At 40.6% G+C, this 270,063-nt stretch overlaps 2 protein-coding genes across 14 annotated transcripts; both read left to right on the top strand.

Annotated features, from left to right (window-relative positions):
* Positions 1-3,987: 3,987 nt before the first annotated feature.
* Positions 3,988-49,829, top strand: uacab (uveal autoantigen with coiled-coil domains and ankyrin repeats b). Its single transcript, XM_038701046.1, is given in 20 exon segments — positions 3,988-4,196; positions 28,379-28,509; positions 32,467-32,555; positions 34,279-34,343; positions 35,798-35,855; positions 36,301-36,371; positions 36,707-36,813; positions 37,579-37,760; positions 38,549-38,586; positions 39,113-39,169; positions 39,412-39,519; positions 39,956-39,988; positions 41,149-41,241; positions 41,937-41,967; positions 42,080-42,129; positions 42,298-44,557; positions 44,560-45,011; positions 45,238-45,390; positions 45,865-45,930; positions 47,002-49,829. Coding segments are annotated over 20 exon segments (4,164 nt in total). The 5' UTR covers positions 3,988-4,148; the 3' UTR covers positions 47,074-49,829.
* Positions 49,830-63,253: 13,424 nt separating this feature from the next.
* Positions 63,254-221,911, top strand: LOC119889829 (transducin-like enhancer protein 3-B). Of its 13 annotated transcripts, none has more exons than XM_038700696.1 (23): positions 63,254-63,533; positions 84,334-84,413; positions 189,098-189,317; positions 189,919-190,019; positions 190,256-190,319; positions 192,795-192,839; positions 198,951-199,013; positions 199,767-199,841; positions 203,474-203,512; positions 205,483-205,684; positions 206,168-206,226; positions 210,152-210,274; positions 210,968-211,018; positions 211,417-211,572; positions 212,363-212,498; positions 213,037-213,209; positions 213,962-214,038; positions 214,141-214,390; positions 216,399-216,646; positions 216,875-217,022; positions 217,194-217,344; positions 219,503-219,579; positions 220,605-221,911. In XM_038700696.1, exons 2-23 carry the CDS (start codon positions 84,400-84,402, stop codon positions 220,710-220,712), a joined length of 2,580 nt encoding a protein of 859 aa, XP_038556624.1. In that variant the 5' UTR covers positions 63,254-63,533; positions 84,334-84,399; the 3' UTR covers positions 220,713-221,911. The 13 variants fall into 13 exon arrangements, with proteins under 13 accessions (XP_038556624.1, XP_038556622.1, XP_038556621.1 ...); XM_038700694.1 differs by having other exon boundaries at positions 205,480-205,684; XM_038700693.1 differs by having other exon boundaries at positions 199,767-199,871.
* Positions 221,912-270,063: the final 48,152 nt, after the last annotated feature.

The raw sequence follows: 270,063 nt of genomic DNA, 5'->3' as shown, positions 1-270,063 counted from the left end.
AGATAAAAGAAGCATCTCTGTGTCTTTGGGCTCTAATTAATTGTGAGGGGCATTCAGATTAAATTAATCCATATGAACATTAATCCATAATAAAATTAATCATTAGTTGCACACCTCAACTAACTACAACGGTAAAGTTTTGCTTTTACATAAATACATGAGTATTACTAATCTAATGATATAATACATAATAGTATAACAGTCAGAGGCCATTTTTCTGTATTGATTACTTTTACTTTTAACATGCTTACTTTAAGTAAATTTTCAAGTGGTTTTCAAGTTTAATTTTCAGGATATTTACTTGTAACAGAGTGTTTTACAGTGTGATATAGCAGTGGTGGAAGACATACTGGGAGCTTGTACTTACTTTTTACTTAAGTAGCCTAAAAGTACAAAAGTCGCCTATTATGGGGCTAATTGCGAATGTACTTAGAGCTGTCCACCACTGGGTATTAGTACTTAGATTTAAATAAAGGATCTGAATATTTCCTACGCCACCAGCCCTCCATAGTCTCCTCTGGGCTGTATCATCACTTTTTTACAGTCCCAAAATTATCGGTAATGTGTTTTCGCGCCTTCGGCCGAGACAAACATCACAGCAACGGCAGCGATGCCTCCATGGTGACGCTGCTACACAGTTTGCTCAGACAGAGACACATTTCACACTATGTAGCATTTAGCTAAGTAAATATTTCCTCAAAGTAAATTATGCCATGCAATAAACGACGGTAGAGGACGGAGGGCAGCTGGAAACCAAAAAAACAGCCCCTCCACTGCATGTTGCAGTAACCCTCCTATTATCTATTGGTTGATTGATTGACTGGCTGTTTAAGTAAACCTGTGAGTGAGGAGAGAGCCCTAGCAAACGCGAGATGATTAAAGACCACAAGGAGGCAGCATTTCCCCCTCCTTTGGATCGATTCTCCCAAAAACTCAATATCCACCTGTTTTACCCATATCTGTTGATTTGTATTTCAAATGATGGCAATGTAGGCCCTAGTTGACAACTAATTTATTTATATGAACATAGCCAGTGATGGAGGAAGATCAATTACTTAAGCAGCATAAAAGTACTAAAAGCCTACCACACTGTAATAATATGTAATTATTATTACTCATGTATTAATGTAAAAGGATATTACTTGTTGGTTGAGGTGGCGCTATTTTTTAAAACTATTTGTATAGGACTGCAACTAATAATTATTTTAGTTAAGGATTAATATCCTGATTATTTTCTCAATTAATTGATTGGTTGGTTTGTAAAGAAGAGGAAAATAGTGAGAAATGCCCATTACAAGTTATCATAATGTCTATGAAGATTCTCATTACAAGTTATCATAATGTCTATGAAGATTCTCAGTCATCCAGGTCATAGGTCATAGACTTGGTTGAAGCTACTGGAAGACGAAACGTCTTCCAGTAGCTTCAACCAAGTCCAGTTGCCCTTCATTTTAACCTTCGTTGGATAAGTTATCATAATCCAAAGTGACATGTACTCACAATGCTTGTTTTGTCCAACCAACAGTAATCAATATTGTACTACCAATGATTGTACTTTCTTAACTCTACCTTGTTAGGAACTGATTTGCTCATTTGAATGTCTCTGCTAATTATTCCGGCTTGTGTACCAAAGGAAATAAATAAGCCTTAACCAAGCTTAGATATTTTTATTTATATAAAACCTGAAGTCTAAATTGTCTTTGGTATAAATAGTATTTTAAAGAGCAACTTACATCAATGGATGATGTAACATCTTATTTACTGGTTCTAGTTCAGACGTAAACAGTAAATACTTTTGTAACCTATATAATCATGTGTAATATCTGTTTATCTTCCAGTCCTATTGTATATTATTTTATATTTGTGTAAAATGGCAGGATAATACGTTTCTAGGACCAATCACAGACAAAACTGTGTAAAAGTGTCCTGTACTGGTGTAAGTCAGCTGGATGGTTTTATATAACGACATATCGGAATCAGAATCAGAATCAGTTTTATTGCCAGGTATGTGTACACATACGAGGAATTTGACTCAGGATTGTACATTGCTCACGATGTGCTTACTTATACAATAATAAAATAATAATATAATATACACACAGTATGAAAAAAACAATATAGACATATTGACAAATATTGCAGTAATCAGAGTGCAAAGGATGCAAGAGTAAACTATTCTCATTATGTACATGTTAAAGTATGACCTTATGACCTGACGTAGGTGTATTGGTATACAGTATATACAATATGACATAGTATAAACATAGTATGAGCAGCACTGAAATCAAGTGTGAATGGTGAATGGTGAATAAAAAAATAATAAGTGGAAACCAGTAAACAGGTGCTGATTAGAGACAGAGTTACTGGGTTATTGTACAGGAATTATTCCTGACACTGTGAGTCAGAAATCAACTGTTCATCAGAGTGATGGCTTGTGGGAAGAAACTGTTCCTGAGTCTGTTGGTTTTGGCGAACAGTGCTCTGTAGCGCCTACCGGAGGGGAGGAGCTGGAACAGTTTGTGTCCGGGGTGAGATGGATCTGCAGTGATGTTTGCTGCCCGTTTCCTGTCTCTGGAAATGTATAAGTCCTGAATGGAGGGCAGGTTGGCACACTGTAAAGTGAGAGTGAACAGCACAGTATAAGTCTCATAATTTCTTATCTACATTTCAAGCATTTTTCTCACAGATGGTTATTTTTTATCCACCATAATAATTGGAGATAGTAGGTAGTCTGTGTTTGTTCTAGAAAGTATATAGCTAAATTTGAGATATTTCAGGTGACACATATTTTTATTCCAAGTATAACTTACAACACTGTTTGTATAGTTAAGTAAATAGGTTTAATCACTTGTATTTATATTTAGATGTAGATAGACATGATTGTTTATATTAGATAATAAATGCAGATAGTAATGACAGTTCATTTATTCTCAGGGTTTATTGGAGGTTGTAGATTCCATTCTACTTGTCTAATCCAGGCAGAAATGGTGAATCAATACTTCAACTGCTTCACTGAGGTAAAAGCAGCAATAGGTCAGTGTGAAAACACATTCTTAAATGTCTATTTTCTGTTATAGTAAATAATAATATAAAGTATGTTGTTCCTAATCAAATTGTTGAAATATTTATATATAGCTACTATAAATATCCTGTATATTATGACAGCAGTGCTGTCATAGCCTATATACTGACAAATATAAATATTTAGACTTTATATTGTATGAGGATCTCACTCTTAGGGAATGTGTTGGCAGGTATAGCACTGAGATCAGTATTGAAACTGCAGTCTTTGTTTGCGATGAAATGTTAGTATAAAGACTTACATTATTTTCCAACAAACAATGTAGTTTTGTCCCTGCAACTCTGTTTTTGGTGACTTATTAGTCTGTGTGGTCTGGGCACTTATATGTGCAAACACATAAAAACTACTACTAGCCTAGTACTACTTGCAGAATGTGGTCAAAGTAGTGATAGGTCTAACTCTTTTATATGGTCTTGCCCGGTTTGCAGTAAATCACACCATGTTTTATGAGTTTATACGTTTTGTGTGTAAAGTAATAACAACAGCCATCAGATAGATCTAAATGGTGGCGTTAAAGGTAGGAATATTCCGCCTGAAATTTGGGCTGGCCTAGAAAGTGTTATTAAGTGTAAGGTTAAGATAGGTGTTCCCTGACACCTAACAGACAGCTAACTAGGCAACAGACAGTTTGTGTAGTTATTAAAATAAGTTACTGTAAATAACAGATAAGGAGAGTTTTTATTCCAGCTTGCTTATACATTCATAAGCACTCTCTACAGGTGTTTCGGCTTCAGGTAAGTCTGACGTCATGCCAGGTTTCACCAGCGCCATCCAAGGATGTCTAAAACTGCACTTTGCAAGGAAGTCCCGCCTTCAGACGTCGCCGATTGGATCAAAAGTAAACAGGACCACGCATGGTTCAATTTGATTGGTTCCACCCCTTGTCAATCAAAGTGCGAGCATAGTTTGCGGTTAGGCGTCAGGTGAAACTCGCTGTCTAAGGAGAAGGAGACAGATAAAACTGACTTCGTCTGAACTTTCTGGAAAGTTTATTGTACTATCTATGAACTTACTCACCAACGGAAGCTTTTAACACCAGAATCCAGAATCCAACACATGATACAAGATGAAGAGCCTCAAGTATCGGTTGAAAAAGCACGAAGTTACAATCACAGTAAGTTGTTTTTTCCTCTATTGACTAAGTTTTGCTAAGATTCTTTGTCTCTTACCATTGAATTAGCTTTGTGTTAATCGACCTCCACCACCTTATGGTAGACGTTGTGTTTTAAGAGCGGGGGGTTATTGTTTGTATCCCTGACCTGTCCTCAACAACCACGTTAACCTCGGTCATGTTCCCACGGCGGCTGTTGTGTGGTTGGAAAATACACCGCCAGCAAGTTTAAGCACCTGCACCTTTGCTCGAGGGGTGGATGTGGCCGATTGTTATACTGCGTGCAGTCAGGTTCACTTTTTTATTGTTCTGGCCTAAATCTATGGCAGCTGACTGTGTTGTTGTTGTTCACAAAGGTCAGAAAGAAATCTCCGTGAATCTGTGCACCAAAATGCGTCCTGGTTGTTATTACCGGGGACTGCCATGGTCTCTTGTGTGACTGGAAATACAACCTCACGACCCCAAGAATCTGGGTTTTCAAACTGTGACTTTTTTTGAAGCATCATCTCACCAACAGATATAAGATGTTTGGTAGGATGAAGGCTTAGCCCAACTTACTCGTTTATTAGGTACAACTAATACAGTCTAATAAGACAGTAAGTGGTTATGTAATGTAAACATCTTTAGAAAAGGTGTTTAATCAACTTTATTATCATTTTATGGATGTAGTTTGTGGTGCTGTTGAATAATATGTTGTACTGAGGGGTGTTTCAAATATTTTGTCCACCCCATTTATATCAATAAGGGCAGATTAAATGAAGCTTTTCTCCGTATAACACCACATCACCACAAACTAGGGCTGCAATAAAGGATTATTTTCATGGAGTATTCATCAAACTATTTTCTGGAATTATTTGTTTTGCTTGTAAAATGTAAACTGCAGCCTCAAAAATGACCGTAAAGTTGAATCAACAGGTCTCCTTTCAGCAAAAACATTATAACCTACATAGAGGTCATATTTTGCAGGATTGTTGTTAAGCTTCACTGGTTTTAGCTCGGTGTTCTTGATAAACTGGCAACTAAGTGTATATCCTTACATAATAGAAATGGAATAATCCTGCAATAAGATATAGGATGCTTGTATTAAAATATTATATTAAAATCTTTTTTGCACTTTGTCGCAGAGGCTCCGTGGCACCATGGACCTCCAGGAATGTTACAGTGACTTTGTTCACAGGTTGTGTTGCAGCCAAGAGTATTGAATGAATAACACAGTATAATTAGACATACAGTATATGAATTCATCAGGTCTATGCTTTTCTGCTATGTTAAGTCCATCATAGGCCTTAATGTTGAATTAATTCTTCACAATCTAGCAATGGCCCTCTGAGCTTAATGGACAGTCATTACAATTCTGCCCAGTTCAACGTGCAGTGGGTGTTTGGCACCGCACTCTGTTTTCAGCTCCCAGCAATTACCATGAGAAAGGCACAAAGCCAGAGGAGCTGTGTGTGGTAAACTATCTGCCCCATTTTAACGGGAGGGAGGGGGGGGGGGGCCTTTCAGGAATGAAATGGTATTGTATCCTCATTGATAGTTGTCTCACTCCTTCAGCCGGAAGCAGAGACACCCATTTTCAAATTCAAGCAGGCATTTTTTTGCACCTAGGAAACCCACAAGACATAGAGGTCTCAATGATGATTTTATAACATTCCAATTGCATTCCTCTTTGCAGACAAATACCAAAGGAAAAACAGATAGATAGCGGTGCCCTTACAGCCATCACTATAGGTCTGTGTCGATTTAAATGTTTTTAAAGACAGTTCTGATGCGTGTCTTGCTAAAGACAAAGGCATAGTATCATAGGATCATCACTACCTGTTCCAGCTACGTCCTGAAATCTTTTGATGTTCATGGAACATAAATTAAGAAAATCAGTCAACATGGCATTACATTGACAGCAGTGAGTCTTACTGCAAATGTTTCGGAAGCGTTCTTCCCTCATTGGTTCACAATGCCTGGGAGCTGAACTGACTCACTCTTTCCTGGAGGGGTGACTAATAATTAAGAAAAATACTTTTTTCCCAGTAGGTGAGGCAAGGGGGAATTCAAAGGACACTTGCTTTTAATATGCAAACAACAGTAACTGGCCAGAGAAAACAGATCATTTGAGGACAATGTATCTTCTTCCAGTCCCTGCACAGTCTAAATTTATTATTTAACTTATCTAAAGTAAGAATTTATGGATTTACTCTTTTGCTAAACTGAATTTCCAGACACAAGCCATACGCTTCCTTTTCACACTCCACTTGACATTGTCTTGCAGTGATACTTGTTGAATTGCATTGTTTTCTGCCATTGTTCTACAATCAGGTTTGCCTATCAGGTATTGGCAAGAACTTATTTCAGCCTGGGAATGCTACCTGTTAGCATTCCAAACTATTTAAGGTAGCTGGAAAAGAAAACCGAAAACTTTGTGACCAGGATATAAAATGCCAAGGCACTCCCTCAAAACCAGCTGTAGATTAAAGGCAGGGTAAGGTCTTTAGTTTGGGTTGAGTTTATGGTAATCTCTCACAATTTTTCTGTTAAGAGTGATTAATTGCAAAGCTTCTCGTGACTAGCATTGTCATGTATAATTGTCATACACTCCCAATAACTAATGATTTTTTTAAATTATTGATTAATCTGTTGATTATTTTCTTGTGAAGTCAATTAATTGTTTGATGTAAAAATAGTTAAAATGGCCGAACAGACCAAAGTGACATCTTCAAGTGTTTTGTTTTGTCCAACAAACAAAGAGATATTTTGGAACCTGGAGAAATTAAAAAAATGTCTTCCCTTAAATCACTTTATAAAATAGTTGCTGATTAATTGTTGCTTGATTAATGGAGTTATTGATTAATCGCCGAGCATTAGGCCTAGAATATTCCTTAAGCTTTCATGTTTAACCATTATTAGTTTTTGACACATTTTGTCAAAGGTTTTAGCAAGAAATTCAAAAAAATATAATTATTCTGTCGTTGGCCTATGATAAGCATAAAAAAAGCAAAGGAAAATATCTAGATAAGAATTTTCCTCAGCAAGATAAAGAGAAAATGGCTGAACTGGTCAGACTTACATTCTCCAAACACCTTAGTAGACCACAAACCCAGATTTGTGGAAAATGTTTCAGCCTCAGCAAAACCTGATGGTTTGTCTGAGCTGTATCTGCAGAGACAGGAGGAGACTGAACAGCTTAGGGATGAAAATAAAATAAACTGGGTTTCCTGGTTAGATTTGAGATTAGTCTGAGCTGACTCGCGCAGTCACAACTTGTTGTCACAGTGATCATCTGTCGTGTCAGTTGGGGAGCTCCGCTGTGTTTTGTGTGGATGGCCAAAATGCACTAATACCACTTTGTCGGACAGGTGAGCTGATTCACACTATTATCTCAGACATTGTACTTGGGACTCATCTATTCTGCAGCCTACATGAAATGAGGTCTTTCTGAGGCAGATTGGAAAGACTGGTTGTGATTGGCTCTGGCATCCGTGACCCAGCAGTGCCCAGTGGATGTTCAGGATAACACACTTTGAACTATTGTCGGTTTAGCAGTGATGGATTATCTTCTCATAAGCTGCAAAGCATTGTTAACAACACACTCTGCTGGAGAAACTACAGTATATTGAATATGAAACAACATTTTTACGAGTTTTCTTTGGGTTTTGCACATGCATTCACACTCTCCTCTTCAAGCGGGCATGGTTAGGCTGGACTCCGGCACGGTACGCATCTAGTGCACAGCCTGAATTCTACCAGAAGTAGAACAAGGACAAAGTAGTGACGAAACACGCTCTGTAGTGCTGTTTGTCCGTTTTCAGCTACTGTAGAAACATGATGATGCAACATGGCGACGTCCATGGAAGCGGGGCCCCGCGGTGTATGTAGATATAAATGGCTCATTCTAACTTAATAAATGCATAATGGTTTGTAAGGTCTTTATACACCACTGAAAACATAGTTATGGATCCTATATTGCATTTCTGTCGATAGATATTCAGAAATATTGCACACTGAACTGGATGTGGGTAATGTTGCAAATCAATGAGCAAGATGGTCAGACATATTTGTGTGATGAAGTCGCTAGATTTCTTTTGTCTTATTAGTTGTTGGATTATCCCCCAGAAAAAATCATATTGCGATTATTTTGACAAAAATTGTGATATTAATCATGATTTTACTGGGAATGGTCATATTTGCATTTCATTTTCACTGAAAAAAAATGTTTTTGATTAATTGATCAGCTCCATATTGTTATGTTTCAAATCTATATTGCCTTTCCCCTATCAGCCAACGTACAACACAATTTGTTATAGCTGTGATCATCCAACAATACATTTGAGTAATGTTGGTGCTTGTGTAGTCTTGGTATAAATGTTGGGAATGTGATGGAAACGGTTATGGTTGGGGCTCTGAGGGAGGGCAGTGGGTTACTCACTACAATTGTGAGTAACATGTGTGTGCATGTCTGTCTGTGTGTGGGTGTGATTACAAGTAAAGTGTGCTCAAATGAAAGTCATTCAGTGCCACACCCAATATGGTTCGCCGCCTTTTGGGTTAACCATCCCATCAAAGACATGTTGGAATGTGTGCAGCACTCCCTGTGATACAAAAAGACAAATTTATTCCAGCTATTGACAAAGATGTCTGATCACTGACTACATTTTCAAACGCATTCACAGTCAGAGAAAGGCATTGTTCTGATAAAAATAATTTCTTTTTGTGCTTCTTGATGGGTGAAGAGGCCTCTCCACATCACCTAACAGTGTTAGTTATCCCTGATCTTTCTATCATGATGCTATGTTGTGGTGACGTGGCTGTCTTTGTGCAAATATTGGAGAAAAACTTTGCTCTAAGCTGATGTTTGTATGGTAGCTTTAATGTTGTAGAGAGTGTTTCACACCAAATGCAAGAAACCCTTCAAAGTGCTGCTTGAAGCACAGAAAGAGTGTTTGGCAGAACAATGGAAGATTAAGTGAGGTCTGAGTCTCACCACCAGGATATCTTTGGCTTGTGCAGCAGTGTGATTTCAGTTTGCTGCAAATCCTACGAACTGAAATCACACTCAATAAAAACACCCAATCTGGCTTATTTGTCCTCATATTTAGGCTGCTATGAACAGTAATTTGTCATAAATTAAATGGTACTTTGTGGTTCTTGTTGGTAAAATAAAGCAAAATATTATACTCTATGGTGCCATGTACAAGCTGCATTTTGACTGTTTACAAGATTCTGATTTTGGGGAATTATATCTACAGTTAGGTTCATTAATATATTATGCTCCAGTAAATGCTTTATGTTAGAGATAGAGTGCTGCCTTGCTTAAATTTCACTAAAATGGAAGCACTAAAACAGAGTGAAAGAATTGGATTTAGGTGATTACATCAAAAATTCCACTGAGTAATGCAACTAATAATCCACCTATTTTACAGCGATTATGGCTTGCTTTGTATCTGAGCATAGTCACAGTAACTTTATAATGAAAGGATGCTGTTTCCATGGTTCCAGCTTACTCATATTTCAACCTTTACATTATGAGTGTGCATTAAAGGGAAAACCAACAAGAAATGGCTTAGTATGGAGTCAGTTGTCATACTTTTGTAAATCATTTGGTCTTAAGTATATGGTGGTGGAGAGCATTATCTTATATGTTGGTCCAAAATCTTTCATAGGTGTGAAACAACATTTTATACACATCATTATCAAAGTGACCAAAGCCCAGCTGCACGGAAGCATCTGCATTTGATATGTTTCTCACTCTTTGCTTCAGGTTTTTCCTTTCATTTGTTCACCGTCAGTAGCTGTTGTGGGAAAATAATCACGAGTCATTATTTCCGTAACATGAGATTTTATTGTTCATTTCTTTTGTTGCATACCTCCAGGAAGGATTAGCATTATTGTAAACACTGCCTCTGAAATTCTTCAACAGGGAGGGATTGAATTTCCCTTGGGATAAATAAAGTATATATATATCTCTCATCTATCGATATCTGAAACGAGATCATCCTGGTGAAGGACAGTTAGTTTGGTGTGTTTAGTTTGCTGTTAAGATAAGTTAAAGGAGGTAAATTGCCTTTGTGTTTTATACTGTGTCAGTGTATTTTACCAAAATGCTTTTTATCTCACATAGTCAATTGTTTTGTATTCTGCGTTCACCTGGCATAAGTCGTTTGGTTTTGAAGGGCTTCATTGGGTGACAGGTTGAACACTTACCTATTGAGAGGCTTCCCTCAGGCAAAGACACAGCAAAATGTAATGAAAGGGGTAAGCATCCATTCAGGTATTTGCAGCCTCTCCAATATAGACAGCCATGTGCTCGACCGTTAATTATATTACAGCTTTAAGCAGTATATGTGACTCACAGCTTTAATGGCAGCAGAGCTGTTTATTAAACCTGGATCAAAAATTAATTTTGCTGCCCAGGGGATATGAGGCACTCACACTAATATCAAAAGATTTACGTCAGACTTGTCATTCTCTCTGCCTTGATAAGTTGCATCATGACCTCTCAAGGCTTTTAACATCCACTTGTATAGTTTCAGGACTCATGATTCAGAACTCTCTTTCATTTGTACTGCTGTATGTCTGCATATTTTCCTGCTTCTTTGTGCTCCTGATCACACCTTGGATACAAGTCTCACAATTGCATCCATGTTTCCCTCACTTGCTTTTGCTTGCATCTTAGTCCATCCATAGGAAACCATGCAAAGGGAGAAGAAACGAGGAAATATGTTTTTGTAGAAATGAGAAATCCTTTCCTCAAAAGAATCATGTGAAGTGTTCACAGCTGGCTCAGCTGTTAGTCGGCTTTAACAGCTGTAGACTTTTGATGGAGTTTGTGTGTGCACATGTGCACTTTGATAATACTAAAAAAGGCGCACAGTTATTGGTGCCCGAACAGCATGTTTTCTCTCTGTAGCTGTCACCTGTTAAACAAACACCTGCACATGAATAGCAACCTGCATTCTGTATTAATACTGCCTACTGTGTCCTGCTCAGTGTTTATATTATTTATTAATTGTTTGCATCGGTTTTGGATATGGTTTTGGAAATGATTTAGGCAAAATATAAAGGGTAACTCATATCAAACCCAAATCTCAATTATCAGCCTCACGTGACTGAATGGAAATGACATTAAATGATGTAAAAAGGGTTTCTTGCTAACGGACAGATTTTCCGGCTCTCTCTGATTTTAACTTGATCCATAATAACAGCAGTAGGGAATAAAAATCTTGATATGCCACACCTGTGAGGTGGATGGATTATCTCGGCAAAGGAGAATTGCTCACTAACACAGATTTGTGAACAATATTTGAGATTGGGCTGGGCGGTATATAAGGTATACCGATATAATTTCAAAAGAGATATGAAATTAGACAAAACCGTTTATACCGATGTAGTTTGATGCTGAGTTAATGTTTCCGTAAAGTCCTGCCTGCGTTTGCTCCTCTCTCTCCCTCACCGTGCAGCCCCGCCCCTCCCTCTGCATCTGCACGCAGCCGTCTAATCACAAAGTCTCTAACAAGATGGAGGGAGACACAGTGCTGGTCGACACTGTTAAAGACCTGGCTTGTAAAAAGAAAAATACGGTTCATTCACTGTTTCCCACACATACACTTTACTTCGGCGGGCCGCCCAGATTAGTGGACACACTGTAGCATTTATCAGAGAAACACAGTGATTACGTTACAAGTCGCAACACTGTGGATATTTTACGAGAGCGGACCAGGTAAAGCAACAGTGAACACACCAGTCAGATGTTACTCGTTAGCTACCACGTTGGTTTTCTTTTGATACATCATCAACTCGCCTCCTCAACACGCAGCTCAGAATCACCATAAAAAAGCCCCTTTTCCACTGCACAGTACCAGCTCGACTCGACTCCCCTTTTTTTGGTTTTCCATTGTGTAAAAGTTGTACTTGTACCTGCTACCAGGTACTTGTTTTAGTTATCACCTCGTCTTATCTGTCTTCACATTCTTATGTGAAGTATGTTGAAACGTTTTAACTTCAATCAAGAGACAGGTAGGTGTGTGTGTGTGTGTGTGTGTGTGTGTGTCGCATTGAACATTACATTGCGGCAGTTGTGTGTGGTGTCACTATGACGACCGGCTACACTGAAGGGTACTATCTCCGGGTACTATCTGCAGTGGAAAACAGAGGACAGCCAAACCGAGTAGAGTAGAGGCGAGTTGAGCTTGTTCTGGTAATGGAAAAACAGCAGAAGAAGAAGGGCACACTGGCGTGTTTGCAGCAGAGGTACCTTAGGTCTGTGAGTGGGAAGAGAACTGAAGGAGGTGAATTCAATAAGTGAGTGATACTTAAGATGGAGAATGCAGTAAAGAATATACAGTTCTGTTTTTTCTGTGGCTTTATATAACGTTGCCCACCACTGATGGAGAAAATAAACGGAGCAGACATACATGGAGAGAGAGACAGAAAGAGGTGGGGCACGCTGATGTGTTTGCAACCGAGGTACGTTAGGTCTTTGAGAGTGTGGAAAAGGGATCTGGAAGAAAAGGAGGCAGATTCAATTAGTGAGTACACACCTAAATGCTAGCTAGAGCCACCCTCTAAAATTCCAAACCCAAGGCTTCAAAAAGGTAGTCCGCAAACTAATGCGTGACGTCACGGTGACTATGTCAACTTCTTATATACAATCTTTCAGGTTCAAGCAAGGACTGAGACTTGCGCACCCCTTGTCTTTTCACTGAGCGGGCATGAGCCTTAAGGGTGAAATGTAAGAGCCTCCTACCTCACCCTTGAAGTGGTGTTATTTTACAAAATAGATGGGAGGAGGTGATGATGGCACAGTAAGGTAGAGGAGCTAGATGGAAGACTGTATTGTTGGGAAGTCGAAACAGCTGTCTTTCCAGTGTTGTTTTTAACAAAAGGAGGCTCGGGCATGATGGCTCCAAACCTCTGGAAGTGATCACTATCTGTTGTTTTAGGTGTGTCTTTATATTAGTGTCAAGATAATGGAATTGCTTAAATATTTATCAGATGAGCTCAACAAATTTGGAATTCATTTGCTTTTTCTTTGCCTTTTTCTTTCTGAAGTTTAGATCTCCTGTGCTTCTGTGTACAACACTGAGTTTTACAAAGTGATTTTACAATTTTAAATGCTACTAGTATGTACATAGTTTGAGCCATTACTGTGTCACATTTTTGTAAAATGGTGTAATCAGACCACAGCAAGAACTTAATTTCATCCACACAGGTGTGTGTCTCAACAAATCTGATACCTAACTCACATTACCACAGTTTTTATGGGTCATCAGAACTGAAACGGTCATGAAACTTTTTAAATGTGTGGGCCACTGCCACAGCTTGGAGAGGTCTGTAATAGTCTACTCCTCTGCAGCAGTAAGTGTATGTGGCTTTTTCCTGTAAATAGCAGTTTATAGCAATATAGCAGTGCAGTAAAGAATATACAGTATATTCTATCAGCAAGTACAGTAGATGTGAGACAGAGATTCAGGTACAGAAAACTCATCTTTGTAAGATGTTTTTAAATTGAACATTTACTTGATTTTAAACCTGGATGATGTAACATGTCTGTCACTTATCTAATGGTAACCATATCTGTGCTACATTTAAGACTGTTTTCATATAAACGGAGAACTAGCATCTGAACAAAATGTCTGCTGAAGCAGAATCACTATTTTCAAAACTGCAGTGTTACAGAAAGAAAGATGAGAAGTTTGTTGATTTTATAATAATAAACATCACCCTGGTGTGGGAACTTGTATGTTTTGCTGCCTCCTAAGCCCCTGAGGAATCTATCTCAAGCCGATGAGCAGCCGTTATGGCCTTGAGCACCTACTGAATTTTATCAAGCAGAAACCTCTCCTTCAGCAGGATTACGCTCCAACTTGGAAACGCCCAGCAGGCGTCCTTGCCCCTTTGCTGGTGGGGGGAGAAGGTTTGGGATTTTAAAAATCCGATTTTCCTCCCTCCCTACGTCATTGTCAAAGTATGCGGGGTTTTTTGCCTCTTGGGTTTGAGTTGGTATAGACTGAATGTTTAATTTTAGTTAATCATAGGTCAGACTACAATGCCGTTGAAATCTTCTTCTGAAAACAAACGCCTGTCAGACTAAATTACTCATCTGCTTTCTGCCCTGTCAGGAAGATGTTCATGCTATACAATGGAGCAAAAACTGCTGTCAATACAAGGGATCTCACAGTACCCAATTTTGTCATTGAAAAGCACTTTCTTTTTCATCCACATCAATGAACTGTGCAATTCATGACACATAGCTAAAGATTTCATTTCTGAAATGGCATTACCCAGGATCATTTATCCAGTGATGTTGTCCTTTTATACCAGTTATATGAGATGTATACCAATTTATTTAACTTTCATATAGAGCGTTTTAATCTGCTTTCAGATAAGTTCATGAAATGTGCTGACTGAAACAGCAGCAGTCACTTCATCACAATCAGTAAACCAAACACTTGACATAAAGAGAAGCTACTGGCTTGCAAATGTCACCCCCTGTAATGCAGAAGTACAAATAGAGGTTTAATATCATGGCAATCAGCTTGTTATAGTATGTTTGTATTGTTTCATGATAAAAGTGGAAATTGTTGCCAGATGGTGGCTCTTTGGAAAACTCTGGGCTCAGCAAAGTCATTATGGGACCATGAAGTATATCTAATTTCATGACCCCTCAGTGGCCTAGTAGTTCATATCATCTTTGGTCAAAGGACCAGCTGAGATCCCCATAATGTCTCTATTTGATTTTTATTTATTTTCTGAAAAATAAAAAAATATTCCCTTATTTCTAGAGCAGATCTTACTGCATTTGTCACATAGACATATTATAGATATATTCACTGTAGGAGGCAAACTCTCAGACAGGATCAGCAGAAGTTTGTTTTAGGCTGGACGTTGTGTTGGCTGTAGGGTGTGTAGCGTGACCGTCTGTGTTTTTAGGATTAATGTCTGGCTCCATAGAGGCAGCCATGAGGTCATTTCAGCAGTGTTACCCGTCTTTGTTCCCATGGTGCAGAAGTGATCGCCTGCATGGGGCAGAGAGCTCACTCTGTTTGTGTGTGTCTTTGTTGGTATCTTGTTTTTGTCGTGTGAAGTGTGGAGCTGCCTCTAGGGGGTGCGCGGCAGTAAAAATGTAATGGTGACGTAGTAGTGAAACAACTACAACAATTATTGTTTTTGTGGAATTTTTCATGAAATATAACCCTGAATTGAAAAATTTACCTTTGTAAATTAAATTTCAAATTAAAATCGTTATTAATAGTTGGCTCAAAGGGAATGGCTACTCACTTCTTTCTTTCCCAAAATACCTCCCTCCGCACAGTTCGGCACGCAGGTGAACTGTGGATTGATTGCAAAGTTTAACCATCACAGTATGACAAAGGTTTTACTGCCACTGTTACTTTTAAAGTAATAAATATCTAATGTTACAACGAGATGTAGAGTTGTAGTGAAAAGAAGACAGATGCATGCTGTGTTTAAGCGCAGAGAGTGGGTAAGGGGAGAGCGACTGATTTAAAAGCCGTTATTTTCAAGAGTCTCACGGAGTGAAACCCCGTAGCTGTGACTTTGGGCATGTTCACTGGTGTAACAGGGACACTGCACTGCTTGTCATCCCAGAAACAGATCATCATCACCTTCAGTAATATCGACTGCTTTCTCTGCATTGTGTTGATAGGCTATTATTCACAACAAATATGCATTGCGCAAATAAATAAATGGATAAATAAGTAAAAACCTAGAGAGAGGGTTTGGGGGTGCCGCAACCCGGTCAAGATGTAGAAGGGGGTGCGTTGCCTAAAAAGTTTGGGAACCGCTGAGTTAGGGGAACCATGCAGTTTGCAGACTGTGTGTAATATGAATGGTGTGTGTGTGTGTGTTGGATTAGTGATGGAGTGATTATCAGTGTTGGGGGAGGTTAGCATGTGAGAGAGGACTGAGCTTATTGACTGACTTTGGGTGGGCTGCATCTGACATCAGACCCCCACCACCCCACACACGCGCATGCACACATACGTACAGTCATGCATGCTGAGCAACAGGAGCGCAAAGATTCTGCTGATAGAGGACATACTGCTGTGAAATGGCTCAGACTAAGCCTTGTCAAGCTGTTCTGTATGTGTTTTTTATGTTTGTCTTTCTGCAGATTAGAGAATGTCTGCCTTGTCAGAAACTTTAAGTCAGTAACACTTTTGGTAAACTTGATACGTTTTTGCAAAAATCACAATTGGGGCTGAAACGATTCATCGATTTTAATTTGATTAGTAAAATGCATTGACGCAAATTCTTTGCATCGAGGCTTCATTTAATCCATCTAACTCTAGCACACTGTTTCGCACAGACAGTACTGTCGCACATCGCACTTACCTGTGTGAACACGACGTAATTAAGATGGCGCTGTTTTGGAAAGTGGAGGAAGAGAGAGAAAATAGCGGGGCTGACGACGAAAGTGTACAAATGGGATTTAGCTTTCTTTTAGCTTGAAATAATGGGATTGTCAAGCTAAAAGAAAACAACCACTCTGTAATGTTACAGTCCGTCCACCGTAAAATGAAACTTATGTCGCCTCGGCAACAGCATGATGGCACCTGATCAGAAGGCACCCGGTGTTCTGCCAGCGACCAAAGACAAAGTAACAGTAACTTTAGCATTTAACTGAAGTCATGATTGATTGTTGAGTTGAAGGCTAGCCAAAGTAAGCCACAATCCTCAGCTGAAAACACACGTGTGTTTGTTGTTCTCCCGGTTGGGCCGTGAAATTGGGTCGTGACGTCACAGTCATGGGTTAACTGGGAGCTGCACCTTAGTATAACTTGTATAGCACTCAGGTGATGTTTGTGTTGGTTAAGCAGTTGTCTGGTTGTTGGTCTGTTGATGATGTTGGTCAGATGTTTGCTGTATGACACACTATGAATTTCCAAAAGGACTAATAAATATCTATCATCTATCAACATACACAGCTGATCTCATTACCGGAGTGGGGAGCCACACCGCCACCGCCAATCAAAAGTACTTCTTAAATTGTGAATCGATGAAATAATCTATAGAAGCTTTGAGTACTAAAATCATCATTAGCTGCAGCCCTAGTCACAATACCAAAGGCAGCGTGAAAAAGAAAGTCGGGGAGCCAATTAGTGCCTTTGTTTTCAACACCACCGCTGGCTTCAGTGGAGTCTACAGGCTAAAGGTTATTACTGGGCTACTAGACAAATCACTCATTGTTAACAATCACTTGAAAAAATGTCCTATTAGGTTAAGGTGTCTCATTTAAGTTTGCAAGTAGTGTAATAATTTATGAATTATTAATGTTCAATGTTTAAAGGAAGTCTGCTTAACAACGACGCTTTACCGTTATCTGCCGTCGAGTCAGTCAAAGTAAGGAAGAACAAATATAAGACCCGCTCTTGTTATCATATACACACTATGTCTTCTAACTTTATAGGCCTAAGTTGTCTGGTAAGAGTTGTGTTTGAATGAATGTTTTCTTTTGACCTGACTGCTACTGCAGGATGTGAAAAGGAAAGCAAAAAAGAAGCAAAACGATGTTATTTACTGCGTGTCGACTTCATTTTCATGTATGTATGTTGTGTTGCATTTTTAAAAATGTGGAAAGTCGATCTCTTTATCATGGCTGCCTTGGCTCTGTTTAGTGAGTTTTGTTGAAAGTTGACTGTGATGTTCTTGTTGCTGATTAGAAAGAGGGCGATGTGCCGTCAGTCTGCTGCTTCTTCTCAAGGTCCACATATATTAAAGGCATTTTCAGATGTGGAAGGAGACTTTTCCAGGAAGACCTGCTTACTCAGAACTTGGTCATAGTAAAGAATAGGTGGAGGATTTGGCAAGTTACTACCTGCTCTGTATCTACCTGATCTTTATCTTACTCCCTGGGAGTCACATGTTCAGGAATTTGATTGCTTTCCTAGATTCTCTACAGCAGTTCAAATGTCATTTTCTACACTTTAATTATTTTTTATTCGTAATACATAAATGTGTTTCATTTTAGTTTGCTTATCAGAGGTATTTACTTTTATATAAACACAGATAATAACTTATAACAGTTGGCAGATGTGATTTGTATGAATCTATTTACTGAGGTTTCTTAAAGTGCAGTGTATTGCATAACTGGTTGCATACCTTATTGTGTTGTAACCTCTAATGAAAGTGATTTGTTACCAGATAGCAAATGAGAATTATATTATGGACATGTTTTTTTGCTTAGCCTAGTCAATTTGACCATTCCTTCAGTCACATTCTTGCCTGTGTGTGTGTGATGACTTGTTTTGCTGGACATGCAAGCATCATCACTAGTATTTGTGTTCAAGTACCAGCATGCCCGAAGACTTCCTGACTTAACCTAATACGGGCATGTAAGACAAAAGACTCCTGTGGTGTTTTCCCTATTATTGCCTCATCATTGCCTTGAGGTGAGAGTAAAACAACAGATTTCAATAAAATATTCCCTTCAGATACATGACATTAAAGTACCACTGTCATGCGTACAAACATGGGTGGTAGACACTCCAATTATTCTGTCTATTTTCCTGTTTGTCTTCCACCCTGGTGTGTATTCCCTTATTGTTTCTCATGGCACTGAAAATGCAAATTTTAATGGTGTTTTGTTCTTAAAGAAAATTACTACCTTGTTGATTTACTGTAGTGTTTCTGCATTAGTGACCTAAATCGTTCCTTACTGGCTGATTAGAAATCATTTTATAGCCCCACGGCTGTCTGTCTGCCCTGTTTCTGCTCTCTTTTATTTCCACTTCATCACACCAGCTGGAATAATATCAGCCATATATCAGCAGGCATCTACAGCCAAAGTCCATATCCCCGCTTGTTTTTAATTCCTCTGCTTTGGGACATTGTTATTTCAATGATGGCTATTAAAGTGTGTCAGCTAAGCTGCTGACATTTTACAGGAAAGGATAGGCTACTTTAACTTCACACAAAAGCTGCAGAACCGGTGCCTTCATAGTAGGCCTACACGATATGAGGAAATTCTGCAATGTAACATTGTTCAATAGACAATGAGTTGCAATAAATAAACAAATATTAAATTGTGCATATTAGCTATACAGTTCTTGGGTCAACCTGGTTGTCTTTAACTACAGAACAGGATTAGGAGGAGGAGGGGCTGGTTTGTCTCAGTTAGCAGCTAAGTTGAGCTGAGGGCGGCTGTTGCTCAGGAGGTAGAGCGGGTTGCCCGTTAATCGGAAGGTCAGCAGTTCAATCCCCGGCTCCTCCAGGCTGCATGTCGAAGTGTACTTGGTAAAACTGAGAGACTGCGGACAGTGCAGATTAAAATGCTGTTAAACAGGTGTATTGATAAAGTTGGCTTTTTAAATGTGTTTTATTGCATCTTACAGTAACAAGGAGGACAAGAAGTTTTGTTCTGAATTGTTTCAGTATACAGCCATGATAGCTCAGTCTCAGCATGCTACCCTTTGATAATTAGCACTAAACAATGTACACCTGACGGTTTTAGTTTTGCAGGTACTTCATCATAAGTATTGCCCTTAAAATTTTGACCTGATGATGATGCTAGAATAACCAAAGTTGTTGCTCTTCATCCTCTGGGCGCCATGAATGTCTGTATAAAATGTTGTCTCAATCCATCAATTTGAAATTGAGATATTTCAGTCTGGACCAAACTGGTGGATCAATTACAGTTTAGATGGAAATTTTCTCTGCTATTTCTTTATTTCACACTCTTCATAGAGTAATAGATTACTGACTTGCTTTATTAAAATGGATTTTTATGTAATAAATTCATCCTGTCATAAAATATGCAAGTTTATTTTGTGCATTGTAATTTCATACAGTTAATTCCATCTTATAACTTTTATCTTAATGATTCTGACTTCAGAAGCATGCAGTTCACTTACTAACCATGTTTTTAGAATATTTGACAAGTGTTCCCCTTAGAGCCCTCTTTGAAGGCATGTAGGTGTTCTCTCTTCTGAGATGAAACAAGTATTTTTAGCAACAATTCTTCAATAAGCTAAATGTCTAAAAAGCCCATTAAGGGTGCAGTAAAATCTACCAAATCCATTAGGGATACAAAGCCAGCAGAGATGAAAGAAAAAAAAAAAATCATTACCGTGAGAGCGATTCAATAATAGACATCAGTATTTTCAGATATCCAAACTAGTGCAGCTAGTTTGGCATAACTCATGAACAACACTTTTGTCTTTCTAGAACTGTCTTTTAGAAAGTATATTATGGCCTCCCTGTTTTTCGTGATCCTGTGGAGTCTTTACTTTGGAGTTTGCAAGGGCAAAGTTCACAGGGTTTGGGCAACTGGAAAGCTAATCTCCTGCCCTGGCAGCGGGTGTCGGAAGTAAAAGGAAATGGCAAGGAACAGCTTTGCCCTCTGGGTCATAAGTCATCTAAAATGGTGTGACCCAGCAGCTGTACTGACTAGTCTCCATGTTGGATCTATGGGCAGCACAAGTGAGGATATCTAAAGATACTCGCCAGTATACGTTTAGTAATCCAGTTTACCACATGGGTTTTATTGTGGTTTTTAACAGGCTCAGGCTTAACTCAAATACTGTAAAACAGACCAAAGTTATCAGTTTTGGAGGGCAGCCTGCTCTAGGCAGATTTACATAGTGTGCATACTTTTTGTGTGCAACTGACTTTTCACAAACTTGTATGAATTATTAGATTACAAAAAATATTGGCTGCATTGGTGACGATCTAGGTGTGCCATAGCACATTTGGTGTATTCTGGTGCAATCAGTGCATTGGTTATATATTTTTAGAGATTTGTTTACTTTTGAATAATTTTTTTTATTAGTTTCCTGTCGGTTATTGTTATTATTGTAAAACAAGAGAACATGAAAAAGTCCCTTTTCATTTTTTAGTAGGCAGTTTTATAGACGCTTGTCACTAATCACATGATGCATACTAGTTTGTAATTTAGGTTCTTGTAATTTTGTAATATAGAAAAAGTTGTATGCCACCCATAGTCACTCAGCATGTCACATTCAAAAATATTATGATAATCTGTTCCTCTCAGTATCATTCCTATCTAAGGGCGGCTGCGTGGTCCTCACGCCAGGCTCTGTAAACCTCTGGGACTGTCATGGCGCACAAAACTGCAGAGAGGTTTGCGCTGAGTTTGGCCTGGGTTTCATTAAAACTTTCCAAAATTATTTATAAGATAAATTGGCTTCAAAATAAGCGATTCTCCTGCATAGAGAGAATCAACTCTGGAGACAACTATTGGTCACCATTTCCTCTGTGTCCCAGAATATAAACTTTGGTGATTTGGACCTGTCATTTTTCTGTTCACCACCAGAGGGCGGTTCTGTCTGTCCTCCTGTATCCAGTCCACAAATTGACCACAAGAGTGGTCCTGTGTTAACAGCTACCCAGATATGCAGCTAGTGCTTCATGTACATACCAAAAACAGAGTGCCTCTCTCCTCTGGACGCCTGGCCTAAACCATCAGTGGGGATTTGGCCCGATCCAAGAGGGACTTTCACTCTGAAGCGTCAATTTACCTGTTGCATAACAACAGTTTAACTGCAAGCATGCTGTATTTCTCACCTCTCCACTTGTTCTTTTACGCATTTGTTCACCTTATACCTTGCTCTCCCCCTCCACCGTTTCTGTCTCTGCCCCTGAGGGGTTTCATTTACACTCTACATGCCCAGACAGTTGCGCATTTCACCACATCATGCAAAGGTCTATGGTCAGAGATTTGAGGGGTGTGTGTATTTGTTTGGCTGGAGGTGTAAAACTGCTTCTGCTAACAGCAGTCCCAGAAAAACCCAACTGATTGTGAGAAGATGGCAGCAGGACGGATTGAGTTGCATTTATTTATCAATAACAATTTTAGGAATGACTGACTTAGAAAATGTTATTACACGCAATTACTAACCAGATACCCCCTATTTTTTCTGTGTTCCCTTCTTTCTTAATAGATAACCACCCTGGCCATTCTTTGTTCCAGTAGTGTTTGTAATTTAATTCCCCTTCTTGGATAACAGCTGTAACTCACAATTTCTAGAGATTTCTGTGACACAGTTCCTGGTATTTGAGCTTGCTCTTAAGGTGAACACTGATGCAGTTAGAGTTTTGGCTTTTCCCTGCCAGGGTATATTGCACCAATAAATCAACATGTCGCTGAGATATTCACACAGCATGCAGCTATTTTAAGGTCACAAACAGGTATCTCTGAGGATAAATGTTAAAAATATGAACAGATGATTGGTGTCGTGTTTGGGCCTGTTCGTAAACTAGAAGCTAAAACTAAAAATTGAATGCTTACTGTTGGAAAGTGATATCTTCAGAATGTCTCATCTCTGAGTCAGTTTTCTCACTTGAAGTTTGTTTGAACTAGTTTCATTTCATTGGTATTGGTATGTTTACCTCATGACAGTTATGACACAAATCAGACAGTACGTCATAGGTAAATGCAGTTATTCAGATAAACATTTAGACAGTTAAATGATGCCCTTGCATGGCCATCATCCTATTATGTGTTTATAACTGAAGTAAATTGGTCTTTATTCCAATACTACTTGGCCCATAATAACATTGGACCAGTATTTGTTGAGAACGCAACCATGATATTTATTTAGGGATATAATGTCAGTCTGAAGTTTGGTCGACCACGAATGTGCAGACTGAAATATCTTGACAATTACTGGATGGATTACCATAAACTTTATAATTTCCCCAGAGGATTAAAATCCTCTGACTTTAATGATCCCCTGACTTTACCTCTAGCGTCATCATGAGCTTGACATTTTGGATTTTTAGTGAAATGTCTCGACAATTATTGGATTTATCGCCATTAAATTTGGTACAGACATTCATGCCCCACTCAGGACAAAGTAGCGCTACAATCAAGTTAAATTTTGTCCAATGCTGTGTTTTATGACCAAATACCTGCAAAACTAATGATATTTCAATCAGCCTTGGCTATACTTAAGTAGTTATAGCAACTGTTAGAAAGCTTACACACTAAACAAAGTTGGTGGACATGTTTATTGTTTGGTCATGTTCTCTCATAAAAATGGCAAGCTATAGCATGCTTTGTCATTTGTACTTCTAAGAAACCAAATAGAGCAGTTTGATGTGCATCACAAACAACAAAATTCAGTAACCTGTAACTCTCTGTATTACGTATCATAAGATAGAACCTGTCCTTCAGACAACTTTGATGAGAAAGTGTCTTTTTCTCTTTGCTTACCATGCAAAATGTTTGCACTTTCAAATGCATATCCACTTCACCCATAAAATATCAAAGGTTTACATTTCATGACATAATGTCTCTTCACAGATGTCTCCTATGGTCACCTCCCGTGAGTCACGAAACCACAGTCAGTGACTGCAGTTTGGCATTAGGCATAACTATCACTTAACACATTGGCATATAGCTTCATGTTTTGGTCTAGGCGTCAGTCTGTTATCAAATGACCAGTAAGATATTTCTTGCTGGTGATTTCACTTGTGAGGACATTAGAGACCCATTAGTCTGGCCAAGGGCTGAGCGAGACGGGAAACTGAGGTGTTGGGAAGAGTTACAGCCTGTAGACAGTGACGGAAAACCTGAACTGAAGATGACAAAAGTCTCGAACTGAAGTATTAGCAGACACCCAGAATAATCTGTGAGGACAGGTAGAGGCCTAACCTGGCTCATCCAGTGTCGGGCGATGTTTTGCCACCATGGTCACTGTGTTTAAATGGAAACTTGTGTGTGTAGAAATGTGTGTTTGAGTTGCATGCAACGAGGTGTTGAATATTGTTCCAGCATCAACATTGCAGAGGATGTAGTGTAATCATGAAAAGTTGCTAGTCGAACCAGTTTGTTTCTTAGCCTCTTAGTTACCTGCATTTGTGCACAAGTTGAACATATTACAATATTTTTTTAACTTTACTCTGCACTGAATGACACCTCTTTTCTCTAGGGATGGCAAGATGGGTCGGTTAGCATGCTAACACACTAAACTATTATGTTGATGTAAACATTATACTGTTCCTGTTAAACAGGACGTGAGCATTGTCATTGTGACTAGGGGTGGGAGAAACAAATGACTCGATTAACAAATGTCAAAAATCGATTATTTAAATGTGAATTAATAATGTTGATGGAACACTGAAGCGCGGAAGTGCAGCGCCCAGACAGTCTGTTTTGTGCACCTAACAACAGAAACCAGTGTTCCCCTGTGTCAGGCACACCATTTTACTACCACCCTACTAAAATTGAACACATTAATGTCAGTGCACAACTTCTGATTTTCACTGTCACACTGTTTGAGCACGGTAACGGTCATCGCTTGGCTGTCTTCCTGGGAGTCTTGTGGGTGCGAATGAGTGGGTGAGCGAATTAGAGAGAGAGAGCGGCAGAAAGTGACAGTGAAAGATAGCGGAGTTATTAGAGATATTAGCAGTAAGTTGTCAGTCTGGCAGTTAACGTCCAGTGTAGGTCACAGTTTGACCGTTAATAAGTCTGTCGTTTCCCCAACAGCAGGAAAGTGAAGGCGGTTAGCGCTAACAAACAACTCCCTTGTACAGCACATGTTTTGGCTGCTTTGTAACTAGTAGTAGTAACTAAGTAAACGGTAATGTTAGCTGTGTGTCATTACTACTTAACGTTACTTGTCCAGGGTTGAGAACAACAGGTACAAGTTAAACTGGTGTACAGCTGTCCTGTACACATGCTGTACATCCAGATACTATTTAAATTATATTTAAGTTTTCAGAGGAAAACTGGTTGTTAAAGAAAAGATGGTGGTGACCAGGAGGAGATGTGGTTAGTAATGTAAATTAGGGAAGCAAGCTAAGTTAGTCCTTTTAAGCTATGGAGGAGACGTTTCTTTTAGATTTTTATGTGCAAATTAAATTCTTAGTAATCATCCAGGTATCACATAGAAAAAAGATGTATGATAATCGCTTTATAATCGCATCGCAGCCCTCTGAATCCTAATTGAATCATGAGGTGCCTAGAGATTCCCACCCCTAATTTTGACCATGCATGCCGGTGGTAGCATTTAGCTCAGCATCACTTTGCCACAGTACAGCTTCACAGAGCCGTTAGCATGGTTGTAGACTGCTGGCCTGTAAGGGAATCCTGCAATCATTATTTCTGCAGCATGATTGGCTCGGCCTGCAATGAAATCTATGTTGATTTTGCATCTAATTTTGGTATGGAGTAGAAACAGGTAAATTGTTTTCTATGCAAGGAAAGCTATAAAAATAAAAACCTGTAAATACTTTTTTTTTTTTGTATTATCAAAATGTACATATTCTGCAAAGGAAGCTAAAATATCAAAATGTTTGTTTTTCCAGTATTCTTTAGTCCCACACACAGCAGATTGAATGTTGTTGAGCTCAGTAATTTAAAATAGACTTAACACATATTCATGTGTGTGAATTTGTTGTCATTATTTCAGCAGGATCCCATTCCAGCGCGTGAAAGTAAAGAAGGGACACATTATATTGATGTCATGATATGAAACTAGATATCGTCATGTGTTATCGTCGTCATATTCACTGGTCTTAAAGACTGCAGTACAGTTGCATGATTCAAGTTTAGATCATTTGACTAAAAGAAAAGTGGAAATCCTATCCACAAAACATTTCTCATAGACCTTATCACCCACACAGTTTAGACCAAATATCTTCGAAAGGCACCAGATCAGTATAAGAAACATCAAGTTATACTTGAGATTCTTCATTGCGTCATATAGACCAGCTCTCCTTGAAAGTGAGGGGCTACTGCAGTGGCAACCCTTGCTTGCTAACAGCCCTATCATTTACTAGTACATTAACAGATTCCCAAGCAAATACACACACACACACACACACACACACACACACACACACACACACACACACACACACACACACACACACACCAGAACACCCATGTGAGATATTTACGTGACTGATGTGCAGTATGCTGCGTGGCTAGGTGCCATTTTGGCGCCTTTGTCTCTATGCTAGGGTGAGCAGGTTTCGTAAGTTGACACCTACTTCTTCATATGACATGTCATGTGGAGGAGGTCTTTTTGCATGTTTGTGGATATCAGTACCGCTCTGTTAACGCCAGTCTGGCAGCAGACAGTAACACGAGGCCACAAGGAGCTGATGCAGTGTGTAAATTAAACTGGTCCTTGGAATGCTGTCTCTGCACTTTTTTTTTTTGATATTGATATTTTACCTAATAAAAGTGAAAATTGGGATTTTGCAATGTGTTTACCAAGTGAGTACTATTAGGGTAAGTGAAGAGGCAGTGTAGTTTTTGGTGGGGCTGCAGTCTCAGACAGCTGGTTGTAAAAAGGCTGACATCTAACCTTGCTACCGTGCTGCTAGGATCAGGGGGCTTTGGAGCCACACCACCCTCTTTAGATGGATGGGTTAACAGCAGCTTTTGGCCCAGTAGTATCCTGTGAGGGTCAGTGCCAAGACCACTTCAAATGTGCAAGCCATAATCCCGTCTGACATTAATATTTTCAGATGGAGGCAAGCAGGGAGCATAGTCGGGGGGTGGCAATGTAAGCAAGGTCTTTTTGGCTGGCCTTGTTTCATGCTGGCAGTGGTGATAGACACTAAAGCCATTACTCATGATGTAGGTATGTCCAGAATGTATTCTTAGCCCCTGTCTTCCTATCAGTCACTACAGAAAGGTTGGAGGGTCAAAAAATAAAGAGGTAACCAGTCTGCAGGGCTGTCTGCACCACTGCTGTTTACCAGGGAGGGGGTGATATTTTAAACCTGAGAGAGCTCACATATTTACCCCGCTGAGCCTGACTGACTTGCCATTTGGTGGGGTGAAGACGCTGGAGACCACTGATAGAGGAGAGAAGAGGCAAAGAGAGAAGCCGTTCAGTTACTACTTCATAAATAGCTTGCAGCATTTACAGATAGAACGCAGACCAGAGAAGAAGAGTATCAGAACAAAAGAAGACAGTTAAACAGATTTGAGGATAAAGGCGTGAATAGAGGGGAATACACTTGTGGGAGGCGAGAGGTAGCCAGGCTGAGCTGACTTTTCCCCCAGAGGAGGAGTTGCAGTTGCCGGCCAGGGCAGGTCCCAGGGCTGGTAGGGCTGGCCCTAATGCTTCTCCACCTCCATTCCTTCCTCCTTTTACTCCTCCTTCTCCTCCCTTTACCATCACTCAAACTGCTGTGCAGTGATGAACTTACAGGCAGAACCAATGAGCAACATAGGAATGCTTAGAAAATCCTGTCAAATGAACATATCTGCCTCGAGTGAGGGGAAACTCCAGAGGTTGAGTTTTCCATAGGAGGACCTCCACTGCAGAATAGACAGTCACCCTTTTGTCTTCTCATCCACTTTTGTTGCACTCACTGGTTGAGTGTACTGAGAAACTGGGATTTTTTTTACACACTTTTCTTTCTCCGTTTTTGCTTTTGTAAACCGGAACACTGGCAACCTTTTCAGTAGCACGGTGCAAGGACCAGCTCCACTCACCCAAGATGAGCCGCTGGCTGAAATGCACCTCTATGCACTTTGTAGGTATTCATTGTCAGTTTGTCACCAGAAGCTGTATTTGTGGTTACAGGTTCTTCTGTTCTTACACTGTGATCTACAAATCGAAAAGCTGTGCTTTAACAAAGTGGTAATGGAGTCAAGGAATTCTTCTTGAGGCAAATGGGGAAGCTGGGACAATTATCATGGGTGGATCAATTCAGTGACTCATGAAATACTTCATAACTACAGTATATTGTACTTGTTGTTGTCAGAAGTGATGATTTCAATTCACTGTGGCTGTGTGCATACAAACTGCTTGTGTTTGAATCTGAGTTATGATTTGTGTTTGTGTTCTCTGTTCATTTTTGACCTCCAGTTTAAAGTACCCCAGTGCTTCCCAGAAGCCTTAAGACTGCTCTGTTCTCATGCTTTGTGACCATCACTCATGGAGGGATTTAGTTAAACTGCACTACAGCACATTCTTGGCACATTCTGCGTTAACTGAAGTCTATGATTGTACCACAAAAGGAAAATTTACATTGGCATTGTTCTTGTGTCAGAATAGGCTTGGCTTGGCATGTCATTATGTGTCACTATTGCATTTAACATCAGCTGAAAAAAAGAGAACCAAAAATGTACTTATATACATATAATAATACTTATGTAATAAAATATTTGTTCAACTATTTGGTTTGGGAAATACTGTCAAACATACCGTATGTCTGATGGTCACTATCATCATTGTCAGAACACAGACTGGAACAAGTACGATGATCGGCTGATGAAGGCGGTGGAACGTGGGGAGGTGGACAAGGTTGCTGCTGTTCTCAGCAAGAAAGGCATCATTCCCACCAAGCTTGACGTGGAAGGACGCTCTGCGTGAGTAAACATGGACACACACCTATATATAGAGAGACACACACACACACACACACACACACACACACACACACACACACACACACACACACACACACACACACACACACACACCCATGTCTAGTATGTTGATATTCATGCATGAATTTCTACAACACACTTTCAACAGATAGAAATCTATATTGAATTGAATAATCTACTTCTAATCTACTCTAACCATGTGCGTGCTGCTTACATTCACTACTGTATATTGGTTTTCTCTTGATTGTTACCATCTACTATGCCTGTTTGGAATATTTGCAAATCTAAAAATGCTGATCATCACAAATTCCAAACATTGTAGTGGTCTCCCCACCACGCATTCCTGACCCAGATTCCCAGATAAATCATCTATAGATGGGAATTCCTTTACAATTGGTTCACTCTTACTCAAAAATAGTTTTACCTCTTAGCTCCTTTTATGACATCAATGCCAATTCTCCCTGCATGACCCTTTAAAAAAAAAAAAAACAATCCCACCCCCTCCACAATTTCCCATGGTTATAGTGATCCTGTTGTACATTTAAACCTTCATCTAGTTGCCCTGCATATGAAAGGAATTGCACGTTGTGTTGGTTTTTCGATCCAAAAATTTCCCTTTTAGTGTCCATCTGACCGGCAGTCAGTGTGGGAGTTGGTATAAAGAATGTTTGTGGCCACTGAAGGCTTGACCACATTGGCCAGAGGCTGTTTACGTAGTCCCCACAGGAAATGACTCCCTGCAGATTCAGATCAGATCCACTGTGGTGCTTGCAACACCAACTAATATATTTAGGCCCAGCTGCAGGCTATTATCAGAATCAGTTGACATCTTGAAGGACCATGTTTTAGGTTTTGGGGGTTTTTTGCTTTGTAAAAAGTTGGATTTATACTTTTCACAAGGTTTCAGGAGAAGAATTGGGTCAACAGAAAGATATGAGAGGAGGAAATGGAAGTTATTGGGGAAGAAATAATAATAATGTTGCATTTTAGCCATCCAAGACCGCAGATATTTCAGGTATCTCATACAGATGTTTTTGGTCCCATTAATGGTCATAACAGCCTGGCCTTGGAAAACAATGCATTGGGATGTTCATAAAAAATGGGAATTTGTTTATTCCTAAATTAAACCAGATTCCAACACCAGCATTTTGGGAGGCCAGGCGCCCTCAGTTTAATCCTAGATATATGAAGAAGTCACTGGTCTCTGGCCTGTGCTTCAGGTTTATTTTGACACAGGCTTTGTTTAAAGCATATAACTATGGAGCACCAGATCCCAGAAGCAAAGGTACAGAGTATTTTCAGCAGTGTGTGAAATCCTCTTGTGGCACCACTGCAAAGACCAATGATTGTATATATGCATGCGTGTAAATAAACAGAATTATACACACAACCTGATAAATACCTGGTCTCATAATAAGGTGCCAGAAACCAGGACCGTGGCTGCAAATTTTGCAATGACAGACAGTCAAGGTAGTTGTACACAAACGCAGTCATGGTTATTATTTAGCGTTCACCTGCAGGGCGGACAGACCACAACTACAGTAGTTAACTATAAAATCAACACGTTGCCTTAACTGAAAATTTATGGAAAGTTAAGGTCATGCTTTTGCCAAGTCTACCCAAAACAAAGTGAACCACAATCACAACTCAGCAAGTCTGCTTTTAGTTCAGTAGGCCACACACAGACCGTGTGTCTATGGCTTCCAGGCCTCTGCATAAGCCAACAGAGGAATGTCGAATAGCGATCCCTTGTAATCATGGACCTCTGTGGGGAAACTAATTACAAACTGTTACCCCTGATATATATAATTTGGAGTGCCCTGTATTAGCCTCACTATGTTCAGCTAATAAATTCGGCTCTAACTGTTCTATCGCAGCTTCCAGCTGAGTAAACAGTTTACAACTCTGCCATGGCATTAGCTGGAACCCAGGGAGGTAAGCCCACCCATCACACCTGCTCATTCTGTGCAGTTGTGATTGCTAGTTGACTGGGGCTTAGCAGCAAAAGAAGTCCACATGACAGCATGCCACTCGCTTGGTCCTGCAGCATAAAACTGGCCCATTGTTTGTCAGGATTAGTAGTAATGAATTTTATGCTCAAGTGTCTTTTAAGTATAACAATAGCAAGCTGTGAGTTTCACAGTTGGATATGCATGGTGTTGAGTCTGATTTTATTACAGATTGAGAACAGACCGAGTAAATGCATTTGATGCAGGAGAACATGCAAACTCCACTCCTACCAGGAATCTAACCAAGGACCTTCTATCTGTGATGTGACAGTGCTGACCAGTGCTGCCCCTTGAAATCTTTATTGATTTGCATTGTTTTTCCTAACCACTAGACAGTCCTTGCCATTAATTTTATTATCATACAAAATCAATTGGCATATCAAATGACATGAATCTCACTTAAGAGTGGTAATCTATAGAACAAGGTATTTTTTAATCTGCCACAGGCACGGTATTTTGCTTGTTTGACTGCCTTTACACACATTATCATATGTGGCTCAGCTACCAACATGTACTCTCTGGTTTACTCTTCCCTGTCCATTCTCTAAAAATAGCAACCATATCCTGTAGGCTGTCAACCTGAAAGCAGCCAAGGAGCAGGTGTGAAGGTGAAATCACATAGCTGAATGTGCTCTCTTAAAGTCAGACCCATTTGTCTTCTAAAATTTATCTCTAACCATTTTACTGAGGTGAAAATAATATATATATATATATATATATATATATATATATAAAATATATATATATATATATATATATATATATATATATATATATATATATACATATACACAATTCTTTTCAAATCAAACCTTTTGCTTGTATTCCTAATGTAGTACATTCAGCCTGCAATGTATTGGGAGCTGTTAGTGCCACTTACTGTCACACAACTCATCATTCGTTATTCATCAACATGTCATGAGGAAGTCCACTACCCCAGTTCAAGTTTGCAATTATATATTTTTGACTCCATTCAGAACCATACTTCAGTTCCCCTCTAGAAAATGTTGTAGATCATGAACTTGGCAAGTCATATCACTTATATCCCCCTAATTTGGATAGCTCTAGTCTGCTGCCTGTCTGCTGTTTGCCCCGAGAGGTCAGGACCCTCCGCTGCTCCCCAGAGAACCAGCATCTCTAGGCCATCAACACGGCTTTTAATACCCACGCCAGTGTTGAGGTGACAGCCTAGCTGTCTCCTTGGCAGATACCTCGGGTTAGTGTATAAACAGGTTCATGTGGCTTGATGGGTGACATACTGAGATTGGTTTACATACAAGTGCTTTGCAGACCTTAATGGCTAGTGGCGGCAGTGCTGCTGTGGGTTAAATCAGAAGGGGAACAGGAATGTTTCCAGTCAAACGTGATTAAAGACATGTTGGCAAACACATGGAGTGGAGAACTGCTAAATTGATAAGGCAAGTAACAAGGGAAGATTATTACCATTTATTAAAGTCCTATCAATATCAACACAATGTCCCCTCCAATTACATTGTTCCAATGGTGGAGCCTTCACAGACCAAAGAACAATGGAGGACACAGAGAAGCCGCAGTATATGTGCAATCTTTTTGTTTGTTGCTGCAACTCTACAACTGTTTTTTATCATTTGACAGTGCTCATGAAAATAAGCAGTGAAGCTGATACAGTAGGAACATGCTATTTGGGTATCTCTTGGTTACCATGGTCTACAGACCCTGAGGTTTCTTGTTATTTCCTTTGAGAATGCAGATCTTGCTGATAGTCAGGGGCCTGGTGTCCATTTGCAGTACCCTTCTTGTTTCACCATCATCTCTTCTGTTCCTATCCTATCACTTTTTCACTTGCCCTCTTCTGCTGCACTTTGTCTATTCTTTTGACATCTGCCTCAGTCTCATCCCCTGTCTGTTTTCCTCTCTTAATTTTTCTCCACCTCTTCTTGTTTCTCAGGTTTCATTTGGCTGCAACTCGAGGACACCTAGACTGTCTGAATCTCATTCTGGGACACAGCGTTGACATCACTGCAACCGATGCAACTGGTGAGTTCAGATTGGATTAAAGCAGTACCATGGAGCTCTGTTCATATACTTGATGTGTATCTAATATTTTGTCCACCACCGTTATTTCTGAGTGTACAATAAAACTAAAAGCCTTGCAGTATAACATAATACACAAACATTTGACAGTTTTACTTAGTAAACAACCAGAGAATAACTTTTTATTTGTAAAGGCTACATCCACACCAATGATTTTCTTTTCACATGCATAACTTTTGCTGTGTTTACGCCTAGCATCTTCACTACTCATGCGTTTTTGAACCCCTAAAACGGGGACTTTTGAGAATGCTGCTTACCCAAGCGGGAAGCTTCCGGTCTGAGACGTGAATCTGTTGCGGAAGTCCTTTAAACCTGCATTCTATTGAACGGCAAGCAGGGGGCCGGAAGTCCAGTTCCATTAGAAATAATGGTAAAATGACCCTACTTCTCAGCTGAATAATTACCTCAGTGAACACTTTCATAATGATTTTATGGTCTCAATCGCTAGTGTCAGGTCTTCTTCAATACAGCACGATGTTTATTTAGTAAATTATGGTCCCATTTAGAGGAAAATGGACCATAAAGCAGAGTATGCTTCAGGGCGGGATTATCTGTGATTGACAAGTCGTTACCATGGTGACATGTCAATCAGGCTAGAGTGACTCGTACCCACAGCACTGTGTAAATTTAACCAGCGCCGTTGAAAAAGCGTATTAGGAGTTGGCTGTTCATTTTCTCTGGTGAGTAAATTTAGTTTTAAAAAATCAACATGGTGGAGCCCTATCGGCCAAACTCGAGGCTTGAAAACGGCAGTCCACAAACCAACAGGTGACGTCACGATAACTACTTCCACTTCTTTTATACAGTCTATGTGCTTACCCCATTTTAGTTTAAAAATTTCAGGATTGCGCTTTAGTATGGCCGGGCAGAAACAGAGACCATCATTTCCATGATTAAAAATAAACCCAGGGGTGATTAATTTCCACATTAACACATTATCAAATTAAGGCAGACTGAGGTACTTAGTGCCAGAATATGATGAGTATGTGTTAGGCAGAAAATTGGTTTCATTAGTTGTCTGTTCTTGTTTTCTACTATACCGAGTTCTGCTCAGCATCAAATGTGTTAATTTGGGATGTGACATTAGGCCTGATAATGAGCAAGAGACATGAACTGATCCATCCCAACATTCAGAGACAATGAAGACGTACGGGTTCAGGCAGCGAAGCAAAGATGGGTGCAAAAAATTACAAATACGTCCTGCTTCCTGCTCTAATTTTTTTTTACCAAATAAAGCTTTTGTACTATTAACCTAATATGTTTTCAGTAAAGTTTTGCACTTTGACATATTTTAAATCTCATAACTTTAACAGAACACACATTGTAGGTTCTCCAGGAGGATTGCATGGTCCAACTACTTAAAATAGCCAGCCAAAAAAACATTACTGTATTATTTAATCATTTTTCCTTGGTGATCCATTGTTACTGATGAAATCCCTTACTGTACAGGTTCTCTGTTTAGATAACGCAACATAATTTACGTCAAGCTGTGATTCACAAATTGTCTCCTGATTGACGCAATAGGATTGAAACTCACAGTGTCTGATTGGGTAAACCTCAAGGCACGCTCTAAGTGATGCACAGTCGTACGGTGAAAATTTGGTGCTAAAAATATAAACCCTTGATTGTGAATGTACTTTCTGATTGATGCATTTATCACTTTCAGGTAAAAATGCTCTTCATCTGTCTTCAAGAAATGGACATTCTCTGTGTGTACAGAAACTCTTGCAGGTAAAGCACATTTGTCCTCCCTTTGTTTCTCTTTGCACCTGATTGATAGTCACTGCTGTGAGAAAATGAGAGTGCCAAATGAGAAGATAATATCTGATAATGTTCTTTTTCCTCTTAGGGTATTGTTTTCTTTTGTTCTGTTTTTTAGTTGTTGCTCATGTGTGGGTGTGTTGTGCATCTACACACTTTACTGTCTGTATGTACCACAGAGCAGCTTCCCAGTCACTGGCCAGTCAGAGCAGTTTCCCTTTCAGCTTCTTTAAATAATTATTGCCAAACAGCTCTGACAGCTGAGCCCACTGCGTACTGGTCAACAGTAGGCCCTGATGAGTCACCAAGACTCACTGGAGGATTTATGTGTTTACAATGAGGGGGCTATCTTCAATATTGTGCTCTCATAGCATTGTAGCCCTTCCCCTTGCCCCCACTGCCGCATGGCAGTGATCTCACTGAGGTTGCGGCTGTTGGCAGGAGGTTGTCAGTGGTGTTGACAAACCTGCCGTCCATTCTCGGTGCCGTCATCACACCAGACATAGCAGCTGGACGCCAACACCCACCGACTCCACTATCTCCCTCCGTCAGCCCAAACCCTCAAGCTATAGGATATCCCCGACTCCGTCAACTCCCATTGCCGCTCTGCCCCCCCACCCCCTTCGCTTTGTCATTTGAGTGTGCTGCTAATTTTTGGCCCTTGTTGCTAGAGAGAGTTGGGTTTTTATAGTGGGGGGTGGGGGGGGGGGGGGCATAGCTTGCTGGCAAGCTTTACCCAGCAACATCAGGCTCCTGTTGGCTTTGAGTCCTCAAGGCTTTCATAACAGCCCCTCATCACCGCAGTGGTACAGTCACTGGTGTTCAGCCACCACCTGCTGTTACCTGCTGCAGGTTCCGTTGCCAGCCAGTGGAAATAAATGATTTTGAGACAGCTTTGAGTAACTGAAAATCCAGGTTTAGGTCAAATACTCAGCAATTACATCAAGCTAACGTCATTATTCTAACAGAAAAATGGGTCATATTTGACCGATTGAGTTGGCTACACAGGCTTTAATGCAGATAACCAACCACTGGTGGGGGTACTCACTCAACGGCATCATATCCAGTAGTTTCATATAGCTTGCTAAAAGACTATATGAAAATCATTCCATGTTAGCTGTAGACCTGTAACATACATTATATGGTCAAAAATTTGATTTTCCTTTCTCCAGTCGACCATCATCCCATTTGTTTAAATTTCTCTAATCAACCACTACTAAATACTTCACAACAAGTGTAGTGTGTCAGTGCCACTGAGGAGGGAACTTTCTTATGTAGGGTTCTTATATAAATAATAAATGGTTATTATATTTAGTCATACTTATATTTTGACACCGCAGGGATCCAGGGAAAGTTCAGCACCAGCGAAATTATTTGCTTCACTTGATCCTGTTGTGCCAACCTGTGTTTTTGTTATTTTACAGCACAACTGTCCAGTTGGAAATGTGGACCTACAAGGAAGGACAGCTCTACATGATGCTGGTAAGACTACACTCCGCTCTAGTACTGACTCTACTCTAATCTAGAACTGACTCAACTCTAGTACTCACTTTACTCTACTGTAGTATAGTTCTGACTCCTCTCTGGTACTGACTGTACTGTACTTACAGTCAGGAAGCTCTACTCTAGTACTGACCACTCTTCCCTAGTACGGTATCTACTCTAGTACTGACTCTATTGTGGTGTACTTTACTATAGTTAATGTCTTCTACATTACATGTTAAACAAAAAAACATTGTTATAATGAAAAAGTGATGTCTTGATTTTAAAGAGAGTATTTGTTTAGCTTTTCACCATGACTTTTTTAACATATAAGCTCGGGTCCACACTACTGCTTGAGCCGATTGATTTGAGTTGATGTACGTGTGTTTTTCAGTAGTTAATGGAATGAAGTAATTGCAGTTGTTTCTACTCTTTTTCTCCACAGTCATGGCAGGCTGCTCCTCCAGCGTGAAACTTCTCTGTGACAGCGGGGCTTCTGTGAATGCCAGTGATTTTGTGAGAATTGATATTTCACTTAATCTCACACAGTTTGTTGTCATGATCTCTTCTACCACTGAAGAAAGGCATATTGATCTGCTTATTCCTTAAAGGCTGTTATTTGTCAGTTGTCAACTTGTCATTTACTGCATGCATGGTCAGTTAGAACAGCACAAAAAGGTATTCACGAAATGTTAGTCCCTCGACTGAGCGCCCTCTTTATTCTCGATTTCTCTTTTTTGCTTTGAGGTGAGAGAGAAAATTGATTCATTCGGTTGGACTGTATTGTGTTGTAACTGTGATTCTGTGGATGGATGTATTTGTGTGTAATTATGTGTCTGGTTTTTCTCCAGGATGGCAGGACACCTCTGGTGCTGGCAACCCAGATGTGTCATCCACGCATCTGTCAGCTGCTGCTGGAGCGAGGTGCTGATATCACCATCCGAGACAAACAAAACAAGTAAGAAACATCACCCCTCATGGTGGTTTGTCTTTGGTAGCGTTGGCAAATATCCATTTAAATAATTGGATATTTGTGTTGCTTACAAAACAGATGCCGTAGGTTGATAACTTATGCATTTCTGTTGATTTCCTTGTAGAGATAGTCTTTCTGAATTTAATGTCAAGTCACAGAAAACACTATAAATTCTGTACTAGCTTTGAACATTTATCATGTATTTATCATATGTTTACCATTTCCTATCAGTTGCAAAGGGGACTATACAAATATTTCAACAAACCCTGGGTTAGGCAGGTGATAGTAAGTACTAAAAGTAGAAATTTAAATAAAACATCATTTTGGAAAAAGGAGACATTAAAAATTACAACAGTAATAAGATGCCATTTTGTGCAGTGCATTTGTGTATTTTCTTTCAAATTAAAATATTGACTCTGCATGCGAGGCATATTGAAGTCCTGGTTTGTTAAGAGTTTAACAATTCACAAAATTCATGGCTTAATTCTGTACTTTGTCATGTCGTAAATTTTAAACGCATCACATCATAACAGTACAATACTTATTTTTAAATTGTAATGGAAAAACAACTAGATGTGGTGACAAAAACAGGATCAACTCAGATACCACAGTGACGGCACTGAATTATTCAGCAGTAGTTGAACATAATGCATGGTGAATTGTTGTTTGTGCCTCATTCAATGTCACAACTGTTTCATAGCTAATTTGTGCATGGTCTTACTCATAAGCTGTCTTTGTGGACCCCCTCAGGACAGCGCTGATTCTGGGCTGTGAGTATGGCTGTAAAGATGCAGTGGAGGTGTTGCTGAAGAGTGGCGTTGACGTGAAGGCTGTTGACGGCTTGGGTCACGATGCATTTCACTATGCTCGCCTCAGCAAGAACCCGGAACTTGTTGCGATGGTGAAAAGTTATCTCGACAAAGCCACCAGAGGTCAGATGGCAAAACACCACCAATAAACATTAAAAGAAAAGCACAATTAGCAAGATTATTGATAGCAACCATGACTAATCAGACCAATAAAGAAGGAAAGATGGCTTCTGAAATGTAAACTTCGGTCTGACTCATGTGACGTAGTAGGTAGTGCTGTTGTTAACCAAGTACTTGGAAAAAACATCTCTCTTACAGAATATCACCTCACCATTTGTTTCAGAAAATATATGGTACATACAGATTTTCAAGGTGGAAGGTGATTTAGATGAAGAGCAACAAGTGTGTAGACTTCAGGTAGATTATAGGTATATAGGTAGGTATTATAGGTAGATAGACCAAATTAGTATTTTAAGTATTCATTCAGTGAGTAACTGACTTTCCTAGGCAACACAAAGTGTAGCACATTTTGACTACACTTTGGAAAATGCCAAACCATAATTAATGCAGGCTAATACCCGGATGCAGTTTTGCTTTGAATTTTTATTGGTTAACTATTTTACACTCTTACATTTGCTCAAAAACCTACAATAACTATCATTGCAGATAATAAATATTGTGGCTCCATTCTGTCTGGATTTATGTTTTCTTATCTTTGTCAGTTTTCAAAACTTCTCAGTTTCAATATTTTTAGCCCTAGTCTTGATTTGCTTTTGGCTTTCTTTTGTGCATTCCTTTCCTTGAACATGTTTTTAAGCAACACTGTTCTGTAAAGGTACCTGTTTTTGTCAAGTCTTGGTAACGTATGGAAAAATGAAATCTCAACTTACTGTTTTCTCACATTGTTACAGATAAAGAGGCTGCAAAGATAGAACAGTGGAAGCGACAGGTAATCCTGCAGCATTCAGTTTATTGGCTCAGATCATCCATTATACGCCACCTGTAGTGAGGGGCAAATGTTTTTCTCCCCACGTCTGTCATATTTTAGAGGATCTTCATGTGTTCATGTAGCATGATGGGATTAGCAATGAACAGACATTTGTGTAGCCATTTTGTTTCCACATTCCCTTTGTTAAAATTTGTCAAAGGCCAAGGTTCCTTGCAGCCCAAAGCTGCTGTTGTCAGAATCCTTTCTGTCCAGTATTCATATGCTAAGACACTTTGAGGCTTGTGTGGGAAAAACACACTCAAGATTCTGCATTTTCTGCCCATTGTTCTACATTTCAAGTAATTTCCTTTTTAGCTTGGTGTTGTTTAGTACAGCCTTTCTTTTTTCATTTTCATTTCTGAACCTGTAAGGTACTCACTGCTGCTCAGATATACATGACTGCCATCTAGTGATTATTAGTGAGAGTTGTTCCACACGCTTATATCCTCAAAACATGGTTGTAAAAAGGATCCTGTCTTATCTGCAGCATTCAGTGGAGAGATCAGAGGCAGCTGAGGTTAACAGAAGGGATCAGATCATACATGTAAGTGCTGTATAAGTTCAGCCTCCCTATTCCACACAAACACACATTCACTTTGCTTCATAAACTATCGTTAGCAACTTTCACGGCATTCGAATTCGAGTATTTGCTTGAATTAATTCAAAATCAATCATCAAGACATCCATAAAGTACTGCTGGATTATTTGTTTTTTAAACATGCAATAATAGATTTTGCTTTGTTTATTTTTGTAAGCTTCATGGTTTTATGTGTGGATGTGTGTTAGGAATTGGAGAGGCAGAATGAGACCCTGCAGGAAAGTCTCAGAAAGTATCACCAGGAGCAGAAAGCCATGTTCGATAAGGTAGCCATGCTACAGCAACAGCTCACACAGGTAAACAATACTGCTGAGCTAGACCACTAGACAGTGCAGTATTCCATCCAACATGCTTGTTTTGTTCAGTGATTTGAGGGTGCTACTAGAGATTTGGCCGATGAATAGAAGCAAAAATAATAATACAAGCTGAGCTGAGTAAAGCAGTCTGGCCTGATATCATAGTCCCATGTTCTGCCAAGATATTAAAGGTAATACATGAAAAGGAAATGTGTAATAATTTAATTTCTGACCACTGGTTTCTTTCAAAGGAGGAAAAACAGACTTTTAATGCTGATTGCTTATGTAGAAGAATGTAGTGAGCATATATAATTCCCCAGTATAAGCCGGCAATATCCATTCACAGGAAAACGAGGACCTTTTTAATGAATGTTTTGTGGCATTTTGTCAATTATTAATCCCTCAATTGATTCAATGATCTTATTTTCATCTGCAGGAAAAGATAACTGTGGAAGACACTCAGAAAGAGGTATGAAAGAAAAATGATTGCCTGGACATTGTGGGCCTCATTCACAATTTTTTTTTGTTTGCAAGAACTTTACACTGAATGCACATTATAATCAACTAGTAACAACTAGTAACTCTCATGAGTGCAGTCAGTAAGAGCAAATGGGAAAGGAGGATGTTGCTGGTGCTGTATCAACACACAGCTGTACATGTGGAAGTGAAGGGAAGGGAAAAGGAAGGTAGCACAGTCTGAAATGCCACATGATTGTGACTTTATAGCACTGGATAACATCCTTCCAGGTCCACACATTTAGAATTCAAGATGGAGAGCTGTATTTTGTTTCCAGAAACAAATCTTTAAAAAGAAAAATGTCTGTCTTTGTCTTGTTGTGAAAGTAGATAAAGAAAGACAAACAAAAATGAAAAATGAATCCCACATTTCATGTACATAAGACGTGTGCTCTTGTATGTTTCACAAATGAGGCCCATTCTTCTCGAAGTTGCTGCTTGATAAGTGATAATGTGTTAGATTTTGGTACTAAGAACTCTTCTCTTCATAGTTTAAAACCAATAATTTAAGGTAAGATAATTTAAGGGTATGGTCTTTGTCGTGGTGTTGGATTTCTCCAGAATCGCTTACTCCACTTTTAACCGTTACTAGCAGCACTAAATAGAATGAAGCCGTGGATCAATAGTTGTCCATATTATTTAGTATCTTGGACACAGAGGCTCTTATATCTCATAAAGATATACTGTCCTACAGACCAGATGTGTTCTCATGCGTTTGGATGTAAACATTTCCCCGCATCCTCTATTCTGCTGCCTTAAAAGGTTTGACATTAGCTACAGTTTGCTGCCAGGTATATTAAGTATCTTTTGTTAGTTTATAAACATTTTAAACAGTTAACACATAGTCCTTAACAAATGGTGTGGGCAGGCATTTTTGAGCATTTCTAGAAGATTGAAACATTTTTTAAATCTGTATAAGATCTACATGCCTTTTGTAGAATAGCAAGTATCAGTTCAGTTAAAGTGTTTGTATTCCTTTTGATATGAATAAAATGTTCTTGAAAAAGAACTATTGTATTTGCCATCATTCAATCAGTGATTTATTCATCTGAAACCGTATGGTTACTCTCACTTGACTCACATATGCCTTTGCTTTTCTCGTGGTTGAATCAGAAAGAGCAGTTGAAGGTGCTACTTAGTGCCAAAGAAAGAGAGGAAGGGGCTCGAGGCCTGGAGACTGTCAAGGTCCAGCTCCGGAGTACTTTGGTCAGTGACTTTATACGTATCTGATTTCTAATTTGAGGCTTTAATTCTCAGGGAAATCAATGCATTCAAGAATATTATTAGATTCATACTTAATACAGTGCATTCAGTTCATTTGGTATTACTGTAAGTGTGCAAGTTGTGCAAGCAAGTTGTGATTTATATTTTTTTGTCCTGAGAATTCAGGATTCATATCTGAAGTCTAAAAGTGAAGTCTAAATGTTCTGTTTTTGTTGAAACTGATTCGTCTTTAGAATTATTTTGGAGGATTTAGTTTGTGGTGCTGTTGAACTGTATAGCATCATGGCAGGTGTTTCTATTATTTTGTCCACCACATTTATATCAGTTAGGCTAGGCTAAAGAAGAGAAGCACCTCACTGTATAATGCAATAAAGCACCACAAATTACATCTTCCAAAACGACCAGAGGGCTGAATCAACACTTCTGTAAAACAGTTTCAACAAAAACTGAACATTAATAACCCTAATGAAGATTTATTGGAGGACTGTTATTGTATTAGACTTCATTAGTTTTCAGTTCTCATTGTACCTAATAAACTGGCAACTGTGTATCTGCTTTGAGAAAATACTTAATAAATGTAGTGAACATTAGTGTTAAAAATACAATTTATTTGAAGTCTAAAAAGTCTCTCAGTTCTACCATTTGTAATGAGTATGCGTATATTTATGTATTCACAGGGGGACTACTCCGGGCAATCTGTTATCAAAGGTGAGCTTCCTTCCATTTCTTGAATCGTTAAAAAAAAAAAAAAATTATTGCATTTTTTTCATACTTCAACAGTAGAGTATGAGAAGAGTTGAATGTTTTATTTGTCTTGCAGGCAAAGAAAACACTTTGGTCAAACAAGCTCACAGCCTGGATTCTGAACAGGTACGTTTCTTGCAAATGTCGAAATATACAGGGTTGGTAGTGTACATGTAAGCAGTCTGTGTCAACAATGGTACAGTGGTTACAGTAGCCATAAAAATGACTAATGGTAATTATTTAATCACATTTAGTGTGTATTTGTATCAATGTGCTTTTTCTCTTTCTCTGCAGATGCTCCAGAATCCTGTCATGTTGCGTTCACTGTCCAGACCTCCAGAGAAGAGTCAGCCTTCTGTAGGCTGGGAGCTCTCCAGTGAACTGGATGCACTCCGACATGAACTTGAGGTGGTCAAGACAAGACAGCAGGCAGCAGAGGAAGAGACGGCGAGACTTCAGGCTGCCCTGAACCGTAAAAATCGAGAGTGCCAAGAGCTTGTTCAGAGCCGAGACACCATCCAGAAACAGGCTGACCAGCAGGTTCAAGAACTCGAGGACGCTTTGGGGGACGTCCAGAAGAGGATGCTAGATTCTGAGTGTAAGGTCAAACAGCTGCAAGCCCATGTAGTCGCTGTTAAGGAACATTTAGGAGGCCAGTCAACAGAAGAACTGCGTGCCCAGCTCCAGGATATCAAGGTCAAGTATGAAGGGGCTTCAGCCGAAGTGGGTCGCGTTCGTAATCGCCTCAAACAGAGCGAGAAGGCCCTGGAGGAGTACAAGAGCAGCGAGAGCCAGCTAGCAGCTGAGGCAGAAAGGCTGAACCGAGACCTGGGAGCTCTCTATGCAGAAAAAGATGGACTGACAGAAGCCCTTTTAGAAATGGAAACCAAATTGAAGGAGGCCCAGTCTAAACATGGCAACACAGTACCAGCTGAGAAGTTTGACAACATGAAAAATCTGCTGACCAATGCGGTTGACGAGAAGGAACGGCAGCTCGCTGAGCTGAGGGAAGACTATGATCGTGTGCTGGAGGAGGTGGCAGAGCTCCATCGAAAGATGGACAGTCCGTCAGCCCAGGGAAGCTCAGGGGCGATGTCTGCTGAGGAGCAACAGAGGATACAGGCAGCCCTCGAAGAGCAGAATGCTTCGTTGAAAAGGAAACTGGTCGACGTGACTGCCAAAAGCCAGGCTCTAATTCATGAAGTCGAGGAGAGTGAAGAGGAAAGAGACATGCTACGAGAACAACTGGATGCGCTCAACAGCAGGATTGAGATTGACTTTATACCCATGAAGAACCATGAGGAAGCTCGGAGGGACATGGTAACAGCTTTGGAGGAGCTGGAGGACAAACTGGTGGAAGCCAGTGAACGTTATTGTAAAGCAGAGGCACAAGTCCAGCAGCTTCAAACTGAGGGGGCCACGCTGCAGGAGAATATCAGCCGTCTCCAAAGTGCCAATGAGAGACACCAGAGTGAAATGGACGCTCTAAGATCTCAGAATGCCGACCTGATGAAGAAACTTGAACTTTTGCAGAGGAGATGTGAAGACAGGGAGAGAGAGTATGCGCAGCTGAGCACACAGAGCCAGACTCTGAAACAGAGCTTGGATGGAGAGTATGTTCCTAGACAGCAGCACGAGCAAGTGAAGATGGAGTTAAGTTCCGCCTTAGAGAGTGTTAAAGCAGAGATGTTAAAGTTGGAGGACAAGGAAAAAGAAAGTGGGGTAAAACTGAAGAATGTGAAAGAAGGAAATGATAAGTTGAAAGAAGAGCTGGAAAAAGTCCTGTTGGAGATGAAAAATAACTATATATGTATAAAAGACCATAAATCTACCACAGATAAGTTGAATGCTGCTGTGGTTGAGGCAGAGAATAGAGCAAACGAAGTGTCAGCGATGTATGTGTTGGCTCAGGAGGAAGCGGTAAAACTTACCCAAGAACTGGAGGCCCAGAAGAAAGAACTTGATACCATACAGGAGGCTATTAAGTCTAAGTTTATCCCACTGACAGCGGCCGAGGAAAAAGAACACTCTTACAGTGCCCAGGTGAAGGAGTTGACAGATAAACTGCTGGAAATGGAAGATAAGTATAACAAAGAAAGGTCTGCCAGAGAGAGCAACAAACAGGAGAAAGACAAACTTAAAGATGAGATTGAATCTGTTCAGCAGAGACTAGTCACTACTCTAGTTACCAGTGAAAAGCACAAGGATGTAGAGGCAGAGTTTAAGAGTAAATTAGAGGCACTGACTCAGAAGTTAGTCAACTTAGAGCAGCAGCACAAGGAGGTAACATTACAGAAAGCTGATCTTGAAGACCAGAATGTCTTCTGCAACACTCAGATCCAGAATCTCCAGGATCGTCTGAAATCAGAGTTGACTCGGATAGCAACATATGACACTGAGCTTAAAGCCCTCCATGATGCCATGCAGCAAGCCCAGGCCGACTGCAAAAAAGCAAGAGAGGCACAGCAGGAAGAAGCCCAGAGGGTTTGTGCCTTACAGAAAGAACTGCAGGAACACCACGGGGATCAGGCGTCTCTGCTGCAACAACAGACCATGACAGGGAAGCCCTGGAGGCTGAAGTCGCTAAGCTTCAAATGGCTCTCCGTGAAGAGGAGGAGAACAATGCCCAGAGAGCTGAAGACGTATCTGCCCTGCAATCTGAGCTCCTTCAGGCCACACAGGCTCTCGACGAAATTCGTTACAAGGAAGACCAAATGAACCAGCTGAAAAAGGAGAAGCAGCAGCTGGAGGAAGAGGCTGCCAACCTGAGCAACAAGCTACTGAGCTTGGCAGAAGAGTGTGAAGAGGCCCATCAGGAGTCAAAGCAAGCGAGGGAGGGTGAGAGCAGGGCTAGGACAGAAATGGAGGCTGTCCAGGAGAAGGGACGCGCCATTGAAAGAGAAGTAAGGGAGCTGAAAGAGAGATATGATGAGTCGCTCAGCACCATTTGTGATCTTCAGAGGAGGATTCAGACATCATCTCAGCAGACTGAAGCCAAAGACAAGAAGGTAGTAAGAATTTGACATTTGAGTTGAATAATTTATGGATTTTGCTCTTCTCAGCCATAGTTTTATTATTGAAACTACTGTGTTTGACTGTAACTAAATGTGACTACTATAGATTAAAATGTATTGTGTGTCTTCTACTGATTTAAATATTCTTTCACTTTTGTTATGTGGTTGATAAAAGTAATGAAAAATGTCACGTGTGTGTGTGTGTGTGTGTGTGTGTCAGATCGCAGAGTTGCTGACAGACGTTGAGCGATTGAAGCAGGCACTTAACGGTCTTTCCCAGCTGGCATACACAAGCAATGCGCCCAATAAGAGACAGACGATGCACATTGACACACTCCAAGCCCAGATCAAGAGCCTACAGCAACAGCTGGCTGTGAGTTGACGATTATGTAAACATATGCATGTTCTGCTTTATATTTAATTTGATTCAGTGACTGACTGAAAAACAGCTGTAGGAGACATTAAGTTCCTAATTTCTTTTACATTTGATTGAGTTACATTTTTATAAATTCTTTTTTTAAGTTTTCTTGACATTAATGCAGCAACAGTTTGCCCTCATAATCCTGAATCTCCTCACATTGGTCATTTTGGTTTGTTGGCAAATCGCTAGAATAAAAGAAGAATTCAACAATTCACTCTCCATTGCCGTAGTTGAATGTTGCCAGCAAAAATGATTATTCAAAGCTACACCTACTACTTTCATATACCATGTAACCAACTTATAATGTAGAACTAGAATTAAAGCGACTGTACCACATCAGTATTTACAATACTGGCCAGCTGTTGAAGACATCGAAGCATTAACCATCGTGTCGTCTTAATGTCTTTCTCTGTTCTGCTCAATTAGGATGCTGAGAGGCAACACAGGGAGGTGGTTTCAATTTATCGAACTCATCTTCTCAGCGCAGCACAGGTACGTTCTTCTCATTAATCTCTATTGAAGAAGAGAGTTGTCTGGTTTTCTTCCTCTGCAGATTGTATTCCAAGAATGTTTGTCTCATTCCTATGAATGGTCTTAGTTGAAATAATTTAGGTTCTGTTGTTCAGACAGCTTTTTGATTATGTTAAGAATGAAAATAATAAGGAGGTTGAACTCGGAGTCAGTTATTAGATTTGAGAGCAGAGTTCAAGAAATAATAATTAAACAGATAAAAGTGAAACTGTAAATTGCTTTGGAGAAGACATTAATGATTTCATTAAAACACATTTGGTTGCATAAAAGGCAAACCCCATTATCTGATAAAACTAACAGGAGTCAAAAAATACATTTTGGTTACTACAGTTGTTTGGTCTTCATCATTCAGCATTCACTTTGAGCATTTAGCATTTCAGGTTCACTGTGTCAATCATTGGCTGTTCCCAGCAACACCTCTCTGATTTTGATAACTGAACTTATCCTAAAAACCCATTTCACAAATGTTATCCAACAGAAAGTTGTGAGAAATACCATCCAACTAGGTGTAGAGGCTGAAACAGGAGATCAAAACTGCTCCAATGCACAGTGGGTCTGTCACAGCAGCAGCAGCATGGCTCAAATTTGCGTGCAGTAAACAAACTACTACTAAAGGGTTGTATTACACACTGGCAGTGCATATTAAAACAATGAATAATTACATCATTGCAAACATGCAAAGGGAAATGACGTTTATGAAATCACTCCTGTTTTCTCGAATCATTGTGCTGCATTTGTCAAATAAGGATCGGATAATAATAATAATATATAATAATAATAATAATAATAATAATAATAATAATAATAATAATAATAAGGATTCGTTAATCAAAACAGGACACCTTAGAAAGGCAAAAATGGTGCAACAAAATATTCACTCAGCCCACATGATTTAAACATATGTAAGTGCACAGTGGACAGGAGTTGAAGTGCTGAATGATCTGTTGTGTGAGTTACTGAAAACAGAACCTCCAGTGAGAATTATATGGTGAGATTAACTAAAGCCCATTCTTGACTGTGTTTCCCTCACAGGGCCACATGGATGAGGACGTCCAGGCCGCCTTACTACAGATCATCCGCATGAGACAGGAGTTTGTGTGTTAAAGCTTCCTCCGATAAAACAAAATGCTACCTGCTGACTCAAATTCACCAGTTTCACTTCTCCCACTGCAGAGTTCCCCTGCTGTGGCCCCTGTGGGTGCCCAATGTGTGTGTCTGAAATTAATTTTTTGTAGCGTGGCTGCACTTTGGTTCCCCAAATCTCTGTGTTGTGTAAAAAGTGAATAACTACATTTTAGATACAGATGTGTTATTTCAGCTGCAGTAGAAACGCGGCAAATCTTTATACAAAATGTGTTCTTATAGTACAGTATGTGACGAAGCAATTCCATACAGTTATAAATTCATTTTATATAGCTTTAACCCATTACAATATGGGAGTTATTTGAAATGTAGGTCCCTTTCGTAGATTACTCTTGAAATGCTCGGCTGAAATGTAACATGGACACGAACACAAAGACCACTTTTCACATTCCCACCTGACAGTCAGCTCTCATAAAGTATGTTTTTGTGTTAAACAGCAATGTTTGCTCGATTTTTAAGGATAGATTCACATTTTGTTAAGTCTGTTTTATGGTGCCCATATGAACACTGAAAAAGCTTTGCTTGTGTTAATTATTTGTCCTGTTCATACTGACCATTAAGAGATCCCTTCCTGAGGCTCTTCTAATATAAGTGAGGAGGGATAAAATCCAGTCTTCAGTTCCTGCAGCGGTGGATTCAGAAGGTTATCTGAAGTTAATGAGTTGGTAAAATCACATGGCTATCTTCCAAAGTTGGCAGTGCTTCCTTGTTGTGCTGCAGTGACAACACAAGGCGAGAATGTCGTGCTAAACACACGTTAACTTTGAAAGATAACCGCTTGATTTCCTTGATGCAGACTGCTTAAGCCTCATTATCTTCAGATAAATGTGTTTTGTCCCCCATCACTTACACTGATAACACATTAAGAAGGAATCTTTTAATGTCCAGCGTGAACAGGAGGAACATTAACAGCAAGCAAAACCTGTTTCACTGTAGAAATGGGCATGTAAGTATTGTTTTGAGTTGTGAACACATCCTTTAATACAATACTCAGATAGCCATCTTTACATTGAAGGAGTTCTTGGGCTCTGTAATCTTGACTGGCAGTAAAGAGATGCCCTTGTAACATGAGATGGGGATTATGTGCAAAAATAGATTTTAAGTTTAATCATAGCTAATGTGGGGCTTCAGAAGTATGAATTAACCATGTGAAATGGGTTTCTTTCAAGGTTACCTTTCATATTGGTATGAAATTCCCCAGACTGTGCTGATTTTTGAAATTCATATTTGCACAGCAAGAGGACAGAAGGAGGATTTTGTCCTCCATCTGTTACATTGGAAAAGCATTATTAGGGGATCCCTTCACATCCGGTGAGGACCGAAGGAATGATTACAGCATCCAGTAACTATCTATATGTACATATGGGAATCTGAGTATTGTTTTAGGGCAGACTTGAAAGAATGTCATCCTATCCTTTAACCTTGTTCATGTCAGTTGTTACACTTCGGCTGCTTTCTTGAGACTGTACTCATTTTGTGGCACAGTTATCGTCTTCAGAAGGTCCAAACTAGTATGTGTGTTTTCAGAATACATCCAAATGCCAAAGATCTAAAGAGGGTAATATCATCCAAATCTAAAACTACTCGCCATTTTAGTGGAAGATAGTATTGTGACAGATTTGGAAGAGCTATAAGTTATGTCACTCACACAGTCTGGACATGGTTTGTGCTGGATTTGAGTCATGGGGGGTGTGGAGTGGAGATCTCTTGCTGTGTCCTACAGTTTGCAGTGGCACGTCATCGTTTTTGTTGAAACCAGAGTGTCCTCTAGTGGTGAGACTTGGCAGGCCAAGTTGATAGAAATTGTAATCAGTGTGGCTCAGGGGTAGGCAGTAGTTGTTTTTGGGGAGCTGTGAAATCTGCATGTTTGTACTCAACACGGGAAATGTATAATAAATCTTACAGCTAGTTGAGACAACACAAAATGTGAATGTAAAACTACATTGACAGAGCTTTATCTACTCAAATCTGCTGCTTTGCATCACAACATTTTAACCTTTTAAAGACGGCTAATGACCCAGCTGAAGCTTGACATAATATAAAACCTCATTTATGCAGCAGTGAACTTTGCAGCTCTCTTAGAGCAAAGCTTGCGTGCCCCTGAGCCAGCTCTTTGTGACTCTTGATGGTGTAGTGTAGTGGTGTTGTGATTGTTGAGCGAGTCTCTTATGCCTTTACACTGATATATTTTTCATAGCTTTGTACTACTTTAATAACACTACTACAGTGTGACAATTCTGATATTCAGCAGGTCTGGAAGTAGAACGGCACAAAACACGTTCAGGGTAACATTTACCATAGGATGCCATTTGATAACCTTAGAACAGATTCCTTTATTTATGTGGACAGACAACATAGGAACGTTAGTTATTTGAAACACTCCTGTCTTTACCTTTCAGCTAACACACCTTATCAAGTAAACAGTCTCTTTTTATATGTTGGCCGAAAAAAACTCTGTTAACACCAACAGATATTTTAGAAAATTATACATCTTGCATTTTGTTATGCAGATGTTAGGGATTAACACTAATATTTTGGGATACTTCTTTCTGTCTTTCCCCTACTGTTAATATACACTACAAATTGAATCCAGTAAAATCTTTAAATAAATATACTGTATACCAGTCTGTTTTAATTGGTTGTTTTCTTTGGCAGTAATATTTGTGTTTGTGAATCAGTAAAACAACATTAATAAAAGTGCCTAACATAGAAAACTACATCTTTTGTATTGTATTTTGTCATTACTACACAGACTTCCCTTATTCTGTGAAATATGTTAATATCTACACATATTTGGTACAAAGGTTTGTACTGACATTCAATGTCCCCAGATACTGTATTTTAATGACTTTGGTCAGACACTTTTGATGTGCTTTCACCATCTAGTCAAACAATACCTATATTGGTTTATGACCAAATACCCACAAAACTAACGATATTCCCATCAGCTCCAGCTGCATTTGATGTCTTGTGCTAATTAGCAAATTTTAGCATATGCTAACACACTAAGATGGTAAACAGTTTAGCATTTAGGTGAAAGTACAGCCTCACAGATCTGCTAGCATGGTTGTAGACTCTTAGACTTGGTATATTAAAGGCCCTTGAAATCTTTCTATGTGCAATGGGGTTTCACAACAGTTATTTCACTTGAGAGATTTTCAGTATTTTGATTTTTGTCCCTTTTTTATTTTTTATTTTTTAATGGTTTGAAGTGGGCGGTTCTCCATTATCAAATGTGATAACACAAACTTATGTTCACAAATAAGGATTTAACAACATTTTAATCAATTTTGGATGACACTTGGGGTTGCCTCTCCACCTGTCAATCAAATCTGGTCAAACCTAAACAATCTAATTAATCAGAGAGTTTTCCTGAGCTTTAATGTTGATTGTTGCTCATTTAATCAAAATTACCAAGAAATACCAAGTTTTCTGTGCCGCACGTTGTGTAACTATACAGTATATGCTCCACACTGCTGACTTCTTTTAGCTCCACACATTTTTACTTCCCTTGTGGGAACAGCTCGGTTCATGTGGTTTCACTTTAAGTACAATCAACCCAGGAATGAGAGCGAGTAGCTCTTTGGCGCACATTGCTCACTTTTATCTTTGAGCCCGTACCTCTATTGATTTGTCTGTTGGGTCTTTTTTCTCTTCGCAAGATTTATTTTTCATTAAAGCTCTCTTTGCCGGGATGCTGAGAACAGAGGTCATGGTATTTCAGTTATCTCATTTCAGATAAATTCATGGCATGCACAGTTACTGAGCACAGGGGAATTTCCATTTAAAAAGTACAATGTGGTTAAATTGGTCTTCGCTTTTGAAAATAATCAAGATTACTAATATGCAAAAAATTATTAATACCATCTTAAAGCAGAACTCCAAGTTTATGAGCAAGAGCTAATCCATCCCTTATCCCATCCTCTGTTCACACACACAAACGCACAACATGCACACATCCTCTAATTGATACAAGACTTGTCCTGGGTTGGATTTCTTTGAGAAAAGCTTGCTGGTTTCAAGTGGCAGCCATCCCTCCTTTCTACTCCTCCTCCTTCCTTGGTTTTATGATTCTCTTTCTTGCGGTCTGCACTGAATAAGCTGTTCTCAGCAATTATGGCAAATACAATTCAATCTGTTGGTAGATCTCTCTTTAATCTCATTTCCAGGGTCCTAATCAGTCCCATACATCCACTTGCGGCCATTTGGTTTACCACTGTAACCCCTTCCCCGGCCGCAAAGAATCCCATCTTTATAAAATTCGTCATCCCAAAAAGGATCAGAGACTTTATTTATGTTGGAATAAGCCCCGGCCGTCCACCGCATACATCATGAGTGGTAAACTGGCTGAGGAAGCAGGCGGGTGGTTAAATACACATCAGATACACGCCCACATCTTTGCTTCCAGTCCTCTGAGCTGTCACGAACGTTTGTTATCTCACACAGCAGTGTGCCACCTCTGCGGCACGTATTCCCCGGAGGAGTTTCTTTGCATTGTTAGCCGTACAAAAACTCAGAGGCCTCTTCTTGTTTTTTAAAGGAATTTTTGTTACGACTCCCAGACAGTGAAGTGAAATTGCTTTATCAACCTCTTCTCCTTTTCTCCTCATTTTTGTCACCTGTGTGGTTATTTTCATTCTCTCCTATGGCCAGATTAACCTGTTTGGGGGCTCCAGGGCCAAAAGTTCACTGTTATGCCCCCTGATGCCACTGAGTACTCCGGTACTCCACTGATTTAACATTGCACGGCCTGTAACATTGGACTCATGGTGGATAGTTTAAAAAAATTTTAAAAATCAATGCAGCAGAACCACCAATATTGTCCCACACATTCTCCTTCCATATATAAAATCTGGTGCCTACATTACCCACAATGCAAATTTACCACCGACAGTTCTGTCAGAGATACGGGTGTGTTATGCTAGTTGTGGCTAATGTAGCCTAAAGCCACAAGCCTCAAGCAGAAATGAGGAGCGGGCTACGGAGGTCCAGTAAGCTCACTTCTCTTTAGCTCCACACCTCCAGATTTTTAAAATTTTCAGACTTGTAGTCTTCAGACTCAACCAATGCTGCCACAAGTGACATCACTTTAAATAATTTATCAGACTTCACACAGCTCCATCTGCTGCTTTGTGCAACTTTTTTCACATATGCAGTAGTACTCCCCAAGACACTGACGTGTAAAATCGGTGAGGTTCCCCTTTAAGTACAACACACACAGCACATTATAGATGTCAGTTTCATTATATTTTGAACCCAGAAACAAACCAGTGCTCTGACATACTGGAATACGACCTGCCACGGAGATTCTGTATGTCAGTTAGTTTGTGGTAATTTACAAAAATTTTATTGTACTTCATCCGGCCTTGCAGTCTTGTCATCTATTTTCTTTTCCTCCTTCTCCCCACCGCTTCCTTCCTTCCTGCTGTTTTACCTTTTGTCTGTCATCCTTCCTTCCTGGTTAATTTCACAGGTCAGGTCAGTCAAGAGGTCTGTGCCATATTTGTCTCTCTGGTGTAATTGCTCAGTATTTCTCTGTCTGTAATAGGCCATTACTCAAGCAGTGCCGGCCAGCCAGCTTGTGAGGCTACACTAGGGGCAGTGAACACGAGGCCAGGGGCCCCTCTTTTTTCATTAGTCCCCTGAGGAATCGGACTGCTCTTGGCTCCAGGCCGAGACAGGCGGGGCCCCTTTAATGTTTTTGCAGCGCTCCAAAGCACTTTGTTGCCTCAATAAAGTTCATTTATGGGATAATAAGGCTCTGGAGGACACATGGTGCTGATTTGAGTTGAATGGTTTCAGCATGGCTCACATTCCCAAAACCAAGCCCTGTCTCTTCCATCTCTTTCTTTTATTTCATCTTGTTTCTTTTTCTTTCCCCACTTCTCACCTTTCTCTTGCTCCTCACCTCACATCTCCCTGTGCTCTTTATCTGCCGTCATTTATTATTCTTTCTAACACTTTGGCAGTGTAAATGTCTGATCCTGGGTTGACCTGGGATTTGCACACCTGGGAATGAGTAGCAGCGAGGGGGCAGAAGGCCCTCTCATTTCCTAGGATTTATTCCAGAGCTTTGAGGGGGGAAGGTAGTATGGGTATATGAGGGAAGAGAAGCGATCAGAGGAATGAAAACCCTCAAGCCCCAAACATTGGCAGGAGGATCAAGCTTTACATGCCAAGGCTACACCAGAGCCGAGTGCCCCGGACATTTGCTGTATCAAAGGTGTGGTATATGTTTTGGATACATGCGTTAAAACAGATTCCTGTTCTCTGAGGATGAGTTAAAACACACGCACAGATAGATTAGAAACAGGCCCTACCAACCTCCACTTCTTTTTTTATCCCTTTGGTTATTACACATGAGGCTTACGTGAGTGTTGGCCATCTTTCCCTGAAACCCAGTAAGGACATTGTACACCACTGTATGCTAAACGGTTTCATCTGAGTTCAGTGTTTTTCTTTTTCCCTCATTAGTAATTGGTTAACCTCTAATGCTTAGTGTATCTGTTCAGCTTTTCTTCCTCCCTTCATTGACTTAGCAAGAAACAGATGGCCCCAAACCGCCACATCTCCCTCTCCCTTCTGACTGTCATCCTTCCCACCACTTCTTTTACAATAATCTCTCGCTCTCAAACGGAAAATCGCCCCAGTTTTGCATGTCTGCTCGTGGCGCAACACATGAGACTGTGTATGTGGTTTAATTGGATAAGGCTTTTGGGGTTGCTTGGTGCTTGGAAACATGGCTGAGGCCACTTCTGGCTGTTTCAATCATCTTAAAGACATTGGGTTAGGCCGGAGGGTGTTAGCTTGAGCTTGTTAGTGCGGTTGGAAAAGGCTGTGTTTGATTCCGTGATGAGGACTGAATGAAAAGCTGTGAGTCTGGAGGACTGACTTTGATTTGATGTTGGCGTTTGGGAGCTGCTCCATTTTCAATTGTGGTATCTTGGGATGGCATGCTGGTTGGGTAGCCAGTTCAGTCGAAAACAGACCACTGACACGAATGGTGCCTCAGTGCTGCAGTGAAGACTTATTACATGTAAATGGGATAACTGTTACATATTACTCAGGTTTAATTTACAGATAAAGAATTGAGTGGTGTGGATATTTAGGCTCTGACTTTTTGCAGCCGTACTCTATTTGGAAAATGTTCCAGCAGTATTTCAATATATCATTTCAACAGCCTTTTGGCACAGTAACCAGTAGGAAGATCAGGACCCACCATTTGTGGAATATTTGCAAATGAGGGGAAATGTAACTCACTGTAAAACCACATTTCTGTTTGTTCAATTCAATTAAACAAACAAGATATAACAGGTTTGGAAGTGCTAGTGAACTTGAACTTTGAAGTGAGCTAGGCTAGCTGTTTCCCCCTGCTTCCAGTTGCAAGTTAATCTCTTCCTTGCTCCAGCTTTCCACTTAACACACCAACATTAGAGTGGTTTCATTCTTTTCATATAATTCTTGTGTGACATTCTGAGTGACATGTCACATGTCACACAGAGCTGTGATTAAAGGACTACTTCAGCATTTTGGGAAATATGCTAATTTGTTTTTATGCAGACCGTTAGATGAGAAGATTGTTACCACTCTCATTTCTGTAGAATATATATGAAGCTATCGGCAGCAGCGAGTTGCCTTAGCTTAGCATAAAGACTCAAAACAGGGGGAAATAGCTAGCCTGGCTCTGTCCAAAATCCACTTACCAGCACCTCTAAACCTCACTAATTAACACCAAATAGCCTGTTAGTTTAATCCAAAGACAAACAGAAAAGTAAAAGTGTTAAGTTGTAGTTCAGTACAGGGGTTACTACTTGGAGCGGTAATGCTAAACTAATCGCCTCCTGGCTCCAGCTCCGTACGAAACACACAGACAAGAGAGTGGTATCGATTTTCTCATCAAATTACACAGTCCTGTATCACTGGATAATTAGACTGATAATTTGAGTCTGAAGAATACACAAACAATGTAGAAGTCCAGTTTTCTTGAACTGAGCAACAGTCACTGATTGTTCCATTTAGTAGTGACCAGACTAACTTATAGCGTCCAACTTTGCCTAATTTGCTGCCTCTTGCTCAACATGAATTAGCTTTTAGTTTTGCTTTGTAGTGGGCTGATGATGATATAGTGGTTCGGGGGGTTCATTTCCTCAACAGTGCTGGGATTTCAGTAGCGAGGAGGTCAAAAGGTCAAACACTCAAAGTCTCTCGCCCGTCTCAGTTGTGGTTTCAGTTGCTGAGTTATTGTCATGTTGGATCGTAGATATTAACTCAGTCAAACTTCAAATCAACTTTATAGGATGGAGCTGGAGCTGAATGAGTTATACAAGGCTATATTGTAACACCATCTAATTAGACAGATAAAAGGAAACTCTTTTCTTTGGGCAGGAGTTCACAAGATGTAAACAGGCTGTAAAACAGAGACATCTGTATTCATTCTTTCCTTTCGTCCACATTTGGTAAGCTTTAGTCAACGGCACGCGGCTCAGAATCAATAACTATTCAATTAAGTTCTTTGCCAAGCAAATGTTTAGGAAAGTTATTTTAGCCAAGTTTTGATTGGAGTCGTAAGCATGTGTGTCAAAAAGAATAGGTTTGCATTTGTGGTGACTCTATCTACTTTAGTACATGTCTCTGACGTTTTCAGTTTTGGAAAATATACAACTAAATACCTTTACTTCAGTACAATTTTAAGGTACCTAAATATTTCCATGATGGGTTACTTCATACTCTATTACATTTTATGGAGAAACATTGTACTTTTTACTTCACTACATTTATCTGACAGCGATAGTTACTTTGCAGATACAATTTTTACATGCAAACTGTATGATCTTATGAAACATGATACAATGTTTACCGAAGAAACAGCCCATCAGTATATAAAGTAATTCAGCTGCAACATCAAAATGTTGTGTACCACTTTCTAACAAGTACACTTACAAATTACAACAAAGATGTACCTGATGGCTTTGTAAATATTCAATAAATGAAATGGTTCATTGATGATCTATGCCATTATTAGTGACTATATTAGGTTGTCAGGTTGTAAAAATTATTACTTTTACTTTTGATAAGGTACATTTTGCAGATAATACTTTTAAAGTTTTACTTCTGGAAGTGTCTACTCTAAGCTCACCTCCCAGCGTGTCATTACATTCAAATTGTTATTCCTGATTAACTCAAACTCACAGCAGACCAGACATCAGTACAATGTCATTACAGTGATCAAAATGTCTTGACACAGATGAGATTAAGAGTATTATAATGAAATAATTTGAGGTTATGCACCTAGTTGGCAAACTATGATTTAGAGAAAAGAACTTCTCTGGGCTTGTATAAAGACCCCCTGAAAAAAAATACAAAATAAATAAATTATGAAATCCTAATTGGTTGTTGTGATGGTTCCACACAGTGAATGGCATCCTCTTTTAATCACTGGCTCTAACCTTTTGATATTCAGACAGAAAAAGACTTGATTCGTCACTTCACCTTCATAACATCCATTCCTGCTGTGCAGTAACCTAATTTAATTGCTGCCCTTTTTTCCCCCCTCATTAAACATAACTTGAGGGTCTAAATACAGAGAGCTGTCTTATAATTGTCTGTGTGTCAAAGTGTTTGCCTCTCTGTGATCTCAGCCTTGTTGGACGATGACTGCCTCTTTGTGTCTTTGATGCAAATTCACAATGTTTGGAGGTTTCCGGCATTCCAGTTTGTAGTCTCGTGGGAAGTGCTCCTGTTCATCTGATCAGGGTTATTTGGCTTTGACGAGCTGCAGAAAGGTGTGTGTGTGTGTGTGTGACAGAGGGAATAGAGTGTGTGTGTGTGTGTGTGTGTGTGGATGTGAATACATTCACACGAACTTTGTGTGTAAGCATGCAGGCATCTCAAAGACCTGACTTTCATGGCCTCACTTCAGAGAGAGCTTTCCTTTGGCAAGATATGCTGCCCTTGGCGAGACCAAAGGGAATTTTTTTATAAATCATCTGCACAACAAATACTGAATTCAACCTGAGAGGTCAAAGCCATTCGATGGACACCCTCGCCAGAAATGTGCAAATAAACCTCCAAGTCTGTCTGCTGACCCATCACTGCATCCGTGGAACCACATCTCTGACCCACTTAGCTGACGTATATATCACACACACTGTTCTGACCTATTAATACCAACATGCTCGCTCTGGGATTTTTCTGCTTGCTGGAAGATCAAATGTAAACATCTGGTACCTCCAGCATCAAATCTCAGCAGTCTCTCTTCACCAGCTGCAACTGCCTTTTGTTGTTGCTGTAGTCTGACCCATTGATGTTGTCATGAAATAACTTTAACATGGCTTAAAGATTCTGCTCTATATATCTCTAAATCTGTTGTGTTACACCAGTCCAACAATAGTTTTGTATTTTTTTTCTAAATATATGGGAGTTGAGAAGATATTTTTCTCAAGTTGAGCGGGAGAGCTGTAGCAGTTGCTCATTCTGGATTTCTCAGTTGGGATTTAAAGCTATCAAGGGTTAAAGTAGGAACTAGACTTGAAGCCATTTTGTTGAGTCCACTGAAATACATTTGTACAAGATGATGAAGTGGAAATGTAGTTAGGGTGTGTTATGGTCAACCACAGATTGGCTTTGAAATGAATAAGGGTCATCCATACATATAAAGAGATAGATAAGATTTGAGGACTCTGTGATTTGAAATACGAGGTTGAAAGAATCCAGGATTTGTTGCTATTATATATTTCATATTCTCTTTTAAATTTCTGTATCCGCTGGCAGTATTCTTTTTAAAAGATGATGGTTATCTATAGGTCGGTAAAACCATCAATAAACTTTATTATACAAACTGAAAACAACCTTAGACATCTGCTGAAAAAGTTTGATGAGGTGAGATTTTAATAGACCCAATATTATTACTGCAGCAGCACACTGTTTAGTATTTTCTCCATATTTTTTCTCTTTGTGCAAGACATTCATACGTATTTACAGACAGTTTGCACTCTAATGTCTCACAAATTGGTGCATTTCCAGTTTGACATGGCGGTTGGTATGTGGGATGTTATGTGCATGTGGTTGTTTCGCTGTCTATGTGGACTCTGACCTGTTTGTTTGGTAATTTATGGATTCAGTACATCAATATTGATCAAAAATTGAGGAGTACACTCATGAATGCAATATGTGGGTCAACAGAGAGAGTATAGTTCAATCCTATACCCAGCACAAGTTCAGAGAAAAGGATGATCAACCCACATGATGTCTCTGCAGTCTTCTCAACACATTTTTATAACTAGCTTGAGGTCTATTGTCAGTTAAAATCAACTGATGCAACATAAAACTTGTCATAGACTCTTGTAAAGTGATTAAATGCATAACACAGTTAATAACACAGTCTGTTTTAACTTAGTAAGTCAGGTTGAATTAAATTCTTTGTTATAGCAAAGTTTTTCTGACTTTGCAATTGTTTAAAGGAACATTTAAGGGAAAAACAACCTCCAGGAGGTTAACATAACATGATGTTTGATGCTCAATATTTCAAAGCAATAACTCTAAACCGCAATTTATGAGCAGAACATATATGACATATTTAATACCAAGTAATATGTGTGGTTGAGGTTTGTTATAAGTAGAGGATTTATTTGACTGAACTTAGGTTTACATGTTCAAACGGTAAAAACTTGTAATAGAAATGTGTCAGGAAATGTAACTGCATTTTTATACCTTTTTGTTTTGAATCTGTACTCTTGGATTTCAAATGAATGCTGATATTAAGGAGAAAGTGGTGACTTCCGTCTTCAATTTAAGGGGTGTCTGCATCCACCTTAGATGAACCATGTAGAAAAAGAAAACTATTAATTGTAGATTAAACCCCCCAGCAGAGTAAAAGGGCCACAAGTTATAGTCCTTTGTAGTTTTACTCTGCATATGTGGGTTTATTGTTATATTTTGTTGATTTTATGTATATATTTTAATTGAAGATTTCAGTTTATTGCAGCATCATTCTTAACCAGCAGAGGACAGCATATCCCCATCTGTTCAGTGCTTGATGATCCCTTTTAAAAGCTAGAAGACATGTGGACTGACCTCACAAACAGTGACACTCCTCACAGAGAAGATTATGTTTTGATGTGAGTGTGTCCAGATCAGGGAACCACCATCCGTCAGTGCTGCTGTAGGCGCTAAACCCTTTTATTTATTTATTACATTTTTCATAGATTTCATCATTTTTGTGCAACACATCCGGCTTCTTGCATGAATGCTGTTGCAAAATCTGCCACTGTTTGGTTAATTTCAAAATTCTTTGAGATAAGGATTTGTTTTTCTTTATCTGCTTCAACAAAGATCAGACAGCGTCAGGTGATGACATGCATTGAGGGTGTACATAACAAGGCCACCTCTGGGACAAACTCAAATAGGTTGTAGTAGGTAGGAAAAAAATGGTAGTAGCTGAACAGATAAAATGAAGAGTTCTTGTTTCCAGCAACTGTCAGTGGACCTGAGTGAACCCTGACCTCTCTGCCAGGAGCATGAGGAAGTGGTTAGACAGATTCATAACAAGACGTGGTGCAGCTGAGTACTGAGAAACTGAGGCTGAGGGGAGAGAAGTGCATGTTCCCTTTGAGTTTGCCTTTGTTTCTGGCACGGCACCTCAGGCCACCACCGCAGTTTCTGTGCCTCGCAAACTCTCTCAGATTGTCTATCGACGATCAGGCCGCATGCTTGTGTGTCGACATAAACCGCATCTCCTCTGTCTCAAAGAGCAAGTGGCCTCATTCCCTGTCTGAAAACTGTGCTCTCATGAGAAAAACGGCCCCCAATCCCATTAATTCAACCACTCTCCACTGACCATGTGGGTGAAGTGCGGATGGATAAACCAGGCTGTTGCTCCATTGCACTTGGGCAGTTTCACTCTCATAAACGCAGTCAGGGCTCAGTGAAAGCACACTCATTGTTGAACTCCCGCCCTTCCAATCCCTTCAAGTTCTCTCTCTTGCTCTGTGTGCGTTTACACACACACACACACACACACACACACACACACACTCTCTCAGCAGTCTGGAGGGGGTATGCCAGATGTCAGTACTCTGTCTTGGAGCGATTAAACTGGTTGTTATGATGAAAGAATTTATTTGCCATTTGTTTCTCCTGCTCAAGTCTAATTGAGTGATTGAGATCTTAATTAGATTGGCTCTCATTTTTCACCTCCATTGTTTCTGAGACTCTTAATCCACCATTTGCGTTTTAACTCTTAACTGTTAAAGTAATACCTCTGTGTTTACAGATGTCGGCGCAGAGCTGGAAGGCAGCTAATTTCTGCAAAACCACTGCAGTTACTGGACTAGTAGTTTCATGTATATTTAAATGTCTGGATTTTACTTTTTTACTATTTTTTTTTACAACTTTTTCAACCATATGCACTTTGCCCATTTTACTTTTAAATTATTAAAGCAGCTATAATCAGTAGTTTTAGATTAACAATGGATCACATGATTGTATGTGAAAGAGGTCACTCATAGTGACAAAGCCACAGAGAACTGTCACCAGACTCTGAGTTCCCCTTAGCTCAGTGGAGCATCTCAGCATCTTTCACCTCAATGTTTTGGTTTTCCGGCCTGCAACTTTACTGTTCAGTTTTGTGGTTCAGTTTCACTACTCTAAACATTTTCCGAGCTGTGACAAAAACTCAGTACCAAACAGCAGGCAGACAAAGTTGGCCATTAGCTGGTGAACATGGTGGAACCTTTCGATGTTTGGTTCAGGGGCTGGTGGAGGCCAGAACAGGAACATGAAGTCAAATGAAGGCTATTGATGCTCTGTATCTGATGGATGTGAAAACAGGCAACTCTTTGTTTACAAGTTCAACATATCAACTTCAAACGTGAAATATCAGTGTTGTGTTTGCAGCTTGTTTTCCGCTGCCCCAACTGGCAAAGAAGGTTATTGCAGGTTTAATTACAGCAGAGCTAAGTAAGATATTTATGTAGTTTGTTTTATATAAAATACAAATAACAATTATATACATATATATATATCATGCATTAAATTTGCTCTCTAGAAATTGATGTCAGCTACCTTTCCCTTTTAAGTTTATCAGTGAAAGTTATCTCAGGCAAGAGATGAGTGGGAAAGATTATTCTTGACCTTGGAAACAGTAGTTTGACCATGTGTAAGAAGACAGACCCTGGACAAGAATTAACACTGGAAATAGGTGACAGTCTAAAGAGTTTTTGGGGGAGTTTTTTCCTTTCCTTGAATTGGGGGTCTGTGAATAGATTTGACAACTGTTAAACATGTGTACAAAACAGGTCACAGGGCAGGGATGGGGTCAGAGGTCATCGGCCATGAGTCATTTAAAGACCAGAGACACAAAAGACCATCTTTGAACAGAGAACAGAGACCTAGTGTATATGACCACCTGTTATCCCATGAGCTATTTTTAGTTTGTCAAATATCTAACAATAAGTGTTATTTCTAGAAACATTTATCAGAACTGTATCTACAACTGCATGTGGTGAAGTTTATAATTTCTGGGAAATTCCTCTCGCCTGGCTGACTAGCAAGTACACCTTGTCTCTACGTGGTTGTTTAGAATAATATAATATCAAATATTTGCAGAATTTAGTGTCACTCAAAACAACAATTAGTATAATAATTGTTTTGGGTTTGAGGGGACTGATGATTCACAAGCACAGCATTGCATCAGTCTTGGCAAAGAGGGTGGCATGCTTATAAAATCAGTCCACAAAGTCTCAGCTTCTTGTCCCACAACATCTGCTCAAATGATTGTGAAAAATACTCAGCACAGTGCCTTGTGGATTAGAGCATCCGTATGTCGACCACGATGGAAGTAAACACTATTTGTGAGATGATGCCGCCCTTGGAAGTTCCTGAAATGGTCATCAGGAAGTCTTTCCAGCACAAGATTTAAAAACATATGTTAATGATGCACAGTCTTTTCCTCATTGTGGCAGATTATTAGATGCTTAAAATGGTCTCTGTGCTCTTACAAATTCATTTTGTTTTGTAGTCTGTAAACAGCTCTCTGTTCCAGAGCTTTGCAGAGACCAGCCAAGTTGTTTTGCATTCTTGTTCTTGGCTAGGCAGCAGTTGGGTAAAAGCTATAAATTATTTATCCATCGGTTGTTAGCAGAGATACACTGGATGCTAATAAACTCTGGCGATGTTTGATCTCCTCTGTACCTTTGTGCTACAAATAGTTGATTGTGACTGAGCTGTATTTCAAAGGAGCTGCTTCATTTTCTGTCTATTTACTGATGTAAGCAACTGGTGCGTGTTTTATTTGTTGGAAAGTTAATAAAAGCTTCACGTATAAGTGTTGACTGAGTAAAGCTTTGACATTACAGACATATGGGTTATATATAGTTATCAGGTTTGGCAAATAGTACCTGCCTAGTCATTTTTAAACCAATAATAGATAAAAAGACAGAGGGAGGGACACAATATTATCTACTGAAATCTGTTCTGAACTGCATGTTGTCTGTGCCAAGAGACGCTATTTTAGTTTCACATAATGTTGCACATAGGTTTGTGTTTATTGATGTTTTAAAGGTTGGAATGTGGTATAAAACTGTTGTTGACTTTAGTGCTGCAAAGGATGCATTTTCTTAATACTGCATAAATATTTGGTGTGTATTACACATGTACACATATGCATCAGATCTAGCAGGATGAGAGCAGAGGAACCAGAAAGTTTATTGCAATATAAAAAGTAAGATCAAATACAAACTTCATGATTCTTTAATCTCCATCCCCCCTCATTTGTTACATCTCTATTTGCTCAGTCCACCTTCAAGTATGTTGTCCTATGCATGCTGTTTGTTGCTTTGATCTTTTTTGCATGTTAATGTTTTAACTTTTAATTATTAGAAATGATTAAATAAATCATCATTAAACTCCATCTTGATGTATCACATGATGTCAGTTCAGCTGCAGTGAAGTCAGACTTCCCCTATTTTCGTTCAGCTCCTTTTAAATAGGTGCAACAGCGCCCCCCTGGATCGTAACGGGTCGCTCCTTGTCAGTTTGTGTGGTGAAAAGGAGTATTGCACTTCTAAAGGTAGAAGAGAAGTATTTCGGCCAAGTCTACTAAAGGAAGAAATGTTTTCAACCGTCTATTAAAAAACGGCAGTTATCAACCAATCAGACGTGTTAACTTAATGCCACAGCGAAACAGTTAATGTTTCAGGACTCTGTAAGTAAACTGTGAAAAAAAGACAGCCGAGGGTTCACAGAAAACAACCGGCAAAGTGAGCTAGCGTGCTTAACGTTAATTAGCTAGTTTCCCCGCTGTTAGCTAACAGTGCTATAAAGGTGGAGTTTCAGTGAAAGACATGAAGTCCAGAAATTATATGATATGGTTAGTCAACATGTTGCTACCATGAGGGACAACAGTCTTCAATCTTCAAATACTGGTAGGTGTTACAAATACACCCCTATTCTTTCTGTCTGTTTTGTTTTTTCAGATGTGGCATGTGGGAAAAAAACCCTGCATTTGTGGTTGCTAATGTTAGTTAAATCCCAAGTTGGGCTTGTGATTAATTTGTGGGAGTTTTTCATCCTTACCTTGCTTTTAAGATTCACTGTAAAACAAGTAATTAGTTTTAGTTTTTAATTAGTTTGTGTGTGGTGATGTGGAATACAGAGCACAGGCCATTTTTGTATTTCATAGGCTAGGGAGATGTGTAAGCTACTGAAATGTATTTGATATATGGCAGTGGTGGAAAATAAGTACATTTACTCTCACTTTAATTTTTACAATTTTGAAGTACTACTTTAATCTTCTGCTACTGTATACTGTACAATTCAGAAGTCAATATTGTACTTTTTACTCCACTACATTTATTTGCACTTTAGTCTAGGTACTTTGCTGATTGATAAGATAACACTTTATTAATCCCTGGGGTTAAATTCACAAGCTACCTAGCAGTATACTGTAAGTGGGGTAGACAAAATATCAGAAATACCCCTCACTGTAACAAATAGTTGTATTATTTTTCTCTATTCTTTTATTATTCTTATATAACTTGCATTTGTTTATTCCATATTTATATATTTCTGCTTTTTTTATGTCAACTGTATGTTTGTCTAAGTGTAGCACCTTATCACCAAAGCAAATTTCTCCTATGTGTAAAACAGTACTTGGCAATAAAGCTCCTTCTGATTGTGATTCTGAAAACACAAATCGCCAGCACCAAAATCTACAGCTTTCAAAATGACAATAAATTGAATCAACACCTCTCTAAAACAATTTCAACAAAAACTCAACTGCCAAGGCTTCACAGAAAAGAAAAAAAGAGTTAGTTAATTTATTTATTGTTGTTGTATTAGACTGCACTAGTTTTAACTGTGTGTACCAAATAAACTGGTAACTGAGTGCATATCACAAAGGTAGAATATTAGAAACATCTGTTGTTATTTGTTGTGCATTATGATGCTTTCATGCTGATGATTTGTATATTAGTGAAATATGAATTCTCGTGTTTGAGTATTGGGCCTGACTGTTGATGCTGCAATGTTGGGGTTTCCGAAGAATATTTTGGCTTTAGAAATATAAACATGACCGTTATATTTCAGATTCACAAATTTGGTAGGTAGTTTTGTTTTACATGCGTTGCATATGGTTTTCTAATAACCGTGCTCAGTAGCATTTCATATGTGTAAGAAGTGAATGAATATTAAAGCTGCAATGATTAGTCGATGAATCAGTTAAATGCCAAACATTTAATGGTTCCAGGTTCTCAAATATGAGCCATCATCTGATCCCAGCCACATTGCTTGTTTAGACTGCTGTCTGTGTTGTTTGAATAAAACAAACCACTAGGAAACATCATGACTTCTCTTGTCTCTGCTTGGGAGATTTGTGCAAAACATAACTGGCCGCGAAAAACCCACACTGCTCGACATTAGGCAGTCAGCTACAGTAAAAGTTGATACTAGCTAGCGTCGGTGTACTGTTGACCTAACAGTCAATGTGTTTTCTTGCTGAAAACAAATCTCATAGCAGATTATAAAAAACAACTGAGCACTCAATGCAGCTGGCTACATAGCTAACTAGCAAGTACCTCAGCAAACTGTCTCATAACAGGCCTAACATTAGACTGCTATATGAGATGATACTCTTAAAAACAGTCACATTTTGGATTTAAAGACTGTGATGAGCGGATTTACAGTAGTTCTGAACTTTAATTTACCTTTGACATGCCAGATTGGTAATATATTCGGATCCTACGTCCACGCTTTTCTAAATGAACAAGCATCTTTTCATAAGCGGACCAGTCCACCACTGGTCAAACCACACGCTTGAAGCAGGTCTTTATAATACACTGCCTGTTAAGGAACTCTTTGCGCTTACCACAAGATGTTAAATGGAAATACAATTTAGCTCAGTCATTTAAAACTCAATGATGTATTAGGGGGAAAAAACGGCATTATATTGGGATGGGATGTGAAGTATCGTCAGCATCTGGTTGATCATTATTATAATCATGTCAACACATTAACACCCCCCTACACACACATACTATGGCACCACCTGCATTCTCCACCCTCCTCTCATAATCTAACAAACATTCACTTCCAGCCCAGTCAGATTGGCTTAATACATCCACCAACTCCGGGGGGAAATTACTTGCAAGTTCTTTTCTTCAGCTGGGTATTGGCAGACCTCCATGAATAGTGTTTTCCCCTTAAAGACATATTACTTATGAATCAGAGGGAAAAAGAGGGGAATTACTGTTGTTAGAAAGAGCAAAAGTTATTAGAGAAAGTAGAAGTGAAACATTACCGCTGTGAAGGAGTGCTAAGAGACTTATAAAAACTACTCAGCCTTTGCACCAAGGTCAGAGGTTTTAATGGCAGAACTTGGACAGTAGCAGAGGCTGTGCCACCTCCACTATACTACATGTTAACACCTCTGCAAACGCATGAAGGAAAGTTCTGTTTAGGTTCTGTCTTGTGTCAGAGTTTCATTAGGTGTGGCAAGGTTTGTGCTTCCTGTGCTAAATATTACCCAGAGGCACTGAAGGCCTTTGAGGCCCTTGAGAACATTATTGCAAGTAGTGTAAGTAGCGGCTGCTGACTGAGGCGATCTACTGGACCAATTCCAAAACCTTTTTTGTATGTATTAGTCATAAAGAATTACCCTTTATTTTGGGTTGGGATTTTCATTATACACCTGTTGGATTTAGGATTTTTATTGATATCGCTAATGCCTATGGTTATGCCATATCACCTACGTGTGGACTCTTTATGAACCGTAACAGTCTAGCAAGAGACAAAGGAAAAAAAGAGTATAAAGATACTTTAAAACGCTATGCTAAATAACATCCTCTCTTGCTTGCCTGCAAATTCCTATATGACATGTAGTATTTGCTGTAATACTTAATCGCTCCCTATGTGTATCTGTACAGAATTTGCATGCAAGTATAGCCTTGTAGCCTCTGTAGAGATTGACAGTAGGGATGTAAACATGACTATTGTCTTGCACGCTGCCAATTTACATAATTATTTACCTGTAATTTCGACTTTGTGGGGACCTTTGTGTGAAGCAACAATATCCAGATATGACCAAAGATAATAGATTTTTATGCATACTCCCTGCATGACATTTTAAGTCAGAAGTCAGAAATTCCATTTGTGCAAAATGTTTAGTTTCTCAAGAAAAATTAGTAAATACCAGAGTCATAAGAACATCACCAAGAGGCTGGTGTTTGCAGGGTTACCTCTTTCATAATGGCTAATGTTGCAGTAAGAATTACAAAGTTAGCATTAAGTATTGGCAACAGTATGTGCAACTTTACATTTCACCATTTAACCCTTTCTCACGTGTTTTAAACTTTAAGGTCACGTACTGCTGAGAGGTTCAAACTGAACAGTATTTACAAGACTAAAAGCGTATGAACAGCAACACTCACCAGTGTTTACATTTTAAATTATTGCGTCAATGTAGGAAGTTGGCCATCAGAACAGGGTTCACTTTAGCCCGCAACTTAAATACTTAAATTATGCTAAAATTTGGTTTTGTCTCCGCTGTCATTAAGAGATTCACTAGAAGTGGTAATGTGACTAAACGCGGCACGAGATTCAAAAGACAAACACTCCAGCAACCGCGGCTCGACAGCAGTTAACACAATCATGAAATGTCGAAGGCGAAGCAAACGTCACTGGGCCAGTTTTAAAAAAACAAAACAAGTGATGGTACAACAAGTACTGCAGCCAAGGCAAGCAAGGCCACAGAAAAGCATCAGTCTCCTGTTCAACAAGAAATGGGTGTGGGGCGTGGATTCTTGCTACAGAACAGGATAAAAACTGACCTGAGAAGCCGCCTCACTGAGGAAAATGTGACAAGGTTGATGAAAATTGCAGGTTGTGCCAAGGGGTTTGATAACTTCAACTTTGAACAAGCAGCAGAACACTTCTATTTAATGAAGTCGTGCAGCAAATAAAAGAACATCTAACTATAAAGGAAGGAATCTCTGTCAGTATGTATATGTGCATTTACTTTAACACCAGAGCTGAGAGTGCCAAAGTTAGAAACACAGTCGCTCTGCGTCGCACTGTTTCCTTCATACTTGTCTGTTTCACACGTTGTTGTTCACACTGATTTTAATTTTTACACCTAGCTTCTTCATTTAGCATATTTTCAAGTTATTTAGCTTGATGGGCTTAGAATGCAAAGATACATACATTTAATGTAGTCTAATGTCATAGCAAGGCTATTTGTTTTATTTTACTCTTGTAACTTATATGCTCAATTTGCAAAGTTTGTGAAGAGTTAATTCTGCTGACTACTTTTAAGTAAACAAATTTGTTGGATCATAGTATTTTTTGTGTTGTTTTTGCTGTTTAAATGTAAGCTATTTAAAACATATGTCCGGTATTTGTTCTATAGAACCAATCAGTAGTGGTTTACAATAGAGTGTGGGCAGAAAAACCCCTGTATCACGTGCATACAATTTAATGGCAGCAACATGTTGAAGTTTTCTTTTCATGATGTTCTTTCAAAGTGTATACATCTCATTAATCTAAAATGCATGTTTTATGCATTCATATGTTGGAGAAAGAGTTGGATTAATATTTTGCTGCACTGTAACTTTTACTGTCCTGTTTTATCTTGTTTTTATTATTTATTTAACTTATTGTATTTAAATGTCTTTTTATATTGCCTTATTTATGTAAAGCACTTTGAATAGCCTTATTGTTGAATTGTACTATATTCACCTTGCCTTGCATTTCATTAATGTTAAGTTGGAGACCTAATTTACCTGTTAGGCCACAAAAAATGAAGGCTTGAGTTTACTCAAAACTAATCCGACCAGTTCTAAGATTTTGCTGTTGGGTAAATTTGGTTAATCAAAGGCGCTAGCAAAGCAACACAGTATGAAAAATTTGCACAGCAGAAATGTCAGATAAGTTGGGCCAACCTGTTTAACCATATATCTTCTAACTTCTATCTAAATGTTGCAGTTATGGCTGAAAATGACAACAGAAAAAACAATTTTGCAGATTTTACACATCACTGCAATTACCACCATTTGCCAGTCATCTACCCAGCAGTGACTGTTATTAGAGCGACGTCGTGGTCATTCGGTCTATAGGCTATGGCCGGAATATTAAAAAACGTGTAGTGTAAATGCTGCTTCTGAATAAGATGATGATGATGAAATAATACAACCGGGTGCTTTTTACTACATGTCAGTTCTTTGTTTGATTAAACAACTTAAGCTTGATTAAAGTCAGGAAGACTGAGCCATGGGAGTCTGAGCCGTAGGCAGCTGGTTGGTTTATGCTCGTGTTATGGATTTGTATAAACTCTTATATGTAACTCCTCTTTTACCGCAGGGGGCCATTTTGTTTATGACCCAAGTCAAGCAGACCACCACGTCTGTATTCGCAAGCTCGTCTCACCATGAGAGCTGTAACAGGCCAGAGGCAGAGAAGTTTCTGTCGTGTGTTGAGCCCCAGACAGAAAACGGCACTCTGGGGAACCACAGGCATCCATAAATATTCAAGCCCAGAGAAATTTATAGAGTTTGTCGTTAAGGATTTATGGTGGGCTGCATAAGTGGTCATGGGTGGGGGTGGGGGGGCTTTTGAACCTTGTTTCAGGGCCGTGCTCAAGACCCCTCAGAGGGCCAGTGCTGGTGTTGAAGAATGGAAATAAGTGTTGAGATTCACAGATGCAAAAACCCTACCAGTGTGAAAGTAATTAAGTTTGGTGTCGTTTGGAGGGTTTAGCATTCCTGTCGAGTTGTTGCGTCATGGTGTTGGCCAATTTCAATGTGCTGCATTGCTTTCTCTCCTGTGAGGGAAAACAATTTTGTAGATCTGTTTAGTGGTTTAAAGGGTTTGGAGAAAAACACATGACATGACAGTGAGTTGTCATGTCTATCCAGTCAACAATATAGTGATTTGTGTATTTTGGCCTCATGATTTAACATGTCCTCACTTTAAACTAACACCAAAAACATTACGTTGACTCCAAAATTAGGAGTATTATTGGGTTGATCCTTTTTAATTGAGTTCAATTTAAGAGGTTACATATACTTTAAAAGAAGCAAAACAATTAAGGTACAAGGTAGATTTATTTGTCACAATACAACAGGTTTTAGAGTGAATTAAAGTGAATTACATAAAGGCATCGACTGCAGCACGTACGCATTATAAGTTAAAAAGAGGAACATGACATGTTGGTCAACTTAAATTTTAAGCTCATGTTTTTTTTTTGTGTGTGAACAGGAAACCGCTCTTAACTTTTGCGGAACATCATGGGTTTGGGTCAGCAAATTTGTCTTTCACAACTTGCTTTCCATTCGGCTTGACGGATACCCATCTGTGCTCACCACAACCACATGATGCTTAAACCAATACAAAACAAAATGCCTGCTTCATGTTACATTTCACACCTACTTTTTTTCTTATCCTTCTACTTCCTCATTTTCATGGCTCCTTTTGTCTCCTTCAACTTTTACTAATCATCAACCTCATTTAGTTCATCTCTCTCTCACTCTTGCCTTTCTTACGCCATCATTTCTTTCTCTTATGCTGAACTCTGTTATTTCCAGAGGTTCCCTCCTTTTACCTTTTTTTCTTTTTTTTTCTCCCCATTTGCCTGCTGCTGTCTAATGCACGTACAACTCTGTAACCAAGGTTTGTTGCGAAAGCACAATTTCACTTCAAAAACCTTCAATCATTGGTGTCTTCACACCACACCAAGATAATAGCAATTTCTAAGTAAAGGGCACAGTGAAGTTGTACTCTCCAAAACCATTTTCTCTGTTCTCTTAGCCTGTGGCCTCTTTAAATCCCTTGTTTTGTCCGACCAGTTCAAAACCCAGAGATATTCAGTTTTACTAACCCATAAGATAAGGAAAAGGAGCACAACTACACATTTGAGGAGCTAGAACAAGCAAATGTTTTGCGTTTTTGCTTTAAAAGTGACTTAAACGTTAAACTGGTAATCAAAAAAGCAGCTGGTTGCTTAGATTACTGCGGATTGACACGATATATTAAGCGACTAGTCATTTCAGCTCTATACATGTGTATAAATGTATGTGTATACTCAAAACACACGAAAGCTATAGGCCATGTTTATCTTTGTGTGTCCACTAGGGCACCATTACTTAGCAAGTAATGTGTGGAAGCATATTGTACTTGTACGCCATAAATGGAAAATTTGTGGATAAAGGTAAGCCCGTTTGCTGACTGTAAAATGCAACTGCCATACGGTAACAGTTTTTCGTTGAGACATGGATGGCATCGCAAATGAACAAACTGTTTAATGTTAATTGTTAAAAAATGTTAATTCTATAAAATACTTTAGGATATGCTACTCAGGTTGGGTTCCAATTTATTTGAACAACTTTGTAAGTTCAGCCCTAGCTTGCACATACATTAAACATGTATGTGCAAGAGAGAGAGCAGTCTGAAGAAACCACCAGGGTTTCTTTCTTCTTCCCACAAGCCACACATATCTGGCAGTGTCATGTGATCCCACCAGCATCCCAATAAAAAACAGGAAGCTTCATTTCCTTTCCTGCAACAAATTGCTCATCCGTCCTGCCCTGCCTTCACAGGCACTCAGATTTAGATAAAAGAAGACACTGAAACAAGGCCGATGTTACAAGAGAGTAAACAAGGCTGCCATGTGAAGAATCCAGCTGCATTTTTGCAATATATAATAGGGGAATTGCTGATGTCTATCTTTCTGTGACAGATGGGGTTACAATAAAAGCAGGGCTAAAGTAGATGGTGGTTTGATATCAGCAAAGATATAAGTAAGCTATTTGAGAATGCGACAGGCATGATCTGCTCCAGACAAATTTTTGGCATCTCAAGTGTGGATGCCTTGTCATATATTTTGGTAGAGACTTCTCTAGATGAAGATGTTGCCTTCATTGTTGTTAGACCATTAACATAACATCCTCCACCAATTATCAATACATCCTCTCCTGCTGAAGCTATTAAGATGAGTTGTTTCTGTCTCATGCTATGGCTAGTGACGTTGATATGGCACTCATTAGTTCCAGTCTTGATATTATGCAGGAGAAGTATTTTTTTATGTCTGTGTGCACATGTGTGGGAGCACGTTTGTTAGTGTTTGTGCATGCATGCATGAATGTGTTGAATCAATTAATCCACTTGAATGTGTGGTTTGATTTGTTTGCTAACTGCCAATTTGGTAAAAGGGATCATCGGTTTTACATAATCCAGTATTTATTACACAAGAGAGGGAACCAGTAGTGATTAAGGGGAACTCTAGACCTTTAATGGGTTAACATTATGCACAGCAAAATTGCCCTTAGCACCCTAAGCTAAAAGGATTTTAGACTTCTGTGTGAAAGGTCTCAAAATTCATTATTAGTAAAGCTAATGGGACTGACTAGAGGGCTGTTTTCTCATCTGTGTCATTAGTTCCTCTTACACGAGCCCTCGGTGTCTGTACACAGGAGTACTGAAAGTAAGCCCTTTCTGTTTTTTTTATTAGTTTATTTTTTTCCGTCTGGCAGCCCACGAGTGAAAATAAGATATTTGATGTTGTTTTCCTGTCTGTCTTTCCTGCACCCACTCCTCCATCACTTTTTTCACACTCTGCAGTATCTCAATCATGCCGTATACAAATGTGCACCCACACACGCTCTTTCTTTCTCAAACACACACACACAGCCATAGAGGGGAAAATCAGGCAAACTGCCATCATGAATTCTTATTAAAGTGAGATTATTGAAATGGAAGTCCTTGCTTTTCGATGTCAATCATTGCACATTATGCTAGTGGTGATAAAAGCATTTATTTTCCATCTAGTTTGAGGTCCAATTACTCCTGCAGTTTGATGTGCACATGGTGGTGAAATACAGGTTTCTCAAACCAAACTGGTCAACAACATGTTGGGCTGTCTATCAGGATTTAATGTGAGATGTCAATTAGGAGTCGCAGGACAGGTAGGCGTTAATCAGACTGATAAGGCTACTACTTTCAGATAACCTCTGCTCCTGAGCGGATATGCATTTCTCCAAAGATGCACTCACTTATTCCGGTCTATATTTGTATGCATCATCTACAGACCTGTTGGCTCTGTAGGCGAACTGCAGGGGGTCAAGGTGGGGGTCTGTGGTGGACTTTTTTGTGGACTGGGGCTGAAGCTGAGCAGGGGAGTCATTGGGGATGGTGTTCGATTGACTCTCAAAGTGGTAGTAGAAGTGGTTCAGCTCATTTGCCAAGTGAGAGTCGTTGATGGAGTCGGGGGCTTTGGGTTTGAAGTTAGTGATCTGTCTGAACCCCCTCATGACATTAGTGGCGTTGTTTGCAGAGAACTGGTCCTTTAGCCTCTCTGAGTAGGGGAGACCAGATATGGTTGTAACACAGTAACTATAACTCACTGAATTTCTTAGCTAGAGTTCTCAAATTTTTATACAAAGGACCCACATTTGTTCTCTACAAATGGCACCAATTCAGTCCCCTACAATAATATCACCGACCTCGTGAGTTGATGTCAAATGCAATGTGTTCCCTTGTTACAACCTACCCCAGTAGTGGGGTAGGTTGTAACACATGCTGGGATAAGTTGTAATAATCACACAAGAAGCAAAAATAGATGCCACAATATATGATATGCTTCCAAAACAGGTAGTTAAAAGAATAATGTTTCTCTCTTGCTGTAACAGACTTGTCTAATTTATCTATAGAATAAACTTACTTTAAAGTATACTTAATAAATACTACTACAATGTAATTAATTAAAGAACATCTCTGTACATCAATAGGTCTAACTAAAAAGTGTGTGTGTGTGTGTGTGTGTGTGTGTGTGTGTGTATTTTCTTATTCAGAGTCACAGTCAGTGCTTGAAGTGGGCCGGTATTCACCGGTATGTATACTAGCACTTCAATATTTTACTCACTGGCGTCCCGGGACTTTTTCTTACGCATAGGCACTTCTCACAAGCTGCCCATACACTTTTCTACCCTCTCCACCGGTGGAGACAGAGTATGGAAAAGGTCCAATGAAGATACATACGACAACATGTGAATGGGGAGTACTGGTCACAGTGCTGACAAATTAATGCTGGTAACCCTGGAGTGCAGGCTTGGTGGGCCCAGACTGCATAGGGCAATCTGGAAAATATTAAAATCAAGAAAGTACCTAGTTTTATGTATCATGGATGGTTGTAACACTTCTTTAAACCCCTGTCAGCCAATGTTTAGCTAGCTGTATTTCCATAGTGGTTTGAAATTAGAAAGGGAAATCACATGTTCCCTGAGAAACTAGTCAAACAATTCTATCTGCAATAGTATAGATACTAAACAAAAAATAGTCTTGGTCAAAAACTTTACTTTCTTACCTCAAAATCAGTTTTTTCTCTGTATATTCTAAATGCACCTCTTTCTAGACTTGATAACCACCATGCCTGATCGGGGAGGAAGTAGGTAAATACTGAAATGATCACCTAACTCCTATCTTATCTCTATTTGGTGGAATTGGTGTTGTTACAACTCTCCCCATGTTAGAACCATACCCGGTCTCCCCTACAGTCATTTAGCTTCTCGCACCTCCTTGCTAAACCCATACTTTAACGCCCTGTACCCGGCCCTGTCCCCACTCCTAAATGCCTTCTCCTTTTCCAGCCTTAGCTGTCTGAGTTTAGCTGTGAACCAGGGTTTGTCATTGTTATAACTCACCTTGGTGCGTGTTGGTATACAGCTGTCTTCACATAAGCTGATGCAGGACATCTGTAAACTCGTCCAGATTGTTGGTAGCAGTACTGAAAACATCCCAGTCAGTGCAGTCCAAACACCTGAAGATCTTCATCAGAATCAGCTTTTATTGCCAGGTATGTGTACACATACGAGGAATTTGACTCTGGATTGTACATTGCTCACAGTGTGCTTACTCATACAAAATCACAATAATAAAAATAAAATAAAATCATATATATATATATATATATATATATATATATATATATATATATATACACACACACTATGAACAAAAACAATATAGACATATTGACAAATAGTGCAGTGAGCAGAGTGAAAGGGATGCACATGTACATGTCGGAGGTGGATGTGATATACAGGTACATATATACGCATACATGTACACAGTGCAATGAAGCATAGTGCAAAGGATGCTGGAATAAATAAGTATAAGTAGTTTGTGCAGGAGTAATGACTTGAGGTAGGTGGATTTGTTATACAGTATCTACAGTATGACAATATAACCATATGAACAGCACTGAAATAGAGAATGGTGAATAAATAGTGTTGGCCAGTAAACAGGTGGCTGAGTTACTGGGTTATTGCACAAGAATTGTTCCTGACACGTGAGTCAGGGTGTAACAGGACAAGGGGTGTAACGGTACATGTATTCGTACTGGACCGTTTTGGTACAGGGTGTTCGGAACGGTGCACATGTGCACCGAATATAATGTTTAACGTCATATATTAGGCTTGTTTTGTGTGTGGAACATACGTAAATTCCGAGTTTCCACACGAACATATTAAGTGGCGGACCAAATCTCCGCCTTACAGCGCTACACAAGCAGCACGCTTTAGCCCAGCCTCTCGCTAACTACTGCCTTGAGCATCATGGCCAGTGCAGAGAAGCCAAAGCTTGAAAACCCTCCCTTATTGTTATCCTGTTCTGTTTGGGAATACTTCGGTTTTCTTTCTGTAAATAACATCACAGAGCTCGGTGTAGACCTGCTCTTTTATGAAAAGCGATCTGAGATAACTGTTGTTGTGATTTGGCACTATATAAATAAAATTGAATCATTTGAATACAACAACAGACAAGTCGATAAGACGAAAGCAGTGGGCCGACATTTCTTAGTAGTGATCGGGTATGTTTCTGCCAACACATCAAACTTGCTAATCACACGAAGGAGAACGTCATTGCAACACGGGAGACAAACAAAAACGAGCACAGTGCAAATGCCTTTTGGCATTTAAACAGACTTTAGAAGTTTTTTTTTTTTTTTTTTTTTTTTTATCAGAGCAGGCCTTCAAGCTGGGATTGATAATGCTCATAGACGGAATAAAAGAATAAGAAGAATGCTGGACTGTAATCCATATTATACTTATTTTTTATTATATTTTATTAGCTAAACGTGGAATTGATTTGAGAATATTTAGTGGAGGATGTGGTAGTAGTTTGCAGCAGTATTTTATTTCTTTTTTATTTATATAATTTATTTATTATGTGTAATTTGGAAGTTTGTTTAAAAATTGTAAACTAATTTGGATGTTTACAAAACTTCATACACTGTAAGAAAAGATACACCATATCTACCCAGTAAAAATGAGGCAACGGATTACAAGCAATATTATTAATTAAATTTCACAATGTTTGGTGTTGAGTAAATATTAATTAAATGAGACCCTTAATAGTTATCCATTTAATATGAGTAGATTCCAATAGAAAACAGTACAGAATTAATTATAACCTAAACAAAATATTGAGTTGATTTGAAAAAGATAAACTCCCTAATATGTAAATAGTACTAATAGAAATTAATATTTTTTTTTATCAATTAATTAATTATATTTAGTTGACATATAATTGACGATCATCTACACATAAGAAGCGTGGGTGCATGGGGCAGCCGACCCAGGCCCCTGGCCAGGTAGGGCCCCACTGCATGGCCGCAAATGTGTTGTCATTTGCTTGTAGACACGACCACACAAGAGACTTGCTTTCGGTTTGTTGGACAGTGATCAGTGCAGCCGTTCTTATCAAATGAAACAGGCACTTGACCCCTGGTTTCAATAGTAAACCCATAGACTGTAGACTATATAAAAAAACACCGCAAGAAAGACAATTACCAACAAAAAACACTATATTCTAAACAGACAATAATCTATCGAAGCTTCGATTACTAAAATCATCGTTAGCTGCAGCCCTAGTGCCAACCTGCCCTCCATTGAGGACATATACATTTCCAGAGTCAGGAAACGGGCAGGAAACATCACTGCAGATCCATCTCACCTCGGACACAATCTGTTCCAGCTTCTCCCCTCTGGTAGGCGCTACAGAGCACTGTACGCCATAACCAACAGACTTAGGAACAGTTTCTTCCCATAAGCCATCACTCTGAACAGCTGATTTCTGCCTCACAATGTCAGGAACAACTTCTGTGCAATAACCCAGTAACTCTGCCTCTAATCAGCCACCTGTCTACTGGCTAACACTTATTATTTTTTCACCATTCTCTATTTCAGTGCTGTTCATACTGTTATATTGTCGTATTGTAGATCCAAATCCACCTACCTCAAGTCATTACTCCTGCACAAAATACTTATACTTATTTATTCCAGCATCCTTTGCACTATGCTTCATTGCACTGTGTACATGTATGCGTATATATGTACCTGTATATCACATCCACCTCCGACATGTACATGTGCATCCCTTTCACTCTGCTCACTGCACTATTTGTCAATATGTCTATGTTGTTTTTGTTCATAGTGTGTATATTTGTGTTGTCTACACTGAAGTCTGTATCTGATTTTATTTTTATTATTGTGATTTTGTATTTTTGTATGAGTAAGCACATCGTGAGCAATATACAATCCAGAGTCAAATTCCTCATATGTGTACACATACCTGGCAATAAAAGCTGATTCTGATTTTGTTGATTTAGTGATAAGTGCTTGCTTTTTGACCTTCTACTATGATTAAGGAGGCTACGTAGTTAAATTGTTTCTTCTCTGTCTGTTTAAACTGTGTTTATTGTTGATTTTGGCTGTGGATTTTTGGGGCGAGCCCCTGGTGTGAGCACAAGCATTGACTAGAGTGGCTGCAATCCGTTTCTGCAGCAGTGGACTTTCTAAATTGGTATAAATGACTTTGTAGCAGGTGGGCCCGTGATGAAGCTTGCTATACATGTCAGTTCTTCTTACTAGCCCAATGATAACAAAATAAGTTTTCTTATCTTAGTCAACCAGTTAAATTTTGCAAGATTCAAATGTCTTGTGGATGATGGCTTGCTGCATTTTAAAAAAGGCGCACTTTGACAGGAAGTGCTTCTTAAATTAAAATTTGTTACATTAATTTGAATTCACTCAATATTCTCTCTATTTGGGATTAGATAAATATAATGCTTATGTTTTAACTACAATGGGTGGGTTTTATTCCAAAAAATTTTATTTGAAATTTAATTAAATATTTGCCTCAAAAACACAATCATATTGAATGTTTTTTACCTAATAAATTAATTCAAATCTACATGACCGCAGAATAATTTTTTACAGTGTAATTAAAAGCAGCAATTTAATGTTGGCATTTTTTTCCCTTACTGTACCGAAAATAAACCGAACCGTAGACTTCAAAACCGAGGTACATACCGAACTGGGATTTTTGTGTACCGTTACACCCCTATCCTTTACAGCTTCACTGGTCCATTTTTTTTATGTCCTCACTACAGGTTTACAGAGCTTTAATTTCTGCCTGTATGCAGGAATCAGGTGCACGATGTTGTGATCACAGTGTCGCAGTTGAGCGCGGCCATGGCATGATAGGCACTGCTAACTGTGGTGTAGCAGTGATCCAAAGTCTTCCCCTTTCTGGTTGGACACTTTATAAACTGTCAGTATTTGCGGAGTTCTCAGCTGAGGTTTCCTTTGTTAAAGTCACCAAGAACAATAATAAGGGAGTCTGGGTTTGTCTGCTCCACACACAGTATCCGGTTGGCTAGCATGTGCTGTATGTCGTGCACGTCCTGCGGCAGAATGTAAACACCAACCAGAGTGAATGAAGTAAACTCACAGGGGGAGTAAAATTGTTTTACAGTAAATGATTAAATATTCCAGATTAGGAGAACAGTGCTGTTGAATCACTGTCATGTCGGTACACCAGCCATTGTTAATATAAAAACAGACATCTCCACCTTTTACTGCCGTTCTGTATCGCCGTCTGTTCTGTGCATTTGGAATGTGCTCCTTGGGGAAAAAGATAGCGTAGAGCCCTGTGTCTGTGTGGAAATCTGATGTTTTCATGTTACAGATGATGAAGGACGTGACTTCTTTGTTCACCTGCATCCCCACCATAGAGGCAGTAGAAACCGTTAGGAAACGGCTAACACAAGACAACACCCTGGACAACAGAACTAGCCTCAGCCCTGACCAAATCTGCAAATTACTCGACCTGTCTAAACACCACCTACTTCCAGTACAATGGTGGATTCTACAGACAGAAGCATGGCTGTGCCATGGGCTCACCGGTATCCCCGATTGTGGCCAACATCTACATGGAAGAAGTGGAGAGTAAAGCCCTCAACTCCTTCAGAGGAATAGCACCGAGCCACTGGTACAGATATGTGGACGACACCTGGGTCAAAATCAAAAGCCAGGAAGTGCAAGCCTTCACAGAACACATCAACTCTGTGGACAGTAACATCAGGTTCACACAAGAAGATGTTCACAACAACAGTTTGGCCTTCCTGGACTGCGCTGTACACATTGAAGAGGACAGGAGCCTGCAGATTGGTGTTTACAGAAAACCCACACACACAGACCAATACCTACTCTTCGATTCACACCACCCACTGGAGCACAAGCTAGGGGTCATGAGAACACTGCACCACAGAGCAGAAAACATACCAACAAGCGCCCAAGCCAGAGAGAAGGAACAGAAACACCTGAAGGGGGCACTTACAGCCTGTGGATACCCTAAATGGACCTTTGTGAAGACAGCCACAAGATCCAAGAAGAACAAAACTACAGGGGAGGAGGAAAAGAAGGTCAAACGCAACAACATTGTGATTCCATACGTGTCTGGAGTATCAGAGAAACTCAGGAGGATTTTCAACAAACATAACATCCCTGTGTTTTTTAAACCCAAGAACACACTAAGACAGATGCTGGTACACCCCAAAGACCGCACACCCAAACACAAGAAAAGCAATCTAGTGTATGCGGTCCAATGCAGTGAGGAATGCACAGACCTGTATATTGGGGAGACTAAACAACCACTACACAAACACATGGCTCAACACAGAATGGCCAACTCCTCAGGTCAAGACTCTGCAGTCTACTTACATCTGAAGGACAGAGGACACTCGTTTGAGGACCACCAGGTGCACATTTTAGACAGAGAAGATGGATGATTTGAAAGAGGTGTCAAGGAAGCCATCTACACCAGGGTTGAGAAGCCGTCATTGAACAGGGGAGGGGGTCTACGCCATCACTTATCCCCCACTTACAATGTTGTCCTTTCATCACTTCCCAGGAAACTCAACAAACGCAACCTATTGGCCTCAGGTGAAGATACCAACGATGGTCGTTCAGTCTTGGCCACAGGTAGTCTCAACGACTGTAACGACTGTCGTCACAGCAACAAGGAACACTAACGAACCAGCGGTATCGATGACCCGGGATAACGACCCCACTGAGGTTAAATAGCTGAGTTTCCCTGCCAGTCAGTCAGAACTGAAGAAGTCCTTTGGATAAGGGACGAAACGTCTTCCAGTAGCTTCAACCAAGTCCAGTTGCCCTTCATTTTAACCCTCGTTGGATAACTATGACCTGGATGACTGAGAATCTTCATAGACAGCGTGGTGTAGCTTTAAATGCGCACTTAACTGACACAAACTGGGCAGGGAAGTGAATATTTTCATATTTGCAGGTAAGAGTGTTTTTATTAAATTTAATTTAAAAAAATGTATTAATTAAAATGTGTTTCTAGATAAGAAAAAGAATGAATCAATGAACCACACCAGATTCTGATAGACTATATTCTGATCTTGGATACCTATAAGAGTCTTTTCGATTTAGAAAAAGAACAGAAAAAGAAAGGGCCCGTGTACACCTTTTTGTCTGGTTAATTCCTCTTAGTCTGTCGACCTCTATCTGTCTGCACCTCTATCAATAAGTCAACATTACATCTGTTAGTCGGTTTCTCTGCTTATATATATTTATAGGTATTTCCTGAGGCTTTCTTTCTGCATTTAGAATGTTTCCTTGCGATGCAGAGTGCTGTCAGGTGCTGCCTAAGTGTTACTGGGTGACATTTGGCTGAGCCTAATGTTATATCTGAGTTATCTGTTGTGAGTGTGGACTGTCTGATGACATTTGTCAGTATTTACTGTCGTAGGTGAACAAAGACTTCTCCTCCTGACTGTGACTCAGTGTTGACAAGGTTGCAGAAAGTTCATCTTCTGTTTGTTGGGAGCGTGACCAGGGCAGGCCCAGACATATATAGACTGTGGCAGGTTGTCTTTGTTTAGGCTGGACTGATATAGACATTTCCCTGTGGATGTCAAAGGACAACTTCCCAGACATGTTCAGGTGAAGTTGAATTTTTATATTCTATGTCTCTGTCTTTCCAATTTCCTCCTTTATCCTGCCCCTGCTTTTTTTTGCTTTTGTACAGTATCGTAACATTTAGTAACAAAACAGCTTAGTGGTTTTGACTTGAGGAAGTTCCTTACAGAGATATAAAAAGGGGAACTCTGTCGCCAAAACCGCCTGATTTAGCAAGTTATGACATGTTAAAGAATTAAAGAAGTAAAATTCAATTAAAGAAGACGTTTCTGTTGGCTCGGGAGATCTTAAGATGTAAAGTTTCTGTAATACGGCTCAGATGAATCACAGGTCATAACACAGCTGGTTGTGTCAACACTCACAAACACAGAGTGTAACTAAGTAGAGACAGACCCCATTCAGGATCTCTCTGTTGTGCCCCTTCTGAGAGTACAGATCACTTAAAATAGGTTTAATGTATTTGAACCTGCATTGATTGAAATATGTAAACAAAAGACAGGTTCTGTCTTTTTAAATTACTATAAAATGTACTGCTGATGGAGAAAGTGGAGTAGACGGGTGGGGGGGGGGCAGAGAGAGGCGGGGCATGCCGTTGTGTTGAACTGAGGTGTAGGCCTCTTGTGTGTCTGTGTGGGGAGAAGGGAATTCCGAGGAAGGTGCGAAGCATTTTTAAAATTTATTATAATAATGTCCGTGTTGATTAAAACCTGCTTTTACATGGCAGTATTATGTGAATATATATTTTTTTTGATTTTACAATCACGATGCCTGCTCAACCATCGACCATCTGTTAGCCATTGCCGATGGACGATGTCTATCGGCCCAACCCTATATAAAGGCAGCTGGATCTGTCACTGCCATGCGTGATATGATGTTATAGATTTTTAATAAAAGTCGTGATAAAAGACTGAGATGTGATAGAAAGTAGAAAATTCTTAACAGTAATTATACCTTCTTGCTGGAAATCAACTCAGTTTCTGGCTGGCCCACTTGTTGGCAGAGGTCAGTTGCCAACCCTCCCTGACTGCACCAGGTTCCCTGCAAAGTCTCATTATCCTTTTTATCTCAACATTTATCTGACAAGAGAGCAGGGAGGGAGCATCCAGGCCATCTTTAAAGATTAATAAAAGGCAGTAAAAAAAAAAAAAAAAAAGAGGGGGAAAAAAGCCCTAAAAGAGAAGGGAGCCTTAAACTTGCAATTCTGTTTAATATCTGCATGTGATAGGGTTGACAGAATTATTAATCAGGAACTAAAGAAAATTCAGACCTTTGCACTCAGCTGCATCACTTATAGTCTTTAGTTACCACCATTACATAGCAACTGAAGGTCGGGAGGTCTGCCACTAATTGGTTCTACAGGGTTTTGAATAACAATGAGCAGAGCCCAATTATAAAATCACTATGAGACACCACAGAGGAGTAAGAGAGAGCGAGCGAGAGAGTGAGTGAGACACAGGAAGGGAGGGAGCAGTAAAGAGTGAGAGAGAGTGACAAGGGACCTGCTGGACCAGCGATGGGAAAGAGGGACCGTGGAGAAGAAAGACAGAAGTGAAGCTGTTTCATCACTTTTGCTTCTCTTTCCTCAGCAGCGAGCTATTAATAAAATGTATAAATCAGCGGTGGCATAAATTTTAATAGAGGGCTGTGGAAAAACAGTCAAGGTCTCTGAAGATGGCTCCACCTCATTTGAAATTCCATTTGCATAAAAGATTCACGTTACACAGGCTGATTTGAAGGGAATCTCTTCTTTTTTATCGTATGTTCATTTATTAGTAATGGAGCTCTTTTTACATGGCGGGATCTGACATGAGCACTTAGGAATATAAATCAGTGTCTTTTTAGAACAAATGTCCCATCTTTTTTTTGCTTTTTTTCATGGTGTGCATGCGTGTGTTTTTTGTCAATGCATGCATGTACAGCGACAAATCTGTGATGCGGAAAGCATTAAGTGCTTTGGTAGGTAGGTGTGTTCGTGCAGATGCTCTCATGGATCCATGCTGTCTTTTGTGTGATGAGACATCAGCAGAAAGGTTCAGCGACTACCTAGTGGCTCTATCCCTCTTAGAAACAAAGGAAGAACCGCTCCTCAAATTAACGTTTTGTCAGGTGGGCGGAGAAGCCGTGTCAGGTGGAACAACATCCCCTCCCTTTGACTGGTTTTCGCACACACCCCTGGGTATGAACTGACATTCTACCTATTTTTTTTTTTCTGGCAGGACACTCTTGCTCAACTACTTTGGTTTATGCAGTGTGAGATTTAAGAAAACGTGTCATCATTTCAATGGCTGCTTTGAACAGAAGGAGACTTTAACAGCTTGTGGCTGATCAACAGTTTGGAAATGAGATTATACGTCCAGTGAAAGACATGGGCGCTTCATGTTTTCTGGGAGCTCTGGGACTGCTCTCTTTGATAGTTATTTGATTGATCACTGTGGAGCAGAGTAGGCACCTGATAAAAGTAGTGTTGATTCTCTAATGTTTGTCCACTGAGACCCTCAGAGTCTGTCTGGGATTATAGTCAGCCTTTAATCAACCTGGAGCAGAGGTCATGTCCTGCTAGCTCACCTCATACCTTTTCCATGATTGTATCGGCGGTATCGACCCAGGTTATCACACAAAAGGTCTGTGCATACACCCAGCCCATTACATTATTTGATCTTTGATGGACCTCTAAGCAGTAGGTCAGACTTGATCAATGAATTGAGTTTACATTTAAAGAACCTAGTCTTGCATGGGATTTTTTATTTTTTTTATATTGACCAGTAAATAGCTAATTAGTCATTTGTCACATTCATGGCCTCCCAATATTTATGTTTGCAAGTTAACGTAAAAAAGATTTTCACCCCCAAATCAAAGATGTACCACAAATGTCACAATATTTTCTCTTCTTGATGATACATGCACAGTTTCCAACGACACACACACTCAAATGGATCTCCAAATAATACCAAAATGCTGCATTTTGTTATCTACAAAAGGTTGATCGACAGAATATTCTTCTATATTCGGAAAAATGTGATGGGCATTTCTTCCCACTATCTTGTAACATTTTATAGACATTATTATCTGATGCATTTAGAAAATAATTGTCAGATTAACTGCTAATGAAAATAATTAGTAGTAGTTGTTCCCCTGTGTCAGATAATCATGAATTCTCTGTACTTGTTTTGATGTTCTGAACCAAATATCATTCAGGAATCGTAAATAGATTTTGTGTCATACACATCCAGATATAGGGGGAAACATGTCATTGTTTGTTAAACCATGAAATGCACCTGTAAGACAACCTCTGTCAGTTTCAAATTATATACAGCTGCCAATACAAAGTGACTGCTTCCTGATTGTCAACTTGCATTAGCTCTCTGTCCTAATTAAGCAATTAATGTTGGCCATTTTGATTGTTTCCCTTTTTCCTTAGTGCTGCCATAATAGCGCTCTATTTGTCTGTTTGCAGGAGGAAAGCATTGTGCTGAATAATGCATGGCGCGTCACTCCAAGAGACAGCATTGCCATTTGAATTATGAACACATCGAGGTGAGACGCTAACTCGCTCTGACTAGCTTGAGGTGAAAAGAGAGAAAAAGGCAGAAAAATAAGTCTCATCCCGAGCTTCTGCTGCTTCACCATTTATTGAATGCGATGGATGAAAGGGAGAATGGACATTTTGGATACTTTCATGTGTCTTGTTAAAGCCCTCTGAAACCTGAAGGGTGGTAGCTCAGCCTTCAAGATCGTGCTCTGTCAGCACGCCTCATTTAGCACATAAATGTGTCTGATTTGCAGGTGAATAGGATTTTTTTCTCTTCTGACATTCTGCTGGAAGTGTGTACTTGTACATGCATGCAAGTGGAGATGATAGCCATCAGGCATCTCATTTACTCTCTCTGTGGGCCTTCCTTTTTCAACGTTACTATTAGATTAGATATAAGATGATTTATTTACATTAGTCCCTGTTAGTGTCAAACGTATTGTATTGCTGTGTTGTCATTAATTATAAACCTCTACTCCAACAAAAACCTTACACTAGCTGCGCTCAAAGTGGATGACATTATTCACCAAACCCTTTTCAGATATCTTGTCTATTTTCTTTTATACAGTCCATTGATCAGTCATGTGCGTGCCTGGAATTTCATCATTTTAGGGACAATGCCACTTGGCCTTTGGTGTTGTCAATTGTCAAAGAGGGCAGTAAGGCCATCAAATTAAACAATAATTTCCATGGAAATTATGAATTTAACTAGTGTGTGTATGTATGTATGTATGTATGTATGTATTATATAATTTTTTTTTTTTGCAATTTGGTTCAGTGTAATCCACTGCTGTCGCAAATAAGGATTGCTGTACATGAGTATGTTTGTTATGATTACATTATGATCAAAAACTATGAAGTCGCTAACTTTGCTAACACAGCCAAACATCAAGCAAGTGCGACAACACAAGACATAGCAATAGGCTGTTACTTAAGGCTCGTGCAAACTACACAACTTTAAGCGTCGGCTGATGGCCGTGCTGTTCATGCTACACGACTTGCCGTCTTGTGACAGGAGTCTGAAGTTGTTGTGGTGTTCACACTACGTGACTGATCGGTGACAGGGGGTCACACACTACGCGAGCTGACAAGGACTCCAAACCATGTTTTGTGAAGAAAACGCACATGAAATGTGAAACGGGAAATGACGCGAACCTACACATGAAACAGCTGTTGTTTGTTATTATAAAGACGGCAATTATAAATACTAAGAATATGGGTGAAAGAATGGAGTAGCACACGCAGGTAACAGGGATTGTCTGCGCTACAGAGAGAGCTGGAGGGGAGTAAAAAGTGTTTTGCAGTGAAAAAGTAGATGCCGGTTCTGCCAGCTGCCTGCTCTCATTGGCTGGATGTGGATATCTGGCAGACATCGGCGATGTGTCAGAAATGTGTCGGGGAGCCGTTTTGATGTGTCCTTGAGTAGTTCACACGTAATGACTGCCGACCGCTGATCGATCACTGATTTACCCCTGATCACAGCCCGACGGTCACCGAGCTTGCTGACCGGATAATCAGGCTTAAAATCGTTTAGTGTGAACTAGGCTTTAGCTTCCTCCGTCAACGTCCTCTTCTGTCTATTTGCCTCGCCTGCCTCGCCTGGTAATGTTGCCCGCTTGCCCAGAACGACAAATAGAAAACTAGTGAATTGTATACTCTTTCAAATTACTTTTTAGCCATGCTAGCAACGTGGCTCTAGGGACAACAGTGTCAGTCAGTCCACCAATTTGTTCCAGATTGATACATCAAGAACTGTTAGATGGATTGCCATGATATTTTATTGCATGCGCGCGTGTGTGTATATATATTCTCCCTAGAGCATGATTCCTATTGACTTTGTATATTCCCTGACTTGTCCTCCAGCGCCAACATGAGATTCAAAATTTTGGTCTTGAGTAAAAGGTCTCAATAACATTGGATGGATTGCCATTAAGGTGAACAGAAGATGTATAATACCTTTGGTGATCCGTTAACTTTTCATCCAGCACAATCAACCCACTAAATTTAGATGATGATCAGCATGTTGGCATTACCATTGTGAGAATGCTGATGTTTGGTTTTAGCTCAAAGTACTTCTGTGCCTAAGTATAACCTCACAGAACTGCTAGTGTGTAATAAACAGTATATTCAAAAACCGTAACACATTCCTGCTTTAACTGAAGCTCACATTTTTCTTAAAAAACCTATTAATCTCTGGCAAATACAAATGGAGTACACAGGTGCATCTGTATTTACATGATAATTTACATAGTGCCCTGTGGCAGCTCATGAAGTTATCTCCTTCGTACTTGTTCCTAGTTATTCTTTGATAAAGTGTATAGGGATAAGATGGTGTTTGATCTGTGGGAAATGTGTGTACTTTGTGCTGAAGAGAGTGTGAAAAAGACTTTGGGGCGAGCTATAGGGGCGAATTGGGCATACAACAGTCTGTCACCTTGAAGAGAGGCAGGATGTGCAGTTCAAATCTGCAGGGAACAGATCTGTCATGAGAGAAGCCTGGGCATCTTTCCCCTGGGAGACGAGGGGGGGCTGTGGGTGAGAGACAGGTGAGAATGGCGCACAGAGAGAGGAGTAAAAAGGGAGTGTTGATAAAGGAATAATGAGAAAGTGTGTGTTTGCAGCTGTGCCAAAATCCAGAGAACTGCCTCTGACAACTTATTAGCACATTAAAGTGAAAAAAGGGGTAACAAAACCAAAACAAAAACACACCGAAGCTGCTGTGGCTTTTAAGGACATTTTGGCCCTTTTTCTGCAGCGATGCACATCCTATGCTATGCAAATTAGGCTCAGTATTTGTCTAGCTTGAAAAAGCAACTCTGTTATTATTAACAGCAAAAGAAAAAAAGTCTGGCTGGGGGTTATTTTACCTCTCCCAGCGGGAAGTCTGCAAATTAACAAAAAGAAAATGGAATGCAACAATTGCAACGTCTATTATTTCTATATTTTTCATCTCTTTCCCCACATGAGTGTGTTACATCCTCTAATTTAATTAATTCTGAATATGTCTTAATGATATTTATAGTTTTTAGTGTAATTGTCTAATTGTGCTTTTCTGAAGAAACATATACAGTATGTTTTAGCAGACAAGGGAGAGAATTTCTCAGCTTATTAAGTTTTTTTTTTTGATGTTCTGCACATCATTAAGTCCGCTCCCATTGTGATTGTGCCTAACCAGCCTCCTCTCTCCCTCTCACTGCTGTCTCTCTCTGGGGATAGATTCTGTACCAGGCTGTTGGTCAATTAGTCAGTATGTGTAATTCAAAGGCTGAGAAACTACCAGAGGGAAATGGAGAGTATGTGTTTTCTGCTCTGTGTATGTGTTTGTGTGAGTGAGGGTGGTTGTGATGGTGAAAGGGCAGCAAATACACAAAAAAAGATTAATTGAGGCTTTGCATTGAGGTGATACATCTGACCTCTTAAATTTAAATGCAAATTCTCTGACTGTCATATATCTGCATGTTTGTCATAAAAGGGGTTTCCAAATGACAGAATGATAAGTAAACCTCTTTGTCTACATTGGTGACATGACCAGATCAGAATATGTAAACACACAACAATATAAGTTAATGACCAGTACCATCCACTACATATCTGTCAAAGAATATTCTGTACATTTATACAATGAATTACTTTACTTTATATTTATTTGAATGCCTAATAGTGCTTACCTCTGGCTCACTACAATTGTCATTTACGTTAAACAGGGACAACATTTTGCAGTTAACCACATATCTGCATATGGAAATACTCCTGGATAGAGAACAGACTTTCCATGTTATATTTTTATATAATTTCCCCCACATGTCCTGTGTCTTCTAATGTATGTGAGAAGGATTCGTGAATATGAGGACCTGTGAATCTGATTATATTACATATGCAGTTATATCACACAGTACAACATGAGCTGATTCATGCTCCTAAATTCAGAGAAGATGCAAACAGATGGATGGGATGGAGTACACATATATACAGTATATACTGTACACACACATGCACACACTCTGACAAAATAAGCTTGACAGCAACTGCTTGCCATTGCTCTGGGCTAATGGCAGCTGCTTGATACAGAAGAGGGGAAATGGACTGAGCTGGACAATCAGATGTGGCTCTGAGCACTTCTGTCACTCTTGTTTATATTAACGCTAGAGATTATTGTAAATATGGATGATTTGTGTTTACATGGTTTGTAAAAAAAACAAACAAAAAAAGTTTTCCCAGTAACTAGACTTTATATGTTTAAGTGGTTTGACATCTAGAGGGATGTGTGGTTTCAGGAAACACCCTATAAGTGCCACAAAATGAGGCTATACACAGCAAAGCCGCCAAGAACCACCGACACCTCACCCACTTGACTGCCTGTGGGTGGATCCATCAAGCTGTCAGTCCAAATGCAGCTGGGAAAAAAAAGTGTTTTTTTTAGTGAATTTCAGCCACAGAAAGATTTTTCATCTGATGACATTTATTGATGCAAAAACAAAAAGTCTGACCAGCAAAGCATCAGTGAGATTTTCCTGACACACATCCCCACCCGTGACTGATTGAGCTGTTTGACTTGATTTTCCCAACTTGTGAAAAGTCACACTATGGCATGCTACTGTCAGTAATTTTCATAAAGCAAATGTGCATTGTGTTCGGTAAATAATTGTTACCTGAGCTGAATTAGAATGTTTGTGACTCATTTTGGCTCGTCAATAATGTAATTACAAGATGACAGCTAAACACCCACTCGTTAGATATGTGGCATACTGCTAATTTCTTCTGAGGCTTTATATTATATTTCATGAAAGAGTAATACGTTCCTGTGATGTTAGCAGAGTTGTCTTTATTTGGTGTTTCTACACTAAGAGAGGGAAAATGGAAAGACTTTGTTGGTTAAATTAGAGATTACAATTTAAGCACATTTGCGATATCAGAAAGTGTTTAATCATGTGGTGGATGAATAACATTTCAACGATTAAATAGGAAAATATTAAACAATAATACAATAATTAATCAATATCAGTGAATTTGATGTGTCATGCAAATATTCATGTGGACAATTCGCAGTAAATGCATTACTGTAGAATACATGTATTGTGAATCGTCTTCTATTAATAGGTTATTAATACTTGACTACTGACAATTTCATCCCACGGATCTTCTGCAGGACAGCTTCCATAAGCTGCTCGAACACACAGTAATACGTGGGTCTGAGAGAGGCTACTCTTACGTGGGTTTGACGAGACACTTAACCCATGAGACGAGATTTGAGATGGAGTTCACAAGATCGATCTCATAAAAAGAGAAACACAAAATTCAGGTGTCAGGTGACTATTCAAAATCTATAACCTAACTAAAACAGAATATAAGTCAGTGCAGCTCTCAGTCGTTCCGTGCTGCCATCAGTTTCTTCTGTAAATCAACTTATTTAATATCATCCCTGCTGAGTCATGATTTAGTCTTCCCTCCTCTTTGTGTCTTTGTTTGGGGAAGTAACCTCTTTAAATGTGACTGCGGCATCTTTTCACCATAATGATAAATTATTACATTTTAATTCAGTTATAAACTCCTGGACATTTAAAGCTCCTGTGTTTTGGCAGATTTTCTGCTCATGGTCAAAACTTTCTGCACATTCAGAATCTCTCCCACATATCTGTGTTCTCTGACATGTCCATAGAAAAGGCAAAATATTACCAGACTAACGTCATCATTTAATGAGAAGTGTACCTGCCCTATACTCTGCTGTGCATTACGTTTTTGATCTGCTGGTAGTAACGTAGTAGCAACCTTTGTTTGACCGACGCAGTTTGGGACTGCATGTGTTTTCTGCATTGCGGAAATCATAGGGTGCTAGTAATGAGAATGTTTTCTCAGTGTGGTTATAATTGAATTGTTAGCATGCCTGTAAACACACTGAATAACTTCAAATGATATCTGCCTCTGGTCTACCTTTGAGGGATTCTGGTGAAGCAGGCAGATGCAAGTCAAGAAAAGTTTGGTCTTGGTTCAAAAATGGCAGCTCTTTCAGTAACATGCCCTGCATTCATGCTCAACTAAAGGAAATCCTGCCTTCCATGCGGTGCTCACCTTTCTTTTATCTCTACCCTATAGTTTAATATTGCAAAGCCCATAGCTGCTATCCCTCTCCTACTCTCTCTTCTTTCTCTTGTTATCTCTGCATCCCATCACTCCCAAACACATTCACTCCTTCACCTCCCCCACAGCCTTCTCTTCCCCTCCTCTCAGGTTGTGGATATTGCTTTTTTCCTTCTCTCCATCACTCTTGTTTTCTCCACTGCTCCATCTCAATCAAGAATGCAGCAAGTTTTATGAATTCATCAAAATGATCATGGACAGTCCAGGGAGGCATGCAGGGAGGCAACAAGGCGAGACGTTGGCTGTTGGAACAGACGGAGGAAAGAAAAAAAGGGAGAGGGAGGGGAAAGAAGAGCAAAGCGAGGGGGGTGTTGATGTACTGCTGAATTTTAATGAGTACCAGGGGGAATTTCTTCTTCACATTTTTTTTCCTTGCTCTCTTTCCTTTTTTTTTTTCCTGGGATGCACCCATCTACTATATGGCTCTAAATCACTGTCACACAAATGAGCTTTAACACAGTCTGGCTTTGGCCTCGACAGCAGCGTGACACAGGATGGAGCCATTGGCTACGCACTAAGGAAACGGCGACCCAGAAGTCCTAATTGAACTGCCAATTTGTCATGTTTATCTTTACTGTCTTCCACCCGCCACCAAACCACACATGCGGCACCCGCCACATCCTCTTCCCAGAAACCAGTGCAGATGTAAGCAGTGTTTCTTTCCATGACAGATCTGCTGCTCATTAGTGAATTATTCATTCTTTTCATTAGAGTCTTCCAGATAGCATCACAAACGTCCACACTCTCTGTTTCTATTCTTTATGTTATCCTCTTGATGTCTTCCTTTCTCATCAACTTTCTCCCCTATCTTCCCCCAGTAAGCCCTTATGGCCTATGGCTTTTCTACACTATCTATTCTCTCTCTCTCTCTCTCTCTCTCTCTCTCTCTCTCTCTCTCTCTCTCTCTCTCTCTCTCTCTCTCTCTCCCCCCCCCCCCCGGGAAGACTTTATTATGCTTTGCTCCGACAGCAAAGTACACAGATAAAAGATAATTGCCTGGCTTGACTCCTCCATTGATATGAAAATAGGATTTAAATTATTCACAGTGGTTTAAAGGTTAGTTGAAGGTTATTACTGGCAGAAGTAGAAAGGCACAGGGTAAGAAGGGGAAAAAAAGACCTTGTGTGTTGCAAGCTGTGGCCGGAAGGTGAGGTGCCTTTCTGAAAGGCTAATTTGCAGTAGAGGCTGCGGAGACATCTTGCGAACAAACCACAAAAGCCTCTTGGGGGGATTTGAACATGGTGGTGGAAGTCAGTTATTAAGCAGCAAATTAAGGCTGGCTTCTCTACAGAAAAACATTGTCAGTTGTAAATAAGGCTGTATCCGTTCCTTGCCCAAGCTCTAATCCCTTTCCTTCGTGTCCTGTCTAACCTTGCATAGCATTTCCTCCTTCATGCAGAGCCATCAGTGCACGTTAGGTAATAAACACTGCCTTTCCTTAGAGGATAGAAAGGTTGAAGTGTTAGGTTTAAAGCGGGGTCAATTCTGTTGGTACACTGGCTTGTTTTTCACTGTGGACATGATGGACTCAGGAGGGGGTGAAGGAGAATTACCTGCTCTGTTGTTGCCGGCGTCCCTGAGGACACATTCACTAATCACAGCAGGGGTTTGTGGGATAAATAGGAGAGGGGAGAGGTTATGAGGAGTCCTCTTTCCGCTCCCGTAGTATTACCTCGGCACTGGCTTGTGTGTCTGAAGGGCTTTGTTATGCCTGCAGACAGGATTCAGGCATTTCTTACATGGGGAGGTTGCAGTAGGTGGTCTGTAAACAAAACAATCCTGCCATCATCCACAGGTTTGGCTGTCGCAACTGTCTACTGCCATGTCATGCTTATTGGATTTTTAGGTTGGTGAGTAGCTGTGGGAAATACAGTATATCACACAAGGGAACAGTTGTTTTGAGGTTAATTTTGAAGCTTATACCCACTATTATTAGCTTGTTTGGTCAGTCAAAAACTCAAAGTTAAAGGCGACCTTACATAACTTTCAGCCTGAATTTTTTAACTCTTAAAAACAGTATTGTTGTTTTTTTGTTTTAAAATTAACATTTTATCTCCTTGAAGTTGAAAAGCCAAACACATCCATATTGACACCTCCAGGAGATACGGTGCAACATCGTTCATTTGTTTCTGGCCACCTGACAAATGCAAGTCTAATATTTACTCTCTATCAACAGCTTAGGAAGGAAATATCTCCAAATCTGCTAAATGCTTACTAACTTTGTCTGTCTGTCGTTTGGTTCTGTAGAGGAAGTGCAAAGATAAGCCCGTAGATTGTTTGTATTAGTTTGTTTACTTATCTTTATTTAGATCTTGTAAGACACTCATTTGAATTTGAGAATGTGGACTAATAAGTAGGGCTGGGGCGATTAAGTAAATACATCGATTCTCATTACGTGTGTTGAAGCGTCCCTGCATCTGGTGATTTCCTCGGATAAGCTGCAGCTACAAGACCGCGCCTTGGACTGTCTAAGTTTGGGAGTATTTCAGACACTCAACAGCATGGTGCTCCGTGAGCTCTGTGAATTGGAAACGGCTTCACTGCAGCGCCACTGCTGTCCACAAATAATAGAAGCAGGATGAACACCTGAAGCAAAAGTATCCCGGAGCACTTTGTCTAGACGGCACGAGCACGGCACATTATCAGCACGAGTACAGGTAGTCGGTTAAAATTTATTTTCTAAGTATTTTTTCATCGCCTTTATGTTAAAAGTAATTTCTTACCCACTGCTGTCATGTTAACGTAATGTTACATGTTGTTAATGTGTCATCTAACGTACTGAATATTGAAATAAACCCATGTCAGAAACATTTAAAGTTTTAAGCAAAGTAGCCTAATTAATGTCTGTTGTTGTTATCGTAACACAGCAGTGATGTGGAAATTGGGTTAATTTTAAGATGCTACTATTATCATTATTCTAACGATGATGCATAAAATATTGATTTAATTAATTAGTTTTTATATTTATTTTGGATAAATTGTTATATTAATCAAGTAATAGGCAGGTAAGGGTAAGGTGATGGGCATTTTATTTCTTTAGAATACACAAATTGTCGTTAGATTAATCGACTAATCTAAAAATAATTGTTAGATTAATCAATTCTAAAAATAATCGTTTTGTGCAGCCCTACTAATAAGCAAGTTTTGATTAAGCGTCTGTGACTGAATGATCTGATCGAATCTTTATTGTTGCCTAAGAGGACAATCTTGTAGAAACAAGTATGAACCTAATTAAAACACCAACACATTTGAAAACATTAAAAGTGTCACAATACAGAATGCAAGATTAATTTGATAAAAGCAACAGCAATAAGAATAGGTATAAAACAAGATAAATAAAAACTTGAACTTCGTGTATTTTGTATTATAGGTTATTAAATTCTTGAAGGGAGAATGGTCTGTATTTGCTGTGATGGATTTAGCTTTCTTTGTGATTTGTCTGGGGGGTTTTTTTTGCGCTTTTGAGATATGGGTGTCAAATTACTTTTACAGTGATCTTATACCCTTTTCACACCAAAATTAGCATGTGTATACAGTTTTTTTTTAATGTGACAAACTTGCTAAACATAGGCAATTGGCTCCTCTCACATCAGCAACGTGGAGGCCAGTGACAATGCTACGGTAGTTGCTGTGTGTGGCCCATAAACTGTTTAAAAATAAAGTGTAGCCCCAGTGTTTCTGGTTAACAGCAGCGGGGTGGGCAGGTGACAGGTGTGTTTACGGTGTTTGTGTTCTATGAAAGACATCACAGTGTGGATATAAAGTCACAGCTGACCAACTGTTAGCCTAGCATGCTATGGATGAGGTGTGTGTGTGTGTGTGTGTATATATATATGTGTGTGTGTGTGTATATATGTGTGTGTGTGTGTGTATATATATATTATATGTATATATATATATATATATAGTGAGGAAAATAAGTATTTGAACACCCTGCTATTTTGCAAGTTCTCCCACTTAGAAATCATGGAGGGGTCTGAAATTGTCATCGTAGGTGCATGTCCACTGTGAGAGACATAATCTAAAAATAATCCAGAAATCACAATGTATGATTTTTTTAAACTATTTATTTGTATGATACAGCTGCACACTGAACTAGAATTCTGACTCTCAAAGACCTGTTAGTCTGCCTTCAAAATGTCCACCTCCACTCCATTTATTATCCTAAATTAGATGCACCTGTTTGAGGTCGTTAGCTGCATAAAGACACCTGTCCACCCCATACAATCAGTAAGAATCCAACTACTAACATGGCCAAGACCAAAGAGCTGTCCAAAGACACTAGAGACAAAATTGTACACCTCCACAAGGCTGGAAAGGGCTACGGGGAAATTGCCAAGCAGCTTGGGGTCTCAATGATCCTAAGAAAGGTGAGAAATCAGCCCAGAACTACACGGGAGGAGCTGGTCAATGACCTGAAAAGAGCTGGGACCACAGTTCCAAGGTTAATGTTGGTAATACACTAAGACGTCATGGTTTGAAATCACGCATGGCACGGAAGGTTTCCCCTGCTTAAACCAGCACATGTCAAGGCCCGTCTTAAGTTTGCCAATGACCATTTGGATGATCCAGAGGAGTCATGGGAGAAAGTCATGTGGTCAGATGAGACCAAAATAGAACTTTTTGGTCATAATTCCACTAACCGTGTTTGGAGGAAGAAGAATGATGAGTACCATCCCTACTGTGAAGCATGGGGGTGGTAGCATCATGCTTTGGGGGTGTTTTTCTGCACATGGGACAGGGCGACTGCACTGTATTAAGGAGAGGATGACCGGGGCCATGTATTGCGAGATTTTGGGGAACAACCTCCTTCCCTCAGTTAGAGCATTGAAGATGGGTCGAGGCTGGATCTTCCAACATGACAATGACCCGAAGCACACAGCCAGGATAACCAAGGAGTGGCTCTGTAAGAAGCATATCAAGGTTCTGGCGTGGCCTATCCAGTCTCCAGACCTAAACCCAATAGAGAATCTTTGGAGGGAGCTCAAACTCTGTGTTTCTCAGCGACAGCCCAGAAACCTGACTGATCTAGAGAAGATCTGTGTGGAGGAGTGGGCCAAAATCCCTCCTGCAGTGTGTGCAAACCTGGTGAAAAACTACAGGAAATGTTTGACCTCTGAAATTGCAAAGAAAGGCTACTGTACCAAATATTAACATTGATTTTCTCAGGTGTTCAAATACTTATTTGCAGCTGTATCATACAAATAAATAGTTAAAAAATCATACATTGTGATTTTCTTCAATTTCCCCGTAGCCCTTTCCAGCCTTGTGGAGGTGTACAATTTTGTCTCTAGTGTCTTTGGACAGCTCTTTGGTCTTGGCCATGTTAGTAGTTGGATTCTTACTGATTGTATGGGGTGGACAGGTGTCTTTATGCAGCTAACGACCTCAAACAGGTGCATCTAATTTAGGATAATAAATGGAGTGGAGGTGGACATTTTGAAGGCAGACTAACAGGTCTTTGAGAGTCAGAATTCTAGCTGATAAACAGGTGTTCAAATACTTATTTGCAGCTGTATCATACAAATAAATAGTTAAAAAATCATACATTGTGATTTCTGGATTTTTTTTTAGAATATGTCTCTCACAGTGGACATGCACCTACGATGACAATTTCAGACCCCTCCATGATTTCTAAGTGGGAGAACTTGCAAAATAGCAGGGTGTTCAAATGCTTATTTTCCTCACTGTATGAGACATCCGCAGACAGAAACAGATGAAAGAGTTTCGCCAGAAAAGGGGCGTATCTACCTGGATGTCATGTTTACATCACTGCTGATTGGAGCTGGAGCCGATAAATACCTGTAACTACTGCAGGGTCATTTGACCAGGGAGTGAGTGCAGATTGTATCCTTTCACACTAAAGACAAAAGCCAGATGTTAGCGGGTGTTAGTGTTTTTTTCTTAAGGGGCTTTATACAGAAGCTGTTCAACAAAATTTTCCACTAATCATTATAGATTTTCAAAAAAAAATCACATCTGTAATTAATTTCCCTCATTGTGTACCAATTTTATTTGTATTTAATATTCAAACGTTGGGGTCCCATTCTGCAGCCTCTCCCACCAAGGGAGCCTATTGATTACCTGAAGCCAATCACTTGACAGCAGCAAATCCTTAGAGAGCAGCCATGCACCATTTTCCCTCTTATTCTTTAATTAGCGATACAACCCGTGGGCATTAATCTATGCCTCCCCTCTCTGATATTCCTCAGATGAGCACCGCTTTGATTTCTCTGACCCAACAAGGAGTATTGGGATTGGTGTGCTCTGCAGGAATGCTAATATGTTCCTGGTAAAGGAGACACTGTCAGCCTGTTGGCAGACAAGAGGAGATCAAGTAAGAGTCTTGTGTCCATAGTCACACATGTACACATCATCCCTTTCAAATACATTCAGATTTATTGCCGTCGCTGAAAAATGCTGAATGTAATACTCAAATTTGGCAGGTAAAGAGGCTGAAAAGAGGCAGCCATGCAGAAGCAGATCCAAATTCATGTCCTTGAAGTCTTCCTGAAATATCTTAACAGGATGAAGGGGGTAAAGTGAGAAATGCCCCACAAGCTGCCTGAAATTGAACAATGGAGTGCATTTATTTCATGCTGCATTATATCCTGTGGTTTGCTGGAATGTATGCAAACAAAGTAAATTTACTAACTGCCTGATCATTTAATTTCTGCTTCATACTGGTGCACATCTCAGTGTAACTTGTTTTCTGTCAGTGCTCACTGCTCACAGAGGTTTTGTGCCTTGCTTAAAGATACTTTGGAAGTTCAGGGAGGGATGGATGTTTTTCATCCCTGTCATCCCTTGCGCAGATTCCTTCAGTTGTGATTTTGAACCAGCAATCCTCGGCTTCAATCTTGCTGCCTCATTGAGAAACCACAGTAATTAACTGTAGAGTAGCTCCTGAATGAATCAGTCACTGATGTACGACTAACACGAAGGTTAGGCTGTCTGGGCATCCCTTTGATGAGGCCAGATTTGTGCATCAGTCATAAGCCAGTGTCACTACCTAGCACACTTCAAACAGGCTTAGTGCTAAGCCAATTAGCATGACTTTGCATGGTGTTGATCTGCCTGTGACATGGAGCAGAGTGAGCTTAATTGCGTATTGCTGCACTGGCTAATGCTAATTTAGTAGCCTCCAGGAAAGCTGAGGCCTGAGGTAAACAAAGCAACAATGCTAATATGCTGCTTGTGACGTCTCCATGCTTTGGCAGAACTACTACTAATCTGCTTATAGTGAGCGGCGCGTAGTCACGCACCTTCAGGCTATGCGCTGATAATTTTTCTCAGAAAATAAATGGACATCTGTCACTGTTTCTATACAGCTGCAGTATCTGGTTAAATATTAATTACCCAGTGATGAATGAAATGGATGCAATGATTAAAAGTGAAAAATGACTCAGGTGACATTCAAAAATGTTGTCTTACACAACAGAGATGAATTTAGTCATTTCAACACATCTCCAGGTTGCCAGCTCCTCATGCAAGGAAATTCTATCTTAACAAGGGAAAAAGGTACAACCATTATTGTCATATAGATAATTTTGTTAGACAAGTTTCTATTGATGGGAATTGGAGATGAAACGGTTGAAAAGAAAGACTAATGTTAATGCTCCCCTAAGTACTTTTTATATAATGATAATAATTCTGTTAAAATATGTTTGAAGATTTTTGTACTAATGTGGTTAACAATAACTTTCATAACTTTTACAACTATAAAGGCTGGATGTAAAATTGATTCTAAATGGGTACAAACCTGAATAAACTGAACATACAGTATAATGATTGTACTGAATAAAGAACAGGTGATAACCACTTTTTTCATGTCTTCCATGTAAATACTGCAGCTCAGTGGTGAAACAATCATCTTTTTACAGTATACAGTATGTGTGATCAGAGCCCTGTGGATGTTTCAGCCACTAACATGCAGCATTAACATGGTGGTTGCTTCATCAGGGTGTTTTTTGGCTCAAAATGCTTTTTGCAAGCAATGTATTTTAAGAGTTCTACTAATTATATGATCAAAGAAAATGATAATTATCACTTAAAGCATGATAGTGCCCTATTTAACATTGAATCAAATACAGCAATAAAAGCTTGTGTTCGTTAACACATTTAACAAACAGCAAGTTGTTTAAAATCAAATCAAATATAACATCAATCAGACAGCTCTTTTCTTCCTCTCTGGAAGTTTGACCCTGAACTATAAATGAAAACAATAGTTTATGTTATTTGATTTGATTTTAAACAACATGCTTGTTAACTGTGTAAATTAACACAAGCTGTCATTTGTAATTGCAGTGCTTGCTAGAAAAGAGTGTTTAAAATGAAGACAGAGTTTTATCGAGATTGCATTTGTCGAGATAAAACAGTATGAAAATTTCATATCACGATTATAGTGACCAAAATTTTCAGTTATCAGTATTATCACGTTATTGTTAAAATGTGCTGAAAATTATAATAAGTTAAACAAGAATAAGTTTTATATTGGAAAAACGGAAGTAAAATTAACTTTTTGTTTGCATAAACATAAATAATAACAACCACTAAACCTATGTAAACATATGAAAACCATATCAAATGTGCATTAGCCTTAAAGATGATTGCCAGGGTACGGTGTTACATCGCAGCAAGTCAGTGAACTTCTAGCATGGAAGAAACAGGCTTATTAGCTTTAAGAGAAACCACCAGAAACATCTGTAAATGCAGAGTACAGCGTTTCCCACAGAATTACTGTGTAACTGTGGCGTCACCTGTGCGCAGTGCGGAGGAGGAGGGTGCAATCGATAGCAGTTATATACAGCGTGCTAACCTCGACAACCCAGCTGTATTCTAACGTTAACATATCCTTATTAGCTAGGCTCCTTACATGCTTGCTTTACTTAGGTTGGACTCTGACATTGACAGCATTGTGTTAAAAAAATACATTGACTAACTTCTCAGAGTTAACTTCAATGCTTCAGTTTTTCTATATACATACGGCTCCGATACGATGTGTTTGTGAGACAGCGCGAGCGAGCAAGCGGAGGTGCTGAGTGAATCTATGCGCTGTGCACAGCTCCACGATGAATTATGATTTTACTCATTATATAGTATGTGGCGGTCAATGTTGATATTGTGGCATGTCGTGTAGGGCTGGGTATCATTCAAAGATTTTTGATATCGATACCATACCTCGACTTCGATACCGGTTCCTGAACGATACTTTTTTCAATACCAATTTTATTCTCAATAAACTGAGAACCACTGTTGTTTGTATAAAGTAACTTAATTATCACATTATTATCATTAATATTATTATTTTTTTAATTAAAATATTTTTATTGTTTATATGTGAATTTGTGCTCTGGCAACATTGCAACCTAAACAACCTAAAAATTCATGGCAATAGGCCTAAGAGAAAGAGATAAATCTCTCCTCATCAAAGTTTCCTCCTCACTAGAGGAAGAGGTGGCCAGGCAACAACTACCACAATAGAAAGTAAACTCAATCGCACGTGTCTTAATTCCCCTGCAGCAAAGTCTCAGACATCAGCCCAAGGATCAGTACGTGATGTCACCGTCACACAGAAGCGCTTCTGCCGCCTGCACATACAGGTCTGTGTGTGGCGGTGGCGTCACTTACTGATCCTTTAGAAATGCTTGGGGAAAATGTAGCATGTGTGGACGCTAGGGCTGGACCCGAATATTTGAATATTCGAACGTTGGGTACACATTCAATTTTCAATTATGAGATTCGATTACAAAGGTTTTTTTTTCGCGTGCCTGACCTCTGCCAACAGTAGTGAACATAACGCTCCAGTTCACATCAAAGGGAAAAGGAAATGAAGCCCTCAGCTGTGTGTGAGCACTTTAAACTGAGTGATGACAGCAGTAGTGTGGCAGTTATGGTGTGTTTATAAATTTTACAATTGCTTAATTTCATTACCAATCAAAACAATCAAATTTCCGACATTTTAAAATTAATCAGTATCAAACTGTAGGCTGGAAACAAACAAACACAATGAACGCATTTAAATAAGCCTAATTATATTAGGCCGATTGTAGAAGAAGAGCATTTAGTCACTATAATTAAAGTTAAAAGTGAATTTTGCATAATAATGTGTAGTTCTGCTACCGAAAATACTCTCCTCGCGTCTGCTCTCCGCCTGGACGCCTGCCCGGCAAAACTATTCCCAGATTGTGCTCTGGACCTGCTCGGATCAGACTCTCTCTCAGCTACGGTTCCTCCTGCTCTGTACAGCAGCCACCAACCCGGTTCGGCACGCATCTATTTTCACACTGCCGCTGCTCAATATCCGATCCTTTTAACCTGCAATAAATATTTCTCCATTTCTTAGTCCTGTACTTGGGTGTGCTAGCCTTGCCATAACAAAGTTAAAAACAAAGATTTGGTAATAATCACTTAGTTAGCCTAGCTATGAGAATAAATAAACGGAGCGCTCTCTCTCTTTCTCACACATGCACACAGACTTGCACACCCATGCCGCCGTTATCTCTCCCTCATCCGACCCCCCCCCGCTACTTATAGCGACGCTACTGCCCAACACTGCTCGTATGGTGGGCATGTTGAAGCTAGCTCGGTGACAGAGCGCTGAGACGATGCCTGCTCTTAAGTTTATTCTATGCAGAGTCAAGGGCTTCTCCAGGTTTGTCGTGTCGCTGCTCTTGGCGGCTGCATGCTTATTGGCTCATTGACGTTAACAAGAACCTGTAGGTATTGAAATATGGTACTGAAAGATAAGACATTTTTTGATACTCGATGGTATTGAGGCAGTTCGGTTGGTGCCTAAAAAGTATTGAACTCGATACCCATCCCTATTTGGAAGAGAAACTGAGGTAGAATTATGTTCCAAACTGTCTCATCATCACAATCTCGTGGTTTAACTTTGACCAGCTGTTCTTGCCATAGTCACAGTTTTGCTGCGCAATGAGAATCATCAGCTACATTATGTGTACACTCACTTTTGGTTTTGCCTCAGAATAAAGTGCATGCTAATCTGGCTAAACTGTTGGCTTTTTGGTAACCTGTCTTACCGAATGACTACTTGTTGTTCTTGCCCCTATTTGCAATTACTTTGGTCAGTACAATGTTATCATAACATTATTTGATATCAAGTAACAATTTAGAGCAAGTTACATCTGATATTTACATGCATTATTGTAGTCTGCTGTCCTCCCACATCAGGATTGCGGGTTGTTTTTAACAGGAAGAGTAGATCCTGCAGGTCTCTGTTTAATCAAAAAGAGCAACATTTAGGTGACATTACGATGTGAGGTTCAAATGCTACAAAGTTCAGAGGTTACTGTACATCATGTACTTTTCCTTTTACTGCTCAAGGGGTCAACTCCAGTCTTTTTCCGGTGGGGGGTGCTTTGATCTGAAATACCACAGTGACATTTCTACCCCAAAGGCAGGCGCCATCTCCAAAATGTAAACGGTATAGTGACTGCAGTTACATATGGCATTATTTGAGTCAGACTGGAGCCCGTCAGGCAGATCTGATGAATTTCTGATTGCAGTGTGAATTGCACCTTTAACTGGTATGCGTAGTTCCTGATCCAGATCACATTAGCAGCAGGCGGTCCAATAGTTCCTTATCATTCTGCTTTTTTCACTAACAACCAATGTTTTTATATTATATGGCCACCTCAAAAATGTTGTTATGGCAGATAACAAAACATTTTTTAGAAATATATATTAAAATGTTTCAGTAATAATTACAAGTGATCACTGAGGTAAATGGAGACAAATGTTGGAGATGGAGGAAAGAAATCTGCATTAGAAATGGAAGAAAGCCAGGGGAAAAAAATAGCAACTCAGGGGGCAAAGAAAGCATAAACACAGGAAATTATTCATAGAGTGAAAGTTGTGTTATTCGCAGGCTTGGCACAAATACAGAAAGAACACGAATGAACACTCTCTCCCTCTCACACACACACACACACACACACATACAGTACACACTTGCTTGGATTTGTGCATCATGTTCGGGAGACACATCTCCAGAGTGTGGTGCAGTCTTCCACTCTGCTCAATATTGCATGAGCCTCCACTAAAGTTGAACCCTGCCTTTTGTTTTAGTTAAGCAGCAAAATAAATAGAGCATAGCCACGGCATCATAGGGACAATTAAATAAACAGCAGCACAGGGTTTTAGGAGACATTGTCGTGCTAATCACTCGCTGCACTGAAAGCAGTGTGCTGTGGTACAATTAAATCACAGCCATTTATTAAACCGTAAACTAAACCCTGGGAAAAAGGAGATGGGGATTAGGGAAATATTTTCTTTCTAAATGTGTAACATGGGCACTGAGCATGTATCACTGTAAAATAGCAAAGAGTGTGTGTGTGTGTGAGTGAGAGATGGAGGCACTTCTCAAGCTCAAGACTTTAAAACAGCACAAGGGATATTTGAAATAATAACTGATGCAAAACAGCGGATTTGAAAAGGGATTTATTCGGTTCTGCATCACAACTGGTGAGTCAGCCTTTATTCCATAAAGCAAAGCTTATCTGTCTGTTAGGATGGGTATGATAATACTGTACCAATGAACAGACAAGATTGGAGAGAGGATGAATTTACACACACTTATGTAGGTGTGTCATGTATGCATTTTTCTCATGCATATTGTTTATTGCGTCTGGCAAACTAGGAGCTAGCATGATGAAATTTAATAGCATCATTTGTAACATGAATAAGGCTAGATGACCTGTTTTGAATGGAGTATAATGTCCATAGTGCTCCCAAATTACATTAGACCGTAGAGAAAATGGATGAGAGAGACCACTAGCCATAAGCTACTAACCTACTCATTTGAATATGTACTGTAATGTGATGGAAAGCCATGGTGTAAAATGTTTAAATGGTTGTCAGTGTTTGGAGCTAAATGCTAACCACATCATGCGCTAATGGGAAGTTGGTATAATATTTACAATGTTACATTGCCTTGGGATCATGAAAGTTTGTCACTAGCATGGCTAAAAAGATCATTTTGGTGGCAGGGGCTTAATACACAGTTCATAAAATCACAATTATTGGCGAGGCCTACTTATTAAGTAAGTATTAAGTTCTGCACTGTTGTATTACAGAAAACAATACTGTGTCAATCTGCATTAATGTTCCAGGACTTCAGAAAGTGTCCTTAATTAAAGTGATGTCAGGGAATGTATCTTTGGTTTATTACTCTGACAAGTGACAACACTCCACCACAATTAGCCATCCATTCACTCAGATATATATCGTTTCCATTATTTGATTGTATTTGCTTCAAAGCAGATGCAACAAGTACATAATTATGGCTGTAATTAAGCTGCAAAAAAACACAAGCCCTGCCACATGAGCACCTTTGAAACAATGAGTGCTCGATTCATTAGCATCTGCTGTAAGCTTATTAATCATCTAACAGGCAATTAGCAAGCTGTTACCATTGGCGGCTGGTATGTAAATATATTCCTGGGTTAATTTCTTCCTCAGATAATAAAGGAAACATTATGAAAATTAGCTGTGCCACTATGTAAATGATCTATGCCGTTAATTGCACTGCACTGTTTCAACTTGGATCAGCAAATGGCAGTGTGATGGGCTGGCACGGAGGTTATATACCCGGCTGCAGAGGGGATGAAACTGGTAGGCATCACACTGCAGCCTGCATGACAATTTATGCGGTGTTCAAATGCCTTCCGCCAGCCCTTCTGTCAAATAGATAATAAACCTTGGCTAGCAGAGGTCGGCCGAGAGGGACTGGCCATGTGTGAAAGAGAGGGGGAGTAAAAGCAATATTTGGAGGGAAAAAAAGACTGTTTCTAGTCCTCGAATGAGTTCCTTCCACAAACTCACAACACCAGCATATATTACACCCAAGATAGTTATTGGGAAAATGACAAAAGCTGCAAAAAAAAACTTATCCATGGTAACTCTCACAAATACACCCTATTTTCCATTAGCAAATTAGTCTCCGTTGCACATGTGCACATGTCCCATGCCATGGCTACACTAACAGGATATCAAGCCATGCTGAGAGGATTTTCTGGCAATCTACTGCTGAATTCACAACACAACAGGACTAATGACACTCGGGCCCGACATCCATCATGGCAATGTTCATAAAGCCTGTGCCAACATGTAGCTTCCCTTCGGCCCTTGGTGCTAATCTATGCAGTGCAGGCGCGGAGAAGCCATTACAGCTCTGAATACATGATGAGGCTCACAGCTAATACTCCTCTCCACACCGGGGGGAGGTTGGAGGACGAGAAGCAATATAATTGAGGCCAGGAGGCAGATTGTGATCTATTGACATTAAGCTAGGGCTCTTAATCTGACAGTTGTCCCCTCAGAGATGTTAACAGACAGCTGGGTGGGCAGCCACATCCTTTCGCATGGATGCACACCACACAGCCATGACTGTAATATTCACAACCCCACCCTTAACCCCCCCTGGTGTCAGTCGTCTTTCTGTTTGGTGAATACATCAGGAGACTGCTGACTGTGCATCTAAGAACAAAAGACAAACTAATGATTAAAAACTTTAACATATGTATTAGCTTCCAGCGAAACACAGATGTGTACAAATGTGCTCTTTAGCTCAAAACTCTTACTGGAAAAGGAACAGAAAATGTCTGTATGGAGTTGTTGTGTTCTTTTTAATATTTGGAAGTGATTGCTGTAGAGGTTAATTGCTTGTCTCTTACATTATACTTCCAAAATCCCAGGATAAGTGTAATGACCTGAATTAATTCAAAATGTACAGTCTATAAGAGCGACAGGATGTTTGACATAGATTGCATTGTGAGTCCATCTTGACACATTGCATGTCCTGTTGACCTATCATTAAAGTAGGGTGATATATAAAAATGGAGAAGTACTCTAGCGTCTAGTGAGCAAAGTCGTGCTGATCGGATAATCACAAACTGCAGCATCTGAGAAGCGCTGTGTTGAAGTAATTTGGGTTTTACATAGGGGACCGCAAACTTACTTTTCTTTTTCAACTTTGAAAAGCAGCTGCCTTAAGACCTTTTCACACGGGAAGTGATTTACATACCTAGTAATTCATTTTTAATTAGAGGTGAGTGTGTAGGAAGGGAGGCGGGGACATTGTGACAGGCGGAGCGACAAGCGGGCGCGTTCCCGTGAAACTGTCGCGGTCGTGCTCGCCTCACGCACACGCCCGCTGCCAAAGTTGAATTGTCTTGAATGCGATGTGCAGCACAAATCAATGGACAAGAGACTGATCCAAGCAGTTTGTGAGTTTCCAGAAACCTATAACGGTTTACCTTGTAGTTAACAGGACATCAACAGGAGGGAATTTGCATGGAAGAGCAACCCCCGAAAATCTGGATGTATCAAGAAATGTTATGAATAATTTTAACTTAAGTTAAATAGGCTACAGCTGTATAGCGCACAGAAGCTGTTGCCATGGTTACTGTCCATAGAGCACCTGCCGTTTACTTGCGGAGCGCTTGTCTGCTTGTCTGTTCACATGAGCGGCGCTAAGCGACCCCGCCGGGCCAAGTGACTAAGCAGGCAGAGTCTCGCTTCCCGTCTGAAAAGACCTTTTTACTCTACAACGACAACAAATCTAAGGACTCACCTTGACCAGCCTGCCACCCAAGTGAGTCAGCACGAGTGGAGCAACGTACAACTGTACGTGAACTGTGTAACTTAACTGTACAACTACGTCTGACTGCCTACTTGTCGCCACACTCATCCTCAGGATCCTCGCCAGAAGTAAAAAGGCCATCACTGATAAAAAAGCAAGATTTATATGCAAGGATATGGGTGCAAGGATTGTTTAGCTGATCAACAAAAAAAATAAACAAACAAACAAAAGGTTAAATAACCAGCATACGTTCCTACTGATTTACTTTTGCCAAATTTCATTGAAAAATGTAGATTCTGCTTCTCAAATATTAACATTTGCAGTTTTTCTTAATTGACTTAATTAATCTATCTTAATTGAAAATAATAATTAGTTGCATCCCTAATCTACTTCGGTTCTTGGTAATTGTGATGGGCATTTATTTCTGTTTTCTGACATTTTATGGACCAAACGATTACCAAATAAAATCGATAATGAAAGTAATTTTTGGTTATAACCATATCATATCAATAAAGGACTTGATGAAATGGCTGTATGTACGCTGCACACATACTGGCTACTGATCACCTTGCATACACAGATACTGTATGTACACAGTGTGACATTTACTTAAATTTCACACACACTGCTCTGTGACAGAAAAAAAACAGATACACTCATACAAACCGCTCTCCTGCCTGTGGTGTGCAGCCAATTAGATTACGCCGGTGAGTCACATGCTAAATGGCTTCACCACTTAAGTGTTCCCAAATGGCAGCCATTTTTTCCACTGTCTTGGGTGAGCTGGGCATTGATGTGTGGCCCAATCAGCAGCAACGCGGAGCCCTTGTATATTTAAATATGCGTGACTACAGGGCATGTTATTCTCACCACATGTTCTCTGGTCTGCCTGCAGAGCGTACTGATTTATTGACGCTCAGTGACATGGGGAGGAGATAGCAGATAGCGTAGCGGGAATCCAATGCACCACAACTGATGTGAAAAGCAGCCCAGCGTCTGAAATCATTTGCAGTTGCACTCCCAAGGCCCCAGTGATTTAAAGAGACATACTTCAGAGGGCCTCGGTGCCTGGCAGGGAAATGTAGTCACATCACATTAGAACCAAAGACATGCAAATAAATGCTGGCCCAGTGGTATCAATCCAGGCACATCACTGTTTCAAGGTTTCATTTCGAGTCCAAGATACTTCATAGTGAGCTACAGAGATTCATTTTTGCACAGTCCTCCTCACGCCTTCATAACAGCGAGTTTGAATATCGTTTAATGGCACAAGTACCTTGAACTGTCAGGCTGAACCAATCCACAGAAAATATCCCCACGTATCTAAAAACAGGGTCATTTGTGACAGCCACATTGACGGAAACTTCAACCGCTCCTTTTAAAATCCTCCACCGTGCAATCAATGTGGAGTTTGAGTAATGCCAGGCCCATTAGCGCCATCGAAATTGCTGAGGGAGGCGGGGAAAGAGTGCCATCTATTGTGGGAAACGATTGCTTAATATAGCAGCAGGGGCTTGAAGGAGTGCTTACCAGAGCACAATCCACTAAAATCAATAGCAACAGTCAGGCTATATTGTTTCAAACGAGGAAAAAGTGCGGCTACGATAAAAAGCACTCAATATTGGTGTCTAGGCTGGTGAGACGCTGAGTCAGGAGTAAGTAATGCAGTGCTTGAGGGGGGGTGAGGAAGAAGGGATAAAGGGGGAGCAACACTGAGCAAGCTCCATCCATACTGAAGGTCAGTAAACTTTCAGAAACCTTCAGGTTACAGAAATTACAGATTTCATCCACCCCACCCATCTATTTTTTATTATAAAATTAATGAGTTGTTTTGAGTTGAGATGTTTTTAAATTATTTTGGATTTTCTTAATATATTTATACTTAATATATTTTCAGTTTAGATGGGCATGTTGACATGAAATACTGTAGCACAAGAGACAGTGTTTGCCGCAGGTTTTAAGAGACTGTGGTGGGTGGGCGTCGGACCCTCTTGGGGGTTTGGGGGCATGCCCACCTGGAAGAAAATTTTGTACATATTAAAGTTAAATGCATTAATTTGGTGCAAAATTAAGAGGCTATCTATGAAGAACTTTGCACTCTTGGAAACAACATTGCGCTATAGTAAACTATTTAATCATAAACACATTGTATAGCTATAAATGGTGATGAAACAGCAACAAAAGTCAAAAAATGTATTTTGTGTTTTTCCAGGACCCTATTTTTTTTTTACTTATAATAGGCACATGTAATGTGTTTTTATACTCCCTGTGAATATAACCCAATTAATCTTATTTCCATACTGTATAGACACTTTATTTTGAAAATTAAGCGTTGTCACGTGTATCATCAAATCCGACCCAATTTAATAAATAATGTTGTATGTGGTTCTCGTGTCGTGTAACATGAAGACTTCATAGCCTCTCTTCAGGTAGGACTCTCATACTGCAACACTTGTTTTTGTAAAGAGATAAACTGAGAGGATAAAGTCGCTAACCTCTCTGTCAGCTCGCACTGGTCCGTTTCAGTGGATTTACCATAAAGGCTTGAATACGTGTGCACTCAAAATTGAGGCGCGGCTATCTCTAATCGCCTTCTCACAAATAATTGACACAAACAGACCGTTAACGTTACCATAGTTACCTCAAAAGAAAAGTGGTTGTCTCGAGCTGGATGCCTAAGTGTGTGAGCGTGCGAGCTTACAGCAGCGCCCACAAAACACAATGTTAGAGGTCTGAAATGTTATTATGAGATGTGTATAAATATTTTCGGTTCATTTTGAAACTATGGCGTGGCAAATTAGAGGAACTGCAAGAGGAACTCCTGATGATAAGAGTAGAGCATTACATGCAATGCTAGCAGGCCATTTTTCTAATGCCTGACACTCCACACAGTTTATTTTGTTTATAGCTGCAATCCAGTCTTTCTTGATGGGAGGATGTGCCTGCAGTCACTGCCGTGTAATGTGTTTTAAATTTTTTTTTGCATTTTAAAGAAGTACTTATCCTGTGCCTTAAGGTTGTCTGGGATTTTGAAGTACAGTGTGAGACAAGAGCAATTAGCCTCTACTCATCTCTAAAGTAATCCCTTTCCACTGTAAGTAAATGGCCTAAGAAAGCCCCGAAAATATGATTAATTTTTATCTGTCTCCATCACTGGTTTAGTCTCTAGTTAAGTCTTTCTGTATGAATATCAGTTTTTGAGTCACAAAGAATCTAAATGGTTTACGTATTTAAATGGCTAAATATGTCGTTTGTCAGTGCATTCCACAACAACACATTCAAAAGACAAAAGGCCGTTCAAAAGACAACACATGAGAATTTTCTAATCTGCCGCCCCTATAGTTGGAGAAAACCTGCATTCATTGATTTTCCTGAGGGAAATATGTCAGTCTTTAGTTGCTAACTGCTCCATTATGTTCAGAGGCCGGGCAGGTAGTGTACAGTTGGTTTACCAGAGGTCAACAAGATGAGTATGTAGTTAAAAAAGCACTACTGATTTTCACTTCATACACTATGTGAGTACGATAACACTCATCGCTTGGCTCGTTTCCTCTCCTCATTCTATGTGACAGGTGCTGTTATAACAGCAGCGTAACTCTGATTCGGGAGGTGCGAAGCGAGTGTTTGATTGTCCGAGCGGCAGAAAGTGACGGTGAAATGTATGTGTCGGTTATCATTATTGTTTTATTGCCCAGCCCTAGTTGTAAACGACACAATTTCACAGGTCAAAGTTAAAGTTAAAGTGGTTGTTAGGAAAACATAGGACGGTGGTGACTGGAGGAGCTTAGTAAAGCAAAGTAGTGATGCGAACTATTCCTTTTAAGTTATAATGAGGAGAAGTTTCTTTTTTGGATTTTTATGTGCAAATAAAATGCACCTCAGAAGAGAGGTGGTTTCTCATTTTGCCTATTTTTTAAATATTAATGTCTACAGATAAATGTGAAAAGCTGTAAAATGAAAAAACAAAAGGCAAACATGAACAATCATGTCTATAATGATTCTGAGGTCATATAGGTTTTAAGATGTGATGCCCAAAACATGCTGTGCCATAAATGTAAAATCACTGTGGAGAGCATCATAACCTGCCACATTACTTTCCCCAAATCTAATGGTTGTAGTTCCCCAGTAGACTGAACTTTGGGTGTTTTTCCAATTATTTGTTCAGAGATATGGTGAAAATAATGGCCCAATGTGGTGTGAAATTACATATTTTTCATTGGAAAACTTAAAATTTTTGGGCGGCGCGGTGGTGCAGTGGTTGCTCCGGCTTCCTCCCACCATCCAAACACATGCAGCCAAGGTTAATTGGTGTCTCTAAAATTGTCCTTAGGAGTAGATGTGAGTGTGACTGGTTGTTTGTTTATGTGTGGCCCTGCGATGGACTGGCGACCTGTCCAGGGTGTACCCTGCCTTTCACCCAATGTCAGCTGGGATTGGCTCCAGCCCCCCGCGACCCTGTACGCAGGATAAGCGGTTGACGATAGATGGATGGATGTAAAATTTTCTTGGGAAGACCCACAACCCCCCCACCCCCCTGACTATCATGACCACCGCCAAAACATTCATCTAAAGTTCACATAACACTACGGGAAAACACTGATATTTTTAGCTATTCTAATGTGCAGTGCATGCTCATGGACACAAGAGCAATGCTTCTGAGATATGTTGTGTTAGGGTTTTCTATTCAGACACACTACACACTATGCACATAATTTTTTTTTCGCTTCAACTCCGCTGCTATAACTCAATCCTAGGGGAAACACTGCAGTGGACATTTAAGTCGTATATACATCATGATTTATTTACTGAATGTTTCCATCACATTTTTGTTTTCCATTTGTCCGAAACGTAAAAATGATCTTTTCTGCATTTCTACTTAGATTTTTGCACATAAAAATAGGCAGGTTACCTGGCTTTCTCCTAAGAAGATGTTTAGCTGTAATACACTCTACTTCCTCATTCGCTACTGAAAGGGGACAATTGTTGCTAGCACGACCACTGGAGGTTGTTTAGCAGAAAAATGCAAAAACATAAACAAACAACTAATACTGACATTTTTTGGTTGAGGATAGTCTTGTTGCTCCAGCAGAATTCCAGCCAGAATTTATCTAATTTATCAATATTTTATCCCAATATTCCTCTGGTATGTTTATATTTAACTTTGCCTCCCTTTTTATTTATTTATTTATTTATTTATTTTTATTTTTTTAGATATAGACATGTTGATTAATTAAAGATTTCAATGGATTAAAAACTAGCGTTCCACCCACAACCTGGTTTCATTGTGATTCCCTCGTCCTGGGCTCTCACAGCCTGCTTCGTGTGTTTTGACTGAACAAGAATGTCTCTTTGAGCTCCAGTCCGAGTCCAGCTCACCTCATCAGTATGTATGTGCCCTCTTCATCTCCCCACAACAGGGGATGAGAGAGCGAATGGGATCCCTCAATAAAACAGAGCTGAATGGGCCCTGTGAAGCCACATTCCCTTCATTCTGGACCTCATATTTGTTGAGCGCAGACAGCAGACTCTTCAAAGGCAGGGAACATTCCTGCAGGCCTCCTCAGATCAGAGACTAGGCTGCCCTCGCTGTACCCGCTACACACACACACACACACACACACACACACACACACACACACACACACACACACACACACCCACCTTCAAACCTTTATTACTTCTGGTGATCTGTCAGAGCAGATCAGGTTTATCCATTTTGTTCATCCCTGTATGATCCAATATTAACATTTAAGAATGTCTGTCAGTAATTCAAATCATTGCCAGTGTGCAAGTGTGTATCATCACTACGGCTGCAGCTATTGATGATTTTAGTATTCAAAGCTTCGATTGATTATTTAAACGATTCATCGATGCGTTGTTTAAGAAGTACTTTTGCTTGGCAGATCCCCGACGCCCAGTTAACTCATGAAGGTGAGGTTACAACTCACGGGCCAAAAAGAAGAACAATATTACTTTGGCTAGCGTTCAATTCAACAATCAATCGAGATTTCAGCTAAACGTTGCTGAACTGTTACCTTGTCTGTGTCCGTTGGCAGAACACCGGTGCTTTCTGTTCAGGTGCCATTGTGTACATAAATTTCGTTTTACGGTGGGCGGACGATACCATTACAGAGTTGTTTTCTTTAGCTTAACATAATCCCATACTTTGGACACTTTCTTCTTTGTCCCTTGCTATTTTTTCTCTCTTCCTCCACTTTGCAGACAGCGCCATTATATGTCGTGTTCACAGCATAAGCGCGATGTGCGACAATAATAAATGTCCCTGCGAAACACTGTGCTGTAAAATTACATGCATTAAACAAAGCATCGATGCAAAGAATTTGTGTAGAGGCATTTTATTAATCGATTCAATCGATGAATTGTTTGAGCCCTAATCATCACACATTTTTCCTACATGGAGAATTACGAGTTGGCTGTCCAAATTTGGTCCAGCCTCCAGCTCTTTATTAGGGATGAAACTGTTACCAGTTTAATGATAGACCACTGTAAAATTCCAGATGGTTAGTATTATCAAACATATCCCATTCATTCATTCCCATTCATTGATTTATTTGTGGCGACACCAAATAAGTTTAATAAGACTAACTTGAAAGGTTATAAATAACCTTTTCGATCCATTGTTTCCCCAATGGACCTATTTTTAGAGAGTTGTTCCAAGATCTCAATCACTTTATAATGTATATACACCCTTATCATAACCTGATAGAACCAACGGGCAAAGATATGAAAATAAAACCCAGATTGTGATAAACCATATAGTTTTCCCTTGATAACAAAATGATGCCTGTCTTATCACAGCATTTCAATTTCGACTCCCTCCTTACAGCTGTAATTGTAGCTGCTCATAGAGCTTCTGGCACAAGTGACAGTTGACCTTGGAAAATGGAGAGTGAGTGAGGAGTTTAAGAGGAGTTTTAGAAAGGCAGAATAGTAGTTACTCAAATCCACATGTTTTAACATATAAAACTCAGATTTTTACCATTCAGTACTTTATACAGTGCTGCAAAGGGCTGGCTGAATTCTACTCTTACCTCAATCATATTAGATTTATGTTATGATTTCATATCAGTGTTTGCTTAATAGTGGTTGCTTATCTTGGTCTGTAAAAAATGGACAAATGAATCTTTGTCAGAGAAAAAGAAACCCCTTAGTTTGGCACACTAAACGTAATCTAACCTAAAATGGTGGGGTTTAATAATCCTTTCACTGGATGACTCATGTTTCATCTGAGGTTGTCAGGAAATTGATAATTGCCTCATGATGTTGGTAATTTTAGAAGCAACTCTGAATGGTTTTATTATTACCAGAGGTCCCGTGAGTTGAGCTTACTACATGTCTGACGACAGCTTTGTGCGCTGAAAGGCACACCTTCACCTTTTGATTCTGACAGATTATTGATCAAAGGAAAAAAAATGGCCATGCAGTTGGTGAATAACACGGAACAATGGGTTTTCTCATTGTGTCTGCAGACAATCTTTAAAGTAAAAAATACAACACCTTAAATTCTAAACTGCTATTGATCACTGTAAAGTGGTGAAAACCACTAGAATGGTACCCTGGTTTAAGGCTAAATTAAATACCATGGCACCTGAATATAATAGTAATAATAGAAGACACGTGCTCAGAGAAAATCCTGGAATCTTCACTTTGGACGAAAAGTCATGTTGATGTTTTAGTGCAGGGGTGGCCAAACTACGCTAGCATGAAATAGACTAGAATATGGCCTCACACTCAGCACACACACAGACACACACACCCACCCACCAGTCAGCTCAGGGAATATCTGTGGTGGCGTTTCAAACCGGACTCACCAGTGGAAGAGGACCAGTCTGTCCTGAGTGACAGCCGGATAGCTTGCCAGCAGCGCACCGGCTCGACTACGGGAGGTGATTCCAGTTTTGGGATCCAGATGAGGCGGTATTATATTTGAACTGAGTGGACTCAATCATTGGTGGTTGAACTGTGGTTTTTGTATTAAGCACTACAGCACTCTGTATAATACGCTGTGGTAAACTTGAAGTTCTTGTGTGCTTTGTGTTTCTTGTCATCTGTCGGTTTCTTTGAAATACCTGGTTCTTAGTTATTGTGGTGTAAGGTGTAGTGATTTTTATGCACTGAAGGACATGGGTCCTTTGAACATGCGAACATGCTTGTAATGTTTTTGTGTAAATATATTGAAAATTTAATGACATTATTTACATTAAATGATGCCTAAATGAGCTGAATATTATTCCTTCATTTAGCATATGTTTCAAAAGTGGCTGATAGTCGCAGATGAAAAAAATACTTGCCTGCCACAGCGGCAGTGACCCTGCCTATAATGATGGATTGCTAGTCGAAGAAAACATTTACCTCAGTTTTAATCAACTGAGAAACATGGCGTAACTGAAAAGACGGAAGATAGCGATTGAGCAGAAAATTTCAGAATTTGGCCCGTGACTTCTTTTTCTGTATATGGTCCACAAGCCAAAAAGTTTTGTCACCGCTGTTTTAAACAGGGACAGAATCTACCTACTAAGAAGCTAATGGGAGAATTGCTTCTTTTGAACCAAGCACTCATGGGATAAGTGAAAGAAACTGCTGAATGAATTAGCAATGTTGCCAAAGCAATATCTATAATTACAACAAGGTGCCAGTGGAGAAAGAACCCTGAGCTTTGCTCCTTCTGGCAAGCAATTAAGATTGAGGCAGACAAATCACTGTGTCAGAGGTTTGACTGAAGATAGAGCCAAGCGCCCAGCCAACGATGTTTTTTTACTGCGCAAGTGGCAAAATATTTTTGTCAGCCACTTTTGTTTGTTTCACAGATTTGGCCATTTAGCAGTCATGAGCCAGGAAATTAGGTGTAGAAAATGGATATTAAGAGCTGTTCTCTCTACAGGTTATAGTTTTCTTTATATGAACTGTCCTTTTGGTCACTTTAGCTGTCTTTTCTTTGCCAAAAAAGTCTTACTTTGTAAGTGCTATTCATGATTAGTTTCTTTCATCTTTTAAGAGTTCTCTTTAAACGTGATTGTTGTGGTATTAAGTAACAGATCTGCATAACCTATTTTAAATTTTTAAGAAATGTCACAAAGGAATTGATGCTTGTTCCTTTTTAATTAAGAAAAAAGAAAAGGAGTTTGCAATGCACAAGGAAAGATTTTGTTGGATTTTTTAATTCCACATTGACATTAAAGGGCAGATGGTGCTATTAGCACCAAACTTTATTTGTATTTACAACAGCAGTTGAAGCTATTTTCAAGGACTAGATGGCAATTAATGGATGATTTAAAGCTGCTACACACTTGAGGTCGACCAACACAGGTGTTTTCTCTTCCCTCTTGTGCAAGCTTTGCTGCACCTTTATAGAATAAGACAGCTTACACCTGCTCATTCTTAAGATCTGGTCACACCATGATTTAAAACCGCAAAATCAATTCATTTAAAGGGATCGCCCGCAATCAAGAGGATCATCTGGGGCAGGCTAAATTAATCTGCGCCAGTGTTCCACATAGAGTTTATCTTTAGTGAGCTTTGACCTGTGAAATTGTGTCGTTTACAACTAGGGCTGGGCAATAAAACAATAATGATAATTAATGCAATACAATTTTCCAATAACAATATAACAAATGTTCAATATATCGTCAATAAATACTTGATTAAATTCATTAGAATCACAAATAAATTAGCACTTAATTTTTCTTTTAAGATATTTTGTTGAGGAAAAGGGACAGAAAAAAGTTACTAATCATATTTTTTGAAAAAAGATTTTATCATAATTGTTTTGAATGTTCTACCTCAGATATCTTAAGAGATCTACTGTTTGGCATCAAGTGTTTTTCACATTCTGACCATAAAGAATAGTTTATCCACACAATTAACCATCTGGCCCTTCAGTTTTCACTCAGGGACAAAAATCAGCCTTTAAACTTGAAAGAAATAATGCTTTGAAATTTATTGTGATAATTACTGATATCGAATGATATGAAATGTTTTTATCATGATAACATTTTTGGCTATATATCGCCCAGCCCTATTTACAACTACACTGAACAAAATTATAAACGCAACAGTTTTGTTTTTGCCCCCATTCATCATGAGCTGAACTCAAAGATCTAAGACTTTCTCTATGTACACAAAAGGCCTATTTCTCTCAAATATTGTTCACAAATCTGTCAAAATATGTGTTAGTGAGCACTTCTCCTTTGCCGAGATAATCCATCCACCTCACAGCTGTGGCATATCAAGATGGTGATCAGACAGCATGGGTATTGCACAGGTGTGCCTTAGGTTGGCCACAATAAAAGGCCACTCGAAAATGTGCAGTTCCATCACACAACACAATGCCACAGAAGTTGCAATTGGCATACTGACTGCAGGAATGTCTACCAGAGCTGGTGCCCATGAATTGAATGTTCATTTCTCTACCATAAGCCATCTCCAAAGGAGAATTTGGCAGTACATCCAATCAGCCTCACAACCGCAGACCACGTGTCTGCCACCAGTCAGACCACCAGTCCAGCACCTCCACATCCAGGATCTTCACCTCCAAGATTGTCTGAGACCAGCCACCCGGACAGCTCCTGCAACAATCTGTTTGCACAACCAAAGAATTTCTGCACAAACTGTCAGGAACCGTCTCAGGTAAGCTCATCTGCATGCTCGTCATCCTCATTGGGGTCTTGACCTGACTGCAACTTTGCGCAGCCACTGAAGAGGAGAGGGCCAACATAACAAAGGCCACAATCAACAACCTGATCAACTATGCGAAGGAGACGTGTTGCACTGCGTGAGGCAAGTGGTGGTCACACCAGATACTGACTGGTTTCCGGACCCCCCCGGACTCCCCCAATAAAGTGAAACTGCACATTTTCGAGTGGCCTTTTATACTTCCAGATATTTGGCATGCTAGATATCTGGCAGATGTCGGCGATGTGTCAGAAATGTGTCGGGGAGCAGTTTTGACGCATCCATGAGTAGTTCACACATAACGACTGGCAATCGATCACTGATTTACCCCTGATCACAGGCCGACAGTCACTGAGCTCGCTGACCAGCAAATTGGGCTTAAAATCGTGTAGTGTGAACTAGGCTTTAGGTCTCCCTCTTCCGGGTCTCTGGGTTTGAGCATGTTGGTTCACTGGAATGCCTTACTGGGGCAAATCAAATGAAGAAAATGTTATTAGTTACACCTGTGATTTACCTGCTATTACAAGTCAAAATTTCTGCTGGAATAAGGTCCATTAGTACATGGAGTTTAGTTCCGGCATAGCTCCACCTAACTTCAACCTAAGCAGAGGTATAATCAGCCAGAATAGCTGAAACTGCTGTGTGGGAGAGTAGGGCCTTTAAGTTCAGGTATGTGCTATTGATTGAGCTCCAACCCAGTGAGCCAAGAGCTAAAATACGTACATATATTATACTTGGATAAAAGCAGCAACATCACTACAAATAACAAAAGAATGACCAGTGTGATCAAAAGTGCTGTACTCTCATCATAGACAATGGCAAACAGGTAGATCCTTTTTCTTTTACAACAATAAACACCAACCGTGTTGGAGGTTTGTTTGGGTAGTCTCTGGAAAAGGGATTTAGCTGCCTGATTGAGGCCATCTCTGGTGGTCTTCCTTCCTGCTGTTTACTTGACCTCGTCAGGTCTGGATATACATGAAGAACAAGAAGCCTAATCAGTGCACAAGTCACCTCCTCTGGCCTGGGTGAAATAAAATGGCCAATAATAAACATAATGGCCAAAACGGTGCAGTGTTTTTTCCGTGTAACGTATATTTACAGAAAAATTGGAAGAATAAATGAAGATATCATTTATTAGGTGATGATGGGATTATTTAAAGAGGTGGTATTATGCTCATTTTTAGGTTCAAAATCTTATTTAGGGGTTGTACCAGAACAGGTTTACATGGTTTAATTTTCAAAAAACACCATATTTTTCTCATACTGCACATTGCTGCACCCTTTTCACCCTATGTGTTGTACGCTCTGCTCTTGATCTACAGAGTGATGCATCTTACTTGTATAAAATCTTTGTTGGGAGTTGCACATGCGCCGTTCCCAGTTAAGGACTACTAGCCAATCAGAAGCAGAGAAGGACGGGTCGTAAGAAACCAGGTAGTGTTATCCAAATCAAAGCCGCTTCAGACTGCGACCGTAACCTAGCAGACGGTATAAGTTACTCACAAGTCCACAACCACACAACATCATTGTTCCACATCTTACCATCAGGACTAAACGTTGTACTGTTGCCAGTGATCTGACGATCTATGCTGCCTTGCCAAAAAATGCTACCGTAGCGCAAATCAATAGACTCGACTCTACTCGGCCCTGCTCTGTTTTCCATTACGAAAACTGTAAAATATAAAACTTTCTGGTTCTGGCCTCTGTCTGGTGCACACAATGATGATGCAGTGAATATTCTCTCTGACCAGTCAGCAGTCTGTCGTGTTTCACGTTACATTTTAGTATCCCTCAGCTGGCTTGGAACCTCGACGGAGGTGAGGTGATACAAAAAAAGTACCTGGAAGCAGGTACAGGTACAACATTTCCAAAAACCAAACAAAGGCAGTCGAGCCAAAGGGCCTCCGCTCAGACTAGCTTGGTTTGAGGGCGTGTCTGACCCCGCTAGCCGCTTGGCAAGCTTTATGATGCGTTTTCATTGTGATGTCACAAGTAAAGGAAGTGAAGGGCTGGACTACAAACGAGCTGTTTTCAAGCAGTTCAGAGCAGAGCTTTCTGTGGGAGATGGGAACTCCCTTTGGACTGGACTTTGGGCTTTTTCACTTTGCTGTTACATGCACAAAAAATATATATAACTCAATAAAGGAGAGGGAAAAAGCCAAAAAGCATAATACCACCTCTTTAAACTAAATAATAGGCTGAACCACAGATTCACCTTGTTTTGAACTCCTCTTTTCACACTCAGCTGCAGTTGAATCTCCTTCCTTGAGAATAAATACCAGATAAGATCAAACACGACCAAATATATCACAAGCATAAGCTATTCATAGTGCTGTACTTACTGTAATCAAGCCTTTCCTTTCAAACATCCTTTAAAGAATAGTATAACAAATATCCTAAATGACATTTAGACATGCTCAGTGAAACAGTATGCATACTTGAGTTTTTTTTAAATAACTGCACACTTCCCTTTAATGGAGAGCGCAGCACAGATCAATAAGTAGTTGCCTGAATAAATAAATGAATAATGCATAGAAAACACACAGAATCAAACACAGTATGTGCTCATACAGCCAAAGATACACATCTTAAGATCAGCTCTGTGGGAGTGTGTATTTGTGCATATGTGCATGTTAATTTATGCGTAGCTTTTGATATTAAATTTAATAAGGAATTTACATTTTAGATTTTAGAGCATGTCTTCAGTAAAATGTGTTGATCCACAAACCACAATTTCCTCTGTAAGAATATGTAAACCTCAGAAGAAACTGTAAAAATCTTTAGGCACTCTGCCTAATTGGTCCCTCTACGATATTTTCTTACAAATCCCTTGAAGATTTGTTGATATTAATATTTTATGAGCAAAATTTTGCACGCTCTGGCCAACTTTTGGCAATAAATAAGCTGAGATGAGGTTCCTCAAGATCCCTTGCCAGCATTCACAGCGAATGTACTTCAGTATCACCAGTTTGACCTGTATATTGTGTTTGTATAATTTGGGTGGATGAGCATTACTTCAGCAAGCGTGTCTATTTCCAAGCAGTCCTTGAATAAACTCCCTCAGATGGACTTTTAACTGCACTTAGGAAGGAGGAAAATATTTAAACTAACATAGTTTTATAAAGATCAATGAAAGGCAAGTTCATGTTCTCCTGGTGATAGAGATAGAGGATTAATATTATGTATGCACAGCCTGTCCCCTGTGGTGAAAAAGACCAGATTCACTGGCTGAACGTGGGAAATAGGTGGATGGAGACAAGAAACTAGAAACCTGTTTAATGTTTATAGAGCAGATCACTCACATCATTGAACATTAAAAACAGAGCAGTGTTGTCACAATACCAAAATTATGACTTTGATACCTGCCTAAATATCTTGATACGATACTAAAACGGTACCACAGCAAAAATCTAAAACTTCAGGAAAAGTAATGGGATAATAAAAGACAGAACATGGAACTAGAAATTCAGTTTTTTTAATTAATTAAAAAAAACATCTACTGTAGATTGTAAACAACTTTACAGCAGAGCCTGTTCTCAATAATTTGACTAAATGACTAAACGAAAACTAAATGTCCTCTGTAGAGCCTAGACCTCTACTTTAGTGTACAACTGTAGTGACCAGGGGCCGTATTACAGAAACTTCCTAACCTACAGATCCTATCCTACCTTCTTGGTAACCGTGGTAATAAGGGTTAGGAACTGATTTAGAAAAAAGGCCATTACAGACTAACAGTTCCTAAATCAATATTCCTTTCCTAACTTTAGATAAGAAAATTGTATTACAGAAGCATCCTAACTTCGTAAAATCTTAAATAAACAATCCTAACTTTAGGATAACTGTTTAGCTGTCCTAACTTTTACTTTTCCAGGTAGTGTTTGCTAAGTCGTTTAATACACATGGTTGCTCTTTAATTGCTTTTACAAAATCAACAAAATGTCTGGCGGAACTTAATTGATTCTACCGTTGTGTTTGATGACAAAACACTCATTAGTAGAAAGGGTAGCCGACGTAACGCTAGCGGAGACTAACACCCTAAAGTTAGTTAGGATTTGCTTCTGTAATACCAAATGAGAAAAATCCTATTTTAGACTCTTCCTATCTTAACTTAAGACTTAAGATAGGAAATGTTTTCATCAACTAGTAGGCAGGGTCTGAAATTAACTTAATTAAGTATTAACTGTCTGACACTCATAAGTTGTTTCTGCTACTTTAGAAACATACACGCTAAATTACATTAACTCATAAATACTATTCAGCTCATTTAGGCGTCATTTAATGTAAATAACATTTTCAATATATTTACACAAAAACATGGCATGCACAAGGAGCCATGTCCTTCAGTACATGATAATCACTCCACTTTACAATCTCTAACAACCAGGTATTTCAAAGGAACCAGCAGAAGACAAGAAACACAAAGTACACAAGAACTTGAAGTTCACCACAGTGTATTATACTGTACGTGGGTAGTCAATACAAAGCCCACAGTTCAACCACCAGTGATTGAGTCCTTATCTATCTTTCAGGTATTAAGCCTATGCTTGTGTTATTGTCACTTCAAAAAAAGAAGAAAGGAAATAAGATATAGAATGACATCTCTGCAAAAACTTGAAAGTCTTAATGTGCTTGATTTGATCAGTTACTTTAAAAATGATGGGTAAAATAACTTTGTAGTGTTAATGTACAATACAATTAACTGCAGCAAAGGAAGATTTTAGTAATGCACTGAAACGTGAAGGCTTTGTGTGCTTTGTATTGGCTCTACTGATGGTAGTATCAGGTAGTCCACCACTTGGGTCAAGACCAAAATATCTTAGTAACTACTGGTTGGATTGTTGTGACGTTTTGACAGATATTGATGGGGCCCAGAAAAGGAAAACTCATGACTGTGATGATCCCTTAACTTGACATCTCTAGCACTCTAGCAGTCATCCAGCCAAAGTTTTAATTTCATTCTAATCTGATTTTTTATTTAGTGTTTATTTTTTGCAGGAACAGCACACAATTAAAGCAATTGCACCAGAATTAGCCAGCAGCTAATTTACATCTGTTGTCATTAGGCAGTAAACAAAAAGAAAGACACGAAACAGCCACAAACAACAAATACACTACATACAATAGCACAATACATTATATCCATCAATGTGAAATTGATTAAAACTGTTAATTACCAAATTATAGCATGCTAACATGCTAAACTAAGATTGTCAACATTACACCTGCTAAATATCAGAACATTGACATTGTTATTGAGAGCATGTGTTGTTATTGTGAACATGTGCTCAAGGTAGTGTGCCAGTAGTTTTTGTTTTGCTGAAGAGCATATCCACCACAAGAATGTTTCTAAATTCAAGTTCAACTCAAAACAACAACATTGAACTGTAGAAATATAAAATAAATAAATAAACAGACATTTGGGGTTTTATTTTGCATTATAACAAAACCAGAAAAAATTGATTTTTATTGGTTGATTGCCAGGATTATGCAATGCTTCATTGTCCTGATGTTTGCCCTTCCATGGTACGATCTTTTGTAGTGTTATTCTTGGGACTGTTGATGTATTAGTGTAGGTTTTATCCAATGGGAGGATCTGACATCACCAATTTTAGACTGACAAGTGGAAAATGAACCCTCTCTCCAGACTCATTTTGACCCTGGCTCTCTGACCCCCACATCTATTACAGCCAAGAAACTCTGTGTGTGGAACCTATTTGTCTAGCAGTTCAAGTGAGCAGCTTGAGTCATACAGAGTTGAACCCATGTTTTTATTAACTTTTCGCCACTGGCAGCCATGATGGAGACTTGATGAGATCCCTCCTGCTGTCAGATTTCACTTGGAACATTTTGGTTTAAACAAACACACGTCATCCTTTTCAGTTCCTCTATGTTCTCCATTTTGAATGTTGTTAAATCTTGGCCAGTCATGTTATTTCACATTCAACATCTCTGTAATTGATTATACCAATTTATAAAATCCACAACTTTCTACTATGGGGATTGCCTTGCTGATCTCTGCCTAACTTGTAACCCTCTTTCAGACATTCAAGCCCTTTTCCTTGCCTTGTTAATACAGACATCTCGAAGAGTTACTGGACGTAGTGCAATCATCTGTAAACTACTGTTCAATTGACTGTAAATTTGGAAACTTCCAACACTCTCGAGGCCTGTGGAGTCGTAAACACTGTCATGTCAGATAGGGAATTGGTGCACTTATGCGGATGTCAGATGTACGCGCTGTCTCCATTAAGCAACAGAGGGGGGACAATTATGTCAGCTATCCAGCAGAGGACACAGGCTGCAGCTGCACACCCATTACTTTGATTTGTCCATGTCTCTGGGGAGAGAACATGATTATGAGAAGAGAGGTAAAGGAGCATAGGGAGGTTACATTAGATGCCTATCAGAGAGTCAAAATGGCAGGTGCCAACTTCTGGCTCTCCTGCAAATGTGAGTGTGTGTGTGTGTGTGTGTGTGTTTGTAGACGTAGTTGGCATTTTTCCAGGCTCTTCTGCCCTTGGCTGATGACAAAACTGGGAGGTGGGTAGGTAATGGCTTTCCAGCACCTGCTTACTCATCTAAAATCTTTCACTTAAAGGACGAAGGAGATTAAGTCCCGCTCAGGTGTCCCACTTCCCCTAAACCTGCTGACCTTTGCTGATTGACTTGTCAATACTGAGCCAACTTGCTGCTTTCGGAGTCAAACTACCCTCTGCAGCGGAACAGAGTGGCTCACCTTTGACAAATGAAGACAAATGTCTTTTGGAAGGCAGCCAATTTTTAGGAAATGTTTTTTTTCCCCTTCCCCCTTCTGTTAATCACTCTGAACAACAAGGATTTCACTGTCTCTATGTGAATCTGGAGTGCTAAGTGGGAGCAAATGTGCTGTGACAACAGCTTTTTGGAAAGGGAAAGGGGATAGAATATCTCTGATGTGGGGGGGTTCTGTTAAATGTGTGAAAGTTGCTTTTAGGCTCATTGGGGTTTCTCGTTGTTGGCGTGCATAACGCTTATTGCCACAGCTCATTGGCAGAGACATTTTGGGATGATAGACTGACTGTGTGTCCAGCAGGATGCCTGTGTTGTGGTGGGGTAAACAGATGCACAACAAAGGACAAAGTACCGTGATGCAAAGTACATTCTGTCACTAAATGAAACATAAATTGCACCACATGACTGTTTTGCTTTTTATTTGTTTTCATTTCTCATATTTTTGCATGTCAAATCTGTGCTGCTTCAATAAAAAAAAATAATTTAAAAAGTGTAATAGGAAACACAAAGTTGCTGTTACACAAACACACATCTGCCTGAGTGTGATAATATCATCTTGTTCTTGGGAGCCCCTGACTACAGCGAACAATGTTAGACCCACACTCTCCAGAATCCTCTGCAGTCCTTTGACAACAGCTGCACCAAACAAGCCGTCTGCAAGGCAGTGAAAGAAAGAAACATCCTCATTGCAAAGTCTGGGCACAAGCAAACAAGGAAATAGCTTGGCTGTGGTCGAACCTGAAAATAATGGGAAAAGCGCACTTTCAATTTAGCCATTCCTGAGTTTTTTTTCCCCTTTTGGGGGGAGTTGGGGAGGGAGAGGTATATGTGGCCTGAGGCAAAGCAAGTTAGATAGCTTGGAAGTCGACTGACAAAATGCCACTGAAAATGGAAGCCAGCTATAAATAAACAAGCAGCAATATCCTGTGTTATGAATATATAATTTCTGTCTTTAATAACTATTGAGGCCTGAGGGATAGTCTACAGACGGCTCAGCGAGCACTGATACTGTGATTGCAAATAGAACTCCTACTGAATTATTAAGGCACCTGCAGACTGGTATCTCTTGATTCAGGTGATCAGCTCTGCTGTCCACTGACACCTGTTTTGGAGCCTGGGGTTAAATTTAAATCCCATAATGTTTTTGTTTAACCCATAGACATGAAAAACAACAAGGTTCAACTACAACTAATGTTATTTACAAAGAAAAAGAATGACACTGACTTGTAAGTTAATTTTGGAGGTGAAAAAACAACGATGTTGATCATCTATTATTTGTAGGTAAGTAGGCAGTGTGGCCCTAGCATAAGACATACCCACGAAAAGTTTTTGAGATTTAGAAACGCAGCACTGGTTTGTTCCATCTAGGGACCTTTTTTGCATGTCATACTCCATGTTTCTGTCCTGTCATTTCCCATCATCTCTCTACTCTTGGCTGTCCAATAAATACATAAAATGTCCCCAAACCTAATACATTTTTTTAATGTTTGGCCATTTCAAGCAACGATGCAAATCAATGAGTGGGACTACTTAAATATTAGCCTAGTGGACACGTGATCCACCACGCTAATGGTCGGTGTAGCTTGAAAAATACTTTACATTCGCAACTAAGAACACATGTGCAATAAGTCAGATTTTAAGGTAAGGGCATCGTTCATGCAATGTTGCATCTCTAGCATAGTCATCATCATGAATGATCATTACCCAGAAATGTGAACACATGTAAATTTTTACCGGCAACATCTTGTTTTTGATAGAACTTAAAATACCCCCCCCCCATGTCTTTTCCTGTGGTACTTCCTGTGCTTCCCACAGGAAAAGACTTGTGCAGTATGTGCGTCTGTTTTGGCTCTCTGTGAGTGATCTTAAAACTTTGTATGAAGAATTTTAGTAGTTTGTGTGTGCAATGTCTAATCAACCTTCTCTCAGTGATCGGCTCAAAATTAACAGCTTTTTATGCAGAACCAGTGTTATTGTAATTTGTCGCACCACTCTGAGCATCAATTCAGAAAGAAACTATATCACCGGAATGAATAGATGTACAGCCTTCTCTATGCATGCAGTATGAAGGTAATTGTTCTCAGCTAGATGCTCGAGTGCCTTCTCATCTTTTCACAGGAAATGCTGCAGTGCTGCTTATCAATGGAAATAATTTCTGGCTGCTCGTTTTATGGTAACCGTGCAGTGACCTCTATTGCTTACCTTGTCTTTTTCACTTCTTGCCATTGCGTAGTGGTAAAGGACTTTTTTCCCTGCCATGATAAGAAAATTAGTAAGATAGATTTTTCAAAGTGGAGCTTATAATAGTAAGCATGTTGTCAGTGACACATCATTACAAGAGTATGCAAATGGTCGCCATTAACAAGTGGTATTAAAGGGATGAAATTATTGCAGCTAAACTTTATAGCATGTTTCATAGTAGACATGATCAAAATGGAAACACTCAAATACTTGTTTCAACATTTCACGAGCCACACACCATGATTTTATGCTGTTATACAAACCATTGGCAGACTAGTGGAAAAACATTAAATCAAACCCAATATTCAGATCATTTCCATTTGTAACGCCATTCCCTCCTTGTCCGGCGAGAGCAGTGACTACCTCTAAGTCTTGCTGATTTACATTTATTCAGCAATAACCTTTTCTTCACTTGACATATAAACCAGTGTAATGAAACAGAACCACGTTCATTTCAAATTCATTAGCAACCAACATTAACATATCACTTTATGTGATAGCGCAGAAGTGCATTTTTTTTTTTAGGATGATAGTTAATGGTAGACTAATAAAGCATGATGGGGGAGGTAGCAGCCACAGAGACCCACTATGGAGCCTCCCATTGATTCTCCCTGTTGCTATTGATCCGTAGTGTTTTCCTTCCACTGCAGCCTGATAATCGCTGGCCTATTAGGGAGATGGGTTCAAGCACTACTGTAAATCTTATTATAGATTTTATTGGTTACTCATAAATCTCTTCTTTCTGTGTTGAGCATTTAACATAAAAAAGCTAGCATGTAACAGGAGCCAATAGAAAACTGAAGAAGTTACAGGAGGGAAATCAGTCTCAGACCAACAGTTGTATTGTTCACTTCTAGGCTGCTGCTGTAACAGTTATTTGTACTATAACATTATTTAGAGAGCCGATGTATGGCTACTAGCGAGTGATTAAGTATTGGACTTTCAATAGCTTCTGTAACTCAATGATGATACCAGTTAATACCATGATGTGTGAACTAGCCTCACTGATGGACTAATTTTTCTGTTGAGTTGAGGACATTTTACCTGCCTTGGTTTAAGACTTTGTTAATGAAAGGGCACTATAAACAGAAATTTTACGTAAGCAGCGATTTTACAACCTTTAACCAAAAAAAATTACCCTCACTGGCTAGCAGGGTACAAAACTTTGTGGTAAACGCTATTTTCTGGCAAGCCTTGCACTTTGGGGATGTTTGGGGATCTGCTATTTGTAACCATCGGCGTCGCCAGATAATTTTTCCGGGGCTTTAGCCCCGAATGTTTTGACTGAAGCCCTGAATGAAACTCAACAACAACATCAGAAATATTTTCCGTATTAATATGCAATAATCCTCATGACGCAGCCATTCTCGTATACTCAGCACGCCTTTGTTTAGAGTGAGGTCGAGAGAGAGAGAGAGAGAGAGAGAGAGCATATTGCTCACAGCTTCAGGGGCTTGTTACTGACTACTGAATTGTCCCCAGCAAAATTTTAATCAAAACAATGAGATATAGCCTATGTTGTCGGTGATTGTCTAGTATTTGCTACACAAATAGTTAACAGTCCGCCGCAAACTATTCACTATTACAATCATTAAAAATAGAACATATTAGATCTGAGAACATGACTGTCACATATACTGATAAAAGCAAATAATTTAAATTAGTAATTAAAATAAACAAAATAAGTTATAAAAGTGATCAGCTGGTTTATACGCTTATGTTTATGCTGGTTATAAGTGTGAGAGGGGATTACTTAAAATATTATTTAGTAATGTTTTTATGCTTCAAAATCAGGAAGAGATCTACATTTATGTAAATCTTTTGCCAGCAGAATAAAATAGTTTTACAGGATATTCAGTAATCAGTAATTGTGGTCATGTTCTCAGTCTCAAACAGGGCTTAACCATGGCATGTGACATGTTTCAGTAATAACAAATATTACTGGGACCGCTACAGAAAATTACAGATGAACATTTAATATCAGGAATTCAGATCAATTACACTGCAAGAGGACCCCTGTGAACTATAAAACAATAGCTTGCTGTTTGTTAACTGAACACAAGCTTTTATGTTGTATTTTAATTAATATTGAATGAGCACATTTATTTATTAAAATAAAATATGCTTTATTCTGATTCTTGCAATTGTCTTCAATCAAATAATTATTAGTACTCTTAAAATATGTTGCTTGTAAAAAATTTTTTAAACCTGTCCTGCCCAGCAGCCTGGTATAGAGTATAATGACCTGGATACCATATTGATTATTGATCGTGCCTGACAGATTTTACTTTAACAAGAGAGTATTAATATTCTCCTTTGTCTGTTTTATTATTTATTTAATTATGTATTGATCTGTCACCGGGCCGGACAGGGGGGCAGACACGGGGATGGGGGGCACAAACAGACAGCACAGAGAAAGGACAAGACCTGTAAGAGAAGGGGGATGGAAGGTGGGGACAACAGGGAAAAGCAGTGGGAAGCACCAATTGCAGAAAGCAACAAAACCTGCAATAGAACAGAGAGAGGGGGGCTTGGGGAGGAGAAAAACACAACAAACAAAAACAAACAATAAAAATAATAATAATAGTAAAAGACAACCAGCCGAACAGCAGCAATGAACAGCTGACATAGTAAAACAACTAAGAGAAAAATTAAAACAAGAAACAGTCATACACACTAAATAAGCAACACAGCACAGCCACGAGAGCTGGAATAATAATTAATTTAAATAAGTAACTGAAAGAAAAGCATCAGGAATAATTCTACCAGGGACAACCTAAATTTGTTTGTGTCTATGTGTGAGACTGATTGTGTCTGTGTGCGTGTGGGTGAATGTGTCTGTATATGTGTGTGTGTGTACATGTGTGTGCGCATAAGCCTGTTAAAGAATGTAGTTGTTGTGAGAGTGGGACGCCACGACTGTGCCACACTTACCCCAGCAACAGGCAGGCAAGAACCCCAGTAGCCAATAGGGGTGGGAGAAAGAAAAAGAATAAATCAATCAAAAAAAAAAAACAGACTCCCAGATGCACCGCGATGCAAACGCGGAAGACCCCGACCCAAATGCCAGTTGACAACGTAATGCCCGACGGAACGCAAAAAGCGTAACCCGCGGAATAGCAGCGCCCGGACCGACCGCGGCGCGCACACAACATAGACCAGTGCTCCCCCCCACCCAGCACCCCACCGCCGCGCAGCGAACAACCAAAATGCCCAAATGCCACGCAATCATCAACACCAATGCACAAGTGATGAGCCCAACGTGCACACTGCGCGAGCACGGCAACACCCAACGCCCAGCAGCCCCCCGCAAATCCCGCGTGCGAGGTCGGGCAAACGAGAGAGAGCAAACGGAACAACACGACAGCGAAAGCCAGCGGAGAGAAACACCAGCAGCAAGTCCCAGCCCGGCAGCACCGTGCACCCGCCAATAAAAGTCCGCCATCCCCCCAACCGCCGGGGGAAAAAAAACTAAGGCCGCCCCCCAGCCGCTGTGCAACACAAGCCAAACCAGCAACGAGGCAAAATCAACTAGCTCAGCTGCATGCCACCAACAACCCACCCACCCGTCAAGGCCCGAGAACTCCAGGCACAAACCCAGAACAAACCGGAGCACAGCCCTGCCCCGCACCCACACTGCACATCCCGAAAACTAACTATATACCTCAGTATCCAGAGGGGTCCAACAACTGACCGACAGAGAAATGGGGAAGCATGGATCAGAGGCCAACAAAGCAAAACAGGGACGCAAACAGGTCCCTCCAAGCCAACGAGGAAATGCCTCCCCCGGACTCCAATGCACAAACTAAACGCCCAGCAGCCATTCAGAGACCCTGCCCAGGGAAAAAGCACAATGCATCAAGATGCATCGACAATCGCCCCACAATCCCACCGCAGCCCATCAACCCGCGCAGAGACCCCCACCCCCAGAAGCCAGGGCACCCTGCGACCCCCCATAGCGCAAAGGACCCCAGACCGCATGTCCCGGGGGAAGCTGTACCCCGCCCCAAGGAAGAACAGCAGAAAGCCGTGCCGGGAAGCTCCCTGCCGCCAGAGAGCAATAACGTGGGAGAACCAGGCCAACGGTCCCCCAGCCCAGCCAGAGGCATTCCTCCCTACAGTGCAGGCAGTGCCAGCAGCCCCCGAGGCCGATCTCATCCCCGGACGGGGGCCCATTCCCCCAGTCAAGCACCCCCATGGAGGAGCACCCAAACCTACCCCGACCATGCCGGCCATGCGCCCCATAGACTCCCGAATGCCCCCACTGTGAGAAAGCTGGCAGGGGGAAGCAGCGGGGGCCTCTCCTTTGCCGAAGAGGGCCCAGGCGAGGAGAGGAGACAACGGGCCCCCAGGCCCAGGGACACACCACCCGCCCAGAAATGAGCAAAGGCCACAAGCCCGAGTCCCCAGAACCCTAGGTCAAGGGCGGACCCCCACGCCAGTGGATATAGTGTCACTGTATTAGATAGTGATATTGTATTTTTTTTTTTTTTACACATCTCATAATAACATTACAGACCTCTAACGTTGTATTTTGTGGGAGCTGCTCCACACTGCTGTAAGCTTGCACCTTCACACACTTTGACATCCGACTGGAGACAACCACTTTTCTTTTGAGGTAACTACAGTAAAGCTAACGGTTTGTTTCTGTCATTTGTGAGAAGGGGATTCAGCTAGCCACACCTAAATTGCACACGAGTTAAAGACTTTATGGTAAATCCACTGAAATGGACCAGTGCGAGCTGACAGGCAGGTTAGCGACTTCATTTTCTCTATTTACAATGACAAGTGATGCAGTATGAGAGTCCTACCTGAAGAGAAGCTATGAAGTCTTCAAGTTATGCGATACTAGAACCACATACAACATTATTTATCAAATTGGGTCGGACTTGATGAATTTAACGCAATGGATACGCATGTGACAACATCTGGTTTTCAAAATAAGGTGTCTATTCAGTATGGAAATAAGATTAATTGGATTATATTCACAGAAAGTATAAAACATATTACATGTGTCCATTTAAACAAATATTATTAAACAACAACAATAAAATGTAATCTTTGATTTAGATAGTTGTTGACTTTATTGCTGTTTCATCACCATTTATAGCTATACAATGGGCTTATGATCAAATAGTTTACTAGAGCACAACATTGTTTACAAGAGTGCAAAGTTCTTCATAGATAGCCTCTTAATTTTGCCCCAAATTATGCATTTAACTTTAAAATGTACAAAATTTTCTTACTGGGGACACCATCTTTTATAATCCTGTGGGAAACACTGATGGAAGTTGCAGTTTTACTTGGACTCTACATGACCATCAGCTGTTCAGAAAATGGTGGATGAGCTACAATATAAAGTCAGTTTTTCAGTTAACTATGAATTGCACAGTTGAAAATATGACTGTGTAAATATGACTTTTAAAAATAATCTCTGAGATGCCATATTTGAGAACATATCACCATCTAAAAATTTTATTTTCTGTGAACAAAATATGGTAATTAGCATAATTTCACAGGGAAATCAACATCCATTTACAAGAGAATACTTCACCAGAGGACCATTAACATATTGCTGCATTCCACGCCTTGCTTCAGTTCACATTGGGTCATTTCTTATAATGAATTGCCAAATTATCAAGAGTGTTTTCTTGTCAAATGGGAAACGGTAATGATGATGACAAAAGAACAACAGCAGCATAAAACAAGTTGTATCTTGCCCTGCAGCCAATAGCAGTGTAGTTTGTCTCTCCCATACACACAGACACACTTCTCAAGCTGATAATCAGGCATTTATTCCATAAACAATGCTGGAGCTGACTTGGGATTTGCCTAACAATGTCTCATTACTAGTGTATGAGCTTCTTTTTTTTTTTTCCTTGAGATAATGCAATTCGTCAAGGAGAGCAGATGAGGGAGGGAGTGAGAGTGCGAGAGAACGAGGGGCGGGGGAGGAGCGAGGGGTGGAGGAAAAAACACTTATTAATTTGCACGAAATGGAATTAGCAGCGGGGAGTTAGAAGCGGCGGAGTTTCTAATTTTACCCTTGCCCCCGTGCGCCGATGGTAAATGGAGATTTGTCACACTCCACTTGGCTGGCTCCCCAGCTTGATGAGCTGTCTCTCTTGCAGGAGCCCTGCTCAAGCTCTAGCATTAGCCACAATGCCAGTGCTCCCATCACTGCCACAGCCCCACAGAATCATCAGAGAGTGGGTGGAAGTGTCATCAGACGCCACATTTCACTGGTGACACTGAATAAAAAGGATGATATAAGAGGCAAGGGACACAACTTGTGAACTCTTTGTCTTCTCATTTTTTATATGACTACAGGATTTATGGATGGCTGGTTGCATAGATACATATCGATAAATGGATCGCTAGACAAAAGGGCTGGGTAATATAAACGATGTGAACACGATAGAAACATTTCCTCCAATATATGGATAGCCCACAACAATGTTGGTTGAGTAGCTGAACACACTACATACTGTTATTTTGCTATCAGAAGTTGAATAGTTAGACAAGAGAGAAGCCCTTTCTTGACGGCACAGAAAGTGACAGTCATAACAAACCTTAAACTTACAGAGCTTAGTGAATAAACAAGATAACATGACATTGGTAGTGTGTGGCAATACTTTCAAATATGAAATGATTTGTCAATTAATCCATTTGACAGAAAAATTATCAGAAAATGAATCATCTAAGTCATTTTTTAAGTAAAAATACTAAACATTTCCTTCTTCCACCCAATCAGTTTCTGAGAATTTGCTGCTTTTCTTTGTCTTATTTGATAGTAAACAGATTATGTTTAGGTTTTAGAGTTCTGGGAATAGAAACAGGCAAAGACACTTTGGGCATAAGGGAATCACGATGGACATTTTATCAACTAAATGATTAATTGAGAAAATATTTGACTTCTAAAAGGCCCATTTGGTCACACAGTGGTTGAGACAGTCTCAAACGGGGCTATGCTACTGAAAGTCGGACACAAAACAGGTCAGTGATGTATGTGCTTACAAAGATGGAAAACTAAGTTACTTACTTTTGCATCACCATTCAGTAAAGCTATTCAGAGTGAAAGCGCTTACAGTTTCAAACATCAGCAATTAGACCCATCCCCTGAATCAAGAGGCAAGGCACACAGAGAAACACCTCAGTAACAAACCATAACATTACTGTCTGTTTTTCCCCACGTAGTTATTAGGCATATAATGGCAAAATGGTATGAATAAAAAATGTCATATTTTTAACATAACTGACCAAAGATGTGAGCTCCCTGGCTGGAAACATTTCCTTTTTCAGCTTGTAGATTTCTTGGTCATTTTTTTTAGGTTCTGAAAAAAACATAAATGATTGTGATACTTTTTTGGCATATTGCCCTGCCCTAACGGATGGATGGACAGACAGACTGATAGACATTCAAACGCACATGGTCAAATTCCAATAATGCAATCAGCTGGCGCCCACTGAGCAGCGAGCATGATAAACAGCATGCTGTTAAATAGGAGCACCGATCAATAACACACATACACACAGTCCCCTGGTGAGAGCATCCGGAAGAAAATAACCTTCTAAGCCCTCACCAAACCTGCACTTATCCTTGTGGGAGTATTTTCAGAGTTCAAAGGGCACAGTCGGTGATGTCGCTGATAAACACAACTGAAGCGTCTGTGGTTGTCCTGGCTGTTCAGCTTATTCTTTACACCAGATAACAAGAGCTGAATGGTCCCAGCTCTGCTTAGATGAAGTGCTAACTCCCCTCCTGCTCCCGGTTCCTTTTGATATATCAATCAATATATCTATGATGATGTGATCAACTGTTGGCAGTCCGAGGTGCAGTTCTGGGGCTGTTATTGCCTTCCAAATCCCTCCTTCCATCTCCAGCAAATCTGTGTGTAAAATGTGTTTATTGATCATGGTGTCCTTGCATTTTGATTTTCATCTCTTTGTTGCTGCACTCCTTCGCATCTGCACCCACCCTCAGTAAGAAAAATAAAGAGAGGGAGAAAGAGGAGAGGAGGAGGAGGAGGGGGATAACATTTTCATACAGCGCTTTAATTGGAAGCATCAAAAAGCCCAAAGAGGGAGGAAGAGTGTTTATCTTCTCGATGTATTCCTCATTTTGCATGGAGATGGTTTGTTTATCCATTTGACAAAGTTCCTCAACGCCCGGGTCAGGTCAGTCTGGCTGTAAGGCCACAGACATCCTTCACTGATTAAAAGGAAGCAACTGACACACACACACACACACACACACACAGCGCCTGCAGCTCTTGCCTGCTGATAAGGATCCCAATGTGTCTGACAGCGAGGATGACTGCAGAGTGTGAGGGAATTAGAGGGATTAGGGGGTTATAGAGTAGCGTGATAGCCTCTGGGATGACGGAGGGATTAGCCCGATTATCTCACTCTCTCTCTCTCTCTCTCTCTCTCTCTCCCAGCCAGGCATGCCTAGTCTGGAGCGGAAAGCTGCCAGATGTGGCACCTTCAGATAGAGAGAGGAGGAAACAACCTGAGGGGAGGAGGAGGGAAATGGGGAGGAGGGAAGAAAATTGGGTGAGCAGGAGAGGTATAGTGAGGGGTAAGGTGGAGGGAGAAAGGGATATAGTTAGTGAGTAGGGAAAGGTTATAAGATAGCCAGGAAAAAGGAGAAAAAAGATAAAGAAATTGGAGAAAATTGCGTGGGGAGTGACAGACAAGGTAATGATAGTGGAGAAAAAAAGGGAAGGGGGGATGAGATAGGAGGCAGAACTCCCTGTTGGCTTGGCTTCACTCTTATTCCCTCCAGTGCACATTGACTCCTCGGCTCAGCTTAATATGGGATTTCATCAAGGTGGTGCTTAGACCAGCTTTACATTTTAATTTGCGGATTTTGCTGGCAGTTTTAGTCCAAACCAGGGGCTGTATATAGTATGGCATTTACTGTTTGTGCATTTCTAATCAGTAGGAATATGATTCTGGGCCACACTTTGTACAACTGTCAACTTATTGTCTACTGTTCTGCAAATAGTAATTGTTTGGCGACATTCATGTGGAAAGCAGCTTAATCTCCCGCGACTGCATGTTGTGCCAAGATATTGTGTACCAAAAGAATCGTGAGACAGAATGTACGTCCACATTCATTAAATCCTCACTTCATGTTAGATATTAGTAATGTCTCAACTTCAGGACAGAAAGTATTTATAGTAAACCTAAATCTACAGCGTGAAACCCTAATGTGAATCCCATCTTTTAATGTCCACCCGCTGGGGAGGATGTTTCTCTGAAACAAACACAGAAGACTGTGAAGAGCTGTTTTCATCTTCTGAGTGAGTTGTCATACGTGCCCTATAGTGGTGTGTGTCTGTCTTGTGCTGTGTTCTGCTGTGTAATTTTCTGAGTTGGCCAATTAGGAGTGGGTTGAGTGTGAAAGAATTGCGTTGTTAAAGACATGTGGTACACCAGTCACAAGAGCTGAGCTGAACTGAGCAGAACTAATGACTGACGGCTCCAGTTTGGTACTAACCACAAGGACAGCAGTTAAGTTCATGGGAAAGTAGAGCTGGGTATCATTGAAAAACTTCTGAGACCGATACCTTGACTTTGATACGAGTTCCTGAACGATACTTTTTTCTATACCAATTTTATAAAATCCATTTTTACAAAAGAAAATTACACATCACGGTACAATTACTCACTTGCACTTGCAGGAAGATGTTGAAAGACCTGGGAGCAGCTGGAAAAACTGTTACTCTGCGCACAACTCATCCTGGATAACTGGACTAAAATGACAAAACTGATTTGAATGTCTGTACAGAATTGGTCTATATAAAAAACAAGTGTCAAATAACAAACAGTATGGTAGAAATATACCATTGTAGTAATCCCGATATCAAAACAAAGTAAAGTCATGTATAATTCTATGATGCCATGCAGAGTACAGACCAATATACATGGTCATCTTAGCCAGTAATGTGTTGTTCAGATGGAATTTTTATTAATCAGGGATGTGATTTTTCCGGATTTTCAGACCTGAAAATCTGACCCACGTGAATCATGCATATCAACACAGCAACGTGAAACTCGGAAAGAAACTCTGGCCGCTACTGACAGTGATGCTTGGACTCATTGGGAGAGTGTGGCGTTATATCACCCAGTAGTAGAGTAGCTAAAATTAGGCTACTTTTTTAAGGAGTATATGCTAAGTAATTAGTAGGTAATAACTATATTATTTCTCATAGAACACTGAGTTGACAATAAGGATCGGATAAATTGGGTAGGCCTATCTTTTGATTATTGCTTGTTATAGGTAGGGATGAAACGATTAACGGTTAACCATGGTAAAATTCCCGGCGGTTATTATTACCGTACACATTTTAATTACCATGATAACTGGGTACAGTTAACTGCGCTATTATAATCTCATGGCAAACACTGTCCAGCATCTCCCAGAAGCAGGCGCGCAGAATACAACGTGGGTTTGTTTGGGTCAATGATGACACAGCGGAAGAACGCTGCGGAGATTTTTCAGTCACTCTGAAGTCCGGTTGTATTTTAGTTTTTATGAGAGTGCTGAGGTAAACTTGATTGAAGAAAATGACCTTATAGTGAATGCAGGGTGAGTTAGCTTTGGTTTGTCTCTCTGACTTGCTAACAGTGTGTAAACTGAAGCTCTGTGTTAGCATGCTCTTGTAAAAACGCTACACGTTGTTCTGCAGCTGTGTGCGTCATGTGTCGGCAGAGTCTATTCATCCACTGCACATGATAACACATTACGCAGTTTAGTCAACTAACCAGCATATCTAGAAACGCTACAGACTGCTCTGTATTTACGTCAGTTTTTGGGCTCATTGCAGTTACTATCACTGTCTTCTAAAGACTTATTTGTTTTCATGTAATTGTCCACAGGATCATTTTATTACCTATATAATATAAAATCTAAAATCTTGATAATGCACACTTAGATGATTTTCATATGTTTACAAAAGGTATTTGCTGCTTTTTATTCTTTATGCAAACAAAATGGCAATTGTATTTGTAGTTTTCAATATAAAACTTGTTGGAATGGTTTCAGTGTGTGTACCAGTACATTTTAAAATGATATATTCCAGTGTACTACGGCCTCTACAGAGATTCACCACAGCATCAACACTCAAAATAGAACTTTTCAATACACAATCCCTCACAAATAAAGCATCCTTTACAACACCACATCATGGACAAGGGATTAGACTTCATGTGCCTGACAGAAACATGGCACCAGCCAGGGGTTTACTCAGCGCTTAATGAAGTCTGTCCCCCCGGTTACAGCTACCTGGAGAGAGCCCGCAGCACTGGTCGTGGTGGCGGCCTAGCTGTCATACACAGACAGAACTTGGAGCTGTCACTCCTTTCCTTGCACACCAAAGACGAGCGTCAATTCTGCTATAGGGACCTCAAAAAGATCAGCCCGGACACCTTGACCATAGACCTCCAACATCTCTCCTCTGCTGATTTCTCCTCAGTCACTGAGTTTGTTGACTTCTACAACCAATCTCTGAGCAGTCGCCCCTGTCAAAACTAGAACTGTCAGCTTCTTATGCTCAGCCCCGGTACACCTAGGAACTCCGGCAAATGAAAACAGCTGGTCGTGTCCTTGAGCGGCGCCTCAAGGCCTCAAACCGCAAACTCACTCTCATTCAGAAGCCACAGAAGAGAGGTGCAACAATTTCATCGCTTTTTTTCAGAAAAAAAGTAGACACCATCCGCTCCCTGCAGTCCAGTTTCTCCACACTGCCTGTCCCAACTGCTGACCCACAGCCTGGGATTTCCCAGCCTCTCTTCTGTTTTTTTGTCATCTCACAGCGAGAGGTTGAGGACATCATCAAAAAGATGAAACCATCCACCTGTGCCCTGGACCCCTTCCCTACAGCCCTGGTGTGAAATCCAACCTCCATGCCATAAGACCCCTCATCACAAAGGTCATTAACCACTCCCTCCAGGCTGGCCATGTTCCATCAACACTGAAAACCGCTGTCATCAGGCCATTTCTCAAAAAACCCATCCTAGACCCAGAAGTCTTTGCCAACTACTATCTCCAACCTTCCATTCCATTCCAAGGTGCTGGCAAAAGTAGTTGCCGCACAGCTTCAGGACCATCTAAAACTAAAAAACCTGTTTGAAAAATTTCAGTCTGGTTTCCGGCCTGGCCACAGCACAGAAACAGCCCTGGTCAGGGTCACAAATGACCTGCTGATGACTGCAGACACTGGCTCCCCATCTCTTCTCATCCTCCTGACTGTGGAGCACAACATCCTCCTCCACCGTCTAAATTCCACTATCGGTGTTTCTGACTCTGTCCATGAGTGGTTCTCATCCTACTGAGCATGTTGCCTTGGGAGAGGCTAAATCCCTGACACACAACGTCACCTGTGGTGTCCCTCAAGGCTCAGTGCTCGGCCCCACCCTGTTTATTCTCTACATGCTCCCCCTTGGCCTTGTCATCAGCTAGCATGGAAATTCATTCCACTGCTATGCTGATGACACTCAACTCTACCTCAGGACAAACCCAATCCCTTATGCTGCACTGCCATCATCCACTCTGACCACCTGCCTGGAGGAGGTAAAGGCATGGATCCTCCAGGCTGGACTACTGCAATGCGCTCCTCACCGGGATCCCTGAGAAAAGCCTTCAGAAGTTGCAGTACATACAGAACAGCGCTGCTAGGATCCTGTTGAGGCTGCGCAAACATGACCACATCACCCCTGTCCTCAAATCAATCCATTGGCTTCCTGTCTCACTCAGGGTTGAGTACAAGGTCTCCCTCCTTACCCACCAGTGCATCCATGGTGAAACACCCCCTACCTCAAGAAACTTCTCACCCCACAGACCTCAACACGTACCCTCCAATCTGCCTCAGCATATCTCCTGAAACCTCCCAGGACAAAGCTCTGTACAATGGGAGAGCGGGCTTTCTGCTCAGCTGCTCCCAGTCTGTGGAATGCTCTCCCTGACCACTGTGAATGCTTTTAAACGTGGCCTTAAAACCCACCTTTTTAGGAGAGCTTTTGATTGAACTCTTTCCCTTTTCCTTATTGTTTTTATTTTATTTTTTATTTTTCATGCTCTCCATGTGTTTTTATTTTTAGCACTTACCTCTTTTATCATGTAGCACTTTGGGATTTGTGTAAATATAAAATGCATTACAAATTAAATGTATTATTATTAATATTATTACTTTGACTTGTTGATTGATCACTCATATAGCCTATATAGGCTACACTTTGCTGTATGAATGGTTGCATCTCGTTACTAATGTTACTGCCAGAGTTGAAATGTCAAACTTTTTCCTACAGTTTATCAACAGACAGACTGATCTGCTGTTTGATCAGAGTTTCTTGAATAATATAACTGTTTCATTAAAAGTTAGGCCACATGGTCTTACACAGGCGACAACCTTTGCTTGCTGTCTCTTATTCATTAAAAGTTTTGAAAGTTAATATTTATATTATTTAGTTATAGACTCAATTATTTCATGTTGCATGTTTAGCTGTTGAGAGGTTGCGATGGTGCAGTGGATTAGACACGTGTCTTTGATTCCCACTGCAACGCATCCACCAAATAAGTTGTCATGGGTCCCGCCGCTGCCAGTTTAATCGGGGTGTCGGGGGGTCTCTGTATATTTTCCTGCTTTTTTTTGCCATTTGCCAATCACATGCCTGATTAATGAATGAAATAAAATAATCCATCGTGTTATGCTGTTGATTTCAGAATGTGGCTGGTGTTTAAGGGAGGAGGGATACAGTTTGTCAGAAGTGAAGTCATCGTTACGTCATCATGTTCCACTGTAGGAACTTAATCAGCTGTAACATGTAGGCATTGCCACAGGTTCTGCTTTTGTTTCCGCTGTTCTTCATCTGTTGTGGGTGCGAGTTCCTGGAACTAAGTTTAATATTTGCTCAGGAGGTGACAGTAAATGCAAGTTCTAGGTACTTTCAAGGGTCACCTGCAGTGTTGCTGATCATGATTAATCAAGCAGATGTCCTCACATCACAGCATGGATGACTACAAACACAACAATAGTCATCACCAATCTATTACGGGATCCATATTGACTTCCATCATTTGCTTAAACGGTGCATGACAGTCAAAAAACACAAAATAACCCAGTTTGTAAAATAAAGTTGATTCATTTTTTTTTTTTTTACATTTTAAAGATTTTAATACAAATGTATTCCCATGCAATGGAAAGTGGAGTGCTATTTACTTCTGCATATTTAAAAACTCAAAGATAGGGTGCGTTACGCCCCCCAACATGGTCATGTAGACTCTGTGCAGACTGAATGTGTGGTTTTCTTTCCGGGTTTGGCTCTTGCACCCCGGGGATAAGTCAGCTAATAGGACAGCTAGCTGCACAGCTAACTGTGCAGATAAAGACATAAAATTAGCAGCAGTTAGCAGTTTGCCAAAAAGTAAAGCAATCTGTCCATCAATCAACTTGCTCAACTTACATTTTTACTGGCCCCTGGCCATCAGGACATTGCTTATGTAAAACCCTTCTGTTGGTAGTTGAGTTCTTGCAGAAGATTAGGGTTATACAGTATTCCTACTGCCTACAATGAGCTCATTGACAAGTCTATTCAAAGAACAGGCTATCTCCTGCTGTCCAGTTGTTTTGTTCAAAAGCTGAAACCAGATCACAGGATTATGTTAGGTCAAATAAATGTATTTGTTCCTTTAAGTGAACTGCTAACCACTTTGCCACTTTATACACTTGCCACTCAACAGTGACGGCACTGTGGTACAATCTCTGCATGTGACTTGGTTTCTGTTGAAAAAAATATTGAGATATTAAAATATTAAAACCTTTCTTTACTCAGCGCTGCTTTGTTTTGTCTACCTCAGTTTACTAGCATGCTTCACTCCTTAATGACAGCTATACTGCTAGCATTTAACCCCACATGTGAAAATGTGTGTGAAAAAATAGAGCATTTGAATGTGAAACAAGACTTGTTTGCACTGGTGCTGACACACATCTTCTCTGTAGTTGATCAGGTCACGTCAATAACAGGAGTCGCATTCCTGGTTAAACCATCGTTCATATCTAATTTAAAGGTTCACTGTGTAAGCTTTAGTGACATCTAGTGGTGAGGGTTGTGAATTGCACCCCCCCTTCCCCTATCCAAGCAAGCAGTATAGCTACGGTGCCTGAGACAGGACAAAGATGTCATCTATGAGAGAAGAGATTGCCAGTCAAGAAATTAGGTTTCTTTAGATAGATATGTTAAGAAATTATGTAAAACCATATGTTTTTCTGAATATTATGAAATGCTTCATGATGTCTCATACTCCTGTAATACATTATTTTACATAGCGGGAATGTTGGCTCATCTGGACTAACATACCAAAGAAAATGAAGAAATTCTCAAACTATCACATCTAGTACATCAAATATGAACACTGACAGATACCAGGACAATGTGTAAGCCTCACTGTTTCTGCACCACAGTCCATTATAAACCACATAATACATGAAGTATACGAATGCATCGTCAGGTGAGGATCAAGGCTCCTCTGGCTTTGCTTAATTAGATAAGCAATCTGCAAAACTTACCAAAATGTTTTTTTATTTTTTGAAATACAACAGAAACACAAAGTAGTACTGACAGCCATTATTTCAGCTTGTTTTAAAACGGTACAACGTTTTTAATGGGCATTTAGCATGTGAAAGTACAAATTACACATTTGTGTGCACAGTGGGGAAGCAATATCCAAAAAACCATGTTTTCCACCAGGGCAGTAAAATGTGAAGCTTAGCTGCTGATCTGAGCTTCTCTGCTGTTACGTTTTATTGCCAATAATATTCATCAGCTGTTTGTCTCAGGAAGGTAACGGCACATTTCTGTCCCTGTAACAAAGCCGTAACAGAGCGCTGGAGAAGAACTACATGAAAGTACAATCCAATTACATATTTTTTCAACCAGCGCAGTAAAAGTTTAACTGGCTGATCTAAGCTTCAATGCTGGAAGCTGCGGTTTTATTGCCAATTAGTAATCAGCTGATTGTCTCAGGAATGTAACAGACAAAGCCAAAACAGAGCGCAGAGAGAGAGAGAGAGAGAGAGAGAGAGAGAGAGAGTAACTACATGAAGTTTACACCACAAGCAAAGGCCAGCGCTGGAGAATAAACCAATACAACTAACGTTACATATTTTTCTACCAGTGCTGTAAAAGTTTAGCTGGCTGATGCTTCTATGTTCTAAGCTAACGTTTTGGTTTTATTGCCAATTAATGTTACTGATCAGCTGATTGTCTCGCTAACGTAACTGTAACCGGCAAAGGTAAACCTTCATGTTATAAAGATCCACAGGCTGTCGGCTCTCGTGCTAAATAACCTATGTGCTCCTTCATTTGTCCAAAAGTCACTTCTCTTCTAATAAACCAGAAGACTATTCAGAGACTGTATATTACTGTTATTATTATTTCCTCTTTGCCTTCTTTGTATTCAATGTAGTGACTGGCGTCTACACTACTGGAATTATACAAGCAGAAGATGAAAGCCATGTTGACGAAACGCGCTCTGTGGCGCTGTTTGTCCGTTGTCGGCTACAGTAGAAACATGACGACAAAATAATAATAATAATCTTTATTTGTAGAGCACTTTTCAAAAACAAGTTACAAACTGCTTCAACAAGTGCAAAGACAATAATACAAGCAAGAAAACATTGAAAAGACCAAAATACACATTTAAGATGCATATAAAATAAGTAAAATAGAATAAAATAAAAGGGATAAAATAAAGTCAAATAAGATCGGGAAAGGCTCTCCTATAAAAGTATGTTTTAAGAAGGGACTTAAAAGGGTTCACTGACTCAGCCGACCTGATTTCCTCGGTTCCAAAGCCTCGGGGCCCTGACAGCAAACGCTCTGTAGAAGGTCTATACAGACCTTCTATGTAGACCTCCATAGAAGGTCTGTATAGACCTTCTACAGAGCGTTTGCTGCGACCTCCGTAGAATGGGGTGCCCGCGGTTATGTAGATATAAATGTCTCATTCTGAGGTAATAAAAACATAACGGTTCATTATGTAAGGTCTTTATACACCACTGAAAACATAGTTATGGATCTTATATTGCATTTCTGTCAATAGATCCTCAGAAATATTACACACTGAACCTTTAAGCTTATCAGCTTCATAGTTCTGAATCAGGATCTTCAGCTTTTGGATCAAAATGCTTATGAAAATAAGGCGTGCCAAAAGTGTTAAGATATGACACTAAAAAGTCACAAATTCATCCATTTAAAACTGCAATACGTCAATGATGTCACCCTTTGACATAATGAGTCATTGGTTTGAAGACAATCAGCAATAATCAATTCTCAACTTCATTGGCAGCCAGAGTAAAGATGTTAAAACGTTGTACTGTGTAATATAAGTTTAGTCTTTTCAACAATCTTGCTGCAGAGTTTGAAACTAATTTGAGTTGGCCTAAGGAAATGCTAGAATAACATGATTTAATTGCATTAAGTTTTCTACACGTCGTACTCTGTGTTTGTTACTCTTTACACTTGGGCCAATAAGTTAAAATCGTATCAAATATTATTCATGCAAATGCAATGAAATAAAGCTAGACAATGCTGTGACTATTTTTAAGGCCTGTTTTATTTTTATTTTTTTTTTTATCAACACGTCTGTTATCTCACGACCCCAGTAGTGGCTTACATTGCCTAAATATGCTGACAGGGAAACTGAACCGTTATATCTTATACAAAAGCCCGCAAAACCAAAAGCCACAAGTAGCAGCCTTTTTAAACCCAGAGCTCTCCTCCTTCCTGCTGCACTAAAACCATCGACGCTTCAAACACAGACCTGCTGGAATCATTTTAAGGATCAGTCTGCACTTTGCACCCTCTTCTCAACAGCTTTTAACAAGCTTTTAAGCAAATGTTAAATGAAGTGTTTTTATCTTTCTTTTAGTTTCTCATTGTGTTAAAGAGCTTGTTTCAAACCGGATATCTGACGTTGAAACTGTAACACCACATGCAGTTGTGGGTTACTGTATTCTCTGGTGGCTCACATCTACACAGGATGTGCCGACAGGGCTGCTTGAAGGTTTTTTTTTTTGTAGTGAAGTGGATAGATTGTTTCCGTGCAGTTTGTTTGTGCATGTGTGTGTACGAGCGAGAGTCTCTGCGCTGTAAACAAGATTTGCGTCTGCCCTCAAACCATGGCCGACAGAGCGCTCCTGTGTGTGTGACGGCTACACACAAAAAATGTTTTCCATGGGTTATTGGGTATGGGGGGTTGTCATGGCAACTGGTGAGACGTTGTTCTCTATGATTCTTTTCCTCTTTCTTCTCAGTAAAGACAGAAGCAGGATGCAAAGCGACTCCCCCCTACCATCCAAACTAAATCGGATGAACGTAACTGGAACTTGCAAATGGAAAGTGGAATCTTGTTTGTGCTTCGAAACAGACATCTCCCACACAAACATAATGAGCACAAACCTGCACAGAAAAATCGCTATTTTTCTGTTAAGTTGTGTGCTGTTATTAAATTTGAATTTCTTGACAAACAAGTAAAAGAAAAAAACATTCTGAACAAGCACAAATATCTCCACAGTAAAGCCAATACATTTCCATTTATGTTTGGATATATCTTTGTATTATGAATGTCTCAAAAGAAACTTCTTCAGATTGTATAAATTCATCAATAATGACCAGACAGCGCAGAAAGAGCCACAAACTTCATCTCCTTATTCCTCATGATTAGTCTTTTCTACATGAACACGCTCCTCAAACATGTGCCATCTGCATGTTTTCCATCCTTTGACCTAAGCTGAACCTATCTTTTATCTGTGCATGCGCAGCACTGTCAGAGTTGTTAAGATAATCTAGCTGATAAGTCAAAATGGAAGCAGATGAGATGTGTCTCATCTTCCCACAAGTGTTGCAGTTGGTCTCCGTGCAAAGTGTCATAACGCTTTCACACAAACACACATGCTAAGAGAAACATACAAATTGGTTCACACACTACTGAGATCTATCGGATATATCTTCATATGTGTGTGTGTATGTGTGTTTGTGGAGCCATGTGTGCATGTGGTCACTGATGTGTGCAGACAGCAGACGTGCTGCTCTTGTCTGGCTGACGTGGTTGGAAGCCACTGTCAACCACACGGCAGAGCTACAAGGAAGAGCTGCAAAACAACATGCAGAATTAGCAAAAATAATCTACAATCATGGATTAATCACAACATAATGATGGAAAACAGTAGGGCTCCAACTAACGATTCTTTTCATTGTTGATTTATCTGTTGATTGTTTTCTTGATTATTATTATTATTTAGTTGTTTGGTCTATAAAATGTCAGAAAATGGTGAAAAATAGCGATCAAGTTTTCCTAAAGCACAAAATTACTTCCTCAAATGTCTTGTTTAATCCAAATGTATTCAGTTTAAAGTCATAGAAGAATAAAGAAACCAGAAAATATTCACATAATAAGCTGGAATTAGATCATTTTAATTACTCAAACCAATTAATTGATTATCAAAATAGTTGGCGATTAATTTGATAGTTGACAACTAATTGATTAATCATTGCTGCTCTATGAAATGATGTGTTGCCAAAACAATGCAAATATTGTAATGGGTGAAGGAATTCAAATCTTTACACGGAATTATAAAACAGTCAGCTAAGGCTGCAACTGCAAATTATTTTCATTATTAATTATTTTCTCAAACGTTGTCAGAAAATTGTTTAAAAATGGATTACTTTGTCTGATGTTTAGACCAAAACCCAAATGCATTTTGTTGAATATCAGAAAACTAGCAAACCAGTTGAAAATAATGCATTTTTAGTCATTTTTGCTTAAAAAATGATAAAACGATGAATGAATTGTTCCTCATACATTTTGTCAGTCGACTAATTGTTGCTGCGCTAAAGTAACTGAGCTTGTTTTTGCAAAAAAATCTAACATTTTAACCGAGAGAGAAAGAGACTAGATGGAGAGGAAGAAAGAAAAAGAAAAGTGAGAGAGAGGTTTGGAGAAAATAGGCTACCCCTACACAATTGCATAACTGTGACCTATAATACACCGCAACTAAGATGAAGAACAAAAGTGGGATGGAAACTGTTTGAGTGTGTGTATTTGTCACAGTGTGTGCACACACGTCTGTGGGTGTGTAAATGTGCGTCGTGCAAGATGACACACTGTATTTTAAATGTGTAAAATAGAGCAGTGGAGGTGTGTGTGAATGTGTGTGCACACATAAAGTACACACCTGCAAGATTTAGATGTATTGGTTTCCGTCTTTTTTTGCAAACAGTGCTTCATAGAATGCATTGATAGCACATTGTTTTTGCTGCGCTGCTCGCCCACAAACCCGCAAAGACAATCTCATGGCTAAGTTGTCAACATCAATACATTAGAGGGATTGTTCATCATATTGTTTTCTGATCGAGATGGATTACTCTTCATCAGGAGCTCACAGAGGTTTAGATTTGGAGATATGAAATCATGTCGACGCATCTGATGGAATAGTGAGGCTGAGAGATTTTAGATTGAGATCTCCGTGTCTTATTGAATTTCTCAGGGGTGGATCAAATTACTTTTTTTGTCAAAGCACTGAAAGAGCTGTGGGCTCTTCTCATTTCTCTTTTTTTGGTATTTGTCTTGTAAAAACAGAGTAGCATTCTCACAGCTTTTAGGCAACATTCATATCTATACAGGGGTCTAAAGCACCAACAGACCAAAAGCCAGTCTCCTCATCTGTTTTTATATTCCCGAAAACAATCTTTACATTTGGACTTGGACTTCTTTTTCACTTATTCTTTACTTCTGGGCACATTTAGTTGCTGCAACATGGAGGAAGGAGAGCTAATTGAGCCTTAAATCTAAACATGTGACATCAGAAGACAAAATGGCAGCGCTGACAGGACCTGGACCACCCACAAGCATTGTGGCTTCCCTCTAACTGAATGTGGACTGAATTAGATGCTGCCTCAAACCGTTACCCCAGAGCTTTTATTAACCACACCAGAACCAAATGCATCTGCGGCCTGTTTTGACTTCTCCTTTTGACTCTATCAAGTGTGTGTTTCCAATATTGAGGAAGTTGTGTGTTCAACTTTTTTAGAGTTTTAGGCTTTTGGAGAGGTCTGAAAAATGGAGTGTGTCTAACGCGTTGTGTGCATCTAGATGCAGATAGTGAGTGTGCATGTGAAACACGAGGTTCACATTTTTATCTGTTTAGGGTGGAGTTGTGACACATACAGTATTACCACATGAAGACAGTTCTGCATTCACACAACTAGGGCAGAGGTAAAGCAATGGGAGCCCATCTGGACTACACACAAACACACACACAAACACACAATCTCATTCAGATCTGCTTTATTTTATTTTTGTGATCACATTTGCATGTACTTGCAGTACAAATGTTTATTTACAAACATGCACAACATATGGGGATACATATTAATAAGATAAATATATACCCATGGGTATGTGCTCTTATAAGCCAAAACACACACACACACACACAAACACATCCCACACACACTTTCTAGCTGTAGTGGAAAATTACCAGGCTGCTATGCACGCCTGTATGGTTATGGGAGCCATGGCGAGAAGGAATGGGCTATTTGTGGTGTCCTGCTGACTGGACCAAAGGAGAGCAGACCAAAGCTGCAGTGAGGCTTGAAAGAGGAAAGGCCTGGGGTGTCATCAGGCTCGAGGGCAGAGACCTCCATTTACTTTCTGTGTCTCTCTGGTTTGGTGTAGAGCCACACAGCAGGTAGTATCTGTGCAGGACACACACTCTGCTCAGGAGCTGCTCTTCACATCAGATCCCAGTGTTGAAAGGTAAAAGTGGTAAAGAAAATGTTATGGAGTAGTGAGAGGCGAGGGAGCTACAGGTTCCAAAATTTGTTCTTAAAAGTTTTATTTTAAAGTTAACATTAATGTCTCGTCGCATACCAGCATGGGGTACTCCTCGTGTTTAAAAAAAAAAAGTATTATAAATAGTTTTTTATTATGAAAAGGAAGAAAAAATGTCTTTGGGGAAATACTAGAAATGCTGCTTTTCATCTTACCGGCTGGAAGAGCGTGTCGATGTCCGCGGTTGATTGACAGCAGCTGGCAGGTTGAGCACCAGCAGGGGAACTAGAGACAACGTAAACAAACTTGTGCTGTAGCTTGCTGTCATGGGCAGACAGTATGTTGTTTGCAGTGGTATTTAGGAGTAAGGACCACACAAGTGACATTTGTTCGTAAGTGTATGTGCTGCAGCTGACCAGCTAATTAGCTATCTAGCCACATAGTGTTCACCGATGAATGTTTGTTTGGTCACTTGTTCAAAAAGCTGAGGTGCAGGACAAGACTTGTGCTCATGTTTGTGAGTTACATAAGAAGGGGACTTTAGCAGGAAAGCTAAAGTTGGTTTTCTTGTGGCTCTTGTGTTGTGCAGCTGGCTGGTGTGACTATGGTAGATCGGTGACGTTACTGATTTATACAATGATCTGATTGGCTTTGAGGAAACAAGTTCTCCATCTATGTCAACGGTGGAACTGACGGTATTCTGACAAATGGATATAAAGGTAGGGCCGACTATCATGAAATAAAAAAATATGAAATTCAGATTTGTTTCAGAGAGCGCCAGATTGGTATAGTAGATGGCTCTAAATGCTACAGTACTCATGAGCCACAGCAACCATTGCTATGGCGTAGAAGCATAAATCAGCTGTAGCCTCAAAAAAGACATTTTTCTCCTGTGATGATCATGACAGGCTACATGACATGTGCTGATAGTGACCTTGCTGTGATCCATTCCGGGATTAGACAATCAGGATCTTGCCTATCCTGATTGGACTAAACAAAATTTGGACGCAGCCTGATTTGGATCATGGGTCTCAGATACTAAGAGCAAGTGGACACAAGTGAGCCTCTAATGTGAGCACATGCCAAGCCACATGGGCATCTCTGTAGAAAAAAGCTTGTATTTGGATTATTCAACAGACCTTCCACATATACATTATTCATAACCAACTTTTACTCTCTCAGTATACAACTGATATCATATTATCTCAATATGATTTGCGGCTCTTCGTCCTAAAGGCTTCCCTCTCCTCCAGCAACAAAAGAGCAGCAATGACAGCGTTTGCGACTGCAGTATTGATTTTAACAGCTGTGGTCGCTGCAACTGTTGTGCTGCTTGGCCTGCTTTTATGAGCAGCCATAAAATAACAGTGAGGAGATGGCCTGGATGCTTTCCATGTATTACAATCAGAATTTATAAATTGCCCCATTACCCACCTTTCCACTGGTTACTCTTGGAACATTAGCAATTATTTCCACATGGGTCACACTCATAAAACCAATAATCTAGTGATTTAAAGCCTTGGTGGAGGAGCTGGGCTGCAGGCTTTCTGGGGCAAAAGGCCTTTGCCTTTAAGACATCGATTTCAAGCTGCTATTTGACAGGCTTTGCAGGGACAAATTGCTTGGGGTTTGTCTAAGGAGAGAGATTGAGGAAGATAGAGAGAATGACGGAAAAAGAGAAGGAGATCATTCCAAGTATGGTTGTCTGGTTAGGTTACTAGGTAGGTAACGCTAAAAAAGCATGTGTTATGTGCTTATGCTATGTATTTGTAGTGTGTACATTTGAGTATATTTGAGTGATCTTACTTGGGCTTAACAATGAATCGAGATTTTATCAAAAAATGTAAAAAAGGCCTTGTGCAATTTTCAATATTTGTTAAAGGTGAAATTTGTGTCTAAATACAATTTTTAACTGAATATTGTTGTGCTATAGAGTCAGAATCATCGCAATTAGATATTTAAAAAAAACTGCACTACATATTACATCATATCAAAGTATGGTGTGCTCCCCTTACCACCTTCTGATTTGATTTGGTGTGCGGTTTCGTATGTGCATTCAGTGTAAGCGTAAGCATGTAGGTCTGAAACGCTAAGGCGGCTTGGGCTTCCCAGTCAATGTGTGCTTATGGAGATGGATGGCTTCAGGAGGTGGTGGGAGGTGAGACAGGCCTCTGCTGCATGGCAAAACTCCTGATGGCTGCCCACCCACCCATCATCCCATTACTACTCCCCTGGGAGAGAAAGAGAGACAGAGTGAGTGAAGGCAGAGGGGTGAGAGAAATAATACATAAAGTGATTCAGATCTGGGGATGAAAGTGATGGAGAGGGCTCAGTGCAGAGATGAGGTGTGGGAAATGGGCAGGGAAAGCAAAGAGAAAGGGGGAGGGAGGGGAGGACAAGAGGAAAGCATGATAGAGAAGGAAGAGAAAAATTATTACTACAGAGAGGGAGATATTAAGGAGGGAATGGAATCTAGAGTGCAGATGGAGTATGAGGAAAAACATAGGGGGAGGCAGTGGTGGAAGTATTCAGATCCTTTACTAAAGCAAAGTAAATGTAAATACCATGCATTCAAATTTTTATTTCAGTAAAAGTATTATCAGCAAAATGACTTCAAGTATAAAAATATAAGTTCGCAGATAGAATGCCCTGTGTCAACATTATAATATGTTGTACTGCTGGACTGTTATCACTAATGCATTAACATGTACACAGCATTTTAATGTTGCAGCTAGTGACGGTAGACCTAAGTCTGCCTATTCTATAAGCTGTCGGGTGGTTTAATTTACGTTATAACAATGCCTCATCAATATAGCTTTGTAAATTCTATTCTAATCTGCAAAGTAACCAGTAATTCTAGATGTAGATGTTTAAAAAGTACATAAAGTCTCTCTAAACCGTAGAGGAGTCATAGTATAAAGTAGCATAAAATTTGAATACAAGTGCCTCAGAATTGTGCACTTGTGCGGTACTTGAGTGGATGTACTTATTTTACTTTCCACCTCTGGAGGGATGGAAAAAAGAGAAAAATATGATCTGTGTGTGAGTGTATGTGGAGGCTTGGACAGGCTTCTGTGACTTCTCTGACCCACCAGAGCCCCTCGGCGAACTCATTTACACTGAGTGACAGCACTGTGTGACATCCAGGTTACTTGGGAGGCTGTACACACACACACACACACACACACACACACACACACACACACACACACTTGGAGGTCATTCTTGACAAGTTACTTGCCACTATTTGCATGCATTTTACATGTATGTATGTACATGTAACTGTTTGCATTTTACATATGAATAATATAACATTTCATTATTATATTCATACAGTCTTTCAGTTACGTCAGGTCTTGACTTGTCATGTAAGTCAGTATTTGGTTCAAGAGGCCTGGTGGTTGAGCTCAGTAGTCTTCTGTATGCGCTCTAGTTTTTATATAGAGAGGGAAGCAGTTTGGTGATGCATCATGAACATTCCTTGAACTACTGCATAACCCAAAACTGCCACTCACTCAGGCCTGAAGAGAGTTGAGTCTTTTTCTGGTCCATGAAAGACATAATCTCCTGCTGGTGGTTATTTAAAGATAATTCTTTTATTTTTGAAACTTTGGGTCTGTCCAAACAAGGTTAAAGTTTCTTAGTTGTGGGGACTCAACAATCTTGGGACTTTTTTTTCTTCCTTAATTTGCCTTTAAGTGTGGGAGGTGTGTACAAACCATATACAGGGACACACATGTTCAAAACACATAATGTGAAGGCACAGATGCATGTGCATGAAAGAGAAATTAAGATGACACACCAGTAAACACATACACACATAAGCAAACAGTTATATGTAAGCAAAAATGGCCACAGATATACAGACACACACAAACACACACATTCACATGCACACAGTGTGGTCCAGCCCTTGGCTTCCAAGTCTGTAATGAAGCCTTAGTGAAGGTCTACCAAGGAGGCTGGAGGATTCAGCCAAGTCGGCCTGCGGTCTCATTCAGACAACCACCTCGGCTTTGCCAGCTACCCAGGCCTCAGTGTTCAGTCACTGGGTGGGATGGCCAGGAGATCTAATCCGGCAAAGCGGAGGGTGGAGGTTTGAGGAGGACTCCTCTAGATGTGGTTAGTGTGGGACACCAAGAAGGACGGTCACTTATTTGGTGCCACAAAAGGGCAAAGGCGGCCTTTCCTGTTCTTTACCCTGGTCTCCTGGCATGCTGATGAGTGGAGCTCACCACAGACAAGACACTGTGAAAGTCCATGAAGGAAACTTTACAAGTCTTGTGTTTTATCCGTCACTTCCAGAACAACAAACACTCAGAGAATGTTTCAAAGTGGAGTTCAGACTATTAACAGATGTGGATTCCTCTCACTTTCCACTGGCATGGCACACATCTTTACAAATATACAAACACACATACAGAGACTCGCTGTACCACTGTGGCTTCCTCCATACACACAATACACCAACCACAATGACCTGACAAGGCCTACACCACGCTGAAGCATATATTTACTCCACAGCAATTTACCCTTGGGCCTTGACAGCTCATCGTTTATGCCACTGTGGCATTGCACGAGCACCACTCCCTGTCTGTCTGTCCATCTTGTCTATCCATCTGTCTCTCTGTCCATCTGTTGTTCCTCCCTGTCACAAAATGGCATGAATGGCAAACGAGTGACAGAGCGATGATCATGGATCACAGCCAGAAACAGAGTCAATATCGCTGTATATATGTGGTAGTCAATATCGTGCAGTCGATATTGATTACCACCTATATACAGCGTGCTAACCTCAAAAACCCAGGTTTTTTCTAACATTAACTTAGCTCTCCTTATTAGCTAGGGTCCTTACATGCTTGCTTGCTAATGACTTTTTTAAGCTGGGTCTCTGAAATCGACAGCATTGTGTTGGACAGATTTGTGCAGCTGTGTTCACGAGGGAGAGGGAGCGAGAGAGGGATGGGTGAGCAAGAAAGAGAGAGGGATGATGAGGATGTGCTGCACAAATGCACTATGGTGCACTGCAATCTAATACGATTTTAAATAGGCCTAATAAAAAACGTGCGGCGGGCCACCACAAATAAATGAATGTATGGGAAACACTGAAGTTAAGTTAATTGAATTCACAACACAAAGAATCAATTAATTTATTATTTTTTTAAAATTTAAATGTTTTATTTTTATTTTTTATTTCAACTCACACAAACACACACTTTCACTGCTTTATTTATTATATTTAAATTATTTAAATAACTGCACAAAATGAATTGTTCTTTTGTATTATCTTTTTAGGCTTTGGCAATATTTGTCTTCAGCCAAAACTTAATTGAATTAAATTGTTAGCATGCTGATGTCAGTATATAGCTCAAAGTATCGCTGTGGTTAAGTTCAGCATCTTACTGCTACTAGCATGGCTTTAGACTCTTAGTCTTCTTTTTCAACTACTTTATATTTTCTATAGGGCTGCCCCCGACTAAGGATTTACATAGTTGAATAAGAATCGTCAAGTCCTGCCTTTAGTGGACTGATAGTTGAATCATGTGTATTTTTGTGCACTGCGATTGTGAGCGGGGGGGGGTCATAATGTTGTTTGTGTGGTTCATCAACGGTGATAAATTCTCCGAAAGTCCCGCGAGGTGCGGACAACTTGGCACAACACCAGTGAGGCTGGGGCTCCATCGCTTCAGTAGGTGTTCCTCCACTGCCCCTACACACATACACACTACGCTTACACATGCGCACTGACGACCCAGGGTTAGGGTGACAATTTTGGATTTATTCACACACTTTAAAAACATTTATTGAAAGTTTTTTTCAACATTAAATGTTGAAATGTTTATTGTAATAGGTTGTATATTAAGTTATTGTCAGAAAACTGGTAGTTCTATGTAAAATAAGACATTGAGCAACCCCGTATCGCAAAAATGGTATGATCCTTGTTTCACTGCGAAAAAAATAAAACAAAAATGTTCTTTTGTTTGATAGATCAAATTTTGGATTTTGTTTACCATTACACCCGTAACTCATCCTTAAGGCTTCGATTGAGTTGTGTGTTCATTATCTGGAGAGATTTTATGTTCCTCAGTGGTATTTAGCTGTCAACAAATTATTTCTGAGAAGCATTTACTTCTTTTCCCCTGATTCTTCTGTAAACCGCAGTTTTAAAGTCATCATCCACACTGCTAGATTGTAGGTTGATGTAACAACAGCATTGCACATGTCTGGGTGTCTTATTGAAGTAATTAGCCTGTCTTAACCTTTAATCTCACTAAATTCCTCTGCCTCACCAGATGAGACTCACCTGGCCCTGCTCAAAATTGTCAATTATGCTTTCACATGGAAAATGGTAACCACGCCAATTTCCTCTCTCACTCGCTTTCTTCTCTTGAATCACTTTGTCTTTCTTCTGCCTTGGGACTGTAATTGCACATTTCATAATGACACTAAGCAGGCATAGGCACAGATAAAGAGGGATAAGAGCGAGAACTGGAGAAGGGGAGAGATCGTGTACCCAGAGTACCCCGTGTTTCCATCTTTATTGATGACAACCACAAGTGAAGTTTGGAACCTCTGAGCTCTATCCTGTCAACATTTCAAGGAAACGAGACAGCATGGGCTCACTTGTATCAGGATGATGTTAAAGTATAAGCTATGTTTTGTCCAAACCCCTGCAGCCGTGGTGCAGGACTGTTTTATGCACATAGCAATCTGCAGGAGGCTAATTTAAAGACGTCTGTTTCCCATAGTAAACAAAGCATTTACAGCTTGTGTGGTAGCATTCAACAAGTTTTCAGTGCAGTTGATCTCAGTGCGAGTGATAACGCATAAGATTTGAAGGGAGTTTATGGAGACTTTATAATCAAGCAACAGGTCTTTGATATGGTTGGGATACGAGGGTAAAGTCAACAGCAACAGCAAGTGCTCACAGCTATGAATTAAAAAGGGAGGGGAAAAAATGTGTCTCCTGACTGCATGTTGCTTAATTCTCTCTCTGGGTTCTGGCAGACCAAGCCCAATGTTAAGTGGCTTCTTGAGTTTATCCAGCGAGGTCAGAGGGAAAATAAAAACATCACGCGAGAGCTACAATTACAGCCCTCGAACATGACAAGCGTCTGTTTTTGTGCTTTTGACTGAGGGCCCATTTTAATGGTCGGTTCTGGCTGCAAGATAAACAAACAGTCATAGGGTTAGCATAACCCCCATCTACAAGCACTAGCCAGCCCGGGCCAACGAGACAGCCAGAGAAACTGAACTTTGCCGCAGTGCTAGGCAGCAACAGCAGAAGCAGCGGTGGTTTTGGCGGCAGGGTAAATTACAGCATGGAGCAAAGCTGTGGTTTGTATACAGCGTACTCACACACTCACTTGCTTTTCACTCTTTCTCTCTCACACATTCTCAGGCCCGCAGTACTCTGTACTCCTCCTTTCTGAGTATTTGACAAAGGTGTTCAGGTTAGACACACAAATGCACAAACATATACACACACACACACACACACACACACACACACACACACACACACACACACACACACACACGTCTCTTGGGTGGGCTCTTCCGTTTCCCATAGGTGTCTCCAAAGCAAGGCCAGTAATCAACATGGCCTCTGGCAAGACTTCTAACCTACAAACCTACTGACCTCATCAAGACACCAGTAATCTCTTAAATTATTGGTTCCAAATCATGTGGGAGAATCTAAGCTAATGGGATCTCATTATATGGAGCATAAAATGAATCCCATCAGGTGACATTTACATGTTGCATCATTCTGTATTCCCAACCGGTCAGGCCCGAGGGGCTAATCATGGATCAGTTCAGCTAGATTTCCTCTTAGACTGACACCCTGTTTGGAACAGGAATGAGATAAATGCAGATGATTGCTGATTTTTGGGTTACAGTAGTTGTGTAGTGATAGCATACGGTCTGTGTGATATTGTGAATAATAGATGGATGCACTCAGTGGTTATGGCCTGCTGTACTTTTGGTTGTGGATGATGTGCACATTATGCTAGGACTAATTGTGATAACATACATTGGCATGCTGTGTGTTTTACAATAATGGTTAGATTTATATTCCTACTGCATATTCCCTCATTATATACTTTGTAGTGTTTGAGCCAGGATTGGGAGGGGGTCAGATGAGCCCATTAGTAGTGTTCTAGGGAATCACTGCTCCATACCAGTGGGATATGAACATTACGGTAAGAATTTGTCGGTCTTCCGTCCATAGCATTTTTGAGTATCAAAACTATACAGGGTGACATTTCTGTGTGATTCTTGTTTTTCAGCTTCTGCCAACAGACTAATTTTCTAGATTGGCTAATGCTAACTCATAACAACATAAATCATTTACTACTTAAAAATTCTGAAATTGAGAAGTCTTCAAACTGCATTGATTCTGCTCTTGATTTTATGGTGGACTATTGGGCTCTGGGAGGTTAAACTGAGTGGGTTGCAATGGTGCACTTTGGTTCAAACCCTGTACTCTATGCTTCATATTCATTTAATATCCATATACATTTTATTTAACTTTTCTAGAGAATTACATTGTTAGGTGACAGTGACACATACATACCATTTACTTAGAATTATGGTCTATGTGTGAAGGTAGTGAAAACAATTAAGCCAGGTTGTAATGAGAAAACACTGCAGTTTGAGCCTTTCCTCCACTGTGCCTCGTTGTCTTTGAATGTGTAAACAAACTCGTCTTTGAACATGTTTTCTCGGCCTTTGTACATTGTTCACACCTGCTGCTGATTTCCTCTAACAGATGCATCCATACTTTAGGGTCACCATGCACCCTCCTTGACGGTGTTGTTAGCATACAGCTACACATTCACAGGCCTTCTGTACAGACACAAAGACACCGCTCACAATTAACAATGTATTCTCACATTATTATGTACACATAGACAAAGGAAAAACACAAATACACACTGGCAGGAACACACCCACACGCCCACACACCTGCTGCTCATCCTCCTCCACAGCCCCTTGTGTTAATGGATGGGAGTCTAATTACTACTCTCACACTGGGACTACTTTCTCCACACTTGCCTCCCAGCACATGTGTGCATGTTGGTGTGTGAGTGTGTCTGGGAGTGGTGGAGTTAGCTGCTGTCAGCACAGAGCTCACACACACTGCTCATTAGCAGACTTTCTCTCTTCCTCTCCTTTCGCTTGTTGCTCGACGCGTTCGCACAGAAACACACTCAGCTACATACAAAACACTGTTAAACACAGCGTAGTGTTCAGCCGAACATCAAGGGTAGTAGCAGCTTAGCTTTGTGTATACATTTTATTTTAAGTATAGTTTATTTCCTCTCTCTCTCTCTCTCTCTCTCTCTCTCTCTGTCTCTCTCTCTCTCTCTCTCTCTCTCTCTCTCTCTCTCTCTGTCTGCCTTTTTCTCTCACAGAGATAGCTGGAGACAGAAAGAGATGATTGGTGCGCCTAAAGCAAGACACAAAACCAGACAGACACACTTCCCCATTCAACCACCACAGTTCTGGTTAAAAATAACGACAAGGAACTGACTCCTTCTCTCACGGTACTAATGCACACATCTGCATGCACTATCACACTGACACACATACAAATTCACAAACACAGTGGTGGTGGCTGAGGTATTCTGAGTCTGTGTTTTGACACGGTCTCGTCTGTGACGCAGTCTGTGTTGTACCATAAACTGCCTCTGCACTAGAATGACCTCCCCCACCACTTCCTCTGTGTCTGTGTGTGTTTCATCTCCCCTGTGGTTGTCAGACTCGAGGTCTAAGTGGAGCACAGAGGAGTAGACAGGTCTTCAGAGGAAAAATCGCTGTTGAGAACGTCTGCAGCTCACAAACAAAGGCCACCTGGCTCCTAGCAGCGGGACAGAAATGTGCTCTCCTCTGAGCTACAGTGACAAGTGTGTGCTAATAACAGGGTCCACACACTCTTGAGGCCTAATTAGCCCTTCAGCTAATGTGGTGCTAATCATTCACAAATGCTGAAAAATCAGCCTGCTCTCATTTGCTTGACCCATGTTTTCAATCCTGCATACAATATGGTAAAGAATGGAGTTAAAACGTGTATAATAATGCACCTGTGTTGTGTGTCATGTTTAATGCTTTGGTATTAAGGATGAAATAATATTGTTGTGGTCATTGCAGGCTTTATTCTAAATGACCCACTTAAATATTTTTGTTTGTGACCTTGATATTTAGGAAAAGTCACAGCACTTGCTGCATATGATTAGAATGAGAAATTCATTTTCAAAATTTCACCTTTTGCAGTTCGCCCACTTCAAAAGTTTCTGGTTTTAGTGATCTGATCGTTTCCAATTTATTTACTGGCTCTAACATTTTTCAAACTTTTACTCCATCCTCCTCTGTCATTAACCACTCACACGGCAACTTTCCTGTTAAAGGCCCAATCAGTAATATTTCTTTTTTTTTTGTGCTAAGTATTTTTTGGGGCACTTTTGCCACAAACCTTTGACTCTATCACAGTGGATAGAGTCAGGAAACAAGGGGGAGAGAGATGAGGGGCGACACGCAGCAAAGGGCCACAGGTCGGATTCAAACCTCGACCGCTGCAGTAAGGACTCACCCTTGTAAATGGGGTGAGGTAAATTTCTGACCCTAAAAATAAGAGTTTATTCATGTACATAATTAAAGGGATGTTTTATAGACAGACAATTTAAGTTTTGTGTGCTTGTCAATGTTTCAAAATAATATTCTGTTTTCCTGCTGCATTTAAAAAAAACATTACCAGCACCAGTATCATGGTTATCTGGTGTAAAGCTATGGATACCTATGGTTAAGGTTTTGAGGTTTTTGTGTTACTTTTGCTGCTGCCGTGCAATCACTCTGTTTAGTCCTTACATTCACTGAGACAGAGAGCGGCGATAACTGTGAGCAGAAGGTTTGCATTGACATTACATTTTGGAGGATTTGCATGTCGACTGTGCTTAGGCTTCTTATCTTTTGTAGAAACCCCTTACTATGCTGAAAAATCCATTTAGCATTAGTCCTAGTTCTAAAAAACCTCTTAATTAATTAATAATTAAAGCAGGTTACACTTCTGAGGACAGAAGTCTGTGCCTTTTTAAATGCTTCACATTCATGATTTTCTATTCCCTGCACTGTGGGTAGAGCTGCAGCTGTACACAACAGTGTCCTCAAAAAGCACCACATCATCCATCACATGAACATCAGTTGCCAAAGTCACAACCCCTTGATAAGATTGTCGTACAAAGCAACAGTGTTTGGTCCACAGATAAAGAATGAAAAACAAGAATTGAGTCTTACAGGCGGCTGTGCCAAAAGAGTATGGCTTCATCGCTGTCTAGCTGACCTCATCGACTACTCGCTGTTGACTGGCGATGCAGAAGGAGGGGAGACGGTGGGCAGAGACCAGCACCCGAGTGGACCCCCGGGCCGCTCGATTGCTCAGCCAAGTCGAAAATGTGTTCTCAGATCTTTGCCTGACATGCTGTCCTCTGGGATTAGGCCTGTGTGTGTGTGTGTGTGTGTGTACATCGGAGAGGAGAGGAAGCACTGTTTGGCAGAAATTCACACTGATCATCCTTGACTTGTGTGTATGTGGTTTAAAGGGCATGGAGGTGTGTTTGTATGAAGGAAGGCAGTCTGATGTGTGACGGTTTTACACAGGTCTGCTACAAATATGAAATGCCAGATCACAGGGATCATCTGTTTGTAGGTATGTGTGTGCACATTAGTGGTTACACAGGAATCATTTGAAGCATTTAGCGTGTGCTTGAGCTCATGTTTGTGTGTGAACATTTGATCACACCAAGTGCACTTCAGACAGCGATTACAGGAATAGAGGTGACTAGAGGTGCGTATCTGAATTTATATGTTTGAATGGTAAAGAGAAACATTTTTTCAGGTATGTGTGTGTTTCATAATGTAGTGGAGGCAGTGAAGCCATGATGCCTCCCTGGGCTAGTTTCCAACTGGAACACTTTGTCAGATTGAGCGACCTTCGGCTGACAGGCCCAGAAGTTCACTGGACCGTGTGTGTGTGTGTGTGTGTGTGTGTGTGTGTGTGTGTGCGCGTGCGCGGGCATGCAGCACAGTCTGAGATTGTATGGTCATGGATGTGCGCGGCTGTGTGTATGAATATGAGTGAATGCACGCATGTGTGACTATGTCTGTACGTTTGTATGTCACACTTCCACTGTGTGTGAATGTGTGTGTTTGCAAATCTCCCAGGGTAGCAATCCATTGACAGTCTGTATAGCTCCATCACATCACTGTCACGCCACTCTCTCTTTCGGACGAGTGAAGGAGTCCAGAGGGAGACAGAGAGAGAGAGAGAGAGAGTGAATGACAGAGAGAATGACAGATCACATTGGACTCATCAGAAAATAGTGCTGTGACACACACTCTTCTGCACGGAGAGAGGAGGGCTGAGCGTGCCACTGAAGGCAAAACAAAACAAACCGAGTCAACTTCACTCTGATCCATGGGTATCCGCTTAATTGGAACTCTCCGCTCATTTGATTTCCTCAGAGGTAAACAGCTTGCAGCTTCTATTTCCATGCTTTTTTCAATCCTGACACAAGATGAACTTGGAAGTGATGAGATCCCCCCCTTTTCTGCAGAGAAAAGTATTTGAGACCACAGTCGTCATCTCTCCCAGGGATACAGAATAATATAGATGATGTCATTTGCCATGGTGAGAAACCATTTATACAACATTGCAGTTAGCTAGTTGTGCTGACTGCAGAGTTAGCGTCAGGTAATATAATTCCTACAGACAGAAATATTATGGATTTGACTGTATTGTTTTCTAACGTACATGTTTTTTATGATGCTGCTGTGTCCATTGTTTTGTTTTGCTTTCAATGTTTAAAAATTACATGTCACTTTTGCTGAAAAATTAGAACTCTTGTACAGTGTCACCTGATAACAGCTGCCCACATCATGGCAGCAACTCAAAATGGGACCTGTGCTTAGTGGAGCTGCCCAATCTGATAAGTGAAATCTCCTCTCTGAAGTTTTTAAAATAATCCCAAACATGCTCAATGGGATTGGTATGAGAAGACTGGTAGCCATGTCAGTAAGTCCATGGGCTCTCAAACTCTTTGAGGCCATGTTTTTTCCACATGCAAAGGAAGTGTTCAGTTTACAGTGTATGCACCCCTTAATGTCCCACTTCTCCAGAGACAGTCACATTTTTCTGGTCACTGAGTGAAATATTGTACAGACCAAACATCTTGACTTTAACACATATTGAAAGTCAAGACACACATACAGGACCAGACAATTAGAGACACTGTAAGGAAGATTTACCACGGTCATATATGGTGTTCACACAGAAAGTGAGGCAATTTTTTCGTTAGCTGAAAATATTCAACTTGAGTGAAGAAGGGAAGTGAGGAAGTTGGACTACCTGATAAGAGCTGAAAATAAGTGTCTGTTACTTGATTCCAGCAATCGGTTGTACATCACTATGAAACATTTATATAGCCCCGATCGATACAGTAAGAAAACAAGCATTTCAAAAGTTGTTTGCTTGTCGTCTTGCGGACAGACCTGACAAAGCATGAATTCAGACGTTTTATAAATCTGCATCTAATTATTTCGGCATCCTTTTGATAAGTTTATTGCAATTAATTCGCAGCAAAATCTGTTTATTAGTTATTTTAGGGTGTAGTAAGCCAGGTTAAGGGTGAATGTTCGCGGGTGGTGTATTACGAGAAAAAAATAAACCAGCAGTCAAACTCACACAAGTAACGAGGCAAAAAATTTGTTTCGCTTTCTGTGTGAACACAAATATATTTACTATTAATGTTATTTGGCCTGTTTGTTGGTACTGAGGAGGACAAATCCCTTGTGGATTCCAGTCTCAACAGTAGTGTTACAGGTTCCTGACATGCTATAGACATATTGGTGCTTATGTTATACCAAATAATATCCAACAATAACAACACTTAACACTTTACATGTCTTTGCATATAAATGTGGTCCAAATGAATTTATATCAGTCATACTTATTTCTATGATATTTTAGTAAAAGGTGAAAGCTTGAGACGATAAAATGACAGACCACAAGAGATCTTATAAAAGTAAATATCAACAACTGACCTTGAGATTCAACAATAGACATTTACCAGGTGAATATAGAATCAGTTGTCTTCATCCATGTGAAACACACAGAGGGCAGACTGGTATTGAGCCGAATACTTAATTTGTGGCAGCGATGAAACCTATGATTCTCCAATTGATGTCTTTTGCTGTCATAACCTGCTACAATTTCATTTGTTAGGCTTTAGCCATTTACAAGGAGTGAATAGCTTGTCCTTTGAAATGGCATGAAATTGGTTTAAGCATTGTTCTTGACTATTCAAAAGTAAAGGATAGTTTCCTTTTTAAGAGAGATGAATAAATATAGAATTCCACTATGTCCCTGTGTAGAATAATTGTTGGCCAAATGGACTGTAGTGATAGTGATTCAAAAGCATCTAATATTTTCTGTAAAGACTGTTGTTTGATATTTTAGTAATTGTTTTGTTTTTACATTTGATACTGATTTCTTTTTTTATTTATTTATTATTATTATTATTATTATTATTATTATTATTATTATTATTTCGGTCGGCACCAAAGTGCTTCTGGAGAACTGTCCGCCATCTCAGGATGGGGAAGCGGGGAACCATCCAAGCTGTGTACAGTAAGGATGGGACCCTGTTGACCTCAACTGGGGAGGTAATTGGGCGGTGGAAGGAACACTTTGAGGAACTCCTAAATCCGACTGACACGCCCTCTCTAGTAGAGGCAGAGCTGGAGGCTGATGGGGGTTTCTCGTCAATTTCCCTGGAGGAAGGCACTGAGGTAGTCAAACAACTCCACAGTGGCAAAGCCCCAGGGATTGAGGAGATCCACCCAGAAATTCTAAAAGCTTTGGATGTGGAGGGGCTGTCTTGAATGACACGTCTCTTTAACCCAAGGAGCGGCAGACTGGGGTGGTAGTTCCTCTGTTCAAAAAGGGTGGACCAGAGAGTGTGTACCAATTACAGGGGTATCACACTTTTCAGCCTCCCCAGTAAAGTCTACTCCAGGGTGCTGGAACGGAGGGTTCGGCCGATAGTCGAACCTCAGATCGAAGAGGAACAATGCGGTTTTCGTCCTGGTCGTGGAACAACTGACCAGCTCTTTACTCTCACAAGGATCCTGGAGTGGGCTTGGGAGTATGCCTATCCAGTCTACATGTGTTTTGTAGATCTGGAGAAGGCGTATGACCGGGTCCCCCGGGAGATACTGTGGGAGGTGCTGCGGGAGTATGGGGTGAGGGGGGGCCCTTCTCAGGGCTATCCAATCCCTGTACATCCAAAGCGAGAGCTGTGTCCGTGTACTCGGCAGGAAGTCGGACTCTTTCCAGGTGAGGGTTGGCCTTCGCCAGGGCTGCGCTTTGTCACCAATCCTGTTTGTGATATTCATGGATATCGAGGCCTAGTCATGGCGAGGAGGGGCTGCGGTTCAGTCGGCTTGGGATCTCGTCACTGCTTTTTGCGGATGATGTGGTCCTGATGGCATCATCGGTCCGTGACCTTGAGCTCTCACTGGACCGGTTCACAGTGGAGTGCGAAGCGGTTGGGATGAGGATTAGCACCTCTAAATCTGTGGCCATGGTTCTCAGCAGGAAACTGGGGAGATTGGAGCAGGAGATTGGCCGGAGAATCGGAGCAGCGGGGGCGTTATTGCACTCGCTTTACCGTACCTTTGTGACGAAAGAGAGCTGAGCCTTAAGGCAAAGTTCTCGATCTACTGGTCAATTTTCGTTCCTACCCTCACCTATGGTCATGAAGGCTGGGTCATGACTGAAAGAACAAGATCACGGGTACAAGCGGCCGAAATGGGTTTCCTCAGGCAGGTGGCTGGTGTCTCCCTTAGAGATAGGGTGAGAAGCTCGGCCATCCGCGAGGAGGTCAGAGTAGAGCCGCTGATCCTTTGCGTTGAAAGGAGCCAGTTGAGGTGGTTTGGGCATCTGGTAAGGATGCCTCCTGGACGCCTCCCTAGGGAGGTGTTCCAGGCACGTCCAGCTGGGAGGAGGCCTCGGGGAAGACCCAGGACTAAGTGGAGAGATTATATCTCCACACTGTCCCGGAACGCCTTGGGATCCCCCAGTCAAAGGTGGTTGATGTGGTTTGGGAAAGAGAAGTTTGGGGTCCCCTGCTGGAGCGACCCGACCCCGGATAAGCGGATGATGGATGGATGGATTATCATTATTTTTTTAATCAATTAATTTATTTTTTTTATTTTTTCTATTGATATACACACACACGTTTACGGTATTATCTATTTATTTTATTTAAATTTTTAATATATTTAAATTTTTCTAACACACAAACACAGATACGCTTTAATTACTTGTTTTATGAAATGTATGGGCTTGATTGTTCATATGTAGTTTGTGTAATGCTTTGGCAATATTGTTATACATTCATGCCAATAAAGCTAAATTGAATTGACTGTCCTTCACCTTTTTGTGGTATTTCTGCTTGATTGGATGGTTTACATTGTAAAGAAAAGATAACTGTGAGCAGGAAGTAGTGTGTATTTGTCATATCTTTCTATCTTTACATATTAAAGGGGCATCATGTAGTTTTCATCTGCCACTAGCAGTGTGGTTTTAAGATTGCTACCAGGCGTGTGCTCGTACGCGTGCTTGCTTGAACTCATGAGTGAGCATAATCCGAAACACTAGCACTTTCATACAGAAATCCTGAAATAAACACAGGAACACTAGCATGCAGGCTTTGGCTTTTCACTCAAACATGTTCAGGCTCTGTTACTTCACCGTTCCCGTTCAGAGGCAGATCAACACCAGCTCTGTAACGTTACTTCGTTCAGCGCAGCCAGCCGCGTATCAGCACAATGTTCCCGGAAAAAGGCAGAGTGACAGCGGCTATAGACAGGCAGGGAGACAGCTTCACACAACATGCTGGAAACTCCAGGTAAACCCCTACTGCAAAGTCCTCTAACTGCTAAACGTCAGCATGTTAGCATAATGACATTAGCATTTAGCTCTATGCCTTGATGCCTTAGCTGTTGCTGGTCTCCCCCTGATTTCAAATCGAAAATATCAAATATTTTTGATATTTGCTTGGGAACATCCTGTTGGGAACAGTGGGGATGGGTGAATTGGATCCAAAATTGGCCCAGTTATCCTGTAGTGTGTGGGCAGCATAAACTTTGTTATTTTGTCTATTGTCTATTGGTGAAATATTTGTGCTGACATTATTTGATCCACTTCTGTGCCTTGTCTCTTTATGTAGGAGCCTCCAGACAGATGTGAAACTATGGTGACACCTGTGCAGATCTCATTAAGATGTCCAGTGGGGAAGCTGCTCACTCAGCCTTGGCAACAGGGCTAAGTACTATAGCTCTCAAAGGAAACCAAATTATAGTATTGGTGAGGACATCTGAGGGAAGTTAGCAACCTGAACTGCTTCAGCTCTCATGAGCTTAAAGCCTGAGCATTTCTGCCATGCTGAGATTGTTTTTTCATCATTGCTTGTGACTTTCTGTCTCATAAATTGTCGCTAAACTGCACAATCATTTTACGAAATTCAGACACTCTTGCTAATATGAATTCCTTGTATTGTAGATTTAAGTTTATATTTCCCAAATGTGATGTTTGGCCTGGCCCACTCAGCACCGTGCCAGCAAATGGGATCTTAGTCCTGTTTCAGAGTAATGATTTACAAAATTGCACAGGGTAAACATTCATGACTTCATTTCCTCTCCTGGTGTGTTGTCACTCAGCTGTAAATGTAATCAGTTGCTTTTCCAATTATGTTCAAACCCAGCCTGTCAATGCTGTTTTGAAAAGCAGGACTGCGGTTAACTGAGACAGTGAGGAGACTCTTGGCTTGTCCGCCTTGTCAGCTGCTGCTTTTAATCAAACTATCTTCTGAATAATATATCCAGATTGTGCCTGCACTTCTTCATCCAATTCTTTTATGTGTTGGCTGCTTCAGGCACACGAAGAAAATCTCCTTGATACTCTGCTTTTTCAACCTTTGCTCAAAATGTGGAGCACAGATGGTCAGTGTTGGCTGGGAACCAGGTTTGAAAGGTTCTTGTAGTTTTTTAATGCTGAGGACGGTCCAGAAGTTTAATTGAAATGCAAGAATTTGGATGAATAAAAGAGAATGTGTGGGAACACAGCATGATGTCTGTTGACTGAATCTTCACATACAGTCAATTAATCCTCATTAGCCAGAGGAATAAATCTACGTTTTGTTTCCAGCTTTCTTTTCATTGTAGGTGCTTTTGTTAGTTTGGTGTGTGGCAGCGTCGTTGTGGGGTTGTTCTACAGAAATCTCGTGGCACAAGCACATAATTAAAGCGTTGTAGGGAAAAGTGTATATGAGATCTTCATCAGTGTAGACAAGCAAGAAAATTGCCATCACACACAGTGATTTATTAGTTTCATTAATTTATGTTGATTTGCTTAATCACTCTCAGAGTGTGTCAAGCCCAGATCACATCAAGATGTTTACAGCCCCAGCACTCAGCAAAGCGAGGTGTTATAATACTGTCAGATAATTAAAGTGGAGTGCTGGATGTGTAATGGAGTTAAATTGGAAACAAGGAGGCACTGCAATCAATCAGGAATTGGTAGAGTATGCATCCTGTATTGATCCATGCAGAGTCATAATGCACGACATACCATCGTCGTATTTTGACTGTGTGTGTGTGTGTGTGTGTGTGTGTGAAAGTGAAGATTTGAGGAAAGTGGCCTCATCCCCGCCAGGTTGAGACACTTATCACTTTTTTGCTTGTTAATGCATTTACTTGTTCTCTCCTCCCATCCCATTTGCTCCTTCCACTCATATTTGTCAATCGTAGCAGCTAGAACAAGATGCCGTTCTTACACTACAGCAAGGGTATTTTTAACTAGGCCTGTGTCAGTTGCCAAGCATTGAAGGGCTTGTGTGAAGTTTTGTGCCTGGTGGGGCTTTTGGTTGTATCTCTGCGTGGCAAAAACAAGCAGAGGAACAGCAGAGAAGCCAAAGGGGAATGAGTTTTTTTCTCCAGCAAGGTTGTGGAACTGACACTTAGAAATGTATCACAGGAGTGCCTCCAGAGACAAATAGCCTTTTGTTTTTTGCACAACAGGCAGATGTGGGATGGATCAGCATAGGCATACTGCTGCTGCTGTAACTTCACTCACAGGGATGCCACTGGGAGTTTTGGGCCCCTTGACAACAGCTCTGACATAATAAATATATGTGGTCCCGGCTATGTTCCAGTTCTCATCTCCCGCTCCAGGTTTCCTTAAACTTTTAAGGTTTCTTCTGGCCAGAAGCATGCCTGAGTTCATACCGTTTGAGACTTATATAGCAGATGACATCTATAGAAAGTCAGACGAAAAAGATTTTATCATATTTTCAATCCAAAGTAGGGCTGCAACCAACTTATTTTCATTATCAATAAATTTATGGAATACTTTGTCAGTCAGTCGATTCATTAATATCAGAAATAGTGTAAAAAGTGCATCACAACTTCCCAGAGCGACAGGGAATGGCTTTAGATTGATTGTTTTGTCTCAACAAACCTACAAAATCAAAATAGATTCAGTTTCCTATATAAGACAAAGAAAAGCAGATTTGTTATTTAATTAAAAATGACTAAGGATTTAATTAATTTCCAAAATTGTTTCAAATGAATTTTCTGTCGATCAACAATGAATTCATCAACTAATCTGTTCAACTGTAATCTAAAGTGAATGGGAGAAACATGTTCTCTTTAATGGTTTTGTCAACAAGACGACAAAGGCCTGTACTCCACCTCCAAAAGTATTTGCTCATCTGCCGATGGTTAAGGTTTGGTAGTTTTAGGCACAAACCTTCTTCAGAGGACCGTCTCATTTTGCTGTCAGTGTCAACAGCCTTGCTGTTGTTTTACCGAGGGACCTTAGCCTTTTATCATCTTGGTGAAAGAACAACACTCATTAAAATAGGTTTCAATGTCAATAAATGTGCTGTAAACAGTATTCAGTTTGAAAAAAATAAAAATCTAAACGGTACTGGATTTCATTTTAAAGACAACCATATTTCATATTTCTACACATAACCCAATATAATAGATCTCCCAAATAAATGCCCTTGACAAATCTTTTATAATGTTGTATGACTAATTGCGACATCTGCGTTTTCACCCTGATTTTCTCATTTGACGATAATAGAGCACTTAAATTCGGAGGGATCACTGATATGAAAGCATCTCCCTACGCAGCTGATTCTCTGAGCCAGTACAGCATGTCTTCAGCTCTAGCCGCCTACTTCAGCTGGCTACTTACAGCTTGATCGCAGTTCTTTAATCTCATTAACTGCTATCTTTGGGAGCACATCGAAATGGCTTTAAGGCAGATGATGTGGTTTAGTGCAGATTTAATTGTTGTTACCTCTCTGACCCAGGCTATTGTAACTCCTATCTTACTGCTTAAAACAGCTTGGCAGTAAAGCTAAATCTCTCTCCAACTGCCACCTCTTTATTCAGTCTTAAACTTTGACCTCTGGCATGTGTCACTATATAAATATAAATGTGTTTTTTATGTGGATCTTTATGAGCCATTTTTAGCCACTCTAGTGGCATGGCTCAAGGGATGGCAATCTCAGTCTGTCTGAAGGTTGGTTGGTCATTCCTCCACTTTAGTCCAGACTAAAATATCTAAACATCCACTGGATGGACTGCCATAAAATTTTGCACAGGCACCCAGGGTTTGAAGAGGATGGAACCTAGTAAGTTTGGTGATCTCCTGACTTTTCCTCCAGCACCACCAGCAGGTTGACATTTTTGGCTGTTTGTGAAATACTGCCATGACATTTGTTACAGAGATTCATGTACACGTCAGGATGAATTGTAATCACTTTTCATTCAGAGCCATCATCAAAGTCAAAAATTGTTTTGTTCAGTATTTGCTTTAATGAGAAATGCAGATGTACTTTGTGTTTAGAGCTACTTGGCAAATGTTAGCATGCTATGCTAAACATGCTAAACTACAACGGTGAACATGGTAACCATTGTACTAACATTGTCATTTCGAGCATGTTGCCATGCTACTGTTAACAATTCATAGTTTTCATGTGACATCACATTCCAAGGAAAACGCTCCCTTGGAGGGCAAAAAAGCCTGCCAACCAATAAGCAAGTGATACACTGTTACTTTGACTTGCTGGATGGTTATTGTGCTTTCGGATGCTCAAATCGAGGAGGACACAAGCCTTGGCTGTGTTAGGTGAGGGATTCCCCACACGGTAAATGTAGACATTACTGCAGTCGAGCGGTGGCAGGGACCTGGCGGTTTTTAACGGTAGAAATGCAGCAGCGGATGTTGTAACGTTATATGGATCGGATATGCCCAACACTTGCAGTTTGTTTTCATATCTTTCTTTTTCTGAAGTTGAAAGGTGATCCAAAATCTAAAATTTAACTGCTTTTGCGGCGTCTCTACGGGAGAGTCGTGGTGTGAGCTGCTATGTTGGTCTGTTGTTTTGCGCTCCAGGTCACCGCACATGTCACGTGACTGAAAACTATGAATTATCTCAAAGCACCACTGTGCCTAAATACAGCCCCACAGAGCTACTAGCATGGTTGTAGACTCTTCTTATTTCTAACGACATTATATACTTCTACAGGATTCATCTGTAAATCTTAGAATAGCTTGTCTTCTGCACATTATAAAGACATCAGCTGCTGAAGCCACTTAAAAATAGCCCAACCCTGGATGAGGTGGCGTTCTATGTGTGTGGCTCTTTAAACGAGAGAACTGTCTCTTTGAGAGGCACTTCAGTCAGTTTCTAAAACATATTTGTGAGTGATGCTACAAAGAGCATGCACTAAAGTACACACTCCCGTAGCTGCTAAAGCACCACATCGTGACCCCTGAGAGGCTGTTGATCACGTTTGGTAACAATCTCATCTTCTCAGGCCTGGAAGATTGAACGGCTCAAGGAGTTGCTCTGTCGTTCACTAACAACCACTTGAACCTCGCTACCGAGGAGACCCAGGTACTCCCCAAATCCCAATTAATGAGAGAAAAGCTTTAAGAGGGTGTTCTTGACTCTGGCTGTGACAGCTTAATTGTAATTTTGGTGAGGCCCCTCTGGCAACAACTTTCTCTACTTGACAGCTTTGTGCTCCTGATTGAACTGAAAGCCCTCTTTTGCATATTCATGCACTTACAAGTGAATAAAGTATAGTGGCGGAGCATATGTCCATTGAGGGGATGTGTGCAGACTACGTAGTTGTGTATTTGTAGGTAAAGAGCCATTACATATCTTCCATGTTGTATAATTAATTGTCATGCAGATGAATCTGTCATTTGATGCTGCATTTTAGTAAAATCTGATTAGTCCTCAGATATATCTTTATAACCTACTTGATTGTTTATATCCCTGTAACATACCAGTGTGCATTTCTTTTATTTGTCACACACTAATAATGGCACATTAAGACACACTCTACTTTAAAAATGTTCTTCCATGTTAATGGAGGATTGGACATTTGGACATCGGTGTCCAAGGATGTAAGAGCTATGAGGAAATGTTTTGTTTACATTTAATTACTGAAGTGTATTGCTATCAATTTACTTTTCTCTTCTTTTAATTCTATTAAACTAATATTTAATCGCTACTACTTAGATTGACAGTTAATTAATTATGAAACTATTTTTAAACATTAGACATTGATTGAACCAGTCAGAACTTATTTATAAATGTATTTCTTTAAGTAAAGCAAATACTTAATAATAATAATCTTAAAAAATATACAAAAACTGTATACATCACTGTGTAGAAGTCACTGATCATGAGGCCAGGGATTGCTTCGTTACTAAAAAGTGTGACTGAATGAATGTCACTAATAGCAGTAACACAATTCTTTAATGGTACTCTCATGTGACGGCCGATACACAATCCATTTATTATGGTCAGTATTGGCCACCTGTTTCGATTTGTCATATTAGATCAATACATCTCTATTGCTTAGTCTATCTTAATGTAAATTCTATTTTGGAAATGTATATTAGAAACAGTCTCACTATGGATATATACATATCAACATCTTCTGGCAGCAAGCTCAAGTGGTAGAGTGGGTTGGCCATTAATCATATGGTTGATTGTTTAATTGTGTCCTTGAGCAAGACACTGAGTCCCAAACTGCTCCTGATGTGTGTAGGAAAAAAGTGGCTTTGGGCAAATTAAAGGAAACAAAGTGGTTGTTTGATTAGACAAATGGGTCTTAAATGTTAAATTAACTACTTCTAAGACCGATCAGCTGGTGTTGTGGACTTGTTCCAAAGGGAGGGAGCCTTTTTGCAGAATGCTGTGCACCCAGCTGTTTTCTTCTGAACATGCAGAAGTGAATGAGTAATACATCAATCAGTGATTGTCATGTAATGGTTTATGAGAATGACTTTGAACTGGAAGCCTCTAGTAATGTGAATATATTTTCTGGTTTACCAGAACTGTGGCATGAACATGGGAAAAATATTGTAATATTTACAATTACAGGTAAGAAAGACCCCCCCGAAGTGTTATTTTTGCCTCTTTGTTTGTGGGGGTCCAAGCCTTAATTAGGAGGGTCATACCGCCCCCAATCCCCCCTGTAATTCGAACCATGGCTGTGACGCAGTTCTGCTGGGTAGTGATGTGCACTAATAGTTGATCAGCTTATTTTACAGAGTGGCAGACTTGCTTTCCTTCGTGTCATATATTTATCTACAGGGAACTGACAGAGCTACAACGTCAAGTAAACATATTTCATTATTGGGTGAAGTCCTCTTTTTTTGTTAGACTACTTGCATTGTTTCCTTCATTATTCCTTAACGAGCTTAAACAAGCTGAAAGCTGTGAACAACTACAACTCTGACCCTCATTTGATATAACTTCATCTAGTATTTTACATGTGCACATCAAAAGCTAATTGGCGTCTCTACAAGCGGGTGGTGCATTTTAAATATATTTAGCTTGTGTCAATTTTTATCATATCATTTTGTTGTGTTATTTATTTGTGGCTGACAGTGCATAACGTCTTTGCTGCTACAGTGGAGTTTCATCCAGTAGACACAATTTTTTTGCAGCTGTGACTATTTATCTGGTAGAAAGTTGTTCCAATTAAAACTGTTGACACTAAAGTCTGTGGCTAAATTGTCTTGAGTAGTTGGGGACACTGTTCCAGAAATGACATGTTTCTGCTGATTTTTTTCAAATGCAATTTTGTAATGTTTCACAGACATAAAGACAAAGCTGTCTTGAAACTAGCTGTAAAAAGTAAGAAGCTGTTTTCCTCTTTACAGTCATATTAGTAACATATCACTATAAAACTATAGATATCTGCAAAATGACTTTATATTGTTGCTCCAGTATTTTTGCATGTACGTCTTTATTGTGGAAAATCTAGTCATTATCTATGAAAGCCTGTTCCTGCATTGGCTTTACTGTTGTTGCTCAGAAAAGCATAGTGTGGGAGCCTCAGTGCAGCAACTCTGACTTCAGATCTACCTAGACGGGCCATTACCATCAAACCGATGCATACAGGAGCGAAAAGGCAGCAAGGTGCATTAACAGTAGTCTTTTAATGTTGGTGGGTGCATATTTTTCCTTTTATGAAGTGCACTATATCTCACACAATTCTTTCTCCTTATTAACATAATATTAGTTTTGAAAGGACTGGAGCTAAATGCATTTTTTGCATGAATAATGTAAGTAAGAGATGTGTCGTCTTTCACGTTTCTTTTCCATGCACCGTGCAGTTCTTCTTCTCTGAAGTAGATGTCCCTAAAAGCCTTTCCTGGGAGAGTGCAGTGAGGTGGACAGCAAAGCAGAACAAAAGGTTATTTTGTAGAAAGAGGCAGAGTGGTGACAAATTATGAACAAGTCATTACACTGAGGTGGCACTTTGTAGAGCAGCGAAAGACAATCACACATGTTGGATGGATCGCTGGGGGAGTGTTAGAAGACGCTAATAGCTCTCTGTCAGTGACTAAATGAATTATATTAAATTTCCCCAAAGAGAAAAAACTCATTAATACTTTCGTGCGTTTCACATTTAAAAAATCTTTTTTCTGCTCTGTTAGATTCAATTCTTAACAGCTTTAGAAAAACTTACTTATACAATGCAGAAAGTGATAGAGGAAACAGAGGGTCTGTGTCTTTTTTTGTACAAACAAGGGAGAAAATTGTGGTTAATTTTGCGATTGCGATCCGATTATTATTTGTATATATATTGCCATTTTGAAATGTCAGTATTTAATGGAACCCTGGCTAAATCTACATCTGTCCACTGCTGACTGTAGAGACTCTATTCACAACCTGAAAAAGGAACTAATATACACAAGTATATTAGTATAATATATTAATATTAATTTATTTTTAAAAAATGTAATACAATAGTATACTATTTTACCACTAGTTTAATATATAGCCTACAGATATAGCAGTTTCATTTCTGTGGATGTTTTTTTAATTTTATCCTTGTGCAGGAAAAAGGCTCTACATTGGTCTCTAATTTGTTTATGCTAAGTACTAACTTGTCAATAATCAAGGCTATGAATGGTCGGTTGACAAAAAGAGAGCCTGACAAGCACATCGGCTCTGTGACAAAAGGCACCGATCCAGCTAACCTTAAATGGCCAGCGAGCCAAACCCAAACCTTCCTTATCTTCTCCCTGTTTTCTTCTGTCTGCCAACGACATGACTCTCTGTGTCTGTCACAGAGCGACAGGAACACCGGCATTTCTCTCGGTGCTGTGGTAGCGAGTCCAACTGTGTTTCAAACTATTAGCTGCTGGCCGGGCGGGGGGTTACGGTAGGTTGTTGTCTTAAATGTTACTCGCACACTGCTCATAAATCATTTTTCTGATTGCACATAATGTTATCTGTTTGAGAGACACATGCAAGAGCCCGGTATGGGCGTGGATGATGAGCAGACTGCAGTGCACAAAGAGAAGAGAGCGTCTCACACACTTTTTCTGTTTTATTAAATCGCACACTTTTTGCGGTTATGTAATCGCACATGACGACATTGCGATTGCAATTAGATGAATTGTGCAGCCCTAGTAAAAACCTTGTCTACTAAACTTAACATTATTATACTACTAAATATTTTTTGCCTAACACTTAATTACTGCATTTTGTTTATTGGCAAAGTTTTTTCCAGTCCAGGAAATATTACGTTCTCTTGCGTAGTATGGGATAAACTGGGGGAAACGGTTAGCCTGGCTCCATCCAAAAGTAACAAAATCACCCCAGCACCTCTGAAGGTCACTAATTAACATGTTATAGCTTGTTTGTTGTGGTGTTATGTGCTGGAACTATTTCTTGAGTTTCTGGAGTCTTGTCTTGTGAATGAGGCTCATGCAAATGCGCCTAGTTCCAAAATGATTGATATTTACAAAGCAGAACCAGGGGTAAATGCAGCTTTATAAATCTTAATTTTAGTCATATATTTACACAGAGTTTCAAGCGTTTGGCCCAAGTGTCTCTGTTGTTGCCCCTATTTCTAGTCTTTATGCCAAGGTAAGCTAACTGCTGGCTGGCAGTAGCTTAGTTTACGGGAGAGTGGCGTATATCTTCTCAACTAACTGCAAAAAAGCAAATAAAAATATTTAGCAAAATACCAAACTATTCTTGCTTCACTGCTGTACCAGAAAAACCACAAAAGAAAACAGTCAGCTGACCGGAGTCTACCGGAGCCTACGTACCACAGCATGGAGAAACTGGTAGAAACACGGAGAGGGCTATGTTAGCGGTGAGTCAGTCCATTGTCATGTTAATTACATGACTTAAATAATTATAATAAAAACGGACCCAATCACTTCTCCTCTCCTGAAAACATTCTTGACTTGCTAACCCACCCGTTTTTCGCTGCCCTCTCCTGTCTTAGGTTACGGTAAGTTAGTTGGGTGTTGGTGGCTATGCCGCTGACAGAAGTGATTTTATAGATTTATTTGTGAAACAATGTGGCAGTTCTAGCAAACAGTCCTCTCATTTGTCCCTAGTTTCACTTCTAAATATTCTCTAAAATCACTTACAGCAGCTAACGCTGCACGTTGCTAAATAAGCCGCAAAGCTAATGCCATGTTTATCAGTGGAAGAGCGCTAACATTAATTAATGAGCCGTTAAACTATAGTTTCTGAATATATCTGCGAGCTGCCTGTCTGCAGTTATAGTCGGCGTGTCTGAAATGATTAAACCAGAATGGACATGTAAATAAACGTGAGCTGAACAAGAATCTTACACGGCTTTCTGTAGCTCCTCTTTTTTGTGACGTTGTAGATGTGAAACGTTGTAGTCAGATCCGTAGCGGCTCTGGTTGTAGTTATCACGCTAGTTAAATGAAATCTCAAAGCTGCAGGTCCTCGTTGTAGACAGTCATATAGTATTAGATGCATTCAATAGCAGGTCAATGTACCGTTATTGTAGACGGCATGATTTAGAGCCAGCTGGTGGTTGAGAAATGGTTTCTTGTAGCTTCGAATATTATTAAAGAGTGCTGGTACAGGGATAAACTAGATATGACTATGCTACATTGAATGCAGTTATTAGGGCATATTATGTGTAAGGTAAAATACACATAGCCAACGCTTATTCTCTTTCAGCCATGTGTTTACGGTTGCACCTTCCTGCAGCAAATATTTATTGATGTGCAATTGTTTACATGTAAGGTTGTTGAGACTGTGATCTATGTTGTTAACATAATCAATTTAGGAAAAGTATTATAGCCCACATACACAACAGCTTTCAATACCGTCCTGTTCTAAGTGTAGTTTGGACAGGAAAGGGGTCTACTATCCAAATAATTTTCAAATATCGGCATAAATCAGCTCTATTTCACTTTAATATCGCATCTGCATCGGCCCACAAAAACCTATATTGGTCGAGCTCTAATTTGAAGATCATTTTTGTTTTGTTATTTGGGTCTAAAAATCCACAGAGTTGGTTGGAGTTAATAAAGGCTTGAACCGTTGTATTATGAAAAGTGACTCATTCTTTCTTATCTCAGCTTCCTTCAGTTCTAATAGGGTCAGTGGAAGTGTGTCAGTTCACTGGGCGATTGGAAGGGCAGTGACAGAGAACATGAAAACAGATTAATACATGTGGTTCAAAGCATTTCCTCACTTTAACACTGAGGAACATGACTGGTAAAATATGATTAATTAAGCAGGAGTTATAGCAGCAACATAACAATTGCAGTTTTAGTTTGGCACTTACTGTATATCCAAAGAATTCAATAGTGCTGAGGAAAGAGGAAAACTGGCCAAGAAAACAATAAAACTGAACAATAAAAAAACTATACTACGGAAGAGTGGTGACAAAAGTCCCCTCTCTACAGTATTGCCATGGAGCTTCATCATTTGGTTCTCAGTTTCCTCTTGCAGGGCAGTGGGGTGAAGCAGTGTAACCCTCCTCTAGTCTCTTGGATAGAGTTATCAGCTGTTTGGATGCTATGGTGTTAAAGAGAGCCACTGTGTGAGCCAGCACATGTTTCCCTTGTGGCATCATCAAATCCCCACGGATGGACTCCCCACTTTGCTTAATATGCCTTGTCAACAACTGCTTTGGGTTCAGTTCTCGCCACTGGTATTCTAATCAGTCGCTATTATGGGCTAAACAGCTACACTGGCCCTGAGGCCAGCTGCTGGGCATGTTTGGATGTGCTTGGATACGGGCCTGCATTGCAATGTCCTGCCAGCATGGGGGAGCACAGTTTGATAGACCTTGGCTGAACAGACACACATGTGTATATACACACACAGACATAAACTCGGACATGACTGTGGGTAAAAATAAATACACACTTCTATGCAACAAGAGGCAGCCTGGAATGTATTAAAAATGTATTAATTTAATTTACAGCTTGCAGTGGCTGGCTTTACTAAGGTCACCTTAACACACACAAACTTATGCATGCACACACCTGAAAATCCACACTACTTTCTTGTGATAATTATGGGTGATTAGTAGGAGTGGGTACTGATACAGATTTTGATATACCTTTTATAAATTACATTGCTTGACAATGTTGTAACAACCAATCACATCACAGGACTTAAGCTATTTCTGACCAATTATATACTGTAGCACTCTTTCAGGAAAGGACAGCCCCCTTCCCAAAATAGGTGTTGGCTAATAACCTGCTATTGTTTTGATGTTGAAAGTCTGATTGAAGGGAGACGAGTGCTCACTCAAGAAATTTTTCCTTATCGACACAGGAAGTTACAGCTCAACAGTCACAAAAACCCTAAAAGTCAAGAGCTGTGACCTAGACGTCGGTGGTGTGGCAATACTTTGGATACTTAGAGTCACCTAGAACAAACTACACAATTACTGTGTGATTTCCCCAGTGTTAATAGATTCATCACACATGCAGTCGCTTTTTTAATGTCAAGCAACATGGTGCCGATAGGTCGAACATGATTTTAAGCTTAAAAGAACTTTAAGCACAACAAAACAATAACTTAATTTATATGGTGATAAATATCAACATAAGCAAAAATGAAAATGTTAAAATTTGGACACATTAGAAAACAACATTTAAAGTTACCAGCACATGAGCGACAGCTGTTTCCTCCATCTGAGGAGCGAGAGTGAAAGACAGAAAGTGATGGGCAGTGGGCAGTGTGTGTGATAAGTGGACCACTGCAGAGCTATATGAGTGTGGAGAAACCTGATAGCAGGATGGCAGCACTCAGCATGTTAGAGGTGAGGGACTGAGGGAGGGAGGGCATAACACTGACAACAGCATTACTTTTAAGTGGACGGCTTGAAGATATTAACACTAGATGCTGTTGGTGTGTGTAGTGTGTGTAGTCTGTTCTGAGTTAATGACACGACAAGCAGAAGTGGTGCTTAGAGGAAATCAAACTAGACCAGTGAGTGAAGGTGAAACTCTATCACAAAGTCCCATACTTCCCTTGACGCTTTGTGAGCTTATTTGTTTCAAATCCGGTGAAGTCTCAGAAAACACAAACCACGTTTGCAACTGACAGCATTTTTGTGAGCGGTGTATTTATCTCACAGGTACTTTCTGTTCTAAGTTTTAACCCACGCAACATCTTAAAAACCACACTTTGCTTTGATTGGTAAGACTTTAGAAACACCCTGTGGTGTTTTTTTTAATAGGTGTGTTTGGCTGCTAGCTCCCATTCTCATGTTAACAAACACACAGCAGTGTCAGAATCTAAGCCCTGTTTCAGACCTCTGAATCACTGCACACATTGTGCATTGTCCATGTCATCATGGCAAATGCGGTCCTGGGGATACCTACTGTGGCGGGAACTGCCACAGTACTGTGGCGGGAACTGCCACAGAAACAGTTTTGTGAACTTTTGTACTTTTTATCAATGTGATAGTGTTAGGTTTTAGTAAGACTGAGGACCGGGGTGCGGATACAGAACGCTCAAGGCCAGTCAAAGTAAAGAGTTTATTCACAGAGGACTGAGGAACTAGTACAAAGTGGTAGCAGGTGAGATGTGAGCAGGGGCAGGCCGTCCTGGGCAGTGGCAATCGGCTCTCCTAGAGATCCTCCAAGCAGGATCACACCGGATTCGGCAACTTGAAAAAGGAGAAAGACAAAAGAATGTTAATCTGGGTTCAGGCAGAGAACACACTGCAAACAAACTAAATGCTCAAGAAGCAAAGCTGGCCTGAAGTACTCAACCAAGTGATGACTAGGAGTAATCTGGCGATGAGTCTCAGGGAGCCCCACATCTTAAGACCAGGTGTAGATGAGGATTGGCAACAGGTGTGTAGCCTTGCCGAGTGATCAGCTCCCTGCCAAGGGAAAGACACCCCACAGAACACCACAGGGAAAAAAAAAGGAAGAAACCTCCAAGTGTCACAGGACCAACTGTGACAGATAGTGTGCAAGATGCAGTAACGAAACTTTACAGGTGTGTAGCTGATCAAAATGAAGGCCGAGTTTGGCCTTGGGTGTGATCCCAGCAAGGGTGTAAGAAGTAGGGAAGGGGCCACTTTACGCCCCAGGCTTTGCTAACCCCCCCGCCATGTGGTCAACTGCACCATACACTGCTGGTGTCATCATCACAAGATGGTTGCTAGTTTTGCTTTGTGCTCATCTTCTAGTCTATTTTTTCCCTTTATCAGGAAACTTTGATTTATTTAACTAGAAAAAACGTCTATCTGGTTAAATAAACAATGTGTACTTTCAGTACAGAACAACAGGCTTGATGGATCAGTCACAAGCGACTGGTTAAGGCAAAATTAAACCTTTTCCATGTATGTCGGCCTGAATGGTCGAGTTAGAGATAGAGAAATTAGCATTCAGTGTAAATATGCAGTTAAACAAATCTTACTTTAATGAAAATTAAGTCAACAGCACTGTAATGTTGGTGTGATTACATCAGCGACACTGTATTTTCCTATTACAGTTCCTTGAAGACTTGATAAGTTCTGAATTTATTGCAGTGGGTGGAGCAGAGTAATTAGAACTATTGATCTGGCTAAATGATAGTCTTCGCCTAGTGCTGAAGGGCATGTGCTCAGCAAGCCTGGGAATAATCTGATGACCCATGAAATCGATGGCCTGGCTGCAGTCTCCCAGGTGATTACCTCATTCCATTTATCTCACATGGGCGAGTGGGTCCACATGCACGAAAACAGCACACAAGGCCATGTACCCTGTTGTATACTCTCAATGGGCATGCATAAATGCTACGCAATTCTCTCTCAAATATACATGAGTGCAAACACCTCATCTTGCCTACAGTCCTGAGGCACTGCGTGTAGGGGCTTGTTCCCTTGGAAACTGTATTTTGCTCCGGTCTAATGAACTCAGTTCTGTGGTAGCCTGCCGAGTGACTGATGAAAAAAAGATCATTACATGGAGAAGACATTTGAAATGTCACCAAGATGTCAGGCTGCTCTTACATACTTGCAGATCTCCCCCCTCCCTTTTCTAATAGAAATTTTACATTGAGACAAAAGGGCCGGCAGTTGAGCGCAAACCTCTTCAAATAGTAAACAATTTATTATTATTTAATAATATTTTACAAAGCTGCAGCCTCTCTATTGTTAATTGTTCTTATTGATTTGAAAATTGAATGTTGAGACATCACCACCACTTTATGAGACATAACACATGAACAGACAACCAGATGGGTGAATTAGAGATACTGACATGCATAAATAATGAGAAAATGCTCAAAATCCTCTAGGGGTGAGCTATATGGACAAAAAACACATTCAACAAACATTATCATGATATTGAAGTCAAGAGTCGGTTAATTGCCATTCATATTGTACAATATGAATCGCAAACAATAGATGCCTGAAACGTCCGCACATGCTTAACAAACAACAGTAATATAACGGCGAGACCAATTAATTGTCTGATATTTGCTTATTGCAGATATCAGTATCATGTATGTCTGGCAATAAATAATAAATGTCAACCAAAAAATCTGACATGTTTGAGGTAGTTTTGAAACACTGCACACCTCCGGCTTGCAAGAAAAAATATTCTCAAACTGTAATAGATTTAGGTAAATCTTTGGTAGAACTTTGGTCACAATGTGATCGTTTGGTGAGACGATCCATGCATGTTTTACCAAGCCATAAAATATAAGCGCTCTTGTCTCTTAGACCCAACCCTGTTTCCTAGAAATTATCTTTAAATATACAACTAATTTGCAACAGTAAATGTGTTTTGAAGGAACTGAATCATGTTTTCTATTAACATGATGACAAGTTTCAAAAATATTGATACTGATTCTATCAGTAAAATCAGTAAAATGTTCATTAACAAAGACTTGTATTGATTTTCTGCCAAAATGTCATCTTTGGAGCATTTTAATAATGCTTTATTAAACTTTCCATAGTTTAATAATAATGTTTTATTTAATAAAGTTTAATAATCTTAAAACTAGAGAAAAATTGTTGTCGGTTTAATACAGAAAATGTCCACAGTGATGTTAATGACGAGACATAATGTGATTAACATTTAACTGAAACCACAATCTTTCCTTAACCAAAGAGCTTTTGTTGCCTAAAGCTAACCACAGACGGGACTCAGGATGCGAACCCTGATCTCTGGAGTCACAGACCCGTGCTTTGTACCACCCACCTCCCAGCAGCTCCATTGCGGTACATAGCACTTCATTCATTCTCAAAACACGTTGCCTGTTAACAGAATCCAGGATTCGTTTAGGTTTGTCAGCAGAACATAATTGGAAAAACTATTAAGTAATATAAAAAACTAATTTATAGAACAGGCACTATCCTGTTTTTCATTGGTGGCCGTATCATTGGTAGAAGGGGTTAGTATTCAGTTGGTAAAGGCAAAGCGGGCCTCATCGTCATCACTAGGTTCCCTTTCACTCCCTCGCTGAAGGACAGGATAAAGTCACTTTGTTGACCTGCTTCTTACAGCAGCCACTTAGACGGTAATCACGAAAAATAACGCCAACCCGCTAAAGAGCCGTACACTGGACCGGCCTGTAGACCTGGTCACAAAGAGTGCTGACTAAATGAGATTATTAATCACAGACAGCATCAGAGGTAGAGCCATTCTGAATCCATTAATGCTCGGCAGAGTGCTCTGAAAAAAAGTCATCAACCGTGAACTTACTTCAAACCGACACTGTGTGTACAACAAACACTCGAATTGCATGAGTGCAATTAATATTACGTTCCAGGGCAATAAAATACAACAACACTACCAATAAACTGCATTTTTAAGTAAGCTGGTTTTACAAAACTACAAAACGGCTGACTTTTTTTGAACAAACCACAAATTAAACTGTTTTTAATGATGCATAATCCTCTTTGTCTTAACAGTACCCGTTGTAGGTGGATTCTGCCATTTAAAATGTGTCTAAGAATAAATCTGAACATATTTTACCCGTAATGTACAAGCTGGAATAAGGCAGTCTTTCAGCTCTGAGTGTTAATGTCTCCAAGCTTCTTAAAACACAGGAACAAAAGGAAAATTTGTCAAGGCACTTTGAGGAGCCTCCTGTCTTTTCTCACTTCTTTACTGTTCTTTACCTTTAGTACCTCAATGAACTGCCCAGATAGACAGCTGTTTTTAAAAAGCTGACTTGTCGCAGGGTTTTCTTTGTAGAGGATGGGGTTCTCTTTCGGGGGGGATTACAGCATATCACCAGATAGGATTTTAAAACAAGAAATTCCTCGAGATCCACTCTGTAATATAAATTCAGTTCTGTGTAACTCAGCTTACTCTTTGAATGAATAAAACTTGTTTGGAGACTAAATTTGGAGACTGTTTTTACCTGTTAGGCAGCCTACTGGCTGTGAGTATGCTGCTTCCTGTAGGCATGATGAAATGCTTGATAACATCAGAGAAAAGACTGCATGTGTTCTCTGTGCTCTACTATTTCCTCTCCAAACACGCATGTGTGTAGGCCTAGACATGCGCACACACATACAGTATATACACACCACCAAAGACGACAAACAAATACGTGGACTTTAGCCAAGCAAAGACCTTCACCGTGTTTGTTGAGACACAGCTTATGTCTGTCTCTTTTGATAAAGCCCTTTCATCTTGTTTGCATTGATTACAGGCTGACGAGTCACAGTGATACACTTAGGAGCCCTATTCATGTCTGCAGCCCCCGCGACACACACTGGGTCCATTGTGGCGAGGAATGTCTCCTTTCATGGCCTGAACTCGCCTGTGAAAGCATGTCAATAATCCTCAGCCTGTGGGTGCTTCACAATACGGCTGCGACCATCCAGACCGACCACACCACTAGGCCCCATTTTGCACTCATCCGAGGAAAAGTGACCGGGATGGTTGAAAGAGCGGACAGTTGAATGGACAAAATAAATCTGATGGATGGTGATAATCAAATAACTTCACAAAGCCGAGACTACTTACACAAGAAGAAACACACTAATCAATGTTTGAAGCATTATACAATCCCTCTTCATTTGTCACCCCCTCACATACCACACCAAATATCTCGAGAAGTGCTTTATGGCTTTGCACAGCCCCTCCTTGTTTTCACACTGCAGGCCACCAGAAGCCAACTCGAACATGATTTCTCTTCTCAGGAAGTATCAAGCTCCTTGTATATAGAAGCAGGAACCAGCATTGGTTCGCTATAGAAACTTTGGTTTTGGTTCTGAGGATTTGTTTGAGCAGAGAATGTGATACCATACGCAGAATAAATGGGATTTGAGTCTTCAGTGGCCACTAAAGCTATTGAAAATATACATCAGCTATATTTATATGGGGTTGGTGTGGAGAGGGGCAAAGGAGGCTGAAGGAATCCATTGGTCAAGCTCTTGCAGCATGGGAGTGAAATCAGCCAATCATTGCTCTGCAAAGAATTAAAGCCACCTCTGCAAATAGCCCTAGTATTTGTGTAGTGCCTCAGAGTGGGAGTTTCACAGCGTCTGGGTTTCCAGTGCAAATAAACAGTGCAGAGGTCTACAAGGGTGGACTGGCCCCCCTTATCCCAGAGGTGAAGCCCTCTCCTTTGTTGTTGCCTAATCTAGGCCACTCTCTATTGAGTGGGATGAAAAGTGGATCTGTGTGTGAGTGTTTGTGTGCGAGTGTGTGCGACATATCCACGGCTTTCAATGTGTGAGATGAAGCTGTATGATAATGTCTGTTTGTATGTGGTTCTTGAATCAGGGTCTTCGGCCTGTGGAGACCGCCGCTGTGTTTGCCAGTTCCCAGATAATCCACATCCTTACAGTGGACCTATACATACCAGTCCCAGGATCCTCAGTGCAGAGCAAACTGACAAATACCAGAACAACTGACCAACAATTCTGCATAAATCAACAGCACCTGCCCGCGTGAGATATGATGAAGAGAGGATGATGTTGATATGGTAGCAGTTGATTTTGAACAGCATAAAAAGTTGTACGTCGTACTTGACAACTTAACAACTCTGCCTGTCACTGCAAAGTAGAGGTCTCCACTGGTCTACTAACCCAGGACCTGAATTGGCAGGGGTCTAAATTTTATTCAGTGTAACTGGGTTGAGGTAGTGTCCCATTGTATTGCAGCAGGTTTGTGTGTAATGTCAAATACCAAATAGTATCAGAGCAAACTATCATGTGGTCTCTCATAATCATCACAGGAGGAAAATGTGTTTTTTGATGCAAGATGAAGAGTGTGAACTGTGAAATTTAGAGAAAACCGCGGCTTCTCATCAGTAGCGTTGGGTATAGTTTTAATTTTATCATTCCCAGTTTCAATGTTTTTTGTTTAGATAACAAAAATATCTTTACTTTGACTTTTAGTGTTTCATTAAAATAAGTAACATTCACAAAGTACATACATACAGTAAAAATGTATGATCCACAGTCAGTACATACATTTTCTTGTGGATGCTGTGGACTTGGACTCAGTTTTCTCCCCTTCATTACTAAAGGGAACGGTTCTTTGGATCCCAGACAGCATACACTGAACATTCTTTCAGATAAACGCCGTAAATGCCTTAAATGTTTTGTTAAATGTGATGTACACCATCACTTACAGCTAATTAGCCTAGCTTCCCACATGCATTGCAGTTTGCCTTGTTATTTGCTTTAATAACAAGAAACCACACTTCTGAGCGTTTACCGCTGTGCATCTTTCACTACTGTTGTGACGACGTTAGCCATGCGTGCTCGTGTCTAAACAAATCGACACGCTGTTGCATTGATGCATGACGTAGACAGGTCCTGGCAGATAGCCACATCCTTGCAGATAAGTAGCTTTGTTTGCAGTAATAAAGGCTTGTCACGGGTTAGGAACTGATAAGCAGAACCAAAATAGTGGGTACCCAGTTCACGGCATTTTGGATTCGGGGTCTAATTTGAAACTGGTTTTTGGTTCCCAACCTTACTCATTAATTGTTCATGCATCATACTGCTGCCTGTGTTGGTATTTTTTCTCTGTCAGGGTCGTTTTTGGGTCGTCATCATTACTCGCAGCTCTGTTCGGACTGGGTCAGACTGTCCTTGAGTCCCTTTCAGATCTGGATTCGTATTTTTTAAATGCACAGCAGGTTCCAAACATTTTGACCCATTAAGACCTCTACTGCAAAGGCTTTATGTGGATGATTGGAAGATTTTACTTGTGTGTCATGGTGGTTCTTCTGATGACATTAGAGAATATCATGATTATTTTTATTCCTTTACATTAAAATAACAAGTTAAATGTATGTTTTTAATGTTTCTATTCAAAATGTAATAAATCAAAATGAAAGTCTGGATAAATGGTGTGAGTCTGAAATACCTGTAGCAACAGTACGTACATAACAGTATATAAGAGCTACTCAGAGAAGTACATAATTTGTAAACATGTAACAAACTTCCCAAAACCATCTCAGTGTTGTTTTTAATTATAGGGACATGACAATAAGTAGGTTCAAATAGTGCCTTGGCAAGTGACTTACAAGTGATCATAAAATACTTGGTAATTTGCTCCCTCTTTATACGTGGCAACATCCCGTATTTGAGGTGGAGGAAGAGGTTTTTAGCATCGCCACTCTTCTTTGGCACGAACTGCTTTATTCTGGGTTTTTTTTAGAAGAGGGAGATGAAGACAATGACAACTTTGCAAAGGAATGATAATTGTTGAATTAATTTGTGCTTGTTAGTTTTGTTTTGTTATTTTCATATTCAGAAACATTATCACTCAATTTACCTAAAATGTCACTTAAAGAACATTGCTGTAATAAACAACAGTTTTTGGTTCTCAAGATGATCTTAGTCTCTTAAGAGTTGGTAGGAGGCATTTGTTAAGAGCGTCTTCAGTTACAACGCTCTTGGGAAACACCTCTTAAGCTTAAGGAGGTTTGTGAAATGGATTTTACAATCATTGTAAGAAGCTTTTAGGCAACGAGGTACACAACGTTAGAAACTAAATTGTTCCTGGAACCCGTATTCATGTAGCCGTTCTTGTCTTGGTCCATTTTTCTTACACATGCAAGTGCGTGTGTTCAAGGTCAAAGGTCAAACCACGGAGAGGCAGAGAGGAAATTATTTCAGAGGATTGTTTTTGTTTGAAAATTTGATATTTTTTTTCTCCCTAACTCAATAATGAACTTTTCATACTTTTTATTAAAATCTATCAAGCATATTAAAGGACTGGAATATATTTCCATATCAAGGTTGGATTACTTAGTAAACTTTTGTGCAACCCTTGTATAAATCCACATTTTTTGACAAGGCTGCGTCGTCCTATGAAGCCTCATTTGTAAAGTCTGCGTATCTGTGCAGTTCTGCACCTGCTCACACTTCACCTGTTGTTATGTCCCACATCAACATTCAGCTGCATCACTGGAAATGAAGGACACATTTCGCAAAATGTCTGTGTTGTCACAAAGCTGCCCATGCACTTTGGATATCTGGCAGTTCACTCAGGGATTTTGAGACTCGCAAAAAGTTTATACATTATGGTGTTTACAGCCTGTTCTGTACCATGATTACAAGTAGGACTGCTAAGATAATTTATCATTAGGGAAGTTTGTGTGAAGAACCTTCTTTAAAGTCTCCTAGTGACTGTGTAGCTCACTGACATGCCCTCAGTGCTCGAGTTATTATCCCAACTCATGTCAGAGCATCAGCAGGAGGGCTATATTTGTTTCTAAGCAACAGCTAAAGCTCACAACATGCTAGCCATAGTAATGTTCAAAATGTGGTATACTTCTTGACTTTTGTGCCCTTTGTTATGCTACACATAATATAACATATCCTTTATATGAGCCTGAGTAGCTTCAGCTACATTTTAGAAATACTTGCATACTACAAGGATCTTTGCATTACATAACATTGCACACTGCAAAGAAATATTCACAAATAATATTTTCCTAATGTCTGATTTTGTCACTTTTAATATTTGTATATTTTAAACAGACTTCAGTTGAAGTTTCCTCTTAATTTCCCTGTTGACGCCTCTAAGTGCACCATACATGGCGTTTCACTTTTAAAATTATCTTGAATGTATTTTAAACATATAAAACACTAGTAAAATGATAATTAAAGTATATTATTTTAACTACTGCCACCACAGCTTTATACAACATCCTAATAAATCAATAAAATGATGCGTGTCATATACCTTAAGCTAGCCAAAACTTGTCTACTTGTTTCATGGAATACAGAACCCCCCCCTCCTTGACTTGAAATGTGAAGGGTCGAAATGGACACCCACATAAACAAATAAATACAATTTTTATTAGAAAATTACATGGAAAATTAGGACAGAAACAAATGAGTGAAACGAGCCAATGTTTGAACGAGGTAAAAGCTTTGTTTTGCAGCAAATGTTTTCATGATGGAGGAGGGGTTGAAGCAGGGGAGGAGGAGGGGGAATCAAACTGATATTTAGCCCCTACTGGCTTTTTTCCCCCTGCTTTTGTTTTATGCAGGGCTCTTTTTACCACATGGTAGTGACAGATTGTTTGAGCTGAAAGGAAAAGCCATTCGAAGCTAATTAAGCAGCCATTCCAGGCACTATTCGCAGGCAGGAGGGAGAGACGCGCAGGCATTTGTCAGCGCCGTACCCAACGTGGGTTTAATTGACAACCCCGGCTCCTGACTGACAGCTTTTCCAGCGCTGAGCCAATTGTAAGCTGCGCATGCAGACAGCTGCGACGCCATTGGATAAAAGGCTGCGAAGGGGGAGGGGGAGGACCCACGTGGGGGCCAGGCATAGTGAGCAACACTTGATAGGCTCATATCCTCACGCGCAGACGTGTTGTAGCCTACCTACTGCTGCTGATAGGAAAGCTTGTAGATGCTTGAGGTCTCGTTAGAAATAGGTCGATCAATTCAAGTCACTCAAAGGACACTCTGCTGTAGATTAAGCGGTATTCACATCTTCTGCGCACTTCGGGGTCTTGAATGAATTTGTATGAGCTCCTATTTTTTTTGGCATAGTAACAGGACTTATTTCTCCTTTCTTGGTATCTCTAACCTCTCCTTGAATTGAGAGTGTTATCTTCCTGGTGCAAAGCTAGTGTTCAGGGCCAGACTTGCTTCTCTCACACTCGTCCACATATCAAGCACGTATCACATTTAGGCTACAGCCTATTGTTTTAATCAAAATGATCACTTATATCTTTGGCTTATTTTCCTGTTTACACCTGCATAGTGCGTGTAAATCGGATTTTTTTTATGGAAAACCTCGCAGGTATATACTCTATATAACCTGAAACGCCAAACCACCGCCCGCAATACGCGGACATATAAATTATTGCCTTTGTTTTGAACAAGCTGTTGAACGCACTGAATGTCACTGCAAATCCAAAATGGCGAACATGTGAGGTCACATTTCGTATGCCCAATCAGAACGCAGGTACACGGAACACCCCCACGTGGGTACATCACGCCGTGATTGGTCACCGTCGCTAAACTCCTTCGGAGAACCCAATTGGTTAGTGCAGTCTCGGCAGTCGGGTCCTCGTGTCAGTGCACAGTCTGTGTGTGGTACAGCGCGCGGCGGAGCAACTGGGTATACCCAACGGCAAGCTAGTGGTATATTTCACAACGGCCGACATTTATTAAAAAACGGTTGTTCGCCAAAAAATAGTCTTTGGACTTACTTGAAGATTCGTGTACTACTACTGGATCTAACATAGGCTTTCTCTGAAGTTGCCTGCCGCCAACAACTCGTCCCATTCGAGGGGTTTCCAACGTCCGACCGACCGGAGAGACGCTCTCCGCCTCGGGATCACCGGGGTTTTAAAGGACTCTCAAGGCGTGTATGAAAAATAAAATTTGGCCACGGACCTTTTCCGCCCGTCTCAGTCCGTGGTGACCGTCACACAGGACAAGGATATTAAGCTTTGTGTCTGGATACTATTTTTATTTTTTTTTACCTGTGCAGCAGAGAGGGGAGGAATCAGTCAAGACAAAGGTAAAAAGGGCGACATGAGGAGAGACGCTAACAAGACGGGTGGTGGTGGTGTGGCTTTATGGCAGCCGAGTTTGAAAGCAGCAGCTCCTTGTTTTCTGATCTTCCCAGACCAAACCAAAACAACCCTGTTGTGTGTTTGTGTTCTTTTTTCCTCGTTGTGGAAGACAACTCGTTAGATTTACGGGGGAAACAAAGCATCACACCGTCGAGGGTGTGATCAAAAGTATCAACTTCGGGATTTATTTGATGCATCGGATCAAACACGTTTTGCTGGCACTCTTGTTCCTCCCTGTGTAATGCAAATCGAGACGACAGATATAGATTTTTTTGACAGAAAATAATCATAATGCCACAATGAGGATTAAAGAGCATTTTATTGTGGTTTTATCGGGGAGGAGGTAGTTGGCTAGACCAGTGCGGTTAAGTTTGTAAGGCTTTAATTCCTGTAGATTTACAAACAAGGTGCTATGATCTCTTGTTGCCAAAGTGATTCAGCTCCTCAGCTGTGCCCCGTTTTCTGTTTGTTTAGGTACAAAGGAAAGACCGACGGGGTGATACATCCAGTGCAAGGGTGCAAAGAGTGTGCGCCTCGCAGCCGAGAACGGGGCTTTGTCCGCCGCCATCCTGCGTGTACAAGGGAGGGGGTGGCGGTGATTTACCGCACCTTCACTGGGATTACGGAAAGAGAGAAAACGCACCGAATTCCCCTGTGTAAAGGACGCGACATGTATCCACAAGGCCGGCATCCGGTAAGTAGCTGTCTTTGTCACTATTTGTAAATTGATGCAAATGCACCACCCTTCAAAGCAGCCTAATTAGCTCGTCAGTGTGGAACTGCTGGTCCACACCTTACTATTTATGGTCTGCATCGGTGCTGCCGAGGAGCTTCACCCTGGCAGGAGAGAAACTGGGAAATCTTGTTTATTGGCAACAAGATCAGAGCTTTTGGTTGAAAGTAGATCACCATCTTCTTTAAACTGACTTAATTTCTCAGTACATTTAGTTATCTTTGCATTTTTACAGTGCTAACAGGTTAATTCTGCCTTTTGAGGAAATCCCACAACTTTGTATGTATGATCCCCCCCCCCCCCCCCCCCCATCTGACTAACATCTAACATTACTTTGAGGATGGATGAAGTGACCCGCCTCTGTCATTGCACATGTTGTTGAGTGAAAGCGGCTATTTCCTCTGCCAGTCAGGGCTCAGGGGAAACGGGAGGACAAACCATCAAGAGAAAAAACGCTGTTTGTGAAGAAAGGGGGTTGGGCAGCAAGAAAGAGATGAGACCATTATCTGGACTGTGATGGCGTTATTTACACCTGCGGTATCTCCAATCTTGCACTTTTCAGGCACCTCACCAACCAGGGCAGCCTGGCTTCAAGTTCACTGTGGCAGAGTCCTGCGACAGGATCAAAGACGAATTTCAGTTCCTGCAGGCCCAGTACCACAGGTAATGACTAGCCTGCTGTAAACAGCATTGGCTTCCTGGAAAGAACTGAAAGAGGAAGCTGTTTTGTTCCATTTTTGTAGCTTCATGCACCAAATCTACACTGATAGTTTGCGTTACTGTCATGAATGTATCTTTTGCTTGATGTAATACACCCAAATCAAAGGTTGTGCTTTAATTTATGTAAATAACATATATCAAACCTACAATCATTGTGTTTCTCTCCTCTTTTCCTAAAGTCTTAAAGTGGAGTACGATAAGCTGGCCAATGAAAAGACCGAAATGCAGCGTCACTACGTCATGGTAAGAGTAGTAATTGTACTGTTGTATCCGTATCCTCCCTTTAGCCTCAGGTGAACAGTCACAGGTGGTGCAGCCCTGATGTTTTGCAAAGGCCAGGCTGCCATTTGTCTCTCGCCTTTGGCCTCTGTTTTCATTGGATAAGAAGGTGCAGGATGTGTGTGTGTGGGGGGGGGGGGGTAGTTGTAACTCTAGCAGGGGTCAAATGTCCAACCATTGATTGTGGGGTGTGACGACCCCCTCTGTGGCCCTGGGGTCCTCTTTATGACCCTCCACTGCCCCTCCCTAACACACCCAACATGATCCACTGGGGGCTAATGATGGGTCTGCTGGCTTTATGCATGAATCAGAGAGTTTCCTCTATTTTATTATTATTTTTATTTACTTCTTAACGTACCCAAGGTGAACCACCCAGGGGTTTCACAGACTTTCACAGATATGGAGAGACTTTGTGTGTTTTTCTCAAATAGACTAGTTCCACTATCTGTATCACAGTGTGGGAAACATGCAAAATTGCACATAAAATAATGGGTGCAATGAACATTGCATTAAAGTACACGTGTAAAGCAAAAACTGGCTTTGAATCACCAATTTGGATGTGATGTCATATCTAGTTGAATTGATTAGTCAACCAATAAAAACTAATAAAAAAGTACTATTTTAATTATTTAGTTGTGATTATCGCATATATTTTGAGTCTGTTTTGACCATTTTTTAAAATCAGAAATGCCAAGTATTTGCTGGTTCCAGCTTCTGTATTGTGGGAATTTGCTGCTTTTCTTTGCCCTTTATGACAGAAAACTGAAAATCTTTGGGTGTTTGGACAGTTACACCAGGAATCCACTGACTCCGGCGCGTTACGACTGCACCATGGTTGCCGGAGCTAATCACGGCCATTATAGTCTATGCTCGTGAGTCCACCAGATGCGGCCGAACCATCAAGCAGCACAGAGCAGATCGAACCAGGAAGGAAGTCAGACATAGAACGGCATAGAGAATCGGGGTGATTTTCAAAATAAAACACCCTGTGGAGACTCTCGATCGTAAAACAACAATAAACACAGTTAAAACGGACACAAAAAGAAATCATTTAACTACGTAGCCTACTTAATTATAGTAGAAGCACAAAATGCAAACACTTGATTACCAAATTCACAAAATCTAAACATGTCAGCAGGCAAAATGCCTGAAACGCTTCCGAGATGCTTCCAGTGTACTTTGATGCCGGGCTATGGATGCACCAAAACTGTGGCGCAGCTGTAACACAGCCGGAGTCAGTGGATTCCTCATGTTAGTCTGACAAAACAAGACAAGATCTCCTTGGGCTCTGGGACATTGTGATGTGTATTTATTTCCTGTTTTGACATATTATAGACCAAACAAGTAATATGTTAAACAAGAAAATGATCTGCATGTGAATAAATGATTAAAGTAGTAGTTTTAATACTAATATCATTGCAATTCCATTAAAAGTCTGCCACCAACAATATTAAACCATTGTTCAGCCCTGATACATATTTAAAATCTTGTGTACTTTGTGTGTCAGGACTTGTACCCATTTCTGGAAAAGTTACTTGAGGATTAAGAAGAAATGTAAAACTGCTCCAATACTATGATTAAAATGTGTTACATTAAGTTCAGAGCTCCCTGATGATCAAATAAAGACCAAAAAAACTTGTGTCGCTGTGAAGGCAACCCAACAAAAAGGTTCTTTCTAATACAGGAAAAGCTGCATTGTGTTTATGGGGAAAGAACAATCTTCATCTGACAAGTGATGCAACTTAGACCTCACTCATAGTTTGTGTATGTGCGTGCTTATCTTGTTTGTACATGAAAGGAATTACTTTAACCAAACGCAGCAGTACGTTTGTTAAATATTATTTTCCCTGTGAGGGACCAGAAGGTGGTGGGAGTAGCTATAATAAGTGGAAGCTGTTTGCTGTGTGTTTTATAAACAATACAAACTACTAGGCTTTAGTTTGTATCTGTTGGTGGGCTCACAAGCTTTTGGCAATCAACAGCAGATAATGTTGTTTTCAATAATAGTATTGGCTTTCTCCGGGTGTTTGAAGCCGTAGACTGCGTTTTTAGCTCAAAAGACTGGCAGCAGACGTAAACGAGAACAGTAGCCAATCGTCTGTCGGCTGTGGTTGCACAAAGAACATGAAGTTGTCAAACTCTTTGGTTAATGTTTGTATTTTTATTTAATGGCTCAACCCTGTGCTCCAACAAGTATTCAGCTTGTCTCTTTTATTGTTTGGGTGCTTTAGAGAACTGATAAAAATGTCGTTTTTTTACAGCCTTGTTGCACAAAGAAATCCTCTGCTTATAATGAGATAAGAAAAAATGTACCTTAGGATTTCTTTGTACACAGTTAAGCAAGGGCATAGAGTAGATGTACAAATGAAAATGCATCATTGAAAAGTCTTTGTTTAAAATTTTTTATGTATTAATGTTTGTCTCTCCTCTATTTTACAGTACTATGAAATGTCCTATGGGCTCAACATTGAGATGCACAAACAGGTATGTAGCCATATCAGGGATGGTCTGTGTACAGCCAAAACACTGTTGTTTTTTTCCCCTCTGGTGATTGAGGAATATAAACACACGCACACACACATACCTGACCTTAGTTCCTACCCTCATCCCTAAATGGCTTTAGGAGGCATAAACATACTGGTTTCCCATAGTGAAAATGCTGACAGGCTAAACAACACGAAGGGCACGCTGCCTGATGGGGATGGTTTGATAAGATTAAAGTGAAGTATTTGGCAGACAGTCTGAGAGGATGTGTTGTTTTTTTTTAGTAGTTTGTCCTTCTAAGTGTGTGAGAGTGTGTGCGTGCACGCACGCACATATGCCTGCACTATTCTGTGTCTGCCTCCCCAGTACCAGCCGGGCTAAAAGCTCATTAGTTCAGCTGCCACCCAGTACTGGGCATTATGCTGCAGAGGAAAGACTTCTACGGATGAATAGGGTAAAAATATTCTTCAAATCACCCAAGGAGCCATCTCAGTAAACTGGAGGGGGGTGGGCGGCAGATATGTTAAAATCATCTCAGCCTCAAAAAACAGTGGCCATATTTCTCACCAGGCTTCTTTGGTTTGATTGTCATAGTTACTTAGCTTAACGCACCCACGCCACCAAGAACGCACCCCGATGTAGTGTCCCCGAGCATAACACCAAAAGCTTGGTAGCTCCAGCAGTGCTTTTCTGTCAGCTGTGCTCTGATATTCCTCTGGATGAAAATAAGGGCTTTCTTCAATGTTTTTGTTGCATGTGTTATATTTTTCTTCTCTCATCTGTCTTTGTGCTTAATGTCTTCCAACACCATCTTGGAAATAAATGTTGTCACTTTAATATGTTAGTCCCTAGATTCAACGTGTTTTTCTGTAGTGCTGGAACAACATTTTGACATTTTATGGTCTAAACATCAAACAGTCAAGTCATTAATCTAATAATGAAAATAGTTCTTAGTTTCAGCCCTTGTTTTATACCTGCAAGATGTCTAGAGGTGGGCGTGTCCACAGGATAAGGAGTGTGCATGACGTCTGTAATTGGCTGGTTAATGTTTGGTATGGTTAGGGTAAGACATCAGCAGTCATGTCTGCTGTAGACACCGTAGTCCTAAATGCAATACATTGCCACTCATAACACTGCAAAAAACACTGTGTTTAGCTAAATATATGACCTGAGGCCATTTTTAGTCAGCCGTATGAAACATTTTCTTTTGTATTAACCAACATCAGCATAATCTTTTATTCAGTTCACTTAAAAACAGGGGGGGGGAGCTTAATGTAATCTCAAGATGCCCCTCTACTATCTTTCTACACTTACATTTCCATTTTCTCTGATTCCATCTTAGTTTCTGTTTCCCCTCATCACCTTTGCCTCCTCGCTTCTCCTCTTCCATGTGCCCTCGTGTCTTTTCATTGCTTCCCCCTCCTCTGCCTGCCCTGCCACCCCAACGATGGGATGTGAATGATGGCCCTTTTGTCATTAGCTGTGTGATATGATGTATGAGAGTGGGATTCTGTCAGAGAGGGAGAAAGAGAGACAGAGAGAGGTGGGGTGGAGGCTTCATGGCCCCTCAGATCCAGAAGGTTAATGGCATCAGTGGGAGGGTAGCCCAGTTGGAACAGCAGCACACTGCACAATTCATCAGCTGTAGACATTTTTGTGGGCACGTGTGTGTGTGTGTGTGTGTGTGTGTGTGTGTGTGTGTGCGCGCGCGCGCTAACTAGGTGTTTTCTGTTTATCAAGGAGCTCGCTGCCTCTCAATCCCCACCCACCCTGTTCCCCGGTTCTTGAGCGTTTTCTGTTAGGCACTTATCACCAACAAGGAGGTTGAAGCGATACAGGGTGGGGGAGGAGCTGGTTGTTGCGGGTGGATGCTGGTGGCAAGTGGACAAAGCAAGGGGGGGTGGTGGAGACAGGAAAGGAGAGAGAGAGAGTCTTCGGGGTAAATGGGTTAATCGACTCGTCCTCTCCCGTGCATCTCCTTTGTTTATCAATAAGCCCGGTGGAGTCGACGGAGCACTCCTGAATAATGCATAATTCCTGCCACCTCCCTCCCCCTCTCTCCCTTCTCCAATCCCTGATGAACGAGTGTTTGTGATGACATCAGCGAGAGGTAAACACACAGCCCTTAGCTGCCCCTGTTATTGGTAGGAAGGGAGGGAGGAAGAGATGGGGGCTGCTGGATTATTGGATGCAGGCAGGCGCATTACTTCGCTTGTGTTGAAGATTTATTGCAGTGTGAAGAGGAGAAAGAAAAAAAAAAAGACACGATAAACTGACTTTGTGTTGTTATCGCTTTTTGCTACAAAGCAGGATTGGAAAGCAGGGGATTGGGCGCGGACACACACACACACACACATGCATAAATACTCATATCCCTTACATGGTAATACCAGTTGTGTCTCAAACACACTGTAATTCAAGTTCCAACAGACTTCCCCTACGCTGCTGCAGAGCTTACTGGCTGCTAGAGAAGGGATCTGTGTCTCTGCCAGGGGGGTAATTTATTTTGACAGTGTCTCTTATGATGGCAAAGAGTGCAGGGTGGAGGTAATCACCCTCGCTTGCTGTCAATAAGTGATTTTAATTAGCGCAGCTCATTAGGCTGCCTCAGCAACATGCCCTGCTGACTTTGTGGTGTGGTGGGGCTTGCTTTGTTTTTTCCACTACCTCTGTTCTCTGCCGTGGACCCTGTTTATCTCTTGTACGCTTGCCTACATTTTGATTTCAGTTCTCTCTGGTAAATTGAAAGCAAAAGGAACATGAATGGAATTAACCATCAACACATCCTATGCTGTGCCATTATATTTGGTTGCTTACTTTTGTTGCACTTAAGGGTAGCCATTTTGTGTGTCTGTTGTGTGTATCCATTTCCTCACTTGTTGAGTGAATGAGGGAAACTGAGAAAGTGCATCATCAAGAAGAATCGTGTCCGTTTCCTGGATGCAGAAGGAAGGTGAAAGGAGGAGCAGAGGGAGGGAGAAAGAGAGCTTGTGCAAATGAATAATTTATACAGGATTCCTGGAATTGTTTGCCAAGGTGATGATGGCCGACCTGTCTCTAAGCCAAAACAAACTGACTACGAGAACACACACGCTCTCTCTCAAGGGAGCTCGGCGAGGTTATTGGAGGCTGTGAGACATGCTTTATTTTGATAGGCAGGCTAGAAGGGCTGGTGGAACAGTGTTACACAATTAGTGCCTGGGTGTGCGTGTGCACTCAACCAGCTGATGATGGGGTTTTGTGTATGTCTGTACATATAAACTGCATAATTCAAAAAGGAAATCTAAAAAAAAATTGTCTACATGCTGATTTGAATTCCTACAAAATCAGGTGTAATCTGTTGGAAAACAGCCCATTTCCATGTGCTCCCCTGCAGAAAAGGATGTCACTTCAGTTTTGTGTGTATGAGCTCAAAATAGAATGACATGCACATGCAAAATATCCTTCATGCATTTGTAATGAACAAGATACCTCTAAGTGCCTCTTTCTTCCTCTGCTCTGGCTGAGAAGATAATTCCCAAACAGCCATCTCTGCCCCCCCCCCCCCCCAATCATATGCCACTTGGTTTCCTCGCCAATTGAATCCTCGTCAGAGACTCTGCTCTCCACTTGGGGGCTAATGCCTGGAGCGACAAACAGCCGAATGGCTTTCAACGCACCATTGACAGAGGGATGCAATGGAGAGAGAGCCTCTCCAAGCTCTGCTGCTACTAGACAACCCTGAGTACCTGTAATTGTGGAGCTGCAGTGAAAAGCTTCTGCCGGCTCAAAGGCTTCTGTTTTCAGTGGCTTTAAGTGACAATAAACTCTTTCCAGTGCCTGTCCCTGCCACTAAAAGCACTGTGGAAAATAGTGCCTCCAAAGTAAAGTGGGAGTAATTTAAGAGTGCTGCGAGTCACTGGATGTGATGTGTTACCAGTATTTTTACTCTTCAAAATGGCTGTGAAAAAGTTGTGTAAATAAGTCATGTGCCCATTTGCCCTCCCTAACAAGCGTGAACTCTGTCTGAACAGAGTGGAGTGACTAAATTTGAAAAGGATGGACAAGATGTGGCTGATAAAGGCAACAATTCAGTTGAAGGCTTTTACAGTGGTGTTTCTCAGGTTAACGTGTGAGTCATGTTTGCCCTCACATTCTCTTAAATTGTAGCTGAGTTATAACGGCGAAATGTACGGCATCAACACAGCAATAAATGGGTAGAAAAATGGTGCAAAGGAAGTCTGTTTCATTGTTTTATTTCCTGGCTCCAAAGTAATATTTTAACTCTGGGGTGAATTTCAGAGTATGCCAAGGGTTCAGGAACATTTAACCTTTAAAAAAACTACTCTGCATGATCTCAGCTCCCAAAGCACCTGGTGCTTCAGTTCGCCTTTCAGAAAGAACTGCTGAGAGAAACGTGTGTTTTTAGCACAGCGTACCAAACAATTCAACACAAAAGGCAGAGTGCACCTGAATACCATGAATGTTTTGGCTTCAAATGGTGGCTCTGGAGTGGTGATTTGCTAAGAACAAATGGATGCCTTTCTTTGTGAATCGGTTTGTGGTGAGGGTTTGTAATGTTGCTGCTCTAATAGCTAAGTGTATCAGCATACCGCTGTTTCCTACAAGCCCCATGTTGTTCCCCTTGCAGCCATTTCCAGAGAAGTGGTGTGATACTGAAACACTCTAATCCTACTGTGTGTCATTGTATCCAGCCCCCGCTAATGATGATGGTTTATGAGTCTCCATAGAGCTTCTCTTTCTTTCTCCTCTCCCCTCCAGTGCAGCCCACTCCCCACCTCCCCACTCCCAGTTATCCCTCATTAATTTCCCGTGCCGATCAGATCGACAGGCCGAAAATTCAATTTAATGACCTGCCTCTTTGCTGCGCCTAATATGATTTTACAGGCTGTTCTGGTCAGGGCCCCAGCCCAATTTACATAACGATCAGCCGTGCCAGATAGCGTTGCCCCAGCAACTGAAGAGGGGGGAAGATGAGAGAGGAAGGAGGGAGGCAAAAGAGGAGAGTAGTGGAGATTAGCAGGGAGGGGTGTGAAGAAGCATTTGGAGGAGGAGGGAGGAGGAAGAGAAGGGGGAGGCTGGGTGGTGAGAGAAAGCACAGTGCGTCTAAGGTCAGACTGGGGGTTGTGAGATAATTCCTGACAGGCCAGCAAAGGTCTGTCTTCCTCCTCTTCTTTCCTTCTCTTCCTGTCTCCCCCTCCTCCAAAATGAAAAGAGTGACACAGGGTGGTGCAAAGGGCTACTGGCACCTCCTGTCCCCCCTTTTCCATTTTCTTTCTCCTTCCTCCCCCTTTCACAGTCAAATAAGGTTAAGGGAGAAAATGAGTGGAATGCAGCAGCGTATAAAATGGCGGGAAGGACCTCTTCACCCCCCCTACACCTGCTGGGCCTCCACCCCTAATCTCTCAGAATCAATTAGTTCACCTCCCCCAGTTCAGTCAAACTACATTACCTTAGTGTCAAATCAGAGCGTTTCACTTCACCATTCATCAACCCCCCCCCTCCACACACACACTCACTCAGTCCCTTCTCTTTTATTCTGCACACTACTTTTGTGTTCCTCCTCTTTCCACGGAAAGGACAGATTTTAAAATAGGAAATGGGTCTGGGCAAAATGTCTTGGGACATTCAAGTGCGGTAGGCGAGCAGCGCAGCATATCCATTTGTCCAAATGCAGCGTTGAAAAGTGCTCTATGTCTGTCGAGCCCTGCGGTATCATCTTACAGTCCCAGCTAATATTGCGCGGTCGATACCAAAGATGCCTCTGATAGATAGGGCCAGAGAGTTAACCTGTCTGCTTCAGCATGCCCCCCTCCTCTCTCTGGGCTGTAATTATGAAGTATGGACCTCATTATGGTCTCCCCAGCCAGATGGTATTAGCATATTTCAGCCTCCTAATGAAATAAGGCCTCAGTCTAATGGAGGCAGGAGAGAGGGGAAAGTAAATTTGTTGTAAGGCGGTCGCAATTTAGTTAAAAAATACACAATCTATCCAGATGGATGCTGCAAACATTTGTGCGTGTTCACAAATGCACACCCTTTTGTTTTACAGGTAGTTTAACTGCTTGATTATAATGTTGCCTTAATGTTTATTCTCTCTCTCTTCAACAGACTGAGATTGCCAAACGTCTCAATGCAATTCTGGCTCAGATCATGCCGTTCTTGTCACAAGAGGTGAGTGTCATCCCAGCTAGCAGCATTTTACGAATGAGATTACTTTCATTCACTCCGTTCAGTTTCTGTACAGGAAAGTGTGAGGCTGGTTGTTGTGTAGAGACCCATTCAATGGGATGCATAGGATCCACAAGGTGTCTCACAGAGTACCAAACAGGCATTCATTGCACAATAGGAACACAGATTTTAAGCAGTTGTCTTAATGATGAAAAGGTTACTGAAGTGACAGTTTTATCAGTACAACTGAATGATGTACTTTAATCACCAAATAAGTAGACAATTTTAATCACTTGCCATCACTAAGTGTTGCTCCTTCTACATGCATGGTTTTTCAACAAATACAAAAACATAAATTACTGTTCTACAGAACCTACAGTTCTTTTTTTGGCCAACAAAGGAGATCACACAAAACATGCAAGGAACTTAAAACATATGTCTTTAGTAGAAAAGTGAGTAGGAAAGTTTACAGGAACATTTACAACATCACTAGTTCTTATATTGTATTTACTACAATATTCCTTATTATGTACAGTTATGCTGATAATGCAGATATAGTCTTTTTATGGCATTGATGTGTTACTGACTTAGAGTAGGATTAAATTATGTTTTTGCGCTATGGAGCATATTTTCCCCCTCAGCTAAAGTTTGTAGAGTTGTGTAGGTGAACCACAAGTACAGGCCAGGATATGTGATTCTTTTGAAATGAATTCTCTTCCATCAGGAATCTCATCTTTGTGTTTGTGTGTCCTGCAGCATCAACAGCAGGTGGCTCAGGCTGTTGAGCGAGCCAAGCAGGTGACGATGACTGAGCTAAATGCTATCATCGGGGTACGTGGACTTCCCAATCTGCCTCTCACTGTGTGTATACCCCCTTTTATTCCTTCATTTGACCTGAGGCCAGGGGCAAAACTGCATGCATAAAGGAGGACTGGCACTCCAATACAAATATATAGGCTATTTAAGCATGCTACGTTATGCTTACAGGTTAATTTCATCTTTAGTGTTGCATGTCAAGGATAACCTGGGAAAGGGCAATAGATTCAGGAGTAAAATAGGGGTGAAATGGGAATAAGATTAGCTTAGTGTGTTAATCTGCAACGGTTTTCTTCTGTCTGTGGCATGTGAATGTTCAGACTGAATACAAACTAGCAATGCTATGTCCTCTTCACTCGTGCAGACTTGCGCCTGTCCTCCATTATGTTTTTATTTGAGTTTGCAATGTGCTGTCAAGATGTTGTTCACTGCTGTAATTTCTCTGATTGTTGGTTAACCATGACCTGTCAGTACGCAGCGTGCAGTTCCTAACAGCAGACAGTCAAAGAGCATCTGATATCTAGTAGCACAGTCCAGACTGAGATCAGATTATGGTGTTTCTCAGATTTCACTTTGGCTGCTCTTTAATTAGATAAAAGGTTCCAGCCAACAGGCTTACCCCTACCTCTGACCCAATAGCACGAGGAATTAGAGCACTCAGGTTGGGGCAAGCAATAGCGATTGCAGCAGAGATTACAGCGGTATGGACGTAGCAGATCCTGAACATTTGTAAGGTGTAGTAGATAAAAGATTTAGGCTGCATTCAAGCAATGTTGGTTGTTGTTGTTTGTCAGAAAATAGCACAAAAGGCCCATCACAAGTCTAGTGTGCCGTTGATGTCACTTCTCTTCCGGAACACGCTGGACTGAGTGGCAAAACATCTGTTACCATGGCTGCGTTTAGAAAACCCGGGAGTAAACAAGTGATTATTTGCTCAAATTAAAGGCCGTCGGACTCGACAGTGATCCTAACTGCTTGCCAAAGAACCATTTTAGATGTGTTTTTTGTGTTTTAGCCGATTCAAACTAACGCTCAGTGAGCGTTCTGTGACATCATGCGCATACCCTCTATTGTGTCCAACAGTCCAATAGTTCAGTTTCCTAGCATAAGACAAATAAATGCTGTAGGTCCTCACATCCGAGAAGCTGGAAATCATCATTTTTTCATTCATCATTTACAATTGATTGATTATCAAAATAGTTAATAACCAGTTAAATTACTGTCCATCTATTAATAAATAATGTTTTTGTTACGTATTTGTACAACTTTGTCAACAAGTGAAACCACATTCAGAAATATAGTAGCTCCTTTTTAATTGGTCAGCAGTGTTAATATTAGATTTTGAGTGTAACTTCCAGTGATGCTGGCTTTGCAACAATATTGTCAAATATAATATACTGTATACAATATCTCCAGCTGTTTGAACAACATGACGGTGTACGCTGCATTATATCCGCTCCGGTGTGAATGTATTTCTCAGTAGGTTTTTAGGGTTTAGGACAACTCTTAGCTTATAACTTGCTGGCTTTTTTAATACCCTGATTGTATTAAATGTACATTTTCTCATGTTTGACTCAATTGAGTGCTGCATCTGCAGCAATCCTAACTTTAATAGAGGAAATGATTGCACTTGAGAAATCAGTAATTGACCTTTTAATTGTAGACACACACACACACAATCCACTCTGGCCAAATATACTTTTTAGTGATTTGGTCTTTCATCTGGTTTTATTTAACTGCTATAAGCCTAGCTCTGTTTTAATAGCCAGCTTGGACCCAGATGGATAACTGACCCTTTTGATTAGCCCTGTGGTGCAGAGGTTAGTCAGCGGTTAGCTAGCCCCAGTGGTAGGGGGTCAAGTCTAATGAAAGGCAGATATCGAAATTCGATTAAGGTAAATGAGCCAGGAGCACAACCCCCAGTTTTAAAGATAATTACTTCCTACCCCCCCCCCCCCCCCCCCACCCCCCCACCCCCCACACACACAGCTCAGTGAGACTGTCCACAACAAGAGTTCAATAAGGGCACACGGCTACACGCACACACATACACAGGAAAATGACTAATTATTGGGACGAAGACATGGCAGGTGATCAATCTTCATGTCCCCTCAGTGTGAGTGAGGCTGTGCTGCTGTGGCGTCTCGTCGTTGAAGTCTGAGATTTTCAGAGAGCATCAGGCTCTGGCAGCATCCTACAGCAGTTAAATCAGAAAACAGATTTGACACTATAACACTCGAAAGATATTTGCCCTGCGGGGACCACCTGGAGTGTCGTTATGTGAAGCAGTATATACAGTATTTTAAAGTCCCCCAAACACCCAACTGCTTCACCCTCCTCGTCGGAAACAAACTATTGCTATTTTTTTTACAAGGGTGGAGTGATTAGTCGATTACTCGATTAGACGATAAACAGAAAATGAGTCTGTTTTCTTCACAACTTGACTTGATAAATAGTTGACTAATTGGAAATTCCGAATGAATTTTTTCTTCTGTCGCAGCCCTTATTTTCTACATTTATTTTAAATAATATATACCTTACAGATGTTTGAAATATATCAGCATTTCTATTAAACTCAATCTGGAGTCCCCACCCAATACAAAAGTAACTGAAACTGGCTCCAGGAAAAAGGGTCGGAGTTGACAAACTCTAGTAGTTAATATCATGATGCTATCACACACACTGTTTTCACAATATTAAACTTAGTAAACACGAGTTAACTATAAGAGTTTGTTGAACTGTGACGAAGGGACTGGAAAGCCAAGACAAAATGCAAATTCGTCTCCCCCGTCATACACTGTGTTTTGCATACGTTTTGGCCTGAGGTGACATGATTGAGTCTGATTTGACAAGTGTCAGAGGTGCTGTCTCATTTCCATGTTCCTGCCCTTATTTCCATGATTTCATCACAGGACAAGATTGTACTTAGATAATGGTTAACGAGTCAGTTACAGGTGGTGCGCTGCTTATCATCAACCCTTATGTAAATTCTAATCTGTGGAACACGCAGCGTGAATTTTTACACTGCCTGGTTTGTTTGTGATGTTACTTGCTAACAGCGAAAAGAAGAATTTGCATGTTTTAGTTAAGTGTCCATATTTACTTTTTGCCAAAGATCATATTTCCATCTGGTTTGAGTGTGTAGGGCTTTTTATGGAGTAACAGTGTCCACAGTGACACATGTTTTGACTTATCAGCATCTATACATTTGCTGCTTGTTAATATCCAAGGTTTTTGTCAATGTTCTCAGGATGATGGTACATGAATGGTTCATGGTTTGATCTTAGACGACCATTTAATTTATAAAAATCTATATTTAGCCTGCGATCACCAGCTTTATTAGGCACTAGATGATGAATCAAGCTTATTGTTAGAGTTGAATTAATGACTGATTAATCAAACGGTACAATTAATTTGCAACAATTTTGGTAACTTAACTTTTAATACATCACCTGTCTGATAAATATAAAAGTTCAAAAATCAATCCCATTTTTCAGTCAATCCAAAAAATAACCTGTAGAGAAATTAATAATGAAAACAATCAGTAGTTGCAGCCGCTAGTTTTCATTGTCCTCTTCAGTTTTCTTGCTTGTTGCTTTGTATCATTTCTGGCTGAATCTCTCCTCTTCCTCTCTCCTTTGACACAGCAGCAGCAGCCGCCTCATAGTGTCTACCCAGCATTCATGGTCAGTGTTCAGGGAAGTTACCAAACAGAGAAACAATCTGTTTTATTTTACGAGTGTTTTGAACTGATCTAACATGTGTCTTTTGTGAAGGGAGATGTTGTGTTTTCGATACAAAGCACAACACGGACGTGTTTGGATTTTTTTGTCTGCCTTCACTCAGGTGTCACAGATTTGACAGCACTTTGTTTCTAACCTCAAAAACGGTTCTGAAATCAATCAGGTCTGTTTGTAGCGCAGGGTGTAGTCTGCTACAACTAAAGATATGATGAGCCACAGATGCTGTTGTAAAGCACAGGATAAGTAGGTAATGTGGCGATCATTGCCAGACTTATTAAGACAGTGTGCCAGCTGGTTTGTGCTGGTGCTGTTGATGCTTGTTCCACCTGACAGTACTGTTCTGCAGGGAGCCAGCTTCGCCTAGTTAACTTTAATTGCCTGTTTCCTGTGGAAGTTGCCTGAGCTGCGGCGGCATTTACACATAATGAAAAAAGATAAGTGTGAAAGGAAGCCAACTCTTTATCCATGAATATTGAATTGGAAGCAATTTATTTTCTGAATTTTCCCCCTCTTTTTCTCTCTCTCTCTCCCTCCCTCTTCTCTCCTAGCTCCTCTCCTCAGCCATAGCTTGTTAATGAGGCTTCTTGATAATGATCCCAGCACGCTTTTCCTCATTAGGCACACTCAATAGGGACGTCCCTGCCTCAATCCCTCTCTCTTTCATTCTCTTGTTATTTTCTGATTCTGCCTCTCCCTCCTTTTCTTGTTCTGGCTGCCCCCTTTCTCTCTCGCTTTATCTCTCTCTCTCCTCTTGCTCGCTTTTCCTTTTTCACAACAAATAGGCTGCTCGGCACACCAGCACAATATCGATTAACAATGCCGCCCCTCAGCTGCTTATATCCATTGTACTATTTCAGGTCCAGCTTGACATAATGAGCTGACTGAATAATGGCCAGCTGCTAAATAAACCTTTAAATGTGGTAAGCCAGTAGATATAACCTCGTCTAGTTCATGTAATGAATGTATGGATGAGGTTATTGAAGTTCTATCTAGCAAGCAGAATAGCAATGATGTTTTTTTTTCTTTTTTGGAGAGGCAGTTGATGGATGTGCTAAGTGTTATTTAACCTTGTTTTAAAGCACTTGCTTCCCTCTTGCCTGAGTGGCTATTTAACTCCTGTCTATCTACTCGCTCCTCTCCGGCTGCCTCTCACACAGACGTCCATGGCCTCTTGGGAGTGTGTGTGTGTGTGTTCTCCACTGTGTCTGTGCTTAACAGCATTATGCTGGAGGAGTGGGCATGCTTGCTTGGTTTTCTAGAGTGTTGAAAGGTTTTGAGGTTTTGAAGTGTAGACCTATTGATTTTTAACTGTCCCAGCTATGATTGAAGCACAGTGGTTCGGGAGGGAGCAAAAACGCTCTGTATCATTTCTGACGATCTGATGTGAGGAGTACCAGATCTGTAGTGGAAACCTGGAGGCAGTCTTTTCAGAGGCACAGCGTTGCGGCTCATTCATGTGCAAACCTTTGCCCAGAGCTGATTCAGCCAAGTTTGTGCTGAAACTATTAGTCATCTGACAGAAAATGAATCGACAGCAACTTTGAAAATCAGTCATTTAAACGTCAAACATTCTCTGGTTCCAGCTTGTCAAATGTAATGATTTTCTGCTTTTCTTTGTTTTATATAATTGTAAATTGAATATATTTGCATTTTAGCCTGTTGGTCGAACAAAACCAGCAAGCTATGAACAGAAACAGTTTTTTCCCCCTCAGATAGTGAATGAGCTGGATCAGCATGTTGGCAGTCACTATTAGGCTGCTATTATGCATAAACGGCTTGGCCATGTCCAACTAAATGTTGTCAAAACCAGCCTCTAATGCATAAGTAGAGTGTGGTCATTCATGGATTCACTTCCCAGCCGACCCACTTGTCCTCTGTCTTGTCTCCTGTCTCCCTACGTTTGTTTATAGCAGCAGCAGCTTCAGGCTCAGCACCTCTCTCATGCGGCCCATGGCCCCCCAGTCCAGCTGCCTCCACACCCCTCAGGCCTGCAGCCGCCTGGCATCCCCCCTGTGACGGGCGCTGGCTCCGGCCTCCTGGCTCTGGGTGCTCTTGGCAGCCAGGCCCACCTGCCTGTAAAGGATGAGAAGAACCACCATGACCTGGAGCATAGAGGTGAGGAGCACAGCCTGCCACATACAGCCTGCAGCGCTGTAGTAGTGAAGGGTGATTGTACCTGCCAACAGCTGGTTTTACCAGTCAGATACATTAGTCATTGAAACATGTCGCCGTATGTGTTTAAATGCAGGTGTTTCTGTACAGAAGGACTGTGTAGGGAAAATGTATACAGATTTTAGTGTTATTACTTTGGCCTCACTCATGATATATTTTGACATGAAAATAGTATCCTAACATTAGGAAATGGGAAAGAACAAATTTGAACACTAACACTTGTAGAGGATAAACATAAAAAGTGTGGAAACTGTTCAGTCTAGATATTTGTGACGAATGAATCCTTTATCAGAAATGCAGGAGGAAATGTTGGTCTAATAATAACAAATTAATAATTGAATTAACTGAATAATATTATTGTTGTGTGACTGGAGTGATGCATCGTGGTGACACCCATACTAATTTGTGTTTTGCTTTTCTCTCCTGGACCCTCATCTTTTCACTCGCCTCTGGCCATTCCTCTGAAAGAACGCGAGTCGAGCACGGTACGTTGCCTCCCGTCTCCTCCATCTCCTGTGTGTGTCTTGACTTTGCCGGTCTCTGGCTCACGGTGTTTGGTGATTAGGTGTACTTTACATAGACTTAAGCCCACTGTTCACTAGAAATTCATGCTCTCTGTGTAAGAACACACACATTTTTGTACTCTGGGGGGGTTGACTGAAATCAAATAATGAAGTCTGGCCAAATAAGCCATTGCCATCCAATCCAGGTGGAAAATGACTCCAATCACTGAGCGAGGATTAGCAGTCAGCTTACCTCCTTTAATTTCAGCCAAATTAAAAGCGACTTTGACTCTCCATCTCTTCTTCCCTCACCTCTTTAGAGGATTCACTGTTGCATGTGTCCAATGCCAGCCTCCTTTTAATCCTCTTTTCTTTTGCATATACCTTTATTTTCTGCTGTCTTTTCTTCTTGTCTAACTTATTTACTCCTGTCAACCACTTCTTCTCTCCCCTTCTGTCTTAAGCTGTCTATGTATTCCTTCTCATGTTAAAGTCCTTGTTTGTTGGACTGACTTAAAGCTCAGTTAGCTGGAGCGTAACGGTCTGTTGGATCTGCTCGGCCAGATTGAGTTCCCATTGACTGACCATCCTGAATGAGCCCACTCATGTCTGAAGGGAACCCAAACTCGTCCCCCATCTCGTTTAGTGACGAGCGGCTGCCAATCCTACCTTACCTGATCCCCCAGCCAGCATCCCCTCCCTCTCCTTTCCAGTGTGCCCGCGCGCGCACACAGACACAGTCTTCCTGTCCTGTTGTCTCAGGTCATCTGATACCAGAGTTGGAGGCAAGTGCAGGGTTATTGAGTCTAAGCAATCCTTCAAGGTCACAGGCTCAGATACACAGACACGCTGTAATGCTCTAGGAGATCAGAGAGTCAGACAACATCTTCACACCATGCCAGATTAAAACTGTTAGTGGCTTTCTTTTTCACAACTGTAGCTAAACAAATGTAATATGAAAATGGCAGAAAGCTGCTGGGTTGGCTGAGGGTGGTTAATGTGTTTGTGTGTGCCATTAACTGCCCAACCTGTGTTTTCTTTTTTAGCTGTCACTCTCCACTTTCCTCATTTTCTGGCTTTTATGTTTCTTTGCTGCTCTTTGTTCTCTTATCATCATTAGCAGCCAAGAAGTCAGACATCTTTCCTTCTCCCTTTTCACCATATCTTTCTGATGAAGACAGGGATTTGTTGAGCTGCCCGACAGTGTGGGCTAGCCTCAGGGTTTGCTCACCTCCCTCCCTCCCTCCCTGCCTGTTGGCCTGTTTGGCAGTGCCACCCCACCACACTAATGCCTAGACTACAAAAGCCACGTTTGCAGCTTCTGAGAGAGTGCCAGCCTGTCCGGGCATTCCCACTAGTGGGGAGAACTCATTGCCACACTGCTACGCTCTCATTGCTTGCCAAGTTCCTTTCCTGTTTTGCTCTCTTGTCTTTCTTCCTCTTTTTTTCCTTATTTTCTCACTCTGCCTTTTTCATGGCTCTTTTCTATGCTGGCAACACCCTCTTTGTCTCTCCACATTGCACTCTTGTCCAGGTTCCCTCAATGGCCTCTTTCTTTCCTTCCTTTTCTTTATTCTGGTTGATTTTCATGATCTTCACTGTCATTTTCTGCTGCTTTGTCACTGACCTGTGACAGCGTACAAACAGTTATACAGTGAGAGATCCTGGTTACTTTTGTTTTTATTTGCATATACTTGCATGTCACAGACAGAAAAAGTGCAGCCAGGAATACGGTCTGTTTGGTTTAAATTGTTAATGTTGGGGTCAAGAGGATTAGAAGTGTATGTATGTTTTTTGTATATACACTACTCAAAAAAATAAAGGGAACACTAAAATAACACATCCTAGATCTGAATGAATGAAATAATTTCATTAAATACTCCTTTCTTTATATAGTTGAATGTGCTGACAACAAAATCACACAAAAATGATGAATGGAACGAGGCTCAGTAGTGTGTGTGGCCTCCATGTGCCTGTATACCTCCCTAAAACGCCTGGGCATGCTCCTGATGAGGTGGCGGATGGTCTCCTGAGGGATCTCCTCCCAGACCTGGACTAAAGCATCCGCCAACTCCTGGACAGTCTGTGGTGCAACGTGCGTTGGTGGATGGAGCGAGACATGATGTCCCAGATGTGCTCAATTGGATTCAGGTCTGGGGAACAGGCGGGCCAGTCCATAGCATCACTGCCTTCCTCTTGCAGGAACTGCTGACACACTCCAGCCACATGAGGTCTAGCATTGTCTTGCATTAGGAGGAACCCAGGGCCAACCGCACCAGCATATGGTCTCACAAGGGGTCTGAGGATCTCATCTCGGTACCTAATGGCAGTCAGGCTAACTCTGGCGAGCATGGGCGGCCTCCCCAAAGAAATGCCACCCCACACCATTACTCACCCACCGCCAAACCGGTCATGCTGGAGGATGTTGCAGGCAGCAGAACGTTCTCCACGGCGTCTCCAGACTCTGTCACGTCTGTCACATGTGCTCAGTGTGAACCTGCTTTCATCTGTGAAGAACACAGGGCGCCAGTGGCGAATTTGCCAATCTTGATGTTCTCTGGCAAATGCCAAACGTCCTGCACGGTGTTGGGCTGTAAGCACAACCCCCACCTGTGGACGTCGGGCGCTCAGACCACCCTCATGGAGTCTGTTTCTGATCGTTTGAGCAGACACATGCACATTTGTGGCCTGCCGGAGGTCATATTGCAGGGCTCTGGCAGTGCTTCTCCTTGCACAAAGGCGGAGGTAGCGGTCCTGCTGCTGGGTTGTTGCCCTCCTACGGCCTCCTCCACGTCTCCTGATGTACTGGCCTGTCTCCTGGCAGCGCCTCCATGCTCTGGACACTACGCTGACAGACACAGCAAACCTTCTTGCCACAGCTCGCATTGATGTGCCATCCTGGATGAGCTGCACCACCTGAGCCACTTGTGTGGGTTGTAGACTCCGTCTCATGCTACCACTAGAGTGAAAGCACCAGCATTCAAAAGTGACTAAAACATCAGCCAGGAAGCATAGCACTGAGAAGTGGTCTGTGGTCACCACCTGCAGAACCACTACTTTATTGGGGGTGTCTTGCTAATTGCCTATAATTTCCACCTGTTGTCTATTCCATTTGCACAACAGCGCATAAAATTGATTGTCAGTCAGTGTTGCTTCCTAAGTGGACAGTTTGATTTCACAGGAGTGTGATTGACTTGGAGTTACATTGTGTTGTTTATATGTTCCCTTTATTTTTTTTAAGAAGTGTATATAAACACTAACACACACACCTCACAAAATCTCTCCAACTCTACTCAATCAGCCCTACACATCACCCAGCTTGCGAGTTAATGCTTTTGTCTTCCAGAGGCGTTTTTGTGGGTTTGCTCAGCTGCCTCGTCTGTTTCCTCCTTGCTCCACTGCCTTGGCAGCAGCAGGCTAAGCTGCCCCAGAAACCACCTCTGCACCTTCTATCCCAAATCAGTCCAGTTCAGTCCAGGAGCATTGTGTACTTAGCTTTACAGTCAATATTGTCACTGCTCTGACACAGGAAAAGGCACCACAGCCATGCCTGGACTTAAACACCCCATTTGGTAGTTTCTGGCTTTTCTGGCGTCTGAGGTTTTGTCACTTGATGCATTAAAGCCCTAAAACATTCACTTTACTCAAGGTCATACGCTGTCACAACAGTGCTTACAGACAGTTTGGTACTCCATATCAAGATGGAGCAAGATTACAATATTGGCTGAGCTCAATACCTCACATAAAACTTTCTGAAGCTGCAATTCAGTATGATGCAACACATGGGAGTTAAAGCATATCCTACATGGTTATTGACAGTTTGTTTAGGATAAGAACTAAAAGTAAAGCACACTCAGAGGGAACTGGAGACTGATGTCATCTGGCTGCATGTTGTTGTTGTTGGCAGAATAACTCAGTGTCGCCATCAGACAGCCTGCGGGCAGCGAGTGAGAAGCACCGCAGCTCCTCAGATTACGGTCTCGACTCCAAGAAACGCAAAGTGGATGACAAAGACAGCATGAGCAGATATGTGAGTGTTTGTGTTTGTTTCTTTGTTTGTGGTGTTTGCGTTATTGAGTTTAGTAGCTTTCCTGCTGTAGCTGTTGGTGGGGTCCTGAGCCTGTTTGCGCTTGTGTTTGAACTTTGATTAACTCAGTGTTAAATATATTAGGCCACTATGAAAAATGTGTTAAACCAAAATATGGTAGGAAGACAAATTAACAACCATTTTATTGCCCATTTTTTCATTATATAACCACCGCAGTTTTAGTAATGCTTTATTTTATAGGTCTGTAAATTCCTAATAATTTTTTAGAAAGTGACCTGGAAAGGAAAATGTAATTTGGCTTTAATTGCAGGTAAAATACTGTGGTCAATTGGTGCACTTCCAATTAATTAATTCCAATTAAATTCTAAGCTGGTGTATCCCTGACTCTTTTAGTCAGTGCACACGCCAGCTGAACATGCAAACATTTGCAGTTTGTCTACAGATTCTTCACAATTCAATATGAAGAATAAAGTTTCTATAATAATAAACATTTACTTGGGTTCAAATGGATCAGTTCTTTCCTCTGAATCAACTGCTGACCAAAACATAAATCTGTCTCTCATTTCGATCTACTCGTAAGATAATGTAATTGGACTGTACTGGCTTATGCTCACTGTACTTTTACCACTGTTAGTGATCTCCCAGTAAGCTGAGCCTGTCACGCCTTTATTTCAGGACAGTGACGGAGACAAAAGCGACGACTTGGTGGTGGATGTTTCCAATGAGGTAAGACTGCGTTTGAACTTAGCTGCTCAGCCACATTCCACAATGTCAACTCCGCGTATAAACTAAACACAGCTCCCTTTTGTCGTCTATCGAAGACTCAACACCTTTCACAGCGTTGCCAAAAAGTCTGTCATAATATTGGTTGTGTGTGCTTACTTGCTGTATTTCTTTTGCCATTCATGCAGAAAGTAAGACAAAGAAAACAAAGAGAAAAGGGAGTGACAGGTGAATGAAAAGTGTGTGTATGTGTGTGAGGGAGAGTACGAGCACGCACAAGTATATTTATCTGTGTTTGCACATGAGGCCCCAGTTTGTTTGACCTACATGTACATGCCAGTGGCTTTCCTCCGGTCTGTTTGCTCAGTCTCGCTCTCTGTCTGTCTCGTTTAACTCTGTAGGATCCGGCTACCCCTCGAGTCAGCCCCGCTCACTCTCCTCCAGAAAACGGCCTGGATAAATCTCGAGTCCTGAAGAAGGATGCTGCCCCGAACAGCCCCGCCTCTGTCGCCTCGTCGGGCAGCACGCCGTCCTCCAAAGCAAAGGACCACGCCCATGTGAGTGTGAGGGACACACTGAAAGATGAAATAAGGAGGTTACAGTTGAGGGGGTGAGCTGACAGACTAAAGGGCATTTGTCAAGTGAAGTGTCTGTCTGTGTGAAGGACTAATATGATGGAGGTTTAGCAGTTGGCTGCTATGAGGAGCTTGAAGGGGCAGAGGGTGGGTGCACTCTCAGGAAATCAAACCCTGTGGCTCACTCCTCTCAATCTCCTTTATAGCTTACCCAGTAAATGGTCATTTCTTCCTCGGCCTGAGGCTGTAAATAACCCAGAGACACAGCAGAGAGAGAACTGCTGTCTCCCTCTCTTCTTGCTTCCTCGCATCTTCTCCCTCTCCGTCCCCCACTCTAATACTGAAGTTCTCGATAACCAGGGTAAGACAATCCTCATGTAAGGAGTATGACCGATTTACAGCCCACATCGCTACCCTCCACCTCCCATGACACCCGGCTTCTCGCGGTCCTTATTAGTGTGTGTCACCAAGCTAAACCCCCCACTCCTCGATCAGCATAGGAAGAAAGATTATGAGAGAAGTGTTTGGGCCACCATCTTGCTTGTCTAGCCACTCTTAACAAGCTTGGCTTCTGAGTGAAGTTTTATGCCTGTACCCTCACCGCACGCCCCACGACTGTAAGGAAGTGTCAGTGTTAGATTGGGGGGGGTTAAACTCTGGTGTGGATGCTGTATCATTTTCGTGTGTGTGACAGAGTGAGAGTAAATGAACTTAAAACTTTCAGTGAGAGGATACAAAAGCACCCAGAGGTTAAAGAGCATCTCTGTTTTAGAATGACAAGTCGTCCACACCGAGCCTGAAGTCCAACACACCTACACCAAGAAATGAGGCCCCAACACCAGGAACCAGCACCACTCCAGGACTGCGGCCTCTTACAATGGGCAAACCACCCGGCATGGAGGCTTTAGGTACGTAAACACCTTCACTGTCGCACTCATTCAGAACTGAAGCCATGCATTGACTGACACAAAAAGAAGATATTTTGCCATTTGGTATTTTTGCTTGAAAAATGACTTAAACTTGAATTATGCTTCTCTGAAGAAACACATATGTCTTTGAAAACCTACACTTTAAATGATTAAAGAATGATCAAAACACTACCTAGTTCAAGCTTCGCTGTTGTGAGAATTTGCTCCTTTTCTTCTGCTGTGGTAATAGACTTGAATATCCTTTGGTTTTGAGTCTTGGTTGGACACTAAGTATTTTAAAGCATCAATTACAAGAATTCACCAAGTAAATAATATTGAGATTTAAAGTTCATTCTTGACCTTGGAAACAAAACAATCTCACAAGTCCATTAGTAGCTATTCTGGAGCTTTAGATCGTATCACAAGGAGTTGTCATGTCTGAAGGAAAATTCTTAGTTACAGCCATCGTTTAATGTTTCCAAATGTTAATAATTGTCTGTTGCACAGTTTCTATAAATCAGTCTTTTCTCATCTCTAGCCGCCCCTGCACTGCGTACACCTCTGACCATTGCGGGTTCCTATGCCAGCCCGTTTCCTATGATGGGTCATCATGAGATGAACGGATCCCTGACCAGCCCAGGCATCTATCCCGGTCTCATTTCACCACAGATGAGTGCTGCAGCTGCTGCCGCCTATGGACGCTCACCAATTGTAATTATTCCAGCTTCTATATAGAATTTATGAATCAAAAGCGTGTTTGTCGCACACAACTGAATGAATGCAGCTCTTCACATATGTTCATTCATATATTCCATCTCCATCAGTTTGTCACAACAAGCCCTCACTGGCCTCTGTATGAATTATCCTCCATGGCTGTAGGTTGTTCAAGTCTGTTTGCGAAATGACTTTGAGAAACTTTAAACATTCATCCTGTATTTCCATAACTCATTGGAATATTTCTGCTTGGCTGGCTGCAGCTTGTTGTGTATACTTAATGAGAAAACACAAAGACAGCGTAGCCCTCATACTTTGATGTTAGTTAGTTAGCATTTTAAAGGCTTTTAAAAAAAAAAAAGGGCTGGCCCCCAAAATGCATCTCCATGTTTGAAAATCTCCCAGGCTTTCATTAGCATTAGCAAGTGGGATGTTGTAGCATTGTGTAAAGCTTCTCTGTATGCAATGAAGCTGAATCTGCGTCTTTCAAGGGATTTGCCTGGAAACTATGGAACGAAGAGTTCCTCAGTGTGTTAGCAGATAAAGTGAAGCATAGTTTTAAATTTGAATATTAGCTTAGTCTAATTTATTTTTGCAGGTTATCGGCTTGTTTGTTAAAGATGGTGTATGCAGTTCTTGGAAAGAATGAACAGCTAGCGGACTGTGAGGAGATTCCCTGACAAAAAGATGTGTATTGGATAAGTACTGCATACCCCACCTTTAACTCTTGGCTCTTCTTGCTCTTACAGGCAGGGTTTGACCCTCATCCTCACATGAGAGCTCCAGGCCTGCCAGCCAGCCTCACATCCATTTCTGGAGGAAAGCCGTGAGTTTTGGATTTAGCTATTTTTATTTACAAAAATAGCTGACATCATATATACTACTTAGCTCAAAACTGTCCATCTTTCTCTTCTTCTGTCCACTGCAGAGCTTATTCTTTTCACGTGAGTGCAGATGGTCAGATGCAGCCCGTGCCCTTCCCTCCAGATGCACTGATTGGACCGGGCATCCCGCGCCATGCGCGCCAGATCAACACACTGAGCCACGGGGAGGTGGTGTGTGCTGTCACCATCAGCAACCCCACACGTCACGTCTACACCGGCGGCAAGGGTTGTGTCAAGATCTGGGACATCAGCCAACCAGGCAGCAAGAGCCCAGTGTCCCAACTCGACTGCCTGGTAACTACTTTTTATTGTTTTTTCAGTCACAGTAGAGGAACATGTGAAATATTTGCTCAAGACATTCAGATTTGTGTTATTATATTATGGTTTCAATCATACCTGACTGATAGGAGCTTCTCTGTTCATTTAGCTGAACACTCTTCGACAGCTGCTTCTCTCACCTGCGGGGCCCCTCAAGGCTCTATTCTGGGCCCCATCCTCTTTTCACTGTATATGTTGCCACAGGGTTCCATTTTCCAGAAACATAACATCTCATCATATCACTGTTTTGCTGATGATGTCCAAATTTACTTGCCTAAATCCATAACCAGAGATTCTGTGCAGCCATTGTTAGACTGCTTAAAGGAGGTAAAAACCTGGATAGAGTTAAACTTACTCACTCTGAATGAAAATAAGAGAGCATCACGTGTGGACATTTGGATGTACTGGGTGACCCTCTTGGCACTTTGGGCCCATTAGCCTCCAAAAATCCTCTATTAAAAACCTTGGTGTTAATTTTGACACCTCATTCACTTTTAATAAGCAAATCAGTGCAGTCGTCAAGACCAGCTTCTTCCAGTTAAGACTTCTAGCTAAAATAAAGGCCTTCCTCCCAAAGACCTTGAAAAAGTCATCCATGCTTTTATTACTGCTCAACTGGATTATTGTAATTCATAATACATGGGTCTAAATCAGAAATCTTTAAATCGCCTCCAGTCCAAAACGCAGCTGCTCACCTTTTAACAAAAACAAAAAAGCGTGAACACATAACACCTGTCTTGGCCTCCCTCCACTGGCTACCTGTCCGTTTATAGGATAGATTTTAAGATTTTATTGCTTGTTTTTAAGGCACTAAGTGATTTGGCGCCACCTTATTTGGCTGATCTTCTGCCACCATTCTCAATTAGAACACTGAGGTCAACAAACCAGCTGCTCTTGGATGTCTCGAGATCAAAGCTAAAAAAGAAGGGCGATAAAGCCTTTGCAGTGGGCGCCCCCATTCTATGGAACAGCCTCCCCATGCATATTAAAGCTGCACAGACCCTGCAGACGTTTAAATCGCTGCTTAAGACGCACCTTTTTGCAGTAGATTTGAACCTTCGTTAACCTGGTTTCTGATGTTTTAAAGTGTTTTGTTTCCCTGTGATTTACTTTGGTTGTACTGATTTTTGTATATGTTATGTATTTGACATTGACCCTGTTTAGCACTTTGGTCAACTGTTGTTTTTAAATGTGCTATAGAAATAACACTGACATTATGGTTGATGTTTCAAAATGTTAACGAGGCGTCCAAACAGAACCAGAGACATAATGTACTCATGTTTCATGAGGTCTTTGTAGTAGGTCTTCTTCATTAAGATGAGCATCAAATGTAGCCTGACTGCATATCCCATCGTAGTTTCCCCCCAACAGACAGAGATGTGAACAATTCAGCAAAGTGTTTGACTGCTGTGCTGAAATAATCCTTGGTGAGAAAAAAAGCCTGCTGAGTAATGATGTTCTGATTGGCCAACCCTGTCTGCCATTACCCAGCTCATTACTTCCTCCCAACTGCCTCTCATTTCTCATTTTGATACTGCGGCTTCATGCCGCTCAACTCATATGGCCTCAAACACCCTTAAGGTGCGTCCAGAGTGCAATTGGGTCTTATAAAGCCATCAGGGTGCTGTTTTAATTCGACCAAGAGCTTCCAAGTCCTATTGATCTGTCTTCCTGCTCTCTTGGAGCCTGGCCAACAGCTGCAGCCCCACGCTCTCCCTGCATCTCTTGTTAAAGCTGACATCCACATCTTCACTAAAACGCGAAAGCAGCAAAAACAGCAGCAGTCTAAAAGCTGCACTTGTCAAAGAAAAGCTCCTTTTTAAGTAGAGATGGGTTTGACGTGGACATATGCTACTAATCTCTTTTTGCTCAACAGAACTGTAAATTATTTTATTCTTTAATAACATCAAATGCCGTATTCAGAGATCTTTCACATGTAAGATCCAGTCATCAAGATCGTGACGATACTTGTTTTCTGTTCCAGAACAGGGACAATTACATCCGCTCCTGCAAGCTGTTGCCTGACGGCCGCACCCTCATAGTGGGTGGCGAGGCCAGCACGCTGACCATCTGGGACCTGGCCTCACAGACTCCCCGCATAAAGGCCGAGCTCACTTCCTCTGCTCCAGCCTGCTACGCACTGGCCATAAGCCCCGATGCCAAGGTCTGCTTCTCCTGCTGCTCAGATGGAAACATCGCTGTGTGGGACCTCCATAACCAGACCCTTGTTAGGTCAGTACGTTGACATATTTGTAAAAATACACCCCCTGAGCCAAACTTCAAGTACATAACTTACGACTTAATTCTGTGTGCGTGCTACAGACATGTTTTTAGTACACAGCTTAGTGTGTTTGAACAATAAAATGGTTGGCTATTAACATAAGACACCCTCTTTGTTAGGGTTGGGATTGCTTCCTTCTCTGTTCCTGACTTCATGTTTGGTGTCTTGTGTTGTTCCAGGCAGTTCCAGGGCCACACAGATGGAGCCAGCTGTATCGACATCTCTCACGACGGAACCAAACTGTGGACCGGTGGGCTCGACAACACTGTCCGCTCATGGGATTTGAGGGAGGGGCGGCAGCTCCAGCAACACGACTTTACCTCACAGGTAGAGAGAAGCCTATAAAAGACAAATGTTCCTTTTATCTGATACAAAGTCAGCCAGCATTGCTGACACATTCCCCCCCAATGAATGCATTCAGTGTGTCTTTGTTTTATGTTGAAATACTGTTGACTCTTGTTGCTGATGAGGTCAGATCTAACTGTGTGGTTGTTGCAGATCTTCTCGCTGGGCTACTGTCCCACCGGAGAATGGCTGGCTGTGGGCATGGAGAGCAGCAACGTGGAGGTGCTTCACCATACCAAGCCTGACAAGTACCAGCTGCACCTGCACGAGAGCTGTGTCCTCTCACTCAAGTTCGCCTACTGTGGTAAGTAACGTGCAAAGAAGCTCCTTAATGGGTGTAAACAGACCCACGGGGAATAAACATTCAATAGTGAGGAGGTGGGGATTTACTGGTTTTAATTTTTAGTGGAAAAGAGTTTTGACAGACTGCCGTTCAATTTGGTGTTGATATTTATGGAGGATCTCAGGCTTATGGTTAGCTGCCACTGAGGACATGGAGATCATGTCCATTAGGGGTGGGAATCTCTGGGCACCTTACAATTGAGAGGGCTGCGATGCAATTATAAGACGAGTATCGATGCATCTTGTTGCATAATTTTTTTTCTATACAGGATCTCTGGATAATTACTAAGCATTTAATTTGTGCATTGAAATCCAAAAGAAACTCCTAATTAGCTTAAAAGGACTAGTTAGCATCCCTAATTTACTTAATTAACCTCAGCTCCATGGTCCCTCATTAACAACCAGCTGTCAGACTCTCTGAAAACTGAAAAATAATTATCAGCATGTGCAGTATGTGTACAGGACAGACCTGTTCACCAGTTTAATCTAAGCTTGTACCTGATGTTTTCAACCCTTGACAAGTAGGTATGTTTAAGGTACTACTAATGACATACAGCTGAGCTAATTATTACTTCATTACTAATTTAACCGTTATAACGCTGTACAGTTATCTAGCGCTAACCGCCTTCACTTTTCCAGCAGTTGCGGAAACTACAGACTTTTATTAACGGACACACAGTGACCTACACTGCACATTTACTGCCAGGCTGAAACTAACTACTAATATTTTTCATCGCTAACTTTCACCGTCATGTTCTGCTGCTCTCTCTCTCTTTCGCTCGGCCTCAGAGAGCTGCCAAGCATTGAGTGACACCATGCTTGCACAGTGTGTGAGTTAAAATCATTACTTGCGCATTGATATTAATGATTGTGACATTTAAGTAGGGTGGTTAATCATTCCGCAGCATTGATGTGCTGAATACAGGAGGAACACTGGTCTCTCTGTGTGCATGCCAGACAGTCCGGCCGCTGCACTTCCGCGAGTTCTGCCTTTTGCATTCCGTCAACATTATGTTATCAATTAACAAATAGTCAATTTTTTGACATCTGTGAATGACTCTGTGAGTCAGAATCTTCCACGTCTGCACTGAGATGCATCTAAGAATTCATTTTTTTCTCCCACCCCTAATGTCCGTGGTAATATTTCTCCATCGGAGAAATTTACAATTCAGTTACACCCATATGATATGGGTGGACTCCTAGCTACTGCCCTGCTGTTAAATGTGGTGAACAAGGATTTATCCAGTCCTCTTACTCTTCTCTCGCTAAAATCAATCTTCATACAATCACATCAGGGTTGTCATGTCAGGCACTCTGTTAGAAACCATGTCTGATGGCCAGGTCTCTGCAGTCTAGCTAGACGCTGGCCACAGGTGGGCCGTGTTGCCTAAAATTTTACTTGTTTAATTTTGATCTGCAACATTTTTTTTTTTATCTGAACTAATGAATGTTTTATTAGTGACAATTAGTTTTGAAAATGTCAGATGTCTCTGTACAGTTTAAATTGCTCGTAGCAAAGGCTTGTAGCTGTATTAACAAGGAAGCTGTTGTTTTACAAATAGGCTCATTAGAGAAATTTGTCGTTGCTTTTTAAGTTTAGATCATTCTGCCTGTTGGGCAGACCTGCTGGTTTCAAGTTTAGGGCTCCAATAAATGAGGTTTTACTGTTGCCTCACTTTTTTGTGCCAGAACTGTCAGTATCCATTTCCCCTCACAAGACCCCCCACAGCACAGCCTCATATCTCTCCTCCACAGAACGGGTTAATTCAAATGATGCTCACTGCTTCAGAGCTCTTGCCGTCACTAATTAAATCATTAGCCGACTAGTCAGTTGGGTAATTAATCAGAGGGTGATTTAAATAATTATCAAAGTGGAAATGGTGTGAGTCTCCTTCATTATGTGCATTTTATGATTGTTAATGTAATGGTGTTTTATGGCCATTGATAAGGTTATCACAGAGTCACATGTTTGCTGTTATGGGTTGGTTTACTATAAATTTCTATCTTTAAGCCCGGAAAAAACAACGATGACCAGGTTTGAGAGGACAAACATGATTGTGTGTGCCTCAGCACACATACCTTCAGATTATATTCTCAAGGCGTCTGTTCTGTGTTTGCAGGGAAATGGTTTGTGAGCACAGGGAAGGACAATCTGCTGAATGCATGGAGGACACCTTATGGTGCCAGCATATTCCAGGTAACTGCGATAAACACAATTCTACACAGTTTGCATTGGCTGTGTGGCTTGTAACTGCACTTTGTTCCTTTTAGGATGTTGTCTGTTTACAATCACTTATTTTTAATTGCTGCCTCTTGGTAAGGATTACCTCAAAAATAGATTTGTCAGTGGGACCCAGTCTGCTTAAAGAAAGGTCTTAAATCAAGACAAGGAGGTGATTTCAAAAATAGAAGCACAGTTTTTCCTAAATGTGTTTTGTGAGATGCAGCATTAAAGCTCTAAATGAATTTTAAAATTTTGTTTTTCCCACAACTCAAAAAGTCTAACTAATCAGATTATATCGGTCCTCCAAATTGCATAATCTCAAATAGGGCAGACACTATTAGTTTATTATTAACACTAACTGATAATCGAATTTGAGCAAAAATAGTGGCGGTGGTGGGGGGGTCAAACTTGGTCTAATTTCAGCCTCTCTAATTAAAGAATTTGCGATTTTTAGGCTGTTGGTCAATATCACCATTGACTCTTAAATGTGGAACAAATGCCTATTGTAATTTTTTAACAGTTTGATGATTGATAATTACCTTTACTCAAGTTATTAGGAGATTCAGATTTTGACATGACTAGATTTTTTTATCGGACAGTAACACAAATAATGCCATCACAGTGCAATATACATTTATCAGAACTGTTAACAATAACAAGAATTACAAACTTATTTCCATTGTGGTCCTCGTTGCATTCGCTGAGATGACCCATACAATTGTCTTAGTGTTGTCATAACTTTCTGGTTTGCATTCACTATATGAGCTAATCTGGCTAGTGTAGTCTAATTAACAGACAACACCTGTAAAAGTCTTAGAATTTATGTTCTGCATGTGCTGCAGCCCAAATTATTCAAGATAATCCAACAGTAATTATACTTAATTAAAAAAATCTGAGTACCAAATCAAACTGTTGTGGACAAACACGCACCCCTGTTGACGAGGTTAACTGTTAAGCATGCTTCATGAAAGAAATAATGGAGATTTTTACTTCCACAGTCGAAGGAGTCGTCCTCCGTCCTGAGCTGTGACATCTCAGCAGATGACAAATACATTGTGACAGGATCTGGTGACAAGAAGGCCACCGTCTACGAGGTCATCTACTAGACAGAAAAGGAGGCTCCTGTTCTGCTTCAGCACTTACAATGAGATGACTTTTTCTTCCCCCGACCATATGTGGACTACAACGTGCTGAGACAAATTTACTGGAGCTGTTGGCTTAAGTATGCTTGTGCTGGAAAGAAGTTACTTTCACTTTTTGGGTTACTTTTTGGTTTTCATTGAGAATATTTGGGTGTAACCCGATGAAGCGGCGCTTCATTCTGAGAAACACGTCCCCAAGACGTCTTGTGAAAAGTGTACATATCGGATTAAATAAAAGACCTTTTATATATATTATAAAAATATATATTTTCATGTCCTGGGTGTACTTGTGATGATTTTTTTGGCACATTATCTTATGCCAAGATATTTGAGTGGGAGAGAAAGAACATAGATTAGACCTTTTTAACAATTTTACTTTCTGATTTTCTTAAAGCACATTCTCCAGGCTGACCTTTTCAGAAATCAAACAGAGGTGCATGAAAATTGTAAGTAGGACATTTTGTGGAGATTTTAAAATGGCCTTTTGTCACAGTGCTCTTACCGGACAATGAAAACGTGAAGTCCTCTGACTCGGGCAAAGCCTCGGCTGGTTTTGGACGCTGTGATTCAGGAAAAGAGATGGATGTAAATTTAATTCAAATATAAAAAGACTTTTTTTAAATTGTACATCTCTGTCTGTGCTATCTTTCTCCATGTTTGTTTTACCTTGTTAGATTATGGGAGAATGTTTAATGTTTAGCCTAACCCTTGGACCTCAGTTGGCAGCAGACACAAACTGGATGACAATGTGCTTTTTGCTAACTTGACGTAATATGGATGTTGAATTTCACCATTGATTTCTTGGCTGCAGACTAAACTCAAACAGTCCAATCTGCGCTATTGGACTCCTTCTGCCCTTTCTATCTTATCAATATTCCTGGAATATGTTTGGTCGGCCGTGATGGAGAGACATGTAAATGCTCGTGAAGAAGGACAGAAGGGCAACTGATGTACACAAATTAGAAAATCAAGCGTCTCCCATGATGATGCCAAGACAACAGTGAATAATTCTGGTTTGTACACTGTGCTCCAGATCCTGTCAGCATTTTCCACAATAAAAAGGGGCAAAATGTGCCAGTCCCTCTGAATCACACCAAAGTATGTAGCAAATGCTGTCAGCACTGAAAAGAAATGTACAGTTGTTAATAAATCAATAAAACAGTTTTTTGTAGAATGGTCTATTTTCCTTCCTTATAACCTTTCATTGGGCGTTGCCTACAAATACGTTTATTTGCAGAGCATTAGATGAGAAGATTGATGCCACTCATGTCTGAATGCTTAATATGAAGCTACAGCGAGAAGATGGTTAGCTTAGCATACAGAATGGAAACAGCTAGCCTGGCTCTGTTGCCTGGCAACAATGATACTGCTCCTGGCCCCCAACCCTGTGAAAAACGTCTCTGGTTACGTATGTAACCCTGGTTCCCCGAAAAGGGGAACGAGACACTGCGTCGGTTCCGACACTATGGGAACGCCTCTAGGCGAAGCAGGTCTGAACGTGAATGAAATCACTCCAATCCTATTGGCTTGTTGCTAGAACTGTAAGGTGTGACGGAATAACCGGAGGAGTATAAAGCACACCTGTACACACTCATCATTAGCTTAAACTATGAAGCAGGCGCTTCAGGCGGGGAGAAAGGTGCGGCGGGCCGGCGCAGTGTCTCGTTCCCCTACTCGGGGAACCAGGGTTACATACGTAACCCGAGACGTTCCCCTTCGAGGGAACTCGAACTGTGTCGGTTACGACACTATGGGAACGAGATACCCACTAAACCGTGCCGAAAACCCCGCCTGCCCCTGTGTGCAATAAAGTGGCACGACTAAGAGGAGAGCGCATGAGTGCCAGGTGCCGAAGGAAGGTCAAGACTGTAAAACCGAATGAATGTGTGCGGAGTGGCCCAGCCAGCCGCTAAACAAACATCCTGCAAAGAGGCCCCGGAAAGGAGGGCTCGAGAGGCCGCCATGCCTCTGGTAGAATGAGCCCTCACAGCCACAGGTGAAGGCAAACTGTGCACCTGATAGGCCAGGGAAATAATCTGAACAATCCAGTTGCGAATAGTTTGTTTGGATGCAGGGAGCCCGGCCCTGGGAGACCCAAAACACACTAGCAGCTGGTCAGCCTTCCTCCAACGGGAGGACCTCAGAGTGTAAATACTCAGTGCTCTGACAGGGCAGAGCAGATGAAGTCTCCCGTCCTCCGCCGTCACATGAGGTGGAGGATGAAATGCCTGCAGCACTGTGAACCCTGCCGCACAAGAAGGCACTTTAGGGATGTATCCTGAACGAGGGTGCAGGATAGCCCTAATATTCCCCGGGGCAAACTCCAGGCTTTGCGGGGAAACCGAAAGCGCTTGGAGATCCCCCACCCTCCTCAGAGAGGTGATAGCAAGGAGAAAGGCCATCTTGAGGGTCAAGTGCTTAGCCTCAGCTGACTCCAGGGGTTTGAAGGGGGCCTCAGCCAACGCCCCAAGAACCACTGCCAGATCCCAAGGGGGAACCTTGGACCGAGTCGCAGGTCTCATCCTCCGTCCACACGGAGGAGACGTACAACCAAGGGAAGTTTCCCCAAGGACCCCTCCCTCAGAGGGGTGTGGAAAGACGAAATAGCTGCCACGTACACCTTGAGGGTGGAAGGGGAAAGACCAGCAGAGAACCGGTCCTGGAGGAACTCAAGTACCTGAACCACCGGGCAGGTAACAGGGTCCACCGACCGCTCCCTACACCAAGTGGAGAAAACACTCCACTTCAGGCTGTACATCCTCCGTGTGGACAGGGCCCTGGAGCTCAGGAGGGTCTCGACTGCTACGGCTGTTAGACCCGCCTCTAGGTACTGTGCCCCCTCAGGGACAGCAGGTCTCTCCTCAGAGGGACCCGCCACGGATCCACGGTGAGTGAGTCGGGACACTGCCCGACTGCAGACCCTCGGGGCAGGCAGTACGGCGTGGACTCGATGGTGGCAGGTGCGTCCTGAACGTGTAAACGGCGGGATAACATCGCCTGTTGCCACGGCGGAGGGGACCTCGGTCGGCCTCCGGGGGGGGGTGGGGGAGGGGAGAAAGACTCCCCTACCCCGGTCTTCCCTGAGCTCCGTCGGGACTGGATGACGGTCCTCAGATCACGTCTCTCAGACGGCTGAGGGTGAGAGCGCCGTCCCGCTGCCCCAGCTCCTCGGGGGGGCCCCCGAGAAGCGACACTCTGCTTCCTCTCCTCTCCGTAGGAGCTCGTAGAGGGAAGGGACCTACGCCTGGCAGCCTCAGCTGCCTTGGGTCCAGACCGGCGAGGGAGGTACTGGCGGAACGCTTCGCCCTGCGTCTAACGCTCCGTGGTTCTGCGAAGCTCCGCCAGATCTTCCCCAGAGGGACCCCCCCTCTGAACCATCTCCTCTAGCAGGTCGGCTTGGTAGGCTTGAAGCACCGCCATGGTGTGCAAGCTCGCACCTGCCTGGCCCGCTGCCATGCACGCCTTCCCCACGAGCGTGGATGTGCTGCGACATGGTTTGGATGGTAACGCCGGCTTCTCCAGGGAGGACGCAAGTCGAGGGGAGAGATAGCATCCTCCACCCGAGGCATCCTCCCATAACCACGGTCCCTAACCCCCATCACATTACTGTAGTTCAGTGATCGGGGTGTGGAAGCCATGTAGAGAAGGGTCTGCCCCATGATTACTCAGTTCATCATGTAAATCAGGAAAGAATGGCAGAGACCGGCGTGGAGGTGGCACGTGGTGCTTAAGAAACCTTTCATCAAGCTTACCACTAGCCTGTGGTGTCTGCTCCTCCTGTGGCCAGTTGATGTTGAGCTTAGCCACGGCTCTAGTCACCACCTCCAGCAGCACGTCATAGTCGGACGCCGCCAGATGACGCCGCCCCGACACCCGGAAGTCATCGTCCACTACGCTGAGCACGTCCGCCTCCTCGGAGTCTGATTGCTGCAGCGTCTCCGGATCCAAACCGCGAGCGGGAGAAGCCGAGAACGGGCTCCCGAACAAGGAAAGGAAGCGTCGGAGCCAGCGGATGAAGGTCGGGAAAAAGCTTCAGCCGTCCCAAAATCCTCCGACAGATCACGCTGTGAACCCCATGAGTGAAGCCGCCGGGCCGCCTCAGCGGCCGCAGGGCACACACCACGGGGAGAACACATCCGGCCATCCTCGGAAAAGAGAGCCATGCTGTACCTCAGTACCCGCACGGAAAGGGCTTCGCAACGGGCGCAGGCAGCCCCCTCGAGAGCTGCCCGGGCGTGCTCCATCCCCAAACATGAGACACACATGTCATGAGAATCTCCATCCGTGATGTACCGAGGGCAAGAAAAAAAACGCACCTTCTGTACATCTGGTTGCCGGACATGCTGGTAGACTTCTTCTTCAGGTAAGACACACTGCTTGTAGGACTGGAGCTTTCTTCAAACAACATACAGAGCGCCTGCTGAATAGAAAAAAGCTAATGATGAGTGTGTACAGGTGTGCTTTATACTCCTCCGGTTATTCCGTCACACCTTACCGTTCTAGCAACAAGCCAATAGGATTGGAGTGATTTCATTCACGTTCAGACCTGCTTCGCCTAGAGGCGTTTCCATAGTGTCGTAACCGACGCAGTTCGAGTTCCCTCGAAGGGTAACCACGTGTCGAGATATTCCTTTAAAAACATCAACTTATAAAACACCCACCGTGTGTTTTAGACTATATTTTAATCTATCAACAAATAATAGATAAATTGAAGCTTTAGCATTTAGACCTTCATGTTCACACAAGAACAGTTGGCTGTAAAAAATAAGACATGAAACATGTTAGAAACCCGGTAATGTTTTTCTGAGGCTAATGGAGGGTGCAAAGAATGACCTCTGTGTTTCAAAAAACCACAGCCATGGCCCTGATCAACAGGGATCTAGTGCCCATGTATGAACGAAACAGGGATCCACACATCCTCTGACATCATCATATCTCTCCGTATCTCAGAGAGGTACAGGAGTTAGAAAGTAAACCAGTATTTGAGGATTGTGAAAGACTTGAGTGATCGGTTTTGGCCCACCTCACCGTGACCATGGACTCGTTCAGGCTCGTCTCCGTGTGAAGTTGACAAGGGACAATGTTGGGTGTGTTCCTGAATTTCATGGTGATCTCTGTTTAAAGAGGAAAACAAACAGCATGAAAGATAGTAGCGTTTTGTGGTTAAGTTCAGATGGCAGATAAGATGAATGGACATTTGAACTTTTGTGAAATTCTGACCTGTTTATGAATCAAAACAAACACACATTGGCTGAGAAAGTCACTTACTATATGTAGTTCATGTAATGGTACCTAACACAACACTAAGGGACTGCTACAACCTGCAAGGCAGGCGTCATGTAACCAATGGAAGCCAAGCTAGGACCACTGCTGCAAGCTAATCTGCTAGCATGTTCACTGCTAACTTACACACTGACTGTGGGTTTGACAATGTTAAAATTTGAAAAGTTGTTTTTACAATGGACATGTAAATTATATGTTATAAGTTTACCAAAGTAACATTGAGCTATTTTCTCTTGATTATCTGTTATTTCTCCACACAGACATTCTGAGCAAAGCTAGTGGAGGTCAGTAAGGATAAAAAGTAACAGATATTGAAGGGATCCTTAAATGTAGTTTTCACACTGATTATCTACAGGTGAAACTCGAAAAATTTCAAAAGAAGTTCATTTATTTTAGTAATTCAACTTAAAAAGTGAAACTAATATATTATATACTCATTACATGCAAAGTGAGATATTTCAAGCCTTTATTTGATATAATTTCGAAGATTATGGCTTACAGCTTATGAAAACCCCAAATTCAAAATCTCAGAAAAGTAGAATATTGTGAAAAGGTTCAGTATTGTAGGCTCAAAGTGTCACACTCTAATCAGCTAATTAATCCAAAACACCTGCAAAGGGTTCCTGAGCCTTTAATTGGTCTCTCAGTCTAGTTCAGTGGAATTCACAATCATGGGGAAGACTGCTGACCTGACAGTTGTGCAGAAAACCATCATTGACACCCTCCACAAGGAGGGAAAGCCTCAAAAGGTAATTGCAAAAGAAGTTGGATGTTTTCAAAGTGCTGTATCAAGGCACATTGATAGAAAGTTAAGTGGAAGGGAAAAGTGTGGAAGAAAAAGGTGCACAAGCAGCAGGGATGAGGATTGTCAGGAAAAGGCCATTCAAAGTGTGGGGGAGCTTCACAAGGAGTGGACTGAGGCTGGAGTTACTGTATCAAGAGCCACCACACACAGACGGGTCCTGGACATGGGCTTCAAATGTCGTATTCCTCTTGTCAAGCCGCTCCTGAACAACAAACAACGTCAGACGCGTCTTACCTGGGCTAAAGGAAAAAAAGAACTGGTCTGTTTCTCAGTGGTTCAAAGTCCTCTTTTCTGATGAGAGCAAATTTTGCATCTCATTTGGAAACCAAGGTCCCAGAGTCTGGAGGAAGAACGGAGAGGCACACAATCCAAGATGCTTGAAGTCCGCTGGTGTTGGTCCACTGTGCTTTATTAAGTCCAGAGTCAGCGCAGCCGTCTACCAGGACATTTTAGAGCACTTTATGCTTCCTTCAGCAGACGAGCGATATTGAGATGCTGACTTCATTTTCCAGCAGGACTTGGCACCTGCCCACACTGCCAAAAGTACCAAAACCTGGTTCAATGACCATGGGATTACTGTGCTTGATTGGCCAGCAAACTCGCCTGACCTGAACCCCATAGAGAATCTATGGGGCATTGCCAAGAGAAAGATGAAAGACATGAGACCGAACAATGCAGAAGAGCTGAAGGCCGCAGGAAGCATCCTGGTCTTCTATAACACCTCAGCAGTGCCACAGGCTGATAGCATCCATGCCACGCTGCATTGAGGCAGTAATTCATGCAAAAGGGGCCCAAACCAAGTACTGAGTTCATATGCATGATTATACTTTCCAGAGGGCTGACATTTCTGTATTTAAAATGATTTTTTTTATTGATTTCATGTAATATTCTAATTTTCTGAGATTTTGAATTTGGGGTTTTCATAAGCTGTACGCAATAATCATCGAAATTATATCAAATAAAGGCTTGAAATATCTCACTTTGCATGTAATGAGTCTATATAATATATTTGTTTCAACTTTTAAGATGAATTACTGAAATAAATAAACTTCCGCATGATATGCTAATTTTTCAAGTTTCACCTGTACAAGTCATTGATTTTACATTTTAAACTTGTTGCACTGATTACATCTGAATCACAGTAAGGTAACTGCTTTTGTCAAATATAAATAAAGAAAAACAAAAAACGCGGCAAGTTCATTGACATGTGAGTTTTAACACGCTCTAGTTGGGTGTTCAGCCTGAAAATTCACAAATACAATCAGTGCTTAAAAAAACAAAAAAAAACAGGAACTAAATGCCACCGTTGACAGAAAAATCAAGTTGTTACTAGGCAAGTGTAATTTTTGCTAATGGGAACAGTTAAATGTCACGGTGTCACAGATTTATAATATATTTGTCAGCACACACACTGGTATGAAACAAGGGAAGTGTGACGGAGAGAGAGGCGATCTAAACTGAAAAAAGGTGTGAGAGAGACAGAGACGGTTGTTGTGAGTTAATGGCTTTGTTTCCAGACGGGATGGTTTGTGGTTTCAGGCCTGCTGACAGGAGTAATGATGAGACACACAGTGCAGGATCTGTGTGGCTTGGCAAACCACACACACACACACACACACACTCTGTTGCTTCACTTGAATCACAGAACCAGCAGAGACACGTTCAGTCACACTCACATTTCACACACTCCCACACACACCTAAGAAAAAGACAAACTACATTGGGAATTTGTGTCTTTGTGCTGATATCCGTGATGATTGTGAAACCGGATTTAAGGGTTAAAATATCTCACAAACTAGTTGTGTTATACTAACTTTTGGCTTTTTCCAATCTGTATTTTGTCAAGCGCAGGCTTCCATACAATTACTCATGATATACACTATAAATGTCAGTGTCTGTGAATCTTGTTTTCCTGACTCACCGCCCTGAATGGCTGCCATGTCTTTTCCTTCTCTTTCTTCCTCTCCCACGTCCTTTCCCACTCTCTTGTTCTGCTCCCACCACAGGTGGTGAGTGCATTCATTTTCACGTTTGTGGGGTGCTGGCTGTAAGGCTGTGATTTCTGACTGTGAATGTGAGAGAGAGGGGGATGGGGGGAGACAGGGTGGTTAGGGATGCATTATGGAGCAATTTCTAACTGTGTGGGCTGAAGGCTCTGTACATATGGCTGAGCAACGCATGCAGACGTACATATTTTGTTTGAATACATCGGTTGTCCTTGTGTAATTCTGTCTGCTAGGAATTGTGTTTATATATTACTTAAATCGTTCATGCCAGATGATTTAAGGGACACTTGCTGTGTGGATTATGTTCATTGGATATAGTGGCACACAAGTCATAACAAGGTGGTCATGGTGGACCATAGACCAGGGTTTGTGTTCTGTGTATCACATGTGGTTTGGTTTAGGAACAACAACATTTAATCATTCTATCTTAAAGAGAGATAGTGATTTGGGTAAATACCATGGATTATATAAAAGAAGCAGACTCGCTTCCGCATCTGAAATGTGAAGCCAATGCGAAGTGCCTTAAACCTACATTCTTTCTAATGGAAGTAGGGGGCGACTCGACTAGTTGCAAAAAGAAGTGTGACAGTACAGAAATATATGAGAAAATTACCTTACTTCTCACTTGATTTATTACCTCACACTATTATTACCTAAACACTTTCATAATGAGTTTGTGGTCTAAATCGCTAGATTTGAGTTTTCTTCAATACAGCATGATGCTCATTTTGTAAATTATGGTCCCATTTAGAGGAAAATAGATGATAAAGCAGATTATGCTTTATGATGTTGCTACTTTGTGAATGACAAGCCGCAGATGAACAAAGATCCTTCATTTAACCAAGTGTTTTGACCTAAACTACCCATGAAAAGAATTTTGGCTGCCACAAACAGATAATGCAAGTGAACATTTTTCAGAAAATATAATCCAGGCAGAATAGTAAGAAGTTTCTTTCAAAATGTATTTGCTGTTGTAAATTTGTAGTATGCAATCTTTCCCTTGACATAGGACACTCTGCCTACCTAATATGCTTGTTGGCATCCAATCACAATGCTGGGAAAAATCAAGATAACAGAACAGTTTTTAATACTAGCTGTAAATGCAAATAACATATCCAGATATAGCATTATGTAGTATGTTTTATCTTAAACAGCTTCAAAATCATTTGGCAGGAACACTGACTTGTAATTGGGAGAATGGTGTCTCTGACATCGCGGATCGGCGTAAAACACGACTCTTCAGCAAACAACAACAAATAAAAATAAATAAATAAATATATAAATAAAATGTACAACGTAAGTTCTTAGGAAGAAGTAACCTCGGTATTCTCAGTAATAAGAGAGAAAAGGACAGCAGGGAATTACACTCTGAAACGGTAGGGGCGCCAAATCGCAAAAAAACCCACAAATCTTACATAATGTTGCTTTAAAATTCGGTTTATCTTAACAACAAACAACAACATTCACCGTGCTTATTCTGCGTGATGCCTAAATCTCAACTGGCTGGTTTGATCTGATATTGTCTAACTAGTCCAGCTGTGGTTTTCCAAGTAGTTTTACCTCGACATGACGATACATCGATTGTCAAGAAATCTCTCTGTTCTATGTTTTGATATTTGCCTAAATTTAGACAAAAATATGTTTGAATAAATATTTAAATGTGTGCTGTCATTTCACCCAATTGATGAAAAAACATTTTCCCTTGATCTCTGCTAAAAGCTGACTGGACTCCGGTAAAGGTTTCTAACCACTCAAGGCTGTGAAATCCTGATGCAAGGTGTTTTTGTTCTCTTGACAGTTGAGAGCTTTTGCTGTGAAGGAGAAGTGATGCAGGGCGCTCCACCTCTCTCCTCTCCATTTCTCTCCTCGGTCCAATTCAGAGAGGAGGCAAAGGTTTTTACTGTCCTTTACCTGACAGCTGTCTGATTTCATCTCTTCTATACCACTGTGAGATGAAATGGAGAGCAAAATGATGAGGCTCTTTTCTCACGGAGACAGCATTTTATGGTTTCATCTTCCTCTTGCACCGTCTCCTTTTTCTACCTCCCATTGTCAGCAGTTATTCCCCTCCACGTCTTTCATTGCTGTGTATCCTCTCTCTGCAGTGGCAGCTCCTGTAAGCACATCGATTGGGCTGAACCAAGTAGCCTGAAGAAAAACGGAGAGGAGGGTATGAGGGTGCAGCAGTTTTTCTTTTTCCAAAAGAGAGGAGCAGATTAAAAAATGAGAAGCTCTCTCCTTTCTCTCTAACCAAGTGCTTGCGAAGAGCAGTGGGAGATTAAAGGGAGCTTGTGTAGAGGCAGAGAGCGCTGGTGCTTCAGCTCCCAGAGGTCATTTGGGTCCCTTTGATAGCGTTTCAGGCCTCGCTCCATCTTCTGACCTGTCCTTAAGATGAGACGCTTTCATCAGTCTATGCCGGACACAAGAGCCCACTCAGGATCAGTGGGCACAAATTAAAGAAGGGCTTTGTGTGCGCGTGTTGAGTTTTCATATGGTTATGTATACTTCAATGCTTTTACTGTTATAAAAGCCTTTCCCTTGATCTTTGATCACACAGACTGGTGAGAACAATGCTTAAACTGGATCTGGAATTATTTGTCTGGGAGAGAGAGCAGGAGATTTTAAAGGATACGGGTGAGAAACAAAACAGTAGAGGAGGCTACTTTTGGTCAGATTTCAGTACCCTGAGACTTGGTACTGAATATCAAGTATGTCTGTATTGACTGTATATACTGGCGAGGGTCAGAGGGACAGAAACCATGCAGTATAATGCAATCCAGTAGATCTAAACTAACTACTACATTTGTGATGCTTCTCATGTTAAATTATTTGTAATGTCAGGGATGTGTTCATGCAACTCCACTGTGATATTTCACACGACTCATACTGGAACCCAGTACATCCCCATTCGAAACTAAGGCACCTTAAAAAACAACTTCCTGCAAATCTAAATCCACTTTGTAAGTAATTTTATCATAATCAATAAATTGATCCCAGACTACAGTGTTCATTGCAACAGTAGTTATTAAAATCAAGTATTTCTACCCTGTAGACAAAAACTGTTTATAAACATGATCATTGCTGTTTAAGTTCCACACAAGTATCATTTAAACATATTTGTAACTGATAAAATTTTGCAGGAGTTCATGTCTGTGTGTCCTCTCCATATGCTTTTGATTTATTAACATGAGTAACATTTGACATGTAATGTTTTGTCCATTATTGCAAAACCATATAAAACAATAGAAAAATGAAGCTCATCAGGTCTGTGATGGAAACGGTCACAAGGTCCCTCACTTTCACCAAAAACACCCCATCCAAAGTCAAGAACAGTACAATTAATTGTTTTCACGTTGTAATTTGGTTTTGCAGTTTGACTAGTTTGTGTCCTGAAGAAACTCAGTGAAATTTAAAGCAGTACTTCAACATTTTGGGAAATATTTGTCAGCCAGATGAGAAGATTAATACCACTCTGTACGGTAAATATGTAGCCGGTTAGCTTAGCTTAGCATAAAGACTAGCCTGGCTAACAAAATGCAGCTTTCAGCACCTCTAAAGCTCACAAATAATGTTCAATCTTTTTCGTTTAATCTCTAAAAGTTAATTTTTACTATTCTTTTAGTATCGAGGAGGAATGGATTTTTGAGTTCAAACGTAGGCTGCATAAAGTACACAAAACAAACCTCAACTTTAGACTAGTGGATCAATCGACTCCTCTGTCACCCACTCCTACTGAGGAGGTGGCAAAAACAAGGAGGAGGAACATGTTTTATTCGTTTTTATCTGTTTGCCTTTTGAAACAGAGAGAAATGCGCACCATGCTGCCGAGACATACACATACAGGATGTGTCATTAGAAAGATTTTGTAACTCCGTATTCAATTCAAGGCAAATGGGTTATTTTTTGATGAGGGAATAATATATTGGAACTTGAGTCAGGATGTTGAGTAATTAGGTTTGGAGTACACAGTTATAGTTAAAGATTTTGTGATTATACAGTTAAGTGATATACGGTGACAGACAGCAGAACAGTAGCAGAAAAATTCGTTTTCATTTTGTGGGACCTGTAAAAGAGAAACTGTTAAACACTTCTCACAGCAATCGCTTTAACTGCCAAGGTGAACACGGGGGTTAACAAGCTCAGCAAAGCAAATAATTGGTACAAATAAGTAATTAGCAGTAGTGGAAGTGCTCAGATAGAATGTGAAGGAGCACTAATTGAACATGATTATAAACTTCCTTCTTTCCTCCTCCATCAATTGGAGCTGTAACGAGGACGTCCTCAAAGATAATTAGGATCACAGGGCACAAGTGTCTCTTCAGAGAAACTCAGAAGGAGACTGTTCACTAAAAATACTGAGGAATAATTATAAATTTCACATAAGCGTTTCAATATCATCCCCATGTTACTTAAACTTAGCAATATTTTATCTATATTTCATATTAACCCTTGATCATAATTACTCAGTATCCCGTGAAAGGGTCATTGATACTAAGAAATACATAATTAGCAACTTTATCTTGCTTTTTAACGTTTCTGTTGGTTTTCCAGCTGCTCGAACTGTGTGGATGAGTCTCACCATCTTCCAACAACCCATTTGTGTTTGTACTCTCTCTATTGCAGCCAGGATTCAGTCAGGTAACATTAAATGACTTGCCCACAGACATACAGCTTACTTTCTCCTTCACCAAGCTGTAGTCGTGATGTTAGCTATAGCAGCAGGAAAGTTGTGAGTATCGCTGTCTGGATCTGGTGTGCTGGTTCAGGGACCGTCTCGTTCTTTCTGCATGTTAGCTTCATAGCAGCAACGGCAGCAGTTAACAGTTTGCTAACCCACAACTTGGCTAACGTTAGTTAAGTTACTTGCTGTGTCGTTTCTCCAGAAATGCTTAACCCAGCTTTAAGACTACAACAAGATTATTTTCATTATCATAAAAATAAATTATGTCTATTAATTGCTTTGCCTATCAAAAGGTCAGAAAAGGTGTCCATCATAGCCCAACAAGATGTGTTTAGTTGTTTGTTTTATCCAAAAAAAACCCCAAATATATTCATTTTACTATAATAGAAGGCTGAACTAGCAAATACTGAGTTGACTTGATATATTAATATTTGACAGAGTGGATGCAGTAAGTTGGCATTTTTGCTTAAAAAATGACTTAGAACAATGAAATGATTATTAAAATATTTACAGATTAATTTTCTCTCAATCGACTAATCATTTCAGTTTATAAACAGATGTGATGTATTTACATATTTAAACCATCACAGTGAAGTTTCACTCTTAAATTCTGCTTCTCACAGGTTTTGGTTTTTGACAGCCACTAAGTATAAGCTCAAATACATTAAATACTGCCAGCAGTTATTATATCATTTGGTTGTGCAATAATTTTAAACAGCACTAAAAAGTAGACTGTGTGTTGGCAGGGAACATGTTTTAGTATGTGTACCAAAGTATGTTTACTAAAGTTGTAGAAACAGGTCTTACCAGCGTGGGTTTAAAGAGCCTGAATATCATAACTGCTGTCAGGACATCCATCGTGTGTGAGAAGAAACTGTTTTTCAGACTTCTGGGGGTTTGTCTTGATGACATTAGAGACTGTAGAAGATTTGACAGATAGGCAGCTGCCTCCATGTGTAAATGCTGACCCGTCATAATCGCTCTAGTTAATCTCCACAGCAGTGTGAGAGAGAGAGGAGGACAGAGCACCGTGGTTGTCTGTGTTTATTTGACCTCTCTGACCGCTGATATATCAGCACAACAAAACCTTTACAAACAGCAGACAAACACTTGGTCTGCCCTGCACCTGCACTGATCATCTCTTGTTGGATGGTGTGTGTGTGAGAGTACGGGATTGTGAGTTTACGTGTGTGCATTATAGAAGGATTCAGATCCTTTACTTATGTAAGAGTATTATCAGCAAAATTTACTTATGTTCCAATAGTACTAATTCTGCAGAAAAATGTTCCCTGTCTACTGTTTATATATGCTGTTTTGTGATTAATATTGAATATATATTGAGCTACTTTATATACATTTGGGTAGTTTCATCTACAGCACTGCATCATATTCTATGATATACTCTATATCGTGTGTTTTAATGCTACATTCACGTGCTCCTCGGACGGTCCCATTTCCCGAGTAGTAGAAGTCGGCGTGTTCATGTGCTTTAAATCGGAAAGTGGAAACAACATGGACGCTACTATAAAGATGTGTTGGATTAGCATCGTCATTGTCATCCTAGTTGAAACAGTTTGATGCTTTCTATTACAAATCTGAAAAGTAACTGTAAGACTGTAAGATAAATGCAACGGAGTAGAAAGTACAATATTTACGTAGAAAACATAAAGTAAAAATGGAAATATTTTTTAAAAAGCACAGCACTAGAGTAAATGGACTTAGTTACATTCCACCACAGAGTGTGTATGTATTTTTTGAACATGTCTGTAACATTTTAATCAGTAACGCATTAAACCCAGTAAGCCCAGTTTCTCGTTCAGTGGAAACTGATTATATGGATCAAAGAGCTTCCCTATACAAATGCTGTTAAAATAATTTGCTTACAGTAATCAAGTAGTCCAGTTATGGTGTTCATTTTGGGTCTTTTCATACATGACAACATTAAAGAAAAAATAAATAAATCAGACTATTGTATAAATAGGTTATTTTTTAAACTCTTCTACCAGTTTGGCATTGATAGCCTACTGTTTGTTTTCAGGCCTGTTAAAAATGTAGAAATGCACTGAAACCTCCGCCAAGATGCGGCTTATAAGCCTAGCTGAACTACTGACTTTATTTGTAAATACAAGCAAAATAAAATTTAATTTCCTGCGAAGGATCAAATAAATTATCTATCTAAAAGCACAATACTGTTTTAGGCTATAATTCAAACTACAGTCACCTATATTTTATATACAGCTGTGTATTGTATTATACATATTGGTAGAGCAGTAATTTAAAGTGTCTGAAACAGCTGCTCTGTATTTTTAAACAGTTAAAATAATTGAGTAAATAGCAAAGCTGTCCGTGTCATTACTTTATATGTAATAAATATACAAATGTCAATTAGACACTAATGTGCACGAGACATTAAGGGGCGGGGTTATAATAATCATTCTCTTATCGTAATTTATTTGACCCGGACAGTTTCCACTGCATTACCTCAAAGTTGGTAAACATGTTGTTATGAATCCTGTAGTTCAACTGTAACCCGACCCAGCTACCGTTTCAAAACAAACATCAACTGAAGTCAAGTTCAAAGACTCATTTCTGCCTGCTGATGATTAGTCTAATATGTCTGTGCTAACTGTATGCATGTTTTAACTTTGCACCTGTACCGTACACACTGTACATTGTAACTGGAGTACTACACATTAGTTTTCAATTCTTGTAAGATTGTGTAAGAAAGTGTTCTTGATATGAAAGACAGATTTGTTTACCGTTTTAAAACCGGAGACACAGTCCTTCGTGGAATTAGACAGAGGAGGCAAGTTCCTCCAACTAAAACTTACTTATCCAACATTAGTATGTTTTAAGTAAAGTAAGTGAAGTCACTAACATTTAAAAGAAAACAAAGACAAAAGAGGGGGAAGGGAAGGTTAGAGGAGGTCATTGTGGAGAGGGAGAAGTGAAATGAAGCCGGAAGGCTGACAGAGAGGCGAGGGGGCTTTGTGCTGTATGAACAGGTCATTTGTTTGGGTGGGACACAGTGGTTAAAGGCCACGGGAAAGTGAGGTGCCAAGTTAATGTGACAGGCAAATGAGTGTGGGCCTGTTCCTGGGATTTCTATGGCCTTTATGCAAAGCGGGAGGCGAAAGGGGAAACTGGCCATTCAGTGTGGCAGTCAGGGTGGCAGCAGAGAGGAGGAGGGCGCCTCCAACCAACAGGATTTCAAAGCAGCGGTCAAAACATCAGACTGAATATAATACTGCTTTGAAAACTGGATTCAGTCAGTAAGGCTAATAACAGCCAACCCTGTCACTGATGATTAACGCTATGTATATTTGTTACATGATGGATGGATTGGCATGTATATTTATATATTTTCTTTTAGTTTTCTTCCAGTCATTACTAAAAACATCTATGCCAAAAGAGCAAACGGCTATATGATCCAACAGTTTTAATGTGGATTGGCATGTTTATTTGCATAATGAGAAGCATTACAATGCACCAATGTGTTAAGTTGTGAGTGAAAACACTCAAAACAACAAGATGAGCTATGGAGAACACAGTTATGTTACATTATAAAGAGGTGCAGCAAATGAAGTTATTTAATCAGATAAGACAAACCAGATCTCATGTCTGTCATGTCAAGTTAGCATTCGCCTGGGTATCTCCCTTGACTGAAAGGTGTGCGAGTGTACATACACCCAAAAACACATGTAAGCTCAGACACAGACATGTTGGACGTGCCCCGAATACCTCCACAGGGAGACAACCAGGAGGCATCCTGATCAGATGCGTGAACAACCTACCCTGGCTCTATTTTGACAGAAAGGAGCAGCAGTTCTCCTGTCTGAGCTCATTCAAAAGACCCTGAGATATTTAAACACCTTCATTTTGGGGTAGCAACTCGCAGATATCCAAATGCAACCAATCAACAGCTTTCCAGCAGAGAACCACACTCTGTCCTTGGAGTTGCTGACCTTCTTCTCACTCGACTGTAAACCGCCAAAGCTCATGCTGCGATTCCAGTCCAATTAGCCGGCAGATACTGGCAAACGGGCGAGATGCAATCCAGAGGTCAACAAACTGGACACTCTCCACAACTCAGCTATGCCTTACGTTAGTGTCTGTGATAGAATCAGTGACAAGGCAACAGAAGCCAACACACAAACCAAGAAAGAGCTTGAGAGATGCTGCGTTCATGTTATATTAAAGTTACTATATTACCATTTTCCAATTGGGAATATCATTCATGTCAACATCCAAGTTGTATTTTGAAAAATTCTAACAAAAATGGATGCTTCCAGTGTTCAAGGTAAATAAACCCAAATTATATATATATATATATATGTGTGTGTATATAAATGTGTATATACACATATACATACACACACACACACACACACACATATATATACACACACACACACACATATATACATATACATATATACACACACACACATTTTATATATATATATATATATATATATATATATATATATATATATATACACACACACACACACACACACACACACATACACTGTATATTTACTACTACTGACTTTTCTTTGAAAGTTAAATTGCCCCTGTGGGACATTAAACCTTTAAGTCGTAAAATATACATTCAATGTGACGTGAACGTGACATTACTCCAGAAAATGCGGAAACAGCTCTCGCTCCAATTATACAAGGATGAACAAAAGGCTCGTAGTAACAACCCCGGCTAGCTATTTAGCCAGCAAACAGTAGTGACGGTTATTTCCCTTTGATTATTTGTTAAAAATCAAATGGATGAAGGGATGTGAGAGGAATTAGCCTAGCATGTGGAAAGATTCACACATACAGACAAACTGCTTCTTAAAGAAATCTGGGCATTATACAAATGTAAACACTCAAACACAATACTCTGCTCTGCTTATGAGAAAAAATTGCCATATAAAACGTGCAGAAGCAAAAGCTCTTCCTCTGTCTATGTGTGCCCTGTTTCTGAGTTTCTCTCTCTGTCACACTCACACAGACACAGCATATTCCCTCTCCCTCTCTCGACCTGTCTCACACACCATTACCCCTGTGAGGCGAGGAGACAACCCTAGCCAGGAGAGAGGAGGAGGAGGGGTGGCATCATGGGTAATGTCAGTAGACACATGTCAAAAGTACAGCCTGTGTCCTGAAAAAGCTGTGTGTGGTGTGACAGCGGTCCGCCTGCCACTAACCTCACATCTGCCCCCTCCCCCGACTACTTCCAGACGACAGAAAAGCTTCCTGTCTTAGCCCTGAGGGAGAAAGAGAGCAAGAGAGAGCCAGCAGGGAGGGTCATCAGCACTACTCCGCTAGGATAAATGCTTTTCCTCTTGCAGTCCCACCTCACTGCATAGCTATTGTCCCCAGGAAGAGTGCAGAAGGGTTTTGTGTCAGAGAAGAGCAAAGTGTTTGTCATTGGACAGCAAAGAAAGGCAGACAGTCATGTATGTGTGCAATGTATGCAAGCCTCTAACCCCCGCTCCCATTCAGCTACAATTGCATCAGTGAGGTCGGATACTGATGTTGGTTCATCCCAAATGTGCGATGGGGTTGAGATCAGGACTCTTATGCAGGCCAGTCAAGTTCTTTGACACCACACAACTCATTTCTCAAAAACTATAACTCATTTCTTTATGTTTGATTAGAGAGGCTCTTTCTCAAGCTTGGAGACACACATATCTGTGATAAATATTCTAAATGCAACTTATCAAATCCCAAGGTTTTCAAGTGTATTTCACAAACTACAAAGTACAGAATATAGATGATAAGATCATATGGATTCACAGTAGTTACTAATTTTAAAAAATGACCAGTAAACTTATTTTGTAATAATTTGTTTCAGCTGAAAAGCAGCTAACATGCTACACTGTGTGTATATAGACACATCACTGAGCTAACTCGGTATAGCACGGACAAATATTATTGATTGGTGTCGTGCAGAAGGCTGAGCTGAGATCAGAGGAGAAAAATGGGAAAATGCTTAATTTTAGAGTGTACTTGGATTTTCAGAGAAGTGCTTGGATGAGGCGGGATGAGAGATTAGATCTGCTCATACAACACTACAGTTTAATTAGTGAGATAAACTACATCCCCAAAACTCAAAAGTAAGAATTAAGACATACTAATGAGGCATAATGTTACAGATCAAATATTAATATAATTAATTGACATTTCATGCACTCATAGTAAATATTTTTTTCTTTTCTTTCTGTTTGCCTGAGCTCTTTGTGAAGCTTTACAACATATTGACATATGAAAGGCTATATGTTAGCATGGTTATAGTATGCAATGTAGAGGTTTATGGGTAACCTATTTGTAAGTTAGAGATTTTATGGTTTTAACATAGATGTCATTTAACTTGGTAAATCGATGCTTACTGAGACTGTTGAAGCTCTCTCTGTAACACACACCGACTCCAGCTCCTGTCAATCATGTAAACATCCAACAGCATTAAGACTGCGTCACACCTGAATGATTATGGGGATCATTTCCATAAATAAGCAACATAAAATCTACGATATCAACATCGCTTTACCTCTGCAAACCCGTCGACTGATTTATGTATAATGACACAGAACAATTTCTTTACCATAGCTTTTATCAGTCGACGACAAACGTAATACATGTGAGTAGGTATAGCACAGTAAATATGATCCTAATATAATACAAAATGAACAAGGAGAGCGGGCTGGACAGAGCACGTGGTTGTGTTTATAGACAATGGGATGTTTGCATAGGCAGACATGTTTACACATGTTCAGTCGATATGTAATCTGTATGGACCATCGTGGTGTGGCCAGATGACAAAATGCACATCAAGAAGCAGAAAGTATTACTTGAGCTTTAAATTGTGGTGGATCACAATTTATAAAACATGTCAATAAAATTAAAATCCTTCCACAGACTCAGACATTAATTCAACAAAGACAGGCAGGTACATTAAAACTGATTTTATTTTACATACAATCAATAAAGTTGTATTTGGTCAACAGAAGGGTCCTCCCAGAGAAATAAATAGCATTAATCACTGAAAGTATTTGATACAACCAGCAGATCCAGTTGTTTCCAAGCGTGGGTACATGTACATGAGCATGTAATATCTGCATGTGTACAGTAAAATCACGATATAACTTGAATTACATTTGACAGTAAATTCCATGTGGTGTTTAAAAGAGAGTCTACTGAATGTCATGTCATGTTAATTCATCTCTGAGCCCTGCTTCTTTCACTCAACATGCAAACTAATTCAAATCTGCCACTCAGCTCTAATTAAGAGGCAGTATCAGAAATAGCAACAAACTGGGATGTTTTAATGGTTTCGTGCTTTTGGTATTACAATGAGGAGTTGCAATGTGAGAGCACCAGTACACATTCACATATACACACACACACACACACACACATTACTGGACACACTAATGAAGAAACAAAAGCATGAGAACTGTTCAGATTTGTAGTGAAAAATATTATTAATTATTAAGAATACTTCACACAAATAAAGCGATACTTTGTCATTTCTACTGGACTTTATTGTGCTGCACAAGATTGGTGGGTAATATATCCTCATAATAATATCATGTTATTGCAAGGTATTTTTGCAATAGTTTTTGGGGAAAGGTTGGTCGGTTTGTTGGCATGAAGGTAAGCTGACTCACAAGATGTTTTGAAGGAGCAGACAGAGACCTGGCTGTGGCTCTGTACGGATATTACAAATGATATAATATGACCTAAATATTGAGTCTGATTACATGTATTTGCGTGATTCTGGCAATTTTTGGGTTGTTTCCACGTGGTTGAATGCCCTTATTGTAAGTTATTATAGATAAAATGGTCAGCTAAATAAATGTATAATGTAATTATAGTCATTGATGCGTACAGACCTGATGAACTGACATTAGTTACCTGATTAATATCAAATTATAATACTCACTTCAATTAGATGCAGCGTTGTTTGCTCTTCTCTGCAGGTGCAGTGACCTTTTCTTCCCCTACCTGACCATGAAAGACTGAACCATTTGCCTCCACCAGCTTCTTTTGTACCTGACGTGCTGCTCTGGTCAGTTACTGCAAAGCAGTCACACCTGGCATATTTTCATTTCACATTCAGTGTGGTCAGTGTGTCATTTATGTGTGAAATAATGTTTCTGCTCCGTTTCTCTCAAGGTTAAAGGTGGGCTATGCCACTCTAATCCAATACACGTCTTTTTGTCTAAAACGCTTCACTACCAGGGCTCAGTAAAAGGGGAGTGTGGCACGTTGGGATGATTGGGATCGATGCTCAGGTGGCAGCCTAATAATGTCAAGGCTGTGTATTGTGTCTGCGGCTGCAGAAGAAATAATGCTTCTGTTTACAATAAAAAAGCAACATTCACTCACTACCATCCTTCATCAGCAGAGGGGTCCAGACTGTTAGTTACCAACTACCTACCTGACTATGCTACGCTAAGTTATTCTCTCCAGCGCTGGCACGGCACTAAAACAAAGGGTGGAGATGGGCCTGGCTATATGGTACCAGCTACAAGCAAGGCTACAAGCTAGTCTAAGAAACCAATAAAACCAATACACTCCCAACTACAGTTAGGGGTCAAAAATCTGGAAAAGGTAACGCAGGTAAAGCTATCACATTACAAGGCATGACAGTCAATTATTTGAGAGTGAAGCACTCTTACTGTCTGTCTCACTGTAATGATGAGTCTTCTTTACTACAGTATGTGGGGATTTTTGTTTTAAAAGGGCTACACAAAGCCTCAGTGAGCTTCATAAGAGGCACAGGTAATTGCCCTAATTTCTGCTGCAGACAAAAGCCAATGTTCTGTCTGCTCTTAAGTGAACTGTTGAGTGTCAGTCAAGGATTCTTCAAGGCTGCAGAAAATTGTAAGGACTTTATTTTCCATGACAACTAATAATCAGAGGATATTATGTTTCCCCATTTAAGAAACCCATCGAGAGATTGCTGCTATTTTCATAAAGTACTATATGAAAGAAATAAAAATAGAAAAAGGTTTGGTGCCATTTTCTCTGTCTTATTCATTAGTATTCCTTGTTTGACAGGGGAGTAGGTTTTATAATACTTTTACTGTAGCTCAAGAGGTTTGCGTTCATGCTGCAGTCAATCTTTGCTGCCCAGGATGATAATAACTTTAGCTTGAGAAGAATTATTTTGCAAGAACATACTCTACAAACTTAAGTGAGACATGAGTAGTCACTAATATGCAGTTTGTGTGTAAGTGGTGGATTCGATTTTCAAGTAGAATAGATTATTATGTAAATGTAGAGGATGTACATTAATGTTTGCCGTCCATGCTTTGAACTCTTCACTCCCCACAAGGAGGTTGTGCTCAGCACAGCATGGAGTGTGGAGAGATCACACTATTTTCCCTACTGGTGGATGACGAAGGAGGGGGCTTTTGAAATGTTAGCAGCGTGGCAGCAATAGGTTAAATGTTCTCCAGAGTGGATGAATAGCCCCTGTTGTGTTGCAGTGTGGATGGGAGTTTTTCCAAAATAATGTATTAACAGATTCAGCGGTGTATGGTGCAGCAGAATTTACAAAATGAGACACTGAGAAACTGCCTAACACTTTAAATTATCTTTGTGATTTCTCATTTTGGGAGCTAAAATAGCAAAACAAACAATTACGCGCATGTTGCCAAACAACGTCAACTCATAAAACAGTGATTTGACTGACACAGGAATAACTTCACATTCCTTGTTTTTATGAAAACAGCCTGATGATATGGCGTGGATGAAAGTAATTTTCACGTTTAAACAGTGTTGTGATTGATCCACCTCAGTGTGAAAATGGCCTCAGAAGACAGTGGAACAGTAGGTGTAATTCTAGTTTTTTAACTATACTTCTGAGAGGTTGTATCTAATCTTGTGTGTGTCAATGTCCACTGGCTTTTACCAACATCAGACCAAAGTCACTACAGATTGTGTACTTGTGACCCAACCCATTCAGAGAATTCAGAGGGTATTAGTTGGTGATTTAGGTCCTAATGAATGGGTTGCCAAGCCCCCCCCCCCACACACACACTAATCCTTCAGTGAATTGTAACTAAACATTACTCTCACCCCAAACCCTTCTTCCTGCCATGCTAAACACCAGTTCATGGACACCATCTGGTCTAAAAAAAAAAAAAGAGATCTTGTCAAATCAGCGTGAATAAGCACACAATGCGAACAACCCAAAGGACAATAAACGATTCCAAAAGCTAACTGAAGATGAGAAGCCCTAATATTGCTCCATTACTCATCCTGTGACCCCACATGTGATGTCCATTATAGCACACCAACCACTGGGGTAAAACCAATCCTTACCCAGTTACTATTTGCATATGAAAGGCGTTAGCCTCAGAATATAGCATCCAGAGAGGTGGCTCTGGCTCTGATTTCAAGGGATATTTAGCCCCCTATTCAGCCATCAACAAAGGACGAGCATTCAGACAGGCAAGGAGGGAGGTAGTGCTTGCTGAGCCGTCACAGAGCTCATTTGTTCTCTTCTGTTTACTTAAGCCTCCCCCTCTTTTTTTTCTCTTCCCTCCAGAGGCTTCAAGCATGGACGGGCGGGTGATTGGGAACCCTCCTTCGCTCCATCCCAGTGGGAGAGATAAACAGCAATTTAAATAGTAGTCAGAAAAAGGTTTAGATTTGCATGCATTTATTGGTCAATCAGCACTGCTGACAATTATCATCAAACTGTCGGTGCGCTGTTGAACAGATTTATTTATTTATTTTAACTCCTCCTTCTTCATCCTTTGTTCATTTGTAAGTATTGTGTGTGTATCTATCCGGGAGAAATAATGTACTTTGGTGTGTGTATGTCTCCAAGTATATGTCGATGCACTGTTTAAGTGTCTTTAGTCTCTGATAGGGAAACACTTGATGAAGCTGAGAGGCCTCCTAATCTGATTTCTGCCACCATCAGATTGCTTAGGCGTCTGAGGGGAGAGCTATTTGTAATTATATACAGTAGGATTAGGGGGTAGACTGGAGGCCACATGGACTGGCTTTGTCGTGTCTCAGAAGAAGGGGAGGTCGAGTTGTACCGCACATCCCTCAGGTATTAAACAAGGTGCTGTTAGATGGAGGACTGAAGAGAATAAAGCACCGCCTCCAGATTAGCTGGGTGTAGTTTGGCGTGGTGGGAGATGAAGAATTGAAGAGAGGGGAGCAGGTGTTGTAATAACGCCAAGACAAGAGTCCTATTTTGATATTTGTACAGGGGATTGTTGTGAGAAGTTCAACTAGACAGAAGTGGAGCTATAAAGAGTAGAGTAACAAAGCTCTTTGTTTAAACAAGCCAGGAAATATATGGAGTAATTAGACAGCCATAAACAATAAAAGCACAGCTCAACCAATTATGCATTTTTAAAAGGACATTATATTCATACTGGTATTTGACATATTTGATCTCAAACTGACGTTTCTTGTTACTTATTGGCCAACATCTGTTTTAATCCTAGTTTAACCATACAAAGCACTTTAAAACTTTGTTTTAAAAAGAGCTGTATAAATAATGTATTTTGTTATTATTTATTATATGGCAACACAGATATAATGACCCCAGACATACCATCACAAAGCCCTAATATACCAGGAGCTGAAACCAGAGAAGAGTCCCCTCAGCCAGCTGGTCCTGAGGCTCTCTGCAGTAACAAGTCCCCAACAGCCTCAGGACAGCAACACCAACTCAAGCAGACCAAACCAAATTATCAACAAGCAGAAAGAAAAATATATTGAATACTGGAAAGAAACGACCAAAACACAAAGTAAATTACAATGTTATCTGACCCTAAAAAGAGAATTCATACTGGCAAATTACCTGAGTACAATAAAATGTCCCAAACTAAGAAAAATGTTGACAACATACAGACTGAGTGAACGTAGCCTGGCCATAGAAAAGGGTCGCCACAGACAGAGCTGGCTACCACAAAAGGAGAGACTCTGCTCCCAGTGTGACAGGGGACAGACAAAAATACTTCCCAACACTGCAAACATTTCCCAAATATACCCCGAATTCAAATTTATATCAGACACACAGAAACTCCCCTATATACTGGGAGAAATGCCCAAATGTCAAATAATTGCTGCAAAATATGTCTCCTCATGCCATTTTTTTTAACACACACACACACACACACACACGTTACTGTTTTATTTATTTTATTTTAATTTTTATATATTTTCACATAAGCTTTAATTACTTTACGCTTTAATTACTTGTTTAATGAAATGTATGGGCTTGATTGTTTTTATGTAGTTTGTATGATGCTTTGGCAATATTGTTGTTACACATTCATGCCAATAAAGCTAATCTGAATTGAACTGATATATCTGCAACTGAGATAATGTCAGCACATATATTGGTACAGCTCTAAATAATACTTTCAGTAAAGCTTTCAGCTTTATAATATTATTAACACTATGGATGGACACTAAGGATCATTCTTCACAACCTGTACTTTTTATTTCTATAGATTAGTAGCTGGATTGTTTTTGCAAGTATGTCTTTTCTTAACTTACAACACGTTACACCTATGGGTTATAATTTCTGAGCTACTCGTCTGTAAGCTGCTGTGATACAACACATGAAAACTCAAACAATAAATCATACTGTGGACATATCTATTGTATTACTGCACATACTGTAACATGTTAATAGAAGACAAAGTCAGCACCAACTTGAAAGCAAAATCCCCTGTAAAATGCCTAAACAGCTGATATACATTTCTTATAATCTTGTATCAACAAATCGTTGGCTAAATGAAATGTCGTCACTTTGAGACAAGTATTTTTTCCAGCTATCTACAGTAAATAGGAGGTTTCAGTGTCAGTTAAGAACAAATGCTTACCACACAAAGAGGCAGAGATATGACTTTCTTAATAACTCAGGGTAACCTGAAGATGTGTTTTGAGAAAGGGGAACAACTCATTACTCTGGACCGCAAAACTCTCAATACACTTTGCTATAGGTCAATCCACCTACACATATGAATGAAAAAAAAAAAATTGTGAAGGAAAGGTTGTCTTGGAAATATAAACAAAAAAACTAAAGTGTAACAGTATGTACAAACACAAAAGAAAATCATAATTCTTGATAACAAAACAAGCTCCAAAGATAATGTAAAACACAACCTACACCAACTATAACAACTTGAACAATTTTTACAACTTAAAGTTACAGTAATATCTTTTCAGTGCACCACAACAGAATGGTCACTGATGAAAAAAATAAGCATCACATTAATTAATCACATAGTTAGACTTGTGAAAATAAATCTCATCAGTAAACATATATCTGCTGAATTAGTAACCCAACTCAAACTCCTACTATGCAGTACCTAAATCATATTTGTGGTGACCGCAGCAGTCCTATTGCCACTGCTTTAATTATATCCCTTGCTGACTCTTACTCTTTTTATGATATATTTATGCTGAGTGTGTTGTTCTTTATTGGACACCGAAAGCAGAGGCTTCAGTATGTTTACATCAATTAGTCAAGTTCTCCAAAGCTGCTAAGACAGATCATTTGTTTCTTGTCTCAACTGTGACAAACACCAATGAGCAGAATAAGTCATAGTGATTCCCCAGGCTACTTTGGATTTGGAAACTTATAAATTGTCTCATCATCATTCACAAAACATATTACTGCCGAGTTAAAAAGAAAATAACTAAAGAAGCAAAGGCAATACGACTGCTTGTGGAAATTGTGAATTAAAAATCTACCAGACCTGCTGGAATCATTTTCATGCATGGTGAATATTAAAAGAGATTCATCATCAAGTACTTTTCAGAAAAGGTGAGGCTGGTGCTTATGTATTGATTAGTCAGAAATCACAATCTTGAAATTTCTTTCAACGTGACTGAACTCAATAATTCATGAGGAACTTCCTGAAAATGACAGATTAGTCTATAAGCATATTTTCTCCCACAATCAATATCTCATCATTTCATTGCAGTCATGTCACTCATTATTCAAACTGTGATGCTGGTGAGCAGACACGTTTGTTTGTCTCTGACCTCAATGCTGCATTTACTGAGAAAATCACATCAACTAACTATCAATCATGTGTACAGTAACTTAACCTTGGTTCTCAGTACTGACCCAAAAAGACTCAAATTAAGTTTATTGTGCTGCTATATGACACAGAATCGACTAACAAAAATACACTTTTAATAAAGGAGCCTCTTCCAGGTCAGGATATTTATTATGAGGAATTCAGAAAGGCATTTGGGCAGAAGAGAAAAACAATCTACTTTGTATTACTATCTGTAATCCATCAGTCCCAGCAATATGTTGAAATACATCTTAGGTTGCTAGTATCGAATTTACATCAAGTTTTTGGTTATTAAAGGTTGACGGGAAACATTTGTTTGTTAAACAGACACATATCCACAAATAAAAAGCAATAAAAAAAAACCTTCTCAGTAACGCCAGTCCTTAATATAATCTGGTATTGACACTGTATCTGTGGTGCTGCAGTGATCTCTGACTAGTTGACTATTTTTCTTCTCTTATGGTTAAAGAGCTAATTAATAATCAATGTCAGAAAATGGTTGCTGTTCTATTACCCTTAAAGACAAGCATTTGCACCTTTGGCTATTGGTAAATCTGTCATTGCAGTACACATATTTTGCATCTGTTGTCAAAGGCAGAATATCAATGCCATATCAATGATTCTGGCTAGGTCAAACATGCACAAAGGTTTAAGACTATGGATCACAGTTTAGTAAATATTTTCTGCTTTAGAAAAAGGAGAAACTGGTGCACTCTTCCTGCACTGGGAAAAGGGGGCACTGTCCAAGGTGCTGAATGAGTTCTCTCTGCTGAAGATCAGATAAGTCAGTGTGAGAAAGAGCTATATACACTGCTCAAAAAATAAGGGAAAACTTAATCATCACAGCGTAACATCAAGTCAGTTAAACGTCAGGGATATCAATCTGTCCAATTACGAAGCATCAATGTCACCTGTTTTAGTACAAATGAAAATGACAGCAGGTGCACTGGAGAGGCAAAAGGTAAGACGCAAGAAGGTTTGCTGTCTCTCCAAGCACAGTCTCATGGGCTGTTACACAAGCAGAGCATCAACTCAGCAGCAGGACCGGTATCTGCTCCTTTCCAAGAAGGAACAAAAGGACTATTACCAGAGTGGGCTACTGTTGTAAAATGTTAGAAACACACTCCATGAGGGTGGTATGTCCTAATGTCCTCTAGTGGGATCTATGTTCACAACCCAGCACAGGTCAGCTCGCTTGGCATTTGCCAGACAACACCAGAATTGGCAGGTCCACCATTGGTTCTCCGTTCTCTTCACGATGGTCTGGGGAGACATATCCTTAGAGGGTCACACAGACATTCACATGCTAGTCAGGAGTGCCCTGGCTGCTGTTCAATCCTTACGCTGGAGCAGTGGGCCCTGGGTTCCTCCTGGTCCAAGACAATATGTGTAGGCAGTTCCTGGATGACAAAGGCATTGATGCCATTGACAGACAAATCCAATTGAGAACTTCATCTGACGCCGCAAAGAAGCGCCACAGAATGTCCAGGAGCTCACTCATGCCCTGATCCAGGTCTGGGAGGAGATCTCACAGGACACCATCCGGTGCCTCATCAGAAGCATGCCACACTTTGGGAGTGCATACAGGCACGTGAGGACCAAACACATTACTGAGCCACATTATGAGTTGCTGTGATGAAAGTCACGCAAGTTGGATCAGCCTGTGTTTTTTTTACTTAGATTTTTGGTCCGATTTTGTATTCAGCCCACAATCGGTTTGTGATTTTGGTTTCCATTGACTGTTGTTACCTCAGTTTGTTCTCAACAAATTAAACAATGTACAGTAAAGATTTTGAAAACTATTTCGTTCCTCAAGATCTGATCCTGAACCTTTAATTTTTTTGAGCAGTGTACATTGTGCTTTATGGCTCTAAAGCCAAAAATGATCCAATTCAACCCAAAAAATGTCATCGCCACTGTCGTCAAGTGCTTGCTCATGGTGGGAATTGTCAGTTCTCTGTAAATAATATAACAAGGAGAACAGTCTAGACCTGCTCTATGTGAAAAGTTCAGTGAGATAACTTCTGTTATGCATTGGTACTGTATAAATAGAATTGAACTGAAAAAGCACCAAACTCAAAGATTGGTCACCGACTAATGTCAGTGAAAAAAAAAAGTCTAACGTGATGCCTTTCTTTTGCAGTTTTTGTGTTGCCTTTGCCATCACTGCACTTTCATTACCTGATGCTGAGCTGACCTTTCACCACAACTGAAAAACATCCAGCAGAAACATAGTTTCATTAAAGTACTAGTAGTAAAAAAAGGGAAGAATAATATATAGGAGAGTGCAAACGTTTCAGTATTTTCTTCTCAATAGGGAGTACCATCAGCTCTGACCACCTAAACTTGCATATCCCTCATTTCTACAAATTAAATTACTTGAATTATTTTATTTTTGTGGCTCTTTTCTTTCCATTCAGAATTATATTGTGAAGTGCTTTCCAGTATCCACACTTTTATTCCACAGTAATCAAACTGAGAGCAAACAAGTGCAAACCCTGTGGCAAAGGTTAGACTGTTTGTAGTCAAGCCTCTTGTCTCTGTGCCTCAATCTCTTTATCCCTGGACTGAGCCGGTCCTGGCCCAGGGCCCGTTCCCAGGCTGTGTGTGTGTATCTTTATCCTCCCAGCAGGGAGTTATCTGGGGGTAAAGGGCTCACTACTGTTTTTACATAAACAAAGACTTTGGGATGAAACACAGAGCACGTCACGGCCAAATCCCTGTGCCTGGCTGTCGGCCACTGCTCCATGCTGATTCACCTCAGGCACCTTGTGGACACCACGCTGGTCCTGGTAATTAAGCAGCACAGAAAGGCACCATGATTAAACTAAGTGACACCAGAGACCAAGGCAGGGCCACCACACACAGCACTGTTTAGAGCCATGACTGGAGTGTTTCCATTGGATCAGACTTTACTTCAAACAACAGATTACACGATAGATGTGTAAAGTGCAGCGTGACAAGCTATTTAAACTGTAACACAGAGTCACACTCATTTAGGGACATTCAGTTGTATTGACAGCAACACAATTTCAAAGCCATATTAAAAGATTAATTAACAATATAAACAAAAAAAACAACAAAATATAGATTGAATATTTGCCATAACATGTATTTATCAATAATAAATAAACTTAAGTAAATGGACTGCATTAGTGTCTTTAAACCTAAGCTGGGCGAAGGCAGTGAAGGCAGCCGGGAGAAATCTGCGTGTCTTATTCAGAGACAGAAGAAGAGGAGCTGGGCACTGAACCACCAATCCTACAATTAATGAAAGACCCCTTTATCCACTTGATCCACAGACCAGCAACACCGTCCTCCAAAAAAGAGCGACAGCATCAGTTGGTTCAGCAAGTGCCCCAAAACAATATATATTTACGTTTGAGTGACAAAGCCCTCTAGTAACCATAGTAATTATGATAGAAGCAAAGGAGGAAGTCAGGTGATGTTGTTATAAAGCCCCCCTTACGGAGGAGGTCGGGGTGGAAGGTGGAATCAAAAAAACATTGTTTCCTTAATCTCACAAGCCATTGTCTTTGGCTAAACCTAGCCAAGTTGTTTTTGTGCCCAAACCCAACCAAACCTTAAACATGACATGTTGTGAGATCATAAAACAGATTGAGTTTTCAACATTGCTTTTTAATGAACCCGGGTGAGAGACCAGAGTTCAATTCCCCACTGTGACACATCCACCAATGTGTCCCTGAGCAAGACACCCTTACTTGCAACAGAGGTGCGCGACCTCTGACATATATAGCAAGTGTAAGTCGCTTTGGATAAAAGCGTCAGCTAAATGAATAAATGTAATGGTCTTGGGAGGCAGACAAATTATATCATTCTAGGGGTGTCAGATCAGAAAACACTTCCATGTGTCTTTCTAGAGGGCATAGACAGTGTATTTTTGTGTTATTTGTCGGACTTGTTGGACTTCTATAAGTATAAAGTGCAATCAGACTTATTCTTTTCACTTGTAATACTGGACGATATATTCAGGTGGGTTGGGAGACTTTTTAAACTCTTTGTATTGTGAAGAGCTATGGTTTGCAAGAAGGACGAACTCAGTGGTTGCCATATTTTACCTTAAAAATCAACTATATTAGAAGTAGAAACATTGTGGTGCACACAGAAGAACGCAGTAACATCAACAATCCAGGAATACACATAAAACTAGTCAGTTAACCCGGTGTCCTTCACGTACGCCCATATAATCAGTAACATAATCCAAGTACCAGAAAACAAAAGTAATGTAAACTGATTACTTTTAGTTACTTTTGGATTACTTCAATACAAAAATACGCAACTAAAAAGACAAGAGTATCAAAGATGTGCTGTCTCCTCTGTGTATTTTTTGAGAAAATACACCGAGCAAAATATCCCATCCTACGAAAATACAATCGATGTTTAGGCCTAAGTGTTTTTATATGAAAGGTCTATGCCTTGCACTGGGCCTATACGTTATATGGCAGGATCTGGCCCATCAATGACAAAAAATGTTGTTTTGTAGGCTATTCTTCATGATATTGTAGATATGGTTTTCTCTCTGCTGTTCCCCTGGCTGCTCTGCCTCAACTCTGTGATTTGCCAGATTCCCTGATGGACAGATCGCTTTACTTGTTGCTGTAATAAGTCACCTAACTGCTGCTCTCTAGCTGCCATTATCTAATTAGCTCAGTTAGCCTGCAGCTACTGGTCAACCTAGCTTACTCTGCCCGTACTCGGAGCTGGGAACACCGGAGTGTGGGTTTAGGTTTACACCTTTACTCAAGCACTGGAGGTTTTCAGGCCAGGGGTGGGGCAACCCGCAGCCTCCTAGTGAACACGACACGGACAGGACCAAACACAGCCTCATTAGCTGACTCAGCCCCGGGGTGACAAGAGTCAAACCGGCAAGAAAACCACCTCTGTACTGTATTCCCAGTGGTCAAACTGGCCTCCGTCGGTCTCGCAGTCAGTGCTCGGAGTCCGTGCTCGGGTCCGGCTGCTGTGTTCACTCACAGGGAGCTGAAACCAGTCCGCACAGAGTCCGCATGACGGGGAGGAGGCGTAACCACATTCAACTACTGGCTACACACCGATCAATATCTACGACAAATCCCTCCCTAGCTGTATGTTCTCATAAGAAACACGTAAAGAGCAAATAGCACTCCACTTTCTGTTTAATGGAAACTTTGTGCTTAAAGTACTCCCTATGTATAATCCCCATTTTTACTAAATGTACCTGTAATCTGATCATGTGTATTTTTTCTGTCCTGTAACAGAATACAGTTACTTTATTTCTGTATCCTGATTACGTAACGCTGTTACATATAATCCGTTACTCTCCAACCCTGATCACTGCAACAGCTAATTTTCAAATGAGTGGTGCCGTTACAGAAGTAAAAGTCTAAGATTTTATTTGCAGAGTAGTTTGATTAGTTTACCACAACAACCACTTAATATAACAAAAATACTGTAATCATTCAAAAGTGTGCATAAACTTAACAAGAAACAAATCCTGCTTGTCAGTGACAGTCACTAAGCTAATACCATCTTGAAAGTGATCAGCCTTTCCACAGAACAAATATTACCAGGATCCACTCTCCACACATCACTTGAATCCCAGCTCAGTCAAGTACAGTCCACCCAACCTGCCAGCCTGCATTAACTCACTGCATTGAGGAGGCTTCAGAAAAACACTGTTGACTCCATACTCCATGCCGTCTAAAGCCACCCACATCCCTCCTCTTCCTCCTTTTGCCATCATGTGTCAATAAAACTATCTTGGAAATCCCGAAAAGAGGAAACTAGTGCCAAATCCCTGTACTGCAGTGGAAAAATATCTGCAATGTCATTGTCAAAACATTACTCTCTTTTGAGAGACTCCATATATGGTCATGTTCTAGCCACCATATCACCATCTAAACTATGTATTAACAGCTTGTCTGTATTTCAGTTATTAATATGTGCAAAAGCCCCTTTATTGCAGTGTGGGATGACAATCTGGGACAATGTCTGTCTGATGCCACAACAAATCAAAGTAAAAACCAAAGCTGGGAAAGTTAATTTTAGTTTAAATATGAGCATTCATATCTCATACGTTTTCTATTTGTATTTACCTGCAGATACATTATTGCTAGAATCCCATCCATGTGTAAATTACGCATTGCTATTTATGTTTAACGCTACATTTGAATAACAATAAATTACCCTCCTCCTGCTAATAAACAGTGATGTATTACAGAATATGACAAATGTTCAGTCATAAACAAGTCTTCCTTGTGTGATTTCTGATGTCCTGTTCCCTGCAGTGAGACAACTCACCCTTGACAGTTTGTTGGCACAAAAAGATGAATTAGTAATGAATAATTCTTAAATCTACATACTAAACATGAACTCCAAGTAGCATTTCATTCTCTGTTGTCATCTGAAAACCAGATGACTTTACATTATATATACACGCACAACAATCTCACAACAATTAAATCAACATCATGCATACATGTATTGTAAAGTAGTCTATAGGGTTGCAGCAGTATACCATGGTATGAAAATTGGTGTTATCATACCATGAACATTTGCTAATTACTTTTTTGAAATGCAACCACGCAGAGAATGTCACCTGTGCATTTTTTTTTATTTCCATTCTTCCATTATAAAAAAAGGTTTCAAGTTTTAATAGTAGTCTAATACTGTATACCGTGATACCATGAAACAGTGATATTTTCTAACATGGCACCATATCGCACCATGAAAAACTCATACCATTGGAACCCTAGTAGTCTATCCCGTGCTATGTACATAAGTACTGACTCTGGTCACAGTAGTTTGCCTCTGTGAGCTTTCTAATATGACTCCCACCACTAAAGTGACACACACGCACACACACTCTCTCACACACTGCTCCCAAGCAAACTGTCTGTGATTGACAGGCTGTGGGAGCCATGGAAACCAAAGAGGAAAAGTGGAACCAAAAACTGAAATGGCTGACATGAACTGTTAGCGGTGGCATTGTGTAGGCCACGGGGAGAGACACTGTGCTTGTCAGTGTGCTTTCAAAGTCTGGGGTTCCCACTGTCTGCTCATGTCTACGTGTGTGTGTGTGTGTGTGTGTGCATGTAGCTGTGAAATGTTTATTTGCAATACTCCCCGTCTGTTCCTGTAACAGTGTCAGCTATTTCCCGCTGTATTTAGTGGCCGTTTATGTGAAAATCTACTAGCAGCCATCTGTCATCTGCTATCTATGCAAAGAGAAGGCCAGCAGCACCTTTTTCATTCTGCATTCAAAGCACTTTGTTTGCATTTGGTCTGTCAGTGATCAAATAAGCATGACGTCATAACTGAACATCCCATATCACGGGGTCTGAAAAACAACAATAGGCTTGAATTGGACTGCGCACACACACACACACACACACCTTCAAAGGATTAAGATAAGCATGTTTGAGTTCCTCTTATAGAAACAGATACAGAAAAGACTGCGAAAGATAATTTGATAGGCAAGTCTTTGCATGTTGGTGAAGGATGGGTGTGTGCATATGGGTGGGTGTGTGTGTGTGTATGAGTGTGACTGTTGTACCCGTTGTAACTGCCAGTGTTAAAGCAGAAGATGCAAATTATGTTTGGAAAACTCAGATAGCACTGTGTTCTGCAGATATTTGCATTGGTTATTGTTTGTTATGTTCATTACAGACTACACTGAGTTTATTAGGTACTGCTGTGCAATAAAACCTGTTTTGTTAGAAATTTTGACGGCCATTTTTGAGACATTTCTGTGTGTTTTGTTGTATTGAACTGGGAGAGTGTATACATGCCCATTTCTGGGGCAGCAGGGTGTGGTGTAAATGTTTTCATGGAAAGATGTGATGATCAGGTAAGCTGGTATAGAACAGTATCTTTATAAACCACATTTATTTGTCTAACAGCAGGTGCCAGAAATGTCAAAATAGGGAAGTTAGACTAGATATGAAAGGAATATTCATTAGGCCGTTTGGTGCTGTTCAACAATTTATTGTCAATGTACTCTTTATTTAAAAATGCTGAATTGTCTTTCTTCTTCTCCTACCTGTCTTTTTCACAATTCTTCTTGCAGTTACTGAACACTTATTTGTTGTGAATTTTGATTGGTATCATTAATTCCACCAGCCTGTGTGGTAATAAAAGAAACTTGAATAACCCCTTTTGTTCTCCTACAATATAGACAAAAAGGACTACAAATCATTTGCCTTTTTGACTGATCGATATCAAAAAACTAAGGTGACCTTTTTACATCTGTAGTTGGATTCAGTTGGTCTGAACCAAAGAAAAGAATAGGCCTTTTAGTTCTAGCCAATTTTGTGCTAACACTGACTTACTTCAAATAAACCTAGCCCCGTAAATCTTGTGGACTATGAACAGTAATTTCACTGGTCCGTTTCATTTTCCTTGACTGACAGCAGGGAAAGCAATTTTCTAGTGTCACAAAGGAAATAACTGATTATGAACTTCAATTGTGGAGACTGGAACTAGACCTTATATGTCATAAATAGTAATGACATGCAGAAACAGGATGAAAAAGAAACGTTTTTTTTATCATAATGTTAAGTGCCCGTGTCCACCAAAGCGTTTTTTTCAGACGCCAGCGTCAACACATCTGCTCGACTTACTAACGTTACACTCACTCTTTCTCTCTTTCTCACGCTCTCGCTCTACTGCGTCCACTGGGACAAGTAGCGTGTACGTAACTCAGAAGAGAGATCGCGGTCCGGTGGATTTCAGGTGGAAGAAAGGAAATTTGTGGGCAGATAGCAGCGAGGTAGAGAAGGAAGAGAGCCACATGTTTAATACTGGCTTTTTGTGGAAACTTTTTTCATTCACAGCGGTTCAACAGCTGCTCTAGAGTGACGCATCAAAGTCGCATCAATTCTGACCTGAGTGTCCAGACTGAGTTTGCATTTAAAAAGATCCCATCTGTATCAGATTTGGACCACATCTGGAAGTGGCCCAAATCTGAACTGGAAAAGATCAGATTCCATGTGACTTGGCCTGTTCACACTGTCATAAAAAGATCAGATCTGATTCACATATGGGCCAAAAAATCGGATTTGTGTCACTTTGACCTGAAGTCTGAATGTAGCCTTAGAGCTCGATCGTAATTCAAATTTTTTGTGAGGTCTCGGTCTGGTTGTTTAGTCTGCAACGGAGTTTGATTGACTGATTTCACACCAGCCTAAACAAACCAAATGGGCAACTGCACATCAAACAGGTGAGCTATAAATGCACCCTAAATGGTAAAGAAAACAGGAAATTTAAACTGACAAGGAAGAGGGAGTACTTTGCCTTCTGGGCTATTTTTGTATTTCTCTGGGGGTTTGGCTGAGGTTATCCTGCCATGTGCATGACTTAGACCTCAAGGTGACAATGGCATCCCAAAACCACTTACTTTAAATCCGTAATAGCTCATCCCCCCCTTCACATCTCATGGGTTGGATGTACAAAAAGATCACGTTGAATTTGACTTTCATTTATCAAGCTGTATTACCCCACTCTTGGGTCAGAAATCACACTTTCCCTCTAATTTCCTTTTGGCATCTTCAAAAAAAATCCCCTCTAGTCTTTTTTCCTTACTGATTTTGTTAAATTAAGTATGATGGCTCAGTGTGAGTGCAGAGCTTTTTGCAGGAAGGGAAAGAATTGGACTGTCACTCAACTTCCACCTCTTTGCAGCAGAGTGCTTTAGTGTGTGTGTCTGAAAAACTCTGTGCAAGTTCAAAAACCTGTGTGAACACATGCTTCTGCAGTGGTCAACAATCAACAGTGAATGAGCAGAACACACCAAAAAATGACCAGTTGACCTGACATCCTGTAAACAAAGGCTAGATGTGGGAGTGTACACACACACACACACACAGGACCTTACATTGTGCCTCTGCAGCTAAAGTAAATCCTCTCAGCCGCTAATCGCTCACAGACAGGCAGCATGTCTGTAGGCACTCTCATCCACATTGTAGGACGCTACCGACAAGAGGCTGACTGTGAACAAAGAGGATAGGATCTAGTTAGTGTGGTACATCCACAGTCCAGACACTGGACAGAGAATATCGAACATTTTGGTGAGAACTCTGTCTGCCTGCATCTGTTACTTTACTCCTCAGTGTTTTTTTCAATCTCCTGCTGACTCTTCTTGTCTACAAAGTGAGAGACAGAATGAATCATCCAGGGGGATTACTTCCCTCTCCACAGAGTGCCAAAAATACCTTCTTTGGCTTGCAGTCTCTCTCTTTCACCCTTTTGTATTCTGCATCATTCATATGACTACAATGCTGTCGCTGTCGGGTGAAAATCTCCAAAGTTTTCAGAGGCAGAAAAGAAACATATTTTTTGCTTTACACAAAGCGTTTTTAAGTTTGTCCAATGGAGGATTAAATGGTTGTGAAGCTGAAAAATTATAGTGTATCTCCAAATGACAGATGACTGGGTGGTTTCATTCAACTCAAGTGGAAACATGAAAACCATCAGGACTTATTGCAACTGATTTTTGCCCTTGGTCACTAAGCACAGGAGGTGTCCTAGTGTTCACTTTGTGTACAAAAGTACACTAAAAGATGGTTTCTAAGAAGGTTCTATTTGATTAAAGGGGACCTATTCATAGTTTTCTGTCACGTGACACGCGCGGTGACCTGGAGGGCAAAACAACAGTCCTACATAGCGGCTCACACCGCGACTCCCCCGTAGAGACAATGAGAGTCTCTACGGCAGTATTGGTAATATTGTTGCTATACATTCATGCCAATAAAGCTAATTTTAATTTGAGTCAAATTTTATTTGGATCACCTTTCAACTTAAGAAAAAGAAAGATATGAACACAAACTGCAAGTGTGGGGCATTTGCGATCCATATAACATTACAGCATCCGCTACCGCATTTCTACCGTTAAAAACCGCCAGGTCCCTGCCGCAACTCGACTGTGGTATTTTTACTTTTACCTTGTGGGGAATCCCTCACCTAACACAGCCCAGGCTTGTCTCCTCCTCGATTAGTGCATCCAAATAACGTCTTTTTTGCCCTCCAAGGGAGCATTTTCATTGGAATGTGACGTCACATGAAATCTATGAATTATGCTTTTTCTGGCATTTCTAGAATGTTGTATATGTCAGATGTTTATGTTAAACATGACCAAAGCTTCAAATAATGAGGTAAAAGAATTTAAAAGAAATCCCTTTTAGCCAAAACCTCAGATATCCCCCTGTTCTGAACGCTCCGTTTTAAACTGTTTTTTCTACCAACAGCTCGGTTTGATGTCATTACGAGCCTGATTTCCATATATGGTCATTTGCTCCAGGCAAAGAATGCTGGCCACACCCACAAAAGAACATGCAGCCCTATCCCTGCGGCAGCCTGGTAAACACACAAGACAATGGCCAATCAGGAGACAGTGGGCTTTGGAGGGGGATGCTTTGGATGATTCAAAGTAAAAAAACAAAACACATTTATATCTTATACTGTTTTTTTTGTTTCTCAGCCTGTTTGGACTCCATCATGACTCAGCAGCGACCCCCATTTGGACGCAACTTAAGTGGTGTACTAAAGCCCTGTGTAGGACTGCTCTCTTGGTTGCTAACAGCAGAGTGAAGCTTAATGCCATAATCCTGATAAGCACTACTACCGATTTATAAAAAAATAAAAAAAACAACAACAACTGTGAAGCATCACTGTGAAGGCATTTAAAAAGCGTTTGGCAAAGCTTCAGAGAAGGTCTGTGTTTGTGTAAAGATTTGGGTAGACTGAGTGTGTGCGTGTGTGTATGTGAGACATGTCTTCCAAAACGTAGACGACTTGTATCACAGAGATATTATGGAGGATCATAGTGATCACTCCAAATGCGATGGCCTCAACTACAGTAACAACAACATTTAAAAAAGGCTGGAAAGATTTTCCAAACATGCATATTCCACTTCTAATCAGGCAAGACATGAGAAGATTTGGCTGGCATGAATCCTTAATCTGAGAGTAAAATAATCTGTCTCAGAATGTAATAATTCACATGGTATGTCTTTTGATTTGGATTAGTGGCCTGCAATCCTCTTAGCCCAATAGCTCAGTAGAACTTCTCAGTGACAAGTTCACAAGTCCACATAGCTTGCATAGACTCCCTCTCTTGGCCATTACCTCTCACAGCTTTGAGGTAATCTGCTTATATCTGGCTCTGACAGTTTCAACATACATCTTGGATTGATATTGTAAACAAGTCTGCAATGACGCTTATACAGTGTATGTGAGGGTCAATGTTCCCTTGTTTAGCGTGTCAGTGTTTCACCATTGATGCTTGCTGCATAAATTAGAGCAAAAACCTCTCAGCACGTACTCTATTTCTTACATCACTCTTTAAAAGTTGTCACAGGGATCAGTGACATTTAGGATTACTAGCACGTGGGAAACACTTTACACTTTAATACCCAAGAAACAGAATCCCACCAAGGCTGAGTCCATACTTAATGCAGGTTCGCACTTAGAGGGGAGTGAGCTCCATTTGTAAAAACAAAGTCTGTCACAGCTCTTGCCTGCTGCCATCTTTAAACATGATCCAGTGCTATCAAATAACTTGCACTAAGACAGGAGGAAAAAAAATAACCCTGAATCATTTAAATCCTCGACTCAATATTCTTTATCTTTATCCTTTAAGGTTCTTTATAATTTAATAAACAGGATTAAAGTCATTGGGTAGAACAGAGCTAAGCGAGGCTCGTTCCACATTTTCTGTTTTAGCCTGCACTCCGCATACTGAGTCTTATTAAGCCCTCGCAAGATTACAGGGCCTTAATCTCCGGGAACACATGTTGTGAAGAATAAAAGCAATTTTATTTGGGAAACCAGAGTCCAAGTTTAGCAGGAAATGAGCTTTCTCCATAATCTCATCTTTTTGCTTTTTGCACCCCCCCTGAGTAAATGAAAAGTCCCCTGTTACAGAACTGAGCTCTCCGCTTGTATGAGTGTGTGTGATGAAGAATTAACTGTGTATTGTGTGCAGTATGAATGTGTATTCCCAGTCCCTGACTCTCTCTAACAGACACACACAATGTGTTCGCTAGTTCATAAATACCACAGCAGTAGACCAGGTTTTACCCACTGAGCCGGCTTTGATTTCTGAGGAATGTAAATCCACCTGTTTCTGAACAGACGCGTTTTCAAACCAATGTATTTATTGTCACCGTTCTCCCCCAACACCACAACCACCTCCCTCCTCTCCCAATCATCTCCCTCCTCTCCCCCCTTCATTCCCTGTAAATTCTATGCAGATTGCTGGCCCATGCTTACTGCACTTTGCAGAGAAAGCTTCGTAAAGATGACGATAAGCTAAAGCTCTAAATCCCAGACTTAGCTTTCTTATCGAAAGCTGCAGGAGTGAATGGAGCGCTTTAATAGAAGATGTGTGCATTGCAGTATGTGTATATGTGTGTGTGAGAGAGAGAATGTTGTCTGGGTTGTAAATGCAAATGCATTAAGACTCCTTTTTCCTCCACACCGGCACAATTTCATAAGCTCTGCATAGGCCCTGTTAAGCTTAAACGGTTCTAAAAAGAATTAAGACACTCATGCAGGTCTAATAAATTTGACTGACTATGCACTGTCATCCTGCTGTCTGTGGTGGTGTGCGGAAATCCATCATACAGAGATTAAAATTTGAGTGTCATATATACGATTTTGAGCTAAGCAGTGTATCTGTTGTAATAACCTTTAACCAAGATGTCATCCTGATTTTTCAGCTGGGCATTATATGAAAAGGGCTTGAAGGTGATTCAGCTCAGCCTGAGAGATGCCAGTTTACAGTCTACCTTTGTGAGAATGCCCTCAAACAAAACACCCCCCGACTGCATCGGTTGTGTGTTCAAATACAAAGACATGCGACCTCTTGTGGTCATGAAATTAATGACTGTCCTCGCTTAGCATAGAAATGGAAGCAGCTGGAAGTTGTTATGCCGCTGTAAAACCATATGAGGAGGCGGTCAAGGTGGATTGTTTGTCTGAATTTGACACCCTAACTGGAGGTCAGAGAGAGACTTACCCTTCAAAAAAAGCAGAAAGCAGCCACTGCGTAAAAACCTTGTTTTGTTTCATTCAGTACGTCCCGAGTATGTGGAAATTGTATGTATTACCCATCCTGTGTAACGTTGCACTAAGTACTTAGGACAGCACACCTGAAAAACTGCTTGGGAAAACCTAGCAGAAACAGATACTGTATGCTGGAATGACCCAGCCGCGAGCGGTGCAAACTACAGTGGAGCCAGGGAGGAATAAGACATGAGCTCCCCTAAAAACATGATTTGTGAAATTTATTTGTCATTAATTTATATATTTCTGTATCATCATGGATCACGTGTAAAAATCAGGAGCGTCGTGCTTCATCCAGCCAGAGGGAACGATCACTGACCTTCCGCACCGTGCCTGGTCGCTCCACAATCTCCCATCCCTGGCCCTGTATGCCCAAACGCCCCATTCACTCTCCAATACCTACAATGGGATGTGTTGCAATTATGACCGGCGTGCTGTGAACAGTTGGTGATCATTCCCTCTGGCAGCTGGGGGCTCAGAGTGAAGAAGTCAGGTCGAATCAACCCTTGGCAGTTTGCATGCAGTTGCACTCACATGAAATTGCTTGTAGGCTAGTTAGATCACATTGCGTGTAGTAAATAAACGTATTTGTATGTTACCCTCCCATTACTTCTTGCCCCAAAACGCCCCAAATTGCATATTCATTAAGGCAAAAGTAGTAAATGAACAACATGTGCTATCTTGCACTTTTGAAAGACGTCATTCTCCGTGCACACCGTTAGTAGATCAGCTTACATGTTAATTTGCTGGTGATATCAAGTTTGCATACATTTTTACTCGTGTAAACCTTTAGTAAATCTGGCCCTATGTGTATTGCCATTACAGGCTTCTACCACATCCTCACATGTACTTTTTATATTTCGTTCATGTATTTTTGTATTTATGTACACTACTGGTCACGTTTTAGAACCAAAAATGTCATATTCAACAATCCGTGTTTGTTCTTTGATTATTTAATTTCAAAAACAAATTGGAAAAAACAAAAAAAACAAGTTGTTTTTCTGTTTTAAAACCAAAACGGAAAAATATTGATTTTGATATTTAATGTGTCCGATTAGTGTAGCTTTGTGTGTTACACTTGATAAACCTGCAGCAGAAACACTTGGGCGAGGGAGGTGCCTGTTTAACTGTAATTAAGATGAGCTTGAACATCAACATAGGTGGGGTTTAATTAGAAAAACAGGAGGCTCAACGTTCAGTTTGTAACTCACTAGCAACTGGGACAGGAACAGGAACGCCTCAGAAGTTGCCTGAAAATCCTCCGGTTTTTAAGATTTCTTCAGTATCAAATTAATTCAGTGATAGTTGTCAGCACATCCAATGGTACACAGCAAACTCGAACTGTTATTAGTTAAATTGGCAAGCTGTATATTAACGAATCATACACGGATTAAAAGGTTCGGGTCATTTTCATTCAGCCTCTCTACACTGTTTTCACCTGACCTTTATTTTCTTCGTGACACGGAAGAATTTAGAAAGTTTTGCAGCGCTGCGGAGAGCCCCCGGCTGCAGTAACACATGGATTAGGCTATGCGTAAAACAGGAGCATCAAACTTCATCCAGCCAAAGGGAACGACCACTGACCGTCCAGTGCGCCGGTTCCACTGGCAACACAGCCCATAGTAGTTCTCCCGGAAAGGGAGCGCTGGAGTGACCTCGTGTGCTGCCAGGTTGGTGATCATTCCCTCTGGCTGGATGAAGCCCGACGCAGACCACAGCTGTTGCAAACAACAGGCGCAAATGTACAGCAGCTAGTTAGTTTGAAAACAACTGGGATACAACACCTGTCATAGATAAAACAAAAATAGATGATTGTTTTTTGTTTTCTGTTTCTTCCTATTTGGTTTTAAAACAGACAAAAACAAAAAAACGACTTGTTTTTTTTGTTTTTTTCCGATTTGGTTTTGAAACGAAGAACTTACATGGATTCTCAACCAACTTTAAATTAGCTGACTTTGTTACAAACTAACTAAGCGTCTAGTGTCAAATTTACACCCTAACTTAGGAGAGAATTTACACACAGCTGGTGCAACCCAGTGCTTATGTGACAGACCTAATGAAATGTATGCTAAAGAACCACACAGGTCCCAAATGTTGTAAAGGAAGATAGTTGAGCCGGAGTCCCATACTGTCATTCTCTAACAGACTGCATTTAACACATCTGGTGCATCAAAAAAAAAAAAAGGCAGTTTAATCTCTGCCACACAAACTGCTCATACAGCTGTGGATGGTGGGATGTCATTTTTACTCAGTGTGGCTGCACACAGTGTATTTAAAAAAACATACAGAGTGATATGCTCACTATATTTGAATGTGCAGCAGAAATGGGATTTATTAGGGTTCATTATCAGTATGAAGCTTTTCATAGCCATATTATTCTACAATTAAATCACATTATTACAGCATATTACTTTCTTTGTAAGGGAGCATAACTTTTCTAATTACTAGTGAAAACACAGACAAATGTTAAGCTTTAAGACCTGAACAATAACAAGTGTTAACATAATTCATCAAAATCACACTAACGCAACCATCAGCAGTAAAGAAAAAAGTTATTATCTTATTTTGCAAATAACTGAAAATTAATGATAGATTTAAGTTTTAACTTTCCGCATTAAAATGAAAAATAAAAAAACCCACTTGACTCACTCTTTTTTTTGTTGAGCTGCGTACTAAAATTATCCCCAATATTTTCAACAAATTTCAAACCCAGAGAAATCTGTAATTTTAAGGTAACAATGTGTTTTGTTTGGCCGCCTGCGTTGTGGTTTACTGCCAGAAGTCATTAATTTGCTCTTTATCCAGATTCATGCCACATTTTTACCATATACTTTTTAGATCTTTAGTTTTTAACTATATATTTTAACCAGATGACGTGAGTTTATTAATCGGACATCTGGACATCTTAAGTTATCAGAGAAATAAGCTGAGCTGATGTTAGCGGCAAGCTCGGCTTTGCTGCCGAATAGTCATAGGAACTTTTGTTTTGGAGAGGAGGAGACCTCTGCAGATAAAGTGGCTACTGGTAAAAACCTACACAACGATGAACACTAAAGGAATCCTAAGTGGTAGAAGCTAACTGCAATGAAGGCAGTAGTGGGGAAGTCAACATCTCCCGTGATCCCACAATACTTCACGTCAAGTATTGACGTCAAACTATGTCTTTTGTTATTGTTTTGAAGCGAGGGACACATAGCAGCAGAAAATTACATAGGGTGTGTTTAGTGTTGACCTGCGTCAAGATTTTACATCACAGGCAGGGTCCGAAATTAACTTTTTGGCTCACCTGCCATGGGGACTGGTAGATGAAAAAATCCACCAGCCAAGCATATTTTTTACCGGCCAAATCACATATACATTAATTTCAGTACATTTAATTGATACGGTATTTTTAATGAATAAGTGTACATAGAAGTCAAAACAGAGCAACAAATAGTAAGACATGGAAGAGGTGGAACAGTACATTTGAAGGTTTTGTACAACTATCAGAACTTAAACCTCATAGTCATCCGACGACTCACTCTCTACCGCAATTACACTTTTTGCATGGTCCATGAATTCTGGCCTCCTACTCCTAACAGAGTTTTGGTGCCACAGCATCACAGCTTTGCTTGGATCATACTCCCTGATCTCTGGAGAGGACAGCTGGACCATAAGGAGATCTGACAATGTATCAGACTTCAGGTTAGAGCGCCAATCGGTTTTCACCTGTTTCATGGTACTAAAACCTCTTTCACATTCCGCTGTGGAGGCAGGGAAGGACAGGACAAGGTCAACCAATGCCAGCAAATCAGGGCAGGAATGCTGATGGATCCTGTTGACATGGAACCAAGATATCTTCTCCAGGGACTGAGGCTCTTGGTATATCAGCACCTTCAGGACTGTCCACTGGTCAGGGATTCTTTCAACATGAATGCCAGAGGCCTCAAGGACAGGCTTGAAGTGGTCCACCAAGGTTTCCAGTTCAGAGTCACCAAAATCTAGAATACTGTTATACAACATTACATCATGCAGTTTTACTTCTCAAACTATAAGAATATGATCATGAACCTAAACCTAACCTGACTGCCCTGTAATACAAAACATAAAGTAACCTGCTACTGCATCTCCTGACTCTGGCCAGTTGGTGAAGCTGACCAGCTTGGTTGCACACAGGACCCCTACACTGGCATCCTGGAACCTGTCAGTCATACTCTCCACTAAACTGTCAAGCATTTTGTCCTGTGAGACGACGTGGGTCTTTATGTCACCTCTGGTCAGTGAAATTCCCTCATAGCTGTTGCCCATTGTGGCATTCATCATGGGCCCTTTTCTGATGATAAAAGAAACTCTTTCACATTCTCCCTCTCTTATTGATGTAATAATTTCTCTTAATTCTCTTTAAGTATTTCTTATTGCAGCTTTAATTCACATACTTGGTTTTGTACTTCTTAAGTACGGTCTGTGTTGAGCACAATGAGCTGTGGGCTTCTGCTATGGTGATTGTGGACCTCTGCAGACAGGCAGACAGGTTGCTCAGGTGGGTTAGTGTGTCACGCAGGAAGCCACAGAAGCGGACAACAACAGCCTCCCTCACAGTACTGTAGTATTTCCTGGCCTTGGCTTGATGGACAACTCTGACATTTTGGGCATCAGCAGATTGAATCTAAAATGCATAAAGAACAAAGACATACAAATAGACAATTACTTGCTGTTAAAAAAGAATAATGACATGTTTTATTAGTGTTTCATTGACTAATTGTTATATTACTTCTAGTTATTTACTTGACAATTCACATTACATATTGATGATGATGTTTGGAGTACATAATATACTGTAGAAATCTAGACCAATACCTGTTCCAGGTGCTGGACAAGCCCCTGGTAACCTCGCAGAAAGTGATCAAGGGCACGCAATAGGTGTCCTACCCATCGAGTCCCACCAATTCTGGTGGGCACCAGTGGTGTGTGCCCAAGAGCCTGGAAGCTGTTTGCGAGGTTTGCCCTGTTCAGCGAACTGGTGTGGTAGAATGTGTAGAGCCCACTGAGGAGGTCTTCTATTTTCTGAAACATCACGTTGGAACGGATGGCATCAGAAAAGGCCAGTTCAAGGCGGTGTGCCATACAGTGGATACCGATGATGTAGGCCCTGTCCCCCTTCAGCCGGCTGACCACACCACTCTTGGCTCCAGTCATAACAGCAGCTCCATCAGTTCCCAGAGCGACCAACTTGCTCTCCCACTCATCACACACTCCCTCCATGATGTCACTGATGGCTTTACTTATATGTGCGGCATCTGCCTTCTCCACTGCATTAATTCCAACAAACTTAGACTCGATCTTGCCCTTGTGACAGAATCTGACATACACTAACTCCTCCTCTTTCACAGAGCTGTCTGTGGAGCTATCAGACATGATGGAGAGAAATTTTGTGTTTTTTAGATTTCCTCTGATGTTGTTTCTCTCCACCTCTGAATATAATGCATAAACTCCTTGGCCTGCTTCTCATTTCTGTATGTTGACCCCACAGCAAGTCTTTTTGTTCATCCAAACTGCAAAAATCAAGCATCCAAATTAATTCAATAACAATTACAATCATGTTAAAGAATTACAATCATGTTAAAGAATTTTTCACAGTATGAATGCTAGCCCATAGCTTAGGGTGACCATATTTTGATTACCAAAAACCAGGACACTCGGCCCTGCAAAACAGATAGCTACTCAAATGATACTCAAAGATGCCTTTTTAATTTCAATACATTTAAAATAGGCTATGCCTCCTCTGTAGACACAGATTCAGATAGGCTTCTCAGAGGTTACTCAACATGTTTTATTATGACAGGTTTTAAAAATAATGAATGAAATGATGATAGAAATAATGTCTCTTCTGTATTAGAAAAATAAATATATAAATAATAAATAACTAAAAGAAATACCTCCAAATTGAACAAAAATAGCTCTCACAAACTTAAAAAACGAACTAACAAAATATATTTATATCTTTAGTTTTCTTCCTCTTTATCCTGTTTTTATTCCTCATCCTCCATTTTTGCCCATATATTTTGCTGTAGAGCTGATCTTTCCCAGCAGTTTTTTGAAAATTTATTCATTTATAAAAATAAAAAAAACCCAGCCAGGGCGGCCAGGACAGGACGTGAAAACAGGACATGTCCTGGGAAAACAGGACTGATGGTCACCCTACCATAACTTCATATAAAATGTTAGTCTAGCAAACATTACAGGAGGAAAAACAGTTTCACTTACTCGCACATCCACTCGAAGTCAGAAAGTGGCCTGGCCTTCTTGCCAATGGCATGTACAGTCCTAAACAGTAGCTTCATCTTCTTGCTGGTCTGCTCTGACATTGCCATTAGCGCTGTCAGAGAAGTTTTCGAGAGTAGAGGCTCAGATTGAGCCAGAGACACAGACACGCAGGCAATGTGACACTTACTGTGTTCATGGTCACGAATGTTCTCAAGTTTCATCGTTTTATTTCCGATGACAAATGAGTTGTTTCTGTTTTTATCTTTAGCATACTGGCGACACACAGAACAACTCATCACGACCGCGTCAGAATCATATTGTAGCCAGCCTCTTGAAACTCCGTTCTCTCCAAACCTCCATTTCTCACAAAACTTTCTTTTTTTATGTAATTCGTCCCCCTTTTTCGTCTGTGGGTTTTTGTTTTAAAGGTTGGCTCACTCCTGGTAAATGTCGCCACATAACAGCTAATAAGCGGCAGCTAGCTGCAGATCGGTGACTTTGCAGTTCGTACCGCGCTTTCTCCTTTCCACAAGCACTCGCGTGGCCGACGTTGCTATGCAACCATGAACAGAGGCGCGCTTGGAAAAACGGGCGGCCGGGCGCGTCTCAGTGTAAGAGTGTAAGTGAATGTCGCGATATTACTGATCATGGAAAGATTTTGCAGCGGTCCTGATGAATACATTGTAGGGAAAACACTGATTATTACATTAATATTTTGGTATGAACATTCACCCGCCAGTGTGGCGGATAGCCTTTTGAAATTTACTCGCCAAACGGAAAATCTACCCGCATTTGGCGCTTGCCGGGTGTTAATTTCGGACCCTGATCACAGGTATAAATCTGAATTGCTCAGACATTAAGACATTCAACTTTTACAGAACTCTCATCTTTCCTCTTAAGGAACCACACATTGAGCTTCTGTATCTTGACAAAGAATTCAATAGGTCATCATGACCAACAATGAACAGGTATAAAAAGACTGCCTGACAGCTCCAGGTTAGCACTTGGCACACGTAGGTCTCTTGGCCTGGCAGCATCTCAGGGGTCAAACCTTGTTGCACTGCCAATCAGCCAGTTAGGGAGGCAGCCAGACAGTACTGATGTCCGCTGCCCTGCTATCTGTACCGGCACACACACGCTGCCTTCTTGTGCCCCATCTCCCCCACCTGGGTCCCTGATGCCTGTCCTGTGCACTCAGGTGCACGCACATCAGCATAATGAACTCCAAGGTAGACTTTACCACTTCACTGGCTCCTCACAAGACAAAATGCCAAAACAAATCTTGTCATAATTAGGCATAATCCAGCTCATTACCGTCTGCTTAATTATCCTATTAATAACACTTCCTAGGAGAGCTTGTTTGCGGCTGCAGCAGTGCACACGGGCAAATGTTTGTTCCTAAATGAGCAAACACAGAGAAGACAACAGCATTGTTCAAACATGGGAGCTTTGACAACAGGAAAAAACAGGGCCAGGATTAATAGCGTAGCATGGAGCTTATCTTCCCTCTGAGGCCTTGCTTCTCCACCAGGGCTTTGCAATACAGGTAACAGGCAAGTATAGGTGTTTATGGATACGTATTTTATATGTATATGTTTGTTGGGTGATTTAAGTACAACTAATTTAATTTTAAGTGGAGGCAACAATGATCATCATTTCCTAACTAAATTAAAATTGCATTACCACATAGTTTAAAAGAAATTATAATATTAGTTTATTTTCACAGCACTTAGAAACTCCCTGTAGTACAAAGTATGCAACCTGTACACACCAATTTTCAATTAGTGTTACTGAACCAATAATAATATTTTCTTTGTATGAAGAGCATCTTTTAATCTCATAATGAAGACTGTATGGAAGAGATTTTCAGGCAGAGTAATTTCAGGTCACTGACTTCATGTTTTCTCTGAGGCTCTGAGGCATAACTTAGGCAGTTAGTTTTTCAGCTGCAATGGGTTAATGGCTTTTTTCCAATTATTTCTTTTCAGCTTAGATAAACAAAAGCTTGTGATGGCAAATAAGATGTATAATGATATCATTAAGATGGCATTATGCTCGGTTTGCTCTGTTTCTACACATCTACATGCTTAAATGTTTTTCCCTTTCCTTTTTCCATTTGCCTTTCTTCAGTTCAGCTTACAATTTGATTTGTAAAGTCTTT

Source organism: Micropterus salmoides, unplaced genomic scaffold (genome assembly GCF_014851395.1).
Source record: "Micropterus salmoides isolate LMB-PRFRI ecotype aquatic unplaced genomic scaffold, ASM1485139v1 Ms_hic_scaffold_6, whole genome shotgun sequence".
In the NCBI taxonomy this organism is placed as follows: domain Eukaryota; kingdom Metazoa; phylum Chordata; class Actinopteri; order Centrarchiformes; family Centrarchidae; genus Micropterus; species Micropterus salmoides.
Note: the sequence above shows the minus strand (reverse complement) of the source record. Positions and strands in the feature narration are given on the sequence as shown.

What these genes read in the sequence shown, in the direction of transcription:
- LOC119889829 (XM_038700692.1), top strand. An exon ending in TTCCCAATCTGCCTCTCACT is followed by an intron (nt 199,872 to 203,473) that starts GTGTGTATACCC and finishes CCTTTGACACAG; the next exon opens with CAGCAGCAGCCGCCTCATAG. An exon ending in TGTCCCAACTCGACTGCCTG is followed by an intron (nt 214,391 to 216,398) that starts GTAACTACTTTT and finishes TTTCTGTTCCAG; the next exon opens with AACAGGGACAATTACATCCG.